At 41.7% G+C, this 256,892-nt stretch overlaps 9 protein-coding genes across 15 annotated transcripts in view; 7 read left to right on the top strand and 2 right to left on the bottom strand.

The window, feature by feature from the left end:
• The first annotated feature begins 13,978 nt into the window (after positions 1 to 13,978).
• On the top strand, positions 13,979 to 33,797 carry ivns1abpa (influenza virus NS1A binding protein a). The gene is made up of 15 exons (XM_030049376.1): positions 13,979 to 14,171; positions 23,025 to 23,322; positions 23,545 to 23,679; positions 24,312 to 24,481; positions 24,781 to 24,856; positions 25,076 to 25,249; positions 26,376 to 26,501; positions 28,091 to 28,201; positions 28,801 to 28,942; positions 29,429 to 29,653; positions 30,021 to 30,142; positions 30,391 to 30,517; positions 31,599 to 31,730; positions 32,118 to 32,291; positions 32,518 to 33,797. The coding sequence occupies exons 3-15, from the start codon at positions 23,569 to 23,571 to the stop codon at positions 32,778 to 32,780; spliced, it is 1,953 nt and encodes a 650-aa protein (XP_029905236.1). The 5' UTR covers positions 13,979 to 14,171; positions 23,025 to 23,322; positions 23,545 to 23,568; the 3' UTR covers positions 32,781 to 33,797.
• A 2,022-nt stretch (positions 33,798 to 35,819) lies between these two features.
• Positions 35,820 to 68,017, bottom strand: swt1 (SWT1 RNA endoribonuclease homolog). Of its 2 annotated transcripts, XM_030049420.1 has the most exons (18): positions 67,912 to 67,931; positions 67,020 to 67,140; positions 66,397 to 66,466; positions 66,152 to 66,225; positions 64,937 to 66,023; positions 64,150 to 64,279; positions 63,756 to 63,857; positions 62,645 to 62,836; positions 61,357 to 61,450; positions 60,600 to 60,844; positions 59,348 to 59,499; positions 58,797 to 58,935; positions 55,060 to 55,199; positions 54,558 to 54,685; positions 54,171 to 54,317; positions 49,677 to 49,740; positions 47,890 to 47,951; positions 35,820 to 37,214 (listed from the first exon to the last, which is right to left on the bottom strand). In XM_030049420.1, exons 3-18 carry the CDS (start codon positions 66,460 to 66,462, stop codon positions 37,115 to 37,117), a joined length of 2,922 nt encoding a protein of 973 aa, XP_029905280.1. In that variant the 5' UTR covers positions 66,463 to 66,466; positions 67,020 to 67,140; positions 67,912 to 67,931; the 3' UTR covers positions 35,820 to 37,114. The 2 variants fall into 2 exon arrangements, with proteins under 2 accessions (XP_029905280.1, XP_029905279.1); XM_030049419.1 differs by lacking the exon at positions 67,020 to 67,140 and having other exon boundaries at positions 67,912 to 68,017.
• A 393-nt stretch (positions 68,018 to 68,410) lies between these two features.
• Positions 68,411 to 76,757, top strand: trmt1l (tRNA methyltransferase 1-like). The gene is made up of 16 exons (XM_030049421.1): positions 68,411 to 68,556; positions 69,173 to 69,280; positions 69,547 to 69,609; positions 69,734 to 69,847; positions 70,544 to 70,608; positions 70,959 to 71,115; positions 71,423 to 71,543; positions 71,698 to 71,777; positions 71,981 to 72,233; positions 72,548 to 72,760; positions 72,911 to 73,101; positions 74,704 to 74,782; positions 74,967 to 75,130; positions 75,265 to 75,330; positions 75,552 to 75,678; positions 76,015 to 76,757. The coding sequence occupies exons 1-16, from the start codon at positions 68,496 to 68,498 to the stop codon at positions 76,193 to 76,195; spliced, it is 2,043 nt and encodes a 680-aa protein (XP_029905281.1). The 5' UTR covers positions 68,411 to 68,495; the 3' UTR covers positions 76,196 to 76,757.
• A 6,278-nt stretch (positions 76,758 to 83,035) lies between these two features.
• On the top strand, positions 83,036 to 116,160 carry niban1a (niban apoptosis regulator 1a). The gene is made up of 14 exons (XM_030049423.1): positions 83,036 to 83,198; positions 96,166 to 96,296; positions 96,636 to 96,764; positions 97,377 to 97,494; positions 103,556 to 103,720; positions 104,833 to 104,948; positions 106,124 to 106,228; positions 107,189 to 107,351; positions 110,540 to 110,727; positions 110,848 to 110,994; positions 111,423 to 111,533; positions 111,962 to 112,069; positions 112,228 to 112,339; positions 112,883 to 116,160. Exons 1-14 carry the CDS (start codon positions 83,144 to 83,146, stop codon positions 114,304 to 114,306), a joined length of 3,072 nt encoding a protein of 1,023 aa, XP_029905283.1. The 5' UTR covers positions 83,036 to 83,143; the 3' UTR covers positions 114,307 to 116,160.
• A 247-nt stretch (positions 116,161 to 116,407) lies between these two features.
• On the bottom strand, positions 116,408 to 145,198 carry kifap3a (kinesin-associated protein 3a). Its single transcript, XM_030049424.1, has 20 exons — positions 145,015 to 145,198; positions 144,585 to 144,716; positions 143,491 to 143,636; positions 143,263 to 143,321; positions 142,939 to 143,080; positions 141,161 to 141,260; positions 140,025 to 140,149; positions 139,428 to 139,526; positions 138,842 to 139,020; positions 136,466 to 136,628; positions 133,629 to 133,729; positions 130,320 to 130,428; positions 129,967 to 130,079; positions 129,324 to 129,489; positions 126,964 to 127,089; positions 126,173 to 126,271; positions 125,371 to 125,456; positions 122,802 to 122,991; positions 122,045 to 122,135; positions 116,408 to 117,561 (listed from the first exon to the last, which is right to left on the bottom strand). Exons 1-20 carry the CDS (start codon positions 145,053 to 145,055, stop codon positions 117,444 to 117,446), a joined length of 2,385 nt encoding a protein of 794 aa, XP_029905284.1. The 5' UTR covers positions 145,056 to 145,198; the 3' UTR covers positions 116,408 to 117,443.
• Positions 145,199 to 148,175: 2,977 nt separating this feature from the next.
• Positions 148,176 to 155,469, top strand: ntmt2 (N-terminal Xaa-Pro-Lys N-methyltransferase). The gene is made up of 4 exons (XM_030050140.1): positions 148,176 to 148,374; positions 151,287 to 151,459; positions 153,968 to 154,220; positions 155,213 to 155,469. The coding sequence occupies exons 1-4, from the start codon at positions 148,176 to 148,178 to the stop codon at positions 155,467 to 155,469; spliced, it is 882 nt and encodes a 293-aa protein (XP_029906000.1).
• A 20,387-nt stretch (positions 155,470 to 175,856) lies between these two features.
• Positions 175,857 to 180,693, top strand: gorab (golgin, rab6-interacting). Its single transcript, XM_030050382.1, has 5 exons — positions 175,857 to 176,080; positions 176,217 to 176,529; positions 177,510 to 177,611; positions 177,703 to 177,843; positions 179,199 to 180,693. The coding sequence occupies exons 1-5, from the start codon at positions 176,026 to 176,028 to the stop codon at positions 179,665 to 179,667; spliced, it is 1,080 nt and encodes a 359-aa protein (XP_029906242.1). The 5' UTR covers positions 175,857 to 176,025; the 3' UTR covers positions 179,668 to 180,693.
• Positions 180,694 to 186,884: 6,191 nt separating this feature from the next.
• Positions 186,885 to 196,493, top strand: prrx1b (paired related homeobox 1b). Of its 3 annotated transcripts, none has more exons than XM_030049897.1 (5): positions 186,885 to 187,435; positions 191,908 to 192,083; positions 194,492 to 194,673; positions 195,998 to 196,063; positions 196,307 to 196,493. In XM_030049897.1, the coding sequence occupies exons 1-5, from the start codon at positions 187,189 to 187,191 to the stop codon at positions 196,437 to 196,439; spliced, it is 804 nt and encodes a 267-aa protein (XP_029905757.1). In that variant the 5' UTR covers positions 186,885 to 187,188; the 3' UTR covers positions 196,440 to 196,493. The 3 variants fall into 3 exon arrangements, with proteins under 3 accessions (XP_029905757.1, XP_029905759.1, XP_029905758.1); XM_030049899.1 differs by having other exon boundaries at positions 195,998 to 196,057; positions 196,305 to 196,362; XM_030049898.1 differs by lacking the exon at positions 195,998 to 196,063.
• A 10,288-nt stretch (positions 196,494 to 206,781) lies between these two features.
• pde4dip (phosphodiesterase 4D interacting protein) overlaps positions 206,782 to 256,892 on the top strand; it is an 83,723-nt gene continuing 33,612 nt past the window's right edge. For 2 of the 4 annotated variants that reach the window (XM_030048897.1, XM_030048896.1), the window contains exons 1-2: positions 253,203 to 255,503; positions 256,861 to 256,892. The exon at positions 256,861 to 256,892 is cut by the window's right edge and continues 106 nt beyond it. In XM_030048897.1, coding sequence (XP_029904757.1) covers positions 254,196 to 255,503; positions 256,861 to 256,892 — 1,340 coding nt within the window. In that variant the 5' untranslated portion in view covers positions 253,203 to 254,195. Of the gene's footprint in view, positions 206,941 to 213,371; positions 213,967 to 215,962; positions 216,016 to 218,388; positions 218,457 to 241,266; positions 241,378 to 244,414; positions 244,492 to 248,375; positions 248,500 to 248,678; positions 248,840 to 249,596; positions 249,712 to 250,644; positions 250,699 to 253,202; positions 255,504 to 256,860 lie in introns of those variants that run through there. The other 2 variants (XM_030048898.1, XM_030048899.1) reach the window with 2 other exon arrangements.

Here is a 256,892-nt window from a genome sequence, read left to right as displayed (position 1 = left end):
GATGTCTCGGTGCAAATGTGTCTGTGTTTGAATAATAGAAAGCTACACCTCTCAGCACTCTGGCTGACATGCCGCAACTCATGAAGACACAACAACACCAAATCAATAATCATAAAAACATACAGCATAAAATTAGTATTAAAATAAGGTAAAAAAAAAAAAAAAAAAAAAAAAAAACCTCACAAAATAATTCCAACTCGGGTGCATCTTTAGTCTTACACAGTTATTATTTATTTCAGACTCCAGAATGTAAACAGGAGTACTATTAAGTATTTTATGGCTTGATAGGGGCGGTAACAGAACAAAAAGTATTTGAGTCTGTTTGATCTGCACTGAATATCACAATAATTCAAATCTTCCGCCTGATAACAGGCTATGTGAGTAAGGTTTATCTTGGATCATAGCTGGACAGAAATATTACCAGTCCAGGCAGTAAAGCTATGTGACTGGAATGCTCTATCTGATGATATTCTCTAGGACAGCATGGTATAATATACTGTAATCATAAACCACTACTTAATCTTATAAATGTCACCTTGTCTGCAAACATACAGAGCATGTCATGGCCTCTCCCTTCACACTGGTGCTTAGATAGCCTAATGATTTATCATCAGCTGCCCGGTCAGTCCTCATCCCCTTTTTACCATCACAAAGATGAACATGGAGCAAGCATAAAAATGTACAAAAACTATGCAAATTCAAAGTTCTGAATTTCTTGCCAGGCATAAAACATTATCCTATACCCAGTTTAACAAGCCATAATACAGCCTGCAGTGTAGGTCACACAGTGCTGTTGCATGACCGCGTAGACACACTTCACAGATTAATATACACTTAATTCCCTTGTTCCATTACAACATCCATAACCTCATCTAAACCTACAGCCTAAGCTCAACTTGTACAGTGCCATCGTGTAGGAACCAGGTCAGCTGGCAAAGAGAGGGGGTTAATGCAAACGTGCAGACCTACATGCGCACTCTTAGTCTGTCACTCAGTTCTGTAGCAGTCTGTAAACAGCACTCGCCTCATTATAGATAACAATGCAACACCTACCATCCAATCATTTCTCATCCATAAAATACTAATCAGTAGCAGAGCCTAAAATGTACCGGCTTTACTGTGACGCCCTGAATGCAATCAACGTTCCCCACTGATAATAACATCAAAGTCTTCCTTGACCCAGAGAGCTGAGCTGATAACGTTGATTTTCAAGTACAACTTGGATATCAAAGCACAGTCCACAGCACTTACATACATAAATGTCAATAGTAGTTGGATTAAACTGTAAGAATTATGCAAGTTGGGATGCACATGACCAATGTGCAGGGAGCTGGCTATAACTCCGGCCAGAGCTGGGCAACAGTGACTGGGGTCAACGTGATGTAAGGCTTCCTCTCTGAAGGTACACTAGTTAAACATTAAACCACTAATGGAGAATGTCACTGATAGCCATCAGCGACTGTGTGTGTGTGTGTGTGTGTGTGTGTGTGTGTGTGTGTGTGTGTGTGCATGTATTTCCAAAAAAATCTTCCATTTCACCCTGCAAATGTTATATTAGCTCATGAGTGATGAGGGTCATGTAACACTCAATGACAAGCATCCACTCCTCACCGTAGTGACATGTAACTCACACACTCTCCCTTAAACGTCTTCAAGACCATGGTTGAGTATGTGAAACAACAACCTGTGAAATTAAATATTATTCAGTTCTGGGGCCATATGCAATACCTAAAAGTAAACAGCTCGGAAAATGCTAGATGTAAATTTCTCCTGAGAGATTTACATTGTTTATACTGAGGAAGTGAGAGACTCACCTTGATGTAGGAAAGTATGTAAGGGTTAGGAGGTATTTAAGACTTTTATGAACACACTCCAGTGCTATTTCTGTGTGGAACATACCAGAAAAAGAAGTGTGTGTGTGTGTGTGTGTGTGTGTGTGTGTGTGTGTGTGTGTGCGTGCGTGTGTGTGTGTGGGTGGGTGGGTGGGTAGGTGGCAAGGTTATTATTGTCCACTTAAACTAAACTAAACTAGACTAAAATAAACTAAACTGAATTAAAAGCAAAAATTAAAACAAAAGCTAATGGAAAAATACAAAATTATAATAATTCTGGTGGGTGGGGGAGTGTGTGTTCATGTTTTGTGTGTATGTATAGTGTGTAAATCTATTCACTTTCCAGGAACTAAACTACTACTGTGCACGGGGGGGTGTGTGATGGTATGCGTCCTGTCATTTGGGGATTTATGTGTTAAAGTGGCCTTTGACCTTTGATGAGGTCCGGGTCACGTTTCAAATCCGCCTGTCTGGTATAGCCCCTCCCTGGAGGTCGAACACTGAGAAATCCTGTTGCAACCTCAGCGGCTCTGGTATAAGCTCCAGTTGTTTGCTCTGGGGAAAATGTTCACTTCAAAGAGTGGAAAATTCCTTTTACAGGAGACTGAGCGTGGGCAGAATAATGATGAATGATTATCGAACGGCAGTTCATCTACTTCTCTCAGTGGATGTTTAAGCTATCATCATGAAAATATGAACATATGAATCAAATCAATGTTATTCCAGCAAGGGCAGTGGCTATATCTGAGTCTTATGAATTCTGGACATACAAATCCATTTTTTTGACCAACCTGATGTATACTGATACATGATGAACAACAGCAGGTTACAACCCCATAATAACAGCCTGAGTTTGGCTTGATGGTGACTCCAGAGTAAAAGTCATTGGGTCACCAATAGGGATCTTCCCCTAGGGGTCATAAATGTGTGCTGTAAAACTGAAAAGATTCAAATAAAAACTATTGGAGTTATGATGCTGACAGATTGAAAGTTTGGACTGATTGCAGCACTATGATGCGCATCAAAATCAATATAAATCTCGCTCCAGGGGCCATGAGTGAAAAGATTAGAATGAACAATATTTGTGTATCTCATTCACCGCCAGGATCCTGTGGCCGTGTAACAGAGCAGCGGTCAGGGCAAATCTATAACATCCAGGCCACTGTTTATTTTGGGGGATATAATTATGATCAGAAGTGTTGAGGATTGGTGAAAGAAGCAAAATCAGTGATACAGAATGATGAATAAGCTGACTAATGTTATCAGAAACGCCTGTGTAGATGGCCTAAAAAACAGGTGTCTGTCTATTATTGTCTTCCCAGACATTGCACAACACAAATGTGTGTCATGGCACTATTTCTCTATAGGGATGTGGCGTTAACTAGTTCATTGTGGAAAGTACAGTGTGATCAGCTGGCCGGTGGTACACATAATTAAGTCTTGCTTACAGCTCTTCTCAGCATCTACGGTCTCTGTGGACCAAGTGTGCCTGGATATGCAAAGAGGGGGGCTCTGAGATAATAAAAAGCTCATTAAGTGAAAAACAGAGTGGAATTAATAAAAGGCACAGTTCAGTGTTTGACTATACATGACACATTGAGGATTACTTTAATAGAAAGCCACCACATAAAGTGCCAAAAAACACAATATGTGGTTCACTGAGTGTGGATAGTAGAAGATAAGAGTAGATTAGGTAAATCATTACAAAGAGGAAAATCAAATAGTGATACAGTATATTCAGTACAGTTTATCATTTACACTGCAGGTTAAAGGAATATTCCAACATTCTGGTTTACCCTTTTTCTGATTGACCCAGACTGAGACAAGACATTCAACACCATTTTCACATCTGTACGTCCAGTGGTTCGGTTCCTATGAGCATCATTTTGTGTTAGCTTAGCATAAAGACTTTAAGTCTGTGGGAGTCATTAGCCTAACTCAAAGTGAAAAACAAACCTTACAGCAACTCTGAAGCTGTCTTATTTACACAGTGCATCCTGTGTATTTGAAATACACATCTTGGGATTTTTTTTAATGAGTTCATTTTAAGGTTCTTATGAGGTTTATTTCCAAACCACTGCATGTACAGAGGTGAAGATGGTATCAAACATCTTGTCTCAGTGTGGGTGAACCAGAAAAAGGGTATTTTGCCCAAAATGTTGGAGTACACCTTTAAGCAACTCCAAGGAGAAGCACAGAGCTTTGACAAAGACAGAGAAAGAGAGAAAGAGAGCCTACAAGTTGAATTTACATTGGTTTCCCTTTATATACAGTAGGGGCTGTCCTCATATTCCGTGTATCTCTATTGTGTTTTTTTTTTTTAGAGTTATCACAAATCCCACGGGGACTGTGTTGCACATGTGCAGCCACAGAGGATTGCTTGCACTCCTGTGATCTGGATTTGCCTATAAATAATTTAAATCCACAGATTAATTTCTTGCCCTAAACATGTGTTTTTGCCTGTGATGTGGTGCGTTTGCTCCTCCTCTGTTTAAGCCTCAGGCCTCAGTGTGATGCCAGGGATACTCAGTGTTGATCAATTAAAATCTAATGCATTTCTTGTTAAGATGACCTGGATCAGAGCGACACTTGCTCTCAGCACTGAATAATACGTAAGAGGTTTTATGAGTTCATCTGTGATAATCCTGTCTTAATATTGATAGTAAGAGAGAGGAGAGCTCAGCAGGAAAGAGCACCAAACTGCAACACAAGCCGGTAACAGAGATAGAAAGACAGCGGGAAATATATTTTTTCAACAAGGACTCATGCTATTCATCTTTTCTAACAGAAACTGAAATCAGGCTGTGCTGACTCTCTTTTAATACATGAGGCATCTGTGTTATTTACATATATTCATGTAATTCCTAGTGGTGGTGTTGAAAGAAATGAACAAAAAACAAACAAGGACAAAGATACACACACACACACACACACACACACACACACACACACACTGCAGGATCACCGACAGTTTACCACAGGAAGAAAATGGATGATGCCATGGAACAGGCACAGAGAGGACGAGGGCGTGAAGCGGGAAGTGCCAGAGACAAAGATGAGTCAGACGGATAGAAGAAGAAGTGATAGGAGCAGCCAGTGATTGGACTATCTGAGACCAAACAGCCTGTCATGTGTTTTCACAGATTAATGCATTGAAAAACTGATGACACCCCCAGAGCCAGGAAGGTCAGGGATTTTTTTGTCTTTAACAATCAATTGGTCAGATGATGATGCAGCATTTATCAAAATTGACTGACTGCTTTGAGTTGATCAGATTGATCAGTTCTGATCACTTTGTTGAATGTGACTGAGGAAGAGATTTTCTTTTGCTCATTGGAAATTAAACAAAATCCTGAAACTCTTCTTTAGCATCAAAGACGAAGGTGAGACAAACCCTTAATCTGGACCATCTGGACTATTGAATGTGCTTGTGTGTGTGTGTGTGTGTGTGTGTGTGTTTGCCTGTCCTATCCCTTACAGGATTATTCAAACACATTTTAAATGAGATGACTACTACCACATTAACACTCTAAATATGAAAAAAGACAAAGATACAAATAATAAAGTTTTGGAAGTAAGAAGTAAGATAACAAATAATCACAACATAATAGAGAAAAGGAAGAAAGGAGGATGGGGAAGTCAGAGAAAGAGCATTTATTTTCGTTTTGGGTTCTGGTGAAATAAATACGTTGTGTGAGCTCCATCCTGACATTCCAGTTCATTGTTATACATAAGTTATTTGTTTCTTTTGGCTCCAGGCCTTGTGAATATGGTTGGATATAGCAAATGTATGGTGATCAAACGGCCATTTAATTAAGTGACCATCTCAGGCCTCATGGGATGTACAGACCTTGTGAAAAAGATTTTTTTGTAAATGGTCGTAAAATGGGCCATGCAGAGGGAGCTGGATTTCACTCTCCACTTCTCTGAGCTCACAATAGCGGCGGAATCTCTGGTCTTCCCCAAAGCCAGTGTACTGACCTGCTTTGGTGCATGTGTGTGTGGGTGTCGGTGTGTGTGTGTGTGTGTGTGTGTGTGTTTATGGCAAGTAGAGGTGTCATTCATTGCACCAATGTTGCGAACTTTTAAACTCTGCTGCTTCATATGCATTGCTCTGCCAAAAGAAATGAATAACATTGAATTGAAATACTTTGGTTTTGTTTACACATCTAGCTGTTTACACATTTTCTGATCCCAGTTATACTTCTAGAGCAGGCTGCAGTATTACTAACAGCTCTAATTTGGCGACTATATAAAGGTAAAAGCTCTAATTTTCCACACTGAGTCAATGTTCTGTGGGGTAATGCAGCTATCAGTCACAAGTGCTTTTGTGTCATTTCATGTTTACTCAAGCAAGTGTAGGAATGCACCTACTGCAGTTGCCTTGCAACAGTAATTGAATATAGAGAAGATGCACTTCACAACCTGTGGAGACAAGACCTGATCGGGGTGCAAGGAGCATGACCTCTGAACTTCTCAGTGTTACACAAGACAAACACAGCCCAGTCAGGTGTAAGTGCCTGAAGGGTTTCCTCAAGAGTGTCTTGCACAACAATCTGTTACACGTTGAAGGCCTCTGCACATGTACAGGACATGGAAACTGTAAAAACAGAGACTCAGTTCAAATGAACACATTTAGGATTTAGGATTCCACACACTAAAACCTATCATAACTAATACTAAAATATCAGCACACTGAAAAATACATTATACCTGTACTTGAGCATTGTATTGAAATGGAAGGAGGACATATTTCTATAGTGATTAGGTAAAGCAGAGAGTGATGGTGAGCAGACAGAGATAATTTTATTGAGATGTCTGCGCTTTCTAGCTGGAGAGAGAAACAAAGAGAGTGAGAGAGAGAGGATAATGTTTAATTATCACACACAGACTGTAGTTTCAGTGTTAATGAGAGCACCTACATCTAAGCGAGGTGTATGAAAGCACTATGGCTTCCAAGAAGATTAATGCAGCACAAGGCCAAGACAGCAGCTCAGCAAGTCATTAATCAAGTCTCATTCACAACCATTTTATTCCGAAACGAAATCTAGTTAATGCGTGTGTGTGTGTGTGTGTGTGTGTGTGTGTGTGTGTGTGTGCATGTGTGTGTGTGTGTACGTGCTGTCTCCAGACTGACCCACTTGCCTTGTGAGAGACAGACTACATGCGGCAGGGTGGAGAGTTTGGAAACAGGAGAGGCCCTAGTGGGACACCAGACAGTGAGAGGACTTTTGTGTACTTCCACAGAACAGAAAGCTGGACCCTTGTGACTTGGCCTGGCCTGTGGGCACGTGAGGACAGCCTGGCACACTTCGATGGGAAACACAATGTAGGGTGTACCCGCAGAACTTGACTGAAGTAGAGTGTCCTTTCTTATTCAAAACAACATACCAGGATGGTTGGAGCCGTGGCCGTTTTTATGTGTACTGTTGCCATGGCATGTTTGCCATTTAAAGTTAACAACACATTTTTTTCTCCATTAAACTCGTATTTATGTGATATTATTACATAAAAGGTCTGTTTGATGATGCTGACCAGCTAGTTTTTCTTGTTTGCAGATGTTGACTGGAGGAGCTAATAGGATAAGTGCAATCTTTGATAAAGTTATACTAACCTTGTGTGAAACAGCTTCAAATGTTCCTTATTCTTTCAGAATTTTTGCTTTGAGGCTGTAAATTTAGCTACAGCACAACGCATCTGCACAGTTCTTAAGTAAATGTGACATACTGTTACTGTCAGTGGGTCTGTGTGGGCCAGCATAGTCACAATTATCACTCAGCAGTAGGAGTCAGTTGTTATTCACATCTGCTCTAAATGATAGCTTGCATTGTCCTATTTTTATATAGACAGCTTTTCATGACTCTTCAAGAAAAGCCAAAACATAAGCATTTTAAATGAGAGACTAATATTTCATACAGATTTACAGTGTATAATATAGAAGATATAGAAGATGGAAGGATACGAAAGAAGAAGAAGACAGTGTATAAAGACAGACACATATTTTCATTTTCTTTGTTCCTAGGAAGTTAGCTGATTGGATATATGAGTTGAGGAGATTGGAGCTGTTCAAGGGAACAGATATCATGGACCCCAGTGCATATTATTTTCATTTTGAGGAACAAATGTTGCTTGGTCATGTTTTGTTATTACATCCAAGCAAGTTCTGCAAATCCCTGAATATTAGTGATGTTTGTGCACCTCTACATGAGGGATCAAGATACAGTAGGTATAATGAAGAAAAAGAGACAGCGAAAGAAAGAGAACATTAGAGGGAGTGTGTGTGTGTGTGTGTGTGTGTGTGTGTGTGTGTGTGTGAACATGAGTGCAGAAATGTGTGTTCCCAGCATTTCTGATCCCAGGTGGTCAGAGAGGTTCATTGGTGTGATATCATATCTGAGTCAGATTGGCTAAAGCAGGGGGTTTCCATCTACGTTATCTCTGCATTCACACGCAGCCAAACTCTCCTGTTTCAAACTGCATCTATTTCACTCTACTCCTCTTGGGAACGCAAGTCTCCTACACTCCAACCAAAGCCTTGCACTGCTACATCTGTTCTGAGACACCTACATGCCTTTGCATTTCAACACTACGAATATGGTAAGTTCATTCATGTTTTTTCAACACAGTAATTAAGTGTCTTAGGAATAAATGATGGTTGGCTTGGGAAAGTGAGTTAAGGCAATAATAATCATGCCAGTAACACATAAAAGAGTTGGGCGGAAATGTACACGTTTGTTTGAGTGAATAGTTGGCACAGAAAGCAGCCAGAAGCACAGCCGAAAGCATAATGAAAAGCTTTCTTGCAGTAAATATTCTTAGATAAATCCGTCCTCTTAGTTTCAAAGATGAGATTCAGTGAGTTCAGTTGCCATGCAAATTATTCCACATAAACACGCTCACATACAGTATAGCACATAGTATAACCAATACAGTCTAATGGCTTTTTTAAAATTAGAATCAGACCGTTCAAAATATGAACCAGCTACGCCAAATCAAATCAACTAATGGACTTGGTTTGTATGATTGCAACACAGTTAATCATCAAGTTTTTTTTTTTTTTTTTATTTCATGATAAATTTACATGCACATTCCACTGGTGTTATTTCATTGCAGCACAGGAAATGAATCATGCCTCATGAATGAGAGCTTACTGGTAGTAAATGCTTCATCGGCGAGTTGGTGCTGTAACACAAGTCTTGCTCAGTTGATACTGTTTTCAGTTGGGAGTTGTTATTAACGTTATTTGTCCCACTGACCACATGCTACATAAACCGATCTTGCTTTCTCCACCTCCGTCTATCTTTTAAAGGCAGAGTAAGTGGGATTTTCCTTAAAAACAATGTATGGACTCATACAAAAACAATCCTTCTCAATTATCACTTATGAGCCACTAGAAGTGTGTGCTGGTGTGTGGATCTGCAGAGACCCTGCCCTCTACCTAGATTTTCGTGTTTTGCTGAAAACAGGACTCTACTGGGAGTCAGTGTTTGGGCAGTGGGTGTGTAGCTCACAGCCAATCATGGTGTGTAGTGCCATGATAGCATGTGATAGCATGTGTGTGTTGACATCCAATAGGAAGCTCCAAAAATCATGGATGCAGACCATGGGAAAAAAGTAAATCTAGCAAGGCGAAACGCTTAGCGGACAAAGCTCGATCTACATCGAGAGTGAATCTGAGGTTGGCTTTTTTTTTTTTTTTTTTTTTTTTTTTTCTGGCAAGCACTGAGGGAGAGAAGGAGGATGAAGAGAGACGTGGTGCTGGCCTGTTTTTGTGTTGGACAGGAAGCTGCTGGAGGGCCAATTTGTATGTTGCAATGTTATGTTTGCAAACCGCAACCAACAAATCCTACTCATTCTGCCTTTAAGATCCACATGCTAAACTTTGGCCTTTCAAACATGCAACTTTTTTTTTTCTTTTTTCTTTTCTTTTCTTTTTCTTTTCTTTTTTTTTTTTTTTACCAGCATTGTAGTTTTGAGGAAATTGGACATGGTACCATGTATTACAGCTGGAGGCACACAAATAAAATTAGGTTCAGATTTTGACTCAGAAAGGCCATCACTCACACAATAGGGGTTGAAAGTCCAACATGATTCAAGCTTGTCCTAAAGCAAAGATTCTAAATTATCTCAAGAAACCCTATGTGCATAAAAAAACCCTTAATGAATAACCTGAATTCTGTGCAGTACGTAACCTAAATTCTCTGAGGTCTGGTGCTTCTAACTAGCACATAGGCAGTGCTATCTCTCTGACCTAACGCACCATAAAGCATAAAACACTTCTGTTGTTGCTGATGCAGCAGAAGCATGTCATTCTTTGCAATCTTGAATTGGGCCCCTTTAATGACATACTATTTACCCCACTGCCTCTGTTTCATCAAGGTCATGGGTCTGTCATGAGATGACTAATGCAGTTTTGCAGTTTATCAGTTTATCAGACCCTTCTCAGAGGGCTATGTGACTCCACACTCACGCGGCACCTATTCTCATCTTACAGTAGCCATGGGGTGAGGAGTGCGAAAGAAGTGAGGCCAACAAAATTCTTGTTTGTCGAGCCAAACAGCTCTGAGAATGCAAATTCTGTTTTGTCACATATTCAAAACTAGCTATAGCCCACTCCAACAGAATGAGAAACAAAGCTGTGAATGGATCTGAGAAGACTTCAATAATTTATCTCAATATACAACAAAATTATGCCATTTTCAGTGAAGTAATATATTCCATAAACATGCAGCAAAAGAAATTTACATTGATTTCATTGTGTGCACGTTATTCATCCTTCCTTTAATTATAATACAAATGACAATAAATGACATCATGGCTAGCGCAGAGAAGGTGTGGCCAACATCAGCGTCAGAATATTTTCTCTAAAAATAAAGTGGCATGTGCTCATCCACTTCTGGAGAACACATTTTAAACACTGCAGAGTCCCTCTAAAATCTTGATAAAGCTCTATCCCCCTCCAGCCCAGTCCCACCCTCCTAAAGCATCACCACACCCACACAGCAGCACAGGCCATGTGCCAGTGCTGGACCCACATGCCTAAAATATTCATAGTGTCCTTGTCAGAACGCATCTGTGCAGCGTCACTGAACATAACTCTGTAGAGTGAAAGAATGGAGAGGCTCAAAACCTGAAGATGACTCAGCAAGATGAAAGATGTGTGTTGAAACAGGTCCTTTGTCTCTGAAGTAGACATGTGCAACACACACACACAGACACACACACACACAGACACACACACACACACACACACTGCCATGCCATTTACGCTCCAAAAGCTGAATTCTAGAAAAGATCCCAACATTTTCAATTGCTTATCTCCTATCAGTGTAATTAACAACTTACTAACTCCTTGAATGTCACATATGTTTGGCAAAATGGTGCCTAGAGGCTATAGTGGGTCTATAAAAAGTCATGCTGGCCATTGGATATGGTAGTCACGTGCTGTTGCACAAGAGAAGTTGGAAATGACATGGAAACCAGGGAATGGACCTATGTAAAAGCTGTTTCACACATTTTTTTTTTACTCCCAGGACACTGCTGGAACAGCATGTTGTAGTGCTATTTTGACAACTGATAAGTGAATGTATTCAGAACACATACTCCACACTTATGGTTCTATAATGGAAACTAGGACAATACACACCCATAAACTATACCTTAACAACAGGCAGAAATATATTTCTATACCTGCATGTTATCTCAGTTATGCCCCAGTTACATGTGTGCTGTTTGCTTGTGCTTAAGACTGTGGCAGAGCTTGTAGCTTTGGCAACACAACCAATGCAGTAGCTGTATTTTTTCTGTCTGTTTTTTAAATTACAGATTTTGAATTTTATCTCACTAAGGTAAGACTTTAAAATAAATACTGAAAATGTGAATCAAATCAATGTTGGAAGTGATTACCTCCTTACTAGTGTACTACTTATGGTTGATAAGTGACTTCATGGTGTGATTTACACCAGTGATTTTCAAATGTTTCCACTGTGAGCCTACATCTTCAAAGGGATCTGTCCCAGCTTTTTTGGGATTCTGCAAGCAAATCTACAACACAATGTGCTAACACTATTCAGCCTGCTGTAGGGATAAAGGGGTTGTGGCAGCATTATGGTGGATCAATCTGTCATTTTGGTCAGCTGTCATTTCCTTGCGACCCTACTTTGGTTCCCAGGCCAGTGCCTAAAAAGCACTTCTTTAAGCAATGGATGAGTCAGGCTGGGCTGGCTGGCTATGCTCCATCAGCTGCGATCAGCATGTCTCTGTCTGAGGCTCCCGACACTGTGCTGAGGAGATGGACTGAGTGCTGGCCAAGGAATCTTCATTTACCTCAATGACAAGTGTCCTCTGCTGCTGCTGCTGCAGAAACCACCATTCTTCTCTGCAGACAATCAGAGGAATGTCAAAGAGAAAGAGGCCCAACAAAACAGAATACAAAGTAGTTAAAGAAGCCTTGAGATTAGGTAAACTAGGCTTATATTTGGTGCGTTCTGTATTTTATGAATTCAGTCACTGCTGTGGGTATTTGCATATAAATTTTAATTGGATTTTAATTGGTGCAGAAATGTGTTTCTGCACTAAAATAGAAAATATATTTACCAGGATCATGCATCCATGGTGGTGGTGAATGTCATTTTCAGACTGTTTTGTTTCAAACATTTTTGGTGATATGTCCTTAAGGCTGGCCAGTTTCCAAGCAGATCTCCATGAGGGAGAGACATTTCATCTACAATACAGGTGCACGTGCATACACACACACACACACACACACACACACACACACACACACACACACACACACACACACACACAAACACACACATACACGTACGTGCACAAACGAGTAGCACTTGAAATATGATGCAAGTGTCCATTGTTGTTATCCAACCAGTCATTCTCATGACCATGAACCAGTGTTTAATATTTTGACCTTGTCAGGAATGTCACCCCCCAGTGGGAGAATGACAACATGTTCTGATGATAGTACCAGCACTAGAGATGTTAGGAAGAGATTACTTTGTCTTGATAAATCTAATCTGTGTGTTGACTGCCCCTTGGCTTTGGTTGCTACTGCTATAGTTCTTAACACAATGGGCAGTGTGCTTTTGTGGCTTTGGCTAAATGCTATTGCGTTGTTGTCACAGAATTACATTGGGGGGCAGGCCTTCACAAACACACACACACACACACACACACATACACAGGAAAATGCACACACATAGACATGCATGTTCAAAATTCAACATTTGGAGAGGCACTATGCAGTAACAGCCATAGAGGCTGGCTGACACACTGGTCAGGTATTGCAGTGACTTATCCATTAATCTAATTACTGACGTATTGAGGTAGTAGTAAGCTCTAATCAGCCAAGGGAGGTGAATGGGTCCTTCTCCCTCTGTGGTGACGTCTGTCGAGTGGAGAAGAAAGGCTGAGCCTGGATGTTCCCTCTTTAATGGACACCAAAGGACTTAGGCTCCAGGGCTCTTCCTGACATGCTCTTGTGCCTCACATGTGGAGGTGAGAATTACACTCAGGCACATGCCAAATGCAAATTACCTTAACACCATTTGTAAACTTAAACTGTTGAGATTTATGTATTGGCGCAACAAGCAAAAGGCAGAGAAGCAGAATAAACCCAGACTGTAAGTAGGTGGCCACTTCCATTCAAATGCTCACGGCTGATGGAGAGCAAGCAAAGGATTATTTCCTTATACCAGGATCACTGTATGACATCCAGTGTTAAAGCGGTAAATAAAAAAGTGGGCAAATCGTCATTAATCATCAGACTGTGACCATAATAAACAAAAATCAGTTATACTTCTATGGAAGAATTCAGTTGTTTTTCCTTTAAAACCCTATAGTTTAAAACGGTTTCATACCACTCAACATAATACATACTATGCATAGGCATCCTACAGATTTATGTCAGCCATAGGAGGAGGACAAATCTATTCCCTAAATAAACAGGTCGTTAAACTGAATTTTGATTGATTTTCCATCCCTCTTACACTCGTGATCGCATCACATTGCCACAGCCCCGGTCCTATTTTTCTAGCTCGAGTGGAAACGGCCAGAACCGCCCCCCCTCCGGTGACGTCGGCGGCGGCGTGGCAGTCGCACCGCTTTTGTCGGGAGCGCGCTTCCCTGTCCAGCTGGCTGGTCGGTCAGAGCTAGTCGAGACTAGACGGAGAGTAGACGTGCATCTCCATTAGAGAGGAACGGCAACCTGCTAGCCCAACACACCGTGCCAACAGTCGCGTTGCATCTCTGCTGTAACCCGAACCAACCAACTCTGAATTCGCTCTAAATATGTCTAATATCGTCTGCTGTCAAACGCCTCAGGTAAGAATTATTTTTTTTCTTGAGAAATTGTTACAAGGAGTTACAAGGAAATGATGCTGCCGCTGCCTTCTTTGTTAACCCGTGAAGTAACCAGTAATATAATCTGACGCGGCTTCCAGTTGTTGTCAATGTGAACATTATTTTTTTTTTTTAGTACACAATTGATTTCTGATGAATGAAATGGCGATGATGTGGTTGTTTTGTGAGGACTCAGAGGCTGTTGGAAATAATGTTAACGTTACGCTGATAGTGGGGGCGCGGGCAATGTCACCGAGAAAAACGCGGCTTGTCGCATATGCTCATGGTTTTAACAAGGACGTCATAGGTAACGGTATAGTAAACCTTTAGGCATTGATAACGTGGTAGTTTGAAAGAGGACAAGCGAAAATGGCCAGATATGTCCGCTGTCGCCCGGTTAAATTTAACGGTCGTGGAATGAGATAGTGTCGCGTGGATGCCCGTTTTAGCTAGCCGGCTGTCACGCTAGCAGGCTAAAACGCGCTAGCCTCCATGCTTTGCTAAAGCGCACCATCTTTCACTTCTGGGTTCCGGCCAGAATGCCCGCTTGACTTGTTAGCTGTCTTCCGGCTGTTTGTTTTTTTCTGATTCAACATAACCCCCATGAAAGACGTGTTCATCAGATTTTGGGCAGACTCCAGTTGCTGACCTTTTTTTGTGGCGGGACAGTCACAGCGTGTTCAGCTCATATAAACCTGCTGGCACGGTTCCATACATCGTGGCATTGGTATTTCACACGAATGTTAGCAGAGGAGGGGAGGAGATGACAGACCAGGCGTTCCAGCGAATAGACGCGCCATCTGATGCTGGGTGGCCAATCATTAGACTTTGCCGCTGATATGGTTGAAATCTTGGCATGGGTACAGGCTGTCCTACCTCCGCCACGCACTTAATGGTAAATTTCATTGTAAGAGATAATACAGGACGCCAGCACACACCTGGTGTTAAAATGTTATGACTTGAGGCATCAGATACCGACGTCTTACTGTCGCTGCCAGTGTCTGGGATTATCGATTGTATTATATTGATGATATAGTTGGAGGAAATGCTTTAGTCGATGCTTACGATTGGGTCCTCGTTAGTATATATTTTTACCCGGCTGCAGGTTGTCTTCCCTAGTCTCGTGGCTCAGCAGCAACACTTGACCTACTATGCTTCAAACGTGGAAATCCGCTTCTTAGTCTGTCAACCACATGTGCCATTCTCTAATACTCTGGCTACCTAATTTTATAAAAAACAAGCAAAAAAAAAAAAAAAACAACATCTGTACTGTTACCGAGTGATTATAAGCTTGCTCTTAGTTTAATCTGAATTTGATCAAATTATTTTAGATTCTGTAATGTGTTTGCCAACATATTTGCAACATTCCACTCCCTTCTTCCTCCAGTGGTCCTTTAATCTTAGATATGATCTCTGTGATACAGTGCTTTGTATTTATTTCTAATGTTAATGTCAGTACACTGGCTCATCTGAGGCAGTCCCAATGCTGTTACTGCTTTAATCAGGGTTATGAAAATCTGCTGTTGTTTTTTTTTTTTTTGTTTGTTTGTTTTGTTTTTTAGACAACTGGCAAGGCAATATTACTTCCTGTCATCTGCTTTTTCATTATACCCAGTTATAGCTCTGCTCAAGATAGTCATAAAATTTTCACTCATTGAAACTGGGTGAAATATAGGCTCTAAGGCTTGACTTTGCAATCCCTCTCTTCACCACTGGGTGTCCAACCAGCGTTGATTGTTCAGTCTCAGGCCTGCACCTTTGTGCTTGACTAACCAAATGGAAACATGGAGAGAAAAAGTACATTCAGAACTACCTCCTGTGACAAAGTCGTGAACACTCTCGCTGTTTCTCTTTTATCCCTTTCTCCATTCTCCTTTGTCCCTTTTGTCTGGTGTATGCATGCATATCCACATTCACAGATCACCCAGTCTGCCTTGCTTTGTGCCTCTATCTCAAAATACTGTCTATGTATTGTGTCACAAACCCAATCTGGCCCCTCGTCCTTCCTCATTTTCTCTCTAGTTTCCGTTCACCTGTGAACACATGTAATTAAAAGTGCTGTGCAAGCACTTTTAGCCTTAGTAACATGTTGAACTTCAACACTTGATATTACAGATGCTTAACATAGCAGTTTTTTTGCAAGAGTCCATTCTTCTGCTACAAATAGATGTCCGCTTCTAGGCTGTTGAACTTAATTTCTCGTTTTGCTTCTCTGTAGAGCAGAGCTGCACAGACACACGTTCTGCAGTTTTCTTTTACAGCTGCAGTCTTCTGAATTGTACTGGACTTTTCATGTAGCCTAACTTCATTTTTGTACTGTCCTGTGCCAGTTTCTGCAGAACACTGATTATGTGTTCAGATTGCCTTATCAGTTTACAAAGCATTATTGTTTAATTTGAGCTGGTGAGTAAAGCAGCGACTTGATAGTGCAAAAGAACGATCTAGAAGATGGGGTGGGGAGGTGGCTTGGCTGACAAAGCAGTGAGTTGAGGGTTGGATGGAGAAAAGGCGCAAGAACAAGGGATAGGCTGGAGTGAAGGACTTGGTGTTGAGGAGGAGTTTAGAGTTGGAACACTCAAGAAGCCTCCTGCCAGAAATTGCATAACAGTGCAGAAGTGGGTCACTTTTCCTTACATTCTCATACATGGTGGGCTACAGCTTTCCACACCAGGCCTTCCTGTAATTGCTATACTGTGTGATACAGTGCCTGCTCTCCAGCATGTGCCAGCAGCATGCCTATACACTAACCCATAACATTTTTTTGGAACACTTACTACACACATTCACATGTGCGCACACTTATACTCGGGCACAGCTACTGTCTGTGTGGTTGGAGGACGCACACAGCTTTGAAACAACACTGAACTAACTGTGACTGCTAGTCATGTGGTGCACTGTTCTCTTCCATGGCAAAGCAATGAATTTTTCATAGTTCCTCTTATTCGTCCTCCTTCAGACTGATGTATCCACGACCCTTTCCCTGTACATGTTGTGCTCTGCTCTTTAACCCTCCCATTGTTGTGTGTTTTCTGTGTAAATAATGGTAAAGAAAAAGCCAGGCATGCAGTCCAATTAATTCTGAGGCAGAGGAATCTAATCTCAACATTTTTCCTTTTGCCTCTTTATCTGTAATGTTCCATGACCTATGATTAGGCTATCTAAATCACTCCTTACACTGACTGGGTTCCAAGACATAGAGCAGGCTATGACTCCTTGTGAATTTTTTTTTTTTTTCCTGCCATATTTTTGCATATACTGGCAGAAATACTGAGTGCATGCGTTGAAGTGATTTTTGCAGGTCATTTTATGGTGCGCAAAACAGTAGGTTTACACCACTGGCATGCAGTTACCACCTTGCATAAATCTAAATGGAAAAAGGATAATCGGTGAGATTTGCTCTTTGTACTTAACTGGCTCTGTGGCTGACCAGTTAAACCAGTTGGCTGTACGGATGCTCCAGTTTATTAGTGAAATATCGGTACTGGCAGATATTGGCCTTGTTGACTACCACTAACGTCGGACTATTGCTTTATATAGAACTATCGATTGAACTTCGCAAAATGTGAATGAGATCCAACTGTGATTATATTTGAATTGAAAATTGATATTAACTAATTAATGTTCAGGCATCTGCTTGTGCTGCACGTCTTTATATCTGTTCTCTCTGCTGTGCTGCTTGACTGAGTGCTGAGCACTCAGACTGCGTACTACGAGTCATCCAAACTAATCAAATTATATGGGCATAAAACAAGCTACAGGAGCTGTATCCACCATTTTGAATAAAAAGGAGATCTGTAATCTTCTCAGTTGTGACTTTCTTTTGCCAGAAATGAGCGTGTTCCATAGATTGAAAAATAAGCGTTCATAATTGTTCTTTTTTTTCTGTCTTGATATGTGCTGTCCAGAGACAATATTCAGTTACAGCTATCCAAACCAATGACAATAATTCCGTTGGGAGGGCTTGTGAATATGAAAAGCCAGGCGTGGCTATAATAGAGGATTCTGATAACATAAAAGTTTGAATTAGTTCAAATGAATGCTCTTTTACTTTCTAACTTGATTCTTTGAAAAAGACACAGTCCCAGATGGCGATGGCCAATACTTCTCTGTCCATCTTGGTCAAGGGCTCGAGACTAATGTTGTCCCATTGACACACAAACCGACTGCCAACACTAAAGAATTACATCTTCATATTCGAGTTGGCCCACAAGTCAGGACTGGACAGGGATGAGGATCAATATCCAAGTTGGAACAGGACCATAGTTTCTGAAAACCTGGGTCTCACAAGCTGTACAGCTGTCCTGACTCCTGACCAAACAATCATGCTACCAAAACATGTGAGAAGTGGCGTGTGGAAGTATTTGGGGTTCTGCATTGTAGATACAGAACCCCAAGATAAAGCTGTTTGTCGACTCTGTACAAAGCAGTTGTCTTGCAGATCTGCGTAGTCACCTGCTAGCTTGCCAATCAAGTAACGTAGCTGAGGCAACAGAGATGAGCAGAGTAATGTTTAGCGTACAGCCTCATCTGACTGCCTGATTGCTTCATCGACACATTCAGCAGGCCTCTTGCTAGAAGCTCATAAAAATGCCATCATCAATAAGAAAGCTATATATATATATATATATGCCAGGATATGTGGCACATTGATATTGTTTGGGAGAAGGATTTGGGGATCTCATGGAACTGGAGCCATGTTATAAAATTTCATGTCGCCCCTCAATCTCAACACACATAGTACAACTGTGACATAATACAGGAAAACATAAAGACTATACTAAAGGATAAGACACTTACCACAGATGGATGGGCATCGCTGGCCAGCATGTGATGGTCACAGCTCACTGTATTTCAGACTCATGGGAACTTAACAATTATGTGTGTACAAAGGAGCTGGAAGGAAACTACACAGCTGTTCTTATTGCACAAAACATCGGCAGCACGCCGGATGAATTTCTCCCTGGCTGCCGTGGCACCCATCATTGGCTGAACTGGCATGGCCTGTGTAACAAATGTGAATGTCTCTGACTGACTGAGTTGTCAAAGATACACACTTGGTTGGCTTACCAAAGACGTCACTGTGACTGGAGGTGGCCAGGCAGTGATGGCGGGAGCTACCATTGGTCTGCAGTGTGTTGGACTTTGGCCATTGGCCATTCCTCATGTTGGGGTTTTCCCATTGGCCGTTGCTCTTTCAAAATGAACCCGCGCACTGCAGCTCATTCCACATTTATTGCACAGACATGCAGCACACAGGCAGAAAGAAAGAGAGAGGATTTGTGTGTAGCCGGCACTGAGAAACATGTTTCTGTGTGAGCAGCCAAGATCTTACACATGCGTAAATTTGCGCTTCCTGGTGTGTCCGGTCTGACCGGACTGACTTGCGTATGTGAAGAGCTGTTGGTTTACCTACCCAAGTTAGATAAGATCCTGTGATGTTTGACTTGTTCATTGTTAAAGATTTAGAGCCAAATTTAGCAAAAATAGTAAGGTGTGTGTGTGGCTATTTCTGTGTGTAAGAGAACTTGTCAATATGGAGTAATGAGTGCGTGGCTGTGTGTATGTGTGCGCTGGCCAGACAATCATGTGTATGTATGTCTGAAAGATACAGGCTGTATGTATGTATATATATATATATATATATATATATATATATATATATATATATATATATATATATATATATATATATATATATATATATATATATATATATCTTTTTTTAATATATGTCTAGTAAGTTTGTATTGAACAGTTAAAGTGATATGTGTGCAGAAAAACTAATATAGATATAGGTCATATGTAGCTATATAGGTAGGTAGGTAGGTAGGTTAGGGCAGGTAGGTGGGTAGTAGGTTATATAGCGGGCTAAAAAGGTCCGTGAAACAGTTAATCTTTGACATGTGAAAGGTTATATTGAAGATTGATAAATTTGTATAATTGAAGTTGTGCCCATTCAAAGATAGTATAATGAAGGCCTAAAAGACTTTAAAACTGTTCAGTTAAAAAAAAATCTTTATTGCCCCAATTGTTTCTTTGATCTAGAGTGAGTGCATAAATGCACATGTGCCCAAACACCCTAAAGCTCTTAGTATTTTCAGCTGAAGACAAGATGTCCCAGAAAGAGAAATACAGCACAAAAGTGTCTTTCACACATGGGATTGGTTTTGCAAGAATGTATTTGTGTCCTTCCTGTGAACTGTCTGACTGTGCAAAAGACGTTGGTCATTATTTCCAGCAAAATACAAAGGACATACTGTTTGCTCCTGTGTCAGTCTGGCTGTCCTTTACACTGCCCGTATGGCAGCGGGAGCTAGCAGAAAGTTGTCTGGTCTGCACGCTGCCCATGGCGTGTGCATGCTACAGTTGTAACTGAAACAGCCTCAGATGAAGCAGTCACATATCTTCCTTACATGAAGCCGCTGTGCCAGGAATGGTACCTTCCCACTTAGCTGTAGGCCATGTTTTTTTTAAGCCTGTCAAAAGCAGCTTTGTGGCAGCATCTCTAACAGTAGTGCGATCCTCCCACCAGTCAGCCCGCTTCAGTAAATCTCTGGTACTTGTATTTAGCTGTGGGGAGCAGTTGGCTGACCGCAGTAAGCAAGACAAGACCATAGACTGCATAATGTAGCATAGGCTAAGGCAAGGGGTTTTCAAACTTTTTCATCTTATGGACCCCCCCCACGTTGACTTTCATTAAGCCATGGAGCCCACTTTGCATGGTTTTAGCCCTAGGAATCACGAAATGAGTAGATGACCAAACATGCTCACTTAAATCAACCCTTGGCAATTTGAATTCTGACAAATAGATACAAAATTGCTAGAACTATAAAATCCACCAATAAACATTTTTGGACTGTAACTAATTTTTGGATTGTAATTAATTAGCTTAAAGTAAAATTAAGATATCCCCGATTTTGCTGAGGACCCCTTGGAAGCCCCTTAAGGACCCCTGGAGGTCCCTAGTGCCCACTTTGAAGACAACTGATCTAGAGGGCATGTAGTGCTCTGACTGGCCACATGCAGTAGAGTACAATTTCTTAAACTGTAGGTAGAAAACCCCAAAATGATCTACATCAGGGTTAGTCTCTCACTTCCTCAGTATAAACAATCTAAGTCTTGAGCAGAAATTTACAATCTAGAATTTTTTTTGTCATTTACTTTTCCATATTGCGTATCAGCCTAGAACTGAATAATAATCTTAATGCCGCAGGTCGCTGTTTCACATTCTCAGCTGTGCTGTTCAGGGCGTTGAAGAGGGGTTGTGTGGAATCACCTGAGTTAACATGTCACTATGGTGAAGAGTATGTGTTACATGACCCTCATTACTAATGATTTCTGGTCTAATAACTTTTGCAGGATGAAATAGAAGATTTGTTTGGAAATACACATGCACATACACTGTTATCAGCAGTGTGCCAGTTGCAGCAGCTGGCATGGAAAGTATATTACATGTATGCCATTTCAACAAATTGTAGGCCTCTACCATTGAATTAGGTTCTCATAAGAGTTGTGCCAGTGCACATACAAACACACAAACCCAAACCTAAGATTCCCTGGAAGTCCTTCCCTCTCCCACACGGTGTGTAGATGCAATTTCAGACTATTGGGCAGCTGCTGTGGTCAGTCTGGCCCTCCGCCCCACATGGGAGTGTGCTCTAACATAAAACTGTTGGAATTTTTTTTAGCCAAACCCCAGACTGCAGATGGGCTGGTGGAGCGCTGATTTGGCATGACATTAGCTTCACTGTTTCTGTTACAAAGATTTCCATTTGTACAAGGGCAATCTGTGTGTCGCTGTTTGGCCCGAGGGGTTAAAAGCTCAGTTTGTGCTCTCCTGAGACTTACTGGCCAATTAGATCCAGACTCTTAAATATCACAACATGAAAAACTGTATTGAGATTGGAGGATATGGGATGGTCACCGCTTGATGTGACGTGCGAGGTGAGGTGCGGCTTGTGGGCCAGGGGTTGATGAAGTGCCAATTTCACCATGGCTGTCCAGAGTTCAGAGTGTGACCACATACAGTTTGTATGTAAATACAGACCCCTACTGCATCTCACCAGTTGTCTGGTTGTGGCAGTATTTACAATGTTATCCCCACCTGCATTTTCCTTATAGGGACATGCTTGAATGAAAGAGTTCCTATAGGGGTTGGGCCAGGCTGAGGGGTGTGTCATAAGATTGAGTCATAGGGGCTTTGCCTCAGAGAGCAGAGGAAGAGCTGGGAGCGTGAGACGGATTAGACAGTCTTGTCTTGGCCTGGTGGCACATGGCAGTAGGTGTGGAAACCTTGAAGGACTAAATTGAGGGCTGTGTGAGGGAGGGGTGTCAAAGGCACTTCGCTTGCTCTCAGCTATGCAGGTAGTGTCACTGTAGGCCTCCCGCTCTCTTTCACAGGAGTACTGAATTAATTTTATTTATTTATTTAGTAGTATAAATATATATATTTATTTAATTCACTCAATATTCCATGGTAAAATGAGCTAGCTAGTGATTCTAAATCAAATCTCCTTTCAAAAGTTTTATTCTTGTTGGTCATATGGATGAATTATCCTTATGACTAGCTTTTGTGTTGCAGTGCATGGTTAGGAAAATACAGATTAGAGGGATATTGAAAAAGTCAGTGAAAGAGGACGGGGGAGGACTGTGCTGAGCTGCCATGCCGTGTGCTAGGTTATTTTGATTTTAACACGTGGAACTGACTCATTCTGGTGCAGGAGGTGCCAAGAACATGCTGTATAGATTTCAAATGAGCATTTGCCCTGTCTCTTTACTTGACTGAAATAACAAAAATTAATATCCCCTTTTTTCCCTTTTCTTTTTTCCTTCTAGGTTATAATGTATGACCAACACAGAAAAAGTACAGCTCTATAGCCAACGGGTTCCCAAGGACTTGATTACAGTCGCTTCAAGCCTGATAGTTTGTCGGTGCGGCTGCCCCCCCTCCCCTCTGCTCACGCCCGTTTAGTCAACTGGCATTGCTTCTGACAACTTCCCCATCTCTTTTCCTTTGGTGAAGAAGATTTGGATTCCCTTGTGGTCTCAGTCTGATTCGCCTATTGCCTTCCTTGGCTCCTGTTCTCTTCTTTCAACACTAGCACTTCCCTGGATTTACGTCATTCTCTATTAGGTAAGGTCATAACTAATGCATTGGACAGATTATATGATCATGCACAATGCACTCTACATGCACTTAATCCTAATCCTTACTGTGGTCATGAATTAATAAAACCAGCTACTCTGCATAGTGCTGCACAGCTGAAAATATAGCCACCAGAGTGAGAAAACACAAGCATGCAGGGTAATGTTGGCTGCCATGGCATAAACTTTTTTTGTCACCTCTTCTCTTCAGGCTTTCTATCAAAATTCACCCAAGATGATTCCAAATGGTTATTTGATCTTTGAAGATGAAAGCTTCCTGGATTCCACGGTGGCCAAGATGAACGCTCTGAGAAAGAGTGGACAGTTCTGTGATGTAAGACTGCAGGTATGGCTCATTGCAATATTCACACACTCACATGTAGCCTCTTTCACCTCTCCTCTCAAATTCCAGTGGCCTCCTGTCATCTTCCACCTCCCACACCTCATGCTCTATCTTATAAGACATTTTAATGCCATTACACTCTCCAAGAAGCCATTGAGTCACTCTGTAATTGGAGTGGTTGAGAAATGGGAGCTGGAGGGGAAGTGAGGTACTGTAGGGGGAGAAGTGACAAAGATGATTGTCTTGGAGGCAAAAATAAATTCCAACATATTTAATGTCTCTTAACAACAGCACAACCTGAGTGGCTTGATATGTACCTGTTTTTGTAGGTTTAAAACACAGGTCACCAGGGATGAGTGACATCATGTTTTGCCCTAAACCAAATGAGTCATGCTAAACTTGGAAACTGGAAGAGGATTTGAAATATTTACTTTCCTGTTTCCTGTTATGTTTCATAGCTCTCATATCATGTTGAGCCTGTTCCCACTATTTCTGTCTATAAGAGTCTGGTTATGCAGCTCTCATATCTATGTTTCTCAATATGTTTCTCAACTCAATGCTCTGAGTTTCCTTTGAGCCTTGAGCACTTTCTAACATTGTATTTGTTGTTTAACTTTTCTAACCAATTTATCCAGGTGTGTGGCCATGAGCTGATGGCTCACCGTGCTGTGTTGGCCTGCTGCAGCCCCTACCTCTTTGAGATCTTTAATAGTGACATCGAGCCCCATGGAATCTCTCATGTCACCTTTGAGGATTTGGACCCAGAAGCTGTGGAGATCTTGCTCAACTATGCCTACACTGCCCAGTTAGTAGCATCATCTCCTTTTCTGATGTTTAACCTTTTGGCATTAGATCCTATGATCACTGCAAAAACATCACCTTTGGATAATGATTAGCAACATTTTTGAATTTCCTCCAGTCTAATTATTATATGTCCAATTCCTTTACCTCACTGAAGTAGTGTATGTTTTATTATGTGGCATTGAAAGTTTTAAAATAGCCATTATGTGTCGTGTACCCAGGGCATAGCTGCTTTGGTAACGTAAATCAGTCTGTCAGACCCATCTGTCCTCTGTAATGAGTATTTTCTACCCTGCAACCCAGGCTAAAGGCAGATAAGGAACTGGTTAAGGAGGTTTACTCGGCAGCCAAAAGGTTCAAGATGGAACGTGTCAAACAGGTATGTAATATGCCTATTGTCATTTTTAACCAGTCCTTATAATATTCCAAAACATTTTCCCAACATATTTTAAATCATTAACAGTGGAGTCTTAAATCTATCCACAAATATGTGTCAAACTAACCAAATAGTTGGCAACATATGATTTTTAGCAATGCCAGACAGAATGGGTTATCGTGTACTCCTAATTAACACTATCATCTCTCTCTCACCTCCCAGATTTGTGGGGACTACCTGCTGTCTAAGATGGATTCTCTGAACGCCATCTCCTTCCGTAACTTTGCCAGCTCTATGGGAGATAGCCGAGTTTTGGCCAAGGTGGATGCTTACATCCAGGATCATCTACTGGATGTGTCCGAGCAAGAGGACTTCCTAAAACTTCCCCGCCTCAAGGTGAGCTCTGACTGGCTCAGTGTGACCTGGGTAATGTTTTTATCCACAGTTCCTAGCCAGTATAGGTGGTACGGATGGGGATCAATATTAGGATCATTTTCTACCCGTGAAGCTACAAGAGAGGGCAGTCTTTGATTTGGAAAGGCATGGCAGAACGGGCCAATGAAATGCAGAAGTGGTAATAATGAATACTGACATCTGTTTCTAGCTGTAAAATGGCCATTGGAGTTCCCATATTTTGCTGCACCAAATTTAGCCAGCTTTTGAGGTCCTTAGTTGAGTAACATACTTGACTAAGCTTTTATTTTTAGCTTCATGACTTTGACCTTAGATTAGCAACACTTGTGTAAAGGCATGCCTCTTATAGATTCTGCTGCAGCATGTTGGAAATGCACTTAGGGCAGGGGTCTCTATCCATGTGCCATGGAGAGCAGAGAGTATGCAGGTGTTTGTCCTAACCAAACCCTACACCAGATGATTTCCCTGATTAGTACTTCCTCTCTGTTTGATGATGTGCTACTCAGTGAGGTTTCCTGGTGTAGTCTGGTTGGAATTAAAGCCTGCATACCATCGGCCCTCCATGGCACATAGATTTGTTGGGAGCTGTGTTGAAACTCCTAGCTACATTTTTTTTCCAACCCTGGTGTGGAAGTGTTCCCAGACATGTTAACTGATTACTGTATTGATCATTGTTGGAAAATATTGATTCCTGACAGCCATATGAGTCATTAACCTATTGCTGGCTTCCACCGTGTGTCAGTTAGAGCATGACAGGAAATTCAGTCTACTGCCTTTTAATAAATCTGAGAATTTATCAAAGAAATCAGAGCCAAACAATTGTGCACAATCTGTAACTTTTCATTTGTGATTCACAAATGACATGAATATGAGAATGTGGCAAATCCAGTCTGATGGCACAATCAGGCAATAATGCAGTAACACATCAAAAAACTTTGTGTACATTACATTTAAGTAATTGGTAATCAGCAAAAAAGTTTTCTAATGGTCCTTATTTAGTGGGCACGAAAGGCTGTGGCATTGATCTTATCGATGATACAGTCCTGTCATTTTATTCCTTTTTTTAGGCGAACCTAACTCCTGTTTCACTCCTTCCTTGTGTTAACAGTTAGAAGTAATGCTAGAAGACAACCTGACCCTGCCCAGCAATGGCAAGCTCTACTCCAAGGTGCTCAACTGGGTGCAGCGCAGCCTATGGGAAAATGGAGACCAACTGGAACGACTGATGGAGGAGGTCAGTACTCGAGTGTGAAATCCTGATTTTCAGGCCAACACACTTTTCTCCTACCCTGCCCCTTCCACTGTCTCCTGTTTTTGACATCAAGAAGTCATTAAGAGGGCTGAAAGTAGAAGTGGCATGCTGTTGCCATGCCACTATGTCAGGATTGTTCTTTTTTTCTCTGATTTGTTGAGGTTTTTGCAGTAAGACACACTGTATCCCTGAACCATACTGCTGATTAGAGGTGAGCAGAAAAAGAGCTTGCTACTGGCTCTTGTTTTTTTTTTTCCGTGTTCTCTTTTGGGTACGTGGTTGGTTCACACACAACCCCCACAGCGTTACAGGGCTCTTCTCTTCTGAAACTCACATGCAGGTTCTTAGAGGTCTGTTCCTTTACTCTATTGTTTCAATGCTACTTTGCTGTCTGAGCAGGTGTGTGTTTGTGTTTCACTCCAGCACTAACAGGCGCTCCTCCCCGTTGATTTATATCTCCTCTAGGTTTATTAGCAGCAGCAGGAGACCAGACTGAGGATCCAGGACTGAGCCACCAGGGTAATGAGTCAGAGAAAAGAGAGAGAGAGGGAGGAGAGAAGCACTACTGCCTCTCAGCAGCCTCTCTTTTTGCAGCCAAGCAACACTGTGCTCCCATCTGTCCATGCCACATACACAGATGCACACACATACAACAGGCTTCCCATTTCTACAATTGCGCAAGCACATTGCAACAACCATTTCAGAATAAATACATGTAATCTAATACCACCATGATTGCACATACCCATACATTGGCACATCAGAAAACTGCTTCACACATAGGCAAATTAACATGCACAGCACCGACCTTGTATTTCATTAGACTACACGTGAATACCTCTACAAGATTCCTAGCTCTCACTGGGAAATAATAATTTACAGCATCTCACGTTTTTCTTTATCCAATGGCTGTTTCTATTTTCGCATTGTGAAAATTGCCATTGTGATGGGCATTTCACCATATAATGTTTTACTGCTATTCTGGTCAGCCTTACAAATGTCAAAGTGATATTTATATTTCATTTATTAATTTATTTTTAACATTTTGAGATCTCCTTTTTTCTTTACTGGATACCAAAGCATTAGCTTGGTTGTCAGTTATCATCTGGAATTGACTGCTGATTATGACTGTCATCTCAATCATCAACTTCCTCAGCTAGAGGAATGGTTTCCAAGCAGCAGAGCTGAAATGAGGGCCGGGTGCTGCCCTTTCCTTCTTTTGCCTTCAGTCCTCATCCTGAAGATATTTTTTCAGATGCTGCTTCTTACTCTTCACCAGTTCCCAGTCTTTTTTAGACACAACTGGAGGACAGAGCCACAGTTAGAGACATGGCAGACAGTGTCTTGAATCTCAACACCTAACTCTCTCCGTGCAGCAGCGTGTGTGTATGTGTCTTTTTAAAAGAAGCTCTCCATCCAAGCGACTGAAGATCCAGGCCTTCTTCCCTTCCCCCCTCTTCCTCTCACATTGCCCCTCCTCCTCCTCCCCCCTCCCCCCTATATGCTGGAGGGGGTCTGTGTGTTGCCATGGAGACAGCCACATGGGTGTGTTGTTGCTGTGTGTCTTGCAGGTGCAAACGCTGTACTACTCAGCTGACCACAAGCTGGTGGATGGAGGGCTGGTGATTGAGGGGCACACTGAGGTGTTTGGTGGCGAGGAGGACCACTTACAGTTTGTGCAGGTACACAGCAGCTTGTGCCTGGCCTCAACATGATGTAGCTTCTACCAGTTTCTGCCAGGCAATGTGTAGCTTTAATTTACAGCTTGTGCCTGGCCATGCATAAAAATAGTACACAGCTTGAGCTTGGTTATAGCTAGATGTAGGTTGTTTATCGTTGCAATGTGGCCCCAATAGAAACACTAAATTTAGTGAATCTGCAAGGAGCAAGGAATAAAACTTGCTTAGGTTCCAATGCATTACCGTTCAGTGTAAGTGAAGCCATATTTTCACTTTAAAGTTTATAGACCAGTTTGACACTGGTCAGTCATGGCTGTCCTAGCTTTTGTTTTTAATCTGGTTCTGATTGAACTGTGTGCTTTCAGACTAGGCTGCAGACTGGTCTGACACCATGTTGTGTTGTGCTGTGTTGTTGGCTTCAGATGGCTTTGTCAGGGTTCAATACTTGGACTAGTTATAAGTAGGTTAATTCTTTGAGCCCACATAGACCAGTTGACAGGTTGGATTATGGGTATATGGGGGTATGTTGGGCTGGTGTTGGCCACTGCTGGGCCCTGTGGTGCTGCTGGCTTGGCTTCTGTAGCTGCACTGTGCTCTTGCAGAAGAAACCCCTGCGGGAGAGTGCCCAGAGACAGCTGAGCAACAGCTCCTCAGGAAGCCTGTCACCCTCCAACCAGGCAGCAAATGCTCCTAAACAGACCGCCAGGAGAGAGTGGAAGTACATTGCCTCTGAGAAGACCACCAGTAAGTGTGTGTGTGTGTGTGTGTGTGTGTGTGTGTGTGTGTGTGTGTAGATGAACTGCAAAAAAGTGATTAAACAATCATGAAGGCAAACTTCATATTTGTAAAATAAATCGCAATGCTGATGGATAGCTGTTTTCCCCCTTGTATTTCCTAAAGACATGTTTACTCATTTATTTATCCTGTTGAACTTCCTTTATATACTGCTGAAAATACCCATCTTGGCAAGTCATTTAGTCTAGTATCGAGTCCTAAAACCATTTTACCTGATCTAAGAAGTATCAAATCTTGATAGTAGTGGAGAGGTGCGTTTTAATTAGAAGATGTTGTCACCTGTTTTTAGAAACCTGAATAGGTGAAACTGCATTCCAAACAGGTGAAAAGATGTCACATACCAGTAGATTTTTGCCCCATTTGTTTTAAGGAAAACAGAAGTTTTAGGAAGTCCAACATTTTCATTCAACCCACTGACATCTCCCCCCTCTCCAGACAACACCTACCTGTGTCTTGCCGTGCTGGACAGTGTGCTGTGTGTGATCATCTTGCACGGTCGCAGCAGCCCCCAGACCTCTCCCTCTGCCACCCCCTGCCTGATGAAGAGCCTGAGTTTCGAGGCCCAGCCTGAGGAGCTGGAAGAGCAGCCGCTCTCACCCATGCATTATGCCCGCTCCGGCTTGGGCACCGCAGCCCTGAACGGAAGACTCATTGCTGCAGGTGGGCATTGAACAGGGTAGGGGGTACAATGTAATGTGATAGAGCTGGCTCGAGGCTAAAGTTTTTAGGGCATTATAAAAAAGTCAGTCATTGCAAGACTTTGGTAGATATGAGGAATATCCAGTTATAAGGTCCTGTGTTACTAGCGTAGCCACATGACATCCTGACCATTGGAGAATTCCAAAACTTAGTCTTTGCTGTCCTTGAAAGCTTTTTTAAGGAGGCAGTCAATGGGCACTTGGAGCCTGAGCATCTGCATGTCCTGAAAACCTTCTTGTTTTGGAAATTTGGTTTAGCCCCAGTAATAATTTTACCAGTCAAACCATTAAAAGCCAACTAATATGGATTCTTTACGATGTTCCTGCAGGAGGCTACAACAGAGAGGAATGTCTGAGGACTGTGGAGTGTTACGACCCCAAAGAGGACCGCTGGACGTTCATTGCTCCCATGCGGACTCCTAGGGCTCGCTTCCAGATGGCCGTGCTCATGGTACAGTTTGCCATCTTTTCTTTTCTCGGATTTATTGACGCTAGAACACACAATGACATCTTGAATGCTGGCCTGGTATCAGATCTGTCCATGTATTCAAGCAAGTTTCAACTGTCCTGCTAAAAATACTTACAAGAGGTGTCTAAAATTCAGTAATGAATAATGTCAATGGTACATCAAGCAATCAGAAATGTCCATGTGCCATAACTGGTAAACACCATCTGGTCTTCCACCCCCACCTTCAACAGGGTCAGCTGTATGTGATGGGTGGCTCGAACGGACACTCAGACGAGCTGAGCTGTGGGGAGACGTATGATCCGCACACTGATGAGTGGGCTCAAGTGCCAGAGCTCCGGACTAACCGCTGCAATGCAGGTCAGTCTTCAGTTTTGTGTCAATCAAATAATCTATCAGCGGTGGTCATTTCAGGCAAAATTGTTATTCGTCATTTTGTTATAAGGGCTGTTTGCTCTTCATGTCTAAAATCAAACTTACTTTGTCTGATGACAAAGCTACCCACTGAGTGGTGATTTGACGATGCGCCCCACCTTCATCTGGGTGTTATGCTCTCAAATGATCAAGCAACGTTGTTGGAGACTTGTGATATGCTGGCTTGACCCAGCAGATTTTACACTGCACCTCATTTTCCTTTATTTTTCAAAGGACTTCCACACAGAGCTTTTGAAGGTTGTTGTAGTCTGTCCATGCCTCCATGGGCCCTAACCCAGTCTCACACAAAGAATCACCAGTAAAGCCTAGAACATACTAGAAGACTGCAGACTAGAAGACTGACTAGAGCACTTCAGGCTAATTGTTTGCTGTCTGACTATTAAAAGAAGGCTGAGTCGCAGTCTCTGACCCAGTGGGAGCTATGGGGTGCGACACATGCGCAGTTATGACTAGAGCTGCATTGTTGGAAGGTTACCGTTGACCGCACTAGAAATAAAGGGGTTGTGTCTGATCAGGTACTCTTTTGTTGTGCTCCAAGGAGGGTAGCCTTTGTATTCTGCGATCGTGTAGTGCAGACCACATTTTACCAAGCAAGTGTTGTATCCCAATGGTATGATGCAATATGACCCTGTGTTCTCTCCTGCAGTTTACCTTGCCTATCTGGTCAGGAAGCCACAGAAACTACAGTTTATATTCACATTAAATACATACCTATACATACGCATACTTACGGTGACCATTCCAGGCTTGCTGCCATTTTACTCTATTTTATCAGATTTATTCCAGAAGATTAAATTATGGGATATAGTAATTTATCAAGAGTTGAGCAAGTAGAGATAGGAGTCTTGTTGATATAACCCTATATGAGTGAGTGGGTGTCGTTAAATGTAATTTTCTCTTAGCTTAATTTTCCTGTTTTTCATTGCCTGTTGTCCAACTGTATGGCCTCAGTGTTTGTGTAAATGGTTCTGTGAGCTCATCACTTCCATCTTTTGTCTATTTTAAGGTGTCTGCTCCTTTAACAACAAGCTTTATGTTGTGGGAGGGTCGGACCCCTGTGGGCAGAAGGGCCTGAAGAACTGTGATGCTTTTGACCCCGTGACGAAGAGCTGGTCCAACTGTGCCTCCCTCAACATCAGTATGTGCCCAGATCCACTGAGGATATTCCATTGAAACTGATTGATAATGAAACCATCAGATGCATCACCATATTACAAAAACCTAACCTTGAGTCCAAAACATAAATTCACTTTTATTATTTTATTTTTGTGGACTAATTAAAAATGTCCAAATCAATGTGTAAGAGAACAAAATATTTAGAAGAGATACAGTAGTGAAGACAATAAAAACCATTAAGTACAATATGTTACAGCTAAATGCATTGTACTAGTAAAAACTTTTAGGTTTTCAGTTGCACATGCAGAAGAACACACTCCATTAGAGAATGTCTAGTGGTCTGGTGATATTTGCAGCCACGATATAAGCTGTATTTAGTAACCGTGTTTGTTGTGTGTCATGTCATTAGGGAGGCACCAGGCAGCAGTGTGTGAACTGGATGGCTTCATGTATGTGATTGGAGGGGCAGAGTCATGGAACTGCCTGAACACCGTGGAACGCTACAACCCTGAGAACAACACCTGGACCCTGATAGCTCCCATGAATGTGGCCCGCAGAGGGGCTGGTGTGGCCGTCTTTGCAGGTAAGACCACCTTCTGGACTGGTGGAATGAGAGACATGGGGTAGCTTTGACACCAATAATAATTATCAGTTGCTGTTGAACTGCCAGTTACTTATAATTTTGTTTCTGCCATCACAGTATCATGTGGAAAACTAGTATACTCCACAAATTAGTGAGGCAAAACACTGGAATTTGGCAGCAGTGTCAAATGTCTTGCTGATGCCAACATGTTTCTCTCTTTCTCCAGGCAAGCTGTTTGTTGTTGGCGGTTTCGACGGCTCCCACGCGCTGCGCTGTGTGGAGATGTACGATCCTGCCCGCAATGAGTGGAAGATGCTGGGTAGCATGACGTCGGCGCGTAGCAACGCGGGTGTAGTGGTGCTCGGTGACGTCATCTGCGCTGTGGGCGGCTTCGACGGGAACGAATTTCTCAACACGATGGAAGTGTACAACCCCGAGATGGACGAGTGGAGTGACTGCACCGAGGCCCTGTCTTCCCTCTCTGCCTGAGGGGTGGGAGGACGGGGGAGGGGGTTGGGGAGTTTCACAGTGGTTCACCTTTTTCCAAACTAACAGGCTTAGTGACGTAATCGTGTTTTGTGATGTTCTGTGTGTATGAGCGGATTTGTGGGTGGGAACGGGGTGGGTCGGTGGGGATACGGGGGTTTTCAATAGTGAGGGATCTTCAGTGAAGAAAGGGTGGGTTGGTGGGGTGTGTTGCCAACAGCAACATGGCGCCTTTGCATATTGCATAAAATATTTTCCGTGCTGTATATATTTTGTTTTTCCTCATTTTTGTCGAATGCCTACATTTAATACACATTTAGTGCTTTTTTTTTTTTTTTTTTTTAGTTGAATGGTTGCAAATTGTTTTTCATTGAAGGTTTTCAGAGAAGCTAGCTACTGTTGTCACCAGGAGGATTGCTGAGTCTGGAGTGGTGACATACTGGGTAACCAGATGCATTGATTTTTGAAAGTTGACTCAATATTAATTTTTTCCAACTGTCATTTTGCTCACATATTTAAAAAAAAAACAAAAAACAAAAAAAACAATGGTTTGAAGCCTTACTCGAAGTATGAGTGGAGAAACACCTGTCATGGCTTTTTGTGTCATTTTAAGCTAAAGCTGGATTGCTTTGATTCTTAAATGATGGCCTTTTTTTATATTTTTATACACTGCTGATTTACCAATAGAGAAAGTAGTAGCAGACACACTTGACAGCTTAAGTCATTGAATCTAACCAGTGCCAGTTTTTAGTAATGTTTTTTTGTGCACACACCGCACATGCACAACCACCACGCTTCTGTGCTTCTGCTAACCAAATCTTTTGTTACTATAATTTAACTAATTCATGTATGTAGAGATGAAGTTTACTGAAAATCTTTTTTTTTTTTTTTTGTTTCCCTTGTGAGTGTTTTAAAGTGTCAGGCATTGGCATAGATTCTCTTGGAAGGAATGTTAGAATGAGAACATTGTATCACATTTGTAACGACTTATTTCTTAACTAATAAACCAGTTCAACTTGATTTTTGTCCTTTGACCATTTTGTTAGTGCATACGAATGAATGTGAATATAAAAGACTGATAAAGTGATGTACAGTCAAAGCTACTGCAGAATTTGGGTGTTAAAATGTAGTTTGTCATTTAGCTAATGTTCCTAGCTGGCTCTTGCTAGCTCTTTCAGCATGAGAAGGCTTGTATGGAAGAGAAGGGGCTGTGACGTGGGACACTGCAAACGTATGCATTTAATTTTTACGCCAAAATGTCCTAGCTGTGGGTTTTTTAGGCCTTTCTATTTGAAGACTTTAATCCAGACTTGTTAAACCATCTCCACTTGACCAAGATGGTGTAAGCCTGGGCTGAGTAGTGGCCTGCATAACCACTGATTCCACATTTAGCATTACTTTTCACCCTCATCTCTGCCTTTTGATGGCAGGTAATTACTCTCTGCCCTGGTTACTGCTTTCCAAGCTTCCGCCAAGGCTACCATTTTCCACAGGGACTACCACACTAAGCCATTTTTTCTGGTCCCCTTAGTGTCTAATTTGGGACAGATTACACTAAGCTGGCTAGCAGAGTCATCAGCAGGAGTGGAGGAGGACGATGACGGTCACTGTGGGCGGCAGGAGCCTTGAACCCGGGCCAACAGAGCCGGCTGCATCTGCATGACCTCACATCCACAGCTACTGTGTCAAAGCTTGCTAAACCCCACTCCTGCAGTATGCTGCATTCAGCCCATTCACAATTTAGTCTGCAGTAATCTCTGGAAACCGACCTGACAGTCGCAACATCCCGATGGTTTTGAAGTGGACAAATTTAATGATGGCAAGAAGTCCATCTCATGGACATAGTCCTTCCTGAAAATGAAAGGGGACGCTCACCCAAGTGTAGTAAGCATGTGTTTAGGCACTTGATGTCTTCCCTGGTCTCATTTTATAGTTTCCCTGCTTACAAATAATCACAGGATACCAAATTTAGACAGATAGGCATTAGAAGCAGGCATTAAGGCTGCGGTGGGAAAAGGAGGGAAGGTATACTGCTCAGGGGTTTATTAGTCCCTGGAAATTAAAGGGAAATTGTAATCAAATGAATAATCTAAAACTAGGATGAAAGCTGTTTTTTTTTTTTTATTATTATTATTCAAGCCCTTGATTATAGGAGGCTGCATAGATGGAAAAGGTTCCCATATGAAACCCTCTCTCTTCTTTAATCAGATATTTTGGTAATCCATTCAAGCTCTGAAATTTTATAATCTCTTTCAAAATCAATTGTATATGTGTATAAATGGTCACTTATCAGTGTATTTTTAAGATAGAAAAAAACACATGAATTAGGCAAGGCATTGTTTGTCTGAAATTAATTAAAAATTTCAACAGAGGGAGCGATGCTTCCCCCTGGCTTCCATCCACTGTGATCATCTAGATACATGGATATAGATGTAGATTAGATCTATATACATGCCTTTGTTTCACCCGGGAGCACCAACTGGGGGCAAGCTCTCTTTCACAGTGTTGCCCTGAATACGAGAAAAAAAATCCTAACGAGACAGGAAGTTCACTGAGTTCAGGCAGTCGATGCCCCCTCATCTGTCATTTTGACCTCGTCTCCTGCAGAAAGCCTCCCCCTCTTTCCTCCACCCACTGTGTGACGTCTCGTGCTCTAGCCTGCTGAGCATCACACAGCAGCAGCAAGTGTAATCTGAGCCAGCCTGCTGGCGTCACCTGGGCTGTAATCCCCTTAGTCACCACACACACCGGAAGCTATCAATTGGGAGCACAGCACAGCATATACTGAGGTGCTGAGGATTTCTTAAAGACTAATGGCAACACTTGACTTGCAGAATCTAGAAACCTCAATATGACAGCACAATACAAGACTTCCAAAGAACCAAGCTTAAAATACTAAATTTCCAAAGGACCAACTAAAAGTGATGAAATGGGGAATTTGAGCTGTATCTTGGTGGTGATGGTCAAACTGGAACTGCAAGTCCAAGGTCACTGTCAGCTGGAGAGGCAGATAAGAAACAGGCCTGCAACAACATTTGGCTGCAAAAAAGTTTAATGTTTCTCATACATTAAATAATATAGAACATTATTCATACATAAAAATAGATTTTGCTCTGAAAATATAGCATATTTCTACTTAAATACATAAAACAATCATCTTAAAAATTAAAAGAAACATTTGTTATAATAATTAGTGTACTGAAATAGTGTGTATTGAAATTAAACAATTCAGGACTGTCAGTCTGTAGAGCCTATGATATGGTGTCTCAGTAAGGGCTGCAATATAAGAGACCATCTAGGACTGTGCCAATAAAGGTATTACCTTCTTAATCCTCCTGTAGTGCTCAGTTGTACTGTTACCTCTGTTAGACTGGTGTATCACCCACTACCCCACTTTATGCAAACCACGCAGTCATTTTGAGATTTTTCCCAGGCTAAGATAAAGAACAGCCTTGAAGTTCTGCTAATGAAGTGCAAAATAATAGTAACAGTAAAAAATACTTCCAGCGTAGCGTTGTCAAGGCAGCCACAATGAATATTTATTTCAAATGTGTGTGTATTTCACATTATGCTTCGGCAAAGTCTCAATTTGGTCCCACATGGCCTTTCATATAGCACTGAGACTTACATGCAGCGAGAAAAAGGAGGGTGAGGTCATGCCAGTTTTCCCCACTAATTGTTAAAGCATAAGGGCAGAGAAGCTGGACTCGTTGGTTAGTGAGAGTAAACTTTATGCCAGATGCAGAACACAGGATAGAAGGTGGCAGTCTGGTCATATGATTTTCCTAAGTATGTCATCATCACCTGACAGCTTACTTATGTTGCTGGCATAAGATAGTATTCCCTGAACCTGGAAAAAGATTCAATTAGGTCAGTGGGCAACAATCAGGCCACAAAGCAATAAAACCTGCATTTCGCCACCCAACTTCATTTACTTGGCAGGAGATAGGAGGCTGAAAATTTCTAAGCCAGTGGAATCAATATGGAGGAGTACAGGAGGCAGTGTGCAGCGCTCTTCTTTCACAGTGCCTATGATTCAAAACCACAGGCCTGAACCCTACAGACTGAACAGGCCAAAACACAAAATAGAACAAAAACATGACTTTTCTGAATGATGGAGAACATCCATCACCATTAATACAGCACAGAACAGCATTGTGTCTCTAGGCAAACACAGTTTTATTTTTTTTTAAAAGTAGGTCTTGTCGCTGTCAGCATAGTAAAAATAAACAAGACTGTAACTTACAGTGTCTAACTTCAAGTAAAGGAGGTCAGTGTATTCAAGGTCTGCGGTCAGCTGATATGGTGAAAACTCCCTGACGCTGGTCCAGTCGGCGCTATGTGGCGTGGGTAACGTGTTGACCCACGGCCTCAACACAGTGCTCAAGGGCCACTTTGAGATGCATCAGCTGGGTCCCCCCGATGCTCAGCCTGTCCCTGGGAACATATCAGACAGATTGGGCTCAGACTTAACAGAAAAACAGCGATAGAAACACAGGCAAAGAGAGAAACAAGAATATACCAAGACAAAGAAATGGACAGAAGGAGAGAGAGAGAGAGAGAGAGAGAGAGAGAGAAAGTAATGGCATTTCCTGGAATGTGTCCTGAGAAATAAATGGCCCTCCAAAGTGCTTCTGCCCTGAGTTAATAGCCTCTGTCAGTACAGTGGTGGAGTTAGAGCCACAAACGGAAACTGTGCCCTCTTAAAGGCCTGAGATCACACTCAACCACACACACACACACACACATACACGGGTTTTACTATCTTTGTGGGGACACTGTATTGACTTACATTCAGCTCTACAGTCTTTCCCTAATCTTAGCCATCACCAACTCATGCCTAATGTTAATAAAATTCTGAGAAGACCTACTGCAAAAGGAGACAGACAACGCCCAGTTGAGCAGTGAATTCTTTTACTTGCAAGGAGTGAGTAGCTTACCACGTTGGGCAGCGACCTCTCACTGAGGAATGTGTTCACACATCAACAGTTATCTATTCTATTCCAACAGGAAATGAATCCTTATATGGTAATCATCAACAATTCAGCTACAACACAAGGATACAAGGAAGTTGTCAGATTACACTCTCACTTGAGTGAAGAGTGGAAAACTACTGTCTACACACTTTCATACAGTGTCATGGAAATAATGGTAATATCATAATGCAATTTCATAACATTTAAAATGCAATTTTTATAACACCTAACCCTAAGCTAAGCCAGTAAGCCAAAATTAGCCTCTTCCTCCTCCTTTGTGAGGACCACTCAAAAAATGTGCTCATAACCTGAACTGTCCTCACAGAACACTGGTTTTGCAAAAGTTGGTCCTCACTAGTATAGAAAAACATGGCCTCAACACACACACACACACACACACACACACACACACACAGCCAATCAAGAAAATTATTACATTACAAGCTTCACCAGTGGAATTATATGCTCTCATTCATTGCAACACTTCATGAAGATTTACAGAAAGCACAAAACTGCTTTCCAGCGAACCCAGCTTCAAAACTTTACATTTGAGTGGCTCTGATTGTGGGTTTTTTTAATCCACTGAAAATGAACAAATATTGTATGTACATATATTCACTCTTCTTGGATATGCTTCTCCCATCTCTCCGTGTAGATCCTCTCAATCTCAGTGAAGCCGGAAGGGAATCACTGGTGAAGCGTGATCTTCAGGTCTCTCAGCAGCTTTTCAGTGAGGGTTCATGTCTGGTCTTTGGCTGGCCACTCAAGGACATTCAGAGGCATGACCTGAAGCTCCTCCGGTGTTGTCTTGGCAGTCTGCTTTAGGGCGCCGTCGTGCTGAGAGGTGAATCCTTGCCCTTGTAGGACTGGAGCAGGATTTCTGCAAGAATTTGGCTCTTTCTGTTGCTCCCTCAATTCTGACCAGAATCCCGGGCAATATTGCTGACAAACATCCCAACAGTATGATGTTGCCACCACAATGCTACACTGTAGAGATGGTACAGGACTATTCAGGTGGTGAGTGGTATTTGGTTTTTGCCAGACATAGTCCCTAACATTCAGGCCACCAAGTTAAATTTTTGTTCTTTAAAATGTGACAGGTTGAGCAGCTACACGACCAAAGAGCAGTCCTCGCAGTACTAAATTGTAAGAATAATGGAGGAAGGATGCATCTAAGTGTCATACCAAGGGGTCTGCGTGTTTACATAAATTAGATATTTAAATTTTTAATTAAATAAATCTGAAAAAAAAAAAAAATTAAAAACATGTTCTCACTGTCAATATGATGTACATAGGTGGCAAAATAAAAAAAACTTTAAAATGTATGAATAGATCCATTAATCTATTACATTACACAAAGTGTGGAAACAGTGAAGCCACTATAAAAACAGAGATCACACGCACGCACGCACGCACACACACACACACACACACACACACACACACACACACACACACACACACACACACACACACACACACACACTATTAATATAATGCTAACATAATGTTATTAGATATCCAGTGTAGTTTGAGACCACTGGTGGTACTACAGTACTCAAACCAATGTCAACAATGCAAGTTTCAGTGTATTCCAATACTGCAAATGTCGCTTGAGGGAAACCATCAAACACAATACTGCCACGTATTTTCTAGCGTAGGTAGCCAGACAAAATTGTTTTACGATGACACTTTCTATCTGTTAAGGCTTTATACAAACGAACAGAGAAGGGAGGAGGAAGAGATGGGTTGATGACTGAATGTTCTATTCATGTTTGGTGCAGAACGTGCACATGAGACAAAAGAGCTTCTGTGTATAGCCTCCAGTAGAAGGCAAAGGTTTTGATGGAAGCTATTTATGGACACTCCAGTGGAAATGCATTTTCTTGATTACACACCATCACACACATGCATATATGCACTTACACATGCACAGACACACACCAGCAGTATTCAACATCAACAAAAACACATACACAACTGAGCCTCTATAGTCTTGGCAACGGCTGCTTGGCAGCAGAGACACTGAGGGCGCTTGTTGCTTGTTTGTTTCCTCCTCTGCTTTTGTCTCCATTGGAACATTACATAACCATGGGGAGGAGAAAAGAGGAGGACAGAGAGAGAGGGAATCTGTTGGCTGTTGACACCCCCTCTTTTCCCCCACATCTATCCATTCCCCTATCTGTTGTTCTCCAAGTGCGTATGTTGACGTAACCTGTGGAAATGGCAGGTTGCATTACGGACTGTTAGCTCTTGCAAGATTTAGGTTACTCCCACGATGTTTTGCCTTGTCACATCTGATCCAGGCTCATGCTCCAATGTGCTCCATGGAGAGACAGAGGAACAGTGTCAAAGGCATCCTGTCAATGTGTTTACACTGACAACCATGGACTCATCAGTGTGACAACACACTCTGATATGGGTTCAAATGCCATGAAAGCACATATCACATTAAGCCACTGACCCAGACAGACAATGTATACAAAGGGTGAGAGCTCTGCTCCTTCCTCGCATTACATAAAATAATGGACTATATGTGTCTGACTGGTGATCAACTCAATTGAACCAGGGAACAATAATGATTTTCAGTCAACTGAACATAAGGCCACATGATATGGTGAGATGACATAACTGACCATTGTTCCCCAACACCCAATCACAGCTGTTAAATACAACAGAAAGCATCCAATTTAATCCACTCTCCTACCCAACAAGGAACCTGCTGTTCAGACACAGTTCAGCTGCCATAGCAACCAACTCTTTGTCCTCTCAGTCTGCTGTTTGATATCAGTTTGAAGAGCAAAAACAAGTTGAATGGCAGGCACCAGGCAATAATTTACAGGGAGATTTTAACTATTTCCACATACTATCTTCTAGAAACTCAATTGAAACTCTGATATTTGTTGTACTTTTTAAAACTTATTTGACTGTTTTCTTTCACACAAATATGAAAGGTTAAATGTGCATGACATTATGAGTGAACTGTTGCATCATTGGCTGGGAATGTAACAGTTCACTCTAGCTGGACTTAAGAAATTCACCAAGGGGCTGTTCAGACAGAGACATGTTGCTTTGGATTAATGCTTTGAACTCCATGTATTTAATGGAATGATACAGCTCCAAGCACTGTTTTATGCAGGGGAACACTGAGACACAAATGCTGAAAAAAAGTTGAAAATAGTGCAACTTTTCAGAAGAAGCGGTGCAGAAAACCAATGGCCAGCCTCTCCTCTATCTGCTTGCAACACACCTTTGGCATGCCTTCGTTTTTCAGTGTGAATAACTCTTCCAACCTCCTTTCTCTCTCTTTAAAAGTCCTATTCTACCTCCTTCCAGTCCTCCTCTCACTAAACTTCCAACTACTTCAACAACTACTCCTTCAACTCACCCTGTCATCTTACTCCTACAACTACTCAACTTTAACTGCACCTAGCCCTCCTTCTGCTTCTAATGCTCTCCAAATAATCCTGTCTTCTTTCTACTCCTTCATCTACTCCTACCATACAGTGCCACCTAGTAGCAACCTAGCAAGTATTTAGTAACCAGATTTAGAAAATTCAAGAATTCAGTGCTGCACTTCAGTGGCAATATGGCTTTGTAGTTGAGTGGGTAAGGTCCATAAGGTGGTGAAACATCCTCCTTAGTTTCTCTGTTCCCTTGTGGCCTGATAATCCAGAATACTATTTTCATATGTCTCCATTCACTTCCACAGCATGGAAATACAGGTCCCAAAACAGCACATAATACATAAACGAAAAGATAAATAAACATAAATGAAAGTGAGCAAAGTGGATTACACTGATATAAAAAGCAACATGTACTGATTTAGTTTTTGTGGTGTGATTACAGTTGTTTCTTCCTGGTGCAAGGCAACTATGCAGGAATGATAACAGATTAAATATAACTGGCACACAGGAAGTGGTGAATTTTACATTTGTAGATGTAGCAACAGTGTTTTTTAGAATAATTAAAGCTGGATTGTTACCGTGAACTGTAATAGCTGCTATGGCTGAAGAAAAAAAAAAAAAAAGTAAATGCCAATACATACAAAAAGTTAAACTTAATCAACAAGAGAGGAGAAAGATAGGGTATAAAGTATATGTGTTAAAATGGAAAACAGGTTAGTCCTCAATCTCTCAAAATCGTCACATGGAGAAAGCTGTGAGAAAGCTTATGTTTAATGTCATGGTTTTATGATATAGTTTAGCTAGTGCAATAATTCACCAACGATAAACAAATTTAAAATTTAATGCACTGCAATAACATTACAAAAGAGGAATTAATTTGCTCGCCTGCTTCAGCTCACTGAGAGACGGTAGCATTGGGTGGGTTAAACTAAAGCAGGATGTTTACCATGACAGAGCGGGCAGCTGCATCAGGAGCACCGGGACAGGATGTGTGCTTAGCCCCGTGGGAGCTGCTACAGATGAATATGGCCCCTGTGCACCATCGGTACAGTATTATCTGACTCACTGCTGTTTGTGCCTTGATGTTGATGCTGTTTTCAAATTATAAACCTGAGCGCAGTTGGTGATTTAGATCAAACAGCTACCAAGCAGGGACAGTAAACTCCCATAAGAGGGAGAGAGGATTCGCAAACATGTATCACTGTGCAGTTCTGTGGTGTTGCCACAATAAATTCTACAATGCTAATCTAGCAGTGAGCCCATGGCCAAAATAAGATTTACTGTGTTTAAAATACACATTTAAACAACAGCAGAAGTCAGAGCTATCCTTATACACAACTGGCTAATTGAAAAAGTCTTCCTGAGTCAGAATATGATGTGGCAGAGGTGGCAGAGCACCTCTTGCCCTGGTGTTCCAAGTTTCTATACCACACAAACTAACCAGTCACAATCTTGAAAACATTTTTTTCCAACAGGACATTTTAATGAATAATGTATATGAAATAGATGAAGCACAGTAAAACAGAAATTGAATTGAACTGAATTTGACCTGGGAGGGCTAGAAGACTGACAGCTTATTGAGGATATAGCTTTATTTGTTTTGTTTTGGACTGCTTCACTGCTGTTTGTCAGCCATACTTACTGCAAAACTGAGCCGCAGCTTGTTATATCTACTGCTAAGCACTAATGTTGGTCTAGTGCTAATGCTGCTGTATGCACTTGCTGTCTTTTGTCATTATAATGAGAAACCTCCAAAGAACGTTGTCAAGTTTTTCTTGTTTTACCAGGGCCATTCTCTAGAGGTAACCAGATCCTCTTACAATCACACTGGATGTTGGAATCCTGCCCTTCAGCAACAGCAAGCTGTCATTAACGTCTGTCGGTGTAAGAGTTAGTGTAGACCTGTCATTGCATATCCTGACTATATGATTTATGTACTGTGTACTGTGAACCCTGCACAGGTAGGAAATGTCAGTGGATGGATGTCCACTGCACACTGGACATGGGAGTTTTGAAGCATCAACACAGTAGGACAAGCAGGGAGTTCAGATGGACACTCTGCAGTTTATGGATTTTGGAGGTCTGCTTCTTGCGCTGACACTTTGAAATTTAACGGTCTTCTGAGCCAAAGCTAAGTGGTGTGTCAAACCCCTTTGACACACCACCTAACTCCTTTTGTTTGCCTGCAACCATTCAGAATAATGGGTGCGTTTGTTGAAGCTAGTGTGTGACATTTTCTGTCTGTCCAGGGCATATGGGCTTCTGTGAACTCAAAGATATTTTTTTATTCCATTAGATTTTTTTTCTTCTCCAGTTTACCATAAAAAAATGACCTTTGCACTGTGACTCATACCAACTACAGTGGCTCATGCAGGAATGCCAGTTAATGATACTGAGTTGGTACTGGACTTGTCTGCATCATGTTCTAGGTACAAGGGCATTCTGAGTAACACTGTCCACTTGAATAATGTTGGATTTTATTACACTATATATAGCTTGATCAAGGCAAGGCTGCAATAATTAACAGGGAATAAGCTCTATTTCTCCTCCTCCTCCATGTTCCAAACACTGTAATCTGCAATTCAGATTTCAGCAATTTCAAAAAAAATTTAAAAAATTAAAAAATCATGTTTGTAATGACTGATCTAGTGAAGAGAGTATGGTCTTTAATATGCAAAACACTGCAGTTTATCTTTCCATACATGTTGAATTGAAAATGAATTTAATGCGAACCTAAGCCTTAATTCTATTTACCCATGTGCTTTGTCCAAACAGCTGGATTTTTGTGAATCAGCAGAAGGGAGATTCCCTGTGGTCTTTCTGTTTGACTAGTTTATTGATAACTATTGAATAAATATCATGATGTAACACACCGCTCACAGAAGGTGACCGATATGGGTAAAACACTGGTGGTTACGGTTGTACGTACGGGAAAATGAATTATGTAAGAGCGATAAGCAGGTTACACAGTGACGCACACAAATACACTCTTACACACAACCACAACCAGACACACACACATACACACACACACACGCACAAATATACTAAATGTAAGTGTAGTGAAAAAGGGGCAAAGACAGACGATATCTGTGCAGCACCGTCTGGACAACAGAGACATTTGGCGTCACCTATTACCTAGAAACAGCTGTGCTGCGTTAAAAGCAACCAGGCATCAACCCTGGGGCAGAGTGCCATATCCATGGGGCACAGAATAATACACAGAGCAAAAGCAGCAGAAGTCTGTTTTTACACACAGACACACAGACACACAGACACACAGACACACACACACACACACACACACACACACACACACACACATATTTCTGCTGACAAAAACAAGTACAGATGTTTCTATAAAACCAGGAAAATCACATGGACACTTGAAGCATACACGCACTCAGAACAACACAAACATTTAGAGAGCCACATACATAACACTGCATACAGCCAGCTAATATTTTCTTAGGCTGGATATGTGACAGCAGGAGGTGAAAGGGACTCATCCACCTGACATCAAGAAGATGGGAGCCAGGACATTTGCGCTCTGGTGTGGTAACAGATGTGTGCTAAATGAAAGTCTTACATGCACTCGGGAGTGGATATAATGACATAGTCTCCCTAACAATCCCTCGCTTTTATACAACTGCTGTATTGCTGCTGCACTACCACTCAACCTTCAAGGAAGAGTGGAAGGAATATCTTGCAGCACTAATGTACAATACCTGCAAGGTGAATGAATTCAACAAAACCTGGGACAATTAACTGCTGCATGAGTAATAAGTCAGCAGAATGCTGGGGGTCTATCAAGCCATACTCACTCTTCCTTTCTCTTAAAAAATTTAAAATACAGTTAGCATTCAGATACAGTGTGCTGAAACAACTGTTTGTGTACCAAGGACAAGATGTTTACAACAGCGTACCATCCACTGCATCTGTCCACTCAAACACAGAGTTCTCCTGTATTCATCAACCCTCCAACTACAACAGCAGGTCAACAGCTAAAAGCTGCTGGAGAGTCACATATAAATGATGGTCCAAAGGTTGCCAGCTAATTCTGTGCCAGTTCATTTTTAAAATGTTAAGCATTTCACCATAATGATGTTGTCATGGCCTCATTTTGATGGGAGTTCTTTGCCGTAGAGCATATAAACCAAAAAACAAACAAAACAAAAAACAAACAAACAAACAAACAAAAAAATGCTTTTTTGGTGCTATATTCCTTTCCTGATTCAACCTTTTTTTAAAATCTCACATTTTATTCTGGAAGGTACTTGCTGTTGACGCACACTGCTTCAGTGCTGATAGTAAGTCTTACTGCCTGTCTGACTGTCAATGAGTGACCATACAGGCCTCTGAACAGGCCTCCCTGAGGCCTTACATAACCCATGACATCATAGCACCGCACTGAGTACAAAAATCAAACATTCAACAGCGAAGATAATGCACTTGCTTACTAAAGGCTTGGATCACTTAACAACGAATGAAAAGAAAAAAAAAAAATCACATGCAGTCAGTTCAACTGGATCTTTCAGCTGTGAGCAACTGAAACAAAAGCATGAATAAAGTGCCTGATAAATGCCCGCAAAGCTATTCTGAGAAGGGAGGCAACAGATGTTAGCCTCTCTAATGCTGAATTAAAGCTTTGGTTTCATTATGGCCTCACATCATTATTCCAAGTAAGAAGTCTGTTCTACCACATGCAGGAATTAATAATTTAGTTGTATCTGTATTATCAAATGATAATAACATTCCAAACAAAAGTTGTGGCCTTTGTTAGCTGATAATGATAATAATAATAAAACCGTCAGTGACAACAACCACAACATCAACTTTTTATTATTTATTTTAAGGCATCTATACATGAATGATTGCCTAAATGAGCTATGAAATCACCACTCCCTCTCCACATTTGTTCTATTTGCAGTGAGTCAATCTGTTCTCATGAGGTTATGAAATCATTAGGAATAGCTTCCGACAGACAGTCCGGCAGGAGCATAAAAAAGGAGGCACATAATGGCCTAGAAATAAATAATCTGTCTAATACAGAGAACTCAGACTTGTTTCCATAGCAGCAGCTGTGGGTTCAATCCACGGTCATAAATACAGCATGCAATTTAGCTTCCGAACCCTATCATGATGGACCTGTAATGATGGTCTCTGAATGTGTGTGAGTGCACATGCCTGCATGCATGCATAAACTTTGCTTATTATGTCATTCTGCATCCACTAGGCCTTAACGTTAAGCATGTTGAACACATAAAGCCTGACTTAACTTGACAACGTGTGTGGTCAAGAAGTACATTTGCGATGTGCGTAGCCCAAGCAACCTGCTTGCATGCAGGCATGTCGGGACCACCGTGTATGGGCTAGTGTGGTGGTGGTTGCTACGTTACTTACAAGTTATAAAGCCAGTGCTGCTATGACATTCTAGTACAAAGATGCACGGAGCCTTTCTATGAGGATAACGTATGTGTTAATAATCAGCACCACAACTGTTTGGAATTGTTGGCATGGCCACCTGCACTGTGAGCGCTCCACTTTAGGTTCCACTGGGGAAGCGTAGGAGGAGGGCTGTTACAATGGAGCAGTTGGTCTAAGACCGGCCTGAAAAACAATACCCAGACCTGCCCAGGCATGCTGCTACAAAGAGCAGGACTCAGAACTTGAGAACTTTTGTCTGCGGTATCTGATCAGATTAAAGTCTTTGTTAAACGCATACATGTAATTCAGTATGCACCTGTAAAATTAAGGCAGGGGTGTCAAACTGGTGCCATGGAGGGCCGAGAGGCTGCAGGTTTTCATTCCAACCCAAAACTATACCAGGTGATTTCACTGATTAGTTCCTTCTCTCTGCTTGGAGGTGGAGTAATCAGTGAAATCACCTGGTGGAGTTTTCGGTTGGAATGAAAACCTGCAGCCTCTCGGCCCTCCATGGCACCAGTTTGACACCCCTGAATTAAGGCAATTTATTATTAAAGAGTAATTCAACCCCAAACTCAAATCTCTGTGAAGCCTCACCTCTAATGGTGAAAAGTAAGTTGCCTGGTCTTTGGTGGCAGGTGATGTCACCCATCAAGTGGAACAGGTGGTGACTTCACAGAGATTTGGGTTTGGGTCATTGTTTTTTTTTTTTAATTTGCAATTTTGTATGATGAACTGTTGTCCAAAAACACATGAGATGTTTAAGTGAAAGAAAACTGTGAGGAAATAATTTTGGCAATTTTTGATGCACCTATAATCTACTAAACTGTTTTAGAGACATTCATTCATTGTCACTGAGCTGCTGTACTGCTAGTATTGGTGGCACTACCCCCCTCACTGGCATTAACAATGGCTGCTATGCTGCAGGGCGGCTCAAACCTGGGCAGGCTGAGGCAGATTTAAGATTCTAAATGATTGGTTGATTTCTCATTTGGCCCAGTAGTAATAAAACAACTGCGGCCAGTTCTGGTTTGCTTGTTTTTCTGGTCACTTCACACAGAGAACATTGTTAAAGTGGCAAGGAGTACCACCACCGTTTTCTGTAATATCCAACCTTTAAATACTCTAAACACTTCTCATTTCTGCTCCCTGCAGAAAGTGACAAAGTTACTCCTCTATTTGTGTCCTGAAATAATGAAGTTTACCAAATTCTTGTCACACAGTTTTTACAGTCCTGCGATTCCATCCATAGCTGCTAGCTGTCAGTGGGACATATTGACTATGCACACATGTGTGTCTTACCGGTATTCTTGCTGTGAGAAACAGTCAAGTAGGTCTTTGGCTGTCAAGCTGGTAGTAGCAACCTGAAACACAATGGGCAAGTGTCAAATCAAACTCAGCTACACAATACACATTGACTATGTCAAGAGAAAAAGGTAAAATACCATTAAAAAGATCTGTTATGATCTCATCAGTGAATGATGACAATGGGACCCTTGGGAAAGGTAATGTGACTTACAATGACTATAACGTTGGTAATAAAATTAGCCAATAATATTAAGTATGCAGCTAGCATATCAGGCAGTTTGGCCTGATAAACGCTATGTTCAATTTAAGTTCTTTGGGTAGGCTAGTATGCTAAATAGATGGCAGCACACAGCTACCTAGGCCGGGTTCATCCTACCCAGTAAAAAATTCCATCACTGGTCTGTGGAGAGCGTCTCTAACATTGGTGCCAGTTGGTACTCTGAATAAGTGCTAAGAAAATTTTGTTCACCTTATTCACCTTGCTGCCATGTTTGGTAGATTAAGGTAGATTAAACATGGAAGTGCCATAGAATCTAATGTTAAATCTTGCTCTAAAAATACTTTTTCAAAAGTAGGATTAATCACAGCTGGAAATCATCGATCAGCGATCTCCCTCAGCACTTATATTTTTGATATCCTATGTTTTTTGTTTTTTAATGCAACACAAGAGATGGTAAAACATCAGGAAGTTTGTTGACACAGTAGATAATCTTCTTGTACTCGCACAAGGGCACCCTAAGTTAATGACAATAGGCCTTGCATGAGACTTCAGTCACTGAATCATCAAATTTACTTCAGTTTTTGTTTTTGTTTTTTTTTTAATAATTGCGCGAGGAAAATAACACAGGGTTGTTCCAGGCTGCATATGCCTGGACACTGACAGGCTGCCTACACATCGCTGATTTGGGGGTGTTATAAAATGACAGGGAATGTGCTTTTATTCTGTCCTGAGATGACTGTGACCGTCAGCACTATTTTCTTTTAAGTTTAATGAGCATCACACTTCAAATATGATGTGCTCTGCAGGTAATGGTACAAAGTAAAGGATCAAAGGATTCTGTTTTTTTCAGTAAGTAAATTTTTATAATATTTGAGCCTACAGTATGTATTCCACCTGCTGCCCTTTGGCTTTATTCTGTCTACACTGGCTCCAAAAAAAATCACAACATGACACTGACTACAAACTTAAGTCTCCTGAAAACCCATGGGCGATGTCACTCTGATTGTGTCTACAGTCTATGGTGTTTACTTTGTCTGTCATTAACGGATATCCACATAAAGTTCAAATGAGGTCAGCTGATAGAGTTGAAACCAGGTCAGCTGGACTTGTTTGTAGTTTCTTGAAGACGTTTCACCTCTCAGCCAAGAAGCTTCCAGGACGTTGGTTTGTTAGTGAGCCTGGATAACATCCCCACACAGATTAAATACCTGGGACCCAACACCAGTCTGCCAGAATTGAAGAAGCTTCTTGGATGAGAAGTGAAACATTTTTCAAGAATCTACAAACAAGTCCAGTTGACCTTGATTCAACTCTATGTGGATAACCAGCAGCTGGATGACTGGCAGCTTCCACAGAAATCATTCATGTAATACACATGAGGCATGATTAAAGCATTTACACAATTAGAAAGTAAAAAACAATGGGCAATAATTGAAGAAATAACCTTTGCAATGCTATGTTACTGTTTTTAATTTGATTGAACTGAATTCACTTCCCTTTTATGTATGTCAAGGGAAATCATTTACTTCTTTCATGCAAATAATTGAGAATTGGTACGAACCTCACTGGAGTGGATGAAGTTCAAAAGTGCCTGGGTTTCCTCTAAACTGACTGCGGACAGGATCCTTAGGAGGGGAAAAAAAAAAAAAACATGAAAATTTTAATTTAATTAATGGAAATATAATTAGTAATAATGAGATATTCTGAAGTTCCTTTTCTCCCGTTTTGTAAACAGTGCTAAATCTGTCATATACGTCATACGTCATATATGTCCATGAACAGTTACTTGAACTACTGGAATCTCTTTCTCTCTGAACTTTCTTCAGTTCAGCTAAATCCTTTTCAAATCAAATTCAAAAGCAATAACCACAGTGTTTGGTTTTAATTTTCTTTTAGGCTTTTCAATATTTGGACCCACTTTTCCCAAACAACTTTTATGTGTACACACCTAAAGCTGCAAGCAACAACTGAACACACATCCCTGAAATGTGCATCCATCTTCCCATCTACGAACACACACATGTATACGTAAACATACAGACAGACAGAAAGACAGATAGACACACATACACACACATACACACACCTTTCAATAAACACAGGGTTAGCCTCAGGGCCTTCGAGAGTAAAAGATAACAAAGGAGCAGAAAATGAGAAAGACGGGGATGAGGGTGAAAAGGAGTGAGAAATGAGGGATGGTGGAGGGTAATTTCAGCAGAGAAGTACTGAATTATCCATATCTACTGTCCACAGAGCGAGAGAGAAAGGGAGGGAGAGCTATATGGGCAGCAATGAGTCATAGCTCTGCTCCAAACACATGAAAATGAGTCTGGCTGTCTCCTAGGCAACCACACTTGAGCAGCCTGAGTGCCTACACGCACGTGCATAGATGGTATGTACACGCGCGTGCGCGCGCACACACACACACACACACACACACACACAAACAATTCACAAGCACACACAAATACTGAACCCAGAAGCCCGCAGATAAAGAAAGAAGAAAAAAAGTGGGTTGTGTGTTTTGTAACATTTACAGCAATGTAAATGCATGGCGGAAATTACTATCATTCTATCATTACCAAATTGCCTCAATTATAATTTTGTATGTGTACGCAGGTAGAATACAGAATAATTATATTTCAATTAAGTACAGTTACTCACCCAAAAATGGACTTGAGTATGAGTAAAGGTTACTCTGTCATGAAACTACTAAGAGTAAAAGAGTATTCTGTAAAAAAAAAAAAAATAACTAACTAACTAAATAAATAAATGAATAATAAAAACAAATACTTTGAGTAGTGAGTACGAGTTACATTTTAGGTTTGGCCTATTTTCACTCCATGTGATAAAATAATAAAACTGTAACTCAAAAAGATGATTTAAAACCATATTGCTTGGTGTACAGACTATTCATTGACTGTCAACTGTCAGATAAAAGTGTGGACAAGCACTGCTCTACTCTGATTTGGTGATTTGACCTGCCATAGCTGCAAGCCAGCTAACCAACTTGACATGAAGTTGAAAAGGTCCCTGACTGAAGCGTGGCCCTCTGCTTTAATCACTTGCTCTGTCGTGCTGACTGCACAACTGCAAGGAGATGGGGGTCTGTCACCTCACCCTATGAAAATCAGCAGCTTCCTCTTAAACCATAACGAAGGGAGAAACACTTGTAACGCAACCTATTTGGTTAAGTGTAACGAGGAAAAGACCAGATTACCTGTAAAAACAAATAAATAAACACTTGAGTAGACTAATTAATGCAGCACCAAAAAAACTGTTACTACCCACCACTGCAGGTGTGTGATTTAGCGTGCGTGTGTGTGAGCAGGTCCTGTGTGGTCTGGTTTTGAGGGAATGACTGTTATTTGTGTTACGAGGGCACTGGGGCAGCATAATATTTCTGAAAGTTTATTCCTCGGTAGCCAAGCACAATCCTGACACCCTATCACCTCGCCTTCGCTTTATACACATAAACACAAACGTGGGTGCACATGCACGCACACACACACATACACACACAAATTTTAATACACTCTCCCTGTCATGTCATGATCTTTTACACTACATTTTCCCTCGCCTACCACCTGTTTTTGACATACACAGTGAGACTTGGAAATGCTGTACATAACCTAGCCCGAGTAAAACTACTTTGTGTGCAGAGGCCAACACTGATGAAAATGTCCATGTATTTTTAGATACACGGTTTAACTGCAGCACACAGCTGAAGGCAGACGATAATAAAGATTTGACTGGTAATGAACTTACTCAAAATCACCGTACTTTGTGGGCACACAAGCAAGTGTATGTTTCCTTACATAAATAATACAACTTGAAATAAGATCATTTTCATTGTTATCAGTTCACATAACTGAAAGGTCATTTGCAATTGTAACGGCATGTCAAAATCACAGAAATAGCAAAAACAAACAAATAAACAAACAAAAACCTATCAAAAATATGTATGTAAAGGGTTTTTTTCAATTAGGAAAAGTCTCCAAAAGGTTTTGTGGGCCCAGAGAGTGGGAGTTCAGAGTGACATGTGGATGAAACACAGGAATATCAGCAGACACTTTGACCTTTAGCTGGAGGCTGTTTATATTTATGTGAGTTCAAACAGAGAAATGTCACCGTGAATCCCATTCAGGGAATAAATAATGCAACGTCTCTGCCCAGACTTGTAGTTTGTGTATTGGAGTGATGTTTGGCTTGTGTGTGTGTGTGTGTGAGACAGTGGAAAGACATGAGAAAGACAGAGATCCTTTAGAGGATGAGTCTACTATAGGAAATAACATTTAGGTATGCATTTCTTTCTGTTTGGCACTGAGTTTGGGCCTTACTTTCTACTTCTCTTCTTACTTTGTTTTTAAGAGGGTCTTTTGGCCGTTTTTGTAATTTCACTGTCAACAGTCGCAGTTTCAAGTTTAGTAATGTTCAATTACACCTAAAAACTGCATCAGATCAAATGAATAAGACCAATAGTCATGGAATTGTGTGTTATTTTGTGCTTCAGCGTCCGTAATAGGATACAACGTTGTTAAGTCAGATGAACTGGAGATATTAAATTGCCCCTCAGTGTGAATGTGTGTGTCTGCCCTGCAGTGGACTAGTGTCCTGTCCAGGGTGTTCCCTGCCTCCCACCCAATGAATGCTGGGATAGGCTCCAGCACCCCGCGACCATAATTAGGGTAAGCGGCTTGGAAAATGAATGAATGTTAATGAATCATTTCACTGACTAAACTATCTCAAACATGTCTGAACTAATAGGAAGTTTCCTTTATTTTCTCACGGTTCTGTTAGCTACCATGACAGCCAAGTGAGTCACCAAGTGAACAGGGGAAACACCAAATAAGGAAGATGCAGCAAACTGTTGTTGTCAGCTTGTGCATTTATGTTTGGTGCCATCATCACAGAACACAATCCATAAAAAGCTCTGCTAAGATGTCGTTGGTGCTTTCTAAAAGAATGCTTCATGACCCCTGCAATCAACAAAATTCCTCTCCATGGTAATTTCCACAAATAATTGTGCCATTTTACATACTGCATAAATCTCTACGGCAGCAATGTGTGAAATGCAGATGAATGCAAATAAATTCAGATGCCAGCACAGGCACAGGCACACAGACTGGCAGAGTGTATGGGAGGTGGAGCTGGAGATGTCAAAGGGTCAAAACAGCAAAAAGTAAATAGAGATAAAACAATTTGTTGCAGTGCAGAGCTGTTGCGTCACGGGGAAGGTGATAAGGCAAAGCTAGAAGGTCAAGCAGATTACAGTCTGACCAACAGATCAGGCCAAATAGGGCCTGAGGACCATGAGGACACCCGTGCATGCATGTATGTGCGTGGTGTGGCGCGGCACACGCACACATGCACGCGCGCGCGCACACACACACACACACACACACACACACACACACACACACACACACACACACACACACACACACACACACACACAGGAAGGAAGTGGTGGTTAAGGACAGGCCAAGGACAGTTTAAAGGGCCAACTTAGAGGGGCCAGTTGTACAGACAAGGTGACACAGAGAAAAAGAGACAGAGATAGATACAGAAGGTGGTAAAGGGACTCAGGACACAGAGAAAATTATTAAGGCGGCTTAATCATTCAGTTTCTAAACATTAACACCCATTCCAGACCAGACTTAAGCTTGCATCTGCATGTGTCTGTCACTTTAAAAAACAGGATTGCACCAACTGTAATCAGTTGGGATACCAACACTAACTATGAGCATGGCCTTATGTCCTTTTATTGCCCTGTGCTTTTCCACACACTGTTTCTATTTGTGATGTGCTGCAAGTTATTTATTATTATTAGTACTATCATTATTTTTTTATGAAAAGGGATATTTCACTAAAACTGCACCGCCGGTGTGTTCTGTCATCAATGTCCTCATCGTGTCTAGTACATATACAAACTTGTTGCTCCTGCACTCATTTGATGTAGACGTTTTCATGCCATGGGATTGGAAGGGGTGATTGGCAGTGAGGCAGAATATTTAAGGGACGGGTAGGCTTAGAGTAGTCACATAAGTTGTACCTGCTGAAAGCTTGGAGCAGCTGTGAGATCATGGAGGTCACTTTGTACAAACAGCACAAGGCGTCCTGTGGTGGTGGAGGACCTCCTGCTGGTTGAGCTCTCTGCATGGTTTGAGGGTCAAAGTGCAGAGCTTTGAACACAGTCAAGCTGAAAAATTACAGCCAAAAAGGACATCAGGGATCAATGGGACAGGGATAAGCAATGTCAAAGTAAGCAATGTTCTGTACTGTTTCAAATCTTGTTCTTTCCTCTAACTGCAATTTCTGAAAATGCAGCATTTTTGAGCAGATGTCAGAACGTCCTAATCTTACCATTACCACTGCAGTGTGTGTGCACTCACTGATGACATTTCAAGCTCTGCACTATCAAAACCAGTGTTCTACTCACCTTATCTCATATACATTTTTCCAGATGTTCTCAAACAGAGCCCAGACGTCTTGGTGTGAGACATGAGAGGATGTGGCCTGCTTCTCTTCATCATCAGACATAACAGCATCACTGACAGGAGTCTCCCCCTGCAGACAGACACTACTGTTATATACCATAAACAATATAACATAAATCCAAAACACGGAACAGAGATCAAGTAAAAGGCTATGTGTACATAGCAAGGACAAAAATGTAATAACAATACATCCTAATGCATATACATTCTAATATTTGGGTAACTGTTTGTCTGGCACTCATCAAGAACCTGTTCAAACCTGAAACGTAAACGTAAAGCCCCTAGCCCTGTCTGGTTATGGACACAATATACACAGGGTGAACAAATATTTGTACATTTCTGGATTTTTTTTTTTGTACAAATAAAAGTGGAATAAATTTCAGATTGGAGTTTATGAGATACACACAGGAGAATGCTGTAACCTCATATGTGGTCTTTGCTGACCTTAGTTAAGAGTCTATTGAATATGTTGTCCAGTAATGACAGGGCAGCAGGAACACGGCTTGACCTTTTCCCAAACACCGTCAGCAGGTCTTTAGCTTGGAGGAAAGCCTCTGAGGTGGTGTTATATTCCACTGTTTTATCTGAGGGGGGTCGGAGAAGAGAGATAAATACATAAGCAATGACATACAGAAGCTACTAAAATGATGACGGTGTGATTTTTGCTGGGGTTTGTACCAAACAAGCATATTTTCTTACATGAAAAATACAACTTATTGGACCAGTAATTCATTGTTCTGGGTAATTTTAAGAAGTCAATTTTCAAGTTCTCTGATTCTAGCTTTTCAAATGTTTTATTTATTTATTTATTTATTTTATTTCATTCATTAAAAAGCAAAACAAAAAAACAATACACTATAAACACAACATTCCCAAATCTTGAATGAAAGGGAGCAGAAATAATATTAATCTTATTTAATCTGCCCCTTTATCCCAAAAATCAATTTGCAAAGCACTTTGCAAACAACAGCAAAATAAACAAAATTAAAATAAAATAGCTGCCGGCCACAACACAGACAGTCACATTCTTTTTCCCGAGTTCCAACTCAATTTATACCATTCAAACGTTCAAACATCCAAACGTCAAACGTGAATATTGTCTAGTTTCTTTTGTCCTATATGGCAGTAAATTAAATAGAAATATACTATTGTAGACTGTTGGCTGGGACAAAACAAGATATTTAGGACGTTCCCTTAAGTTGTGGGAAATTGTGATCAAAATTTTTTTAGACGGACATTTTATGGATCAAAACAACCAATCGATGAATCAAGAAAATAACTGACAACTGACATATTAATCAATAATGAAATGACTTGTTAGTGGCAGCTCTTAATATTTTGCTTACAAGAATGTTGTGTGACACATTTAACCTTTATCAAAAAATTGCAGCTCCTGTGATTTGGGTACTGCAAATGGCCATACAGCGATTTCAGTAATATTTCAATTAACTGTTCAGCTATGCACCAGGCATAATTAAAGTGGGGCAAAGAAAGGAGGTGCTACTTGGATGCAGGGTATGTTTTGGCTTGTCTCTGTCTCTGCAGCGTTATGAAGAGAACTGTTATGGAGATAAAGTTGAAGGGCAAAACAGGCAGGCAGTGAGACACTTTCTAAAAACAAGCCAGCTCAGCTTGTGTGCATGTGTGTGTCTTGCTGGTTATGGCCCCTCAGTCTCTCTGTGTTTGAACACACAAGAAAACTGCATACTCACATATTACAGAAAAACATGCATATATGTTCCTCAACAATGTTTTTATGCATCTATGTGAACAGACACATACACACACACACACACACACACACACACACACACACAGCAAGAGAGAGAGAATGAGAGCAAGACAGAGATCGAGAGAGAGAGAGGAGAGAGAGAGAGAGAAAGTGAGGGAGAGTGAGAGTAAGAGAGAGAGAGAGGGAGAGCCAGAGAGAGAGAGAGAGAGAGAGAGAGAGAGAGAGAGAGAGTGAACACCCTGCACAGGGAAGACCAGAAGAGATGCAGTACTTTTCCACTCCTGGATCTGTTCTTAGCCTACACAGTTTATCCTTCTCTTCCTCCCTCCTCCTCCTCCTCTTCCTCCTCCTCACCCTACTCTCACAGTCCTGGCACAGAGCCAGAACGCGTGGGGGCAAAAAGTCCAGAATCATGCTATTGAGCCAAGGACGGACAGAATGAGGGCCCAGAAATCAATTGTTTTCAAGTATTAACAAAATTAAAATGATAAAAAAAAAACACTGCACTACTAGATAAAGCAACGGCACAGATGGACAAGGAGAAAGAAAGAGAGGGTGAGAGACGCACATTCAGACAGTGTAAGCATAATATAATGTGATGAGATCCAGAACAAGAAGTGCTGCAGTCGGCTACATTGCAGAAGCATCTCTCTGGCACACATCTGAGTGTCCCATTTTAGCTGGTGACCTTATTCTGTATATAGTTCTGTGGGCCATGAGCCGATGCAGGACAGACAGCATCCTGTCCCGGTGGAACAGGGGTATTTAGTCGGGGAATGACCAGATACTGCTGTCTGGTGAAAAACTTGTGACACAAATAATGAGGTTTCACTTCAAATTTACATGCTTCCCATTGCATGTTCGGTGTAGTCACCATGAAACCAAGCTACAGTATAATTTTTAGAAAATGTATGAGTGTCAATGGAAAGTCAATAAGTCTGTGTTTTCCAGTTTCAGAAAGGTCTTTTTGGATATATGAGGTTTTCACGTGACAGTGGCGATGAGCATGGTGGGTTTTTCATGGTATTTATTTGTTTTTGTCACTAAGCCAAAACAAGGAATTAACACTACCTTAAACTGCTAAAATGGGAGAAAAGAATATATTTACACTTTCATGCCTCAAGCTCAACTTGTCCTTCTACAGTGCTATGCTGTTTTTATGACCTGGTACACCCGGTTGATTAATGTTTTTCAGAATCTAGCGTTAGAAAGGAGGATTATGGGAAGATTAAAATGTTTTCTAAGAAACTCATATGTTATCAAGCATTTCCAAAATATAGTTAGATAAATAAAACAAAATATTAAGTTAGAGGGCTTTTATGTGACATACTACAGAGCAATAGAATTAGCTTTGGTGCTGCAAGGACTGTTAGTAGAACTAAAATCACTACACTTTTGACTTGGCTGTTTCAATAGCATTGAATAGACACAATTTCTGTGCTGTTTTCATTCATGTCATCATAGATTACTTATGCTCTGTCTCACAGAATATTTGTTGGCTGTGGAGCTAACATAGTGTTTGGTCATTTCAATGTCTTCTTAATGCACCTGATTTAATGAGCTAATGTTAAGTGACAAAACAGTAGCACAATGATGTTAACATCAGTTCATTTTCCCAGTTAGCCCACAGGATATTTAGCAAGCGAACATAGCCAAAGGTTAACTACTTTGACACTTTCTCAAGCTGCTGTACAACTTTGGGCGTTTTGATGGGGGAAGTACATTTTAAGACAATAGATTGTGTCACAGTAACTTCAATTTAAAAAGCAATCTACTTTACCAAACTATCCACTTTCAACATGTAACATTACATGACGGATTTACATTCAGAACCTGTATCTTTTTCAAATGCCTCTGTTCCTTAGACCTACAGTATGTTGGGCATTTCACTTTTATGTAACATGTTGAGTCCCACTGTAAGTTTACAGATTTTAAACGGGGAATCACAATGTTATATTTTGGTTAAAAAAATAAACAACAACAAAAAAAACCACTCTTGTTCATGATAAGATGTTACTACACTTTATCAACTGACTTTGTAACTACCAATTTTGTTGCAAGTGCATCACATAGTGCACTTTTATCTCAGCAAAAGCACACAGGCATGTACAGGGTAGCTACATTATGAACTTAGCTAAATTTGCCGGCAGCAATGGCTTCGCTTATTAAGGAAAGATGAGGAGTATTTGAAGCGTTGAAAGTTATTGTAGCTACATTAGAACCATGTAGTTCATCTGATTTTATTTATCACTATGCTGCTCCATAATTTTTTTTCTGGCTAGTGATATCAAATCAGTGCATACTGTTATATATCTTTCTTATTTTGGAAAATAATTCAGTAGTTTTTGAATTATACTTCCTATGTTTACACCAAGTTTGGATCATCAGCTGAAATACATAAAAGTTACTCCTCCACCACCACCTACACTGGTGTCTTATCAACACATACCTGAGGTGAAGAAGTTATTGAGATGTAAAACAGCTTGCAGCTTCTTTCGTGGGACAATATGTCCAAAGACAGCAATCCAGTGTTTTTTCATGCACTGCAGGATATCCAGAAGAGTCCAGGGTGGTTTGAGATAAACTATCTGTTTAAAGAAAAAAAATAACAATAAAAAACACAATACAATAAATAATGCCCTCACTGAACAATGAAGCTAAAACCGTTTTCTATGTATTTATGTATTTATTTACTGTTATTTATTATTATTTATTATTTATTTATGTATGTATTTATTGCTATGTATGAGATGACCCATTTGAGCCTAGTAACCTAGACCTCCCTTAAGGCAAACAATGAGGGATTTGATCGAGTATTTTTCTCCCAGAAGATACCCCTCTGACGACTGATGAGGTACTTTGAACTACCATATTCATGTACTGCCAAGTAAAACTGAGACCATATAACTACTGCTACTCACTTAGTGACCTGTAGTTAAAAAAAATGTTTGTAAAATTTGAACATACTTTGAATGATGCCCTAAAATGCTGGACACATACCTCTAGCCAGAGGTCCTGATAAATGGCCTTCATCTCCACCTCCAGCACCTCACACAGCACCTCCCTCAGGCAGTCCTCCATGTCTGAAACACATCTGCTGAGCTTCTTTCTTTTCTCTTCTTCGTTCTCTCCTTCATCTAGCTGCCCGTCATCTGGAATCATTTACATACAATTACAGTGTACATACGTGCATGCATGTGTCTGAAAATGTGCATTAACTGTATGCATGGGACTGAGTGAGATGAACAAGTGAACCAGTCAATGAGCAAGTCAGTGAACTGTTTACAATTACTTGTGTTTATCATACTCAAGAAAATAACCATCACAACCACATTATGACAACAGCCTGCTTTTTTCTCTTTCTGGGGCTGGTATTTCAATTCTGCAGGAAGTCTATGAGAGGGTAGATACATTTTTCAACATCTGATGTATAACTCTAACTTTAAATTTAATGTGTGAGTGTGGAGGATGAGCATTTGCATATTAAAACTACTTTTTTGAGGCAGATGCTGCTTTCACCTGAATTTCTACCTTATGGTCAGAGATGGGAAAACTGGAGAGATGGGAAAAAAGGGGGTGGAAATACCATTTGCATGTGTGTTATGTGCAATGCCTGGTACACACTACAGGATAATCGGGGTTTGTTTTGTCCCGATCTCCCCCTTCTGATCAAAGCCAGCAAAGGCCCAATTGTCTGATGTTTGCAAACGACATCGTGTCTGTTTTTCCTGTGGTGTGGGGTGTGTTAAGAGTGATTTTGTCCGGTCCGATCCACTCGGAAGGCCTCGGAAGGAGATCGTGAATAATGAACATGTTTAATATTTGCGACTAGAAATCCTGTAGTGTGTGGTGTGCTCCGAGAGGAGCTGAGCACGCACAGTGTGTAACGTCACGTGTACCGAACAAAAGACAATCAAGACGCGAGCTGAGTCGGCTGACTGATGGAAGAATTGCTTCTTCCTGTTCGTCCGCCATGTTTGTTTACACTGAAGTCACGTTTGACTACGCGAGATTTGGAATATTGAGCATGAAGAACCTGATACTCTGCCGAAGACTCGGTTAGTAGGTGGTGTGCTCCGTAGTGCACACACACTGTAAGATCAGAAGAGAGAGATCTTGTGCAATCTGTCTTTTGTTATCATCAAGTGTGTGGTCTCTAAATCTGAGGGTTTGAAGAATCCTGTAATGTGTGCCAGACTGCTGCACCATGGCAGATAATTTCTTGATGAAAACATCATCATGGATTGTTTACCTTCTTCCATCTCTGCTTGAGAAAGGTGACTCGGTGAATGTCTCTTCGGGGACTGTGCTGGTGTGCAGCTCTTGTTTAGCACTGGTGTTTGAAACTGGGAGACATTGAGAGGCCGTGTGGGTGTCGACAAGCACTGCAGGGCCTGATCGTCATGTCTGAGCCTCTCAACCTCCTTCACTAAGTCATCTTTACTGAAGGCCTTCACCCCACTCAAAATTGCCTTAGAGCACAGGTTCTTGTCATTACTAGAAAGAAGAAAGACAGAGCAAGACCTACCAATTATTCAGGTAAAAACACCGCTGAAAACAAAATCAAGACAACAAAAATAAGTTTGTTTTACAACAATCTGGATATTTGGTTACAGTGGAAAAAGTGGACAGCGTCCCTGTAGAGCACTAGTCCCATGCCTGCCCATCAGTTTTTGCTTTCTGAAAAACTGGAAGTAGCAAAAAATAAATAAATAAAATAAAAAAATAGGTCAAAAGGAATACAAAGTGAAATTGTATAAAAGCCACCATATGTGAGGGAAAAAAACAAAAACAAAACTCTTTCCTAAACTCAGCATGTTTTGCTCAGTGCATTTATTCTTCCCCTATATCCCTGTTTGGTGGTCTGTTCCAGCCCAACTGGAACTATCTACATAGACCCACACAGAGTCACATGCATGTGCAGTATCTGCAGAGAGCACACAGACACTCACACTGCGGTAGTGAGCAGCAGTATATTGTAGGTATGGCTTTGGGGAGGGGGAACTCACGTGCATAGGATGACAGGGCTCTCTGGGTATAGACTCTGGTACTGCAGGCAGCACTGCAGCACTCGGTCATCATTATTCTCAGCAATCAGACCATCTGGGGACAAAGAAGTAGAAAGAGAGAGAAAGAGGCCACGCCACATAGGGTCAAAGAGTCGTGTTTAACTCTCCACACTCCGCATGTGGTAAATACTTTCACCCACTGAACTACAAAGCACTCAGGGTATTCTCCTCTTTTACAGGCAGGGAGATACATGGAAAACAGAAAAAAAGCTTAAAAGAAAGACAGAGGAGCCATGTAAAGAGATACACTTTCACAAAATGTCTCTATGCTATTAAATGTTTAGAAATGATGAAGAGTATTATCTCTGTGGCATCTTCGCTATCTGATTTCTTGCTGCTTCAACTGTTGAGAAAGCTACCAGTGCTGAATCTCAAATGTTTTAAGCTGTTCCACTGTGATAAATGTAATACCTTATTCATGTGTGCTGACTTGCCCTTGAGATGCATATTTTTGTAATGCTGAATAGACAGGGCATCAGCATACTGCTAGTGCCATCTGATGGACATGAGGTGGAATAGCAAGCATTTACTAAATGCTGGCATGGGAGGCCCAAATGAGATTTTAAATAACCTTATCCGACTCCTAAGACATTTCAGTTTAAGTATAAAAAATGTTTTAGTGTTAGTAGATGTTCATGGCACACTTGGAGAGAAAAAAGGCATTCTACAAAATACACTATGTTTCATTTTTAAATTTTCAACCAAAGTTCTTGTTTTACGTTCTTGTTTTTAATTTTGTAATATGCAATAAGCAATGGTTGTTTAAATACTGGATATCAAGGAGCTTGTAAAAAATTGAAGCCATCTGGTCAGCTATCTCAGATAATACATGCATCTTGCAAACATTATAGGTTATAGAACTTGAGTGCAGATTAAAATAAAGAATTCTGTTAAGATGCTGTTAGCTGTAAATTAAAAGTAAAAATGCTATCGAGAAAATAAAAACAAATAGATATACGGCTGTTCTATCGGTGCACATGTCTGTGTTGTAAACGTGTACTGAACACTCGATATTATGACACCTGATCTCTTTGTCACTCCTAAAATATTTGTGTATTCTAATTTGTCACCATGGGTAAAATTTGTTTTCTAGTAGTACTCAGTCAGGACCAGCATAAAATTGTCCTCACTCCAGATCTGAATTCAATACACTCAACTGCACCCAACTGGCTGATAAAAAGCAACAACCTTTAGGTTAATGCTACTTTAAATTTATGTCTTGACTCACAGCTACTCTGCGCAGCCTGCTGCATCGACTGCCCCCAGAGGCCAGACTCCCGGCTCTTTATAGAGCTGTAAATGTACTTGATGGCAGGAGAGGCCTTGCGGTCCACAGAGCCTGACAGTCTGTTCCCCATCTTCAGAGAGTCAAGCTCCTGAAGCACCACCCAGGGGATCAGGATCACAGGGAAGCCCATGGCTAAGGGAAGATATAATAGAAAAATACATGAAATTATAAAGTTATTACTTTTAGCAAACATATAGTAAGAACTCTACATTCTGTAAATTCAGACGAACACAACTTGTCTTGGTTAGGAATATTCAAAAATATATGTCTGCATTTGGTTTCTTTAAGTAATAACGTTATATTGTGATACTCTTAATTTCATGATGCCATTCTTATATTGTTTGTCAACGCTCCTTTGGGAGGTCAGAGCACAGTGCAGCACCTGTGAAGCTATCAGGGATTTGGTGTTTTGCACAAGTAAGCTGAAGCTTGCCAATGTGACTCTTGCATCAGAGTCCTCAACTTTAAGAGAGGTCTCCATATTCACGAAACACCATGCTCCCCAAATGTACTACAATCTTTGCATCAGGATTTTATTGCACATCCTCTGCAGAATTAAATTTTATTTGCTCTTTCCATTCCACTATGAGTTCTACAGTATCAGTCAGGGAATCATAACCATAGCTAAACACAGTTTGCCTTAATTACAAAGCCAAGAGACACTGAAAGAAAAAAAAAAATCCCAAGCCAGTGAATTAGGAATTCTGTGGGAAAGACAGATAGGTTGATGATAAGAGGATGAAATTTGCGGAGAAAAAACAGGACGGTGGTGGTAATATGCCACAGGACACCAGAGGTGTCTTTAAGAGGGAGAATGAAGAGATGTAAGAAAACAGATGATCTAGAGAAGGGGAAAAGAAAGATGAAAGAACTGAGACAAAGGGGTCAAAGGGTTTTAATTAGGCAAACTGGTTAAGACTGAACACTTAAGGGAAGTGGGTAATTCGTCTCTGCTTTTCAATAACAAGAAGCTATACTTTATCAGATCTAAAGAGGCATTAATCATTCTACAGACCACTACTGATTATTATCTAAAAATGAATCCAAATACCTCCGAGGCCATGAGATCTGATCTTCTTTATGTAATCAAGGTGACTGAGGAGGATGTTGGTGTCCAGAATGAGGATGACATCTCGCTGATGGGTCTGTCTGCCTGCAAACAAACACAAATGTCATGCTTGTTGAACTTAAACAGTGCCAAAAACAAGGATTTAACAACGAATTAAAGCATATAACATATGTTAAATTTAAAATACATTAAATTATTACATACATTATTATTAAATTATTATTAATTATTATATGATGGGGAGGTCATATATTGCTAGCTTGCAGATTTCTGATCACCCTGTTTACTGAGGGCTGTTAAGCCTCTTGAGTTTTACTGATTGCTTAGGTGAATAAAATAATAATAATGATTTTAAAAAATGAAAAATCAAACTAACTTGATGAGTCTGCGTCTCCCTCTTCTGGTAGATCTATTTCCATACATGTGAGCTCTCCATAGCTCTTCAGTGGTTTCAACTCCGGTCTCTTCTCAGACTGGGCAGTGTGATGCTCTTCAACCACCTGCTTCTACAACACAGTTCATTAAAAAAAAAAAAAAAAAAAAAAGTTCAACCAACAGAACAGCTTTCATAACTTGTGCTTACCTAAACACTAGATCTAAATTAATTATTCTGAAATTATTCTGATTATTCTGTACTCAAGTCTGACAGTCAAGATGTTTATGGACAACAGCTTCAAATTGAGCTTGATTTGCTTAGCACCTTCCAACACAACAGTGCGGCTTAAACAAATAACACAAAGACGTTGCTTAAAGGTTCACTACAAGTATTCCAACAGTACCATCTGCCTCTCAGCACTTTAAAGAGTTATCAGTTTATTGGCATTAGGCCTACTTATTTAAATATTTGAAGACAGTAATTAATTGAATAAATAATGAATTTACCTTTGAAGATACTGATAAGTAAGCGGGCGATCAAAGTCAAAGACATCTGGTCATTCAATAAACACCCTATCAACACAAATCTTACACTAAATTGGAAAAATTTGGGAAGCTGACTCCAGCTGGTGACCAGCTGGAGTGTACCTCATTATTTTGCACCTACAAGCGTTATCTCCTCTTCATAATGCAAACACATTGTACAGAATGTGCAAAAAACAAATACTACAATAAATGAAAGTATGTGAAAAAGCAGAGCAATAATAATATTAATGTATATTAATTACCTGGTCACAGCACAGTGATGTGCCTGCATGGTTCAAGGTGGGTAACTGTTCAGATATCGCGCTCTGTTTTGACTTGTGCTGTTCTTCAAACGGAGCAGCAGGTGTCACAGCTGTAGGGCGGTCAACACTGGGGGCAGATCCTTGCCGTGTTTTGTTCGCCGGGGCCCCAGATACTGAAGGCTCAGATCCACTTGTATTACTTTTTCTACTTGCAGGAGTACCATCATTATTGCAAACTGTATCACCAGCTGGTGGAACTAAAGTCTTTTTTGGTATCTTATAATTACGAGGCAGAGTGGGTGTGTCGGGAAGTATCTCTTGCTTAGTGCATAGCGAATTAGCTGCCTTATGTGACTCGGGTGTGATGTTCTTTTTTGGGGGACTGGCACACTTGAGTACATTTGATGTACTATCTGAGGTAGTAGGTTTGGCTGAAGTGGAAGACTGATCTGTAGCAGCAGTGGAGGAGGATTTTCCTTCAGCACACAAATTCCCTTTGGCCTTTAAGTCCTCTCTGTGCTTTCTTCTGTGCATCTTTGTGCCCACCTTCCTCTTCCTCTCCCTGAACTCCTTGGAGAGAGAGGAGGTCTTGCTTGTTTTCCTGGTCTTAGGGGTCTTGCTGTGTGGTCCAGTTTTGGGTGGCTCCTCATGAATGCACTGCCTCTTTGCTAAAATGTGCTTCTGTTCCATTAATTCAGCTGAATCCAAAGTGTGACGCTTCAATTTCTTGGTGAATTTTGAGGGGCTCCTCTCGGAAGACTCATTATCTGATTTTCTTTGGGAGATCTTCTCTGTTTTTTGAGGAATCTTATCTGCACTGTGGGTCTTCCTGGATTTTGAGTGTCCGGTCTCTACAGCTTTGCCTGTAGTGACAGAATTATTAGCCTTCTCCTGTCTAGAGCAACTCCGTTCATGGTAAGACACAAGCACGACACTTTTTGTCGCACATTTCTCTTCCTTTTCACCAGGTCCTGGATCTGTTGCTGTTTTTTTAGCCAGTTTGTAGACAGCCTTTTTGATCTGACGGCCACTTTGGGAAACATCTTTGACGGTAAGAGAAGCACAATTTTTCTCTTTTTCTGTGCTTCTAAATGTAAAAGAGCAGAAAATACATCACAGTGAAAACCATTTATTGAACTGAATCTTATGTCCGGGTTCACTATGATTTAACCTTAATTTTTAGTCATTTGTTATTGAAGGGCAACAAGACATTACCTGTCAGGACTGCTGTCATGCTGCTTCTTCTTGGCACTTGTGCAAACTGTGGTGACAACTTGCTCTTCAGATGACTGAATATTGAAAATAAGCGTCAAAATACCTGTTAACAGTGTGTTGTGGAAAAAGCCTAAAAAAGGCTATGTTTAATGACCAAAAAACAAAACAAAACAAACAAACAAACAAAAAAAAAACCAAAACAAAACAATGGCAGATAGGTCAAATGTTAAATTCCTTCTCCTCACCGTTGCATCCTCTTCACTTGACCAAGAGATCTTAATCTTCTTCTTTCTGGACTGCTTTTTAGACATTGTCCTGTGAAGTCAATTTCGACAAGCATGCATGGTCTTCAGTGAAGATGCAAAAGACAGTTGTTTTGTCTTCTCTATTCATACAAAATAATCCAGTTTATGATACAACAACTACACTATAGCTTGATTTGTCTTGGAACCTGACAATCACTACAAACAGAATCAACACAGACAAGTACTTAAGTAGCAATGCGATATTCTGGCCCTTTATATAAATAGCCTATTTATGTTTTATGCACTACAATTTAATACACTGTGTTTAAGTTTGCTTTAGTTTGCTCCTTCTGTTTTAATAAATTAAGAGTGGGAATTTTGAATTAAATTGTGTTGAGTTGGTTTGATTTATCGGTATCACTTTACAATAACCATCACTAATAAATGTTAAATTGATAAGTAATTAAATTCTAGTTAATAGTTATTTTACTGTTATTAAAAAAATGAAATGATGAATAATAAGGTTTACTAATTAGGACACATTCACAGAATAACTAAGCAATGTTAAAGACAGATAGAGCCTTGACATTTGACTCTGCTCATACGCTCACACCATAACTCACACTGTCCTTCCGTCCAGTTTGGAGGTACGTGGCACTTGTCTTGATTATTTCAGTTTTGTGCCACTTTTCTTGCAGTACTTTTCAGAGTGAAATATTGCACTTTTTCCTGCACTACATGGATCTGATGATAAGACAAATGATAGCATTAATAATAATTACTAGACATTATTCATCATCATTCCATTATTTGCTAATCAGTTACTCAGTTAATCAGTCAGTAACTGTCAACTAACTATCAATTTACCACTTACTCATGATGGTTATCATGAAGTGTTACTGATTTCAGAATCAGAATCAGAAATACTTTATTTATCCTCAAAGGGATATTGGGTCAGTTGTACTTGAATTTGTGCTCAAATTCAAGAAGCATACTGATACCATATTATAATCATAAGAAGTGTGTATCATATGCATAAATTGTTGATTTATCACATATTTAACACATTTATCACATATGCTGTACATTTACACAGGTGTCATGCTACTGAATGTACATCCTACTGCATGTATTTAAAGCTCTATTTACACATTTTAAATCAGTTTTGTAGAGGCACTGTAATGTATCCTCGCCCATGTCTTAAACCACCCCCTCTTCATACAATTCTCTTTGGTCAAATACACCAACAGGGTGTAGCTAACAGGTTACACGACTGGCTGTCCCATCTTCACAGAGTCAAGATGTGAGCTAATCTAACAAGTCCAATAAGTTAGCATAACTCTGTTAGTAGCTAACCAGGCTAACACTCACAACTGACAGCAGCTCTCGACAAGTTTACTTAATTCTGGTGTCTGAACCGTTACGATACTAACGTAACAAACGTTAATGCATAGTCCATTAAATATTTATAAGGTTAGTGTGTAGTTTAGCTATGGACTGGGAAATTATACTAACCTGGGCATTTTCCACGGATGTTACTACTAGTAATCGTTTGACAACTGTTCAAAACATCCGGTTCTTTGTCCCTCTTCTTCTTCTTCTTGTTTTATTGGAGGTTGACGCCGTTCGTCGCGGCAGTCATCATGGGATATGTAGTTTCCAGTTTTAAAACCAACGTAAAAAAAAAAAATAGATGGTTTTATTTAACACCTAGAAATTTCTTTCCAAATGTAGCGGCGTCCTCCCCAGTATTTCACTGCCATTTTGTTACACTTCCCGGTATTAAAGAGGACATATAACCATGCCTTATTTAGCTTTTCTAACGATTTGGGCTAAATCTTGAAATACACCTTTCGTATTTTGACCCCATAGCTTTTCAGATATTTGGAGTTATTCACCAAAAGATGAAAATGGTCCTCCTCCGTCGTCACTCAGTTGTCTGTGATCGGCTTCATTTTGCAGGCTGTTTGTCGGTGTTGCTAAACTGCTGGATGCACCGAACGTCAATAAGAATCAATACAAATTTACGTTTAAAATCTGCGCATTTTACGTACGCTGGGAAAAAAGAAAAACGCCTGCGTATGTTTCTGTAGTTAGTAATGGCGGAGGTCGAGGAAGTAGACGCTGCTCAGCTACACCAGGAGGACGTCGATATTAAACGTAAGAAAGTCCACGAGTTTGTTATATCTATGCAAATTATGAGACAGATAACTCGAACATAATTTGTAGTTTATGCAGCCTTCACACCGTGTAATAATTTCGCCGGGAATTTGAGTTTCAAACTGCTGAAATAAATGTGGGCCTCACCACGGAGCTCCACCACAGGACCTAATAGTGAGAAATTAGTCTGACAACATGAAATAAATAATTTGGGAAACGCTGTATTGCCGAATACTTACAACGGTGTGTATATGCTATTAGTGGGTTGCTCTGAGTGTCAAATTCGCATTGTAATCGTTTATTTTTTGGGGTGACACGGTCTCATCACGGAGCTCCGCAAGAGGACCGCAGAGGCGCACAATTTGGACGGTAGCTTGCTTTATCTCGGTCATCGCACCGACCTTTTCGGCGATAAATTAGCTCCAACAGAAGCTAGACTTAAACTGCATGGATCTTCTTAAGGAAATTTTTCTGTCGTCATGTTGATATTCAGCGGACTTTTCTATGCCTTGTTACTGAGATGATTATGAACGTGTGTGTAATCAGTCGTCATAAAAACTGTAAACATGGCAATCAAACGAGCTCCTTGGTCTCTGTCCTCTGTGTTGTATACTAGGTGATGGTGATGGTGAGGGTGCCCATTCAACTGGTGACCATGATGCAGTGAAAGTGAAAAATGAAGCTGGTGGAGACAGTGATGCCAAACCATCCACTACAACTATTGGTAATTTAGTAAACGCCTCTTTTATGTTGATCAATTGAGATTGGGGACAGCTTATTATGTGTCCAAGGCTATTTGGCTGTCAGGTGTAATTTATGGAATGTGAGAATAATTTTGTACTAGCCTGACTGTAGAATGACTTCTCAGGATAGTGGGCTTATAGAGCTCACAGCATTGACACATATTTTCTTTTTTTCATAAAAAAAACAAAACAAAAACTTGTTTTTCTCATAAGTGGTAGCCTAACCTTTATACTTTGCTGCAAACAGAGAGACACATTTCAATTCAGAGCAAACTGGAGGGGCTTGAGATGCTGGTGGACCTCAATGGTGGTGAGTCGATGGGTCCAGAAAGACCTGCCGAAATTCAAGTGTACATTTTAGATGATAGATTGTTTTCTAAATTTTAAAAAACAAGCTTAAGTTGTCCCTGTGTGTTTTTGTGTCTGTGCACCAGCTGGGCGAAAGTCATGTCCCTTGTGTCCTGAGGAGAAGTTTAAAGCGTGCTACAGCCACAAGCTGCGACGGCACCTCCAGAACCTCCACTGGAAAGTCTATGTGGAGTTTGAGGGTACGACTGTGCAGCAGTGGATGATGATCCACGCAGGAAACAGCACCGATTGGATGTTATCAACACAAGAATAAAAAATGGGGAAAAGTCTGAGACATGATGATAATAATAATAGCCTGCTAATGACAGAAGCTGGCACGATAATATAACAGATTCTAAAATGTGGTTTAGTTTTCCGAGCAGGATGCCTGGGTCTCAGTGTGATCTACAGAGGTGCCTTATGTTTTCCATTAAAGAAAGGAGAGTCACTGCATACTGTATGCCAGTACAATTATCATCAATTATGTAACAGTCTTAAAGAGTCCGACCACTGACCACCCACGGTTTTCAAAAAATGTTAAAACAGTCTTCATGCTCCCAATTTATAAAGCTGTGCAAGTATTTCTCTCTTTAATGTAGTTTCTTTCCACTGTCAGGCATACCATTGGTAATTAGTGGCTTCACTTCCTGAATGTGGAACACAGTATGAGCATTGCAGAAATTCATGATTTGCTTTCAAAGCTGTAGATGAATAATAATACATAGAGAAAAAGCAGTTGAAATCATTTATATCAGCATAGCTAATTGCATAATGAAGTGGTATAACATTTGCCCTCCCAAACACATTTGATCTGACACACAAAATTAGAAATAATATTTGTGCAGGTGATTATATCAGATCTAAATTGATACAATTTTAATGTCTGCCTTTGACAGGTCAGAGGATGTGCATCTGCCACCTACCCTGCAGACACCTGAAGAACAGTCTCAGCGGAGATCAGGTAAGAAACTAAACACACACCTGTCTCCAGCTCAAGCTCCATTTACTGTGCAACAGTAGCATGGTTTCAACTGCAGGACAACCTGAGGCTTGCTAATTATTCATGTCACCTATTTTCTCAGGTGTGTGCTTTCTGTGAGATGTTGTACAAGATACCAAATAAGCATTTTTTTCGGTCTTGTGAGATGCACATTTTGAATTACATTTGCCAAGCCCTTGGTCGTGCAGTGCTAAAGCAGTTATGGTTTTCTTGTGTGTGTTTCTTTAATTGCTCTTGGACATCTAAATTCAGTTTTCTGCACCACTGTGTGTTGTTGTATATTTTTTTTCTTTTGCATCGATCCCCTCCAGGCATCAGGGAGACAGGTAGCGCACTATCACTGTGTAGTGTGTTCTGTTACCATCGCCCGCAAGACAGACATGATCAGCCACCTGAAACGCCACGTCAACAAAGGAGAGACAGAGGCCAGCTACTCAGGGAGCTCAGATGTGCCCTTTGAGGAGCCAGGTAAACACTGAAAAACACCATGCTTATATGTGGGAAAACTGTGTTCTGCGATTGGCTGCACTGTTATGCTTCTGCAACCCTCTCTGTGCACTGTCTGAAAAATACATAAAATATTGAGGGAATGCATACAGAGCAGCAGCTAATGTATAGTTTTGTAATGTTGGTAGAGTTGCCACTGTCGTTTGCGATAAGGTTTCTCACACTGTACTTTTCAAAGAAAACACAGAGTAACATCAAAATATAATTGGCAAATAGTAATGATGCAAATGCCTATCTGCGTCCCTTGATCTGCACTCTTTTTGACCAGCTCCTTCAGGCCAGGCTTATGAAATCATGAAAGAGCTCGGAACCAACGTCCAGCTCCTCCCCAACTACACCACCCCACAGAAGAGCGACACGTATTTCAACCGCAAGATGAAAACCAACAGGTCAGTGGTCAAATTTCTGTTGACCCAAGTTCGTTCAAAACATATTGCTAGTCAGATAGAAAGATTTTTGTTCCCGTCTTATTGGAAATGCATTGTAGTAATGCAGAGGAATTTCTGTTTTAGTCGACACATTGTGTGTGTGTGTATGTTTCAGGCAGCTGGTGTTCTGTTCATTGGCTGTTTTGGCAGAAGAGAGAAATCCCTTGGAGTGTCTTGATGCTTTTGGAGCCACCGGTGAGAAATTCACTGTTTACCGGTTGTTCTTTTCATGCAGCTTGTTGAGGTTCATAATGTATGGAAATATGATACAGCTGTTGTTTTCAAATGCATGGCAGAAAGCTTCATCAGCACGAACTAAGAGGTAGCTATCCTCTGGAAGTCATCCTAAGTTAACATTTTTCATTAACAAACTCAAACTTGTGTCTACCTTCCCACAGGGATCATGGGCCTCCAGTGGGCTAAGCACCTTCGTAATGCAGTCAAGGTGACCATAACAGACATCAACGAGACCTGCGTCAAAATGATAAAAGAGAACTGCCAACTCAACCACATCCGGGTGGACGGAGGCTCACGAAGTTCCCGGGGACCCGATGGCACGAGCAATGAAGCGGAGGGCGTGCCCATCGCTACAGTGGAGGTCGCCAAGATGGATGCCAACGTCATCATGCATCTGCGGAGCTTTGATTACATGTAATTACGAGTGCAGTGTCACAACACTAACACTGCTAATAAGTGGAAGTTGGTCCTGTGTTTTTTTAAATAATACTGTTGTTTTGACTTTAACAAACTTTTACAGTTTTGACTTTAACAAAAACTCTGTTTTTCTGCATGTGATGAATGCAAAAGAGAATTACAGCTATAATATTGCTCACCCCCCTCCTCAGCATCCTCAACAAGTCTGGTCCTTCTCAAAGAGCTTGATAAATTACACAACATAAAAGGAACATTTTCTAAATAGTTGAAATGATTAATTTAATTGATGGTTTATTTCTTGTTTTGTCCAGTCACCTTGACCCATACGGCACAGCGGTGAACTACCTGGATTCAGCTTTCCGTAATGTGCGGAACCTGGGAATCATCTCTGTGACATCCACAGACACTGGCTCACTGTACGCCAAGTCACCGAATGTCACCCTGCGTCACTACAGCTGTCACATCGTACGCACAGAGTACTACAAAGAGCTGGCCGCACGTATGGTAGTGGCCACTGTTGCCAGGTAGGTGTTCCATTGTTTTGTTTGTATACATATGCGTGTCTCTGGCTGTCCTAATGTGATACATAAAACCAGGTGGCTCAACAGATTGTCAGCATTTCATCTGCAGGGCAGGCCAGATTCTAACTCTGCGTATGTGACTGTACTTTCCAGAGCGGCGGCGCGCTGTAATAAAGGCATTGAAGTGCTGCTGGCAGTGGCTTTGGAACATTTTGTCCTGGTGGTGGTGAGAGTCCTTAGGGGGCCCACCCAGGCTGACGAGTCGGCCAAGAGGTTACGACAGCTCATCCACTGCCAGTGGTGTGAGGAGAGAGTCTTCCTCAAGCAAGGCAGCATGGTGGATGGTAAGTATGCCACAAGTATTGAAGCTTCACCTCCTTACATTTCCTGCTGTGGTTTCTGTCCAAATGGTTCCTCTTTTAGTCTGTAGCAACCATGCAAAAAAAGTGATGGCTGCATTTGTATGACCAAAAAATGTGTTTGTTTGTTTTGTTTTTTTTAGTTTTATTTTTTGCATAATTTCAAAACACACACATTTAATAAAATTAGAAAAGAATATACAGTGCAGGGAGAAGCAGTGCACTTATTTAAAGCCTCCATCTAACTAAAGTTAAAATTTTCACAGTATTGCACAGAACATAAAATTGGCATACAGTAATTAATATTACTATGTAAAGGTGATGACAAACTAAGAATAACAATAACAGTAAAGGCATTAGGACTAGGCATTATTTGGACCGCCCTTATGTTAGAGGCAGTCTGGGGTTGGGTATGTCTCAATGTGTAGGATGCCACCTTAGGGTCCCTCACAGACATTGGCTTTTTTGTTTGTTTCTGTTTACTAATATTATTAACTTTTGGTCTGATTATCTCCTGTTTGAGTTTTCCGTTCTTGTAAGACCCTTTCTTGTAGGCTGTGGGTGCTTGGATCTGCTGCAGAGGTCTCAGCTCTCACCACATCCCGATTCTTTCATTGTCTTAATTATTACATTGACCTTCATCATCTGCATCTGAATCTTTGAACGTACTAGTCCCTCCTCATAGCCTGGCATTCCAGTCCATGTCTGACATCAGAGTGCCTTCAACATTTCTGCAGATTTCTGCAAATCTGCTTGCCTCTACACACACAACCAAAAGCCAGTCCTGAGTTTTGCATCTCATTGCAGACGATTCAACTTGAGCTCTTGTGGTTTCCTTGACAGAGACTTCCTCTCTAATCGACACTCCTTTCAATAGCAGTCAGTCAGACAGTGTGGTTTCAGGTGTCTGTTCCGCAGTAGCAAAGCAATAGAGAAAATGAGCATTTCAATTTTCTAAAAGGTTCACAAAGTACTGACCTCAAGACTTACCAATGGGTCTTTCCTACCTCAGCACACCCTGTACTATAATCTCACACAATTGCACTTTCAGAAAATTTAAAGTTGTAAGGATCATTTTAACATAATATCATAATAATAAAATACGTGTAAAACGGCGCTATATGCACCCTTTCAACTGCACAAAAAGATCTATTTGCTATTTACAACTTTCCTTTCATAAAATTGCCACAGTTAATACAGCATCACTGTTCAGAGCTCTAGTAAGGCGTCACATGTGAATTCCAGGAGTCTGCACGCCTGCCAACAAGCACAATCAGATTATTACACCTTTGGAGTTGTGTGCATAGGTGTCCTGGCAATGTACAGCACATACATACACACTTGTGTATGCTCTTGAGGACAAATGAACAAACTAGAGTACTTACAAGGATACAAGGAAGTTTATTGGTAATTATACAACAGGTTGAATAATGAAATTACAAGTATTAATATAAATTGTTTTATATGTTCAGCTGATTTTAACACCTCTCATCTCCAAAAACCTGCATATAGCTAGCAGTAAAACATTGTGTGACTGATAAATAAATAGCTTTGTAATTTGTTGGCCATGTTTTCTCCTTTGTCCAGACAACTTGTATAACCAGTTGCCCTGTAATTGTCACGGGAGCATGCCTGGCAAGACAGCGGTGGAGCTGGGGCCGTTATGGTACAGTAACGTTCTCACTATCACTCCAAAACTTGTAATCAGTGTCATAATCAGTCACATTAGGCCACTACTCAACATTTTTGTCATTCTAAATACCCGTTACTCTATTATCATTGCATCTTGTACTTTTCTGGAATGGTTTGCATTTAAACCCGCTCACTCAGTATTGTGTGTGCTTCCCCAGGTCAGGACCGCTATTTAATACTGGTTTCCTGAGAGGGATGCTGTTTGCAGCAGTGCAGCACAGTATGGATGACATCCAGACACTGGTCAAAACTCTCATCTGTGAATCTGAATGTACCACGCTCAAATCTTTTGTTCACGGGCCCTCTGCTCTCACCAACCAAGGTAAAAACCTGTCCCCTCAGTGTGGCTTGTTAGTGTGACTCACATCTACGGGTACATGTGTTGACCTAAATAGTACTCAAAAAAAAAAACTTCATATCCGAATAAGCAGTGGATTTGATGTGTTTTCTTTGCAGTGGAATGTGGTGTGCTCATTAAGACTTTACAGAAGGGTGAGGAGTCGGGCACTGCTGATCAGTCTGGTGAGTTATTTGTGCAAGTATCTGTGTTAAGTATTTGTGCAACAGTTAGATCTATATTTGTCCTCTAGAGGGCAGAGTAGCCTCAGTCCTAACTTGTGTTCTCCTTAGTAGAAGTTTGATTGCTTTGTAACCAAATCTTGGATTTAAGTTTCATTATAAATAGTCATGACCTGACTTCAGTTAACCTGTCAGTCAAAAAAATGTTTTGGATTTTGCATCAGGAAAGAGAAAGACAGGAGAGGAGTCAGGAAACGTTGTGAAGAAACTGAAGTCTGATGCATCTCTTGAACACCCAGCCTTCTACTACAGCATCCACCGCCACAGCATCAGAGGCATGAACATGCCAAAGTGAGTGACCTGAAATGCTGGCTTTTGTCTTTTGGTTTTGTAATTAGGAGTGTAAGCTGTAATAATTCTGGGCTGGGACCCAAAATCTGTCCTGACCCACAGCTGGTAGGTCTGCAGATGTGTTTTAATGAGCCTGTCTCAAGATGACTCAGGAACCTTTGCAAGTTATTACTGAAATAATTCTGTCTAAAAATGGCCATAACCTCTGAGATTCTTTTTTGCAAACAAAATGGTTTGTAATTAGCTTCTGCATTTTCAAATCTATACCTTAAAGAGCACTCTCAGTCTTTGGATGTCATTTTTATGTGTTCTCAGTCGCCTCATTTATGCGTGCAGGTTGAACAAGTTCCTCCAGTACCTGACTGAGGCTGGGTTCAGAGTAAGTCGGACGCACTTTGACCCCACGGGAGTTCGAACCGATGCCACACTGGAGCAGTTTAAGTCTGTCCTCACCAAGTACAGTGTGCCCAATGCCACCACAAGTCAGACAAGCCTGAGCACTGAGAAAACTCTGTAAGAAACAAGACAGACGTGTTTTTAGAGTTGAAGTCAATTCACTCTTGTTTCAATTCAGAGATTCAATTCAATTACAAATTTGCCTCAAGGGGCTTTTCAGCAATACAACATCCTCTGTCTCCCTAAAAAAAAAAAAACAACCCTCCAACAGGGAGCCAGTTTGGAAACATAATCAACCCAGTATCTGTAAGCAGTAACATGTTTCATTTTCTGTTGTGAATTGACTCCAACCCTGCTGTTTCTTGAAGCCCAAATTAAGTTTTGACTGCACTGATATTTTCAATACTCGCCAGTTGTTTTTTATTTTGATGTGCTTTCACTAGAGTAAAGTAGAAAGTTCCTAATCAAAGGAAAACCAATGAGGATTTTTATTTATATGCAAACTGAACTGAATCTGCAGCACAGATGAGCCCACTTTATCTCACGGCGAGTGTATTTATTCTTTTTATTTGTTTCCTTTGGAGAATTTGCAGGCTATATGTTGGATTCTCTTTTATCTGCTTGATTGTTTGTTTTTTGTTATTTTTGGCAAACAAAATGACAATAAAGGTTTACTGCAGACACTGAATGTTACTGATTTCTCAAGAATGTGAGTCTTTTGTTTCTCATTAAGTCTCAGAATTCAGGTGTTTTTTCAGAGAGAATGTGTGGACTACCCAGAACAACTTTTTTTTTCTTTTTTTTTTTTTTTTTTTTTAAGATTTCTACAAGTTAGGGATTTTATTATCATGAAAACAGCATTAAATGTGGATAATTCAATTTCTGGAACAGAGAGGGCACTCCTGATTGGTTGGCTCCTGATTGGTCCCTCAAGGAAACTTGTTAGTCGTTTTTATGGTATCCTGGGCTCAGTTTCCAAAATAGACACAAAATAGATACAAAGCAAACATGGAAGAGGGATCTTAGCATATCTACTGATAGCTATTGATTCACATTGCCCCAAATGTCAGGCACAAAATAAAGCACAAAATCTCCCAATTCTGTCCTAATTGCAAAATCTTGATTGGGTACTACACACATTGTATCTCATCCTGCTCAAAACTAAAAATGAACCTCTATTTATACAGGTAGTCTGTTGAGACACAGGGTCTCAGTATTTGACCTGCATAATGAGCTGCACCACTGAAAAATCCCACAAAATTTAATCTCCATATCTTAAAATGTCATAATAAAAATGTCTCTCTGACCTGAAAAGTGCATTTTGTTTAAAAGAAAGTTGTTATATTTTTGTTATTATTTTTATGGATGAATATGCCATGTGTATGTAGTTCTGAGAATACCAATAACAGTTGTGTTTTCATCTTCTGTATGATTCTGTGGACAGGCTGCTGTTTGACCGAGCTTTGTGTTATTTGTTTGTTTGCTTGTCTTGATAAAAAAGTGTGAAACATTAATAAAGATAATAAAAAAGGGGAAATCTATGGCTGCATTATCTTGTTTTCTATAACATCAAAGTGGATTTATTTACCATTGCTAAAGACATGATCACTGTTAAAGTGAGCGAGCCAAAAGCCCAAAGAGGCTGCATTGTACCCATGCCCTGCTTCATGTAGAGCCTCCATCTCAAGGACCCCTCACCTCCTGTACATGATGTGCATGGGTGGGTAACATGACCGAGCCTCGCTGACCGAGGTGTGTGCCCAGTGTGCGTCAATACCTGCAAAAAATCTGGAAAGGCAGCTAAGAGCCAGTAGCCAGGACTCATGCCTTGTGGTATGAGCCATCAGCACTGAGCTGGCACAAGCTTATTGGACACGGTGGATGCTGAGGCCCAGACGTCCCTGTGCTGTTGGAGGGCTCTAAGATCAAGAGGAGGACGAGCTGAGGGTTGGCAATGCCCTCTGCCATGGTGAAGGACGACTCCGCCTGCCCAGCAGCAGACAAACAGGTAGGCTAAACCTTTACGAGTCTCTCACATCAGAACTGTTTGACAATCACCAATCAAGGTAAGTTTAATATCAGATTGCACAATCATTGTCTTTCCTTATCACATGCTTTCCACATGTCGTTATACACATGTATAGTGCAAATGAACACGACTGTGCAAACAACACATCAATTATGTAGCAGTTTCAAATGTTTTCAACCTGTTTTGCTTTCCATTAAAGAATGTGATTAGGCCATAAGATATTGAACTCGCTTTGAATGGTCATGCATTTGTTGTGAGGTACAAAATGGGTAAACCTTTCAGAGTTTAAAACAATGAAAAAACTGATAAGCCACACAAGAATGGACTTCACAGTTCAAGGTCAGCTATCCTGAAGATGATAAAAGAATAATTGATCCATCAATGAATATTAAATGAATTGTAAAAATGTCATACATAAAGATACATAAAGATTTCTTAAAGTCAATACATAAATAAATATGTAACAATTTCTGGTGAACAAAATGTTTTATCAAAACAAGATGTGGTTGGTGCAATTATCTTCCAACTTCACTCATTGAAGCCAGTGGGTGAGTTCTGACTGGTTCTGACTTTTGCACTGGTTTCCACAGTCCAAAGACATGCAGGTCAGGTGATTTAGAAACCAACCCAAAAGGTATGAATGTGTGTGACGCAGGATGGGATGTAGCTTATTTTATGATATGGTGTGTAAAGCGTTTCGAGACATGCTTGTGAAAATGGGTGATATAATTAAACTCACACTTGCTTCCAGGCTGTAATCAGCCCACTAGTTCCTCATCACTGATTAACTTTAGCAGAATGGACCAATCACTTTACCCAGTAGTCTTTGTGAGATTGTTCAGTGTGTTTCCTAGCTTTTCTTGCAGTCCACTTGTATTTGTACTCTACGTTGCCTGACATGATTATTGTACCATTTACTTTACCGTCAGTAAAGAGTCTTATGTCACATGTCTACCTCCGTGTGTCTGCACTTGAGTTCAAGTTACTCTACCAATCATACTCCTGCCAGCTATTGGGCACCAAAACTCTCTGTCAGTCTGCAGAGGAGGCAGCAACGATGATTAATCCAACATTCAGTCCAACATTGCCGAAGAGCTGCCATTCACAAAATGTAAGGGTCTGCTTTTGCTGCTAAAAAAAATCGACTGAATGTCAGCGAAACCCAAAGCAATGACACAATGTTGCTGTGCCAGTTTATTGCGGCTTTCTGTCACTCACTTTCTATTCCAGTTTGTACTCAAATCAGTAAGTTCAGCCCACTTGCTCATTGGAAAAATGGCATCAGCTTTCCTCAGTTACAGTAGACTGACTAAATTCATACTCACAGCCATGGCAATGTTCAGATTTAAAGAGAAATCTTTTTCAACCTCATTGAAAGTGTTGGAGCCATGCAATGAGGTCTGAGGACTGACATGTGCTCGAAGAAGTTACAAGAGCAAAGAGGGGAGAGGATGGGGCAAAACTCCCTGTTGACAAATATCAGGTAACTCAACCTCTTTCACGTTTCTTTTAATTGTATTTAAGACAAAATTAACTCATATCCATGTTATGCTTTAACCCCTTGAAACTGATTTTTACCTTAAGCACAGTAAACTGAATGCAGTTTTAGCCACTTTGTTAGGCTACTATGCGATGTATGTATGTATGTATGTGAGCTAAGCAGGTAAGTGATGCAGTGCATGGACAGTTTGTGCCCTCTAGTGGTGAAGAATAGAAAATAAAAGTTACTTTAAGGAAACGGCTCAACAAGGAGCCATAGTACTCTGAGTAACTGAGTATGTCCAGTTCTCTTAAGTGTTCTCCACCAAATTAAGACTTTGTGAAGGCCATAAAAGGTAAAATTATTTGTGTGGTCTGTAGAAGATGCTAGAGAGAGTGCTCATCATGGTTCTCTCTCTGCTGCGTGGAAAGCTCTGAATGGGATCACATCTGATGTCAGATGGGCCGCCATGTGTGGTAGCGGTTCACTCAGGGTCAGAGTGTCAGACGGCGCCACTAACAGAGCTGGCCTTTAGAGGAGCCTGGCCCTAAGGGTAGTGTCTTGTAAATAAGGAAGAAAGAGAAAGAATTTGGCCTAGTTTTGGAGGCAATGTGTCTGATTGCTTTACTGTTTTGCACTTCACATTCTCAGTCATTTGTTCTTCTTGTGCTGTTCTGAGATTTTTAAGAGTGGATAAAAGAAAAAGTGAAAATAGCAGTAAAGTACTTTGATGTTTCATTTGGAATATCTGTAAATCCAACTGGTGAAACAAAGTTAACTATAAATCTGTGTTTGCAGGTTTTGTTTCCAATCTGGCAATGACTACATCATTATTCTAAATGAACATTGACATTGTTGTCTCCACAAAATGGTGCAGGGAGAACCAAATGAAACTGGTTTCTGCAGAGTTTTCCTTGTCTGCTTGATGTATATCATTGTAAAGGAGAACACCAAAACATGGATCCAGGCCGTCACTGGCACCTAGTTGGCCCTCACTTGTTTTAATCAGCCGGTGTGTCCAGATGACAATTTTTCCATATAACTTTTGCTTTGCGTATAATTTGAACTGAAACTCATTCAAGCGAATAAGGCCGCGGCTTTCCAACCTCTTCTCTGTAACACAAATGATTTACTAAGGTTTGGCTGTTGTATGTTTGAATCTACACGTCTCTCAGTTGTTCTTACTCAATTAATCGATCAGTTGTATCAACATAAAATTAATTTAGTTGAATTTTGAGTAAAACTGGAGTAATCACTCAAGTCGTTTAGCAAGTAAATATCAAACATTTGGGTTCAAGCTTTACTGATGTGACAATTTGCTTGCTTTTCTCTGTTTCTTATTATAAAATGAAACTTTTTGGGGGTTTTGGCTGCTGGACTTAGTGAACAGTTTAAGAATTTGTGTGGATGCAGGTGATGTATGATAGGCATTTATCATGTTTGACATTTGATGGACAAAATGATTCCCAGTTGAAAAAAAAAAAAAAAAAAACTGAATGAAAGTAAAAATGGACAGATTAATGAACACTGCAGATAATCATCAAGCTCTGCAGCCGTGCTACTGACTGAGCACACACCAGTGGTTTTCTTTTTGGATGTGTCTTTCCAAGAATAAATATCAAGTCCTAAACAAATCAACACCAATGAGGATTTTTTTTTTTTTTTTTTAACCTAAACTGACCCTGCAGCAGAGATAAGCCCTTTTTTCAACTACACGCATACTTGTCATTTCTATTGTGGAATTTACTTAATTGAATTCTCTTTCCCCTGCTTGCATGTTTGTTGTTATTTAGTTATTATTTGTTTGTTCCATCTTGTCAAACAAAATAGTAGTAACCACATAATGTAAGTAAAAGTTTTACTGTATAGCATCTTTTGCTGCACATGCACAAATGAGTACAATGGCACAAGTGCAACATAAAATAAACAACAGGCAAGTGCAGATAAATACAGAGAAGATATGAATGCTGATTACCAACTAACTAAGCAGGGAAGGCAAGATGGCAGAGATGGGTGTAAGTAGATTTTTTTCGAAGCCATTTAAGGACTCAGCTAACAGTGGAAGGGGAGCTGCGGAAGGTTGCTCTCTTTGATTTCTGCATTCCTCGTGCAGCCACAGAATTCCAATGTTTTGTCGGGGGCAGAACGTGTATGGACGTGTTTTCAGGCCTCCGTGCCTCCAGCGGTCTGACTTCACAATTTCCAGGCATCCCTGACTTCTGTCTAAGGATAGCAGGTTACTGTTACTTGGAAAGCTGTAAGGTCAAAAACCGCCTAAGGCTCTGTAGCTCTCTGAAAGTTAGGTTGTGTATGCTGTGTGTGTGTGTATGTGTGTGTGTGTGTGTGTGTGTGTGGGTGGATGTGTGGGTGTCAACAGGTACTTTTAATGTCCATGTGATGCATTGGGATTGGTTTTGACTGAGGCTCCTCCAGGTTTGAGGCCTCAGAGAAGGAGACAGTAGAGCCAAAGTCATAAAACAGGCTGTCCTGGAGTGCATGTACACATGTAGCGTCACCCCTCAGGGGGACACAGGGCTGGACACAGAATGGGGAGAGACTTGGGGCTTATCTATCTATGACTTCATTATCTCTGTCATTATCTATGACTTAAACATGCAGTCCTCCCAAAAAAGGCACCACAAGGGCGCTGTAATTTATTGCTATGATGACTTGTAGTTTTTGCTGTTGTCTGTGGGTTTCCAGCTGTGTGAAATTATCAATTGGTTGGTTGGATGATGTTGTCTGTTTTTTTTTTTTTTTGTTTGTTTTTGTTTTTTTTGTTTTTGTTTGTTTGTTTTCTGACCTTGTCTAGTATGGCAAACCCTAATTACAATGTAGATATCTATCCAGCAGTGATGTAAAAGGATAAACCATGAGCTATTGATTATTATGTTAAGCCAAGCCACCATTCTAAGAAAAAAACATATATATATATTTCTAAGATAATCATTTATGTAATATAACTCACATCTTCAGGATGAATACTATACATTTATTAGATTAAATTTTAATTTAATCTATTAAGGACATAAAAGGCAGGAAAGCTATACCGAAAAGACAGAAAAACTGGATAAAATGACGTTCAGAAAAGCCTTTATTTAATTTGAGGCACATCGGTTATCAGTTCTCATCCCACAGGGCGCAATTGAAAGGCAAGTGGTCTGGCGTAAACATACAGCATAAAACATTCAGGTCAAAACACGCATAGGCTTTAACTTCAATCAGACCATTAAAAATGACGAGATCAGAGGAGCACGTCCAACTGGGAGAGACCAGATCACTGAGAGTGTACAGAGGAAGAATGAGCAATGAGTGAACAGGCGCTGTGGAAAAAAAGAAGTGGCGTGTCTTCTCTCCACGCCCGTCATTGAATGACAGTCTTAAACAGAGAGAGAGAGAGAGAGAGAGAGAGAGAGAGAGAGAGAGAGAGAGAGAGAGAGAGAGAGAGAGAGAGAGAGAGAGGGCGTCTCCTTCCCTCGCTGCTGCCGATCGATGCGCTAGTGTTTACCTGAGGAGCAAAGCCTACCTGTGGATCCTCTTCTCCCCAGCAGCCCGGCACCATGGGGATATCCGCGTCCAGCCTGCTGGATGAGACCAAATCCAACTACATCAAAGGTAAGGAGACGCGCATCGAGACGCGCATTTGGAGCGCAAATGAGGGCGCACTCACTGCCTTCATTTGGACACGGAGAAAGACAGAGAAACAGCGGTTCATGCTGTTGATCTACATAACAAAGTTCAAGCTCCGCGGGTTTATATTGTCGTGGAGCTAAATTAGACTGTCAGTGTAATGTAGAAAATCGGTGTGCCCGGTGCTCAGTGCTTCAAAGTCCGCCACATAGGTATACGAGATTCCCATGATTCATCGGTTTCCCATTTCCGAGGCTGTCTTGAGTCGACGTGACTCAAGGGATACGGGGGGAACGACGGATGTTTTACACATTAAAGTGTTAGATGCCCCTGGAGGGAGAGGCGAATTTCTCCAAAGAGCTGACCTCAGCCAGCCTGCTCTCAGAGATCGAAATCACACAGGCGGCACTGAACCTGTCAGGCTTGTTTCCTTGTTTTGTATCACAGCACACCCTGACCGAGAGAAACCCTGCCAACTACCAACACAGACAGACCCAACAAAGATGTTTTGAGACGCGTATTTATTCCTCTCAGGTTATTTACAGTCCTCTAGAGGGGCTGTCTGAACGCAAGCGGATAGGCGACGCTTAATGTTACATGTGCGACCTTGCTGTGTGTGTGTTTTAGTGGAGCAGATTGGATATCTTTTGAGTTTATCAGGTCACTCCAGCTATTCCAGCCTTGCAGGGGGAAAGTGAGAGGGACTCCCAAGTGCCAGAACCTGTTTTACCTTTGTCTCTCCCATTGTAGGCTAGTTGCGCCCATGGGTGGGTACTAACAGAGGAAAGAAGTGTGTGTGTGTGTGTGTGTGTGTGTGTGTGTGTGTGTGTGTGTGTGTGTGTGTGTGTGTGTGTGATGGTAATGTGCAGGTGTAAAGACAATGGACGTGGATGTTGGCCTTTGCCTACATCAGGACAGTTTGAGCTGATCTGCAATACAGGTGCACAGCACTGCCTCTACCTGTGCCCAAGGGGATATTATTTTAATTGGTGATAAACGGCACTAAGTAAGATTAATAAGCAGGGTGTTGAGTGACAAGCAAAGCATATTTACACAAATGAGCACTGTTGACTCAAAATATTGAAAAATTAAGTATTAAAACCTGTAAAGCTGACGTCATATGCTTTGTTAAAGGTATGATTATGACTTAATCTAATTTTCTCTGAATTGAATAACTGCCTGTTCACTTAAAAACAAAACAAAAAAAAAAAAAACAACAGTTCACCCAAAAAAAGATACACATATTTTCTTACTCACCTTTAGTGCAGTCTGGCCATTCAGATAGTTTGTGTGTGATTTGCCAAGGTTTCCAGTCTGCCACATTCTCCCCAGTCTCCTTGCACTGTAATACAACAGGTGTAGATGAGGATTCCGTTGTGAAGCTCAAATCATAAAAAATATAGGCTATATGTGGAAAACCTCAATAGCAACAGCTCTTTACAAAATCAATGGGGAAGGGAAAGGGAGGGGGTGTTTATTAGGGCCAGCTTCCCACTTCTAATTTGTACTTTTTTGTATTTTGGGTGAACTGTTCCTTTAAATGATGCCTAAGAGAGAACGCCTCAGCTGAAGGCATTCATACCTTTTTTTTTTCTTTTTATCCGCTGCACTAGAGCCATATGTGCACCATGGTTTTCTGTCATATTTTTGTCATAGTTTACAACAGAGTTCGCTACAGTAAACATGTATCACTGCCCTCGTGTGTCTGATGGCAGTTTTCTGGGAAGGCCTGTCATCATCGCATAAAGCGATGCACAAGCAACGCTGTGGGTCAGCGGTCAGCTACAACCGCCATTTTTAAAAACACAGCTGGCGTAAACAAATGCAATGAAAGTGGAAAGCCAAAGAAAGTTGAGAAAAGGACAAAACATAAACAAACAATGGCAAAACAATGAGAGGAATGGAAAAGAGGAGAAATGCCATCGCTGGTCACATTATGAGCCGATGAGAAGGTGAAGGAAAATCTAATTTAGTCCCCTCCAATTTGTTCCTCTTCTTAGGATACTTACATAAATTCGATTAGATTACAGGTTTTTTTAGTGTCCCCTTCAGTGGAATTTGTTCACATGGCTCGGTACACCGTCGACTTATGACATAAACGCCACGGTGGCATGAGACATGAAGACATCGGGACAGCAACAAATAGACGAAGATCACTTAAAGTTAACAGACAAGCATTTGTATGATCGACATGAGGGATGGGGGAAGGTAAAATGTTTGATAACTGTTGCTGCTGCAGCTTGTCTGCCTGGTGTCCTTTGATGTAATATTGTTTCAAAAGAAAGATATTATCCCAGGCAAAAAAAGAGACTCCAGTGGGTCTGCCATGTGTGTTATGGATGACCCTGGTTGCCATGGTTCTACAGTTGCTATAGTTACACACGTGCATTCAAGACACTCCCATATATCCAGATCTGGATTGGAAAACCAAAAAGATCTTGATCCTGTGCCATACTCCAGACCATAAACAGGCCCAACACAGGTGCAGCAGTGAAAAATCCATATAAATGTGTCTTTTTTTTTTTTTTTTTGGTACATGGTGTTTTGTACTCAGTGTCATCGGAAGCTGTAATCTATAGCAGGTCACATGACCCCGCCCTTCATCCTGCTGGGCTCCGTAAATAAGACTTTATATTCAAGGTTAGAGGAAACTGGCTTTGAAACTCTCGGTTCACTTTAATAGGGTCCTTTGGGTGCTTTTTATCTCCCAGTGTCCATACTCACTACTGTGAAAATAGCCCATGGCCTCATTCGGCAGGCTTTCGGAGAAGTTTGTCCTTTCATGTTTGTCTCTCTTTGCCTCGTCAGTTTTTCCTGGCTGCCATTTTTGTTGAGGCTAAATTGTGGGATACAGATTTTGGGGCCAAAGCAGTGACACTGCACAACCATTTCTCATCTTGAAAACATTCCTCTTTCAGTCTACAGCCATAAAAATATATTTGTGTGTGTGTGCGTGTGCATGTGTGTGTGTGTGTGTGTGTGTGTGTGTGTGTGTGTGTGTGTGGAGGGTGGAGTGTTTATGGGTGAGCATGAGGGATAAATTTTGGATAAGTAATACCATTATTTTGGGTTGGCCTGGTTGCGATTCATGGTTTTTTTTCTCTCAACAGACTGTCTGGATTATGTGAGGCTGTTATAGTACATATGCTATCAATTGAAAATTCAGTTTTGGTGTCCTGTAAAGCAGCACCACTCAAAGACTGGGTCAGGAACCAGCGTGGGCCATGGGAAAGTTAAAATTATAGGCTACTGGTAAAGTAAGTTTCCAAAGCTCTCCTAAGTCTTTACCATGTAAGGTAGACTGAACAGGCCTGGACAGCAAAGTGACAACACAAATGCAACACTTTAAATGACTTTTGAGACTGATCCCTTGCTATTTTAAATAATGGTGACATTTTTGTGACCAGTGTGTCTGAAACAGTTCAGCCTTTTTTTTGTAATTCTGTTAGTTGCATCACTGCTTTTAAAAACTCAAATGTAAAAGTGGTGATCAGATCTCTTAGTAGCTGACAGCCTGGAGTAGGTGGTGTCTAGCGGCATTCAAAATAATATGATTCACCTGTGCAGCTTCCTTTTTAATTATGAATGGATGATTTTTTTCTTTTTCTTTTTTCTTTTTTTTTTTTGCTGTTGTGTTCACCTCTGTAGGCCAGCAATCTACATGCAGGGAAATGAGATAATTGCTCAAAATGTGCTCCTTGTTATAATTGCAATCACCTAGAATAAAGGTTATTTATAATGCACAAAGTACACATATATTATTTAACACTTTTATCCAAATGGAGATTAAAGAGCACAACAGAGTGAACCACCTGGCCTCCTGTCTGTTCTATAGAGCTACCTTTATTACTAAAGAGCACATTGTTGTTGGTATCAGAAAAGTAACAGATAAGTAATTTACATTTTCTCATCACTCATTTCAGCATTCACTGTGAGCACTCAGTTACTCATATAAATGTCTTAATTAGCAGAAAGCTATAAAATTTGAGATGCTCAATTGGGTGTAGCTTCTGTTTTGCTGTCTTGTCCTGATGATTTGACTTTTGTTATGTGTCTGTGAGAAATGTCGAGTCAAATGATAACCAAATGTTAACACCACTAAGTTGACCTCTGCTTTGTGTGACGGAGCTTGGCACTCTTATAAAAGTGAAGTTTACAGGGCACGGTTTAGGAAGCCTGCAGGCATTCCCAGTTTTTGCATTTGGTTGTGTTCTGCCATTTTTTATTTATTTATTTATTTTACTTTTTTGTTCACGCTGTGCCACTCTTCTCCCAGCTGGCATTACATAATCCCTCAGATATTCCAGAGATCTGTACCTTCCACCAGTTCTTCACAAAGAAAGGAAACTGCTTCTCCAACTCTCTGCTTGAAGCCCACCTGTTGTTTACCCAGGCCAGTGTCCAGAGAACGGAGAACAAATGGAGCAAAATCTACTCCATTCAAGTTGCCATCTACCATACAACCAGCTTTGAATAGCGAGCATGAAAAACCAACCTCATGACTAAGAAAAAAGCTACACCACATTATATTATTATACTGTTATATTATATTATATTATATTATATTACATTATATTATATTATGATGTAGTTATGGTGGCAGAAGTGGGTAGTCAGCTAAGAGGGATATTTCAAGGTATCAGCTCTCTATTTATAACCTATTATTGTTGTTGTTGGCAAGTTTCTGGCTCAAGCCTCAGGGTTTTCCTCTCCATTAGCCTATTGTTAGTATTAGGTATAAGTTCATTATGCCCAAGGGTGGAGGCACGGTCATTAGGCTGGCATTCTACTTATTTGTTCCTGGTTGTACCCAGTGTGGTGTATTTGGTAGCAGATCCAGCAGACTTAATGGGATGTGCCGTTGACGGGGTGTGGTGAAGAATCCACTGTGACTGATGGAGCTGGAGCTCACAAGTGAGGGACAGGAAGAAGAATGGACTCTTGCTGAGATGACATCATGTTAGGAGTATTTTCTGCTGGCAACCTGCAGTTTTTTTGTTTTTTGTCTCTTTGCATGGTACATGTGTCACTGTATCCTGCTGCTGAAACATAAACCTCCTCATTACTCACTGTCAACTCTTTATGGCAGGATTGGCAGCATGACAGCCACCTACCAAAGACCAAGTTTGTATTAGTTTATGTGAGTGCTTTAGATTGTGTGCCTGTGTGTATGTGTTTGAAACGCCTTTTGCAAAGGAAACACGCACACACATACATACACACGCACATGCAAGTTTTCTCTGTCTCGCTCCCTACGTTCTTATGCTATGATGTCCTGGTATGATGGTATGCGAGTGCTAAACAGGCTCTGCAGGTCATAAAAGTTACTATCTGACAGTCAGGTGTGTTTATTATCCATTTAAAAGCTCATAGTATGAGTATGACACAAGTATGGCACCGACTTGAAGCACTTTTTGTATTAATTAGTGTGCATGTGCATGTGTGACAGAGAGCGAGAGAGAGAGAGCAAAGAGAGGTTTGCTGTTTTTAGTACTGCAAGTCTTTAGGATCTCATCAGCGAAAGAGGGGCAATTAAATGTGTCACATTTTTGAGAAATGATCATTGGGGTAACCTTTTCAAATACACCGCTCCATCGGGTTGCTGACAAATAGCCACCTCCTTCTGGTGATTTGTCACCCTGACCAAACGGTTCATTAGCCAGAAACACTGAATCACGTTTGGCAATTATGCACACTGTCATTACACACAATTGAGCTGATGCTCGTTTAAAGAAAGAATGCAAACCTCCCAGGCTCATAAAAACAGGAGTAGTTATTAATGTTATGTTTTGTTTTTGTTGCTGCTACTGGAACAAAAGCACAGTTTAAACTTTGCTGTTTCATCTCTGGCAATCACGCTCCATTAGCATCTGCTGACTTTAATACAAACACACACACTCATGTGTCTGTCACACCGGCAGAGCCCCCCCTCCTCCGCCCTCGCATTGTCTCTTTGTCCAGCACGCTACTGCCCTGTAGTGACTCGCACAATGTCTCGGGCATTTCCTGCTTTACAACACAAAGAAGCTGTATTTCACAGTTTGGAGGAATGCCTGTTCCACGGGGAAACTTTGTGAGTCACGGGCTCGGCTGACCATAAATGCTGATGTTAAAAAAAAAAAAAAAAAAAATCATGTGGATCTCCGCACTCAGCAGAGCATGATGGTATATGTAGACTCTAACAGGATGTTAAGTGCTTGTGCTGCGAGCTGATTTCAGATTCAGCGTTTATTGATGTATTAAAGTGTCTGCATTTGTTCCATTAGCACTGTGTGGGTGCGTGCATATTCGCTCTTGCTTGCCCCACATGTGTGTGTGTGTGTGTGTGTGTGTGTGTGTGTGTGAAAACACAACTGACAGGTGATGACATGTTGATTTCTCATTCAGCCACACACATACCCTTTGACTCACCTGAGCGAGCCCTGGCCACAACAACGAATTAGTGTAACTTGAAACCAAGGGAGTAGGAAGTGAGCATTTTGTTTGTGTTGCTGTGTTTATGTGTGTGTGTGTTTTTTTTAGCCAAGAAGGTCCCAATACATAAAAGCAACGCAAGGGAAATAGTAAAAGAAGGGAGGCATGCAGGCCCTCCCGGCGATATCCAAACACAGTCTACTGCAAGTTAAGGAAATTATGTAAAACAGCAACCCATTTATCATATATGTGTAAGAAGGGAGTACTTCTAAAGCGATGATGTGTTACACGCTCGTTCAATGCCCAAGGTGCATAAAAGCAGGTAGCAGTTTTACCAAGCCGTGAGTGCACCCTGAAGACATTTAAAAGAATCCACCAGTCTTTTAAATCCGGATCGTTCTGTGTCCATGACCTTTATGGGTGCAGTATCAATGCTGGGGCAACAAGCTGGAAGAGCAGGTCCCTCAGGAGAAGCAGGGCCTTGTAATCTAGCTGCTGCACCTCTCCACAAACACCGATACCAAATGCTCACATACCACAATACACAGTTTCAGTGCACAGAGAGCATTAAATCAGACATCTCACGTATGATCTGAATACGATCTGTATCGTCGGTTTATACTGTTTAGCTCATGCTGACCGAGCAAGGTAGATCGGTGCACCTACTCTGCAAATGCTTGAAGTTTATCTAATTACTGCTGTTCCATGGCAAACCATCCACAGAGCCCATTATCTCAGACTGAAGAGTGACAGGGAACATGAACAGAGTGAAACTATTAGAAAAAGGTCAGACTCTAAATATAAATGTCACATGAATAATTGTTTTACTCTCTTCTCACATGGGTTGAATACATTCTGTTTGTTAACCTCTTGTGGCTGCACCATCTGCCTGTGTCACCCCGGCAAGTTGACACTGTTAAGAGGGTGGTTTTCTAAACATCCGTTTTTTTTGTTTTTTTTGGTGCTATTTACAGAGCCCTAATTAAATTAATAGTGTTGCTGTGTAAACAGTGAATGATTTTCAACATGCAAAACTGGTCTTGCCGTGGCTCCTTTGCATAGGTGCGTGTTTGTGCGTGTCTCATTTGTCATGATGTGTCAGTTGCATGGGTTACTACTTAATATGTTCGACCGTTAATTGCTTCTGACCTTCCTTTGACCCTATTCTCTGGAGAACTTTTTGAATCAGGCTCCAGTCAAACAACATGCATCATTAAATTGACTTGCTTTTCCTTTAGAGATCCACTGCAGTGATTCTAAGTAAGTCAGGAAAAGGTTGATGTTTATTTTGAACACAAGAAGCACTTTTTCTTCAGTTTTTGATAGTTGCATGGTACAAAGCTGGTTGGAGTGAGAGCCTAACCTTCCCTGTGATTGTGCCATCCACTGCAGACCATATTATTTTAATCTTCAGGTAACAAATATTCAGCGCTGGGTGTTAGGCATCCAGCAACAATGGAGACAAGGGGATTTTCGCTTTGATTGGCTGAAAAGTTACAGGATGCCACATTAACTATGTATACTGTCAACCAGTCAGAGTATTCATTAATCCCTAATTTGTGGCTCTATTTACATCTGCAAGTAGATTGGAATTCTACATCTCTCTTATTCTGCTGACAAACAGGGAAAAGTGTTTCTCAAAGGACATTTACAAATTAGGGTTAGAGACAGGGTTACCCTCACATTATCAGGTCCTCTGTTGAAATTGCAAAATTAATTTCTTATTGCCATAGACCATTAACCCATCCTTCTTTGTTATGAACCTTGATCCATTCTTGAACCAAAAGCGACCTCACTACATGGCACTCTGTCATTAGTCATAGATGGACCGTCACATTTACCTCTACATCTGTCATCTGTCCTTGTCTCATGCCCACTATCATGTAAAGATAACAGGATCATCTCATTATTAATCACTACCTATTGTATCTCATTTTTTTTCCCTTAACAGTCGTCCTGTGCTTTGCTGCTGTCTTTCTGTCAGATGTTAATGCTGAGAAAAAGCCACCGGCAGTGTAATTTCTTGAACAAAATGGCTTCTCAAGTTGGGAAGACCGTTTTAAATGATGATGCTTATCTGGTACATAAAATCCTTCACGACCTTGCATCCCGTCCACATACTGTGGTGCTTTCATCACACAAAAAACAACACGTTCACATGTCCCATGGAGGAGAATCAGCCTTTTCAGTGAGAGCCTTTCAGACCTGGAACTCTCTGCTTACAGAACATCGCAGCAGAATGTACCTTTGATTTTTGCATAGATTCAAATTCCAGCTCAGAAACAGAAACGCTTCATGTCTGCCTGCTTGTAATGACTTATTTCATGCTGAATGTTTGCTTGCTAACTTTTACTTGCCTGCCTATGATTGTCTGCTTTAATATGCATGGCCAATGCAGTATGTAGGTCAACTAATCATGTTGTCTTAATTTTTTCATGTCAGTGTTTCTTAAATGTCAGGGTTTGCTTTATTGTGCATGGCTGCTATGTCATCTTCTCATGATAGTGGATGTGAGGTGATGCATGTTCGTTCTTCTCTATCTGCCATGGCTTATGTTGTTGACATGGTCCAATCTCACTGCTTTTTATTACACTATTTAGTGTCTCTGTGTGGTTTATATAATGCCTTCTCCATCTGTCTATGTTGCCTTGCATGATATTCCATTATGTTTGCTAATGCCTATTTGACATGCCTAGGGACAGCACCAACACTGGCACCTGGCACATATAAAGTAATGCTGATTGATGTTCATTGTTAAAAAAAAAAAAAAAAATCCTAAACTATCCATGTTTTTCTCCTCCTCTCTTGTATTGCTCCTCTTTCCCAAGATGCCTCATGTCCAACCAGTTCCAGGCCATCTGACAGTGTGGCTGAATATTTTAGTTTGTCTTCCAGACATCCCTGTTCCTGCCACCTTCCTGTCATACAGTGTTTGCATAACCATTTAATTTTGAAAGGGAAAATCATAAACAAACACTGGCTGGCAAGTGCTTTGCATAAAGAGCAGCCTAGAAATCAGGGATGGGTTTTCCAAAAACATCATGGCATTCAGGCCGTAGAGCACTGCGAACTGAGATGAACTCAGAGTGCTAATCAGTGTTTTAGATCCCCCCACCCAGCATCTTTTCTGCATTTGCCGCTGCAGCTTTTTTCTTAGATGCTGTGCAGCAGAAGAGAACGGGCAGATTGCAACACAAAGCTCAAGTCCCTCAAACAGCTGGCTGCCAGGCGCCGCTTCTGACAGCATCTAGCAGCTGACAAAAAAAATTATTTTCCATAGAGAATCGTCTTGGGGGGTGCAGCCACAGTACACAAGAAGATGAAAACTTGTAATGCCTTTGAGATTAACTCTGTGCAAAGGCTGTTTTTATGATCATCCAATTGCATGAGTGACTCAGAGCTTTCTTTATTAGAAAAAGGTTAACCTACACTCCGACTCTGAAAGCTGTTGTATAGAAGGAAGACAACATGAACAGGCTGCACAAGTGACATCATTCAGAATCTCATTCATATGCCGTTACGTAAGGAGAGTCTCAATGCCAGTTTCTCTAGAGGAATGGGTGTTGCCTTATTGCATAGGCTTTTGGGGATATGGAATGATTTCCAAAAAGATGAAGGAATCATTTTTCATCATTCTTTTTCTCTGTCAATGCATACTCTCATAGAAAGAGCAATAAAACAACAGAGAGGGGAAAAAGACATCTTGAAAGAAATGCACTCTATCTGGAGTCAGGAGATGGATATCGCCCACAACAGGCGGCAGGATATCCACTCTGTTTGTGACTCTGTGCGTGTGTGTGTGAGTGTGTGTGTGTGTGTGTGTGTGCGTGTGTATTTATGAGGTGCGTGCATGTGGTTTGCACACATGTATGTGTCAGCGTGGCTGTTGGGTGGAATGCATCTTCTGTGGCCTGTTTTGATTAGCTGATCAGCAGGGAAATGGCCTTGTTAGGGCCAACGGGGAGAGGAGACGGAACTACCCTTTAAACACCATATTGTTGAGCGGCCCAGGCCTGAGGAAAAAACAAGGAGATCCCCCGGGGAATGGCTTAGCTCGCCTCACACTGCAGCTGTTGATGAAGAAGCTCCCTCCCTTCTCCATCTCCCCTTCCAAAACCACTGACTCATAGATTTTTCTCCCTGTTTCTGTCCCCCTCTCCTCTTGCCTATTTTTCTCATACAAGTTTCTCTCTCCCTCTTTTCCAAACTGAGCCAAACCAAACTTTATTTTTACAGCATGTTTCATACAATCAAATGCAATGCATCAGGCTTGACAGTTAAACAAAACAGAACATTCAAGATAAGGAGTAAAGATGACATTAAAACACAACTACAAGCTCTATACTGGTGCATATGCCTAAACAAACTTTAATACAAAATGACCCTCTGTAGCTACATGGTTTCCTTGCACGACATGATAGAACAGTTGCCTGTACAGTTTTACATGTAGCACAGTACAGCATCAGTATTCTAAATGAATCACCAATCTGTCTTTACCGTCCTTGAATTGAATACGCCGAGGTAGGTGATAGGAGGAAACTGCTAAATAAATAAAGAAATAAACAGCAAAGAGTGATATGAGATGAGATAGAATCAAATAAGGAGAAAAATAAATGAAAGGGAAAAGGATCAGCTGAATTAAAAGAGAAAATGGCAATAATAAAATGAGAGAAATTAAATAATGAACTAAAAAGAAAAGGAATGAAAAAAGCTGAGCTCAACAGGCTTCACAGTTCAAGAAACTAGAGCAGACAGAGAGACCCAACAGCCTCTGCACCTATAAAACTGTTTCTCTCTGCTGGCTCTGTCTGGCTGGCTGTGTCTTTCACACTTCTTTAAGAGCAGATGAAACCCCATATAACTCCAGTCAAGGCAGCCGCACGTATAACAGCTTTAGTCGCACCACAGAGCTGAGAGACAAAAACCTATCCGTCTGTTTTCCTTTCTCGACTGTGTCTGTTTGAAAATAGTCCATGTTCAGCCCAGAACTCTGAAACTGTGTGATTCAGCGCTGCAGGTAGAGCGCAGCAAGGTTTTCGCCCGGCTCGTTTTGCAGTGTTTCCATAGTGATCTGGAATGGGTTGTATGGCCCCATGCCATCCCTGCTACAACACATACTGCTATTACCCACAGAGATAATAATAGAGCAATCACCCCCAGCAATAACACTCATTATATATAGGGGCGGGGTATGAATATCAAAAGCACGTTCAGGCGCGTTTACCTATTTAGCTGGGATCTGTCATTGAGAATTACCTCAAATGGGTTGTGGATATTGAGCATTTAAGTCTGGGTAAATACTCATTAAAAGGATTTTTTTCTTTCCTGTGACGGTGATGTGGTTTGAGTGCAGCCATGCAAAGAGAAAAGAGAAAATGTAGCTCCTCCACATGAGAATCCGGCGACTCTGACAGAACTTTGGTCTCTGCCTATGCGCTGCCCTCAGGACTACATTTTGCTTTGTTTTTCCTAAGAAACTGAATCCCAGGAGTGAGGAATCTGGCCTGGTTAAGAAGGAACCGAGTGAAACCGGAGACTGTTTTTCTCGGCACAATCATACCACGACACTGCCAGCAATCACAGGCTGACAGTCGACAGAGAGGCTGTAGCCGAGCGGAGAGAGGAGATCACAGTGCAAAGCAAAGCAGAGCAAAAGTGAAAGGGATCTCCTTGATGCTCTAACTAGCCAGTGGCCTTGGAGAGTTAATGCACGGAGAGACACACAGTCTGATGGGGCACTTGTGCACTGGCTAGCAATTACTCACGCAAAAACCAGAAAGAGGCTAATGAGCAGTAACAACTGCCTTATGTAGCCTCTGTGACCTGATTACAGTATTATGCTGCGATCACCTTGGGTACAGAGTGATATCATCTGGTGTTTGTTAGCCAGGTTGGAAGACAGGACTTTGGCATGTCACCGCTCAGCTCAGGGAAAGATAATATAATATGGGACTGAGAGGAGACGGAAAATAACTGCGAAGATGAGCTAAGGTTTTGTTTTTGGTGGGCTTTGTTGTTTCACTCAGAGAATGAGGAGGACGTGTGTGAGAGCTTTGGCACAAGCAGCAGTAAGTGGGCATCCCAAATTGTTGTGATAAAATACCTAATTCCTCACTGTTTTTTTTTTGTTTTTTTTCCGCGCAGCGAATCAATCAAGCATGTTTTCTTTCACACAAATGAATCTTGAAGTCTTACCATAATCGTCCAGATACCACGGCATGCACTCTGTTTGCAGGTCAAAAGGTTAATACAATTCCTTTTTCTTGGCTCCTTCTTCATCCTCCTTTTCAAACTCAAGCATTTTATGCTCCCTCATTGTGTATTCTGTTATTGTGTGTTATTGTGTGCGCCTGGAGGTCAGGAGGCGAATCAAAGAATTGATAGCGCCGATGAAATTGCATTTTCTACCAGAACAGTGCGTGCTTTTGTTAATTTTCTCTAATTCCGACATCTCAATTCCAATCAGTGATTCTAATCTTCCATCTCTCTCCCCCACTGTTTCTCTCTCTCTCTCTTTTTATGTGTGTGTCTCTTGCAGGCCAAGCTGAGGCTGAGCTCAAACAGTTTAGTCCCTACTACAGGAAGCAGTTCTCTGTGGCCCATTTCTCCCAGGTAGAGGATGATCTGGAGCAACAAAAGGAGAAGATCACACAGCTGCTCAAACAGAGGGTATGTGGGTGTATGTTTGGTGTGTGTGTGTGTGTGTGTGTGTGTGTGTGAAGCGTGAGGGGTTGCATTTGCATGACTCCTGTCTGTATTTGCGGATCACGTTCTTCCCTCAGTTCTTTTAGAAGGTGCTGGAATGTAGAAGAATCATTTTTGAATGGATGGATTTTTTCCCCCCACATGTAATTTATTTCACAAAATGAAAAGAATGAGCCCAAGGAGAGAATTCAATGCATGAGATCAAGGCCGTGTCACTATCTGAGTGTTTGTCTCATCATCACACTGACGCTCTCTTTTGACTGTCTGTGTCTGTGTGTGTGTGTGTGTGTGTGTGTGTGCCAGGAGGGTCCTGAGGAGGGGGAGGTGCTGTATGAGGATGCTGTGCTTTACTTTGACGACACCAGGAAGTGGAGAGAGAGGTACGTGGTGGTGAGAGCCAACTACTGCCTGGAGTGTCACGACAGCCTGGAGGTGAGCCTGACAATAATCCTGCTATGAACAAAACAAAACCATGAAAAATAACCATGACACACACACACACACACACACACACATTGCTCACATGCTAACCAGTAAAAAAAGTCATGTGATGACTCCTCTTTTTAGATGGAAAACATCTTAAACATGTGGGCTGTGTCAGTCTCTTAGTAACACATGAGCTCCCAAATGAAATGATGACTTCACCCTCTTCTTCTTCTTCTTCTTCTTCTTCTTCTTCTTCTTCTTCTTCTTCTTCTTCTTCTTCTTCTTCTTCTTCTTCAGGAACTTAGATCACAAAATTCTTTGCCTTCTTTTACATCATTTCCTAAGACCCACTTTTACTATATGGCTTTTTAAAAATTATTTTTAATTGTTTTCATTTGATACTTTTATCTGTTATATTATTTGTTCATTTATTTCTTACTCACTGACTTTTAGTTATTAGCTATTTAATTTACTTGTTGACTGACTGTGTTTGTGTGTTGGATTGCTTGTTTGTTTTTATTCTGTGAAGCGTTTTGTAACCACAGTTTTGGAAGGTGCTGCATAAATAAAGAACTTCTTCTTCCCCTTCTTTTTCTTCTTCTGCTCCTCTGTTTTCAGAGTTTTGTCAAAGGGGTTCCTCCACGACACAAGCTGCTGCCTACAGGGGGCACCGTCCTGACCACAGACGAGAAGTACATGGCCATGGTAGACAAGTGCTTCCCTGATGATACCAACAGTGAGTGTAAATCTATGGTCCCCACAGGCTTGGCACCACAGGGGTCACGTCAAGCTCTGGTGAAAGAACAGTTCATCCAATAACAACAATTGGAAAACAGAGCAAGTTAGCTGGCACATCTTAATTCCAGCCTTCTCCAAAACAACTGGACTGAATGGACACTGTTTCTTTTGAGCTCTAATCAGGGAAAAGTGACCATAAGGTTACCTCAAACAGCATTATCCAATTGTTCAATCCAAATGATTGCACTGTGCCTCCAATTTCCAATATTTACTTCATTATCTCGTGGATTACACCCACTCACAGAGCTGTTTGCTTCAGCAGCTGACCTCGCTGCCCTCCTGTGCTGCTCATCAGCAAATACTCTACTTCCAGGTTTTACAGTCGCAAATATGTATATATTCCCCACAGCACTGTCACAGAGTAGCTTGTCTGTGTAGTTCTACTTCTTTAAATTATTTTTCTCTCCGTAATTTTACTTTTTACTTAATCTCATCCATTAAAGAATTCAAATTATAGGCTCATAAGACAAAAAACTGCAAGTACAGTATAGTGATAAATTGTGCAGCCATTTGTAGTGGACAGTCAGTCAGAAAGCATGGAAAATAGTTTGGCTTTGGCTCTGTGTGTCATTTCCAATTATTCCAATTAAAATAATCTTATTTGAATTCTGTCCTCTCATCCTGTCAGCACGGCATGGGAAGGATCTCATCACAATGTTCCTTTTCTCTGAAAAGTAACTGAGCAACAGCACTGCGCACATTTTAACTTAGTATATTTTTGCTTAAGTTGATTTTTCCATCGGTATATTTAGTTCTGTTTAGGTAGATATGAGCAAAGTAATGGTACATCAAGTTGATTAGGACAAGTCAGCACTCTTTCCACCGCTGGAACTAACAAAATGGAGAAAAAAAAAAAAAAAAAAAACACAACAAAAGTCACCTTGTTGTTGGCTGCTTTAGAAACCAAATGGAACAGGACGGCTTTGTGCTGCAACAGCAAGACACTAATATTCGTTATGTAATTGATAGGCTATTTTAAAGTTTTAATGTATGGCACCAATTCAAGTTAAACAAAGAGTAAGAATGTCACATGTTGGCATCTTGGGTATTATGTGACCTTGTGACCTATTATGTGACTTATCAGCATTTTTACATTTGTATTTTCCACTTTACTGGAATATTCAACTGCTGTACCTTTAAATAGAATATTTCAAACAGCATTTGAAGGCAACGTGTGCTCGCTACTGTAGAGACAGTTTGTCTGTGCACAAAATTTACAACACAACTAGATAAATAATACACCAAATCCAACAGGTGCAATGGAACATTTGACTGATGGTATCTGAGCTGTTTGTAATTTTGTTTTATGTTCATTTTTTGCCCCTCTTTAGAACTCGTAATAAATGAATAAATAAATAAATAATTCCCTGCCACTTCAGTGTTTTTGAAGAAGGTTGAAATGAAGCTGCATCAGCCAAATCACAGTTTGTTAAACTGATATAACAGACATCAGTCCTGTTTCAAATGGCAGGAGGATGAGCAGATAGTAAAAAAAAAAGTGAACTACTCCTTTAATATTTTGCTGCCATCACAAATCTGTAAATGGGGAAAACTATGAGTCAGTGTTGTGTCATTAGATCCCACTGGGTTGGCTACAGATTTACAGTGATGGTGAGGCACCCACCCACACACAGACACAGACATAGACACACACACACACACACACACACACACACACACACACACACACACACATATAAACACAAACACACAAACACATGCACCCACAGGACTGAAGTAATTTTTGTCTTCCAAGTATTATATAGACTTAATTCTCTGATTTTACATTTTCTCCATGCTGACACACCTGTTACACAAATTTACTCTGAAAAAGAAGATACAGAGCTGTACATTTTATCTTTTACAGGGAATACACACACAGGCTCACACACACACACACACACACACAAACACATTTAAACACATGCTTCACAGACAGGTTGGTCTCAGGTTTACCACAGTTGGTCAAAAAATCACTTGATGCAAAAGCAATGCTGTCTTTTTATATGAAGCCATGCAGTGCACGTGCAAGTAGTCCCTTTGTAATGCCTAGGAAAACAGCTACATAATTGTCTGTACAATGTATGCTAGTAACTTCAGATGAGAAATTAAATTAATCCACTTGGAAATGCCTGGATAATATTGCGAAACATAATTATTTTGGCCTAGATAGTCGTGATTCGATAAATAACCAAAACCAGCCTGACATCTTGACTATAAAACATCAGTTTGCGTGTGAAATGCTGGTGTGTTTACACAGAAATCACATCTCAGAATGTGTTTATCGCCAGACCTGATTCAAATCAAGTCTTGTGTAATGCTGTATTGGCAAAATTATATCTTGTTGGCGAGAAGTGCCCAAAATAAGGCTGATGAGAATGTGCAAAGGGATTGCCTACATTCCTTGTCTAAGTAGGAAGTGTGAGCAACAATGAGCCACGTCTCACCATCCTGCTGTGTGTTTGATGAGCCTTGAAGCCACTCGTGTTGAAATCATAAAAACAAGGAATGTTTAGACTCAACTGACAAAAACGTGGCATGAGCATGTCATTTATTAGCAACTCTCACGGCTGTGTAGACCCAAACATTCAATTATGTACTCATTCCACGTGTTTGTCAACTGAGTGTAAACTGGGGTTGAAGAAGTATTTGAAATATTATCGAAATCACAATATGGCCAAGTGCGATATTCCAAAACACATTTTCCCTTTGATAAAGGGAAAATGTGTGAGAAAATAGGATTTTGAGTGAAGTATTGGGGTGCTACAGATGTCCTGGCTTACACACCATATCCTTCAGACATAAGAAAACACCATCAAAGATCAGAATCAGAATCAGAATCAGAATCAGAATACTTTATTGATCCCCAGGGGGAAATTACTTTTTGTTGCAATAACAACTCCCACACAAAGTGTAAAGTAAAAAGAGCAATTAGTCAAGAAAAATAAAGAAAGGAATATAAATATAAATATATATAGAATAAAAAGACAGAAAAAATATATGTACAAGTGCAAACATGGACAGAAGTTATTGCACTATAGGTTATTGCACCTAAATATGGTATTGAATATGGATTATTGCACAGGTTATTGCACATAAGTATGGTATTGAATATGGTATTGAATATGGTATTGTGGATCATCATCAATATTTATTTTTTTCAGTTAAAATGAAAATTATGGCGCAAAACTTAGCACTCCTACGAAAATAGTGAATCATATTATCACATTATCCTTCAAAATACATGCGATATGACTTTTTTCCACCATACTGTTAGCCCTACTGTAAATATGCCTCACTTAAAATGTGGATAGGCAATTATGATCATTGCAACTTTAAATCTCCATTATGTAAGTGTGTCAACACTGAGGCTGAAGAAACAAGTGTCCATGCAGCCGCCACAGGTTGTTTCTTATCTGCTTCCTACCATAGTTACTGTTGCTATGACCTTATAGCAGCAGTCCACCTCACAGTTGGTCACACACACAGCAAGAGGTTGTATGAACTCAAAAAAGTCCTGAACTTAACGTAACAATATTATCACTATTTGTTTTTATTCTTATTTTATATTCAAGCCACATCCTGCATTTTTGACATGAAATCAGTTGAGAGCATTGAGCCAGAAATATCATTTGCAGATTTCAGTACTTACTAATAAATATTGATTTTCCTTAAAGTGCCAGTGTCTATCAGCCAATGTGTAATAAGCTATGAGGGAGTAAAAGAAGTGGTGAGTTACTTTTAAGATTTTGTATCTGTTGTTAGATTAACTTTCTGGGGGCTGGTAAAAAAAAATTGTAGCACAACAAAGCCAGATGGGGCTTCTTATGCTGCTTGGCCAGATGGGACTTCAGCCTCCTCCTAGCTGAAGAAAAAGGCCCATCGGTCAGGTCGCGGTTAGTGAGCATGCGAGTGTGTGAAAAAAACAACATTCAGCCCTCACAACCAAGTAGGGTGCACTGCCCCCTTCTTACTTTCAGTGTACTCCCATGCACTGGCTAACCCAATCTCTTTCCCCGTCACACTCGGTTGCTTTTCCTGGGGAATCCCGCTGCAAATACCTTAGAAAAACAGTCTGGTCCAACACCTGCTCAAACCTGCCCACGGCTACAAAGCCAGGAGAAACCAGTTACAAAGCAGGAAAGATAATACATTGTCGGGCATTGTCAGTCCTACAATTTGTGTGAATGTGTGTGTGTGTGTGTGTGCAGGAGAGATAAGGAAGACTCTTTCATTCTACCATTGTGAACATGGCTCTCACCAAATTTCTCAAATCCTCCGTGCTCCCCAAACTCCCACCTAAGCTGCTTTTAGCTTTGTAGAGCACCCGTGAGTGGGAGTTTGGTGTTCGCATCCCCACGCTGAGAAAAACTCCAGCTCCCTCTCCTCTCAGATTAAGATATAAGGCTCAAACACACATGAAGGCTGTGTGTTGCAGCTCATCTGAAATCAAATCTGCAGAGCGATGAGGCTGAGCCCCAGCTTGAAATAGACCCGTTTTTTTTGTTGTTGGCTGCCCGGGGCAAACGCCTGCGGGTGTGTTCCTCCTCTGACTGCATGTGTCTTATGCAGTCTGTGTGCTATGTGTGCAATACTGTCTGTACACACAGGTTTGTGGAATAATCCACTGCAACAGAGTCACAGCGGTCGGTTTGCTGATTACTTATTAATTGGCATTTAAGTCAGCAAAAAAAAAAAAACAGAGCAATCCTCTTATAGTCATCTTTGAAAAAAAGTGATTCACTGTTTATGATGATGATTACAAAATACATATATGAAGGATAAGAGGCATTCAGATCATAAGGTATACAGTATGTATAATAATCTATTCTACATACAGTCAAATAAGTTTCTCAATGGTGATAATTAGGATGTTTAATTTAGAGTCTGCAAATTGGATTTGCGTATTTGTATGGAATAAATCCTCTTTTTCAACTGTAATTGCACATTTTTATTGACTTTTGAGGCAAAATGCTATAAAATGGATTGAAAGTAATCAGATTACAATATAGACCATGAAGGTTACAGTTTTAAGCAGTCAGTAGTTGTGCTCTTGTACACAGTAACCTACACAGTGTTAAGACAGTGTTCTGTGTGCTGTAATTAGACATAACAAAAGTTTTAGGTGTGTACGATTTGTAAGTGTGTGTCAACCATAGTCTGCTCCAGTTTTTTTTTTTTTTTTTTTTTTTTTTTTTTTTTACAAGATGTAGTCTCAGGAATCTCCATCTGATATGATTGAGTTATTCCATAACTGTGTCTATTAACAGTGAAGAATGTGAGACCTATGAACTGAACAGCCTTTCTTATACATTCTCTAATTGGGCCAACTTCAGGTCAGTGAAATAATAGTGAAATAAAAATATACCCCATTTTTCTGGGGACCCTTGTAATCCCCTCAAGGGCCCCTGGACCCCAGGTTGAGAACTGCTGGTCTAGTCAATGAAAAATACTGTTGCTGTAAGATGAAGACCTTGTATCCCCAGACTGTGTTTTCAGGAGCTAAGAAGAAGCATCCATGTGTTCAACCTATAGACTATATAAATAATATAATATGTATGAATAAATAATTTATACAGTCTGTGGTTTGGCCTGATGACAGTACATGTTTGATATAGTCCAGTGGGTTTTGAAAGGGCTTCATAAGCACTAAAGGTCAAATGTGCTGTAGCTGTGGTGCTTTAATTAAAGTGAATGCATGAAAAAAAAAAAAAAAAAACCAATAAGGAGGTGCACTGTGAAAATTTGCATTGAAGTGGGGACTGTTTTTTGAAGTGAAGATTTTGTGTAGTTCTGTTTTATTTCTGCCTGACAAAATATGATATTAATAAAATAATGTGAATGAAAAATAAAAATTCAGTATTGAGGTGTGCTGATAAAAGTACAAGTGATGTTAGGCTACAGGTGTTTCCTAGGGGCAAGGTGCCAGGTTGATGTGGGTTCAAACAGCTTGGAGACTTTGCCAGTCATATAACAGTGTTTTGTGTTTTGTGTTGCAGATGTGAAGGAGGAGTTTGCCCCCAGTCTGTCAGGTATGCCAGGACAGTTCCCGGTCTACCTGCGCCTGCCGTACCGCAGGGACTCCTACTTCTGCTTCCGCCAGGAGGCCAAGCAGGCCGCCTTCATGTCCATCCTGTCGGACTGCATACGACACCAGAACCAAGGTACAGCAACCTGATCCTTCTGAAACAAAAAAATACACCAATGAAATGCGAATAAATGAAAATGTTGCTTAGCCATCCTCTACAGCATCAGACACAACAGGAACCAGGGGATCTTACACTTCCTCTTCTTGGTCTTAGTCATCGGCTTCAAAACAAACTAATAAAAAAAACATTTGTCTGGTTGCTGCTGTGACAATCCTCAATTAGACTGAAATATTAGGCTCCATCTAACATTTTAGTCTTATGTGTCTCTATAAACAATGAGAAAAAGTACATTTCTAGCTTATTTTATGGAGGGCTTCAGTGTGTATGATCAGTGAAGAATTTTAATCACAAGCAGAATTTCAAGGTTTGTCATTTTATCCAGTGCACCGTTCACCAAGTGTGTCAAGGTATGCAAACCCCTGCTGTTCAAAATCATCAGCACAAAACCTGAGGCTCAAATTCAGCATACTTTTGATCTAAAATCTTTATGCTCGCTGTCCTGCTCCTGCGATGCACCGATCTATCGATTACAACAAACAGACTGATGCGCACAGGGTTTGTTTTAATAAAATTTAATGGGTTTGTTACATTTTTTCCAATTACACAGTTTGCTCTTCAAGAATCTATTACCCAACATGGATTCAAAAGTCAGGCTCACTAAAAGAAAAAAAAAGAAAAAAAAAAAAGGGGGGGGGCTTCAACCACCCACCATTGTTGCCATGGCAACAGACTCACCACACCACCTCCGAGGAATACAGATGGACCTTTAATCGTGTTGATATGCCGGGTTATTTGAGAGACTCCCTGCCACATCCATCCAAGCACACTGACAAAGCTTTGATATCAATTCTCCAGATAGACGCTTGCTGTCACGGCGCAAAAATCAAAGCGGAAGCAAGTGTGGAAAAGTGTGGGTACTCTGAGAAAGCCTGTTTCAGTATCTGAGCCCTGTTACATCCATTTAACTTTGATCCCTACTTGACCAGATTTTTTTTTGTCAAACCTCTGCTGTTATCGTTTGTTTCAATTTACCTTCTTCCATGTCTGTTTCTCTCTCATCTCGCATAGTTCCCTGACTCTACCTCCCTTCTTAAATCTCTTCTTTTTCCTTTCTTCCCTTCTGTTAGACTTCCTGAAGAAGAAGACATGTGAAGTGCAGGCTTTCCTCAAAGGCATCCAGCTCTACAGGCAAGATAAAGGCAAATACGAAGCCTGGGATATGCTGATAGGAAGTGATGTCAGGGTATGTCTCTATTTTCTCGCCATGTCTCCCTTTCCATTGAGTTTTTTTTTCTGCATTTGCCTGAGTTTTTATTTCTATCTCTGTGCCTGTGTCTTCAACACCCCCCTCCCACTGCTTTGCTCCCATTTTACTAGCTCATGTACCGTGTCTGTAAAATAGATAGAGCCTGATCCTGGAAACGTACAGAAATCAGAAAACAGATGTTTGAGCTGTCAGGCCAAAACATTTGTTATCCAATCGCAAAGTGGAGCCAAGTGGAGCTCGAGTCTGTTGAGTCAGTTCTGTCAAGGCGTGTGTGTGTGTGTGTGTGTGTTGAATTTGGTTGGTTGAGTGAAGGGAGTAAACACATCAAAGACGTGGCTCATTTGTTCCCTTTCACCTTGTACGTTACGTAATCTTTGCCAAAGCAGAGGTAGAAAAGATCTGTGTTGAGAATCCATGGAAAAAGAGACGAGTCTTGAGTGGCTGCTATTCTCACTCCCTGCCTGTTGACAAAAAGAGGGAGGCTCTTTTTCTCCCTATTGCCTTTAAAGGAGAATAGGAATCCTGCAACTTAATGACAGCATAAATGGTCTATTGTGTTTGTTGGTGTGATCACATCATGTTTGTTCTCAATGGCTAGGGGTGAAAGGAAGTTTAACTTGGCCACAGGAAGCCACCGCTGATTCTGACAGGGGGCTTTTCCATGTTTTTTTTGTTTTTTTTTGTCACTGGTCATTTACACACATCTTTACCCAAGCACACAAACATGACTGAAGTGGTTTTGTTTTTGCAGCAACACTCTCTGTCCTGCAGGGTCGTCTTACCTATAATCAGCCAGATAACGTGTTTCAAAGTTGACCCATTTCCTTCTATGCAACAATAAACCCTTTCACACACATGTAGTTTATGCAAGTACACGTGCTTACACACGCACACACACACACACACACACACACATGCACACACGTCATAGGTGAAAACTGAATGGAATGAATGTAATGTTGGTAATAGAAACAAAGGGGCAGGAGTTTCAGTGTGTTTTATAATCACAGTTGCAGGATCACATACCGATCAAAACCTAACCTCCTGCTTTAGTTCTTCAGGCTTTTCTGATATGAATCAAATAAAAATGTGTGTGTACATGCATTGGTGTGTTTGTGTGTGTGTGTGTGTGTGTGTGTGTGTGCATTTAGGTGATGGCCAATCTAGTGATGGAGCAGCTGTTGCCGTCCCTAGAGAAGGACTTGCTGCCTCGCCTCAAGGCCAAGAAGACAGAGAAGAAGCGAGTGTGGTTTGCTGTGAGTTACACTTTAGCTTTCCACAGCTGCAACTGCTGTCTGATACTTAGATTTCATGTTGGGGCTCACATCCAGAACACAACCGGCTCCACAACTGACCAGTGATGGTCAGCTGTAATGGACATGATGCATAGCTGTGGGTATTACCTCCTTGATGCGTGGAACAAAATCGGCTCAATTTTCAAATGAGTATACAGAGAGCATTTGGAAATGCATGTGCATCTGTGCTCCATGGTCAGTGTGGAATATTCAGTTTATGCCAGGATTCAGATTACTGCATTCTCTCAAACCTCCATTTCCGAAGGGTTTGGCCAACAGGGTGTGCAGAGTTTCATGGAGCCAACAGTAGAAAACCCAGTTCAATCTAAAATCCCACAACACGCAGTCACAATGTTTTCCCTGTATTTACATTATACTCTGTGACCGTAGAGCCTAACAAAGGTGAAGGCCCACAAGTATTTACTGTTTTTAGCTTCGTGCGGGGGTTTTCAAACTTTTTCATGTCACAGATCCCCAAGCTGACTTTCATTAGGCTGTGAACTCGCGTTTTAATTGATTTTCTCTATGGGGTCCCTGATATGAAAACATAATTTGGTTTGTGTTAAGTGTTCAATTGATTAGACGTCACACTTGAACACTGGCGAACGGAATCAAAATGGTAGAGGATAATGTTAAAGAAATTACTGTAGTGGTAAAATTAAATGCTGTCATTTTACTGAGGAATGCCTGAAGTCCCCAGACCTCATATTGAAAACCACTGGTTAGATTAACACTTGTAATATGGAGCTGAGTGAGCAATATTTTTCCCACTTTAAATATTTTTCTCATTCACAGAGTTGTCTTGATGTAAAATGAGATAACCTTAATCAGCTAATTTAGATTTGATTCAGTGGATTTTTATTATTATTGTTTAACTCTTAACCCCTTTCTCAACTGGTTCGATTCCATCAATTCAACCAGACGGTGGAGGCGGCGTACATTCTGGTCCAGGAGCATCTTTTGGAGGGGCTTTCAGCACTGAAGGAGGAATGCCGCACCTTAGCCCGCCAGCAGGAAGTGCTGATCCACTCTGACATGGACCAGATTTGCAGCGCGAGAGGCTCACTGGAGGACAAGCTCCGAGGTAACGGATCAATTTCTCAGCTCCCCAGCATTCAAATCCATTGTGGAAAGCCTCAAGTGTTGCCTGCACCGACATCCAGCTGGACTAAACACAAACAGCACGATGCATGAGCAATATTTGAGTCAGGGCTGGCTTTTTTTTTTGCCAAAGGTTATGGCAAAATATTTTTATTGTAGTGTGTCCACTGTTGTTCATGTCATCATGTTTAGGAGACAGCAGCCTCTCAGTGCTGTCAGACACAGGATGGTTGACATTCCCCTGTGACAAATGTGGATGAAACTGCCTTCAGGTTGCTGATGCAATACAGTAGCTCAGGGGCAGCAGAGCACTTTCAAATAGAAAGATTAAAATAGATATTTCACAGGCAATCCATCAGTTTACATTCACCAGAGAGTGTTAAAAGTCTCAAAGTGTGGGTGTGTGTGTGAATGTATGTAGCAGAACAAAGGAATTCCAAGACTTATTAGAAGACAGGGTGCAGATTTGTAGACATACCAAGGAACAAAAATAAGACCATATAGTATACTGGAAGTGTACCTAAAAAGAAAAACTCTGCATCATTTTCATATTAGACAATCAACACTTATTCTTGAACATGAGCATAGTCCTTTTAAAGGAACACTCCGGATAAAATTTTTTTGGGCGACATCTCCTTTTTCTGACTTACCCAGACTGAGACGAAATGTTCGATACCATTTTCACCTCTGTACATCCAGAGGTTCAGTCCCAGTGGGCAGCATTTTGTGTTAGCTTAGCACAAAGACTTGAATTCTATGGGAGTCAGTAGCCTTCCTACTGACTGGCTACTGAATAAACACGCAGGATACACTGTACAAATCAGACAGCATTGGAGTTGGTGAGAGGTTTATTTTTTAAATTTTGATGGAGCTAGGCTAATGACTCCCATAGACTTCAAGTCTTTATGCTAAGCTAAAACACAATGCTACCCATATGAACCAAATCAGTGGGCATACAGAGGTGAAAATGAAACTGAACATCTTGTCTCAGTCTGGGTAAGCCAGAAAAAAGGGTATTTTCTTTGCCCCAAATGTGGCAGTATTCCTTTAAATGTGAACACAGAGAACCATAACTAATAAGCAATTATGATAAAGTCACCAAGCATAAGCCTCTGCGACTGTTCGACATCGGTAATTTATGCAAGGCTGATGTTACACACTCTTTGGGGTTTTCACACCAAAACGAGTTTCATTTCGTTGCATGTCTGCCTCCTATTAATGGTCAACACAGCCGCTCCAGTAATTGGAGCCCTGTGAGCTGTTTCCACAGAACAGCAATGAACGGTCACAAAGAAAGAGGCATTTCAGCTTTTCCACAAAACAAGATGCATGCGTGCGTGCATGTATGTGTGTGTGCTATCGGTTGGGTGTGTACGTCTGTCAGAGATGCTTGGAGCCAATTCGGGGTGTGGTGGGCAGGGTGCACAGCATTGTACTGTGATTGACAGCTCCCTCAATTAGACTGTTTGTGGTATTCATAAGCGTTGACACTGATACCTGGCTTACAATGTCAAAGACCGTGTGAGGAGGATACTCCCAGCACTGTGCTGTGCATCACATCGATCCACATAAAGCCCGCCTAATGAGGCCACATGCCAAGCTGCTACACTAATGCAATCCAGCATTCGTTTTCCCATGACAAAATTAAAATCCAGGTTGGCTGTAATATTAAGAGGATAACAGTTGTGTACAGAAAGCTTTTTGTAGTGTGAGTGATGAAAAACATTTCAGCTGTATATCAAATACTTAACTGCCTTTAAAAACATTAGTTACACGTCTTCACTTATTATAATTTATAGTGTTTTCGTCCGTCTCTCCCATGATTTTACACATAATCAGCATGTTTCTGAATCAGGCTCTTTGAAGCTGTCTTCAGTGTAAGCAAACTGAGGGCTTTGCATCTTTTGAGAGCATTTCAATTGCTAACCCTGAATTTTTCTGACTTTATTGTTCACAGGCAGAATTTTACTCAGCCACTCATTATGTCCAGATGACTTGCTTTTTCTCACCAGCATCTTGCTTGAATAATACTTTCCCTTTGGTGACACAAACATCTCTGTCACAGATCTCTCCTTCATTATATAAACACGCAAAACTAGATTCACCCTGTTTATGCAACAGAATTCATCTCAGGGCTTTTTTCCCCTTCCCCCTTTAATTCCCTCCCTTTTTTTTTTTTTTTTTTTAATTCCCTTCCAACTTGACTCATACCCAGTGTGAACTGTGAGCTATAACTATCCATTTTCTGACAGTATTTTATAACCATATAAATCTTTCTCTTTGATAGCTAGTATGTCACAACAGCTTTGGCACCGCATTTACTATTGCATCTTATTATTCATGTCCAAATCTAGCATGATTGTAAGCACTGGAAAAATTTGAATTGTAAATGTCTCCAAATGCCTTTGTAGCTTATGTGACTGAGAGAGAAAAAAAGGTCATTTAATTAAAATCTCTGCTGATTACCTACTTGCATGTAAATTTAACCTAAATGCCTAATACATTCACAGTTTTGTCTCATTGTTGTCTTATAAATATATATGTATATATATATATTTTTTTTTAACTATGATTTGGGACCCTGAAATATATATTATAACTGTGAGCCTGCTTGTGTTGGGTCCTCAAATGGGCAGAGTAGCTATATTTTTTCATGGGTGTGGTTTGAGATTAAAAATTTTATTTGGGTTTTTAACTTTGAGGATATTGGATTTGATGGATTATGCCAGTCTATCAGCCCAAAAGTTCTGTAAGCCAAGTTGTTTATTAATAGAGAATGCGCTTTGTTGGCTGAGAGATTTGTAGGCAAAATGCGCAATGCACTGTGGGTAACACACAATGCATTGTGGAACAGCCTCCATTGACCGGAGGATAGCGTGCTTTGTTTCCATTGTGCATTGTGTGGATGCGTGACAGAACATGCACATACAGGTATTCTTACTGTGTCTACTTTCTTGACATACTTCCTTGTGCACCTGATACCCTGCAAAAGGCTTACAGAACACAGTTGGTGCACAGAAATCAGCTTCTTCCCTCTCTGGGGTGCAGAGGGGCGTAATGAGTGTCAAGAGTGGAGAGCAGAGGATCCTGGCAGTGTATCCAGCTACTCTGTATTGTGGTGAGTGCACACTGTCTTTATCTAAAAGAAAACTCTCCTGTCCCCTCGTGCAGCCGGTATATCAGGGCCAGCGGAGAAGCTGTGCTCCGACACTGTCCAGCCTTACCTCGCCTCTGTCCTGGAGGAACTGATGGAGCCAATCAGCTCGGGTTTCCAGGATGGACGACAGCTGAGCGACAGCATGATGGACCAGGTGTGTCAGGACTACCAGGGTGGTGGAGTTAACGAAGATCTGAAAAAGGTATGTTCATTTTCACCCCATTTTGGCTTTCCCAAAAATGATCAGAACCTGTTATTTCAAGATGTCTTTTTGTCCCCCGTCCTCAAGTCCTTCACTGTTTCTCTGTCTTTCTGTCTGCAGGCCCTGACTAACATGTCGAGGCCCAACCTGCTGAGCTGCTACCAGCAGATCGCTTCCCTGCAGGAGAAGCTGCATAACCTGCAAGAGAGATTTGGTTTCTCCAACATCACAAGTCTGATCCACAGCGCACAGATAGACCTACAGCAGGTAGATCCTCCCTCTCTCTCTCTCTCTCTCTCTCTCTCATTCACCCTCACAGGACTCAGGTCTAATTTATTCCATTCACTTCCTCTGTCAACCTTTGGCAGACAGCTGAGCCTTTGCGTCTCTGTTGATCAAAGCTACAGACTGTGTGGGCTGTGGAAGTGTCTGACTCAGTCATTTCATTAACCAGTATTCATTATACACTTGTGATTGTACTGTATGTTCCTTCATCATATTTTGTCCGCATTTTGGTGCTGCAACAATAAAGAACTCACAGATTAGTGCAGCGGTGTGAATACATGTTGAACCAGAGTTGGGCGGGTAATGATAGATAATGATGCATTCATCTCATTGATGGATTTTGTAGCTTTTTTCTGCTTTTATTCACATAAAACTGCTGTCTGATCTTATCCTGTATGTGCGTGGTTCAGCTGATGGAGAATGCGGGCTGTACGTTTGAGCAGCTCGTCTACACTGCCATCGAGAACAACCCAGACAACACAGCCTCTGCCATAGAGAAGGCCAAACACAGGGTGCTCAAGGTCAGATCATCATCAATAACAAAACAAGATATAACCTAAGATAAAAATGGTAAACTTGAATGAATTTGAAAACTGGCACAGAGAAGAGTGCCGAGTTTTAATGGCTTGAAAAGCATATTCAAAATCACAAAAACAAAATGGATGTTTGAAGTGTATGTTTTGGTTAAAAAAAAGGTCTAATTCTGGCATCCTGATACCTGATATTTATCTTAAATGTGTATTTTTATTTGTGTCTGTTCAGAAAGCAGGATCCAGACAAGATTTTGTGCATAAACTGCACAGTTAAAATACAGTAATCATAGAGCATAATGCTCTACAGATATTGTGGTATTGTAATACACTAAATATAAAGAAAGCAGTGCAACTGATGATAAACCCTCAGACATACAGTATAATGATGACTCCTCTATCATGTTGGTGTCTTACAGCAATACGATTATGACAGCAGCACAGTGAGGAAGAGGATCTTCCAGGAGGCTCTGGTGGCGATCACTCTGCCCCATATCAAGAAGAACCTGGCACAAGTCAGCAAAACTGTGAGTCATAAAACACACATATAGACGCTGCATACCAACACTGTATTCACACGCTTATGCACATGCATTTATGCAGCCACAGATGCTGTATACACATTCTCAAACCCCAACACCAACTCTTTTCTCTTTCAATGTTAAATTGTATGTCGCCTGAATAGGAGCTTCAGGGTCTTGATCAGGCCATCTATGCTGACCACGCCAACTTTATCCACGTGGAAAATGTTTATGAGGACATTCTCCTGCAGACTCTGGACAAGGAAGTAACTAAAGGTATAATGCTGCCACTAACAGAGACGTTTGAAGGGAAAGGGGGTCACCACATAACTTGAATGGAGTAGAACAGTCATTGAAGTGTTTGCCGTGGTGATTTAGTTGGTACAGAGTAAAGTGGTTGCGGTTAGTTGCTATGGCGACGACGCATATCAGTAGGGCTATAAAGGGTGTCGCACTAGCTTGAGAACTGATATGTTGTGCTGATACTGCTTGCTAAAAGCAGTCATTAACAATAATGCTTACCACCAATTGGTTCAAAATTCCTCAATCCCCCTCTAGTAGCAAGGCAACAGAGACAGCGCACAAGACGTGTCTCCATCCTCCACTGCTTGTTTGATTGATGCCGAAATTCGCTCACCTCAGCAGTCAGCAACTTGCCACAAGTTGGTTTATACAGAAATTAGCCCGGTACAACGCCACAGTGCCAAAAAAATGGGTTTTGCTCCGATTATCCTGATACGAGAAAGTCTGTTCTTCTCCATTCAATAGGGGTCACATAAACAACATACACCTAACTACTTCTCTTTGCTTGTCCTATAGTGGTTAAGGAGGCGGCAAGCCTGAAGAAGTACAACCTGTTCACTGACAGCAGAGACATCCTGAGCCAGTCCAGCCGCTCCAGCCTCTCCTCCCCCTCAGCGTCCACGCCAGGCAGCCCAGCCCGGGTGTTAGCATCCCCCATACTGTCCTCTCCTGAGCCCCAGCCCCCCTCTCCTCTCGTGGTAAATGGTCTGTCCCCAGCTGCACAGGAGACATCCAGCACCACAGTGGAGGAGCAGCAGGAGAAGGAGCAGGATGCACTGCCAGACAAAGCTGAAGCAGATGGGACAGCTGCCGCAACACCTGTGGAAACATCTGTGGAGACACCTTTAGTTAAAGAGACAGAGGCCACTCCGAGTGTCACTGTGACGCAGCAGGCAGAGGCTCCGGCACCTGCGGCAGATGACAGTGCCATCCAAACTGTAGTAGCTGGAGAAGACCCACTTGAGACAGTAGCTATGGAGGACGCGGCCACTCCAGCAGAGACAGACAAAGACGACTCAGCAGAGGCCCCAGAGACTGTAACTGAAGAGGAAGCGACTGAGACAGAGAAAGTTGAGACAGCTGCAGTGCCTGAAACGCAGAGCACCGATACCCCAAACAGTGTAGAAATAGCTTTGTCAGAAACTCCACTTGCTGTAGAAAGCATAGAGGTAAAGACAGAGGCACAGGAGCCAGTAGCACAAACTGAAGCCCCTGTTGAAAGCCCTGACGCTGCCCTACCTGCCGCTGAGCCTGCAAACACGCAAGCCCCAGTGGATACATTAGCCGAAGGCATTGCTTCTCTAACAGTTACCACCACTGAGGGAGATGCTGCGAGTGACACACAGGATGACAGCTCTAATATCAATTTAGAGGCCCCCTCTAGTGGTGAGGAACCTGTACTTGCACCAAGAGATGTAAGCCTTGTTGTAGATGCAGAGCAGGTTAACAAGTCAGGCCCCTCTTCTCTAAACGTGTCAGTTGGAAGTGAGTCGGTCCCCTCCGATGTGGAGTCCGTCGAGGAGGCCAAAGTGGCACAGAGCAGTGAAGATGAAGTCTCACCGACCTCTGACCTTGTGGAGGGGGAAGTTCATGCCAGTGAAACGCCCATGAGCTCGGATGTTCCCGCTGAGGAGACGCCAGAAACAAACACGGTAACCCCTAGTAACGACCCTGCTCTTGAAGCACAGACAGGCGTTGTTAGTAGTGATGTCAGCGTGAGTGGGGACGCTGAAGCAGGTGCTAGTGTGAATGAGCCCGCAGAGGAGGGGTCAGACACCACGACCTCAGCCTCTGCTGAACCTGCTGAAGAGGCTTCCCCCCCTACCCCTGAAGCCCGGGCCCCGGACTGCGTCAAGGAGATCCGCGACCTGGTGGTGGAAGTGATCGAGGTGGAGGAGCTGGTGCAGCGTTATCCCAGTGGAATTCCAAAGGATGACTGAAAAAAGTCACAGATATAAGAGCTTTTGACAGACAGCTCTAGCAGCTTTAGACAGTGACACATGGGTAACATTAAGAGGCAATGGAAATGAACAGCATCCCATTCAGCAGGGCTAGGGATTCCTAACAGGGACAAAATAATTACAGATCCAGTGTTTTGATTTTAATCTAATTTCCAATGTAAGTATAATCATTTTTTCAGTGTTTTATGATTAGGTTTTGCTGTAATTGTGCCATCACCTGCATACCAATACTTCTATTTGTGGAAAACATATGGAACAGATATAATGATGGAAATTCCACACTCAGCGACTCCTCAATAACTATGCATACAGTTGACCAGGCAGAGAATTCATTAAACCTTTGTTGGGGTGCAGCATGATGGTGCATTCGGGCAGTCTTTGTCAACTTAAGTTAGAAATTAAGTCACAAAGTTCCCGGTTTACCACTGGAAATTTCAATTCCAAGTCTGTTTGATTCTGTTGACAAGGGACCATTTTTTTTAAAGGGATTAGTAAAATTTCCACGGCGCTGACAATTACAACTGTTTGGGTAATTTGAAATAAACAGGTCCTCTGTGAAATGATACTGACAAATTGAGAAATGTGATTTTTATTGCACGGGACCTTTACGGGTGCTGTAGTGAGCTGTAATAGAATTATTAAGAAGAGAAAATAAACAAGACTAGTCTGCTCTTACTGCTGCTATTTCTATTGCCTCAAAATGTTGCTCTGATGTATCACAGCGAGAAGAGTTCAAACAGAAACCTACCAGGAAAGACAAGCTGGACGAAATTCTGGCTCCTGAGAAATACTGAACTGTTACAAAACTTCCATGAACTTAGACACATATAGTATGCATGCAATTAAGATAAATAATTTATATAAATGATTTATATTATCAATATATATAGAGAGAGTGTAACTTGGGTATAAAAAACCAACAGCTGGGTTTTCCAAAAGCATCTTCCAAAGGTATGATCATCTCACATGTGACATCTAACATCTGTTTAATTTGCCGACTTTCACGTGAATTGTCTTAACACTAAAATAACCTTGGCACCAAGACTGGAGCTGTGTGTTGCAATTTTATTCCACAATGTGATGACACTGCTGGGGCTGAAATTTGTCTTTATATTTTCTTTATAGTGCTCTGGGTATAGAATCAAGGACCAAGAATAATTGAGAAACATAATCATAATCATGATACTGTTTGAAACAGACTTGTGGGAACACAGTCTCACGTGTGTCACAGATTCTGTCATTTTTAATTCCTTTTGTAATCATATGCATTTTGATTTTTTTGTGAAGTCACTATACCAGATAGATTAATATATTTAACTATTTTAATTGTTGTACTGGATCAACACCACTGCCAAACACACAAAGATACTGTTGTTGTGGTTTTTTTCCTGTTTGATGTGTGATCTGGCTCACTGAATGATTGATATTTTTCTAAGGTCAAGCTCTCACAGGAAAACCCAACAAGTAGCACATCAAGTGCCTTTCCACTACCTTCAGCTACTCATGTTTCATGTTGCCTTCAAGTGCCTTAAATCTCAATCCCACTATGAAGGAAAGCAGCCTGTTTCATGTGAATGTGGTTGCCATAGAGACTGGTTGGTCTGTGAATACCTGTGCTGGAGCACCATCACCACCAAGTGCCTGTTGTCTGATTAGTGCATCTTGTACTGACATGGTTTGTAAGACAGCGATGCGAATGTGTGTGATGAACAGTACAGAGACTAAAAATTATTTCCAGGAGTTTTCCTCACTGACCAGAAGATGAATGTTTTTAGGTTTCATGGCGATGTTGTGAAAGTATGAATTAAATAGTGTATAAACAAACTAAACAAATGCCCTGAAAACTATTGCTGTACGTCTACAAGCCAGCCGTCCACTGGGTGTGTAAATGTTGAAAAAAACACAAATAATAAATGCTTTTATTTGACAATGAAATAAACACAGCATACTGCTTTGATTATTCGTTATTGGTCCAGAAAGCTTTGTTGTTGTTTTTACACATGAACAACACACTGTTGGTAAATCGGCTGTTGTGCAAAATCTAGGTTTAGAATAAGTATTGTATTCAGTTTGACACCAGTCCTGTTCCGACAATTTATTTCATATATTGCACCACAGAAAATGGTTACTTCATATTTCAGTAGGCCAGGAGCCCTTCAGGCACATGAAAGCCAATATAACAAGGAATACAAAACAACAAAGCAGAATCTCTCAACATTTTTTTCACATTTAAAAAGCATTTTCTCTTTACCATGTAGGCAGAGCATTAGAGGCTGTTCACATTTCCTTCCATATTACATTCAAAATAACAAGGACAGATGATGTTTAGCTCCAGTGCTTAGATTCCATACAGTACAAGTTATTCCAGTGTTACTGACTACAGTGCATGTAATATACAGAGAAAGAACGTGTGCAAATGCAAAACAGGAAAATAGTCTAATGTAATGATTTCACATGCAACTATAACTCTAATACTGAACAATTCCACCAGTTACCGCTTAACCACACAGAAGAGCAAATTCTATCTCTTCAAAACTTTGATTCTACAGGCAGCTTATTGCCCAGGAAGGCAATAATATACTCAATCTTGCTTATTTGCCATTCCACAATTCCATAGAAGACGATATTTTTTGTCTAAAAATGTGGGAATCATCCCCTTAAGAGACTCTGGTGGTGAGAAGAAAACATTCTGAAATGTCAAAAATGCAAGTAAAATATTAGACGGCATTAATTTCATTCTGGAGTCACTGGTCCCCTGGATTTCCATAAAACATATAAAATATACATGAAGTTCACGTAACATGGTATGTACTCTCACATTACAGAAGTCAAAGTCAACATTGAGATTTAATAACAGCTACAATGAAAGGTAAGACAGGCCTGACTATAGATTTTAAGTTTTTAAGTCTGTGCTCACACTTGATAAAACAACAAGCAGAGGTGAGTCCATACGGACAGTAGTGTTGACAAAATTCCTTCACGATATAGACGCAGGTTTTGCAGCACACAGTGGATACAAGGAATATGGCTGCAGTCTGAGCAGTGCGTATTATATGTGTATTTATATGTGTTTACATTAGTTTTTGAGTCTGCGTTTATGTGTGCAGCTCCAAATTTTACCGGGAGGCATTTGTGTGGTAGTTGTAGAAGAACTGCTCATCAGGTCGGAAGCCATAGGCGGTGACCGGCCGTCCTCCTGGGTTTGGAGCTGTTGGGACAAATTGCTCTGCCACACTGGCGGATAAAGAAATAAAAAGAGAGAAAAAAACAGATTTTTTTATAGTGAGATTTATTTCACCAGTGTTTGACCAGCAAAAAACAGTCCCATGGAGATTTAAAACCTCTTTCAAGGCTGACCTGACCAAGAAAGGCAGCGGCACAGATTAAAATACGTAGTTACAGACAGACAATAACACATTACTATGACAATCACAAGGCCTGCGCAATACGAAGAGAAGTTTCCAACCACACAGGAGCATAAAATGTCACCACAAGCGTCCACATCCTGATGAATCTGCCTCCAAGTCTTTCATTTTGCATGCAAAAGCATCAAAACAGAACTATTGGTCTATTAAATCTGAGTCACTCTGCAACCTATTTGAGTTAGAACATGCAGAATACACATAATACAAACTAACACTACAGTGCTGTCACACAGATGCACAATCACACCACTAGGTGGAGCTCTGACATTGTGCATCTCCCTAAAAAAAATCCTCCCCATCCCGCCCCCCCCACACCCAAAGCCTAATCACTCACCCACTCATAACACTAGACAAATGAAAGCTCATAAAATGTTAATGTAATATTCATCTGCTCTGATGCAGGCGTTTGACATGAACAATGAGTCTATGAATTACAGAGTGCTTATGGCTGGAGGGGTAAACAGCACAGCAGCCAAGCCATAAAAACCGGCAAGATGTCAAAACAGAACGACGTGACAGGGTGGGGGCTGACAGCCAAACTTGGAGAACCTGGTCGCCCTCCGCCCTGCAACAGGGGCCTGTTGAGGGGGATGATAAAGGGCCTGTATCTACACCGTATAAATCAGTAACTATGGGGATGTAGATACAGGGAAGAGTGGAAAAGGCTGGCCAATTTCATGCTCCATCTTCTGACCAGCTGGTGTGAGTGTTTGTCTGGTGGGGTCACTGTGACGGGCCCGGCTATCCTGTCAGACTGGAGCTAGTTTGCCGCGAGAGAGCAGGCGACCAGAGTGATGGATAAACTGGGCCTCACTGAACGACACCGCATCTCTCATGTTCTTTCTTTCGCCTCCACTCTTCATTATTCCCTCTTCTTTTCTCCGAGTCTGAGCTTTAGCTGCCCAGCCCGTCATCCTCTCCTAGCCTTCTAAAATACGAGCTGTTTGCTTTGCCCCTGCGAGCGCCTATAATGACGTGTTGTTTTTAGCCAAATCACTTCCAGCGATCAGTTACGCAGCTTGCAGCACCCCCCTCTCCCATCTCCTCCTCCCGGCTTTGCCTATGCCCCTTACCACCCCCACCGTCTCCTCTCCCCTCCTCCCCGGGCAGAAATATGTCTTTTTCCTCTCCGCACGCTACGGCTGTCAGGGGGGATTTGAGATCCAGGCTAAAGGAGGCTGGGAGGAACACTGGAGCTCTGAGTCACACCATCCGCCTGCCTGCCTGCCTGTCTGTTTCTGTGGCTGGCTGGCTGACCGACCGACTACACCCTGGGCTTGGTAGGAGGACACAGCTGGACCTCAGGCCTTTCATGATCTGCACAGGGCCTGTATGTACTCAACCGTTCAACCACAGTCCTGATATAGAGCTGTTTTTACAAGTTCAGGACAGAGCAACTTGATGGTGATGGAGACCACAAAATTCTGAGTGTAAGACACAAGGTTATTGTGCAGTGCACGCTGTATATTGGACACTTATCAGGGGCACTTGGTCAGTGGTCCTTAATGAGCGCTTCAATCCTGACATGTGACACATCCTGCTCTGAAAAAGACTTCGATTCTCCATCTACTGGAGTAACAAAAGCGATGTTAAGTAACACTGTGGATGAATAGGTTTAATTTATCTTGAATGTTAAGTCATCTGTGAGCATTCCATGTAGGTGGGTGCAGGTGTCATGGCAAAAATATTATCATGATTTGATCACCAAAATTGATCATATCAGTCAATAACAATAATTATCTTGACATATACAGTATGTCATATTTAAAGGCTACATTTTGCCGAGTGATATCTGAAGATACCACAAGGATTATGCCCATCTGCTTTAGCCTAGAAAAACAATACAGAGTGCAGTTTCCTGAGTATTGTGTCTCTTAACTGCGCGTCAAACTGGACCTTTCTCTATTGCTGCTACATGATTGACTATTTGTGCATCAGTCATGAATTATATTTATGTAGAATTTTATTGACATTTTATTGAACATTTTTTATATTAATACTGGAGAAAAAATATGGCGTGATACCTGTTTTACTACCCAGCCCTGAGTTGTAAATATTTTAACACTGTTTGGGATATATTTGTGCCCAGGTCTGGATACCAGAAGTGAAGGGTTCCATGGCTGTTGTCAGCTGTGATATTTCTTATTATGAAACATGCAAATCAACCTGTCTGCCACCTTATTCAAAGTTATGTGTGTTCATGTGTGTTGTGACTCGCTGACAGGACGAGGAGGGGGTGGGGGTCGTTAAGACAAAGGGCCCCAGTGTTCCCACAAATGCCAGTTTGGCCCCAGAGGCCCGCCAGCAGTAGGTGGTGGGGTGAGGTGTGGGGACACGTCCCGTTCCACTGAGAGCATTCCTTGCTATAGTGAACAGGAAAGGGAATCAGGCCTTTTTCCTCCTTCGGCGTGACCCTTCAGCCCCTTGTGTCTGTCTCTTCCAGAGCCTGGGCCTGGCTTTGCTTTGATCTCTCGCTGCTGTCACTGCTCAGGTTACAGCTAACCAACACACCAGTGCCGGTAAAGAACCAGGTCTCACCCCGCTGCCCCTCCCTCGCTCCCTGTCTCTATCTCCACGAATCACCTGATTGCCACAACATTATTGCTTTTCCTTCTTTCCTTTATTTTTTCCCTGCCTCACTCCCCCTCGCCAAGTCACATCCTGACAGCCTCTCAAAGCGCTCATTGATTCGCCTGTTTGCGTGTTAGCGTTTAGACTCGTCCAATCACGGCCTTTCTCTCAGTCGGGTGTCTTTCTGTTGGAACCTGGACACTTCTCTTTCCATTCAGACTGGTGTATCAAACCTGACCCAAGCACTCTAATACTTTTTTGAAATTAGTCTCAGTGTCTTTAAGTTCATGTGATCTTTCTGATACCCAAAACGCAACACGTTTTACATAGTTGGCATAAAATAGCTCATTATGATAGTCACACAAACACCCGTGATGGTATTAAGTCCATTTTAAAAGGTCCCATTCACACCATGTTTCACACATAGTTTAAAATAAGCGGCGGAGCTGGCTTTGATTATTGTGTTAACCTGGATCACTCAAGAGTACACTGGCCAAATTAAAACAGTCTCACAGACGCCAATTCCCCCGGCTCTCTCAGTATATTTAAAAGGTATCAGTTACAAAGCTGGGGAGAGAGAGAGAGAGAGAGAGAGAGAGAGAGAGAGAGAGAGAGAGAGAGAGAGAGACAGAGAAAGAGAGACAGAGAAAGAGAGACAGAGAAACAGAGCAGAAGAGAGAGAGAGAGAGAGAGAAATGGACAGTGAAGGGAACACATTGAAATTTCTCTCTCTCTCTCTCTCACTCTCTCCCTCTCTTTGCTCTGAAAGCTGAAATAACTGTGGCATGGATTCAGCTCATAGTCCATAGTCCCGCTATCTACACAGTCAGCCTCACAACAGCAGCCAAGCCAAACATTCCTGCCGGAGGAGGAAAAAACCACACCGACACGAGCTTTATCGCACGCAAGGAGATGTTTGATAATAAATAAGACAAATTACTCACAATAAACTCTCCATTTCCCCAACTATTCATCATTTTAACAGCATATCAAATTAAATGCCGGTAGATATTTAAGCCTAAAACGGATACGGAAGAAACTCAAAAGGCTTATATTCTCTTTTAATGATAAGACTATTGATTCTTAATTCCCTGTGTTCAGGCTGTTTCGTGTTTCACAGTGGAAAGTCTTGAGTGTTGTATTGAGACCATAGCAGGTGATGTATTGGAGCCATGCTGGAATGGAAGAGGGAGAAAATGAAAAGAACAAAGAGAGAAAGAGAGAAACGGGGAGACTGACAGACAGGAAGATAGAGGAACAGGAACAGGGAGACGGAGAGGCAGCAAGCGTGTTTGTTCTCAAAGTTGGACTATTGCTGTTGAGGGTGGAGCGATGCCTTCTGGGAGAGGGGAGGGTTGTTGACTCAGGCCTGGCCTGGTTCAATAACATAGATCAGCGAATAGCGATTCAGAATAACAACATACAAGGGTAGCACTGCTGCCACAGGGTTGTGGCTGATTAGCTGACCAGCTGACTGACTGTCTGGCTGCCCTGCTTCCTCGAGACGCTGAGAGCAGGAAGGTTAACACTCACAGTTTTGTGTTTCCTCACTGACAGAGTGGGTATTTCTGGACAAAGACAACCTGCGTGGCTGACAGCCTCAATCCAGCATTGCAAACTCTGATGCAGAAACACATGTATTTTGTAACAGTGTGCGTGTCTCTGTGTGCACATCTGCATGCGTGGCACATGCAGGGGTAGGCGCACAGACAGCTCATTACCTGCCAATGTAGCCAGGGGTCTGTCCCATGTCCCCGTTTTGAAAGTCGACATAGAACTCAGGACTGATGGCACCATCTGGAATGATCCCATCTGGACACAACACAAACACATCTGGAGTGAAATAATGCAGGTTGCAAAGTGACCGCTGTAAAACAGCAGCAAAGGGATGTTCTCACTTCAAGCAAAAGCAAAGGATTAACAGCAATAGATGTGGAAAAATGATAAAATTCAGAATATAAGAAAAAAATCAGCAAGGACTGCTCATTCGCTATGTTTCAGTATTCACCTTTTTTACCCCCAAATTCAGAACTGCAACAATAGTGTCATGAGAAACTTTGGGGTCCACTACCTTTTATCATCTTCTTTCCTAAATCGTTCCACTTTCCATCACATTTCAGGCTTAAATGAGGAATTTCCTCCCTGCTGTTTCCGCTCACCCCATCCATATGTTCTCCGCTCTTTACATTCTTCTCATGCCTTTTCCCATCTCCCTCTATACCTGCACACCCTACAAACACTAACCCCCATAGTCTACTCAGACATGTCTACACTTTCTCATTCTTTTACACTCTGTTCTGTCCATACTTCCAATTCACCATCTAATTTTCAAAAAATTCTTTCAGATTCTGATCCAAATCTACCAATCTAAATCTTCCATTTTTTGTCTGTTGACCCCCCTCTCTTTCCATCCCATTCCATTCTTTTTTCACACATCTAGACTGTACCTCTTTCTCTGTTGTTTAAACCCTCAAGTACCTGCGCTATAAAAGAGGTCACGTCTGTCCAGGATATCTCCACCACCAACAAAGGACTCCCCATCCTCCCCATACAAGAAGGGCTCTCCTGCTTCATCCATCTGGCGATTCTCCACCATTTCCAGCCACTGGGCATTGTGAAATCTGAACTTCTCACTCTGTATCTTCTTGCCCCACTCCTCATCATACTCCTAGGGAAGGATGTTGGAGAGAGAATGGTGGATGAATAGAGAGGCAGGGAAATTACTGCAAAAATCCTGTGCAGTGGCCAAATGTACAGACTCTTGACCAATTTATACAGCTGTAGATTCATATACATTTTGGCTTTTCTTACAGTATCTTGACCAAATGAATGAGTTAAGTTGATAAAGGTTCACTGGCACAATTAAATAAATCAATTTTTAAAAGTGACTGTTGATGATCACATCATGCGGCAGTTATTATTGGTGTCATTAATCACTAGGCCAACCTCCTGGACACACCCACACACACTCACACCCACACGCACATGCACACACCCACACACACACCCACACACACACACACACACACACACACACACACACACACACACACACACACACACACACACACACACACACCCACACCCACACCCACACCCACACCCACACACAGAACTTGGCTGAATCCCAACCACCTAGATATTTCTTATAATCACTTCTATATTCAACTTGCCAATTCGGGAAAGCAAAACTCAGACACCATCAGCCACTCTGTGGCTGGAGGAGAGAGCCAGGGAGGGATCAAACTGAGAGGGCCTTATCCCTCTCTGCTGACTGACCACCATATTAATCCATCTCAGCAGGGAAGGAGAGAGCCTCCACAGAGTTTGTGTACTTGTGAGGGTGTTCACGAAAAAGATAGGATAAGAGAAACACAGAATGTATATGCAAGTGTGCACGTGCCTATGTGTCTGACAGAGAAAAATGGTGCGAGAAATTATGCAACCAAGTGTGCATACATATAGTGTATGTTGTCTCCGTCTTCTTCACTTTGGCGTGCTGTAGCTAATAAAAACTTTGGCCAGGCGAGTTAAAATGCTTGCGTGTGTAGTTTGGCGGAGGACAACCACAGAGCTCTGTTTTCCTTTTTCTGCAGGGGTGGAATGGGGGAGAGATAAAGACGGCCTTTGAGGCCGCTTTGGTCAACGACGACCTGGCCCAGCAGATTAATCATTCAGATGCAAAGCAGAGCCCCCTGGGCACTAACAGCGACCTGAGGCCCAGGCCTAAAACAGGCCTACTGATTGTCAAACGGAGGCCCCTGCCCTCCTATGCATCCACCCCTAGAGTGGCAGTGACACTTGTTGTCACTGGACTTATTTATCATACATTAAAATTGATTAATGACTTAGTTTTGGACTGAGCGATTACTTTCTCGACATTACTTTTATTTTAGGACTTTTCAGTCATTAATAGAGGAGCTTGTGATAATGCAGGAGAAAGGATGAAGTGCTTGTGTAACAATGTTAGGAGAACTTCCAAAACATTCTTCTGGAAACTTGGTCAAATTAAAATAACCACATGAATTAGCCCTCTGTCCCACTTGCAGCCATCTATAATGTTTCTTTCTGAGCCACGTGTGTGTTTTTGTGTATTTATTCTTGTGGACGGACATACTGATCAAAGGGCAAAATTTCAAGAGTGCAGTTATGGCGTGTGCTGCAGGGGTAATGATTGCATGTGTGTATGAGACGTTGAGTCTGTGAGTGTGTGTGTGTGTGTGTGTGTGTGTACTTGTCCAAAGCTCTGCTTTCTCTCTCACCTTTGCCGTCCAGCCGCTGACACACACCAGAGCCCAGTGGCTGCTTTCATGTGGTTCATGGCTTAATAGGTCTCACTGATAATTTCAATGAAACACTTCCTCTGCCCCACTACGCAGTCTGGCTATAATCTACAGCTAATTGCACTGATCTAAGGTCTGGCACGGATCACACACTGACTTGGAGCTGACCACACTTGTCAGTCACAAAGTGATTCAGGAATTCGGTTAGTTAATCGCTAATGCGAAACTTGACAAGGGTACACCAGGAGTGGAGGGGTGTTGATTGTAAAGGGGGATTATATTGGAACTGAAAGAAAATCTTGTGTGGCAAAGGCTGAAGTGATTCATGGTTGCATTCAAATGGTAAAGATTACTTATGTAAGAACATCAGAAGGATTACTTACTATTGGGGATCTGTTGTATAAATCTCAATCTGTATATGCTATTGAATTGAGCATACAGTACATTTTTTATGTAAATATTGCAAATTACAAAAAAATCACTGGATGAAAACATCATGTCTCAGAAAATTGAACTTTTCAGGAAGTGAGCAAGAAGGGGTGATTTTCCAGGTGGGATATTTTTTTAACTTATATGTATTATTGAATGAATTAGATTTTCACATGTGCGACAGCCACAAGACCTATTCAATTAGAATCAACCGATTTTCATTTCAGGTAAAAGGACAAAAGAAAAAACAAACAAACAAAAAAATCCACCAGCTGGACTAGTGAGGTTTTCATGCCACAGCAAAGAAATATTTCACCAGGAACCTGGATACTTACAGCAATGATGTCAAGAGTGTTGTCGCAGACTTTGCGGATCTCAGCATTGTTATCATGCATCAGGTCAATGAGGTAAGCAGGGGCCTCTGTACTTGGGACTCAAGGAAAGAGAACATTTCATCATCTTTACTGGACATTTCAATGCTGCTCTCAAGCCCATCAGTCATCAGTCTACCTTTAATCAATGTAGGGGAGTCAGGTGGGGATGTGGTAGAAATGTGGGTAGGAAAGCCTCTGCTCCAGCTCTTTGAGGAAAGGAGACACAAGACAGGTGCCCTGTGGCCACAGGATCAACATTTCCTGTGATGAGAGAACACTCTCCGAGGCTGAAGCCTTTCCCTCGGCACAGAGGCACTTGAATCACAAATTCCTGTTTTATTCTCCAGGCAGCAAGAAAAACATCAATCAAAACATGCTGACAGAGAGCCTATTTGTAATCTGATACAGGCTGCCATGACCGCAACTGTACAGGATTACAGACAGCTTGGAATAGCCAGAGGTATAAATAAGGCATAAATCGAGGGGGTTCCAGAGGTTGCTATGGAGATATAGGGTGGTACTGTGGGTTACTATAGAAACACTAACCAATGAATATGGAACAATTTTGGAACGCTACAGAGAAAATCTTTTCAAAAAGATACAACTGGAGGTATCACGGTGATTAATTCTACAGTGCAAACTACACACTGGGAACATTCTGAAATACATCCTCGGTCCTGTGTTTCCTGCCTCTCACGCTGCATCTCATCTCATGGTTTCATGAAATACCTTGAAATATTTTTAAAAACGGACAAAAGGATACGTGTGTCTTTGATGATGACATCCCTAGTAGCCTGGTGGAAGACCATCTGGTAGAAGACATAGACAATCTGGCACACAAACTCATCATCCTCCTGTTGAGCTGCGACAGGAAATATGGTATTTACAAACTGACAAGAACAGGATATAAAAGATATATTTTTATATATTGACTGGCTTGCGGTTAATGTGTTTAGAACTATTTCATTTATAACTATTAATTTAGGATATGTTCACATAAAGCATTTTTTCTTAACTACTGCCAATTTTTATCATCATCTTTATCATTTTTATATGTATTATTCTAGGTTTTTATATGTATGTTTTATGTACTATTATTTTTTGTTAACATGGGCTCCTATGGAAATGGCCATTCAAAATTCAGAAAGTGGCCAATCCTAAAAAGACGTGGATGTTTTTTTTTTTTTTTATTAAAATACATTCAACTTTTTGAAAAAACAGTCTGCGACATTAATGCTTTGTTATCTGCTAACCAATAATGATGAGAGGAAAAGGATGCCACATGTGTCAACAATGTCATTTGCCATTTTAATATCATCCCCAAAGGTGCTCTTGGCAGTGTGCGAACATAGCCTGGGTCTTACAATACACAGTCCAGTATTGCATAGACCAGGAACTGTTAGTCAATCAACCTGGGACACAGGTTGATTGACAGGTTGAGTGTACAAATTTAGTCTTCATTTTAGATCTCTGAGGAAAATGGACTATGACCCAATTTTCCAATTTGTCTGCCTATCCAAATGCTTGGGTATGGAGTCAAGATTTGGGCCTTGCCATTTAGCAGCTCAATGAGGGCAGGGATAATGCCAGACTTCGCCAGCAGGGCAGCACAGGAGTCATCCATGGACACGGTGCCGATCATGATCACCACCTCCAGAATGAGATCATCCTCAGCGGAACCTGACATAGGGGAAAAACATGAAGGATGCACCAGATGTTTAATGGATCGTTGCACTGGCTCAAGCCCTCATTAAACCCTCTAACATTTGGCCTTTGGTGGTGCCCGTGTGTATGAGCAGATCATAGTGTTCGGCCAGGGAAAACATCCTTGCTCTGTGACTATATGGGCTAAAATCTCTCTGCTCCTACTAAAGCACGAGAGGGTTTTGCTGTGTCTTTAAATGAACAGTTCTCTCAAGAGCCCTTTTTATTTGAGGAACTACGAGGGAATAGACAGCAATCGTTTGCTGACCTTGTTTTCAAAGACTATCGAGTTTTTCTGTAATCTTGGAAAAGTGATTACTCAGCACATACTTTTCATGAATGCCAATCATTTCATACAGAATAATATAAAGTGCTGTAAAACAAAGCAGCATAACTAATCTTGGGGATTTAATTCATGGACTCCAAGAATATATTGAATTCTGAACTTTCGTGGCATTAAAGTGGCTGAGCCAGTAAAAAGGAGTTGCAAGATGAAAAGAATATGAGATATAGATATGACCCTACAAAAAGTTTCAAAGAGACACCTGGGTAAAAATTAAAAGGATATGGTTAGAATAACTGGAAGCAAGTCCAACCCAGAGACTATAAAAGAGATCTTGGTGGGACATTTTTGAAAGGTGGTATCCTGTACAGTTACTGTGTAGAACCTGCATCTAAACGTTGAGAACATGTGAGGGATCACTATCTGTAAGGCAAACGTTGGATGGTTCATTTTCTGTTATTTTGATGTAATTTCAAAAGTCTTGCAAAAATAAAACACTTATTGTGCAGCTCCTGAAAACTGAAGCAACGCAGACGCATGCAAGGAACTGTTACGCAGCATTGATGGGTGCACAGTGTTCTATGTTTCCATAGAGAAGCAAACTAATCATTGATCCCTCTGTGATTTTGGATAAGCTTTTTGAAAATGGTTCTGAGGAGATGCTGGCGGAGAAAGTTTAGAATTATCCCCAACTGCATGATTCAAGTAGAGCAGATTGAAAAGACCTTCAGAAATATCTTAAAGCTCCAACTTGCAATATTTACGACACAATATGTTGCACATATTGTCACGCATTCCATATGCTCAATGTAGTTGCACTGATACAGTCCACATGTGCAAACGCAACTCTCTATGGACTCAACTACACTGAGTCCATGGGGAATGTGTCACAAATTGTGGAATAAGGCTTTAACTTTTGGGCAGAGATGAATCAAACTGTGACCATAGATTTGGCACTGGACAAATCCAACATTAGACATTGCACACTTCCATGTTGCTATAGACACAGGACACTCACAAACACTCTGGTGTATAGAACATGACTGCCACGGCCTATCAGTAGCACAACACTGAACCACAGCATGTTCTCATATGGGGACAAATCAAAAGAATCAGAGGACAAATCATGTTACTGTTGCTGTGGTTATACCTTTGGTTCTGGCTGGAAATTTCATTTCTATGAGTGTAACATATTAAAAGACTGTGCCCTGGTGACTCAACAGACTAAGACCAATCACAAATACTGTACTATATATGTGATGCTATAGATTTGTGTCACTTTTTTCTCGTGCAATTTCTCTGTAAATCCCTACTGATCACCATGAAGCTGAAATGTCATTTAACCTAATAATACTAAAGTGGGCTTCCAACTCTCCTTTGATAAAAACCAAAAAGGAAGACCCAGGGCTAGGAGGTCAGAAAATACAGGAGGTCATGAAAGGTGAAGATAAAGCCCAGATCCTAATGAGTGCTCTTGGTCCTCACATCATCTAGGTCCTGTGACACTTCCCTGATAATATGATTTAGGGATAGTAGTTAGAGGTTAAGGAAGGGCATGGGAGAGAACTGGCTTTTAGGTTCAAAGAGAGGTAGATGAGGGAAATGTTGGAAGGTTATGAGGGTGTGTGTGTGAGTGTGTGTGTCAAAACTTGTGGATGCAAGAGGGTGTGTTTACTTTAATAACAATATCTGCTTGGTTTTGTGAGTTAAAGTGGACATAATTCTTTTATTCAAACATATGTGTCCATGCCAGATTTCCAGCTATTTTTTTTTGTCTTCATAAGGCAGAAAGGACACTGAAATGAAACTGCATTTCTACCATGTGATCAAAACTCTTGGCTGAAACCAACTGTATGATTCATAGACAAGAATGTTCCAAATAAACAATTCAGTGGTGTCACAAATCACTGCCTCACGCATAGCAAACCTGGTTTGAGTCGATCCTTAAGATAGGGCACCAGGTTGTATTCCTTGAGCACCAGCTCCCAGTCCAGGTCGGGGATGGTGAGATTTGCCAGCGTGCCCAAACACTCAATCACAAACTCCTCAGTCTCCTCGTTATTGATCTGGGCTGCCAGGTCACCCACATAGTCCTGGTGGAAAGCAACTCAATGTGAGGGGATCACATAAATGACATGTTGCTCTTTTTCATGCCTTTTTTAAACATGGGAGTCTATTAACAACTTTAGTTACATGCCAACAATATTTACAAGATGAGATATGATAAGATAAAATTTCATTAATCCTGATGGAAATTCTTGACATTGCTCAATAATACAGTAAAATAATAATATAATAAACCAGATAAAAATAAAAAATAAGATAAATTAAAGTATAATAAATAAAATAGAAATAAAATAAAAGGCAAAATCTCACAAAATCTTCCTATCTTCATGATAAACAGCATGGTGAGCATATAGGCTATAGTCTGAAGAGCTTGATAACTCAAGCCCAATATCAGATTTTGATTTAATACAGATCTTATGCCTTAGAGCATAGGAGGCACTAACGTTTGATTTCACGTGATGCCAGATGCACTTGTGTTTGAATACAAAAGGCTGATTACTCACTATGAACAGGTTCTTGGTGTGTCCGTCGTGTTGAGACAAGTTCCTAATCATCTTCATCATCAGAACGTCCTTCAGGTGAAGTGCTCTCTTCATCAGCATCTTTAGACCATTACCTATAGGAGCAGGCGGAAGGTAAGCAAAGACAGTGGGTAAGGACAAAATGAAGAGAAGAATTAATGGTGTTTGTGCATAAGAAAGACAGAGAGAAATGTGTACTGTTACGGATGCAGTTCAGGTCAATTTAGCAAACAAAGGGTGAAAATCTAGGCTAAATTTAAGTGCACTGGATTTCCATTAATTTATAGCAATAGCAATATGTGTCCATATGTGTGGTCTGTGTGTGTCTGTCATACCTTCACAGATGACTTGGGCATTCCTTTTGTTAGCAGCGAGGTTGATGCAGAAGGAGATGAGCTCAGCATCCATCTTGTCCTCCCCACAATCAAACACCATCTTCATCAACTGTCAACCAAATGTTCATATGTTTATGAGTGTTAAGCAATTCATTCAGCACCATGTTTGAATCATAATTAATCCCAGAGACACAGGTAGTTAGACTTTCCAGTTTAATTAGGCTTACACAGGTACAGCGTCAGAATAGCTGAATCAGTCTTAATCATAGCTTGTGTAATCAATTTCAGGGAAAATGATACATCTGTTTGCCCTTCTTTCCACAGCTGTGAATATTTCCTTGATGAACTCAACAAAACTCTGTGAAAAAAAGTGAATCATGTGCGTCTGATGACATTTGTCTGCACAGCTTGGAAAGAACAATGCGTACAGTGCGTTATTTTGGTGAATTTTCAGGTAACCACAACTGTTCTTCCCTCATGTGTGCAAAAAGGTAGCACAAGGTAATAATCAAATCAAATCAAACCAAATCATTTTCTTTTCATTGTCTTGAGGTTAAAAAGTGAGAAAGATAAATGAGAGATGAAGAGAGGGCATTTAAGAAAGGGTGAGCGAGGAGAAATGAGAAAAAGACAAAGAAAAAGAAAGAGGGAGGCGAGCAGGGAGTCAGTGGAGGAGGATGGGAGAAAGCAAGTTACTAAAGGGCGACGTTTCTCCTTATGTATGTGTGCCTGCTCGCAATTTGTCAGTTAGAAAAACCTCTGATTTATAAAGAGCATCCCTGCAGTCTCCTCCAATCATGTCAAGGCCAGTCACTTGGGGGTTGAGCTCTGGAGAATGAGGAAAGCTGAGGAGGGGGCAAAAGTGACTGCAATTGAAGAAAATGTAAAATGTAGGTGTGTATGTTTGTGAAAAACATTGAGAGCGAGGGAGAGAAGGGGACCACGGACGTGGGCCCAAAATGAATCGCCCATCACTCCCTAACCTCCTAAACACCCACCACCTCCTTGTTCCCAACCTCCCTCCCTCCCATATGTCTGTCCGTCTCTCCTGCGCTGATTTAACATTAAACAGGAAAGGCTTTGAGCTGGGGGGGGGTGGGGGCAGAGGGGCACTACTTCCCTGTGAGGAGTCAGCAATGTGCAATCAGAAAGAGAGAGGGAGAGAGAGAGAGAGGCTGGGCCGGGCCTGAGTTGGGTATCATATACCAGGGGCCCCGGACCCCAAATCAGCCCCGTCTAGACTCTCTGGCACCTGCCTCTGCTTATTTACCACAGACGGCCACTGGAGGCCCAGTCGGGGCCACAGCACCACGCTGCAGACCAACCAACACAACCAGACCCACAGCCTCCTCCTCCTCCTCCTCCACCTCCACCTCCACCTACGCTATACCCCACTTCATCTCACCTCTGTAACCCTTCCTTTCCTCCCCTCACCTCTCATATCCTTCTTCTGGCAACCCCACGTCCAGCATTTCCCTCCCTACTAATGGGGTGACCCCATTAAAAGCTGGAAAAGGGTAAAGAGGTAGGTCAGTCACTACCCTGGGAAAGTGATAAAAAAAGATAGAAAAGTTTGTTTGATTATTGATGGGACCGAGAGGTTTGAATTTTGCTATTGAGATGAAATGAGAAGAGAGCACAGAGAAACAAAACAAGATGAAAAACTAAATATACTGGTGTGATACAAGCCATACTACAAAATGGAAAGATATTAAACTAAGTACAGAGGGATGCCATGTCCAAAGTATGACTGCAAATAGGGATATGTTTAAGGAAAATCAGAAAATGCTTGACCCAATCACTAAATTCGCTATGGAAATCTGGGTTTACAGTGGTCAGGAAACACAATCTAGAGAGGGTGGTTAATGTACTGCGCTGGATGGCTTACAACTCCAAATTTAAGATAGGGACCCTTGATAACAGGTTTGCACAATGGGCAAAAAAGGGGATTACAGCAATAAGCACAATGCTTGACAAGGGCAAAATTAAATGCTTTCAAAACTTAAAGGAAGAATTTGACTTGGAGAAGCAAGATTTGCTTGGGTATCTGCAAGTCAGACATTTGTTCAAGAAAGACACAAAAACAGATTTCCCTCACAAACCAAAAAGAGTCACTGCACTGATGGTTACTGAGCAGTTGGTTTGGGGTCAAGTGCCTGGCTCAAGGGCACATCAGCACTGAGAACCAAGAGAGGGAAGAGCGTTGTTGATTCACTCCTACTCCTACTCTGAGATACAGGCTGGACAAAGTTAAGGAGACAGATACGGAAAGACTCACACATGTACTGAGAATTCAAATTAATCAGAATTTATTGAGAAATGGGACAAATGAAGTGCTTGTACGACCCATCACAGAGACACCACTTGAACCTCTGAATGAAGACAGACACATCTTAAGTTTTATCATTATATTATGCATCTCACTGAACAACTTTTGTTTGCTCTGTGGTTACTCAATGAGAAATAATAAGTTAAATTAAGTTTAAAAAAAAAAAGAAATGAAAACTAAAGAGAGAGAACATGAGTAAAATGAAGAAGAAAACAGTGAGAGGTGAGTAAGGAGGCCTCAGGGTGAGGTCAGAGGTCACATCCTGGTCATGCTGCTACCCAGAATCCTCTCTGCCACGGGAGACCTAGGGGCCAGGAGAACAAACACCCAACTCTCCCAGCCACATCTGGCCAACATTTACACCTAATCTCAACAAACAAACACAACACACATTTAGCTAATAGCCAGTGATGAGACGAGTGACTGATCCTGGTCAACTCAATCAGTAGTAGGCATAGCTCAAAAAGAAAGTTGTGATTAAAACTTGAAAGAATCACCCCGAGGGGGTTTTAGCATGTGTGGCGAATGGAATTTTCATGCGCATAACTCAATTTCATTTTGGCCAAACAATTCTGCTTCTCTGCTGATGTTTTCTCATTTAAAGCAATTCCCAGTTCAATATTGCAATTAGGTGCACTTAGTCCCTACCCTGTGGAGAAGACACAGAGAGGGGGTCTCTGTTTTCTAAAGGGGCTCGTTAGGTGAAATGACGCAAGACTTTTTTCAGAGCTCCAACCGGTGGAAAGAGAGGGAGAGGAGAGAAAACAGAGTTGTCATCACATTGAGAGAGAAGACTGAGCAGCCGTCCTCTGGTGGTTTGAGCCCAGATGTGGTGTGTCCCTCCCTCTTGTGCGCTCTCTCTCTCTCTCTTCATCCTTCTCTCCCTCCCTCTCTCATGCATTAATTCCCAGATGCCCGTTAGTTGCCGATGCTAATGTGTCTGTCTGTGGCTGGAGGCAGTGTACATTAGCCAGTCTTACCTGTGGTATGCAGTCTGTGTAGGCAAACATGGACTTGAATGCGTCGTCCATGCTGATGTGGTACAGAATGCACATGCTCAGCTGTCTCTGGCCCTCGTCAGCTGCAACATAAACACAGGAGGAGGAAAGTCAATGGATGAATGACTGGTTGTGCTTTAACGCTCCATGGGATGCCAATGACCACATCTAGGAAAGCTGTGAGGTATTTTTTGCAAATATTAATGGTTTGAATAGCCTTTTCAATAGCAACTCCTGCAGAGGGTAATTAGTGATGAGTACAAAATTAGCACCAGCCATAAACTGGAAAATCTGAACCGTAACTTGCCAATTTATATATTTTTTCATAGAATTTAGCAGATTAAAAAAAACAAACAATATTTAAGGGTTACTTTTTTAGTCCACCAAGCCGGTGTCTGAAAAGGCTATGCTGGTAAAACGTCTTCAATAAAATGAACAAATTTTCTTTCCTATCATCACAGTGCTGTGAGCTTCTCATGAGACAGCCTCAGGAGCAGCATGAGAGAGATAAAGACAAAATGGATTGAGTGTTAGACTGTTAGCTAGCCCAGCACCTTTATGAGTTTGACCCTTGACCTAAGCTGGGGGACTGGAGGCCTTGAGGAGGAGTCAGCCAGAATATATTAATAGAGTTCAGACCAGAGTTTGACCCGGGGACTTTTCATTAAGAGAAGTGTTAAGAGAGAGGGTCTTCACTGGACCAGAACCACTGACAGACCTCCTGTAACGCTCACCACCCTACTAGCCCCAACCGAGTCCAGTTCAAACTGGTCCCAGACGTGTTCGGTCAGTGGCCGTACAAGGAGCCTTATCACTGCCTATTGGATCCAGATGTTCTCAGTGAACCCCTGGAAACACGAGGGGGAGAGAGGGCTGAAAAGAGACGGCTTCTAGCTTTAATTGGGAAAACAGGAGGAAGCATCAATTTTACTGCCTTTAATAAGTTAAAGCTACACTGCATGCAGCTCTGGCCCTTCCAGCACAGGCACCGATTGGCCGGAACATGTGCTTCTCATTAGCAATCCTTTGCCTCAACCAATACCTTGAAATGCACATGAAAACACCCAAGCGCATACACATGCACACGCATGCAAGCACACACACACACACACAATCGCCCGCACAAGTCCCTCCTGACCTGGCGAACTCCCTCACTTTGCTGGTAGGAACAAGGAGGATCCTTTATGGGCGAAGAGAGAGATCCCATTAAATGTTCAAAACACTACTAGGGTTGGGGCAAGAAGAAAAAAAAAAAAGGTGCGGGGAGCTGTTAAGAATTAACTAGACTGTTCAGGGACAGTTAGTGGGAGAGCTAAACTCCAATTACACCCCAGCCTGATTTAAAACTGCCTAACCTTCATAAAATTATACCCGCACGCATTAAGAGGCGTCTGGGCTAGGTTTGCGGACAGTGCCACTCTGTTGTTATTGCACTTTCTGGGTAAATAAGAAAACTCGTTTGGTCTTCAAAGAGAGACGTCATATACCACAAAATGGGGTAAAATGCTCTTAAAGAGATGCCCTCTCCCACTCAAGTCTCTTCCTGTGATTTTGCAGTGTGATGATAGTAAACATGCTGAATCATAGTATGTGAACTGGGGTGAGCCGCAGTGCTGTAAAACAAAAAGGGAGAGGCGGGCGTCTGGGTGAAAAGTTGACATAAAGGAATCTCCTATTTGCTTTTGAATCCAAGTTGAGGTGGCGGGATCATGAGGGAGGCGATGATGACAAGTGGTGGCTTCTTCTCCCCTTTCATCTTATCAGTAGGGGTCATGACCTCTATTGGGGTCTGGATGTGAGAATGGCAGCCCATCTCCTCACACCAGCTGATCAGCAACCCCTGCCCCCACACCTCCTCGCTCTCTTCTTCTCTCTGGAGATAAGAGAAGAATCCATGGGCAGAGCGTCTCGGTTGAAAGGATAGTCCACAGCGAAAGGGGATGATTAATGGCACATCTGCTCACATACAGAGCTTTAAACATGTGCATACACACGTGCACACACACACCCGTACGGGCAACCTCAGAAACGTCAGAACCATGAGGGGGCGTGATATTTCAGTGTTAAGTTATATTATGTGAGTGCCTCACTTCCTGAGAGTACAACCCCCAACTGCCCTCCCCAAAACAGCCCTCCCTAAATCTCCCAAGACCTCTCCACCTCTTTGGCCTGCTCCTACAAAAACAACATTTGTGCAGAGGCTCTGGCATGTTATTCTAACAAATATATTATATTAATTATGCACCGTTACCCGAGCCTCCCCCTGAGAGGCTTCAAAAGGCCCATCAGAGATGCTTCTGACCATGCCACATGACCCCCTGGATGAGCTGACGCACCAATCACACTTTCTGGAACTCCTTTCAGGAAGTCATTTCTCTAATGGTCACCAGAGTCAGCTTGTGGTCCATGCGCTTTGTAAAAGCCCTGCACCTGCACACACACACACACACGCCTCAATAATAGCAGATTGCATCTGTTGGCAGTGAAATAGAGACTTCACTGCTGGCCGGGGATAGGAGAGTATTTCTCATGTCATGTGTCTGTTTCTCAGAGAAAACCTGGAACGCAGACTGAAATAGTGGTCGCCTTGATACAAAGCCAAATACATCCCTGTCATAAACACATGGAGACACAGAAACACAGACATACAAAAGCTTGCGTGCACCCAAAAACGCTGAAACACTGTGCTCCCAAGAACACGTATGGAGACAGACACACACACACACACATACACACACACACACACACACAGAAACACAAACAACTGAGCACACCAAAATGTCAATACACAAATGTTCATACATGCTCAGATTTATTACCTAGCAGAGAGGAGAGTTTGGGAATGAGTCCTGCCTGGACCATTTGGCTGCGCAGGCCCGTGTCGAAGGAGAGGTTGAGGAGGAGACGTAAAGTGGTGCTCTGGAGTTCCTCGTTGTTACAGCAAACCAGCCTGGCCAGCTTCTCCACCGCAAAGGTTTCAGCCTGAAGACAAAAAAATTAGACTTAATTAGACATTGCTTTGAATTTTAACCGCATCCTGCTTTACCAACCAACATTGATTGCTAAAAATAGCAGAGAAGACTACAGGCAATAAAGAAGACTAATATATTTTTTTTTTTTTCAAAGCGCATGTGCCTCACAATTAATGTTTTTTTGTTGGCCTTTTAATGTAAGTCATAGTGACAGATCATTAATTTACTTTATGTACACAAAGTGAGGAGAAGAGTAACAAAGTCAGGGTGAAAAAAGCAAAATTCCTTCCTCTTGCACTCATTACTTTTCTGTTGCCAGTGCAACACTAATGAAGAGACAGTCATTGATTTGTCATCACATAGGTGTGGCAATTTAAGTCACACTTTTCCAGTGGATAGTCAGGATGGTCAGTTAATATACTAAGGTAAGAACCACATTCTGACATGCTGTCCACCATCGCAAAAACATGAATATGCAAAAAAAAGTTTAAAATTCCTGTTACTAAAGCACATAACTGAAGTTACATAAAAAGATCTCCATAACTTACTACAAATGTTATATTCATCTTTATCTTGCTAGAGCACTGTGGCCAGCTTGGAGTAGATACACACTGCTTACAGGCAGGTGGAGGTGTTGAGCTGATGACACCAAAGACAGTTCAAGCACAACCACATGACTGCCAAACTCTCTCTCTGGGGACTCCATGTCATTAGTGCGTGAAACTGTAAGTGGCTTGGAAGTGTTTAGACTACATCCACATGCTGTCATTGGGTCCATGTGCTTGTGACTGTCTGTCTTGTGAGTGTGTGACAGGCAGTGCCAGTCTAGTATTGCTTGTTAACATGTCTGTTTCCCTCTCCTGTGGTCTCCCCACAGCCACAACGAGACATAATGGGGACGCAACCTGCTCCCAGTTAAAAAGTACTAACTGCTACTGTGTGCAAAACCAGCTCCAGTCACACCATCACAAACCCAGGCCTCGTGCAGTATAATCAACTACAGCCTGTGTCAATTACCATTGACATTCCCATTCCATTAGTGACAGGGGTAGAAAAAAGCTCTTATCAGAGTATGTTAGAGCCTTATCTGATTAAGAGATAGTCACAACATGTTTGCTGTGTAAATAAAAGCTGATGACATATCACTATGTGATAAGCCTTTTTATCAATTAAACCTTTAGGTCCTTAGTGTAAATGGACACTCTTTTCTCTGATGTAAACTGATATACTCGACTGAGTAAAAGTGTTGAAACCACTATTTTCCTGCTGGACACATGCTTGAGTGGGTCTAAACCCCTGAAGTGTTTTTTAATCTGACTCAAAGATACACTAAAAAAGGAAACAAGGAGATAAAACCAGTTCCTAACTGGGTCTGGCTTTGATAAAGCCCCACAAACTGTTTGAGATTGGAACCAGGTGGGACTGGATTAGGGAAAGTTTGAGTGGTGAGGTTCCTGTAAAAGCACGGTGGGACATGGAGCTAAAAGTGAACGCTCTAAGCATTTCTTTTAAATTGAAATTTGATAAGCGTGGTTCCAACTGGCATTCTACAGGGTAAGAGCCATTTATAAAAATGGCCAGGGAGCATTTTACAGAACAAATATAAAACACTGGTTGTTTCCTTTAAATTTGACTAATTAAGATGACATGTCACAAAACAACAATTTTAGATGTCCATAAATTAAAGCTGTAAAGAAGGCCTAATTAGATCTTCTGCTGGAAATGTTCTCTAAGCTAACAATGCTGACAACCAGCACACACAGCTTTTATAAATACCTCATCCATGTCACCTTTTCTCTCTCACCAGTGTTTCTCTCTGGTCACTCCTCACTTAAAACCCATTCTTGTTCCACAGCAATAAAAAATTTAAAAACTACTGTGTGGTGAAAAAAATCCCCAGCATTTTTTTTTTTTTTTATGATGATGTGACAAAAACTAGACACTATCCGTTTCAAACAATGGCTGATTTATTCCTTCAAGTGAAGAAATGAAAATTTAGACCTCTATCTTCCTCCTTTCCTCCTTGTATCCATATATCTCAAACAATTCTTACTGAGATGCAGAGTCTCTGGTGGAAGAAAACAGACTGGTAATACTCAGTGTTTTCTTATTCTCTCCTGTTTTGCTCCTCAGTTCATCACCCGCATGTACTGTATATCCGTAACTCCCTGACTCCCCTTTGTCCCCTGTCCTTTCACTCCACTCAATCCATCCTTTTCTCACCATGTCATTTTTGTTCTCCAGGTAGATGGAGAGCTTCTTGAGGAAGGAGACCACCAGCAAGAGCAGTTCCTCGTCATCACGGTCCAATATCTTCACCAGCAAGTGGACAATGTTTTTGTTCCTCATCTTGAGCTCTGTGCGGGTGTCCTCAGCCAGGTTCAACAGCAGGAACAGAGCAACTACAGGGTCAAATACAGCGGACACAATAGAATTGGTCTATGTGTTAGTTCACAGTTTTTTCTTTACATTCATTTAGATATTGTCCCTCCGCCCCCTCCCCTATGCAAAGAACGGGTCTCAGTAACAAATTACCCAGATCCCCAAAGCTAGAAAACGTGGACTGTAAGCATTGTACTATCAACAGTAAACATTTTTTGCATTGCTAAGGGCCAGGAAAATAGAGCACATGTTGTATTAAAAGGATACAGAATGTATATATCCATCAAGTTGCATTTCACTACAGAAACAGTAAATGGGCTCCTGTACTGAGGAACATTCTAGTTTTAAACTTTAAGGCTTTTGCAGCATGGTTGGTTCACAAGTGTAAAATTAAATCTATATCCTAGTAAAGTGAGTCCTGCAGTACCTCTGAGAAGCTGCTCCTGCTTGATCAGGAGGCTCTGGTATTTTTTGAAAGCTTTCTCATGTTCTTTCTTCAGGGTTTGGTTCTCAGAGTCTTCTTCACGTGAAATCAGTTAAGGAACTCAACTTTTTCCAGGCTCTGTCCTCCAATGCCATGACGGCAAGTAGGAGTGGCAGACAAATTATTCAGCATTGTTCAGAAAGAAGTCATAGAGATTGCCACATACACAGTTTTAGACCAACAATTCTCCACCGACCACAGTTTTAGACCAGTGTTTTTGGACTAACACTTATAAACTGGATGGTTAAGTTTAGGCATGGTGTGGAGAGAGAGCTAATTGTAAATGATTTGTCTGATTCAGGGCTATTCTAAGTTGTGTCTAAAATTGATGGTATAAAAATTGTGGTGCTTCTCTGTGCCAACTCAATGTAGCTAGTTCAAATGATCAACAAGCTCAGTTATTAGTTACACTCCCTTTCTGAATTCCTTGTCAGACACGCAGATAAAACACCTTGTGTACCAGCATGATCTATTTTCAGTGGCCAAAAGTAGCCATAAGTGCAAAGGTTCTTCAGTGGGATGACCCTTAGAAAAGGATATAGGCCTTCTTCTTCTTCTGCAGCTCTTCTTGCCAGAGGTCATACCTCTTCAGCTCATGTTCTATGATGTTCATGCACAGAGCCCCAATCTTATAGTGTGTGACCAGGCCGTGGAACTGCGAGAAACTGGAGGAGAAAATAAGAGGGGAGAAAGAAAAAGGCCTCCATTTATCCAAAAGTGGATTTTCAAAGCTCAAATCAAATTTGGGATTCCAGCTGGGAGCTGTCGCCAAAATGACCCAATCCGTCACCCCAGAAGTGGTTTACAAAGTAAACTGTCAAAGTCAAAACACATTCAGTCAAACAGTATGTCCTGGTCCGACTTATAATCAGTCCAACTTGAATCATTTCACAATCCAAACAGCATAACACGGAGATGGAGAAGAGCCAAGAATGACGATCAGTTTTCAAACCTACACACGTCCCCCTGCAACCTAAATCAGTCCTGACAGACGTTTATGTATTATTCTAGCGAGGGCTAATTTTAGTGTTTCCGAAGCCCCAATTGGAGAGTGAAATCTCAATACTAGGTGTATTGTCAAAGTTATATGACTACTGTAAGAAAGAGAGAGGAGCACACAGAGAAGTGAGGGTCTGTTTTGTTAAAATGCGGAAATACTGCAAACACAGAAAAAATAATGGGGCTATCCAAATGTTTTGAGAGCTCTAACTTGGAAAACTGGACATGTGCTTGAATTCATGGGAATACATATTACTAATGCCATGTGGTGAATCTCTTTCTCCTCTTCTGCTTATCTGTGTTGTTTATATAAAACTATATATCAGAATTTTTCCTTAGCCTTGATATGTGGTATGTGTGGTATGTATGTCTACCAGGGCACCCCAGTCATTGTCTTGTGTTAGAAAAATTATTTTCTTTTTAAAAAGCCGTCAGGGGTCCCTTAAAAATTTCTGAGGAAAACAGTCACTAAGGACTTTTTAACAACACTGCATAACGGAACTTAAGGGAATACTTGGGCAGCCAAGAAGAAAGAGAAATCAAAGGGCTTTCCTGTACAACATCCCACGGAACCCTTTATGGTGATTTTATGAAACTCACTTTTTTCCTGAGACATCCTTAGATGAATTTTAATGGCAGCCTTAGTCTAAGTGGGTTAATGGAAGCTGGTTGTCTACCTGGAGAAGCAGAAGAAGATGTAGATGATGGTGGTTGCAAGGTCAACGCTCTGCTTCCAGTCCTCCCTCAGGACTCTGGCTAGGGCTCCCAGGGCTGTCTCTGACCAGACACACACACACACACACACACACACACACACACACAGAGATAGACATATAAAAGGGGTCAGAAAAAGAAGGAGGCAATGCGGCAGTGGAGGGATATAATAAATGAAGGGGGAGGGGAGGAAGGAGTATGGAAAGGAAGTTGAAGAAGGCTGTTAGTGGAAGTCAATCAGAGACAGACTAAGGGGAGAGTAGTGCGCTGGAGGCTAATTTAAAGGAGCGTGGGGGAATGCAATGAGATCGGAGGCTCCTGGGGCTTTGAGCCATGGATGATTCTCAATGTAAAGATGTGCGTCCCAGGGTTCCTCTCCTCTTTCCACGCTGACCCCGGGCCTCCTGGTTCACATGAACACTCGGCTCTTATCAACACATGACCACTTGATGTGGTGCGACAGACAAAGTGAACTGACGATGCATTATGACAGTTACAAATGAAGCTGTGCCATCTCACGACGGCTGCGATGGATGACGGCTCCTTGCTGTTGTGAAAGAAACAGGCCGGTTGTCACGGAAGGGAATAAGACTTGGGCCGAGCTGTGTTTTCTTTCAAATGAGATGGGGAGCACAGTGTAAGAGTTGATAAAGTCAACTGCTACTATACTCAGGCAGAGAGAAGATAATAGTGCACACATCCAAAAGATTTAGGCTGAGAGCTATGTAGGAAAACAGCCTTGGAAAAATGATACCTGCACACTATATGGACTTTATGGACTTGTAATATCCATTCAGTCAGTGTTACAGTTGCAACCCCATATACAATTAATCTCTGATACCATTAATATAAACAGGAACCAATGCCTAGATTCAAATCTTAGCCATGTTTAGTCTGTATTCACTGTACTCTCTGAAAAACGGGTTATGCTACATAAAGATGGATTGTAGACTGTGGACTCCAGGATGTGATCTCAACAGCAGACAACAACAAGCGTGAATTTGCAACAGCTGAGACAAGGTGCGCACATGCTTCCACGCATGCATGCATTCACACACACAAATCTCACACACACTTGACCTCCATGACAATTTTTCTCTCTCTCCCACAAGAGTCTATGACAAAAGGTTCATAAGTTATGAGAGCAGGCAGGGCCAAAGTACAGGGGACGGGGCTAATTGTCACCAATGAAACATTAACTCTGATTAGTCTAGTGATGACTCCCACAAGAGTTTATGAAAAACAGTTCATAATTTGTGAAAGGGGGTGTGGTTAAAGTATAGGGGATAGGGCAAACTGTCACCAATGAAAGTATCTGTGTGTTTATGTGGATGTCTGACTATCTGTGCATGTCTGTGTGTGTCTTTGTCTTTGTACAAAGTCTGTCCATATTACATGAGTCCATTTAGAAATTATATGTCTTTTTGTTATAGGTCACCACCACTGCAACACTCTTTTTGCTAGCTGGCATGCACAGTTAATCAGCTATCCTTTGGCTCATGATCAACCTTTGCACAAAATCTTGTGCAAATCTTTGAATCCATTTGGAAGTTATGCCCCATTCTGAAATAGGCCACTTTGATTGCTACCCCCTGCTTTGAGCCAACTGGGATGAACACAAACACACACCCTCAGACAGACACACTTGTATTGTATTAGGTAGGTGTACATACATAATATAAAAAAATCTATATATTTGGCTGAGGAAAATTATATAAATGACTGAAATAAAGAGAGGTACCATTCTGCATGAGCTCCTCCAGGTTGTCAGAGTTGCGAGCCAAATGCAAGATGAGGGTGGCTCCTCTAATCTTCTCTTGGATGTCCTCATAAAGCAGCTCCACATACTCATCAATGTTGTTGATGTTGGCCTCTTCATCCAGCTAGAGGGGATAGTGACAACAGACTTGGCAGCTTAGCACATCATCAGGCTATATGTACACAATAAACATATGATATACAATAGTTTTGCAAGTAAATACAAATATTCACGTGCAGGTGCAAGTATATAGACACATGTATGCATGCAAACATACACAGTTAATTGATTTTCTTTTACTCCTACCTCCACTCCTGCATAAGGTGTGAGGTCTCTAGGTGAGATCTTTTGCTTCTCTTGCTTGTCTGTAAAAAAAAAAAAAAGAAAGCACAAGCAGCAGACAACATTAAAAAGATGTCTCTCTTGATGAACTGTTTACACTACTGTAGGTCCACAATAATTACATTCTTATTATGAATGTATCAAAAATATGTCAAACTGAGTTAATGCACTTGTGGCATACTTATCATTTACCATTTGTCTTTTTGCGGTTTTGCAGGTAGAAGAGCAGCTGCTCGACCTCAGGAAGTTTGGATGGGTGAATGAGCCGGCATTCCTCTACAACCTTGCGAGCTAAGGAGGAGATGTCTGTGTTGGCATTCAAGCTTTTCAGGCGAATGCTGAAAAATATACAAACATATGAATTTTCAGAATTACAGCTTTTGAGAGAAAAATCACGCACTAGGCCAAACCAGAGTTGGACAACATGGACAAAATCAAATATCCCACTATCTTTGACAAAATATCTGGATATTGATATTGTGACAATAATGTTGGGGTGACTACTGATGCTTTCATAAGATATTTATACACAAGAGATTTTTTGTAAACAATCATTAGTAATGTGGATGTTGAGGACCAAGCAGGTAAAGGCCAATAAAACAACAGCTAGAACAGTCTAATAAGTTCAGACAATTGCATCTCTTTAATGAAATGCAGCTTTTAAAAGCAGGAAAAGACAACACTTACATCACATCACAATATTATGATATCCGAAACCCCAGATGATATCTAGTCTCATTGATACTGACATATTGATATATCAGTCAGCCCAAAACCCTACCCAGCAATATGCTCACAGAATTTGAATTGCCAGAACTTCATTTGGCTGGTACTCTTACAACGGCAGCTGTAGAATATTTGATTAACGTTGTCATGGAAATTCATGTTGATCTGAGGCATGAGACTGAGAGAAATTAGGTGTTACCATGGCAACTCCATCATTTAGATGAACAGGAACGGCAGTTGTGATGTGTACTCTAATTTTCTCTAAGTCTCATGTGCTGCATACAGTTTTCTGTTTTTAGTTTACATTTTTTTATTTCCATTATAGATCGATGAAATGTTGAGCATTCATTTACACATAACATGATTAATATTTTGTGGAGGGAATGTCAAACAGTGCACCGAAAATAATTTGGCTACTACGCTGATGCACTAATAGGTGTCTTATCTATCTCTTCAAGATCATGCCTGACAAGAGAGCAAAGCCAACACCCATCCTTGTGAAAAAAAAAAAAAAGTGACAATAAAAGCTGAACCTTTAGTCGGCCGGTAACGATACTCACATTTTGTGACACTCCTTGCGTTCACCGACCATGGTGCCTCCTAACTCCCCCAGGATAGTTGCCTCCACCTCATATTGCACGACGAGGGCTTTCTCGGTCGGGTGGACATCCAAACTACCCCCCTTCACTTTCCTGTGGGTCATTTTTGTGATTTGACAAGCATAAAAGCAGATAGCGTTAGCGTTAAATACGAGACAATAGACGGTGTGACGTTAAAAGAAGACCCCAATATTAGCTGTCTGTACCTATCTGACGAAATACAGAGTTCAGGTGGCATTATTAGGAATATTATCGACTAATAGAAATGGCTCACTGGCCTGGTTAGACATTACTCAGTCATTCATTCACACCGAGATGCCGCATCCTGAGGCAGCAGCATCTCTGGATGCTAGCGCTGGCTGATAACAGATTTCAAACGAGCCGTGTTTACCGTTTTAGATACCGTGCATCCTCTGCCTGCAGTTTTTCCATATTAGATGTGGATGAAAACCCTCATTGGATTTTCCTCCTCCCACCAAAAAATATTTAAAAAGCCGACAGGACCGATACAGGTAGCTAACGGATTGTTTTTATTTCGGTTGTTTGTTGCCAGGGCGGCGACAGTCTTCCCAGCATGCAACATCAGCAGATGAAACGACAGAAAATGGGGCGCAGCCGTCCAGAGGCAGACTGTCGCCATCTGTGGTCGCGGAGGCCAAATTAACATATGATTGGAAAAATACTAAATAAAAAAATAATAATACATTTAATTCGGTTTCCTAATTGTTGCTGCATCTTTCCGAGATATGCGCTTGACTGTCAAAAGCGATGAATGATTTTAATTTCGTGTCAGCTTTTACCTGCGTTTAGTCTCAGAAGGAGTTTGAGTTGATGCAAACTGTGAAATGTTTATTCATGTCATGCTCTACACTGCAGTTGCAAATAAAAATTTTAAAAATACACCAAAATGAGAGGTAGCCATACCCTATATGCACACTGTAAAATAAAGCATGTTTTTTTAATGTGAGAAGAAAATAGCTTTCAGAAAGTATAACCAGAAAAGTATTAGGGGATGTGTGAGCAAACATAGAATATTTTCAGGTGAATTAACCTGACATAATTTATATAATTTATCATCATTATCATTATGCTATCCAGGGAGTTTCTGAATGGCATATTTGGACATTTGGATAGTTAAGGTTTGCCTGACTGCCTGTGCCTCTTCAAATATTAAGCAAACATGCACTTATTCTTAGTCTCTGTAGTCTATTGTAAAAGTAATTTTTTGCCAAAAAAAAAAAAAAAAAAAAAAAAAAAATGTCTCAGTAAACCTTTAAAATATTGATATAACTAGTACAAAGAATAAAATAGTTTGGTTAAAACTGTTCCAGTACTGGTTGTGCTGCTTTTAGAGTGGACTGGTGTCACAGACATGATGGATGCCCCGGCTGCAGGGTTAAGTCACAGAGGGCACATGTTGAATCAGCATTAGGTAACACTGAACATGAACTTAAGCCATGGAAAAATATGTGAAGTTGGGATATGATTTCACATATTAGTGCATGTTATGCAACCTGGTGTTAGGTTAAATTCTCCTTGACTGTTTCTGCTTTAATCAAAGCAGCTCAGCAAGTGGGTTTTCTTCAAATTTCAAATGAATTCAAAGTCTCATTAAGTGGCTATATTAGTGCTTTTGTGACTTATGGATTAACTGAGAACATAAATTAAAGTCAAACCTTGTTGGACTGAAGGGACTGAATGTTCTTCAGGCCTGACTGGAATAGTTGATAGCCATTTTATTTATGGTTACCATTATCCTGACAAAACTGTGTATAAGTTCAGAGTGTGTCTGTCACATGCATCAGCTTTTGCAAAGTATTGCAAATGAGTTTGCAATGGCAATGAGAGCTGTAGCAATTTGAGTTTTTCCTAGCCTCTGCTGGCAGCACATTTTTTCTCTCCTTTTTAACTCTTTCATACTAATCAGTTGTATTGCCTCAAGAAGCCTTTCCATCTTGATTGCAGCTAGAATAATCATAAGCTCAACTTCCAATTTTTGTAAACATCTACTAAAACTAGTACTTCAATCTGCCACAAAAGAAAAAAAAAACTTTTATTGCTGCTTGTCAATAATTTTTTTTTTTTTTAATGTAATGTTATTTTGCACTCAAGGCAGTTTTGATATACGAAGAATGATGACTGATGTTACCTTTAAGCATCATAATATTGTAAGCTCAAAGTGCACTTAGTGAACTTTATCACTTCAGCATTCATGTACCAACATTTGAGGCTCCATGGAGGCAAAAAAATATTAAAAGTTATTCAAAGTACAAAATGTATGACTTAACAAGCCTTAACAATGGCCACTTGAAACATTTTCTAACAGACTGTTGCAAAATTATTTGTTTATGTCCGTTTCTGGTTTTGCTTGTTGATAGTCTCAGCAGCGGTATGTATGAGCTCACTCATGGCTTAAGAACTGTCAGCGTGAACTCTGAGTAAAAAATGGTCTGAAAGAGAGAAACAAATGATCCATTTGACATATTCGCTCTGAACGGCAGGAAGTATTTGCTCGTCTCAGCACCATTTGGGCCGCCTAAGTGACAGCTGATGTCACCGCTCTAAATTTAGTCTCTGTCCTGTGACGGATACATCAGAATATTATTTGTGCTGGGGTTCAAAAATATTCCGCATTGCAAATGACTTCATGAAAATCGGTTTTATAAGAGCAAGTGGAGATAGTCTGGGTCTATGTCAGAGGTTTGTGCCATGTTCTACATCAGAAAAGCTGTTTTAATTGAACTGCAAACCAACTCAGTGATCACAGTGGCTATCCATAAGACAGTGGGGGCAAAGGTTGAGCCTGCATTAACACTTGGAAAAGTACTTATATGTATAACCATGATCCCAATCAGCAAAGTGTTTACTTGTCCTCCTTGAGTATTTCTATACAGACCAGTTAAACCCAGATTCCTTCATTCTGTACTGTAGATATAGAGGGAAAAACTCACATATTCATTTTGGGCATGTATACGCAGCAATAAAGATTACTTGGAGTCTAGTCTGTCACTTAGCTCCCATTGTTCAAGTGCATGAAGAACACCGTGCCTACATGAAATGAACACCATGTATACAAACAGGAGAAGACGTTGCTAATTTTAGGGGCCACATTATATGGTGGTAAGGACTTGAGGTCGGACTTGCAGGCTGTCTTATGTGCTGCTGGTATTTGTGGCCTGAAATCTCAGTTGCCTCCCTGCATGCTTGTTAACTCCTGAGGGAGAAGGCTTCTTCTAAAAGAGACACTCCTTCCCTTTTTCTCCCTCCCTCCATACCCCGGCCCCCTCCTTCATCCCTCCAAATCCGGTGTCTCTAGCAGGTGATCTGTAAATCTGGTGGGACTTTTCTGAGCACCGCCCCGTGAAAAGGATCTCTGCTGATCACTTTCGGCAAACCTGGCAGAGACTTCTACTCAGCTGGACAGATATAGCAGCAGCCAGAGCAACACAGACACTGTGACACGTTGTGTTACACTCTTGTCCCATCGCTCAGTCAAACACTTTATGGATAACAGCACTGCTCGCTGAAGTTAAAAGACCACATACAGTAAATATGGATATTTCAATTACAGATGACAGTTGTAGTTCATCGCTCAACGTCCAGTACAAGGCTGCTCACCAAGCGTTCAGGGATCGCTGGAAGGAGACAGATGACACCATGTGTCGCCACAGTATGTCCTTCCATCTGCACCATACGTTGAGGAATGAGTTCTTTGCCAGCTACCTCTATCTGTTGGAGCAGATACCCCTGGGTAAGGAGAAGGGCCAGTCAGAGCTCCAGCTTCACATCAATTTCAATGAAAAAAATCAAGATTACCAGCACCTTACTATGTACCCTTAACCCAAGAAAGGACTGACCAAAGTTACGGGAACACTGACTGAGCATTAAAGCAACACACACTCACTGTAAGGGCAAGTCTTATGTGCTGCCCTTTGGTTTTACCAACTACAAATCAAAAGCCCTTTTGGCATTATGATGTAAAAATGTAAAGTCTTTCAAAATACCATTTACTCATGTTGCAGAGACACCCACAACAAAATCTGTATAGAAACAAATATCTGAATTTTCTGTCTCTGTTACAGAATTATAATTATGACACAATGGACTGTCCATGCATAAATATCTTCAAAAGGGAATTTTGTAACCATTGTGGGTTAGTAGGCTTCTTTGTGGTGTTACTGTATTAAATGGCAGATGCAGCCCCATGAGCATCCTGTATGCACTGTTGTTGGCACAAAGTGTACATGATGCTCTTGGGCTGCTTGATCTATGGAAGCGCTACTGAGGAAGGGCACTGAGCATCCATACCTTGAGCAAATGACAACAGGCTCTGTGCACTTGTTATCATTAGATAAAATATGTTTTGACAAAAATAAGTTTTTGCACTGATATGGGTGCCTTATGCCAAGATGTCCAAGGATTTGCCTGATTTGCCATTGTTTTGGGCTTAAGTGACAGTCATAAGTTCATATATTGCACTGCATGTAAGAATGTGGTGTTGGGTTGAATTTTGTTCTTTACTACACGATTTTATACTTTTGCACTTGCTGTTCCTTTTGATGTCACTGTCACATATGCAATATATTGAAAGCACAGGGACAAAATGTTTTGTTATGACAGTAATTAATGAATTCTGATCATAAAATTTCCTTAATCATGACAGTGTACTACCTTGTTGGAGGTGTGAACATTGAGTTAAGCTCACATCCTGTCCAGGGGGTGAACTTGCCCGTCAAGAAACACCAAACTACAGAAAGAAGAGATCCCTGACCTATTGGTCACTTTGGCTCAACGAAGGCTGACTTTCTTACCACTAACCTGATACAAGGCCCATTAATGGCCTGGCATGTCAAGCATGAAAACACTAACTCATGTCAGTCAGTGCTATTCATGACAGTCAGAGCTTTGTGGTTAGATTATTTACGAACAGCAGTGACAGATTTTAAATATCCTTTATATGTCTTAATAAATATTAACGAGTCCGTGATAAAGCCCAAGTGATAAGCCCATGTCAATGACAAATATGGAAACACTCAAAGGAAATGAATATACCTAAAATAAATTTAATTTGTTGGAGGGATGCCAACAGATGAAAGCTTAGGCACAAACACTGAAACACCAATCTTTAGACCCCCATACCAGCTCACATTATACTCATATTGTAGATATGTATCACAACTGGTACACATTGTACCAATTTTATTCGAGCAAATGGGTCACATGCCAGAGTCATCGTGCAGCTTCTAGTGAAATAGCCTAATTAAAGGTGAGAGATAGAGGGACACGGTGGCTCCAGATTGGCACGTCTTTGGCAGAGAAGGATCTGACGGCTCACGGCTCACATCTCACAGCTCACGCTTTCTTCCCTCCTTCTTGGTCTTGCTTGGTGTTTCTAAACTTACCCTCCCTCTGAGACCTTGCTATGAGGTCACATGACTGTACATGCCTGTTCTGAGTTCCTATCTCCTATCAGAATCCAGTGTCTGTGCCAAACCTGATGCCTTGATATTCTCAAACATTTCTTAGCCGTGTGGGCGCTTGAGCGGAAAGTTCTTGAAATGTACGGTCAGATGTTCCGTCTTGGTTTTAGCGCAATTCTCGGGAGCTGAGTGTTTAAATCTTCCTCCTGGATATCTGCCTGGTCTTGATCTTCCTAGCACGAACAAAATCGCTCTGCTGGGAATGAATCCCCTCTTAATGTTCCATAATGGTGTCATGAAATCTGCCACTGGACATCCTTGACAAGCAAACAGACATTCCCTCTTGACCCCCCTCACACAGCAGGAACGTGTCATCTAAGCCTTATGAAATGTGTGTTGATTCTGCAGGATTTATTTCAGCTTAAAGGCACAGAGGCAGTGAAAGTTCTAGACGCTTAAAAAGCCATTTAAGTTTCTAACGTCCCAGAGTACATCAGTATATTAATTGACATGAGTGAATGAAATGAGTGCAACCCAGTTCACCTACAATGCAGTTCAGTCAAAAGCATAGACCACGATCCAAATTGTTATGGATTCAGCTGTGTGTGAATATAAATCCTTTGTGTTTTCCAGCTTCCCCGTCATATTAATCTTCTGCTAATCAGTCACCCAGAGACAGTTGTGAAGGCACAATGCTATCCCATCTTTATAACAGCTGAACATAGGGTTAGAATAGCACCCCCCTCCCTTATTTATAGTCTTGTAGTAATCCAATTATCATTCTACATTTCCTATGAGGTTGTCAACACTGATGCTTGCCATTGATAGCCGTCCAATGTCATGCTGTACATTTTGTTCAGCCAGGGATGGAAAATTTGCTTTCTATATGGGTATAATCTCTTGCATATTACTGATTACCTGCTGAAAACTGTGATTGCTGATAAGATTTCTGATTATTTCAACTTCTGGTAATGAAATCTGTCTGCTTTGGGTGACTTTTGAACTTCGGCTGTAATCTTCCATTTGTCGACTAACTGCATAATGATTTTATCTTAGCAATCCAATTTAATGACGAGTGATGACCCATATTCAGAAAATGAACAGATTGCAATTCTTTTTTTTTTTCGAAATCAGATTACTATCATACTTTTAAATATAATGTGTCACCATCATACACAGTCTTCAGCGCCATCTGTTCCCTCTGTGTTCTGTTACGTATGTGTCCCTCCCTGTGTCCTGACAGTTAAGCTTTTTCCTGTCACCTGTGAGTACATCAAAGGCGAGAAACAGTTCTACTACCGGGCTCAACAGTTCTACGAGGACGTCCCAGCGTCAGAGGAGGGCATGATGGGAGATTATGTGGAAATCTCCAACATTGATCTAGAAGGCTCCAGACAGTTTCTGAAGAGGTTTGTGGTGAGTCTATCTGAGATACTAATTCAGGGACGAGAGTGCAATGGATTAAAAGTTATCTATTGTATAACAACATCTATTGTAGCACAAACAGATTTGAATCACACTTGCTGTTACATTTGGGAACCTCCGCCTTGTCATAAATGCATTTTGATGCGTCTGCAGACTACTGTACATCTGTACAGTAGAAGATGTAACGATGTCAGAGTCTATTTTGGACCGCAATTTCATCACCCAAATAGTATTAAAAGTCTTCCATCTTCTCTCATGTGTTAGGAGGGGCCCAGTGCAGCATCTAATAGTGGCAGAGACACAGTGCCAGCCCTATAAACACACCCATACATAGCAAGTGGAGCCAACAGCTGTTAATCACTTTGTACTACGGTGCTTTTTTTGTTGTTGTTGTTGTAGTGATTTGCTCAGATTGAACAAGGGGGTTGTTGGGCAAGAAGTCACTATTTCCTGTTATCAAAAATTTCATGAAGTTTGATGAATTATAATGAACTGTATAATTGAGCCTATTACATGTGATTGTGTGTAACAATTTTTGGAGTGTTTGGAGGGGGTAGTCCGAGTGCTAATTTAGGGGAATGCATTTGGCCTAGAGACAATGTTATTTATAGGGTCATTTCTGCAGGAGCTCTAATTATAAGCTGCAAGGATTTGGATACTTTGAGAAAGGGAATACAGAAGCAAATGGGCTAACAGCTAGCATTGCCTCTGCTGCAAATGTAAACACAACCCATCAAATTTAATACAGAGCCTATGACTTTAAACTGTGATATCATGTTCACTGCTTCTACCCGTACTACACTATCCTGAGCACATACTGTTAGTAAGTACTGATCGGCACCTCAGTATTATTTATACTTACGTGCTACTGATTATGTCCATCATGGAAGACTTGACAAGTCAAAGAAACTTATTATCACACACATTATTTGCATCCATGGATATAGTGGTATCGCACAGGTTGCAACACATATACAGTCCAAGGGTTTTCCATAATTACACTCCAACCAGTGAAGTGCCACATGATTTCTAGCTTGTGTATGTTTCTTGCCATTATTAATAAATTCCCGCTGCCGTGTCATGGAGTTTAACAGCACAATCTTGATGAATTGACCCTTTGAAATGTAATACCGTATTACCTAATCCAAGGTTCAGGACGCCATTCCAGGAACAGTTTCATCTAGTTCCTGTGTACATGTCCCTGTTGAGTTTGGAGCAGAACGTGCACTGGGAAAGACTAGAAGAATTGTGTTTGGTTCAAACAGGGCTGCTTTCCTGGCTTAAGCCACTGAGGGGTGTTTTGGTTTTGAGCATTGGTGTTTATTTGTGCGGCTGTGGTTGTGTGGTATTTCACTTTCAACTCCTTACTTGAAAGCGAGGTGCCATGGTGATATACCAAAAGATATCCAAGGACTTGATTTCACAAATTTTTGTGCAAATGTGCACTGAGCTATACAAAATCCTCTTCTAAACACTCTTCCTTGGCTGTGAACAGCTCCTGTTTTAACATGACATCTCCATTAAAAATAAGTGTAGCAGGGAGATTTAAAGTACATCCAGGTTAAACTGAAGTACATACGCACAGAGCAATATGGCAGTAATTCACCAAAACCAGGAAGCCTCCTCTAACAAGCCCAGAGCTCCTCAGGGCCCCATCTTTCATACAATCACACACTGGGGCCCTGACTTCCCCCTGATCCAGAGGGGTTGGAGTGAGGTCAGAATACCAAATGAAAAGGAAGAAAAGCCAGCATGATTCAAGCTAGGCACCTTTTTGTTCCTCCATGTTAAAGTTCACAGTTTCTTTGCCCTGAGGTACTGTAGCTCTGCTGGTTTGGGCTCATGGTGCTTCTGAGGTACAGAGACCAGACATCTGGTAACATAGAAAATAAATACACCCCTTCTATGACTTACAGATATGGTAACAATAAGTAGCACTGAATGACACTGAAATCTACATTTTATGTGCATGCCATAAACATTTAAATATATTCATGGCAGCATACGATATGTTACAAAAATGTTCCCCAAATGTTCAAAGTTTAATTAACTTTATCAAATGATAGCTTCCATTTATTCATTCATTCATTTTCCAAAGTACTTATCCTAGTAAGGGTTGCGGGGGGTGCTGGAGCCTATCCCAGTGCTCATTGGGTGGAAGGCAGGGAAACAAACAAACAGACAAACAAGCACATTCACATTCACACCAAGGGGAAATTAAGAATCTCCAATTCACCTTACTGATAATTTCCATATACACAAAAATATGATATTTATTGTTGCATGTATTTAATTACAAACATTTACCCACACTTTAAACATTTAACAAACTTTATCATGCCTTGGCAAATTGTAATTGACACACACATTTAAATATGATGTTCATGGCTACACACATTATAAGAACAAATATTTACCCTCGTTTATCATACTTCATCATTGTGTAACTGTGGTTGAATTCGGGTTGACCTGTGTTTGCCCACATCTTTTGCACCTCAGGGTCCTGGTAAGGCTGGTACGAATTGTGCGCTGGACTGTGGTTGTGGGATCGGCCGTGTGACAAAAGGTGTCCTTCTGCCCATGTTTGAGAAAATGGAGATGGCAGACATGATGGAGCACTTTCTGCTCCATGCGCACGAGGAGTACTTGGGTGAAGACGCTGACCGCATAGAGACGTACTACTGCTACAACCTGCAAGAATTCACACCTCCAGCCAAGAAGTACGACGTCATCTGGATGCAGTGGGTTGCATGTAAGTGCAACAGACATCGCAGTCGACCACGTTTGTGTGCATATATTTGTCTGCGTGTGTGTGTTTGTATGTACTCTTTATAGACATATATCTTGTTCCTGTGTATATTTCATTTGCAAGTGCCTACAGAAGGCCACATGCATACAAAGAAATTCAGCAGTGAGTTCCTTATTTAATAAAACATATATATTTCTAATTTAATTTATATATTTATAATTTAACATATCTCCATAAAAGCTGCTGCCAGTAGTGGACACAGCAATTCCAGGCTGTTGAAGACAGAGTCTTTGCCCAGCTCAAGTATTAGGAAAGGCGAGTATTGATGTCTCATGTTGTGAAAGGAGTGGCTTCTCAGTGGCAGGATATTTCAGGTAGTGCCTTTATTATTGCCTTGTTTGGCTTCATCCTCCTTGTCCTCCAAGTCTTCCCCCCTCCTCTCACCTCATTTCCTCCTGGTTGTCCTCCTTGCTGAGAGATACTCACACCCATCATCCACTGGGTGGACCCTCTCTGACTTGTAAACAACATACTTTATTTCAGAACGTAGTGATTTACTTAGTTTCCATGATTACTGCCTGTGAAAATTCCATTTTTTTCTTTAATCCAACTTGACCAAAGACCCAAACCGGACAAGGACATCCCAATACAGGATAAATCCTAAAGAGTGTGTCACAAACTATGCTTCACACTAACTCATGTGCTCTTGGGGCAGACATGGAAAGTAGGTAAACAACCCTCCAGTCGGAGGTAACAGGATTCACGCCTCCATGTTGGCAAGCATCCACCCACTTAGCACAACCCTGAATCCCTACCATCTCCATGAGTGCTGTTCTGTGACAAACCCTGACTTTTTACTTCTATGTTTAAAGGGGCAAGAAAAAGAGTTTGCCTACAGGGGTAAAGAAAGTATTACATCTCATTATCTCACTTCTGATTGCTTGATTTGTTGTTGTTGTTTTTCCTCAAAGTTTCTCTCCCATCTCCCCACACAGGCCACCTAACAGACAAGGACCTCCTGAACTTCCTGATGCGCTGTAAGAAGAGCCTCCGCCCAAATGGAGTAATCATCATCAAGGACAATATGGCGCGGCAGGGCTGCAAACTGGACCCCATTGACAGCAGCATCATCCGCCACCTGGACATCATGCGGAGCATCATCTCCAAGGCCGGCTTGGAAGTCCTGGCTGTTGAGAAGCAGGATGGATTCCCTGACGCCATTGTCCCCGTTTGGATGATTGCTATGAAATAGTAGCAGTGGGTGTCATCACAGGATACCACACTGTAGAAAGTAGGCTACCGCTTGCTCCATACGAAGAATATTAAAAGGAAAATCTACCCTCAGGCTGAATTCACATATGTTATCCCCATGTTGCTGGTCAGTTAAGTCTTGATTTGTGAACGAGTCCCCCTGAAAGCTGGACACAACCGAGCCAAAAGTCATGAAAAAATGTCATCAAGAAGTAAATCCTGGAGCTGCTTGACAGTGAATAGAAAACCGGCTTAGTGGCTGGTGCCCAGGGTGTTTTTTATGCTGATAGGAGCACGTTTTCTGGTTAGCACTAAAATGAAATAAAGCTCACTTGGATGTAAGAGATCACACAAACACTCCATGCGTCCACAAAGTCAGCCTGTAATTTGTTGTCAGTGGACGACCTCCAGGTTTTGTATCTTGATGACATCAAAGATTAGAGCCTTTGCTTCTCTGGTTTCTCCTTGTGGGAGATGCTCGCTCACGCCTGAACTGCCTGGATCATGGAAACAACATATGGAGATTCGGTCTCAAGTTGGATTTCTCTTTTGAGTGACTGATTTGTTCTATTAGGACTGCAGCATGTAATTTGTTGTAAATAGTGTACACACTAGTTTTGTTATTTTATGTGTGTGTTTGTAAAATACCATTTTGCATACACATAAGAATCACAATCTATATCAGATTTTTTTTTTTTTTTTTTGAAGAGAAGTTAGAATTTTTCCTCACTTCACTCAAATATAGGACATAATTACTTAGTTGTATCACAGCAACAACTGCATTAAGTCTGTGCCTTAAAAATTCAAACCACTCTGCTTCAGCTGCTCAGGTGTACATATTAATTTTATTTTTATGTAAGTATGTGTTTTATACCTTTGCCTGTAATAATGTCAATTCATAGATACATGTTTTTTTTCTTTTCTTTTTTTTTCTTTTTTTTTTTTTTTTTAATATTGATTGTTTTTCCTGTGCAGTCCTTTTCAGCTCAGTTTTAAACCGGGTATATGCATCTGTAACTTGTCTCACTGGCTGGCTGTGAAATTCTTCAAGCAATATTTGGAGCAATGACAATACAATTTGGTGCACCATATATTTGTTTTCTTTAAATTCAAGTAAAGTGGTTAACTAACTTGGGGCTTTGTTTTTCTACTGTATGGCCCAGCTCTCAAAAAGAAAAATGCCTTGGCATAATTGCAAACTCAGTAAGCATATGGATGTAGTTTTATGAATTTTGAAATGTTCTTTCATAGATAATGTTTTTCATCCTGTGTTCCAAACAAAGGCTAATAGGATTAGAGATGGGTAATCACTGTTAGCTATTATAATCAAGCCTGGGACATAACTGCTGACCAATTTTACCTAAATATTCCTACAGTGCAGGGTATCCACACCCCCAACAATGACCAAGCTGCAATCCTCCACAGAGAGGTCTCAAAAACATGAGATAATTGAGATCCTCTCAAATGGTTATGGTAATACTCCTAAGTATTATTATCTTTTTTTTTTTTTTTTTTTTTTCAAACTAACAGTAGAAGCAGCACATTGTTTAGGCTAATGACTTTCAGCTGGGCCCCTGAGGTGGATGGGGGGTGATTATTTCCTGGTTTTGACAGACAGTGCCTGCTTTCATATCTGCCTTGGCTTCATTTCAGGCCTGTCAGATGTTGTCTGCATAAAACACGTCCAGGAGTCGCCTCAAATATTCAACATTTGCGTGCGTAAGCGCTCGACGGGAGTGGTGTGCCCGGCCTTACAAGAGCGCAGAGTAGTTGTTTCTCCCTGAGCTTTTATGAAAGGATAGTTTGTCAATGAGTAGCCTGGCCCTGAAAAAGTACAAAATCATCAAAGTGCTGAAGGCACGATGGCGTGAGATGATCTCCATGGCATGTTTCTCTCGTCAGAATGAATCTTTTGAGATGTGAATAGACCATACACATTTTCCACATCCCGTATGAATTAAAGATCAAAATGCCCCAAAGTTAAACTTGTAGGTATTTTTTTCTCCCCCGGCAAATAGCAGCCAAATGTGCTGTCACCTTTTCAGGAGTGGTTAGCGTCGCTGACAGTCAAAGCTATCGTTTCTAATACTTCTCAATGTCCTCTGCAGCCGCCCGGCAGCAGTTTGAATATATTAGCTGCAGTAACACTAATTTGTCCAGTCACGTTAGCAGAGCAGAGCTTTGGGCCTGGGTCCAGACTGAGTATATCTCACACAGCTAACACAGACAGGGGGAAGACAGCAAACATCGGGGGACACAGTGACCAACACCATGTTCAGGGCAAGCATGATTGCCTAAACATACAAAACACTGCTGGGAACAATTGCACTCAAAGCCAAAGCACTAACTGTAGATGGAATCTATCAAAATATGGGAAATGACAACATGAAGACTGTCTTTTCTTTTTTGACAAAATATTGTGCTCATTGTAGTGATGCAGCACACAGTGTGGTGGCAAACCTATGGCTTCCATCTCCATGTGAAGATGGTAACCCCTCCCAGGAAGCAACAGGAGGGTCATTTTCCAGACCAGGGCCCTTACGCTCAGACAGCCTGGGCTTTCATCATGAATAGACTAGGCCTTTGTGGGATCTATAGTTGAGAGAAACCTCAGTCAGTCCCTGGAGCCAGGATGGTTTCAACGAGTGAGAGAGAGAGCAAGAGGGAGAGGAGTTCGCCTGCCGTCCTATCCCTGGGAGAATTCAGACCAGAGGAATGTGCTCTCTATTCATCCCTAGTTCTCATAGTAAATCATATGACTGAAAAAAACCTGGACCTGATGATTTTTGGGCTGCTGGCTCTTAGCTGCGTTGAGAGAGCACCCCTTTCGGGTTATTAACGCTCCCAGCATGCTGTCTTGGTTCTGAGGGTGGTTTTGCCCCACTCAGCTCTCCTCAGCCCAAAGGGCAGGGTTTGGTTACACAAACTTTTTATAGGCCCCTTACATATGTAATATTTCATCCAGCGATGTGGGTTTGGAGGCTGTATCAGGTGCTGCTGACGTAGAGTGTTTAATCTCTGAGTGAAACAAATAATGACAAATGACTGCATCCAGTCTGGTTTAAAGTACACAGGTCCTAATTTCAGACTATATGCCCTGAATTTACTTCAGTTCTTCTCATTGAAAAACAAACTGTGCAATATAAAAGGAGGGAATTGTTTCTTTTCCCAAAATTACCTTCCTGCTGAGCGCATTGATGGAAAGCATTGCTCACAACAAAACAAGGGAATTTCTTCGCATCTGGATCTGGCGTGAATGGCGTGGAATGAGGGTGTGTGTGTGTGTGTGTTTGTGTTTGTGTGTGTATGTGTGTGTGTGTGTGTGTGATTCACCATGACTATGGTGGAGTCATGCAGGGCCAGTGTGTGTTCCTGGTTGTATGTGCAGAGCCAGGCCCTGAGGCCCTGAGGCCTACACTCTGTTAAAAACTGGCGCAACATTCCTCCAGTGTGTGTGTGTGGGCGCGTGTGTGTGGGTGTGATTTTGTGTACAGCACCAATTCTGCTCTTGTTGAGATTCAGCATCTTTGTAATCTATTTGGCACATATGTGACTGGCTGTTCACATCCTTTATGCGTGCCTGTGAACAAATGCGTCTTGCCCCCAACAATAAACAACATGCAGATTGTGATCCCACACAGTGTATCACAGCTGGAAGCAAACACCGCAGGCAATAACGTGCATGTGTGTATACAAATGTGTGGGGTGGCACTGGAGGTAAATTACATGTGCAAATGCATACATTAGTTCACTCTAATTTGGTATAACAAACACCTCATTTCATTACACTGAGTGAGGTTTGAGAGCCGAGCCACCCAATTAGATTGCCAGTATGAGTGCTGTTGCCCCCCTCGGTGTTATTCTGGTAGCACGTTGCTCGAGAACATGTGGAGCCCGCTTCTAGGGCCCTTATTGTGCTCTCGTTGCCCTTGGAAGCACCATCCCTCATGCTGGTTTCAATTCCATAACCTTTCAGATCACGGCATAATGAGTCAAAATGGCTCGCACATGCACATTATGCCCCGACGAATCATTTTTCCACCAAGCCAATTTACTCCCATGATTAAATCTTTTTTTCCTACGTGAGTCAGAGAAGAGAGCCAGGCAAGGCAATGTTTTGGAGAGCGGGTGTGTGGAGAGCGTGTGTATGTGTGAGTGTGTGTGTGTGTGTGTCTTGGAATCAAGCATGTGTGTCTTTGTGTGTGTATGAATGTGCAGCCAGGTGAGCTTGGAGAGTGCATGTGCGCAGAATGACTGAGCGTGTATCTTTTATGGCGTAAGTGCATGTATATGTGTATGATTGTGCACATGTACATCTGCCTGTGTGGGTTTGTATTCGTGCGTGCATGTGTGCAGTTGTGTGCGTGTTTTTGTGTTTGGCCTGGTTCGGAGCGGCTTTTCGGGAGTGTGTTCTGATGTATTCATGAGAGGGAGGGCAGAGAAACAGGCCCCGCTGCTGGAGCCATTAGCTGCTCTAGTAAATCTCCTGGGACCTGAGAAAGACGGGGCTTCAGCGGCAGGTATTTCCTGTCTCTTGATCTTGGGAGGCAGAGCTCATTTCTGCCAGTGGGGGTTCTGCCTTCATAATAAGTTGTGGTTTGATGCCAACAGTTTATTATTCAATTTTATTTTGGGGAGGCTGTGTGTGTATGTCTGCGTCTTTGTGCACGAGTGTGAGTGAGCGCTTCTAACGAAAAAAACACAAATGCCTCCCCGGCACCAATTGTGTGAGGTGAGCGACAGTCTCCGCAGAAACTGACTATCTCCTCCACACTGGCCATCCCTCAACTCCCACACAGGACAAAGGAGAAAGTGTCTTTCAGCATCTTGTGTTCTGTTTTTTCCCCACTCTCTCCTGTTTTTAAGCCACTCACAGTGCCTTAAGCCCAACCAGGGAGTTTGCATTTTGAGGAAAACAGGATGTGAGCTTTTAAGACCACACTAAAGGAGTTTATGATGGAGGGGGACATTGTTCAGACATGTTCCTAGTCTTGTATACAAGGGGAACATTGAAACACCCCAGCGGTTAAGATGTGAGGGGGAAAATTTATTGGACTCACATGGGCGACATTTTTTAGTCAAACCTAATAGCAATTTGCCCCTCATTTGAGCTGGCTGTGTTAAGGAAGGAGGATAGTTACGGGTAATTTGAATGCGAGATGGTAGGCAGCATGTAGCATTTTCAAGGTTGTTATTTCCATGTATACTTGGCAGGAATGGCTGTATGGCGTAGCATAGAATAGAATAGAATGGAATAGAATAGAATAGAATAGAATAGAATAGAATAGAATAGAATAGAATAGAACGATTAAGGCGTAGTAAAAACATGCAAGGAAAATCCACAAAGAGGTGGCCCTCCATCGAAAAAGAGTGGCCATCCCTGAGGTGAAGAACCTCCTGACATGCAGCGGAGGGAGGTTCCTCCACCAAGGTCATTATTTTTCAAAAGAGGACCACCTTGGAGTGGATTTTCCAGCTTATTACACGGCTTTACCTTACGAAAGAAAGTAATGACAGAAAATAATAATTTATCATGCACAGTTGTTTTAGCGGCCTACAAGCTTTTTGCACTACAAAAATAACTCATTGCATTAGTTTGAAGAGACGTTTCCATCCAAACGTCAAAAAAAAAAAAAAAAAAAAAGACTATAGGGGTTGCCGTCATGTTTACTTTTCAAGGTTGCCAAGTAGCGAAGACGGTATTTTAGTTAGCAGACTTTAGCGGTGTGAACGTTTGTACTTAACTATGGCTATAATGAAACTGAGCTCTTTCTGTAGCTAGCTTGGTAGCCACAGGAGACAAGAAACACAGCAGCAAGTCTTCACAAAGTGCATTCATTTGGACGGGACAGGTACACTGATGCTCTTCTGTTCAGAAATAGTCGATCGCAGAATACCTTAACCAGTATTCAGCATAGCCATCGCCGTAGCTCCAGAGTATTCAGCACAGTCGTAATGAAAGTACTGAAGAGTCCAATGCACTCAAAAACTCAATTTAGTAAAGTCACTGAATTCTCTGACCAAGATCATGTGTTTAGATTACCGTGGACAAGAACCACTGTTCCTTTGCTTTGCCACTATTTCTGTTTTCTGTTACTTCTTATAGTTATGGAACGTCATCCACAGGAAAATCCAGGCCCCTCGTCAACCTTTTATTTGAGACCGATCTTAAAATACTGACTGAAAACCACGCAGAACAAAAGAGATGTTCCAGTGAGAAAATCCTTCAACGTAAAAGCATATAGTTAAGCCTACACAGTTGGACCAGCGTGATCCACAGTGGGCCTATATCTGTACACGCAAAGTCAACTCTGTCACACTTACAGTCTCAATCATCGTAGTATTTATGGTGTGAGGAAATTCCCTGCCACAGAAGCCAAGTCGAAAACTTGAACCCGATGTAAGCCATATTGCAAGTAATCCTGACCTGGGATGGCAGCGCACAGCCCAGTGGTGTAAACTGTGTGAAATCTACCACTAACCCATCATTCTCTCTGATGCTTTGCAAGGGGAGCCAAAAAGAATGGAGGGGGGAAACAGCAATCCTACTAATTTGAAGCAAGTTGAGCAATTTTATGAACTAAGCTGTGAAATATGACTTTAATAATGGTTGCAAATGGCAGAGCGGGCGTCTGGAAGCATGGGAGGGAAAGGAATATGGCGGGAATACAGCGTGGAAAATGAAGTCAAATTCCAGTGCCGGGCCCAGCACCAGCACACCACCACCACCCCTACTGCCTCCGCCGCTGCCCTGGCAAACCCTGTTAATGAAATGTGAAAATAGTTGTGGGTGCGGCGACTATGGGCACAGCGAAATCCAGCTCCATAAACTGATGATTAAATCTATGTCCCTGCGGTGGGGGCTTAATTCCACATAGACGCTCCACTTTGCTTTGGTGGCTGCAGGGCGAAGCATCAGCTCCGTCAGAGAGGGGCAGACGGAGACAACCGCGTCTGACGAGAGATTTAACGGGTGCCATGGTGCAGTTTAATGGGGCACCGCTGTACCATGGCAGGGCCCACCCTTGCTTCACCCCTCTAATGCCCCAGCCCTGTGGTTGGATTTTTAAGGGCTGAATCTTAAAAATGAGACCATGATGTTTATGTTTGGATTTTGTTTTTATGGCTTTTTGGCTTATATTTAGAAAGTGTGAAACAGAGTGAAATTATGGGTAATAATATTGCGAAGTTGTACTAACAAGCATTTAATCAAGCCGTTTTTTTTTTTTTTTTTTTGATGGCTGGTGTAATGCAAAAGATTTATCAAAGTCATACTGAGGAGATGCCTCCCCTGACAACATAAAAATCACATGTTGGGAAAGTCCCTCTCCCAGTGTAGCCCTCTAATCCTCCTCTTCCTCGTCTGTAGACAGGATTGCTGTCTGTATGTACACAAACACACAGTGCCGACCTTATTTGGTTCTAGATTGAAAACATGCACACTGCACACGTTTCCCTATATGAGAGACGAGAAATTAATGGCCACACCACCACTGGCTGCTCCAGTCGACCGACTGATCCTGGGAAAGAGTTAAGGGATGTTGTTCATTGTCACATGACATTAAGAGTACCGACACAGAAACTCTCTTCCCTCCTCCTCTCTATTCCTCTAAACCACCTCCTCCCTCCATCCCTCCTTAGCCCCCAAACCCCTGGCCCTATACGCACATCTTGCCTGCAGATGTGGCGAAACCGCAAACACTTCAAAGTGCCTCCCCTCAGACCAGCAGCGTACCCTGACGCCAACTGTAAATGTCCTGGACACAGTGCACGGAAAATATTAAACCCCTCACTCACAATGAACGGCCGGGCTAAACTGGGCAGGCAGGCGGGCGGGGAGAAAAGCAGACATCTAAAAGACCTCCTAAAACACTTAATGACTCATCATTCTGCTGTGCAACAACAGGGGAGACTCATCTCTGCTGTCTGTCTGTCTGCCTGCCAGAAAGGGAGGAAGGCTGTGGCTTCTGCTGCTGTTGTTGCTGATGGATGCATCTGCGGTCCACTCATCACTGTGTCAGATGCATACCTGGCCGAAGAGGCGTCACATGACGATGTGTCATCGCAAAAGTCTTGAGTCACATTCAAGTGCAGAGAGTGCGGGAAATGATAGACCAGCGCAACAAAGAGGTGGAAGAAGGAAGAAAAGGCCGCTGAGTTGTGATGAATGCAGTTCTGATTGTGTTTGAAGAGGCCTGTCCTCCTCCTCCTTCCTGTAGTGAACTTGTTTCAGATAATTGTATAATTGCCCTGAGGCCCCTAAAAAGCTCCATCACACAGAGTGACTAAGGTAGTGAATATTATGTGGGTGTGTGAAGTCGTTTAGAGGGGCATGTATATTTGCACATGCTTGTAAACAGTTTGCATTATATGTGTTTTCTTATGTGTGTGCATGCCTACACAGGCTGCAGTTTCTGTGTGATTTCACAGCTCCATGCGGGCCCTAACTGTGCAGCTCATTGCTGTTTCTCATGGAAGATGAAATGCAGTGCTTACTATCCCACAGGGGCTGCTGGGAAGCGTTGAAAAACAAGCGAGGGAAACATGGCAACGTCTCCTCTGATTCCACATCCCAGGGAACTTTGACCTCCAGCAGAGAAACCAAAATAAAAATCCCCTTCTTGCCGCCAAGCCAGCACAACAGGAAGATGGGGTCGGGGAGGAGAGATGGAGGGAGAACAATGAGGCTCTCTCTTTTTCTCCAGATGGGTGCTTTTTGACAGCTCAAAGCTTTTGTTCTGTGAAAATAAGGGGGCATTGCTGTGCTTTACAAGGTTGCCAGACATTGTGGAGGGAGTTTTCTCATGGATGATCCACTGTATTGGGCTTAATATCACAGTGTGTATGCTCCTCCACCACTGTGGAGATGTGGTGAGGGGAAAAAAACTCCCCACAATGTGATGTATTACCACTTTGGTGTGTTCTTATTCCCTTTAACTCAAAGAACATGCAAAGAATACTCACACACACACATACACACACACATACACCTACACAAACAGACTCATAACGCGCACACACACACACACACACACACACACACACACACAGTGATTCATTCGCTTCAGGTGAGCTGCATGCAAAAGGGATGGCGGTGTGTGCAAGTGTGTAAAGATATGCATGTGCTTTTATGTGTGTGCATGCACTTATGTATGGCCGTCTGTAAGTGTGTATATGATGTGTGTGTGTGTGTGTGGCAGTTTTCCAGGAATTGGATGGATGAGGTGTGATGCTGGCTTTATTCTCCCATGACAGAGGAGCAGCCAAAGGCGCAGGGCAGGGACTCGCATGTCTCCGTCTCACATTATTCCTCATGCTGACTGACTGAGTGGAGGAGGCAAATAGTGACTTAACCCCATTATAGCTCACAAAACCACTATGTGGATTTGTTTTCAATTACAGTCTAATTTGCCCCCTCAATGCACACACACCAATCTACACTTCTCTCATATTGGATAAGAAATGTCTGTGTGTGCAATCATAAATATTTTATGGCACAAATGGGATTCAGATCTGATTATGGGATTTAGTGTGTGTGAGAGTGTGCGCATGAAATTTGTGCATGTGCGTGCATGTGCATGTCATGACCTTGGTCACTGTTAAGCCAACAGATCCTCAATTTACAAATCAAAATGGATCCATGTGTTTTTGTTTTCCTCGTCCTCATAAAGCATATCACACATTTGACTCACGGACGATGCTGTAATCTCCGTGCTAGTCATTCTTCCTGTGACGGCTTAATGTTTGTATGTCTGTTTTCACTAAGCTAAATGCTTGTAATAATCTGCCTTCTGCAGGCCAGAGGTTAGCGAAGTTGTTGTTGTATGAAGCGTGGTGGTGGTGGGAAATCATTTCTTTTCAGCATAATTCAGGCCATGCGCTCTCACAGTAACAGATGTGAATGTTAACAGGTGTCGTAGTTAGGGCTAATCATCATTTCAATCACAGGGTACCTTGTGTGTGCCTACTGTGTTAGCATGTGTGTTAAACTGTGTGCTGTGTTTGTGTATGTGTGTGGGTGTGTGTGTACGGGAGCAGTAATTAGAGCTCAGGTTGTGTTCCTTGACAGAAAACAAACTTACACATATTCCCTCTCTGTCACACACACACATATGCACACACAGTGATTGTCAGCCATATCTATTACCAATACTATGAGCATGGATTTGATTTTGAGCAATACGACAGTATATGTAATGACAGCATTAAGGCTTGTTCTGCATATATAGAGTTTCAAGGAAAATGAAGACAGATGCGTTTCCCTCACTGCCCTTACACGTCAACAGAAATAAGGCAAAAACACATTCCTGGTGGCTACGCTGGCTGTGCTGGCTGTGTCTGTGTGTGTTCTGCCCCAGCACTTGAAGGGCCCAAATAACAGGCGATGGTGGATGTCTGACTCTGAGCTGAGGCTCCTTGCCATCGTCAGCCGGTAACGTGAGTAATGAATTCTGTCAGACGCTGGCGGCTGACTGATGTTTTCCACCGCAGACGAACCTCCGTAAGAGCTGATGGCCACATGCTAACGACAGCTCCATGCAAATGATGGCCTATCTCACACAGCCCCTAAAGAGGAAGGTGATGAGATGTTTGGCGTGATAGTACACCCACTGCGTTCTCAGATCGAGGTCAGAACGGAACCTGGTGGAACATCAGTTTGGGTCACTGTGTGTTGTTTTGTTGAGATTATGACTTTAAGGGAGCAGAGGAGGCTTAAGCATGAACTGTGAACATGGCCAGTTCAGAATTAAAACTCACCTCATCCATAGGATTTTTGTGCCTTAACCTCTTCAGCACTTACGACTGTCAAAGTCTGTGGTCATTTCAGAATAGTTTACTGGGTGTTGATTGATTTGGATTTCTAACTTTGGGAAACAACAAGTAAGCTGCAAGCCGCACGGCTGCACTCTGGGATTCATAACATTCATCAGCCAAGAAAACTGGGCTGTTTCTTGAATGCACTCTTGACCAGAGGATTTTTAATTTGCATCTGTCTGTGGAGCATCAAGCCTGAAAAAGTCAACCACTTGTATACTCAATATATTTTTCAATGTATCTTTCAAAATCACATTGAAACATTTCTTTTGAGAGCTGTGGGTAATTATTCAAATATGTAATGTTTTTATTGCTTTAAAGGGACAGACAGACAGACACACACACACACACACACACACACATTTTTTTAAAATCAGAATTTACTACATTATTTCAAATTTATTGTTAAAAAGATGAATAATTCTGGCATGGAAAATCAGTTTTTTTTATTTTTAATTTTACTGTGACTTTGAGATTTTCCTGTTGCACGCAATAAGCATTTTTATATTCCTAGCTCTACACTAGAGCCTGTTGAAATGTTTATGTGGGTAACTGTGGTGGACTGGTTCAGATTATAGCATCTGCCCGGGGCTTACCTTGAAAAAAACCTATCAGTTCCTGTTGGAGAAAATTAGATAGCGATTTAATCGTCTGCGGGCCCAGTGGTGGCCATATTGGTCAACTGTTCTCCAAAAATAGCTCAATAATTTCATTGTTTGTCAGTTCACATTGATTCATGCCCCCTGAGGGTTGCAACAGACGCTCTGTTTTGTCCCCCATGGGATGTATCTCTCAATCTGTTGTGACTCAAACAAATGACAACACATTTTATTCTTGTTATGTGGGAAGTCATTAGACATAGACCCATGGGCCTGTGGCCTTTGGGGTCTTTTTTCCACAGTTTATGAAACACTGACACAGTGGACCACAAGCAAATCCTAAACTAGTTCAGTATGATGGTCCGATATTCTCCCCTGCCCTATTGTTGTCTGTTAAACTAATAGCTGCTGCTGACATTTGAGGGTGACTGACAACCTGGGTGTTTGAATTCAGAAAAAGAAATAGAATAAATGCTTCCCTATTTGTTTTACGGTGAGTGATTGTTTCCCTCGTCAGGTTCATTGTGTGGAAATATAAAAAGAAGAAACCAAACAAACAAAAAGTGCATTAAAGACCTCAGCTTTACGGGACACACCCTTTGTGTTTCTAACACATTAAGGAAACCTTGAGGCTACTCATAAAATAAAACAAGATCTTTCTCTCTCGGCCATAAAATAAAACATTGGCCGCCTACGCAAAAAACACACAAGCAGCACTTTTCTCCTTGTTTTTCTCAGAGAAGAATGACTGTAAATGTGTAATTAAATTAATAAAATAGTCCAGGGTTGTAAATCACTGCCCCTGTGGATGCCTGATTGCACAATTGTGTGCGAGGGCGTGTGTATGTGCGTGGATTGGTTTGAATGTACAGATGAATGCATAAGTGTATGCGCATGAGTGTGTGGTTAAGGATCGCATATTAAAACAAAATGGTAACAAAGGCTTTAAATTTCCCCCAGTCCTCGGGGCAAGTCTCTCACACAGTATTACCTCTAGCGGTTACTTAGCTAGCAGAGGTGGGGCGGTGTGGCAGTAGGGTATGGCGCGTTGTGCCAGTTTCTACCATAATAAAGGCATTAAAACGGTCCTCATTAAACTATTTTGGGCACAGGGGTTGGCGTGGTGGGGTGCTGAGGGTTGGGAGGGGGCATAAACATTAAGGCCTAGGCACTAGCTGCCAGTGGTTCTGTGCCAGGGCACCTCTATGTCACTGGTGGTTACAGGGAAGTAATTACAAACACATGCTTATTAATGGGGCTTCAGGGGACCTGTGTGATGAATGGACAAGAGAGAGCAAAAGAGGGAAAGAGAGAGAAACAGAGAGAGAGAGAGAGAATACTCTTCAAGGGTGTGGAAGAGGAAAAGGTAAGCAAAAGTGGAACAGCAAGGGTTGAGGCCAGTTGAAGTATCCTCCTTCCAGTTTGGCGTTCACCCAGAGCTTTTTAACACCATCTGAATATGAACAATGGCTACTCTTCCACGGTAGCGCTGGATGGGACTTGCCAAGGCCCAGAACCAGCTCCACATTTTCATAATGTTGAAAAAAAAAAAAAAAAATCAGAAGCACTCCCCTTCTATTTGAATTTCTGAGTCCGTCGTATTTAAGAAGTGTTGTATCAGGAGTATTTGATTGATGGGAATAATGAATTAGGCTCGGGTAGCTCTGGCAGGCCCTGCAGTGGAAACCGGGATATTGTGTAACATCTGAGGTGCCTGATAATGATGATGATAGGAAAGAAAGTGGGCATGGACGGGCTTTGCCTTCGCCAGCCTCCCCATGGCAACCCCTGGTGTTTACGTTAAATGTGGGACATACAACAGCGCCAGAGCTCTGATGTGGTGCGATGGTAATCATGTCACAGAGAGAGAAAGGGAGAGACGGCGAGGCAGAGTGAGGCTTTTTGAGACATGATCAACACCAACAAACTCACTGATGAAAGAGCTTGGCCGCAGATTCAGACGCCTCATTTCATGAATAAATTTAGACGGGCGTTAAGAAAAACTGCTGTGGTGGCGACAGCAGATACATTTATGAGGTTGTAACTCAAATTAGATAAACAAATGGCAGAAATCAAATTACTCGGCTGTCTCTTGTGTTCGACTGCTGTTCTCTGAGAAGATGGCCAGGGATCGTTCGACTAAGGCTGTTCACACTGAGGGAATTCGCAACGTTTAACCCCGTACGGTAGTGTCCAACTTAAAAGTCATCCATCAAATATTTAATATTTACCCTGCATCATGTGGTATTTCAGCATCAGAGGCAACTTTATTGTTTCTCAAATTAGATCTGGACAGGGGTCATGTTACACAACATTTGTAGGTCTTGAGCAAATGACTGCCACACCATTTGTGCTTTCTGACTGCTAAAAAAAAAAAAAAAAAGACAAATATTACTTTCAACTTTCCAAACAATTCCTATTTCTGGATGAGGCAGCCATGAAGAAATGAAGTCCAGTATTTATGTCAGTTTGAACTGATACTCTTATTTCTGTTTTGTCTTCACTATCACCTCTTGTGAATACAAACAACAGACAATGTTGATAAAGTGATTTAATATGATTTATACAATGAGAACACGCAGTCTCTGTGCCATAAATCAAACCAATTATCATCACGCACTGGCTCTAATTAATAGCTTGTGATGTTCCCTAATAATGTGACATTTACAATAACGTCCATGTGTAGGTTCTCCCGAAAGAGCTGTCTGTGTTTGTGTGTGTGCATGTGCACAAGTGTGTTTGCATGAATGTACATGCCTGCCTGTACGTTTACACCTTAAAGCATGCTCGTGGGAGACGTGTGTGTGTCCGCATGTATTTGTGCATGTGTGGAGTGTACTTGTGCCTGTGTGTTAGCGTGCATTTGTGTGTGTGTGTGTGTGTGTGTGTGTGTGTGTGTGTGTTTCTGATTTTTGTAACTGGTTCCCATAATATCAGACCACCATGTTCCCAGTCCCCCACTATCAGCTGGCCTGTTGTGGGTTGATGAGCGAGCTCAGGAATCTGTCACCCAGAGCAAAATGCATCATGATGTTTAGAATCAGCCCCACAAAATATGGAGGCGGTTTTTGAGGGCAATAGCTCGGCGACTTGGTCCCTGGATCTAATTAACCGTGTATTTGTGGGAGGATATCTTGATCAGAATGTCTGTGTTTGTGTGTGTATGTGTGTGTGTGTGTGTGTGTGCTGGGCTTAGTTCTACTGTGGGACATGAGCTTTTTTATATTGAGCCATATTGAGTCAGTTTGCCTTCTATTCAATACATTCCACTTCCATGGTAATGACATTTCAGATACGCTCTTGCAATTTTATTCAGCAACTGGTGTTTGGGTGTGTGTGTGTGTGTGTGTGTGTGTGTGTGTGTGTGTGCATGTGTGTGTGTGTGGTGGTTTTGATGGCGTTGGTGGGGTGTTAGGGTTCATCACAATCAAAGCATTCGCTATCTGGAATCAGATCGAGATGTGTCCTAATTGTTCATTCAAATTATTCCACCCTACTGATTCTCTGAAGAAGAAAGCAAAGCAAGATGAATTCCATTTCAAATCACAACAGATGTTCGAAAGACAAAACAGCATCAGATGTCTTTTAAAACACTGATTGCTACTTTTTTATGCAAGAACTGTTTACAGCAATACTTTCTATAAATTTTTTCAAGTCTCCCTAAAGTGCATGACCTTTGGTTTCAAACCGCATTCGCACTGTTGTATATCCACAATCCATCATTCCCAATAACATTTCTTTAAGAAATAATCTAATCAATTTTATGTAATTGTTTATGAAGAACATAAAATAGGCCTAACAGGGGAAGATCGTAAATTAGTGTGATTATCACTGCCTTTTTATTTAGAACAATGAGTCATTTTGCTTTGCATATCCTCAAACACGAGGCATACTTCATATTTAATTCAATTATCTGACTACAGTGTGGTTTCAGCTGACGTTAGGCATTTTGGTATCATAAATCTTGATTTTCTCTCAGCAGGAGCTCCTTACCTCCGGTGCTGCCAACAGCCCAAATTCATGACTCCTGTTCGTTTTGTTCCCCTTGTTTAGAGTCTAATGAAATCAGGTACTAAGGGTGTGGCGAATGGGCTAGGAGAGAGAGCTTATGTATTAGACTACCAGAAACTCCAGGGGAGATGGTGCACCGCTGTTCATGGTGTACCTATGCCAAAACCAGAGTCTGCTAATAGGCATTCTCTCTCTCTCTCTCTCTCATACTCCCTCTCCCCTTCCTTAGCTCTTGATTGGGAGCAGATGTGTGTGTGTTACACTCTGGGAAATGGCTGAGATGAGAGACAGCAAGGCCGCCAGAGCCGCAATAAATTCATGGAATGGCTAATGAATAAAACAACAGCAGATTAAATGTGCCATAGCTAAAAATAATTTGATTAAGAATCTGATTCAGAGGCCAAATTTTTAGGGGCCATGCTGCAGACAGCTGTATCTTTATTTGAGCTCTGTTGTGTGAGACCTTATTTTTCTTCTTAATGAGCTTCTAGGAGACTTCAATCTAGGTCTTTTTATAGGGATTTCTGGGCAAACCTTGTGGCCTATTGAATCAGTTGTCATCACATGTGATTGCCTGTGCACAAGTCCCAAGCTCTCTGACTCTCTCCAGTCTGCAATCAAGTTCACTCTGGGTCGATCCAAAGTCATAACACTCCCCCTGTTCAGCCAGTAACCTCCCTATATCAACAAGTGTCTCCCCAGCTCCCTGACATTTTCACCAGTCAAGTATCTATGCATCCTTACCTCCAGTTCTAGCAGAATTGTTTCACTTGCAGCCTTTTGTTCTGGGCCTCCCCTCCTCTGTTTTTCTGTCTGAGTATCTGTCCAGTCAAACTATCTGCCATTTTAATCTCTACACAGTCTGACAGCTTGACTCGTCCTCTGGTTTTCACCCATCCATCCTCTCTCTCTCTCTCGTCTGAGGCTGCGGCGGCTGGGGCTTGGCTCCCAGGACGCACCTCGGGGCTGCGGACGACAGGATGTCAGAGTCTGAGGGCGGCTGGGACTGCTGAGGGCCTGTTGAAATGCGCTGAAAGCCTGGGTACCTTCCAAGGAGCTCACTAGCGCAGTACAAAAGGGCCGCACATGGCGCACACTGCCAGGGGAAATAGAGCTGGGAGGCAGGTGAGACAGGGAACCATTGTTTCGCCATGTTTCTCCGCCATACAGGTGGGACTCCTCAGAGTGTGGAGCACAGACCTCTGTTCAGATGGATGAGGGACACTCTCCAAGAACATTAAGAGGGCTTGGCATGAGGTTGGCATGGCATGAACTGAGAGCCAAGTCTAGAGGAAATGGGAATGATGGCAAAGCAACTCGGGTGCAGCAGTTATTCTCCGGTTTGATAGCCTTGTGCTCAGGTTTCAACAACACCATCTCGTGACACTGATTTAAATCCACCGGCCAGTTATTTTCCTCCTCTGGCAAAAGAATACAAGGAAAGAGAGAAAAATGCTGGGGGAGGAGAAGATAAAATTGTTGACAGAATCAAAATAGCATCTTCCTCACAAGACAAGATAGGGAGGGTGGAGAAACACACAGAAAAAGTGGGAGAAGACGCCGAGCGAATGAGAGAAAGAGTGAATGAGAGATAAAGAGAAACAGCGTGCGTGATGTCAAGCCGCTGTTTAGCGCCGCAAACTGACTGCAGATGGTGGGACGAGAGGTCAGGGATGGAAATTAAAGAACAAATTCAGAACAGCAGCGGGGAGAGGCGGCTCTGGCCAAGACAGGGAAGAAGGCCATGGGGTCAACGCAGATCCAGCATATGGGTTTTTTAAACAGCAATTAGATGTTCCCCCAGCTTCCAGCTCGGAGCCACGGCGACAGGTTGACCCCTAATCATCCTCAATTTCATCAGGCTCCGACTCTCTGATACGCGTCTCCTCAGATTGGCTGTTTATTTTTCACAGCACTTCCTGTTTGATTGAGCATGAGCAGTGTGTCTTTATGGATCGCAGGGAGGGCAAAGGTGACGCGCTCACTCGCTACATGCATTAAATGATCCAGACCGGCTATTAGTCAAAGTCCTACTCAAAACAAATGTATCTTTAAACTTCCATTTTTTATATATTTAACCAGACATAGCAGTGATATTGTTTTAAGACTTATTGCCATTATAATTCTAATTATGAATATTATATATGCAAAACATGTGGTATAAGAGATGTTCAAATTAATGTCTAAAACATCATTTTCACACAATTACTTGTTTCAGTTGTCCCATATATACCATATGATAGTGCCACCATAAATTTTTTTTTAAATTGGACATACACACACACACACACACACACACACACTGATTTTAGATTCAGTTCAGTTTAACTTTATTATCATCCAAATAGAAGAGAGAAAAAAAAACATTCAACACAAATAAGATACAATACATACAAAAAATAAAAAACTTTTCCACCTTCATAAAGGGCAGTTATATTAATATTTCCACAGTGGTGAGTGGTATCACACACGCCTGGTGTCCACTTGCTGTGTGTGAGACTTTGTCACTTAAAGAGCAGGAGAACTTTCTCCGGGGTGTGTAAGACACGTCCCCACACACACGTGGGGGACAGAAGTGACATGTTGAACTTCTGAACTGAGTCATCATCAAAAACCTTCCCAACCATATCAACAGCACCCCTTCCTAGAGGGGGATTACACTTCCCCCACCTCTAACCCTGGTGTGCCTCTGAAGGTCACCCCAGTAATGAGGCATTTGGTCTGCCCCCCCCCCCCCTCCGGCCCCCGCTAATCAGGGACCCAAGGCCGTCCCATCCTCGCCTGCCCTGGCCTGACACAGCAGCAGCAGACACACACACTCGAAATGGCCGGCCAGCCCGCCGTCCTTCCTCTGCCATCTGGCCTCCATGCCTGGCCCTGTCTCCACTCTGCCCCGGATTTATGCCCTCCTGAGGTGTTTCGCCTTTTAACTCACATATAATTGGCCCCCAGATGTGAAAAAGATGTGGAGGCCAGTTTTTATTAGTTGCCAAGCAGAGGTCATTGTTTTTGTATTGCTCTGAGTCCTCAGCTTTGCCAAGGTTAAAAAGACACACTTTATGTCTGTGCCTTGACCAGTTGCTGGGAGCCAATTTATAAAAATGAGGAGCCCGCACCTAGATGCAGGTGATTATGGACGGGAGAAAACTGAAGCACAATGAAAACTATATTTGTAGAATAAAAACGGTTGAATAAATCAGTGTGTGCTAAATGACAGTGGTTAAGAGAAACCTTTAAGGAGATCATTTGGATTCAACTCTTTCCTGCAAAATCTTGAAACACCTTCTATCCCGTTCCACCACCATGACTGACTCACCGGACCTTATATATACGCCTGCTGTCAATTAGTATGAGTTAATGGGCGACACAAGACATAACACAGCATAAACTATTTTTTTTAAAATTGAAGAATACAGAGCAGAATAGCATCCTGGATTGCGGAATAGAAGTTCTGACTTCATTTCAGAATTAAAGCCTTACAAGTCCTAAATATTGCAACCTGTTTTTAAATAAGTGTACAATAGCTGTCCTTAAAATAAACTCCTGTGCAAAACTTATACTGAAGCTATATTTTGCTGAAAGTCGCAGAAATAAAATGACAAAAAACTGCCTGTATAGCTCACAAAAATGTATTCCAAACAATACAGAATAATAAAAGAAAAGCTTAATCTCTAAATTTAAATTTCCAGGAGCCTTTTTTGTCTCTCTTCGTCTTTCCTCAGAGCGTCCTACTTCATAGCAGATCTTAATGGAAAAAAATCTTTTGCCTCAGTATTAAACTACTAGTAAACTACTTCTCACTGGTTTATTCTTCGTCCTGGTAGTCTCATATGACAATTATCTTTCTCCCTGAGGAGGACAACAATGGAGAATGGTTTGTTATAGTCGATCCCCACCTCTGAAGATCAATCATTGTGTTTGTGTTTAAGGGGAAAGAAAAAAAAAAAAAACTGCACAGCTGTAGATGGGGAAATCACAAAAGAGAGTGACGGCTACAATCAAAATAGCTGTGTTGCCATTTGTTTTTCATTTTAAGCAACATAAATAATGTTGAAATGAATCATCAATCTCTGTTTTGCTGTGTGCCCCACTGGGAAATGACCAGTGAATCATCCTTGGGTGTTACTGACGATGTTTTTCACCTGCTACATAACTTTTCTAGATAATTTCAAATAATTTAAACAGATATTGAAAGCAAGGACAGCCTTTGTACGTGATAAAGCAGGCATATCAACAGGTTTAAGTGAGTGATGAAGTGAGCCACGGTCTCTGACGGTCATGTCTGCTTGTCCCTCTGCTTTGCAGTGAAGACACTTAAATTTCATGCTGCTTTAACTCAAAGCAGCTCTTTCATTAACCCCTGACCCCTCTGACCCACAGCCAATCTCTCTCAGGATGAAATTTATGGATAAAGCATGGGATAAAAATGAGTAGAAACGGGAATTAGCAAACAGTACTTTAAAGTCTACATATTTCCCACAGCAATTCATCTTTTATCTAGTTATTTGAGTCATAGCAGCCACATGGGAATAACCCAGGGAGCTTCGACAGCAAACTAATTTAATCTATTCATATTCAAGACTAACGTGCATTTTATTATTATTTTTATTGGTAGTAGTAGTATTAAAGTATGTGATAAAAACAGTCCTCAAACAGCGTCATAAAAATACTGCAATATAAGATAACCACTGAATTTTCAAACAGATTTACGGATTTACTCTAAGAAACATCAGCTGACAAATACGTATAGCTCATGACAGAAATGCCTAGTGTAGAATAACATTGATACTCGTATTGCTGTAGGAAAATCATCGCTAAATAAGTTTACAATACAACCTTTTTCTATCGTGAATAAATATTTGGACCTACGGTGGGAAATTAATGAGGTATTTTTTCAGGTTTCACACATTTTTGTTCAGGCGCTATCTACAGCTTCACTTCGTCGGTCTTTCTGGGGGTCCTTGACGTGGCAATCATAAACAAAGATGGCGTTCTTTTCCGGTGTTTTAGTCGGACTTGTTGGAGTATTTGCAGCTTCACAATGATTATTACCCGAGTTTATCATTCGTAGTTCGTCTCACATCAATATTTCTTCTGTGTTGATAGTGCCATTTAAAGATTGCGGCCGTGAAATGGCGGGATGGGCGGGTTTTTCTGACGAGGAGCTGCGAAAGTTGCAGCAGACAGGTAGGAGATGTTAGCTGCCTGCTGCCTGGCTCGTTGTGGCTTGGCGCTTTCTCGATGGTTTGTGAACAGATTTAATCTGAATTTGCCTCTTTGATAGTGTGAGTTAAACAGTAATGGTGTGCCCATGTGTTTGTAGGGGACCAGGCGGTGCCGGTGGCCGCGGGTCGTGGTCGGAAAGCAGCGCCAGGCAGCCGGAGCCGGCAGCAGCTGCAGCGGGACAGAGCCCTGCAGAGGGCCGGGATCGCTGCGCCCACACTCCCGCCGGAGCAGCAGCTCAGCAGGCCGCCGCCGAAGGATGACCCCCCGCCCGCAGCGCCGGCAGGAGCTCCCGCTGCCCAACCACAGGAGGTTAAGGCCAAGGAGGGGAGCCCGGCTGCAAACCCTGAACCAGACATCGTGGAGGGCCTGCCGCCCGCCGTGAAAGAGCTGGACAAACAAGAGGTGGAACTGTTAGTAAGTTTTTTCTATTTTACACACACACACACACACACACACACACACACACACACACACTACATTCCTCTTCATCAGTGTGATATTTCAAGTGACTAGTTTGTGGTGTTTTAGGGCAGAGTGTACACTTTGAAATGGGAGGTCAGACCACTTTGTTTACTCATGTTAAGAATAAGAAAAGACAAAACGCCTCGGGATCATGCCGAGAGAGTAATGACCCACAGAATTAACAGAACACTTTTAAATACTGTGTTCCATCTGATGTTACGATGTCAAATATACCCACCAAAACATAAACAGTGGAGCAAAATGTTCGTATTCTTTGGGGTAGGATGGGGTAAAAGAGTTTTTCCTGAACTCCTGGGGCATTTCTAAGTTTTATTCTTTTGAGTATCATGAGTGTCATCCATCATTCTTCACCACATCATAACAAGGTGGATGACCTCCCCTTAGAAACTGCAGAGTCTGTCTTTAACCATTTACCTATATGGCTGGACAGCCCATGATTCATGGTACCCTGTGTTTTTATGAAAGACAGATGTTGTAGTGTGCCACTGACTGCTGGACACTTCAGCTATTTGGGGATCTGCATTCAAATAATCAGATTAACTAAACTAAGTTACTGCATAAATGGTAATAACTAAAACATTGGTGCAGGTAGTGATTTTAATTCCTCTGCATTTATGAAGTTGGTTAAAGGTCAGTAGGGCGTACTGTAACAATAAGCTCACATTTTAACATAATTAGGCATAATTGAGTGCTGTATTGCATCCTTACATTAGATGAATACTCTCTTGTGCTCACTAGTGCTCAACAAGAAAGGAAGAATGTATGGAATGCATACAATGAGAAACTTAACACCACGCCCAAAGTGTTACTGCTGACATCAGAGCACAAGTTTAGTGCTCCTCACTTGTTGTATTGTCTCAATTACATTGTGTGTATGTGTGTGTGTGTGTGATTTTATTCATTGTAGACGGGAAAAGACGCGCCTGGAACTGCTCCAACAAGAGCAAAAAGTGATCGAAGAGAGGAATAAGCGCAAAAAAGCTCTTCTCACAAAAACTATTGCTGAAAAGTAAGTACAGGTTTTGTGCTAAATGGTCGGTGATGGTAATATAAGGAAATAATTGGCACATTCATAATTTCTTATGTCTTGTTGTCCGCAGGTCCAGACAGACTCAGGCAGAGGCAGTGAAGCTAAAGAGAATCCAAAAGGAGCTCCAAGCGCTTGACGACATGGTGTCCAATGACATTGGCATCCTGAGAGGCAGGATAGAGCAAGCCAGCTGGGACTACTCTGCTGCCAGGTACACAGAACATGAAAAAATAAACAAACCCCCAAAAGGCATTTGAATAATTAATCATTTTATGTAGTTATTTATCTTTGCTTGTCTGAGTGGAAACCCTGACTGACGGTCACAGTCTTACAGTAACCTGCTTATCCATTAAGAAAAATGTTCCTCATGGAAAAGGCATCAACTGCAAATCCTCTCCCTTCAAACTCTGGAAACACTGCCCCCTGCAGTATGTTTTGAGTATTCATGCAACACCTTCTTTTTTTTCCTCTCACCGGCACTCTTGTAATGCACATGTGTTTTCAAATGCTTTGAACCACTTTCATCAGACACACTCCCTCGCAGATATTCTGGGAAGTCTTTTACTTTGACTCAGCTTTCAGGGATTAGGGATGCATCATAACTACGATAACAATGCTGAATAGTTTTGTATACGATGTGATTACAGTTATTAGTCGCACATTAGTAATTTCTGACACAGTTAAAAAAAAAAAAAATATTGAGAATGTATCTTAAATCAAGCTGTAGCCTTGTTTTTTTTTTTTTTCCCTTTTTCAAATTTCTTTAATAGCAGCAGCAGAGGTCAGAAACTCGAGATATGTATGAACATTTAGATATGAAGTTTATTGTGGCCCTTCATCACAGGAATATAATGAACCTGTAGGTGAGCTTGTGGGTGTTGTGACAGATGTTTTACATAACAGGGAAAGGACCGCGTGCTACCGCAGCCTTGGCCTTCATGCTCTCATTCCATGATGATTCAATCAATTGGTTATTCACTGAGGTGTAATAAAAAAAATAAGGCAAAGTTTGTGAAATTTTGTACTTGCTGTGATTTGTTAACAAAAATATTTCCAAATGGCAAAAATGGTGATCTGTTTTATGGGTCTGTCCATTCTTGCGCCAAGACTTGGACTCTGTACCAGCTGGTTATTTAGTCTAATTTGAGCAAAATTTTAAATAAAATCACTGCACTACTTCTCTTTCATGTTAGCAGACTTCTCACTTCAGTTTTGTCTCATTTTTGTCTCTGCACGGTTAAGTTATTACAGGAAGCAGGTGTGAATAGACAAGTAAACTGTATAATGTCCACTCAGCGTAATTGGTCATAGTACTTACTGTGAACAAGCCACGAATGCAAAAGGGAATACCTGGATTTGATACAGCGACCAATGTAAATGATTATAAAACATAATATCACAGAGATAAAGTTCTTAATCAAATAGGTTAAAGTTGATAGATTTAATAAGATGTGCAGCACTGCCTACATTTTGTTTTAACGCTGTTAATTTTCACTCTTTGTCTCCCCTGCTTTTCCCCCTTTATTTTCTCACAATTTGTGGTGTCTTGATCACATCCCTGCACAGGAAGCGCTATGAGAAGGCGGAGGCTGAGTACGTGACAGCCAAGCTGGACCTTCACAGGAAGACAGAGGTGAAGGAGCAGCTGACAGAGCACCTCTGTGCCATCATCCAGCAGAATGAGCTGCGCAAGGCCCAAAAGCTGGAAGAACTGATGCAGCAACTGCAACTGCAGGCCTCCGAGGAGGAGCTGGAGAAGGAGCGGCGGAAAGAAGAAGAGGAGGAGGAACAAAGGAGGAGCTGTGCTGAGAACCCTGGAGTTGGCAAAGAGGGAAACAAGGCGCAGGAGAATCAGGAGGGAGCAGTGCAATCTACACTAGAGCAAGGGTCCACCGAGGAAGAGACTGTGAAGCAGGGGCCAGGTGGCACCGTCCGCCAAGGCTGCCCCCCGGTCACTGAACCAACAAAGACTGACCAAGACTGTAAAATACATGAAAACGGTCTACCAAGTGCAGCTCTGGCGTCTGCCTCTTGATGCTGGGGGAGGAAGAGTAGTGAGATAGAGATGTCTAGCATATCTTACCTGTTGGAGAAGTTCTGTGGCAAGAGGCACCTTGACACTATCATTTATTCTCAACTAGGGGATTCTTACAATACACTAAATTTCCACTAATGGTACTGGACGGGTTACATGTGTTTGTTCTGCTGTGGGCCTGTGTACCGTATGCCTCTACCTGGAGGACGGGAGTATCACATTCAGCCCTACATGGTTCTGCGCTGCCCATTGCAGAGCAAATGAAAATTGCATTTTGTTACCATTTGCCCTGGTTGTTTGCTCTTCATGTGGGCGCTGCTAAAAAATGTTCTCCTCTGAGCTCTTCTTCAAAACATGTGGTTTTACATCATATGTGAATTATCTCTTCCCAAGCAAAGGTTGAATTCAAAAGCTGACTGTTTTTGATTGCTGTGTCCCTGTGGCAGGAATGAAAGATGGTTAGTGTTTACTCCCTGGAAAATCTCTGGTGTTGAGCAGATGGAGGGAAGGATTAATCCATTTATGTTATGAACATAAACCCATGTATTATATGTTGTAGATCAACATATTAGCTTGCAGCGGGGGTAGTATTTCACAAAGCTAATTTTCCTCTGTCAGTGCCGTTGAAGAGCAGCATGTGCAGTGGGCCTCCTAAATGGTAAGGTGATATCGCTTAATGTATGTATGAATGCATGTAGGCCCTCAGTTGAGAAAATTCCACTGCATGTATTTCTGCACCGTTACAGCCTTTGAGGAGTTTATTTTCTCTTGCTGCACATTGAACAATGTGTCTAAAATAATATATGACATTAATCTAGTGTGAATGGTGAGCTTTATATTGTATGTGGAGTGACCTGTTAAGTCTGGTTTGTTAACCTCTCTTAACTGTATAACGGTGAATGATTTTGAAACAAATGTTGGAAGTGGGTTTATTTAAAGGGGTAAACATTTACAAAGTTTATTTTATACTGTACTGTCTAATAGCATTTTACAAAAGTAAAATTAAACAAGAGCATGTTGTATTTTTTAGTGGTTTGGTCTGTTTATTTTCCACACTGCCTCTCTGGATACTGACATATATGCACCGTCATTTTAGCAACATGAAATGAGACCTTAAATAACGTCAAGGTCTCTCTTGTAAGGCTTTGATGCAGGCAGGTTATCTACATGGGTGAAACAGATTCCCATAAGCTTTTGGGCCGGGGGGGAATTTACGGAGAACACTTTCGGACTCCCATCGCTTTTTCAAGTCGTTTTAAAGTGCAGTTAGTGTTTCTGTAAACCGCTTTGAGATTTTACAGCTCCTTGGTCACATCTGGCCGTCTGAACGAGAGCCCATAAAAGCAGCTCTTTTAATTAGTTGGAGGTAGTAGTGAGTGACCACCGCATGTCCCCAGCACCTCCAAGGTCAAGAAGTAAGGGTGTTTGATATCCTGTGAACCGATGGGGAGATCTAAATTGTACGGTCTATATTGTAGTAGATAACCTAAATTTAAAAAAAAAAAAATTAAAGGTGCGTATCCTGTAGACCAATATAGAATAACCAGTTGGTAACCAAGATCACAATATTAGAAGTTAGTCACTTTTGCAGAAATGTAGCATTTTAATCTTTCTTAAATTCATAAACGACGCTATAAATAAAACTTAATTTGATGCCACTTATGAATTTATCTCATGAAGATTTAGACTACAGTCCTATATCACCTTAAAAAATACTGCTAAATTTAGTTATTATTATTATTAAATTTAATTAAAAGCTGTAAAGTGGTTTTAGGTGGGGATAGCCTATCTTCCACTATATCTAAGTAAGACCTCTTCCCGTCAGTCAGCGCAGTACTTCTGTTTTAGTTGGGAATAATAATTGTCACGGGCCCTTGAGATAATTCAGTTATCCTCAGGGGGGCTCCTAGTGAAAAGAAATATGCTCTTGATTATCTCTAAAAGAAAAAGTTAGGCTACAGGCTGTGGAGATTATGGCATCCACGGGGCTTAAAAAAAGCATGGATTGGTTATACATTGGAAATACATTTCCATTTTTGTTTTGTGAGGCGCTGGGCCCAACTTCAGAGAGCGGTGGATTTTTAAAGCAATGTGTGATTTATGTGGCGCTGGCGTCCCTCGACAGGTCGAGAAAGGCCCTGTAACCCGAGAGCCCGAGCGAAAAAAAGAGACTAAAATCAACTTTTACTGAAAATCTTCGCCATCTGGCCAGTGCTATACGTCGACATTATTGAATTTTGACCTTGTCGCTATACCTGTGAACGACACGGAGGCAACTTAAATGGATTTAAATGGATCAGAGTCACGAGGTCAATTCGATCCAATTTTAATCTTGTTGTCATCTGAAAGATTACCCAGTAATTAGTGTGAGGTATCAGACCTACAGGGGCTTTAAAGCTCTACCTCCTCTTGTGCATTTAGAGATTTGTTTCAGCACCTGAAATTTGTTGTTCACATTAAATTAGTTTTGGAGCAAAAAACCCTCTCAGCTTTCCATCTTTTGACTTTGCAGGACAAAGATAAATTTCACCACTTCATAAATTCCTTCTGTTTTCCTCACAAAGGTAGGACCAAGCAAGAGACAGACTTAATTTCTTAAAGGACAATAAAGAGAAAATTACAATTCATCAACAAAACGATAAAATTGTGATTTGTCAGGTGATTAAGATGCTGAATCTCATGTCGATCAGCCTCAAATTAAGATAGGTAAATCAGCCTTATAATACAGCCTTATAATACGTAATACAGCCTTCTTCTTGAATCAGTAAGATGCGTCTTTTGTGTCGTTATAGAAAATAAAATTAACAATTTCATATATATGAAAATGCTTAATTTTTCTTTTCAAACTCCATTATAACAAGCGCTGTAGCTCATGTGTTCTCATGAGTACCAAATTAAGGGCCCATGTGCCATTCAGCCGACATGTCCAAATGGGCGTATTTAATGAAAATTTCCACTTGATCCTAATGTGTTTTCTTTTGTTGTTGATTCAGTTTGAATTGGCCCCGGGCGTGATCAGTGGCCTCCGAGCCGCTGTGTGTCCGGGCTGGCCGGCTGCGGGCCGCTGTCCAGTGACCCTTGGTGCTGATTGGGGTAGCGCATTGGCCCCTGTCCTGTTTTATTTCCCTAATTGGGAGTAAATGGCCTCCTTGTTGACTCTTTACATCCTGTGCGGGAAACCATATGTTGCCGACACACTCCCCTACTCCTCCTGATTGCAGCGGCTGGGGAATTCTCATCGTTCGACTGCTGAGCTGCAAATCTTTCGCACGGACTGAGAGCTGATTACAACTTTCAATGGGGTCTGTCAAAGGCTGAACACACGATCGTGGACTCACTCACGAAACAACAACGGCCTCATAATCTCCTCTGTAGAAACACAGTTTATAGATATTTGGCCTGTTAAGCAATAAGGTTGTTGTAGCAAACGTGCAAAATGTTTCCACTTAGTAGCCATGGTTTGATGGCCTAACATTGTCGATGCTTTATGAGTGCCACTCCGTCCCTTCTTCAATATGCTTTATGATTTATTTTCTGATATTATGTCTGGGGCTATTGTTCCAGTGCTCAGCACGTCGTGCAGCGTTATAATTGTAAACGGGCTGTGGAGTTCCGACATAAAAAGCAATGTGCTCCTGATTAAACAACAAGGAGAGTTTACAAAGCGGTGCCCGTGTGAAATTAATTCACCCGCACTGATTCTCATTAGAAACCTAACCGCTGGTTATGCGCTTGTGGGGGCGGACGGGGACGGGTGTAACCCTGTAATACCCGCACTGATGCAGTGATAAAAAGGTGGGTAAGCCATGTGACCCCCAGTCGGCGATAATCAGAAGATAAACAGCCACTTATGTAAACAAAATCAGTTAGAATGAGAAAAAACTAAATGACTAAAATAAAACCCAAACATGGCTGATTTATTTTCCCCCCAAAAAATACACCAGGTTGACACCACTTAATGAATTCTGTCATCCTAAAAAGGTGGGTAAGCTTGAGTTTCTGTGGGTTTACCCTCCGCTGCATCGCTCAACATCATCCAGAGTCTCGCCAACTTTGAGCAGACTGACCCATCAAACAATTTCTGCAGCCCAAATGCGTCTGTTCCCGAGTCAAAGTGCGGATCATGATTCCGTGAGCAAGTGTCTTTTTTTTTTTTTTTTTTTCTGCACACACACTTTTGAAACAAACCAGTAATTTATGACAAGCTCTGTTTTTGGCTTGTGAAGCCTGTGTTTCAGTTAGGCCCATTAAATATGCTGAGCTAAAGATCAGTCTGTCAAGATTTATGTGATGCACTTTATCAAAGCTAATTTTGAGCCCGGAGTCTCCACGGCTGCCAGTGTCACAGACAGTTGCAGCATTCCTCAAGCCTGTGTGTCATAACTTGCACCCATCAATCCACTGCTCATTTAGTTTTGGACACGATAAACAGTAAAATACAATGTGTTACGTTGTTCAAAAATATTTTTCACACTATTTAAAAATATTGTTGGCATACTGCATGCTTGTGGATATAACACACACACACACACACACACACACACACACACACACACACACACACACTCAAGAATGCATGCTTATTGGGTAGGACTGATCCCTTCAGCCTTTTTTCCTTGTGACATAGAAACATTAATTGGTGTGTCGACTGAGATGAGAAAAGCACCCATATCAGTATAGCCCATAATTTATTTCATGTACCTGTTATTATTAACATACAGCCTTGTATCCACTTTTTATTGGGTATCACATATAATTTCAATGTAGCTGACACTGTGGATTTCAGTAGACTCTGTCTGTGTCTTTCAAACATGTGTCGCCAGCTCGTTTTCAGCTGAAATGATGCGGTTTTGAAACAAACAGGTGTAAACAATATAAAGCGGTCTGGATCGAAATTACCAGATTACTGGGAATTAACCAAAACGAATTACTGTCCCAATATCTATTCGCGTCACTTATTGTTAAAAAAACAACAAAAAAAAAAAACAACAAAAAAAAAACAACAAACAAACAAACAAAAAAAAAACACAATCTTCACAGATAGCTCCATTTCGGTATATAGCCCATTATAAATGTTGAATGGTATTTTGGTATTTTTTTAATGACTGATCAGAGGGTAGTCTACTCCTTAAAATCTCGTTGCATAATTTTGTGGGCATAAATTTAGACAAATAAATAAAGTGAATTTGTTCCAATATGATTTTAATATTAAGTTTATCTGTGTGACACCTGTGATTGTGCTATAATTTCTCCAGTGGTGTTAACAGTAGGCTACAGTTTCGCATCTCAAGCGTTGATAAGACACATGTCTTGCTTTATGTTTGCCTTAAACTGTGAACTTAACATCTGAAGAATAATTTAATGTGTGCGCTGCGTTTCATAATGTCAAGGCAAAACACATCTGCGTGTTGTCATGGATCTGTATAAATAAATATAAATAGTCCCATATTTTTCTGATAATATTTAATTCACTGAATTGAAAGTGAATGGTTTCGTGTATATAACACCAAGCGTTACCAATGCCCCCCCCCCCCCCCCCCCCCCCCCCCCAAATCATAACCCTTTCATGAGGATTGCAAATGTGCAAATGAGTAAGTACCCAGTAATAGGCTAGATAAAATGACAGAAAGATTTTCTTATAAATATAAATACATTTTTATAGTTTGTAATCAATGGATACATTTCTAAATTAAAACAGAAGTGAGAATGACAATAAAAGGTAAGTCAAAGCTTCTCTCACACACTCTGATACGGATTATTTGATCCCATCATATTTCTAGCTCCCTGCTAAATATGGTGGCTCTGCAGAGATACCGGCTTTCTGCTAAAGGTCGGGTCACCTGCAGGATGGCACTTTCCATGTGGAGATGTTTTGACATTTCCATTCGCCAGGGACAAAATATAGCAGCCGGAGCAAATAGCCCACTTTAGCACCGATGTCTGCACAAAGAATAGGGGGGCCTGGAGAAGACTTTGAGGCTGAGACTTGGGGAGGCTTTTTTGCCCTGGCACCGGAATGGACTTGTAGGCAGGAAAAGAGAATCTGGGGGGAAAACTAATGATGAAAAAGTCTACTCTATCCCTGCGCCTTCATTAAATACATGGAAAGAACGAGAGAGGCACATCTGGATTCAATCCGCGTCCCTTTGATGGCATCAAGTGTTCTTTTCCCAGATCAGGGGGCTGGAAGCTACGGGATGTCTATGGCAGCTTGGAGCCGAGAGTCTACTCTTGCCATCTGAACACATAGACACCCCTGCACCACCCCCACCGCCCCCATCTCGCAACCTCCATTCCTTCATTCCTTCACCCCCACCCCCCGTCAAATCTCACCATGCTCGTGCACAAGAAGTGGGATTATCGACCTACCCCTACTTGACTCTTGTTTGAGACAGGGATGGATGGTCCCGTTCGAGGCCGTTGTAATCCAGACCGGTATACCAACAGATTTTCAACATTCAAAGTTAGGCTAGGGAGGTGTCTGCAGCCATGATGACTATAGCCTATAGGCCTATCTGTAAAGAATTGTGATCTTTGGGACAGACTACATTTGATTTAATTGGTGGCAGACCACAGCACAGTCAGAATGGCCTTAATGGGTTTATCAGCACACAAGAGGTAACACCTCCCCACTCCCGAGAGCTTGCGGGTCCCCTCTGGCCGGCTGCTGGCTCCTTTAGATTCATTAGCTTATTCGGTTTGCCAGTGGATGAAAAAACACCTCTAACCAGGGTGTTGATGGTGCTGATGGTGATGTTTCTGCTAAGGGGGAGGAGGCGGGGGGACAACCACTGGGGGCCTGTGAAACGTCAGACACAGCATAAAGGCATTGCCACGTAATTACGGAGCTCCTATTAGAGTGTGTCCGCCCTCCCAGGGCCGCAAAGTTTCATTTACTTAATCCGCAGCCTGCCAACGTGCGCCAGAGAGAGAGAGAGAGAGAGAGAGAGAGAGAGAGAGAGAGAGAGAGAGAGAGAGAGAGAGAGAGAGAGAGAGAGAGAGAGAGTTGAACCAACAAAAGGCGCTATAGCCTGGAGGTGCGGTGGTAACGTCCTGCCTCCCCGCGCCTAGCTGAGCAAGCTTTACGCACACACCGAGCTGTGCGCATCTGGTCGGCATCAGCAACAGCAGCTCTTCCTGCTAAGTCAGATGCGAGCGTGACTCAACCAGAGTGGGAAGAAGTTGGAGAGAACGAGCTCTTCTCAGAGAGGACTTCCTTGAAAACAGGCAGAGTACAGGACGAGGGTGTTTATGATGATCTATCTAATGTTGACGCGCACCGCTGGATGGATTGGCTAGGTTTTTGATCGGGGAAAGCAGACGAGGAGAAAACTTTACTGAAGTTTGTTTATATCCGCCACGGCAGATCTGGATGTGAACAGACCCATTTTTGCTTGGTAGAACCGAGGTTTTGTACGGCTGGTTTTGGAGGCGCTGTTCGTGCGTTCTGCATGCAAGGATCTATTTGGCTCGCTTATTATTATTACTGCTCCTTTTTCCCCACTGTTTCCTATTTGCGTCATGACTTCTAGCTATGCACATGTAATGGACAGGCAAGCATCGATATCAAACCGCCTGGAGAGTCCGATTACATCTAACCTGGAAAACCTGCAAGCCAAAAAGAACTTCTCGGTCAGCCACCTGTTGGATCTTGAAGAGGCCGGGGAAATGGTCGGGACCCAGGCGGACGAGAGCGTCGGAGAGGCGGGGAGGAATATGCTGGAGTCCCCGGGGCTGACCAGCGGGAGCGACACAACTCAGCAGGAGAGTAAGTGAAAAACAGATCGACCAGAGCCATGCCCTGTGGCTGGGCCGAAAGATGTCAACAATTTTACTTGCAGGAAAGTGATCAAAAACTGGGTTTAATCCTTGATCTAACACTTCTAATTCATCAGTGTAGGCTGATCTGTTTTAGGGGTGTGTGCCTGGCCCTCTGTGGAAAACCACATATGGTTATCAGGGAAAATAGGCCTGGACCCTGAAAATACTGCACATTTCACACAAATGTAGTTATAATGACGGGGTGAAAGCTGAACTCATTTGTTTTCATTATGTTTCTGGCGTGTCTCCGTCTGCAGAGTGCAGCTCAGTTGAAACTAGCGCGCATGGAAGGAATCCTCAGTGAGTTTGGCAATGCATCATTCCTGACGGCCTCCCCTAAAAATGACCATTAATTTACCATTAACACTTTGATGTCAGTGAGGTATGGCGATGTTGGTGGATATGGTCAGTGAAGTAACCTTACAAGTCAAACTCTGTAGCAATAAATCACAGCCATGGAAGTCAATTGGGTATGGCAAACTATGTGGCACTTGCCTTTCCCTCCCACATTTGATCCTGTAGTTTTGATCATTTTATTGTAGGGCAAAAGATCAAGTCAGAATTGGCAGAAACCTATCTGAAATCCATACACAGTATAAAACAGAAATCAGGTCAATATTTCCCCTATGCGTGTGCAAAATCGTTCAATAACACATAACTAAGAAGTTAGTAGTTGAACAAATTCATAAGATCTTTGTCAGTCAACAGGCTTTGCATTCATGTCTTGACTGCAGGAATTAAGTCGATGCAAGCGGGTTTTGGTTGCATCTGATATGAGATGCTAGGACTGCCAAACCTTGAGGATTTAAATGATCTCACACTGCCGAGTGAGATGTCCACAGATAGGATAATCCTGCGATTTGCGTTACTTTTTGAACTTTTCTTTTCAATAAGCGCGATAGTGTGGATGGAAGTCAACCTTGGAAACACACCAGTAAAAGCAGAAAAACACTGCTTGACCACTCAGGCACACCGTCGAGAGAGTAAATAAACCCGTCAGCTCCTCCTCTTTATTCAAAGAGCCATTTGGAGAGGTTGACAGAAACGTTATAGGCTTTAATGAGTGTTATTGTTATTTTTACGGGTAAAAATCGGACCGGGGTGAGAAATATGCAGGAGGAAGTGGCCAGGTCACGTCGTTAATTCACGGTTATTTTCGCTTGTCAAACAGTTTCAGAATATTCAAGCATAATCATTTGTCATAATTATCCGTGTCTCCTCGGCCCAACAATTAAGGAATCAAATAACAACACCTCATTACACCTCTTTGTCAAGAGAGGACTTAAACACTAAAGGCCATTAATCATTCTGTTATGTTGGGCTTTGAAAACACTTAAACAAACAAATAAATTGAGGCAGATAGGTTAGATGAATTGACACATTTGTATTATTATTCAAATCTGATGGCATAATTTGGCGGAAAGCCTCCAGCATAGGCTTATTACTTGATTTTTTGGAAGATTTAGGTATAAAGAATGCCAAGTGTTGGCCTTTACTCATGCAAACATTTTTCATTTCTCACTTTACTGACAGGAAAGTGAAGGCAGTTTGTGCAGGATAGTTTTTAACCTTGGGCATATTTTTTATGAATTGTCTTAAATTATCCAGGATAGTTGTAATGTATTTGCAAAATAAATAAAACAATAAATGATCAAATTGAATATAATTCCGAGGCAAACCTCAGTCAGCTTTCACATTATTTTATTTCTTTAATTTTTTTTTTCAGGAAAAAATAACAAATCAATTACATCTGAATTAATTACACTCAGTGCCACTTGTTGACGTTTAGGGCTCATCTTAAACTTTCGATGATGGATGGTAATGAGGTAAACCTAATTACACGTGTTGGCAACACTTGAAGTTGCAGGAATTGGGAAGTTGGGAATGCCTTTGATTTGCAGTTTTATATCTCACTCCAGGCCTAATTAAAAGGTTTCCATGGCTAAACCGCTGCACAGTCACTGCAATACTATTAAAAGAAACGTTTACATGAATCCGACATTTTTTTTTACTTCTTTGGTGCAGACATTTTGATTTCATTTATGTCTTTTTTTTTTTTTTTTTTTTACCTCGGGAAAAATGCAGAAAAAGCATTAAAAATAAAAACACAAAAAGGTGGCAACTGGAATTACCCTCCAGACATGATTGAAGAGCTATAACACCGTAGATTCTTCTCATATTATCCAATATTTCCAAATACATGATACATATTTTATATTTAGTCAAACTTTAATTGCCGTTTTAAAAAATCTAATCTAAAAGTGGCTCCTTTGTAAAGCAGCCATTAGCCCACTGAGGCCCAAAAGCTGCCCCTAAAATATCTTGCTGAAACTTTCCATAAAATATAAAGTCTTACTGTGAGCAAATTCAACATTTTCAAATAGTAGGTTGTACATTGTGCGCTGAATTTGTAAGTGACGCTTCACAATTTAAGCTTTCCATAAAGACAACAGTGAGCCCGATTAAAACGCAGATTAAAAAGCCACAGCCCCGCGAGGCTCTGCCATCCAAACCCCTAAATGTCCCAAGACTTATTCTAGTCATGTTTTAAATAACCAGACTCCACGTAGCCTGACCTTATGCAACGTATACAGTAAGCCCGTGTCATAAGAGCCCACAGTCATTTTTTGTCATTGACAGCAGGGACGACACGACCCTCATGTCCAAGCAAACCTGCAACTTCAAGGAAGTGACGTCCTCCAGGCCATTAATTGCTTCATTTGAATATAACTTTATCAAAGACGGCATGACTCACCCAATGCAAGACGATTTTCATTTTATATTGAAATGTGTTTTGTGGGAAACTGTGTGTGGTCACTGGTTAGCCATGTACTGTTGGCATATGCATTTACAGCCACAGTTTACTGCGGAGGCACAACGTATTTTTTTTTTTTTTTTTTTTTTTTCAAGAAAAACACATAGCCTACATTTCATCCTTTCAAATCCACCCAAGTGGCTTTATACTTCTCCGCACTGAAGGGCCCGGCGCGCCTCGAGGCTGCTTGCATGCAGTGATTTTAAGTTTCACAGAACAAAATGGAGAACAAGTAGATTAACAGGGAAAGGTTGTTCTTTATAAGACAAACATCCGCCAATAAAGCCAAAAATTAATTATAGCCTACATGGATTCCCGCTTTAAAACACCACACATGTCAGTTTGTCTCTTTTTTAAATAGGATATATGCAATAAATTTGAATAATTAGGATTAATGTCAGCTGTAAAAGCCTGATATACTCTTTTCCACAATTTAAAAAAAAAGTAAAGATGAAAAAAAGTAAAATGTAAAATGTGTTTTTGGTGGGTTACTGGGTTTACCCCTCACTGCATTCCTAGTTGGGACAGGAGGGAGGGTAACCCTCTCATTAAGCAACATGGTGACACTAAACACGCCCCATGCTGACACATGGCAGGACAGCACAGTGCACAGTGTTCACACTCGATGACAGTGGAGGCACGAGCGAGACACTGAGGAGCAGGAGTGAGGTGTGTGTCTGCATCTGTGTGTGCTTCATATGGATCCATAGGGGAGTGTTTTTAATGTGTGTGTGTATGTGTGCATATGTAAACTTGTGGACACATGGTAGCCTATTGTGTATATGTGTCTGTGTGTAATTACTGCATACAGTCAGGCACATGCATGAGCACAGTCTTTATTGCCAATAGAAAATATTGTTTGTGAGCCGCTGGGCACCTACAACCAGGATTAGAGGCCTGATTCCCTCAGTGGCCATTCCTACTAAAATACATTTGGCACACTCATGATGCTGTAAGGTGCTGTGGATTAAAGCCTCCTCCAGTATGGCAGCAGATTATTGTACTGTAAAATGATCCAATCTGTAAATATTTAGGTGGTGTTGCTAAAACTTTTTTTGGTGATGAAACTGTGACTACTAGGTGAATATGTTTTATTTATTTTAATTTATCTTATTTTATTTTTATTTTTTGTTCCAGCTCACGGGTTAATGTCTGACATCTCTTGTTTTTGCCATTGCAACAGTCGGTTCAACATAATTCCTGTTAAAAAAAAAATTCTAGCAATATGTCATCTATAAATAGCCTATGTCGGATAAGACATCAATTCCAGAGATTAGTCTGCATCAGTGTTCACATGAAAGCACGGAGCTCTATATTTAAAATTAAAATTTGATGTGTTTTGACATGGTGCCTTTGTGAAAGCGCTTGAAAAATTGCAGATGTACATAAAATCTCCCCTTTGCTTTTGTCCGCCTCCCTGTGAAGGAAATGGATGCATGTTTGTGCCTGAGAGGCCATGGCTGTAACCTTTTAAGCAAAAGCATTGCCCATGGCAGGGAGATATTAAATATGTGCGGTTTCACATGTGGAAGACCCGGGTTCCAGTCCAGTCTTATGTTTCACATAAAACTTATGTTACGCCTTCTTACTTCTTTCACCTGTAGATGAACAGATGAACACGGAGGAGAAGAAGAAGAGGAAGCAGCGCAGGAACAGGACCACCTTCAACAGTAGCCAGCTACAGGCTCTGGAGAGGGTTTTTGAGCGAACACACTACCCCGATGCCTTCGTCAGAGAGGACCTGGCCCGCAGAGTCAACCTCACTGAGGCCAGAGTGCAGGTATGCACAGACCCATCACCAGCATATCACCATGTGAAGACATTATTCATCCAATTTGTTCCCCCAGTTTGATGTTTTATTTTATATTTCATCTGAATTAAAGACTGATGTAGCTGTTATGATATTATAAATCAAAAAATCTGCTTCAAACAGATTTTATATTGTAAAAAATGCTTTGCTGTCATGTTGAAAATGCTCTTTTTATTAAAGTTTTTAGCAATTCAGCAGGCAATACCTTTTTATCAGAAGGTGACAAAACCTTTTATCTAAGAGTGAACCATTAAACTCATTGAAGCCACAACGGAAAGTATGCAAAATGCTAAGGGGGAAACCTATGGGCACTACATTATGAAACTGTGACTTTAAACGGCTCCATTTCAGGGACCTAAAAATGGATGCGCTCATTGCTGATGACACCCGTATTGATCGGCATATAACCATGTAGTAATGGCTGCTAAATCAAATAATAAAATTCAAATTATTTTAATTTTTCTGGGAACCTTAAGGAGCACTCTGGAGCGGTCCTTGGAGTCCTCTGAACTTTTCTTTGAAAATATCTGTTATAAAACATTCATGAACCGTTTATTAGCACCATCAATGGAGAGCACCGGAGACAGGCTATTACTGAGCATTTAGTTCAAGTTTTATATTACTGCTCCTCTTTACAGCATGAGACTAATTGGAGTGCATTTAGTCTCACAACATGCATTTTCCATGCAAACTCAGGCTAACAGTTTAATCACAGTTAATGAGTGGCTAATAGTTATGAGGGGCTATTAGTCTGTTTACAGTTCATATTATATAATATGCAATCTCAGAAGGGATTCAGGAGGATAACATCACAAAAAGGCCATGGAGTACGAATAGATCTGTAGTTAGTATATTGTATGTGTGCAAACAGTGTTTCACTTGTTTTCCGCCGCAAAACCTCTCAAGCAGTTGAGATTACATTCATCAACATTATGCTATCCTTTAATGATTTCTGATAGGCCAATAATTTAAAGCACCGATCAAGGGGATGGATTTGATCAGAAAGTTGATGTAATTATGTGTAATTTCCTTAGTGGTTTCAGACGGATGATAAAATGCAAGTGTGCAGCACATGAGGATTAAATTCAAGTGAAACAGTAGCATGATATAATTCTTTAAGTGGCCAAAAGAATGGGCGTTGATACCCAAAAGTATTAAGATAAATGGCTAAGGGTTTTATAGTTTGATTTAATCGATATTTTCATTTGTCTTTGTGAAAACTGACTGTTGCACAAGCTTTAACAACAATGGTGATATTTCTTGTTTTCTTCAGTGCTGTGTTTATTTTCAGTGCTGTATTTATGAACGACGGACCAATAGTCACCTCACGCATATTTTTTAAAAACACATATACCTTTGCATTATTGTTGCATTTATTTAGTAATCATAAGAGTGACCTATGTGTGACATACATATAAAAATGAGTTTGTCTAACATTTCACAAACCTTTTACAATTGAGTACAATGAGAACACTGTAGGGAGAATGAGAGGGAAAGAGGAAATAGTGATGGGGAGAGAGAAAGAGAGAGGGAGAGAGAGAGAAGGGGAGCACATCTGTGATTAATGTGTACCAGAGAGCGATGCAGAAATCCTTTGATAAAAGAGACTTTAGGCTCATTCCTGAGGCTGTGCGTAACCGACACTGTGCCTCCCTGAGCCCCTGTGCGCCCAGAGCATTTAATAATGGATTTGATTTCACAGCAAGGAACAACATTAGCACCCCCAGTCATCTCATCATCTATTTAGCAAGAGGAGAGAGACTGAGCATGTTTGTGTGTATGTGTGCGTACTCGGGGAGAAAAGTTTGCTCTGATGTGTTGTCAATGGCGGAGCGTTACATATGCATGACTGTGTGTGCGTGCACATGTACGCATGTATTTAAAGCCACTGGATGGTAGTTTTCTACAGGGACAGGAGATATCGTGCAGAGAATCGCTCAAATAAAGACTCAGCCGCAATGGGAATGTACCGGGAGTGTAACTTAAAATCCAAACACAGTGGCAAATGAATTTCAAACAAAAAGAGAAAGAAAATTCACCTCCACTCCTTGCGCAAAATAGTTTCTATAGAAGATACACTGCACAAATCAACAATTGAAATTGAAAAAAAAGAAACTGAACTTGTAAAAGGATTTGATGACCAAAAAAACTGCAATTGCATTTACAGTAATTACAGTTATTTTTTATGTGACAATATTCATCCATCCATCAATCCAATTTCTATACATGCCTATCCTAATCAAGGTCACAAAGGAGCTGGGCCCTGGATGCTCTGGGGTAAAAGCAAGAAAACACCCTGGACTGGTTGCCAGTCCGTTACAGGTGACAATATTCATGCTCTGATTTACTGTTATATGTTTTTTTTTTTAATCCTCCAGGTTTGGTTTCAGAACAGGAGAGCTAAGTTCCGCCGGAACGAGCGTGCCATGCTGGCCAGCAAAAATGCCTCGCTCCTCAAATCCTACTCAGGGGATGTGACAGCGGTGGAGCAGCCCATCGTACCGCGTCCTGCACCCCGCCCAAATGACTACCTATCTTGGGGCAGTGCTGCTCCATACAGGTACAGTTCCCTCTCAGCACACCTATCCTCCTGCCTCTCATCCAACCTGTCATTTTTAATAAGATCTCCTCTCCTTTTTCCATACTTGCTGCACCGCCTCCTCATCACCAAGTGGCATTCCTCCAGTATTAATACTGGCACTCCTGTAGTGTTAATTCAGGGTACATTCAGCAGGAAGCGACCTCTACAATGGCCTCCGTTGTATCGATGTACCTCTTGTTTATCTGCCCATTTCCTTGCTTTCTGCTGCAAAATATCAAATCCCATAACTGTCTCCACCTGACAAAAGACCAGTGGTTTCGTGCACATGCTGACACCACAATAACCACACTTTCACCCCTCCGTAACATCAGCCATCACCCCCTTACCTGAACCACCGACACACACACACACACACACACACACACACACACAAGCAGACACACTCACACCCCACCTTTACCCAGTGCTGACCCTGGCAGCGCTCACTGTTATTGTTTCATTTCCTCTCCACACATCTGTCCACCTCCTCTCTTACCTGTGCATACTCTTCATATTTACTCTAACCCGTCTTTATCTCCCTCTGATCCACCTGGATTCAATGAAACTGTCACTGCATCTGACCTTGGTTTTGATAAGCTGCAGTCCAGTCGGTTTAGGGTCTGGATGCATGTATATTTGAAGTATACGCTCAGAAAGCATGGCTGTGTTTGTCAGGATTGCAGTGGATACTTTCTTAGAGGTTGACCTTCCTTTCCAGTCTCTACAGCTAATATCCTACTTTGATGTCAGCCTCTTGGCACACTCCCCCTTTGAGACAGATCAATTTTTCTCTATCCATATTGCTCAAATGATGGACATGGCTTGTGAAGGACTTTGCATATCTAACCCCAAACCAACTGGATTTTATCAAAACAACCCATTTCTTGCCTTTCCCCCTTTGCTTCTTTCTGTCAGCATGAGAGGGGTGGGGCAGGATCCCATGACCCTCCTGACGAGGTGATAATGTGAAAACAAACCGTATTAAATCCACTGTTGACCCCTGTGACCCTCTCTGCTATACTACACCAGATAATGAACACTAGAGAGATGCAGGCTCTACTGGGCAACATTTTTTTGTGACTCTGGTTACATTGGTCATGATTTACAGTAATCCTCCCTTATGAAACTCAGTATAAAATGTCGGACCCTGCGGCCGCGGTCAAAAGCTCCCAGTTGAACCTCAGTGAGTGCTTTGGCTGGGTGCTATGCAGTGGGAAATATCTTAACCAGAAATAATGGTATTTGGAAGACACTAATGTGGTGCTAACATTTACATTGCTATTCACTGTATATTATTCTTAAGCTGGTATCCAATGCCGGAGGGAGGGCCAATGCGAGTGCCACAGAAAATGCTGCCCTCAGAAAACAAGTACGCTTTCACTTTACTACATATAGTTCTTTTTTGTAACTTTAAGAGTTTTTGGGTTATGTGTGCCTTAAAGTCAGTTAAACCCATCTTTTCACATTGATGAATGAATGAATGCCTGCTTTCTCATGCATTACGCCTTGTGATATTTCCACAGCTGCGGCTCATGTCGCGCTTTAGCTTGGTGACAGTTACAGGTGATCTAACCTTTTTTTCCCCCCTCTTCACCAATCTCTTGTCTCTCAGCGCCATGGCCACTTACCCACCTACCTGCTCCAACACCAATACATCCCAGGGAATGAACATGGCCAACAGCATCGCCAACCTGCGGCTCAAAGCCAAGGAGTACAGCTTGAACCAGGTGCCCACGGTCAACTGAGGGGGCTCTGAGTGGAGGTTCTGGAGCTTGTGCAGGAGGCGAGGGGACCCTCTCCACTGCGGGACCCCCACAGACAGACACTGTTTTTGGGATGACTGTCATCTCACACACCCCTACCATGGAATCTGATTGTGAAATGTCTCCTCACTTTTCCGGAGCAGCCTCACTTGCAATGGCATACCTTCCTTATATGCAAAGTGCCCCTTTAACGTTTAATATTGGACATCAAGTGATGGAAGGCTTTTTCTAAGCCATCTTTTTTTTTTTTTTTTTTTTTTTTTTGCTCCTGAGCATCGCTGAACTCTTGTTTGTACAAAAAGACATCTAGATTGGATGCTGTAGCCGAATAGCTGAGTAGTTTTACATTTTGATTCTGATACGAACTGAAAGGAGGGCGAATTTTCTGAAAGCCCGGAGAGCTTTGTTCTCATACCCTTGACTCAGTCAGTGCCCTATCAAGAGCTTACGTTAAAGACCGCCTTGCCCTGTTTGAGAGAAGGACACTCATGTATGGACTACTTGGAATTCCCTTTCTCCCATTGGCTGCGGTGCTGGATAGAATTAGAACACCACAACCGGGATCAACAGCCCTTTTTGATCAATAACAAAACAACAACAAAAACAAGGACTTCCTTACCTATGTAAAGTGGGGAGGGTTTGAATAACATTTAAGCATTTTCTAATCTTTTGTTTTTCACATTTCTTTCCATTTTATACCACTGACAAGCAAAACTTTTCAACGCATTGTGATTCATGTAATAGTCCAGTATACAGGAAAGGCTAATGTACTTCTGAATCCAAACCAGTAGATTCTCTTAATTTCCTATGATATCCTTTATTTGTAACAGAAAAAAACTTGTATATTAATAAAATGCATTTCAAGCAATGTGATGCCACAGTGTTCCATTCACAAAGTTGGTAAGATCAGTAAAGTATAAGGCGGCAGATGGCATCTACAAATGAGAGCAAATCGAGCTATTTTCACCATTTTGGAATATTTCCCCATTTTTAGAAAGATCAAATAAATTAATAAAATATGTAATCTTTTTACAGAACAATGGGAGGGTTTATAGGTATGATTGTGTCCTCATACAAACAGAGTGAATCTTTATTATTGGAAGATTTGTAAATCAACAACAGAAAAATATGCAGTCGCTGCAATGCAGTCCATCTTGACATTAAACTCTATTTCAAAAACTATATAAAAAAGTAAGTTTATAGTTGAGAGCATTTGGAAACCAAAATGATCTTGGAACTGGTGCAAGCACCATAAAAGGGAGATTTACAACTCGAGGACAGATTCTCCTTCAGAGAAAGCAACTCTGGAAACCTCAAGCTGTTCCCGCGCAGCGTTTTTCTCCTGATTACCACAACCTGAAATTTCCATCTTAAAAACAGGATATTTATGAGTAGGGAAATCCTCTCCTTAATATGGTGGGCCCCTGGGCCTCGTTTAACTCTGCGGCTGTCATACAAGGTGTTTCTTCTCCGTGGCCCCTCATAACCTGCCGTCAACAAACATATGTTGACACAGTCCTCGCACAGCACACCCTGCCGTAAAAGTACACTTATTTGAAAATGCAGTCGCATTGTCTAGTGTTGTTTCTTTTATTTTCTGTGAGACTTTGAAGGCGAAGGTGCTCGAGGGGTGTTGACATTTGAACGCATTATTCTGTGCTATTATAATTTGTCTAAGTTCTCCAGTAGTGTACCCATGGGTAAGGTTCGCTTCGCTTTTAAGCAACTGTTAGTGGTCAATATTGGATTTAGGCCTATACATGGGGTGAGCGCTGTAGTAGCAGGACATTATGCAGGGATGTGACTTTTCAGGTTTTTCCGACTTCTATGCCACATTTAAAAAAAAAAAAAAAAAAAAAAGGAGATTCCTGTTTCCTCACGCTTCACCCATTTTATTTTCTGCTGTTGGTTGTTTTCCTGATCACTGATCCCTAACTGTGGTATGTCCAGTGTCAGACCCCTGTCCCTCTCTCCCCTGCCAGGCGCCCGGTCTCACCTTTCACGGCCAGGGCCTGGGCTGACCTGAAGTGATTCCAGATGTGGAGATCTCTTTGACCCCCGCCCTCCACCCCCTCACCTCCCACCTCCCTCCTCCACCCATCCTCCACCCCTTCGCCTCAGGCCCCGGCCACTCCATCAGGGCTGACAGCGTCCCCTCGGACAGCGTCTCTCCCCGCCTGAGCACATGACATACAAGGCAGCTCCCCCCCTCAGCAGCACATCTGGAGCTCATTACAGAGGAGACAGTAAGAGCGAGGGAGGGGTGGGGAGTCTGCGTGCAGTGTGTGTATGTGTAAGAGAGCGGGAAAGAGAGCATTTCTTAACCCTTCTCCTAAAACATCCACCTTTTTTCTGCCTTTTATCCATTTTGTCTTTGTTTTCTTTTACTCTTTTTTCTCCCCTCCAACTTTTGCTTTTCACCCTGCTCCTTCGGTTTCTGCCCCTCCCTCTCGCCTGTTCCTTCCCGCGGCAATATTCTTTGTCCCGCTGTCAGTGCCACATGATCACAAATACTTTATTAATGAGTGGTTTTGGAAAGAACTTAGCGCAAAAAATCTCTGAGCAGAACAGTCTGAGTGAAATACTGCACAGCTGTTAACAGTGTGTGGTTTGGGTGAACAACCAAAAGAATGTCCCGAGATGTGGAGTTTCCACGCAAAGTCAAGTTGACTGAGAGGTTGCACTGTTTGTGTGATTAAGTCACTATTATTACACACTTTCATAAACACAGATGCAGCCTAGAATACACCCTCTGTTGGACTGTAAAGGAAACATAATTAACTTCAAACTGCCATCTCAAGGTTAACATTGATGACCATATGTACTGTATTTGTGTTGCCAAAGAGTCAGATTTTCAGGAATTGAGTAAAACTGCTTCCCAACACCCCCCACCAAAAAAAGCTGATGCATTCCTCTTGTTAACGTGCATTTTGAATATTGTACACTGGTTTACAAATAGGTTTAACAGGCCCTAACGTCACCAAACTTTCTTCGAACCAAGCCTTACAGATTGAGTAGGAAAAAAAAATGGAATGTAAAAAACGCCAAAACTGGAGCGCAACTGTTTGCATGTGCCAGAAGCAGCAGGCTGATTGGTAGTTTGACATTTTTGATGAAAGTTGGCCATTCCTGCTCAATCACGTAAGCTCTGTTTCCCTGCTTTGATTCCACTGTAGGACATTTCACTCAAAATGACAGAGGCTTTGCAGAGACGCGAAAGGACAGGAAGTTGGTGCGAGCCTAAATATCACATAACTTTCCGTGTTGCATGTAACATAGTAACACAAGGATCGTTTTTGTCTCGTCTTGAAGGAAGTTAATTATGGTGTGATAAACATTTGGGCTTGGCTAAATGACTGTTGTGGCTGTGCTGGTGCTGGATGAATTAGCATTTTAATTTTCCCTGGCTCTGGTTAGGTCCACCAGGGCAACAACCAAAATAACAATTATGGTAACTGACATAATGTGTGTTCCAAGACATCATCACCATATAATCATCGTCAGATTTCCCCACGCTCGCAATGCATATTCCCCTATGGCTCATGAACTATTTTAAGAATTTGCTTTTGGAGGAGTTTTTACAAGAAGAGATCTCATACAAGACGTTGGCCTTTTGCAGTGGAACACATGTGTATGACCTGGGAAATATGCGAAAGGTCTCAAGAGGAGCTCAAGAGGACAGAGCAAGTAGCTGTAATAAGCAGTGCTTTGAACATTTACTGACCACAGGGTATGTTACAAGTTTATTCCTCCAATTTAGTGGCACGCATAATGATCCCCTGCATCAGTAATGATTTCTTTGGGTTTCGGACTCACTGGCAGTGTTTACTTTGCTGATCAGTCAAGCAACATTTAAAGTGTTTTCTGTTGTGAACAGCACAGAATAGTAAAATGCTTTAAAATGCTGCATTATCAGATTGCTGTATTACAAGGAATGCTTTCTGAGTTACGACTGCCTTGATCACAGCTCTTGCTTAGCCCGTAAAATGTGTTGGACACACTTGTCAGCTGGTGGTGCGTAGTGGTGAGGCTTGCTCAGCTCATTTTGAAACTATGAAATGAGAGATAGAGTTGCAGTCGAATAGCTGAAAACCCAGTAAACTCCACCTCAAGTAATAAACCGGCGACTCATGTCTTCCATGGTTTGATGTGCAAAGCTTGAATAGGAGACATTTTGCTAATAAATACTATAAAATGACATATAACAAGATTTTTGCTCCTCAATGATCACAACAATGTTGTTCCATTCATCAAGTCCTTTACTGTTGTGGGCAAGGCTGCCCATCCCTTATCAGCCTGGCTATTTCAGGTGCCCTTCCTCAGATTATCAACTGTCTTACTCCCCCTGCTGGGCACTGGGTGCCCTCACAGCCCAGCTGTGGCAGGTCAGGAGAGGCAATTGACCAGCAAGGGGGAATTGCTTAAAAAAAAAAAACTGCTAGGAGGGAGTTGCATTTGACTTGGAGAGAAATGGTTTGGCAGATTCACTCAGGAGGTTACTCAAGGATTTCCTCAGCTAATTAATCCCCATGTGACTGTGCCAGTGATTTCTTTTTCAGGTGCTGTAAGAAACCCACTAAGAAAAACAATAATTGTGATTATGACGTCCTACCATAAATTTTTGTGGGATAAAATCTTGTGGTGGGTGTCCACTTCTAGGGAAATATTGCAAAACCTGCATTTGATTTTCATAGAAATGGTTTGACTCCCACTGTTGACCTTTGACGGAGGTTTTGCAAGCTACTAAAAACCTGGCTTGAAAACCGTTTGAAGAGAGAGTGCTAAATGCAGTCTGACTTAATGATTATTGAGGCTCCTAAGGTTATTAGTATGTCAGTAATTCAAAAAAGATTTAACTTTGTCTCACTGAAATCAGAAATGGCTCTGTCAAGGATGACTTGGCCAAAAAAAAAAAAAAAAAAAAAAAAAAATTCTGACATCTTTCAAAGCCCAGTGTGAAGGATTATAATGCAAATCACAGACACCAAATAAGTGTTTCCAGTTTCCCAGATAGTGTGCTCCAGTAGGAAAGGGAGTTCTGTAATGTGCATTGCTGTTATTAAATTGATGCTGCTTTCAAACTCTGTTAGTGTGTCCCTATCTCAGATGGCTTTCACATCACACACCCCATGTTTCAGTGCGCTGTTAACTCAGGCCAGAGGAGGAAACCCGGTCAGTCATCTGTAATGGAGTATCTCTAATCGGCTCCATACCGTCCAGTTGGAGATAATTATTTGGGGAAACTTGACACTAAGGTTGGATCAAATCGACTGTATGTAGGCACATAGTACAGCTCTGGGCATGCATGTGTATGTCCTAACATGTGTGTGTGTGTGTGTGTGTGTGTGTGTGAGGCAGGAGATGAAGTGTGTTTCAAAGTGTGTGTGTGTGTATGTGCGTGCATGTGTAAGACAGAGTTAGGGAGTGAGAGGGATATAGTCTATGCGTGTGCCTTTTGATCAGCGCCTAAACTTGAGGCTATGGGGAATGTTTCTTTTTCTCCTTTGAAGGCAGTTTGAGTTTTCTGTAATAGTTTTGGTTCAGCTGGGGTTTGTGTGTGCGCTCGGTATAAATGGGGGCAAGCTCTGAAATGAATATCATTGTCACATCTCGTGCCAGAGCAAATTCCCCGTCCAAAACGAGCAATTTGGAGCCGACGCCTGCCGTGGAAAATCTGCCTTCAATTTTCCCCCACTGGTGGCTGTGCGTGTGCTCTCTCTCCAACTCCCTCTCTCTTTCTCTCTCATTCACACACACGCTCAGAGCACACAGAGAGGCAAACTCTCACTCACACACACTAACTTCTAGATCTAGTTGGCCTACAGCAAGTGGACCCCACAGTTTATTTTTTTCTCAATTATCCATTTAGTATAAGTGGCAGGTGCCTGATGGGATACACGCCGACAGGAAATGTTTGTATTGTCTTTATTTAAAGACGGCTTTTAAACTAATACCTGATTAGCGTGAGTGAGTCACCAGTGAAATATATTTTTAAGATAGCCAACTCTGACACTGCTCCATTTCTTTGTTATTCAAGTTCCAGTAATCGCCTCTTGCCATTAGTATTACTACTACTACTACCACTACACACCCGCACACACAGTTTTGGCTTTAATTAGTACTTGAAGTACTTTTCCAGAGAGGGAATTGCTGTATCTGTAATTCTGAGCAATGAGTCTTGGCACTATTTATGTATAAAAGAGCCAGGTTTGAATAAATTTGGCATTATACTGTGCACATATTTGAATGTGCTCACTGTTAGATTATCAGGACACATGTCGTAGAATTAATGATCTTTGATTAACATACACAGAAAAATGCCTTTTTATCATACTTTTTTTTTTTTTTTTTTTTTTTTAAATCAATATAAACCATCGTATTTGCACTTTTTTGATAATTGTGGTCTTCTGAGTTGACAACACAACTTTTCTAAAAAGTCTTGTCTTGTCATTGTATCCAGGCTCTGTTCTTGCTCAGCTGCATATGCATGGGAAAATGGACAATGTACAGGCGCAACACTCTGTGTGCGTACATATAAGATGATAACTAAACCAAGCTTTAAGTTCAGCCAGCAAGCAGTTATGAAAAGCACTGACTAAGCAGTTTCCAAACTTCGTCTGTTCTGATCTGCCATAATTACGAGTCTGTGTTTCCATGGCAGAGACCAACTTGGCAGAGCAAAAACATCGAGTTGAATCTGTATCAGTGATGAAACAATGCCATGATAATACATTATTACCAGCTACTTCCCATTAAAGACCATCCAAGTCCTTAACTTGCATAATCCATTCCTCGGTGCTGCAGCTTTCTATCTCTGGGACTTTGTTTTCCTTTGCCCTTTACTCATCAGTCTGAATGGGCCTCATGAAATCTTGCTGACGCCTCACTTCCCCTGAGGAAGGGCTCTTCTTCATCTTTATTTTTCCCTATCTGCTCATTATACGTGTTGTTGGAGTATTGTGCTATGGAGGATCTTTTTCTTTTAAGGAAGGCAGGCAGCTTGCCCTGCTTAGATATTAAATCTATGGAGACAGCAGGAATGATGAGAGTGGGAGAAAATGAGGAGGGGGAGGTTGAAAGAGAGAAAGAAAATGCAAGAAAAAGAGAAAGAGAGAGAGAGCAAGAGAAGTACAAAGGTTTTAGAAAAAGGAGTCTTATCCATTGTCTCAGGTTTATTTTAGAAATTGGTCTCAGACTCAAAATTAAAAAAATAAAAAACAAAAATGTGTACAAGGCAATACATTATCTAACAATGCATGTGCAAAGATTGAAACATTGCTGCAAAGCATTATTGTATGTTGTGTGCGTGTGTGTGTGTGTGTGTGTGTGTGTGTGTGTGTGTGTGTGTGTGTGTGTGTGTGTGTGTGCATGCATGTTTATGTGAGCATATGGGTGTGTGCATTCACATACATGGAAATGAATCCATCACATCCAAGCATGTGTATGTATTATATGTATGTTCCATAAAAATGTGTGTGTAATGTTGTATGCACATAATAATTACACACAGAATAGGTTTTTACCATGTCCCATGTTGGGTGCGGTGCATGCTGTAGATGTGTGACAGTGTGTGATTCCACATTCACTGGGTGGGGATGTGATGTGATGTAGTTTCTGTTTGGTGCCATTTCACTGCCAGACTACTCAGTTCAGGAATGCTGCATTTTCCACTGAAACAAAATGAGCCATGAACTGAAGTTACCAAAACAACAGCTATTGTTTAGGTCAAAGGGGAGAGCGTGGCACTGAGACTGCCCATGCAAATGTACACACTCATGGTATTGTAAGGTGTTGCTGGTGGTTCAGTGAGGCTTGAGAGGGAGACAGGGGCTCTGGGGGAATCAGTGCCGAGTCGGGATAAGCAGTGTGTTTCCAGAAGTGGAGATCTCCATCACTACATCACCTCTGGGTGCAGGAATGAGGTAATATTAACAGTCAGCTGAAATGGCCCGCCTCAGGCCAGCATGTCACACACGATTATGACAGCTTCAAACAAACAGCGCGGTAAACTGAGAAGATGGCTGATTATTTTCCAGGAAAGTGTAAGATGTGCGAATGTTCATAAAAGAGTAATCTCACTCATCAGAAAAGTGCATATACACACACAGAGAACACATCATCGTATGCAGGCGAGGACACAAAAATTTATATGTGAATGCAACCCCCCTTCCCCACAACCACATGTTCATTTCTTGCTGTAGAACCAGCGACTGACCTATATAATGGGAGATTGGAGTGCATTGTGAATACCTTAAGTACTCCCCCCCCACACACATACACACACAAACACACACACACTTGTTTTCACTGTCTCTTTATGTTAGCTTCTCCCTCTGCTTTATTGTTCTCTCTCTGTCTCTCTCTGTCTTCGCGTCGCTCTTTCTCTGCCTCTCTCTCGATCTCTTGACAGTGTTTACACGCACAAAGGTTCAAAAGCCAGGAGGGCAGTGTGCCAGTGTGACTAGGCCTTGGGAAGGAAGCGCATGTGTGTGCGTTTATGTCTGCGTACGTGTGTGTGTGTGTGTGTGTGTGTGTGTGTATGTGTCCATGCATATGCGTGTATGTATGTAGACAGCAGCTGGGTCCATCATGAGCTCTGCCTTGTATAATGAGGAGCCTGACTCCATCGCTCATACGCCGGAAAACACATTGGGTCCATATGTATCCAGACAACACATCACTGTTTCAGTAAATAAAATGTGTTCATGCATACATGTTAATGCCTGCCCATGTTTGTGTGTCTAGTCTTCAAAAGGCACACTTTTTTACGAGGAAAATCATGATGGAGAATTTAAAATAATCAAGTGGTGTAGTTCAGGATTTGGCCACCAGGTGACATGAAAGCAATAGCTGGCACGACATCTGGAATGAGACTGTGAATCCTGAAGAGTGGAAGAAGGTGGACAAAGATTTCAGATTAACATGTGCGGTTTTGCTATGTCAGTTCTTATTCCACAGCCATTGTCTATGTCATAACTTGTATGTTTGGAGCTTTCTCTTGGCAGCACCCGGTGAACAGCAACCAGAAATATGTTTACTGTTAATTATAGAGAGAAAAATCAGTCAACACCTCATTGAGGGGGAGGACATGCTTTGACTTGGCTTGCTGTGGCTCTGCACCCCCTGAAGCTGTCACTTATTTATGAACAAAAATGGAGAAATTAATGTCATACTTGTGTGAAATACAGTCTTACAACTATATTCTTGGTAGTGGTATTACTTTATGACATATTACTTTCAGGTGTTGTCATTATTTTTGATTTTTGTGAAATTTTCTTTTTTTTTTATTATGATTTCAATACTTCATTGTCATCAGGGGCTTACCGCTGAATTCTCAGCTTGAAGCTCCAACAATTTGGTTTGTCTTATTAAATATTTCTCACCTTCCTCCTGCAAAAAGGCAAAAGAACAAAGTTTCTACCATTTCAAACTTTGTGAAGTCATGTTGATGTCTGTAGATTGAATATTAAAAGAAGAGGCTCATCTGGATGTAAAAGTTCAGTGAACATTTTTCTTACTGTAAAACCTGTATGATTGTGAAATCATCTCACTGTGTGACACCAATATCAACAACATGTTTACCATTCACACACTTCACCATTCACGGAATCCAAATGGCATTTGCAGCTCCACGCACACCCCGTCGTTAAATGTTTTGCCTAAAAACGAAACCTTTCATTATTAGGCATAGAGAAATAGGCGCTGTAAAGAAAGTGAAATGTTCACCTGCCTCTGGGACTATTTGGCCTTCAGCTTATAACAGGTTCACTTTGGGGATTTTATTTTTGGGGGCAAAGGAGAGATAAGACAGTCAAACAAAGGTAATGCAAAGATCATCTCTGACATAACACAAGTCCCATAGCACTTTTCCGAGCCAGCCACTCTCGGATTTATAGTCCATAGAGACACCATTAGACAGACTTTAAACGCTTTCTTACTAGGTTTTAAGTGCTCTCTCCTCTGACCTTCCTGCGTCAGTGTGTGGCGAGGGGAGAGTTCCCTACAGACAACAAGAAGGTACATCTTTTCTTTAGAATAAAAAATAAAAAACTGTGCACGACTGAGCGTTTTACTCAATTGCTTGCTGGTACGCTGACCCGGTTGTGCGCCACGACGCGTAACGACGCACAGCACACGGGCCTGCGCGTCAGGAGGCTTTTCCTTTGATCTTTTGGGCGCATGGCACCGCAGGGAGGGAGCGCATCTGACGCGTGAAAAGTCAGTCTGCCGCTTATTGGATCGCGTGTGGGGGTTTCTGTCAGCTGCCGACCAATGAACAGGAACAAGAGCATCGGTGGTGTTTGAGAAGCATTTCGCGGATTGCAAAAGGTAATCCGGGATGTTGGCGGATGGATCCGGACTAACGGGTTGACGGATGGGCTCCGGTAAAGGATCCCGGTGATGTGCGAGGATCTTGTCGACGTGAATGAAAGATGGAGTGGGGACTGTCATCGCAACACCAGTCTGGAAGAGGAACTGAGAGGTAACGGCATCACCATCGGCTTTACTGCAATATGGAGGCATTTGATATAATTACATCAAAATATCATCATACTATGTAATGTATGGTTTTTAAAGTTGAATATTATCTGTTGACAGTTGCTTTGTTTATTAACAATGTGCAGTCCATATGTCTGTCATTTGTTGCTTTCATAGCCAGAGACACAATACATTGACACAATGCTTTAAATGTTCTGGCATTTACTCGCGCTGTCACCGGACTATTGTCACAAAATTGTAAGCCCGAATGCCAACTGTTCATTTTGTATGGTGAGGCTACCAGAATGACAGCTGTCTGATGCGTCTGGCGTGGGGGTGAGTTTCCAGTTCAGCATTGATTTATTGACTGGATGTGAGCCATGACATCCTGTATAGGCCTATAGAGAAGAGCAGCCTACTTCTGTTCGCACGTTTCCATTCCAACTGCACTGCACTCTGTCGCATTTGTTTAGATATTCAAAAATTAAATTTGGCAACCTTGAGGTTATGTAATAAATCCATGACATTACCCACATCCATTGGGATTTTAGCAGGGTATAAGCTCTGGATTACACCAACAACACATGTACCCAGCAAACAAACTATTGACAGCTCATACATGATGGAGCAAGTCGGATACAAGATGTGTGTTTTCTTACAAGAAGATGTGGTACCCATCCCGGCTCTCAGCATCAGCTGTGTGTGTGGAGGGAAAGCAGCAGGGGCCACAGATGAGGTGGGACCTCAACACAGAGGTTAGCACAGGGAAACGTTCACACACAAGGGATTTATACATGGATGTTGGAGGAAACTGAAATATGCTCTATAACACCAGGCAATCTTTGGTCCTTTTTAAGAATTCAAACAAACCCTGAACGTTTGATTAACAGTGTTTCCCTTTTTATGGTGCTCACTTATTTTTTTTTTTAAGTTTAAACAACAAGAAGATGTGCAGGTAAGGTGGACTGTGAATTCACTCTATCGACCATAATGCCTCACCTTTAGCCCTGTCAAAAAAAAAAAAAAAAAAATGCTTTCCTGGAAAGTGTGGTCTGACATATGGACTGCATGTCAGACAACCTCAAAGTCTTCACATTTTGAGAATGGGCATGGTAAATTTCTGCACATCCTCAAATATATTTAAGGATGTACTGATATCAATACTAGTATTGGAATCAGTGCTGATACTGGACTAAAACGCCACCTTTATTGGAGATTCTACCCAAATCTAATATCTGATACCAAAAACCCAGAGTTACATGTCCAAAATAAAAGCATCTGCATTTTCTTGGCATTCAGAGGCCCGTATTTCTCAGTGGTGGGAAAAGGGAGGATTTCATATATATTATTTTGTACTGTGACCCTAAACAAACAGCCCAAGTCTTCACTGTCCAGCAAAAGTAATGGATTAGACTGATGATCAGTATCAGTTAATATCTGAAGTTTCATACTCAGTATCAGCAGTTGCATTGAGAAAGTGCTATCAGTACATTCCATCCATTTCGTGTACTTGCTTATCCTAATCGGGTCCCGAGGCGGATGGAGTGTATCCCAGCATGCATAGGGCGGAAGGCAAAGTAAACACCCCGGACAGGTCGACAGTCCATCACAGGGCTGTTATCGGTGCATTCCTGCATGTATTTATAGTTTTCTCATAATTTCTTGCTATGAGAGGAATGCCACTGAAGCAAATCATCTCAGTCTGAATGCCAGAGGTAGTTCTGCACAAGGAGTTGTTTTAGCAGAGGTTCAGTACTGTTTGTCTAATTCAGAGCCCAGCTGTTCCTGTCCTATACTTTGACCTGGTCTGCCCTCATATTGCAGCGCTCTTATCCAGCTGCCCCATTCGTCTTATCAGTGTCATCACATCACGGCACCCATTAGTGTCGCAAAATTTCACGGGAATTCATACTGGTATAGGCCTGTTTCTATCATATGTATTACATAACTTAGACATTTCCTAGACAATTCTGATCACAGAAACTGTTTGATGCTGCCAAAGATGAAATACCTTTGTTGACATTATTGGTTGCGGTGCAGCCAGAAGGAACATAGCTTAAAGTTTTGCTTCAGAGAGAGCAATAAAATAACAGTTTTCTGAATCTAAGAGTAGATGCAGCAGTTGATTTGAAAAAATGTTGAAATTAAGTAAATTTTTCATGCTAGTGACTATACAGACGTCATAAAGCTGCATGTTGACAGCTTAAAAATACAATTTTTGTGGTTATTTGCTGTTTAAGGAGCAGTTATCATTGGATTATTAGAGGGTCGATTTTTGTTATTTGAGGTAAAAAGTCATACTGAGTTATTGATTATTCATAAAAGCAATGCATTATGAAAGCCTATGATGCAAACCATTAAATGCATTTCACTTATTGACTTGTAGTGAGATTTTAGTGAAAAGGTGCAGGAACATATTGATGCACACATGCTCGCCATCCCCTGTGTAAAAACTGAACAAATTGATCATTGATTGAATGGAAAGGATGAAAACAGCAGTAGAATACAATGATCCAAGCAAACCACTCTCTATAATCACATTATACAGTTTTATTTGTATTTCAGTTTAGTTTACATATACAATTCTACAGTCACTTAAAGATATAATTATATTTGCATTAGTATTACATGAGTATTCTGCAGTCTGTTTTTTTGCCACATTTTTTTCTACCATTGCAGAAACTCCACTGTCGTTGCAACTGTCTGACAGGCTCGCAGCTCTGTAAACACACTGTACGTGCTGAAAGACACTCATTAACAGCTTGTATGGACATGACAGAGTTAATTAGATAGTTACATCGCTCTCAACAGGGGGAAGGTATACAAGCCCTGGTTCTAATCAGAGAGAACGAGTGAGAGAGGCAGAGTGAGAAGGAGAAGAGAGAGGGAGAGACAGAGAGACAAAGAGAGAGCAAGACGGTCTGTGGTTCATTCACTTACAGATGGCCACACTACACAGCTGAGAAAGACTACCAGTTACCAGTAAAGCTCATCTGTTGGATATTGAGAGGTTGAACATAAAGCTGCTCTGTGCAAGACTGTCATATAAAACTATAACAATTAAAAAAAACAACAACAAAAAAAAAAAAACATAGCTGCAACACATAAGTGCTTCCCATCTCCACAATTTCAGATGGTGTGCATTTGCTTAGACTGCCCAAATAATCTTATGATATCGAATGGTCACTGTTGGGATTTCCTTTCCATGTGCAGAAGGTGTCAAACAGAAACTTGTGAGTAAAATATAAAACTGTCCAAACAGACTTAACCCTAAAGCAAGGTGGGGTGTAGGGACCCCTAGAGGGCCTTGAAGTGCTTCTATTTTTTTTTTTTAAACTATGATAAATAATTAAATGATCCTATAAAACACTACAAAAAATGCATGAGTGATTAATTTAACATGGATGGCAACTAAACAATTTAATAAGTAACACAAACAAAAATAGCTTTCCATGTCAGGGTCCTAAGTTAAAATCGCTTCCAATAGGGGTATGCAGCTTAGTGAAAACCTGGGGGTTCAAAGCATATTTTGAGTGTCGGTGATCCAAACAGAAGTTACGAAGCACTCTGTCCAAAGAAAGCTGAACTCACCATCTGTAAAACTTCAGGTTTTCTCATCCCGTTGGTATGCTTTAGTATAAAACACTCCTAGATCAGCTTGGTGGGTGTGCTGTGTGCAGATTTAGTGATGACACATTTCATGATTTCTGGGTTTTGAAGTCTGCAAAATTCAAACAGTTACGTGCCGCTTTAAAGGGAGTACGCCGCCAAGTTTCGATTTTATCTTGTGGTGACATGGTGCTCTGTGTCTGTCATGCCACTGTCACAGCAGCTGGCCGCAGACAGCTGTATAAACAGAGGAGGAGAAGGAGGAACAAGGGAGCGAGCGAAGGAGGAAAGGATGGAAGGTGAGATGTAAGAGGGAGGGGAGGAAAGGATAGGTAGGGGAGCGTTGTGAGAAAAGTGGCCAGGGTAATTAGAGGGTGCTGTGTACTGTCAGCAAACACCTCACCACCCCCTCCTCCCTCGCTGTCTGAGCCTCCCCTCTGTTTGTCTCTTACTGTAAGTCACTCCCTCACTCCCTCCCTCCTTCACTCATTCACTCACGTAGGAAGGTTGATAGAATTGCTTTTCACCACCTCTCACTGAAATAACATTGTCTTTCCTGAGTTTTCCAACATCACTCATCTTATTTAACTTGGTGATGAACAGGAGTGCTGGATGTCTATGAAAATTGACAGGACGCCCAGAGTTGTTGTCACATCTTAGCCTGAACAAACCCTCATCTGGTTTGCAATGCTGGTGTCTTGAGATCACATAGTTTCTCTAAGTAGTATAAAGAAGTTCATCCCAAAATACAAAAACAGGCATTTTCCCCATTTACCTACCCTGCATAGACAGTGTATTTATTTGACAAGGTTTCCAGTGTGCTGTGATCTACCCTGTCTCTCGCAATCTAATACAATGGGATGGGATGGGCACCGGTTTGTGAAGCTCAAATTGTCAAAAATGCACTTGCCAAAATTTGATATCAACAGCTTTTTTCCCCCCCTAAGAAACAGTGACACAGATACCCAGCACAATCCACAGCCCTGCAGGTTGGGAACTATTTCCTGCCAAAGAACACTAGAAAAATGTATATTTTCCCACTTACCCATCCCGCCTACCTTTTTTGTATTTTTGGTCAATTGTTCCTTTAAGGTGAAACCCCCATAGGGCTAGATACACAACAGTATCTTATGTTCTCTGTAGCCTAATAAGTTATTCACATAAATTTGTTTACCCAGCATTGCTTAGATATATGCTTTGACATTTTCGGTTGTACTTCACTGCTTTTTGTTGCCAGGCAGGTTTTAATTTTGTCCTCCAGCGGCCATTAAAATGGCTTATTAGCATTCCTCATCAAAATCAATTGGTACAACCAGCTGCAAGCTATCTTATTCACTTAAAGTTGACAGAAATATAACAAATGTTAACAAGCAGTAAAAGTAAACTGGAAATAAGCGGACTTTCTTCCCTCTGTCACAACTTTGTGTACCTTTTCAGCCCAGTTTCCACTGCCTCCAGAGTGGCCCTTGTGTGTAGCAACTTTTAGGCTTCACAATAACCCTGCATACAAAAAGATAACATAATGATATAGTCAGCTATGTATGACCCAAAATCAGCTGAACTGTAAATCACACAGAGTGAAGGGTTGTTATTTTTGACGATTGCATAACGTGCCTGGCTCGGCCCAGCACAGCCTCTAATGTTCTTTCTCCTCCCCAGTGCAGCCCATGGTGCAGACCTGTAGCGCTGCAGGGCAGGACAGGCTGAGTGCGCAGAGTCCCAGGCAGCTCTGCTCTCCACGCTTAAGTAAACTAACTGGCTGGAGGTGAGGAATGTTAGGCAGGTATGTGAGCTAGCCGCCACACATGCCTCCATACCAGATGAGAGAGAGAGCAAGAGAGGGTGAGGAGAGGCAGAAAGAGAGAGAAGTCTTGAATTTCCACCAGTATTATCTCATTTTAAGACAAGAAACCAGCACTCTTATTTGCATACACAAAGTGTTGAGTAACACTTTACTCCAAGAAAAATGTCCTCAACTTTTATCAGTGTTTTCAGCCCTTGTTCATACACTTTCCCACAGTGCACTCTCATTTTTTGAGCCATTCTCTTGTAAATTGATTTCAAAATTATAACTGCAGCTCTGTAAAACTCTAAGAATATACACACATACACACACACTTGACTAAACCACACCCTCATGTTTTGAGAAGCAGTGAGGAGGAATTTCCACTGGATTGGTGTTCAGACCTCCACCGCTGACTCCAGGCTCAGTGCTGTCTCTCTGTGTCTCTTTGATCCCGAGTTTCTTCCACCAGCTTGTTCACTGGACTGAATGTGTTGCTTGTCTGTATGAATCCAGTCAAGACAGCAGGTCTGTGTGCCTTTTCAACTGAATGTCCAAGAGAGTGATAAAAGACATTTGTAATGGGCTTAATTAATGTGGTTTTATAGCAAAAGACCCCTATATGTGCTACCTGTGTGTCTGTGGAAAGGGAGATGTTAAGCGTTGTGTGTTTTTGTGTTGGATAGTGGAGATTAGCCTCTGGCTTGATACCCTGTTTTGCCTGCTGTGAACCTGTTTCAACATGTTGGAGCAACCCGCGCCTCCAGGGGTGTGCACAAACACACACACACACACACACACACACACACACACACTCACATACAGGTGTCCTCCTTCTGCTCCACCCTGCTCTCCAAAAAATGCCAGAGGCAAATAGCTGATTGACAGTTAAGTGACTGTTTCACAAGTAATGGCAGGAAGATGTTGTTGTGGTACACATGCTGAATCACACACATACACACACACAGACACAGACACACACACAGACACTGAAACGTCTGTTTTGGAGCATGCTGGAACAGATCACTCTTTCATGCTGAAGCAGACTGCCTCTCTCTCTCTCTCTCTCACACACACACACACACTTTCTGTATGTACCTTTACTCTCCAGTGGTGTTTACCTCCTATTCAGTGGAGTGTGCTGCTGCCTGTGTCTCTCTCTGGCCTTGCCACGTCAAATGACTGCCTGGGTGCTTGGCTCAGTCCTCCGGGAGCCTCGTGGCTAAACAGCCTGACTGTGGTCACCCCGCTCTGGGTGTGAGGAGCTGGAGGAGACTGGCTCACTCTGGACTAAGAATTCCCACCGTTAGCTGCAGCTCACAATTGGCTTTTTGACTGGTATTTTGTCCAGGTCTGACTGGTTATTGGAAAGAAGCCTGCAGCTCAACTGGCAACTGAGGAGATAGCACTTTGTCTGCGCTGGTATGGTGTTTAGACGAATGTGTTCAGGTCTGTGGAACTAGTCAGACCGAGCGTCTCGACTCCTGCACACCTGACGGCTAAGGAGATACTGGTGGAAGAAGAGGGAGCAACTGGAATTTCAAGCTTGTTTGTTTGTGGGGTTTTTTTTGCATACCTGCCTGCCAAATAGGCTTATTGATGCAGCTAAAAGATGAGTGGATATCTCTATAGAGGAAGGTAAGATGCTTTGTATGAGGAAATATTGGCATTCATAAGTAACAGAGGTTGATTTTGTGATTGTGCTTGGTTTGTGAATTGCAGTTGGCACCATATCAGGTGTGTGTGTGCTTGTATTTGAGTGAGTGGGCATGTTTGAATATGTGTGTGTGTGTGTGTGTGTGTGTGTGTGTGTGTGTTGCAAAATTAAACACCTTTATGCAAATGTCTCTTGTGCAGAAGCAACTGAAAAATGGAGACAGACCAAACACTTAAGCCCTGGTCTATATGAAAACTTTATCTTGTACTCTTGTTTCTCTTGTGGATAAAACTGTTTCTACTAGAATACAAATTTAAGGGGAAAAAAACATAGCTTTGCAAGTGCATTTTACTAAAATTATCTTCCTCCAGTAGCTTGCTATGAAAAAAGATCTTTGTGTTAATTTTATATACTGTAGGTTCCCCATGAGGTTGAGCACTACAAGCCCTGTTGCTGAGTGATAGGCAGCCATGCTATTAGCCGAGCTAATTTTAATAATTTCAAAGCATACTGCTGAATTAGCTGTGGGAGAACACTGTCTAGTTTTCTTTGCTCTTTCTGCTAGAGCAGAGAGTTTCACAAGACTATGTAAACTCTGTTACACATTACATTAAGTAGCCCATGCTTTTTGGAAAACCATGCAGGCTTGGATTATGAGCTTGTTTTACACATTAGTTGCATCAGTGCATGGAACATTAGTTACTAGGGAGTTGACCCTGTGCAGGCAGGGAGAGGTTTGATGACGAGTACCAGCAAATGAGGCCACAAATGGTGTTCGCACGCAATTGTTGAGTTTGCTGATCAGCTCTCTGGTGGTCTGCTACACACACAGCTGCTAAAAGGCTGTTAAGTGTTGTCTAGTCAGCTCCTATTGTCTGAGAGCACATGTATACTCAGACCTATGCACCCTGATTGTCATTCTAACACTAACACACACACACAGACACAGACACACTCACACCTAGATTGCTTGGTGCTATAAAACAAGTCAATACACTCATTGAACGGAAAGCCTTTGATTCCTGCGTTGTTCAAAGAGAATGAAGAGGGGCTCATTATATTCTTCCACTGATATGAGCCCTGTGTGCCCGCCTGTTCTTCACTTAGTCAAATTAAGCCTTTACAACCCGGTGTGATCAGCTTTGAGTTAATCTCTCTCATTGATTATTCATGAAAGGCTCAGAGGAAGTGCTAATGGGGAAGAAATCCAACACACACACACATACAAACACACACGCCTAATCTTTTTTTTTTTTTTTTTAAGTCTGAGCTCCTTTGGTCTGACTCTCATTGACCAACTTTAAGTTGTGTTTAGATAAGCTGAGGGGCATTTTTTGCACTTGGATGTGAGATTGTGTGACAGGAAAATACAGTGGTCATTCCCCACTCACAGCCTTTACATTAACACATGTAAACAATCAATGAAGTCTCTTTGTTAGACAACATATTAAAAAAAGATTAAAGTGTTTTATAAGTAGTAAGATAAACACACTGAGAGAGATCTTGTGTGTTTTGTTTGTAAGGGAAATCTGGAGCAGTTGTTTGGAGGATATTGTGGACTGTTCCCTTATCCAGCTTTGTTTACTGTTTCTGACATGGTGACTTATTGCTGTGTGACTTCAGCATACGCTGACTCAGTTTCCACCACCAGTGTGTGAGTGTGCCTGGTGATCCTGACATGTCAGTGGGAAGCTCTTTCCAGCTCTGCTCACTGGTGGACTATTTCTGACGCTGCTTGAGAATTACCTCAGTGTTGTCATATTCAGAAGCACGTGAAGCAGGACACCAGAACATACACAGGTAGAGAAAATGCTAGTTACCCGAAGCCTTTTTGTGTGGATTCGGGGTAAAAGCAGGTTGAAAAGTATGACGAGTCAGGAATAAGAGCCGGTGTGTCGTAGTAAGGACAACCTGTAGGGGAATGTTGAGTCAGAGTTGATGTGAATGACTTAGGCTGACAACTGTCTCTTGTCTCAGGCACTGTGGTGGAGATAAACGAGCCAGGCCCAGGAGTATTGGACCTATGATGGGTAAGTGGGCCTTCAAATGTAACATCCATGTGTGACATTCTGTTTAGATGCTTCACTGCTCTTTTTAGGTTTCATCAACACAGCAGATTCAACTAAAAGCTTTAACGGTTCACCTTTTCACATTTCAGTTTTTACCTCAATTTTAGGTCACGCTGCAGATTTACAAATAAATGAACTGACTGGGGATTCAACAATTCAACAGAAAAAGTTGAATCGGACTTTTGCTAATGTTCTGTAAAGGTTGTGCAGCATTATGCCTAAAAGACAGTTATCAGGCCTCATGTTATTATTATTGTTACTAGTCAAAAGAACTGTTGAATGTTGCACATTATGAATGTATTCGCAATACTTTTGCATCATGCTAAAAAAAAAATAATGATGTGCAATATGAGAAAATTGTCATGAGAAAAAAAAATCAGTGCTTTACTGCACACTCACACAAGAACTGCAGAATTACAGATTTCAGGTTACAAAATATATTTTTTTTATCATTCTCTTTTACTTTCTCTGATTCTTTGACTCGTAGTCTCTTTCTGTGAGTTCAGTGTAATTTGTTCTGCTTGTTGTTTGTCATTTTGGTTCCATTAAATGGACTTTACTAATTTGTTTACTCTGTTGCCCTTTTGTGGAATAGCCGTTTCACGACGTTTTTATTGCCCTCGGCCCAACCAAAGGCCAAATGTTAACAAATTAGCTATTTGTGGTAGCGACAGTTTATTGCATCAGTGCCTCTATGAATAACTCTGTGTTGGAAATGGCTGTCACCCCTCCTCTGTATGTTTGTGAGTGTGTTTGTGAGTGTGTGTGTGTGTGTGTGTGTGTGTGTGTGTTTACTTACTTCTGCCAATGTGTCCTGCATATCAGGGTTGTGTAAGGGTTTTGTACCCTGGCCTGCACCACACTACAGCAGTTAAAATCCCAGGCCCCAGTCCAGAATATCTTTCACCTATATGTTACAAAGCAGCTTTTTAATAATCTTTAATGACACTGCGCCTCAATTTTAAAGAACTGTCAGAAATTTGCGCTCTGCCAGTGGTTCCTTGATTACTCCCCTCGGGATCTGCCCCTGCAAACCCTGTCCACCGCCTCCACCCCACCTGCAGCCTCCCTACCATGAACCAATTGGCCCTGCTTTTAAAGGAGTAAAACACACATTATTTTACAAATCCCTCCTGTGTGGAATTTTTCTGGGAATGCTCCCGGCCTTTTACTGAGGATAAGTTTGGCTTCGAAACGTCTCACGGCCCCTGGAAGCATTTCAGCTGGACTGGAATATACCATGTCAGTTCTGCGGGGGGATATAGCCCATATATCCAGGTTTAATAGGGTTATAATGAGGCTACGTTTGATCAGGACGTCCTTGTTATGAAGTCTGAGAGATGCTGCACAGACTGAGGCCCCGAGCCCCAAGGTGTTCAGGTTTCAGCCTGGTGAGGGTAGCCTGATGGGTCTCAGCATACAGTGGAACATTACTAATGGAGGAGGTAGGGATTTGTGAGAATTTTCAACCGGTTTGCATTTTAAAAGGTACTGTACAGTCTGGTTTAAACATGAAATGCACTTAATTGCTTTTAGCACAGCTCACTGTACAAATCCCTCCTGTGTGTAGTTTTCTGGTAAAGCTCCTGGTCTTTTAGCAAGAATAAGTTTGGCTTTGAAACGTCTGGATCTTTTCACTTGGGCCGGAGCATGCCGTGCTGGTATTAACAATATAACTTAAATAGTTGTCAATAGAGTGATTATTATTTGTATGTTGTTACTGAAACCACTCAAACATGGGACAAGGATGCAAATTCCACCCAGAAAGGATCAGGGCCAAGGTTTAGACCCAGGACCTTTTTGGTTTTAGGCGACAGTGCTATCTTCTGTGTGGTATCATTCTCTATTTTTCTCTATTTCTCTATTTTTGTTTTGGTGCTGGACACTGGATTTTTGAAGTTTGTTGTTTGACTAGAAGTTGTTAAAATGTAGCCCTGCTGCTCCAGGATTGTTCTGCTGCCTCCTCTTCTCCTATGTCTCCCCTTTTTCTGTCTCTTTCTTTGCTATCCTACTGTTTCAGTCAAGAAAAGACATACTAAGGAGACGGATCCTTTACTGATCCCTGGAATGAAATTTTCATTTCTCCTGTGTGCTTCCTCAGGGAGGTTAGGGAAACCCACAAAGCAGCATCTCTGAAGCCGGTAGGGACTCAGCATCTTGCTCAAAAACAGTTCAGCAGGGCAGATGTTTGTCGATATGGAGCTTTTACCTGCTTACTCAAGTTGAAGAACAGTCTTGCTTACCAACAGGTCACCTAAATGCCCCAAGAGGACTGCTCACTTTCTTTTTAATAATGTTGTATTTATTTATGTCTTTCATTTTCCGTTTGTCTAGATTTCTCTTGTGATGAGACGGACAAAGGCCCACCTGTACAGATGCACAGCCTCAGAGAGTTTGAACAGGTAAGAACGCGTCTTTTCTGTCATGCTCCGGTACCGGCTGTGTTTTCACCATGTCGCCCCGGCTGGGTTCACATGACACACACAGTGAAGTTACATGAAAAAAAGATGAGTCCTGTACTTCAAATGAAAAACGGTTACGCAAATGACTTAGCAGTTCAAATCGATCTGAACTGTGGATGAAAAGTTTTTAAAGCCCTAGGGTAAACGAGGCTCCAGTAATGTCAGTTTAGCACGCAGCTTCAGTGGAAAAGAGGTGTCCGGGCTTGTCTCCGTGCCCTGGTAATGACTGTGTAGGTGTGTTTGGGAAGATGATGTGGCAACTGAAACGCCTAACTGTATGAGTCAAAGACGTTCCCCATCTCCTGTTGAACTTACCCACTCCCTGTCATTTCCCTTTCATCATACTTTCTTCCCTCTCCAACATCTCCGGCTGTGGCAAAAACCTCACACAGTGCATGGATCACACATATGGAGAGAAAGACGGATAGATATGAAAGGGAATGCCCACATGGTACTCGCATACCCATACATCTTTGAAAATTGAAATCAAGCATTTTTTTTTTTTTTATGTAAAGCTGTGCAGCTGTATACACTGTGTCTGGTATAAGTTTGGAATTGGGTGGTGGGGCGGACACCCCCCTCCCCAACCCGTCCTGCATGTTCTTTGCCAGAGTAATGGATTCTGGGAGCTCTGCCAGGTGCATTATGGGTCTGATATAACTCTGGAGGTGCTTGCTGCAATTACTCTGCCCCCTTGGTGAAGCACGGGGCTGTAGAAGAGGGATGTAGCTTTGTAATTCAGTTGGGGATTTAAAGGGGGAAAGTGGGAGCTGGGTGAAATAATGTTCCCTCGACGTTAAGAGTTTGGGGTTCACTGGAGGAAAAAAAAAAGGTGGCATAAACAACTCAGGGTCAAATGGGACTCAACTCAGTATATCAAACACTAGCAATGGAAAATGCAATAGCACGGGCTACAATGCAGTTTTACCATAGTCGGCATTGTATCATTTGTGGTACATACACAACAGAGAACAAGAACGCACCATTTTTTTTCACTTAGATGCTGCCATTTTTGACTGCTGGAAGAACATCTGAGAGGCTTTGCACCTCACGTCTCTTTGTGTCATTTGACTTCTGTCTTTTTTCTACAATGGCCTGGACTATATATGTGTTTCAGTATCTAGATAAAGTGTAGAGCAGGTCACGGCTTCTCTCAGGAAATTGATACGGCAGACGTTGCTTGATTTGCAGACATTTGGCATGTGTCCTTCTGGCACGTTGGTTAAAAATATATCTACATACAGTAAGGTAGCATGTGCATGAAAAGAAGGGTCAGATTTATTTAAATTTGAGCGGATAAAAAATATGCCTCAAACCGATCATTATAGCTCTGTTCTCAGCCTACGTGAAAATTTGAAAACTGCTCTGGGCGCAGAGGAAACCATCTAAATATAGCTTATGATGTGCATCCTTAGGTGAGTTTATTTGGAGTTTAGCTCAGTTATGTCGCACAGTGAAAAAGCTGCACTGAAATGAAGTGAATGAAACACGATACAAAACAGAACTGAGAAAATGATAAAATGACAAATTTGTGCAGGAGATTGAGATGAAAATGAGATGCAAATAAAAAGCAAATTCCTACATTAAAAACATAAAATCTAAGTGACATCAAATTCTAATGGTGGGAAATGAGAGAAAAAGATGCGTAAAACCTTAAAGGGACATAATAATCATTTAAAAAAGGCCTGGTAAATAAAATAAGGTCATTGGAGGAGAGACAGAAATTTTGTGCCGTGTGTATGAACATGTTGGAGAATTTCATCTGACATGAAACACGTTTGGGAATAAAAAAGAAACTGGGGCATGAGGGAGAGATTGAAACATATTCAGGGTGAAGAGTTATTGCTTTTTAAGCGAAGGCCAGCGGCGACAGGCTGGACCTCAGGCTGGTAGCTCAGAAGCTACGTTACATCGCAGAGCGCTGGCAGCTCCTTTGAAGTCGGCCTGTGACGAGCACACTGGGGGATGAAGGGATGAGTCATGCTATATGCAGATATATACAGACCCCCATCCAGACTGGTAGGCAACATGAAGTCTAGCTTGCACAGAGGGTGAGGAAAAATAAGCCGAGGAGGCCAATGATGTGTGTTAGAATTACAGAATTTGTGAATCAGCTTGCTAAAAATTGTTATCTGCAATATGTCAGTGTGGAAAAAATGGCCACGAACACAATTTGGTGTACAGTTTGACGATTTTAAGATGATTTTTCATGATGTCGGTGTCATATTTCCATCGCATGTGCTCAGAACCGCCAGGCCGGAGTATTTACATACTCTGAAACTATAGCAAACGGAAACAACTGATTTTCAAAATATACCAGAGACATAACAGCCTGACTCTTGTCTGAGAAATTTCCTCATTCTGACTGAGCAGATTAAAGTGTGTTGACCTTTCTGTGGCATTGCAGTTTTACATTAAGTTTTTCTGACAGTGGTAGTGCATGGTGTTTTCAGACGGGTCCTCTCATCTTAATAGAGCAGTCTGGATTATTGAATCCAGGTTACGGTGTGTGTGAGCATGTGTGCAAGTCTCAGAGCGTGTGTGCCTGCCCTTTTCATGTCTGTGTGTGTCTGTCCAAATCTGTGTGTATGTGTGCGTGCATGTGCGTGTATGTGCGTACATACACTTTGTCCTCCCTCCACATTTGTGTCAGTTTAAAGAATCAATCTTTTCCCCGGCTCGCTGGAAGAAACATGAACCTGCCAGAGCAGCGTTTGTAACTGTCAAACATCCCTACTCTGCAATCCTGAGGTTTAAAAAAAAAAATCACCAAATCAAAATACCCCTTTCTCGAATAGCCTTTATTAGTCCATTGGAGAAATTGAAAGCACATGGCTGCCTATAAATGTGAATTCAAACCGACCACAGAGACACTTAGATTGATAGAAGAAGGGGGAGGATTGCATATAATTTTGGCCATTAAAACCTCAGGACAAATTAGGGTTGTTAATCTGTTATTTTGCCCTCGGTCTCAATGTTCACTTCTAAAAAGCCACATACACTATGAAAGGTCTGTCAGAGTTGGATTACCGCGACCAGAGTGGCAGTAATGGACCATACTCCATATTGCACAGACACCAAAACGCAAAAGGAAGAGCCAATCCCATTGCTAATAGTGTTGAAATGAACCTGATCACAATAGCATGTTTTTTCCCCTAACCCTATCTCTGGAGTCTTTTATATCTGTTTAGCTCTTCCTCTCTCCTAGTTTTTGTCATGGCATTTGAAAGCAGGTCAGAGTTGTGTGTGTGTGCGTGTGTGTGTGTGTGTGTGTGTGTGTGTGTGTGTGTGTGTGCGTATGGGTCTCTTGTGCACAACCCTCAAGCTGTTGGCTCTGATTCACCGCTTTATGGAGCGGGTATCTTCAACTCTGCATGGTAATGCTTTAGACACAGCAAGAGCGACGTTGAGTAAGAGCAAACAAATGGCTGCATTCACTGCCTGTCCACCTACCTCCCAGATGATGGATAATATGAACTACAGTAATCCTCTTGCGTACAATTCAAATTTGAAATGTGATAATCAGTTGGTGATTTGTCCTGATTTAGCAACCAGATGAAAAAAGCCCTGGTGTAAGAGGTTACATTCTGCCATATTAAGATGCATTATACAATAATTTATGCTATATCTAGAAGCTATCCCTCGGCGGACTCACCCTGAATGTTTTAGGGTGTGCCAGTTAATTAAAATGAATTTTGGTTGGGCTAAAATATGCCACTTTAGTGAAGCACAGTGTGTAATTCATGGAGGGATTAGAGGGCATTCAGTTTTGTTAGCACAAAAAAAGATTAGAAAACTTTATCCCTGTGCTCTGGGAAAAAGACCATCAATAACCACAAAGTATTCTGTTTCAATGACATCTTTTCCTTGTTTTTTTTTTTTTTTCAAGCCACACTATTTCCTCCTCTCGGGTTTTCTCAGATTACCCACCAGGAATAGATATTGATGCCAAATCTCTGTCTGTGCCCTCATTGACCTACACTGCAAAAAAATGCACATCTTAATTAGCTATGAGGTCTTTTTTCCCACAAATCTTATTTTTAAGATTAATTTTTTTTTTTAATTGAGAAAAAAAACAGCCAATAGAATGTGATCATTTAATTTGCCTCCAATGCAGTTTTCACATGTCACTTAATTGATTTTTGAATATTTGTCCTTGATAATCCTTGAAAAAAGTCGTTCACCCGACTTCAGTCGTTTAAACAAGTGAAATTTGGAAGCACTCACTAGAGCTCGTACCTGTGCCAAAACTATACGCATCTGTCAAGATAAGCCAGTCCCACATGTTGGATATTCACCAAGAGATAATCATGCCAACGACCACACCCCCCTTTGCCCAATCAGTGTGAAAAGTGAGTGATTTCTTCCTTGACCCATAACCGGTCTTTTCACAAAGTGTGATAGTCTGCTCATAACTTTTGGAGATATGCTGCTAACAAACAAACAAACAAACAAAAAGACATGATCCCTGTGCAGCTCTGTTGGCAGAGGTAATCATCACACTTCAGACTTTTTAACTTGTAAAAAACAAACAAACAAACAAACAAAAAAATCAAACTCAATTAAGTTCTAAATAGGGTATGTATTTTTTGCAGTGCATCCAGTGCTGATGAGCCCTAATAGCTGTGCTGACAGCGGAGGTGTCCGCTTTCACTGCAGCAGCACTCAGACGGCCCGCCGATCAATACACAGCAGCTCACCTTTCAGCTCATCCACATCTGCTGGAAGTAGAATTAACTGTCCCAGACTGATGCACGCACACACACACACACACACACACACACGCACACACAGTGATGTCTCCATCACTTCAGAGGACATTACTTTGACATCCATTCATTTCTGGGAGACTTATCCTAACCCTAACCACTACTTGTCTAACCTTAACCCTAACCTTCACCCTAACCCAACCCTAACCCTAATGTAACCCTAACCCTAACTTTCACCTAACCCTAACCCTAACCTAACCTTCACCCTAACCTAACCCTAATCCTAACCTTCACCTAACGTTAAAACCTTTTAAATCAAATCTTCACCCTAAAATTAATGATTTTTGCTCAGGGGACTTGTTTTTTGTCCCCATAAGGAAGGTGACAACACAACATGACAACATGACTGTATAAACAGATTTATGTCCCCACAACATTAGTAATACCTTGCGCACACACACACACACACACACAAACACACACACACACACACACACACACACGCACGCACACACACACATGCACACAAATGTTTTTTATGTTTTCACATGGAAGTGGAATGGCATGTAAATAGATGTTTTCTTATCACATTTTCACTACAATCTGTGGTATGTGCCTGAGCTGACACACACACACACACACACACACACACACACTGGCACACACACATATGCACTAGATGCCCTTTTGTCCTACATCACATGACAAATCTCTCTCTCTCGCTCTGTGTCTGTCTGTTACTCAAAACGCTCAACCAAAAATATAATTAAAACTCAGACTAATGAGCACCTAAAGCTTTTATACCACCTCGTTTTTCAAACCCGGGCTGCACAGAGGAATTTCGGGTGAATAATGAAAGATGTTGGATTCATGCAAAAAAGACAAATAAGACACAAATCTCAGCCACATCTTGTAGCGTCTGTCTAGCCCGAGCGGATCTGAGGCTGGTGGAGAGTGCGGAACGAGGTTCTCAAACTGCACTAGCGCCACCATCTGGAGAGAAACAGAGAGAAAGGGAGAAAGACAGAGAGACAGAGAGAAAGAGACAGAGAGGCAGAGTGAGTGGAAGAGGCAGGGAGGGAGAATGAGTAAGTGAGAGGTACATAGTAGTCCTAGCTAGACGTTGCTAATTGATCCCAGGCATGAGCAATAAATTTGTGCTCCTCTCCAGCGGGTCAGAGAAGACATATTGACTTGATCATGGCGTCGGTCATGGATGATAATTGTTCAGTTAATGTGTACAGTAATCTGCTTCCACCACATTCCCAGTGGTAATGCAGCCATTATAGCTATTACGTCCACTGAAAAATGGCTCTGCCTGGAAATAGCCTGACACATAGCTGTGTTTAATTTTCGACAAGATAAGCACAAATTTTATTTTGGTCTTCGGTATTCAGGATGTTGGTGTGTTTGAGTGTGTGTGTGTGCGTGTGCAAGTTTTGACACGGCAGCATGAAATCATCTTTAGCACTGCTACCTTGTAGTCATTTTGTATCACTGGGTAATTGGGTGCATGATGTGCGTCTGTCTGCCTGTATGTGCATTGTATGTTTTTTTTTTTTGTTATTCTGAAGCCATTTATACATTTTATTTCAACATTTCCCCTCCTGAGGCCACAGATCATATGGAAACAGTTACAAACAAAGAGGCAGAAGAACAAGAGGGAGAAAAAAATGTATTTTTATGAATCGGTCGTGTACTTAGTGGCGGGCTGGATCCTGCAATTACCCCGACAATAAAGCCACCCTGCCTCGCTAGGGTCAGAGAGCCAGAAAACCCACAGCCCAGTGCGCTCCGTAAATCTGACCAATCACCTCCCGTGGTTGTGCAGGCACATGGACGGAGAGGGAGACAGTAAACATTGCAGTGAGATTCGCTAACATTACAGCACTTGAGCTATCGTTTGACCACTTGGCTTGACTGACAGAAAATACCATAAAAAATGTCCATCGTTTGAAAAAGAAAAAAAAAAAAATCTTAATGATCAAATACATCCTGTTTCTGTGGACTCAACTGTAATAACTCAGTGTCATGAGCGATGTCATAAATTTAGCTCAGAACTAGAGGGAGGCTTCAGTCAGTGGAGCGAGTGACTTAGCCGGTGGGTGATTGGTTTAAATTCAGTGTGGGTGATGGTGGGAAGGCAAATCCTCATTTCCCCTCACACTTTGCCTTCAGTTTAAGTTTAACAAAGCAGAGCCTATGGCTAATTTGTGCTAATACAGGGGATTCCACCCGTGTTTACCCCCTTCATGTTGCCACTTGCCTGTTATTTCCCTGACATACAAGAAAAATTCTCCGGAGCAGAGCCCAGAGCTGTGAGCACAGTCCAGGAGCGGTGGTGTCCCTTGCTCATTAAAAAGTGAAAATGACCGACAGGATCACTGAAAATGTATTGAAGCCATAATTTTGGCTGTGAAAAACGGTGTCCTGTCCTTGTTTCTCCCAGATAAATCTCTCCTATGGCCAGCCGTCTAATCAAACTCAAATATGTAGACGTACTTGTTGCACAAATCAGGGAATGCTTTTGATTGGGCATGTTTCAGAAAGCTTTGGACGAACACGCAGTACAAAAAGCTGCAAAGGCCAAAACACACACACAGGATATGAAAATGTGATGCACTACTTCTGTCACAAATCCAGAGAAAGCCTGTTGGTTGGACCGACTTCGGGAAGCTTTGGATCTCCGTCTGCCTGAATGCCGAAAGAGCTGGCAGTGCAGTGTTTTTCTATCAAAAACACCTATTCATTAGGAAAGGAAATTGAATGTAGATTTTTACAAGGTTTCTTTTGTATCTTTTCAGTCTTGCTCCTCCGACCGTCAGTAGGTGTGTTTCCCATCATCCCGCTGGTTGTTGTAACCTATTACTGATGGTCTGACTGATGGACTCCATTTGTTATTGTTTTATAGAGTCTCTCTCTGGGCGGGTAATGGCCAGATCTGTGTGTAATCAAAGCCATCTCGCTCTTTATCTCTCCTTCTTTTTGCTTTTGAGACTCTATTTACTCCTCCATTTTTTCTCTCTCTCTCTCTCACGGAGACTCTCTTTTTCTCTCACCCTTTTTCTGTCTCTCTCTTTCTACCTCTCTCACTCTCTCTCTCGCTGCAGAGATATGTTTTAAAGGGTTGTGAAAGCGGGACATGTGCAAAGCAGGCCTCAGAACAGACGGATGCAACCCCTCTTTTTCTTCCCTCCCCTCCCTCACATACCAGAGAAAACTCACCCACTTGCCAGAGAAACAGGAGAGAAAGGGGGAAAAAAAGAAAAAAAAAATGAATAAGTTTGAAAAAATCCTAACTTGGAACTGGTATATATGCGCCCATATGTCATCATTTATTTCCAATGCGGGGTTCCTGGAAGCAGCGCATTAGAATGGGGTGTTGAAATCGAGAGTTTTGCTGTGGTGCTTTGGGGACAGGTGCTTTTTGGTAAGCCTGTATGACTTATCTGTGATTGAGCGAGCCTTTAAATGGAATAATTGCAAGCAGAGGGGAAAAAGGAAGACCAGGAGCACTGAGAAAAACTTCTGATTTTCATCAACCACTCTCTCACTCCTCTCCTCTGTTTTTTTTTTTTTTTTCCGAGATCCTCCTTGTTGTCTTGTTCAAACTCGATCTCCTGTCTCTCTGTTTTAATCGCTTTCTCTGTCTTTCATTTCTGCTACTGCCATTTTCATTCGGATATTGTCATTTCTTATTTTAATTGTCGATTTTGTTGGGTCCCTCAACATGTTTGATGCCAGAAATACACACATACCCAGACATTCCTCACTAACAAATGTCATTACATTTTGAACAACCCATTGTGTGTCTCCTTTGTCTGATTCCATCCATCGTGACTCAAGCCCATCTGAGGTCATGATAGATAACTGGTTGGACTCCTAACTCACATTGCCGCCTCTTGGGAGACTTGAGTAGCATGAGATCATGTTTTTTCTCATATTCTTCTCAGGATGGACAGCGTATCCTGTGAGCAAACTCTCCTGTGAGTCTGGGAAATGGCAGTAATCCTCATTTAAAAACCTTTTGAGAGTTGTTCTCTTTCTTTTTAACAGCTCTGGCCCAAGTACCCTCTCCACCCCTGTGAAAATATTTTCTCTGCCAGTGAAACATTAGAATTGAACCATCAAACTCTGTGTTAAGATCTGCTCCTGTAGACCCTGCCGGGGGGAGGGCGAGCCACGGCTGGAGGGTAGCTGTGGGTGCTCATGGCAGCATTGCTTCATTGTCCCACAAAAAATAACATAAACAAATTAAAAACATGTATCTTCAATTTTGCCCTGCTTTTGTACTACGTAAAAAGTGTAAAAAGAGTTTCGTGAAATGTCACAGAGGCATGCATGTCAGTGAGGAAAATTAGCCAGTGCTCCTCAAGAACTGAAAATTTGACATTTTGGAGATACAAGGTTTCTCTGGGGCACTGACGATTGGCAGATACCTAACAAACCCAGCGCCTTGACTATAGCCTGGCTCGGATCAGACTGGTTCAGCCCGCGCCAGCTAGTGTTGAGTAATGCTGTTAGTAAATACCAGGCCAATTATTGCTAACGAGGGCCTAATTGGAACCAGATGAACATTTATTGAATTTGTCAGAGAAAGGTAGAGTGGAGATATCTAATGAAGTACAGCCGCAACTCTGAGCCAGGCCCTGAATGAATGTATAATTCGCCTGGCATTGCCACTATGTTTTGCTATGTTTGTGGTTTTATAGTTACTTAATTACTACATTTTATATTAAAAAAAAAAAGTGAAGTTCCTAAGCCAACGGAAGAAAAACTCAGTTTTCTTTTCAGAGAAAGCCAATCGATACAAAGTATAATGTTTAAACGTGTAAGCTTGACTCCTCAATTGTTGGAAAAAAAAAAAAAAAAGACGAATCTTGGAGACACGCTGCAACAGGAGGTGGTGGTGTGCCTTGATGCGAGTGGAGCATTTTGTCCAAATACTTTCTAAACCCTGAAATCTGAAACATTCAAAGTCTCCACATGATTCAAAGCCACCAAGTGTTGAGCTGAGGTCCCGAGGTCCCCTCTGTCCTCAGCTTAATTATACGTTAGCTTGCTTCACACTGACTGGTGCTTTGGCAGTTTGTCAGTGGTCTATCAGGGCCTATACAAACGCACAGCATCCATGTGGGTCACGTGCATGCAGACACACACACACACACACACATATAGATACATTCAGTCCTGTTCAGCCATAATTGGTTATGTAACGGGGAGAGAAAAGCAGTGACACTACAACAAAAAGATGAGATAACAGTTTATTATTCAGTAGGTGAGAAATTTGCAATTCTTCTATCTTCAGGTGGTTTCCATTCTGTGTTAATGCTTGACAGTCACCTACCTGGTCTTTAGCATGCAGCGTCATTATTGGGTGAGACTGTGTGTAGGAAGAGGAGGTCTTCAATCTGCAACCTCTGTGATCCTGTGACAGCAAACTGTGTTTGTGTTGTGTGGACAACAAAAGGCGCAGAGAGCAGTTATCCCCCATCTTGCCCCCTCCATCACATCATCCATCCCTCCTTTACCCCTTAGCCCTTTCGCCCCCACCCCGTCACCCCTTACTTCTCATTATACAGTTGCTTCTCATCCTGCCAACTGATGGTTCAGTGCAGCGAGGCCCTCGGGCTCCACTCCCTGTCCCTTTGATTTCCATCCATACACAACAAAGAAGGGCACGGATCCAGTGTATACACGCAGACATACACACAGACATACACACGAAGGCATCGATGTGCACATATATACACATGCACACATGGTTTGTACCGTGCGTGTGTCCATCCATGCATGCATCCACTCGTACATAAATATATCTGTGGATGCTCAGCCATCTGGACATTCATTGGTCGTATTGCCATTCCTTTTACAAACATCTTGTTCTGTATAAAGCGGTATGCATAGAGCTCTTGTTGGATGAAAGCCTTACGTCTCATAAAGCAAAATGATTCAGGTACAAAGTAAAACAATATAGCAACTAATTGCCAGCCATGTGTTTTTGAAATCGTAGGCCTACAATGAATAGGGTTTTCATGAAGTGCACCCAGCGCACAAGGCAACGTGCACACACTTGGATTCTACCTGAGGCAGCGTTGGGCTGCTCTCATGGCCCTCATTAGTTTACATGCGTCATTGTTTCCAGAGTGCCACCAACTTAAACTGTTGCACTACTGAACCTACAAGTGCACATGCGCTCGGAGTTACACTTCAACCATCGCAAGGCGGCCTTACAGTTCCTCAATGAATTTCCTTACTGTTAATATTTCTCATTGCTTTGTTGCTCAGCTTGAACGGAGGCGGAGAAAATCACAGATCTAGAAAGAAGACAAGTTTTGCAATTAAAGCCAGCATTATTGAGGGGTTAATTGGCTCATACACTCAAAATAGCAGACTGGGAATTTTCATTGTTTTGTCATGCAAAGCTCATTGGCAAAATGCACGAGATGTTGCAAGGTGAGGGTAACACAGCAGAGTTCTTGTTGCCTGAGGAAGAGTGCCGAGCTTGAAACCTTTTGCAACTTAGTAACTGCCTTACCAAGCCTAATTTGTCCATTTCATGTTTCCCTGCTTGTAACCTATAGAACTAGTGATAGCAAATACATTTCTGCAATATTTCCTGCTCTATTTCATGCATTCAAATCCATCTGGAACCTTTTTTTTTTTTCACCATCTTTTCATGAGGATACCACAGCAGAGTCATCACTTTGCCGAAACTTCCAGCTTTCTGAAATATATTTTGCACCCTAAAACAGGCAGAATCCACTATGTCGTATCCTATGTTTTATTCAGCCTACCTGACGTGACCGTGACTTAAAAAGGTTTCGGCAGCATTACAGCCAGCAGCAAAGCATAACAATTTCCTCTGAATAATTTGCGGATCCGTTTTAATTTTGCTGCGAACATCATTGTGTTGTGACCCACATGTTGAGAACAGTGCCTCAGACGGCTTTGATTTGCAGGGGGACAAATCACACTCTGCTCTGTAACATCGCCATCTCTTGGATCCACTGTGTACTGCATTTTCAAAAGCCTCTTACTGTATAGGGGCATCCATTATAGTTTACGGTAATAGGGAGATATATATGTCATCCATCTCCCTGTCATTACTGTGGCGACAGTGTTGTGTATGTGCATGTGTGTGTGTGTGTGTGTGTGTGTGTGCATGTGTTCATGTATGGGTGTGTGTTTTTTGCTTTCATATAAGCAGAGCACATAGGCTTTGTAAGTACAGGCACTCTGTCTGTTACACACGCACACACACCTACACACACACACACACATCTTGAGGTCTTTGCAGTCCAAATCCTTCTCTGTTTGTCAGCTGGGCTTCATTCACAAAACGTGGCTCTGCCGGCAGCGTTTCCTCTGCTTTCTATTTGGGGAAAAATATAGAAAAAAAATACCCAGTAACTTTGTTCTGAAGGTCTGTGTTTGTTTTTTCAGAACTGTCTGCTCTCTTTCTCCCTGTTCGGCAAAAATGAATCCAAGCGGAGAGGCAGAAATTCGGAGATAGATTGGGTTACACTACTTCCCAGAGACAAAAGTGGCCTATAAGGGAGGGTCGGCCATGACAGTTGGCAGTTGGTTCGGGCTCGGGCAAACCTGATACCATAATTTAGATCCGCTATAAACACAACGAAATGAGAGACAGACTCGCTCTCTCTCTTTCTCTCTCTGTGAAATACAACCATGGGAAAAAATGGGCATCGGCCACAAAAGCGCTGCCCCCACCATAACATGAAATGCATGCTTTTATGATTAGACGTAACATGTTTATCATTGCTTACACAAACTGGTGGAAAGTATTCGGCTGGCCTTCCCCGCGCTGCCTGCATGTGTACAGAGAGGTTTGGGAACAGTCATCAGGGCAGGTATTAGTTTCTGCTCGGGAGATGGTTTGGTAATGACACGCAGTTTAGACGTGTAGATTACACTGTTTCTGGTTTCACTGTTGTCTCTAAGGTCTGCGTGTGCACGTTGATTCGAAGGGGAATGAGTTGCCATAATCATTGTTTTCAACTGGGTATATGCGCCTGAGGATGTGTGTGTTTATGCGCGTGTGCGTGCTCGTGAGTGTATTCATTATTGTGTGTGTGTGTGTGTGTGTGTGTTGACCTCTGCTGATTAGCTCTGGCGGTGCTGAGTGAGAGAAGCTTGTGGAAGATTAGCTTAGCAGGATGGTTTCCTGTCAGTCCAGCAGAAATCAAGTCTTTTCCAGTCAGAGGGCCAACAGGCAGCAAACGCATCCAGAGCCATGCACTGAAAGGACTCTCTGTAACTTTCTTTAACAGAGTTCAAGTTTTAAGAGAATACATAACCCGAATACTTTATAGACTACATGTATCATTTGCTCAAACAGACTTAAACAAATAACCGCAAAAAGGATCCACTTCAATTTTTTAAACTCTTTGCGCAGCGTATTCAAAGTCTTCACTCCATTTGCACGTTCACAACATCTTAAACCACAAAACTCATTTTGCTAAAACATTGCAAAATAAATAATTTCTGCAAAATGCTCTCATGCGCGATCACCTGTGCATGACTGGTCTGCATGTTCACCAAATTGAAGACCCACCTGCTGCTTGCTCATTGGCCAGGAGTGCCGCTCACTCACTGGCTAGACTGAAGCTTCCTGTTAACAATGAGTGAGTGGGACTCTCCGCCAGGCGTGTGCTCAAGTCCCTTTCCTGTCAGACATTAGTTTTTGGATGAAGTGTTCCTTTTAAGTGCGGCTCAAGGATTACATGCTCCTCCGAGAGTTGAGAAGATTCTACAACTCTTGGGTTTGTGAAACCCTTTAAAAATAAATTACATAAAAATATGTGACGGACAAACCGTTTTCCTTAGTTCCTGAAGAGCTGACGTTTTGGAAATGTGAGGCTTTCACCTAACAACGGCAAGTTGTTTACACCGGAGACATAATTTTATTTAAGTGTTGAAAATATGTGCTGAAAGTGCTGAAAATATGTGACGTAAAATCAGTTATATTGCAGCTGTGAGTTGTTAGATGTTCCAGCGATCATCTGGCCACCGAGCTGAAATTCAGTGAGAATTTCTGAGGAACTTCGAGGGAACTGAGGGATTGCATTTGCTGTGTGCACTGAGACGACAATAGGAAGCTGGTGGTTGGCCAAAAAAGGGAAGAGAAGAAGAGACTAAGAGGATATCATGGTGTTCGATAGATTTATCCCTCTATGGATAATAGATGAGAGAGGTGTGTGTGGGCAGTGTATGTTTGTGTTATAGCGTCTGGCTTATAGCAAAGTATGTGTGTGTGAGTGAGTCAGACAAATGTAGGGAGAGATGTCCAACACAACTAATAGTACCGTTTGTGTGTCTGCAGAATAGACAGACACACGGCCTATGCAGTGAATTACAGTATCTCGGTGTGTATGATTTGCTGTCATCTTAGGTCAAAGATGAAAATGAGGCTACTCGTTATGAGTTAAACAATACCTGTCACTTTTTATTTCGCCAAATGTTGAACAAATGTTCAATAAAGGGCTAGCTGTGGTGTCGGCCAAGGACTCTAAACTATAAACCAAATGTCCTTGTTTGGCATCTCTCCACTGGCAGCACGGGAGGCCTCTGCCTGGTCCCTGTTCTCTCCTCCTCTTACTGATAGAGATGTACCTATTTTTTTCCTTTTCTTTTCTCATTCTCTCTCTCTCTCTCTCTCTCTCCTTAAACCTCGTACTGAATCCCCTGGCTCCCCACCCCTCCTGACAGATGACCGTAAATGAATCATAGAGTGGAGGGAGAGATGGAGAGATAATGAGAGAAAGAGAAGGAGAGAGGACACGAGAGCTCAATCAGACGTCTTTATGATTGAAGATGTGGTCGTCAGCTCTCCTCCAAAAACCGCATGATGTCACCCACTTTGTTCTACAGGGAAAATAAATGGGCATTTGTATAGGTGGAGACCCCAGTCCCTTCATACAGATGAAATGTGAGCACACACACTCTGTCTTGCTCTCTCTCTCTCACACACACACACACACACACACACACAAACACATACAGACACGTGAGATTGATGGAGTATACACACCATACATAGATGCATAAGCGACTGACTTCTTTCCATATGCATTTGTTTGCTGCATGTGCACACACATATGGATATATACATGGAGTTCACACACATACCATTCATTCCCTCTCCCTCACTCTCTCTTTCTCACACACACATGAACACACTCATTATCCCTCCATGCTCCTCTGCATTTGGCTCCTAGGCCCCCAGCTAGAAAGTACTTCTCGCTCCCCCTCTCTCCTCTTGGCTCCCCTCCCTGATCCCAGCTCTAGCTTCACCCTCTATCCCCCCTTCTCCAGTATACTTTGCTTTTATCTTTGTGTCACTGCAGAGTAGTATCCACCCCCACCCCTCATTCCCTCAGCCCCTGGATGAGGTAATTTCCTGTCTGGCTGACTCACAGCGCTCACACCTCTGAATGGAGTGATCGAGGGATGGAGGGATGGAGGCCGTGCTGTTAGACAGTGTTGAATGTCAGATCTGCATCCAGACAAAGCTGTTGCTGGCCCAAATTTGGGATTTTCTGTTTTTGCCTTAAACCCACTGTGCTGGCAAAACACACCGCGCGATCCATACACAGATGTAAAAAATATGCAAAGGTGACTACCGAGTGTATCTGAGTGTATTCACACAAGCACGCACACTACATTTGCAACCAAATAGCCTAGCAAGAATACAGGAATGCCAGCAAATCCCTTCACACTATAAAAGTCGACATTTACACACAGGTTCCATTCACCTCTTGGTGTTGACTTGACAAGATTTCCTCTTTGGCAGCTCGGCCGTAGCCATCAGCAGCAGCAGTGGTGCTGTTAGCCCCAGGAGCTGCCCGAGTCAGGGCCTGACTCCACTCTCACTTCCCTCTCTGGGAGTATCGTCCCACAACATCAACCGATGCTCCGGGCCAAGGGCCATCCGTCACAGCCTGCCCAGGGAAAAGCTCACTTCCGGGGGTCAGGTATCTCAGGCAGCCTTGGTCAGGGGAAGGTTGTGCTGGAACATCTGATCCTGATCCAAACAGCGCTCCCACAGTCCTGGATCTAATTCCAGCCTTTTAAAGTCACCCGTCCAGTAAAATTGTACGGTTGGGGACAGCTTGGGTTCCACCTGGCAGAGAGCGTCCTGTGTGTATCTAGTGAGGATGTGGTGTGTGACATAAAATGTGGGTTTGTTGTGGCGTGGGCAGGAAGGTGGACGGGTCCACTCGCTGATTAGCCCCAGCAGGCCCTTTCAGTCAGGCAGCAGGTTCTGAGAGACATCGCCTGCCCTGCATTAGATACAGTATTTATGACTCCCTGCTCCCTACAAAATACATGACATCACTTGTGGTTTAAACTCATATAGACTAAGTATTAACTGCACAAAAACCGTAATACCATACAGTCTGTTTTAGCCTCTGACTATGCAAGGATATAATACAATGGTTTCCTTAAAACTGCAAAAAAAAAAAAATCACTATCTTAACCCACATGTTGTCATGTCGTTCACTCTCATATTTAATCTTAAAATGTTTTCTTAAAACAAGGAAAAAAAATCTGCTTGTGGGATGAGATAATCCCTCTCATTGCCAGTGCAATTCATTTTTTCTGGGAACAAGGCAGAATAAGGCAGATCAGCCCACTAGTATCATGAAATTGATCAGCAGTAGAAACCAGCGGTATTATCTCATCGTACTGGCAGATTTTTCATTTATGTTTAAAAAAAAAAAACACATTATAACACTGAATATGAGACTAAATGACCACCTAAGATGGAGATTTTTTGCAGTGCACATGGCAAAATCGGCTAGCTATGGCTTCATTATTCTTTATTGCTTAGTTTGCTTTAAAATGTACCCAGCGTCATTCTCTTTTCTTAATCTCAGCACACACTTGAGGATCGTATCAATCCCTCCATAGCTGAATTAACTCCGAGCATTGCAGAGGAGAAATTCTTTGGCTAATCATGAAAACAGAACTTCATGGAAACAGCAAACACAGGTAAACAGAAAAGACACTAGCCTGATCTCTACCACAGGACCGTGCAGACCCTAACAGGGTTTCCTTGTTATTTATGTCAGCACATTTCTGCCGAACAGCCATTAACATGCTTCCATATAGAACTTTATGTCAGATGAGGTGATTTGCCGGCAGGATTTGGTTTCAAATAAATGAGCGGTACTTTTGATCGCGTGTTCTCAGTATTGTTGGCTCGGGCCCTGGCCAGCCCTCACTTGTCCCCGCTGTGGAGAGGAGGGAAATAATCCACTTTCAGAGCAGGGCCCACTCCTCAGCCACATGTCTGAGTGTCTGGAGTCAGTGTGTGTGCTGTTTGAGGAGATTCAGATCCTGTTTTGTTTCATGCCTCTTGCTCTCTTGGCATCATTAAAGCAAAACAATGGCGCACAGACAGTAAATAGCCATGGAAACGCAGAGATGCCTGCAACTAAACACCAGAGGCCAGCCAACTCTTCACTAAAGCCAGCCGTGTGACCTGCTCTTTCCCACCAAAACCGCCACCACCGGCTGCCTGAAACACACTCTCCTTGACCTCCACATACATCCACAGAAAAAAAACATCCACACACATACAAACACACATACAGACAAACAACTACATACACATACAACACCTCGTTTAGTCCTCGCCATGCACGTTAAAGGGTGTGGGCACACGGACAACACTAAAGCCTGTTAAGGAATGTTGGAAAATAAAAGTTGGTATGTGTGAGCATGTGTATCTGTTTGTGCATGTGTGTGTGAGTGTGTTATGTCCACTATAGATGTGTGTATGAGTTTATTATGTCTGTGTTTATTGTTTCTGGTTTGAATGTTGCATATTTGTGGCAAGCCAGAGATGTGACAGGGATTTTTTTTGGATGATGTTTATGTGTGTGTGTGTGTGTGTGTGTGTGTGTGTGTGTACATTTATGTGGAATTAATGTGTCTGCATGTTTGATTTAGGCTGTTTTTAAGGTGGCTTGGAGTCTCAAAGCCAATGTGTCATACAGTCAGTTGTTTTTTTGTTTATTTTTATTTTGTGTGTGTGTGTGTGTGTGACCGCATTGAAGTTGGCAGACAGGCTGGAAAAGCGTCCTGCGCACTGAAGCCCTCCATCGGTACCGTTCCATCCCAAACCCTGATGGGAGGCTGGCACCGGGGCAAAGAGAGGCCCCCTACCAGCCTGCCCTCCATTTCCACCACCATCACACCACGCCATCCTTCACTCACATGCCGTTACCACCACATCTGGGAATGATTTGAGCAAAAGGAGAGAAAGAGTGAGGGGGAAAGCAGAGGCAGAGGAGGGAGATCAGGAGATGAAGCATACATTCAGATATTCCCCACCCTCTTTTATGTCTTTTGTCAATAAAAAAAAAAATGACACTGAGCGAACTGTAATTGTCTTAAAGTCTCCAGAGATAGTTTCTTTTACTTCCCAGAGATTAATGTTGTTGCTGTCAGACTTGTTTATTAGTCAAAACTGTTCTTATGGGCTCGAGCTGTATTGCCTGGCAATATAAACTTATTGAGCCAATGGGAACTATAGGGGCCTTGTTGATTTCACAGTAATAACTCCTTCTAGATTGATAGCTCTATTAGCCGCAGCAATAGTGTTTGGGTCATTAGATTAATAGATGATTTATGTTAATTTGAGGCAGCCACCCCTGATCTGGAATTTTTCTTACATCATCGTGAAATCATTCGCTGCAGCACATTTGCTGGCCAAGTATGACTGGCGATACTTTGTTGTAAAAACATAATGGAATAATTTGTATATTTAATATAGAGCTAAACTTTTGTTATATTCTACAATTTGCAAAGCAGTTTCTACTCCCTGCTGTAACTAGCAGTAAGGTTTATTTTACACTCCTCTCCAGGCAACGCTTTTGCAGACAGTCTAGACCGATAGACCTACGTTGCATTACATCACATTGCATTTCGGTTCAGTCTATTAACATAATTCCCAGTGAGGTCCTGTTGCCCTGGAGTTGGCTTTGCTTTGGAAATGACAGCAGATCTGTAAATTTTCTGCTTGATTTATTTTCCTTTTAAATAAATCTCAAACATGCAGCTGTACTGTCTCTGAATGCCGGCTCAAATGTTTTGTACATCATTATAGGCCTTGCGGTGTGAGAAGCAATGATGTTCACTGGAAAAATGGAAATAAATGTTGTGCCATTTCAGAAAAATAAATTGGATTATTTTACATGCTTGTTAGAAGTTACTTGATGTGTTCTGCTTGTATTTTCGTTAACAGTGTGAGAACAGCAGCACGTGACCTTCTTTTCCCGTGTTAATCTATTTTTAGTGTGAAATGTAAAAATATAGAGCGGCGTCTCTTGGAGACAATTTGGCGCTCAGTGCTTATTTTATTATATTTATCTTATCACCCCCTCTTATTCACAGCCCTACCGTCTTATTCCCTGCTTTACTTAACAGAAGTCTCCTGAGCCTAGTGTAAAGAATTATTCAGTGCATCTAAAAAGCATCACACCACATCCTCTTCTACTCGCTTAAAAATACATGCATGCTGTGCAACAAAAAGAAAAAATCAATACATGTTTATCACAGTACTACTTATTGCAATATTGTATCAACTCTCTTGCCTCTTGTATTGATAAGTGTTGTTTGTGCTGTCAAGTAAATCCATTGTAAAAACGTGCAATTCCATTTTATTATATCGCAGTAGGAATTTTAAATGTAACTGTTTTGTGTCAGGTTTTCAGCCTGATTTGTTGTATATTGTATTATATGTATATTTTATCAATCTACCCAGGTGTTACACAGCTTATGGTGTTTTGTGTCATACATCTTCAGTCAGTTCTGTAGAGCAGTGGTTTGATACAAATCATTATCCTGACTCTTTTTATCATGAACGTTTTGTGTTGAGTTCCTCTGTTAATTTTAATAAAGGGAGGAATTTCATAAAAATTATTAACACACAATAAAAATAAGCCCTATGTTGCCATTCTCACTTGTTTTATAGTATTTTTTATAATATATTTGTTTCTTCTATACCTCACATAGTGGCATACACTTCAGTACATTCTAAAGCACTAAGTTATGATTCATCCTATTTTTTGTCTATGATTTCTAAGTAGTTCCCGGGGATATTTTTAGTGTGTCTCCTGATGATTTAATTAGGTTTACAAATTATAATTAAACCACTCTGCCTACCGTGTGCCATAGCAGTACAATAAACACAATCAGTCCCTCCCCTGTAGAATTGTATTATGGCTTGGCGCTGCAAGACAGCAAGACTGGAAAATCTCTAGCTAACTGGCATCAAGTAGCTCCTATTACTGGCAGTGGGAAAACTCCCGCCATTCTGCCAACCCCAGTGCGCGCGCGCTCACACACACACACACACACACACACACACGCACACACACACACACACGCACACACACACACACAGCATAGACAGATACACACATGCAAGCTCCCAATTACATTCTAATTCCTCTTCCAAACATAATATAAAGCTGTTCTTTAGATCTTTGCTGACACGTGGATGAGACAGTAGGTGGGGCTTAATAAACTGTTGTGACCGCCCTCCGCCTGTGCTGCCATGGCAACATAACAGCAGTCAATGGTGCATGCAAATGAAGGGGATAGGCGCAGTGTTGGTTTGCGACAGCGCCGCTGGAAAATGTCTGTGAGATGTGGCTGTTGTGACGTGGATACTCGCTGGTGCGCCGATATTTAGCCGTGTGGGTCTTAATCCCTTCTGATTCTAATAACGGGGGTCCAAGTATATTCCCAAATAATAAGAAGCAGTGGGGTACAATTTAGAAGAGCAAGAGACTGGAAAAATGTTCTAATGCTCTTTTTCTCCTCCCCCCTCAGTATTGGATTATGCTCTGACGCTGGAAAAGTCCTGGAGAATTAGGATGATTTCATTTCATGGGCACGTTGTGTTGTAATAAATTCAGTCATCTTTCTCTGCATGACCTCTGGATGGGCTGCTGTGGTCGTTGTGTTTTCTCCAACTCTGTCGACTGAGATTGGTTTTCAGTATTGTTACAGATGATACACTTGTGATTAACCCCCCCTATTTACGGTGGCCAAAAAACGATCACTGTGTGCGCATAATATGTGTGTGTTAGCGTGTGCCGTGCGTGTTTGTCCACTTCAATCATGAGTCAAGTGTCCCCCAAAAGCATACGACAAACCACTGATCTGTTTTGGTTGATTGTTGGACGGACAATTGTGGTTGGTTTGTTTTCCAGCCCTGTCAGAATGAGACTGTTACACTGTGTTGTCACAGGCAATATACATTTAGTTCAGTCTCCGCTCTCAGTCTTTGGCTATTGACAAAAAGTTTTGGATACATTATTCACTCTTTTACCGATATTCCTCCTGCATGAGCTATCTGTAGAGACTCTGTGTATGTTGAAGGGTTGGGAGTGGTTTTATGCAAGCATTGTTATTTAGTTTGTCACAATATTGATTTTTTTTTGTTGTTGTTGGTGGTGAAATTCATATACACAGCTGAGTAGATGAGGTAGCTAGGCTTATTGTTGAGAGGATGTGTGGGTGCGCAAGTGTGCCTGAGTCATCTGGATTGCTTTACATAGCAGTTTGTGTATGTTTGTGTTCACATGCATATATGTGTTTATGTCTGTGTGTGTGTGTGTGTGTATGTGTGTGTGTACAGGTTAACACCGCAGATGTTAATATATGCTGTTTGGTGGATGTTAGTTTGTCTATGTGTGTCTATCTGTTTTTCTTGCATGTATGCAAAATGCAAAAAACTAAATCGTGCCTGCACAGTAAGCGTGCCTCTGGACATGCGTTAAATGTGTGTTGGTGTTTTGTTTGTAGCATAATCATGTGTCAGTCTCTCCCACTCTGTGTGCCAATACACGGGACGGCCCGGCTCGTGTGATCGCCGTCTCTCAGTTCAGCATTCCTCAGTGACAGCCGGAGGGTGACAGCTGCTATAAATAGCTGTGGATCACTGCAGCTCTCTGAGATGTGGAGAGTTAGGTTTCAGTGAGCTCAGGTGAACAGCAGCGGAGAGTAGAGCTTTAGCGCCACCCCATGGTCAGACACCGCCACGTCTCATCGTGGATTTGAGATGTTTACAAACAAAGATCACATTAAGGAGTTTGAAGTGGTCAATTTGCATGGGGTCTGCTTTTTCAGATGTGCAAATTAGCCTGATTTTTGATGTGACATATTAATAAACTAGTATTGTTAACATGCCCTTTGACCCCTGTGGTTCAGTAATCAGCTCTGCAGTATAGGAGTTCTCCCTTATTCATGTCTGCTTACACTTAATGATGATTTGTGTTGCTTGCAGCAGCTGTCATTCCCAGCCCAGTGAAGACCCCCTTCAGGCTGTAAGAGGAAACTGCTCAACAGTTGTTCCCCTAGGTCCTGACCACGTTTGACTTTTTTCTGCATCTCTAAATATTATCCTCCAGACAAGGATCATATACTTGATTATATGCATTTAGCACTAAAAGCCTCTTACCTTCTATTTTGACATGCTGATCATGTATCCCCCCCTACACATTCATTAGTTTGAGTGTGAAGAGGCATCTACAGTAGCCCAGTTCTTGTGTGTCTCTGTCTCCTGTCTCAGATTCTTGGCATGACATCCTAGTGGTAAAAAAGGAAACATCACCTCGCCCCCTTCCTAAAGCCCATAATCCCCTGCTACCCCTGTGCCTTCCCTGACCCTCCACCCCTTCACAACATATCTGAACTGAGGGGAGCTGATGTCCTCTTTATGTTTTGACTGTCACTCCGCTCTCATCTACTGATGTTGTCGTATGACAGAACAGGAGAGAGCGGGAACTCTATTCTCTAGATTAGTGATCATTTTGCATTTTGTTTTATCAGAATAGTATAGAATAGGTTTAGCTTCTTGACCGCGGTAGCTTTTCTTCTCTTCAGTCCTGTTTCATTTACTATGCGGTGCTAAATGGGGGGCCGTGATGCCCCCTACAAAATACCCACCTGTCATTATGTCTAACTGTGGTTTCCGTGGTTACCGCACTATCTCGCAGCACCTGAATGACCTGAAGAAGGAAAACTTCAGCCTGAAGCTCAGAATCTACTTCCTGGAGGAGAAGATCCAGCAGAAGTTTGAGGAGAGCAGCGATGATGTGCACAAGAGGGTGAGTAAAAAAAAACAACAACAAAGAAAACACTCATAAGAAATAATTGTGGGAAAGAGTTATTGAAAAATGCTTCATCAACTGCCGTACCCTTAACATAATTTATGTGAAAATATGTGGCTGTTTATCTTGTGCTGTGCCGTGCAGTGTTCCTTGTTTTCCAGTGAGTTTGTGTTTGAAGGTAACTAGTACTGACAGCAGGTCTCAGGCCAGTCTCTGAGAGTTCACTCAAACTGTCAGTCATAAATTTCTGCCTGTGAGGGCTGAAAGAGCCTGTGTACTGCAGTATGTGCTGCAGCTGCTGATATTGATAATATAAACACATGAATATCCTCAATGTGCGGCGCAGACGAACGTGGCATGGATATAATGTGTCTTGTGCATAAAATAGATCCAATATGTATTTATAAATGTACAATTAGGTGTAATTCGGCTTCTGTATAGCTTCTGTAATATCAGTAGATACCGTCAGGATATGCTTTGTAGCTGTTGGAGGGTTGAGGTGCAAATATGTGGCGGGACAGGTAGAGGAAACATAACTGAGACTGGTTCAGGCTGGTTGACAAGGCAAAGCTGACACCGTAACAGCTGTTGTCTGCTATGGGTAATGCAGCCAATTGGATCCCAGTAAATCTCACCAGATACCACCAAACAAGGTATGTCGAATGAAGCCCCTTAATGTCAGAGGCAGATCATTTCGTTTCATCTCTCTGACTTGAATGCACACTCGTTCAAAGGCAAATGATGTGCTTTGTGCGTCATGTTGGCGCTACTCCAGCAAAGCCATCCATAATAGTGCTGTCACCGAGGACAATTTTCTTATATTCTTATATTCACCCTTGATAGCACGTATTACTCTAATCAGCATGATTTAGAGTGTGAGAATATTAGCCCTAAGTACAGACATATCAGTTTGACATCCTCTACCTTTCTCACCTTATTTATATTGAGATTATCAGACAGTGAAGGAGGCAGGATTTGCAGTACGTGAGCAGTGAGTCTATATCAGTTTAACAGCTGATCTTACCTTCTGCCTCATAAAAATGGCACAACATCTCGCTGTTAATGCTTTTGCCCTTTTCCGGGACCAGTACTCAGTACATACTATATCTAAAGGTTGAATTCAATGGCTTAATCACTGTGACAGGGAAATGTAAGCAGAATATAAAGCTCTCATGATAACAGTTACATGCTGTTGTCATGAGAGCTTTATCATTTTACTATGTTCACTTAGATTGTGATATTAAGAGATTCTGCAGTTAAAGCAATGGTCATGAAATTTGAGTGGTTGCGTTACTTAAGACAGCATTTCAGTAGTCTGCTGTTGTGATGGGATGATGCACATATCTCACTATATGATTTGATCCTTGAGAAAGGGTTCACATTTCAATACAACCACTAGAAGTATGTTTAGTTCGGAGCCTAAAATCTCTTGTTTAGTTAGGGATAAACAAATTTCAAACCACAGCCAAGAGCTAGAATGTAAACAGTTTAAAGATGTTATGATAACAAAGTGAAAATTATGTCATTTTTATGGACGAGCTTACGAAACTGTTCTGGGAAAATCATCTGATATATTATTAGTGCAGCAGAATGAAATATAGCTAATATCACAATCCATGTTTGTGCCCCATGATATGTATTGTTGCATGTGCATCACAGTACACTTGACTGTCACATCACCTACTGTGGCTTTCCCAGATGCTATGCCTGTATCAGTATCAAAACAGATGTCAAATCAAGTCACTTTTATTTATATAGTACATTTAAAAACAATAGGAGTTGGCCTAAAGTGCTTTACAATCATGACAGAAGGATTAACCATGCAAATGTACATGGATAAATAAACAATACAAATGCCGACATTTAGGTATTATAAAAGTAGTTGAATATTCAGATTGCTGTGCCTTTATTTTGGAGCGCTGGGTCATTTTTTGTGTGGGGTTGTGTTTTGGAAGAAGACATTGTCTGTAACGTTTGCTTTTAATGGATAATGGAAATACAACTGTAATGTCCATTCAGCTCCAGTGTGAAGCTCATCCTCAATGGGCATGTCGATTGCTCAGAAGCTTAGAAAAGTGTGTATGACTGTGAAGGAACTGATGTAGGCTGGATCCAAGCTAAATATTCCACTGTGCTTTCTGCCAGGAAAGTGCAGAATAGACAGTGCAGAGTATCTAAAAACACCCACATGCCTGCCAAGACATGATAGCCCTGCTTGCTCTTATCTGACTGACCTCTTTTCCATCAGCCATTATAGACCCAATGACCCACATTATGCTAGCCAGAGACCCCCAGGCCTGGAATTATGTTTTTTTTTTTTGCACGCATGGGTACATGCATGTGGGTGACCTTGCACACACAGCATAAACTCAAACATTTGAGTGCACCTGGATCTGTGTGTGTCAGTATGTCAGTAATTGGACCTGCTACACATGGACATGCACCCATCCAGTTCACCACAGGAGCACAGAGCAGTAATTCCATAACCATGCAGTGCCACAAATCACCCCCACAGTCAAACACCCACACGTGAGCGGTCCCGCTTGTTGCTGCCTCACTCAAGAGCCAAAAGTTAAAAGTGGCGCTGTGTGCAAAGGGGACGGAGTGGGGGTGGACGGTGGTTGCACTGGGGAGGCTGAGGAGCAGACAGATCCAGCAGGTGCTCATATCCCCCTCCACTATTTATAGTCCTACTGTGCACACAGAGATATGGGTCGGCACGTGAGATTTTGGAAGCACTCATTGTGTGTTGAGAGTGTGGCTGAGCAGTAACACACTTACAAGGATATAGGTTAATTGTTTTCAATGTGCAGGATGACCTAGAAGCACTGTATTACTGCATACAAAGCAAATACTATAGCATTTATGTCCTTTTGACTTAATACCTCACACTTGTTGCTGCCTTGCCTTTTTTTTCTTTTTCAGAGCTGATGCATAAATATATGCACACACATATTACAATGTAAAATGCTCTACTCCCTATCTGCTGTTTATTATTGCACTGTTTGATGAATTTTTAAAAAATTGTTTCTAGAACATCGAGTTGAAGGTTGAAGTGGAGAGTCTGAAGAAGGAGCTCCAAGAGAAACAGCAGCTTTTGGAGAAAGCACTGTGAGTATTTTATTTCTTACTGTCACTGCGTAGATAACCTCCGTGCTTCACATTGCTTCACATTCTCAGAAACCCAAACTTATGACAGTCAGAGAATCCGCAGGCCTTGACTTATTGTTTGTATGCATGCTTGCATTCCCAAATGTCTCAAACAAATCACTCATATGCAATTTATTACCATACTAACCTCCAGACCTTTGTGAAAATATACTGTAAAGTGGTTCTAAATATTAAACTACTTGAGTTTCACAGATGTGTTGAGATGTCTTTTGGGAAACCCAACCGAGAACTGCAAAAACACTCTTGTCTTTTCGCCACAAGCTTGATTACTGCTCTTGAGTCTTCAGCTGCCCTTCGGGTGTGCAGCCTCTCATCACACGCTAGTCCACCAGCCTGTAGTCTCACCAAGCTATCACAACACAGCTGAGGCTTTGTGGAATGGCATGCATAGACTTAATATTTCAATGCTTTTGAGAAGGATCAAGTGGCTCCGTGGTTTGGGACAGAGAATGAACAAGGCATAAGGGTGAGGAGGTGAAGAGAGAGAGTGGGGGAAGGTGACAGGAGCTAGAAAGGGGGCGGGAACCTCGCTGTGGGTTTATTCTGCAGAGTATTAGTATTAATAAGAGGGATTACACATTTTAGTGGCCTGCGAATTTCATGCTAAGTAGGTGATAAGTAGCCAGTAACATATTAAAAAAAATTACTCACAAATTAGATCAACATTTACCTCAAAATCCATTGAAAAACATGTCACCAAACTCATTCTAGATTAATTTTTCAAATGATCCACACAAAAACCATCCAAATGAAATCATAGATTTGGTTTGAATGTTCAGAATGAATCAGGTGACACAGAGAAAGTAAAACTTTTGCTTGTCAATAAATTTTGATGTAAAATGTTGATGTAATTTAGGCGTAACTTCAAAGAAGATTTGAATACATTACCTGCTAATTATCACATACTTAACATGAGATTCACAGCCCACTAAAATGAAGTGTTTACATAAAAGGCAGAGAGAGAGAGGGAGAGCAAAGGGTAAAGGCTACCTTGTGGTTTGTTGTTCTGCTGAGTCGGAAACTATTTAAGCTCCAGCACCTGTCAAGTATGAGGCAGCTGTCTCTCTGCGAGTGTGTGGCTCTCCTCAGCCGCACAACTCCACCATGCAAATGCCAGACATAGTCATCTTTTCACCAACACGCTGCTAAACATGGAATTTATTAAAATTTATAAAGATAATAATTCTGATTCTGTTCCTGCTGCCACCACAATAAATCCCACCCATCACCAAAAGTGACCACTATGGAATTAAGTCCTCATATATATCTTTTGAGGTGGTTATATTAGACAAAATAAGCAAGATATTTACATATCTTAAACTTGTCTGCCAAGTACAACATGATAAAGTCCCAGACTTGTTTCCACTGTTGTCCTTGATAGAGGAGCCAGCAAGGAAAGCACATTAGGCAGCAGCCAGTCTAAAATGTAGTTAAAAAGGAAAGAAAATCAAAGATAACAATATTCCAAATACATAAAATCACAAAAACTTACTGTATACACACAACAATAAAATACTGCAGCAATCTACAAAACTAAAAATCGTCGACTATATTATTATCCCATCACCCAGAAAATTTTATCCAGTGGAACATAACCATTCACTGTCTGCTTTAAAGTGATGTGTCAAATAACTAAACTAAATTAAATGAAAATGAGTGAATGTGGTCAACTCAATCAATCTTTCACATCCCTTCATTTCACCCTCATGCAAAGACCCAAGATTGTATGGACACTATACAAAAAATGAACACATGTAACAATCCTATCCATTAGCATTATGTGATTGATGATTATCCTAATAGATAAAATTAGGAGCAAACCATTACCTCAGCTAGACAGCGCTGTGTTGCAGCATAGGCAATAATTAGCTCAATTAATCAATTCACCACTTTGTCAAAATAATGAAAAGGGGCAAACATTCCAGGAGAGTGAGTGCATATATGTTAGTCTGTGGTTGGGAACAAGTCAGGGCACAGAGAGAGAGAGAGAAAGAGAGAGAGAGTTACCTCTCTCTTGCTCCGTTTCACCATTTCATAAATAAACTCTCAGGCCGCTGTTTATCATTAGAGCTTTTAACAGAGCCTGACTGATAGATGTGAGCAGGAAAAGCTGAGTGCGACTCTCTTGCGTGGCTGTTTAGGCTGGCTGTTAAGGTGCTGAGTGTCGAGCAGTGACAGAGAGGCTTTACCATAATAACCTTTACCTCAAGAGCCAGAGCACGAGGGTCAAGAGCAATTTCCTCCCTGAATCCCTTTATTTTCTGGACAGAGCGTTCATCCAAAGTCTATCTCCGGTTCACCCCATTTAGAGGTTTTCATTTTTGACAAGTGGTGGAAAGAGTGCTAAAAATTGCTACTCAAGTGAAGGTACTGTAACTGCAATGATATTTTACTTAAGCAGAAGTAAAAGTACCATTGTAACAATCTACCCACATAAAAGTAAATAGTAAATCATTTGAAATGTACTTAGAGTTACTTTTTAGAAACAACTACTTTGATGCGATCTTTACCAGTGAAAGTCTAAAAATATGAGAGCACAAAGTTCAAATTAGATTCTTTAACTGGAAATCTGGAAATTTAAAAAAAAGTGCAACAGAAAAGTTACAACTTATTAGTCTACTAATCTTTGCTAATTGCGAATTTACCGCAAAAGATCCCACAGACTGTCAATTTAAGAATCCATGAATTTTTGATCCTTACAGAGAGCATATAGAATTTGTGCTCTGCGGTGGATGTGATTTAAAATGCAGTTAAGTACAATACCTAAGCGAAAATTTACTTTAAGTAAAAGTAAAACAAATAGCTACTTTATTACAGGAATACAAGTAAAGGTAATTAGTTACTTTCACCCCTGGTCAAGACACACAGGTCTTTTTTTTTTTTCAGAGCATTTGAAGACAAGATTCAAACCACAGCCAGCTTTCAAATTGGTGCTATTGCTACCCTGAGCCTCAACAATTCAAATAAAATATGTAAAAAAGAAACAACTTGTGTACTTGTAGATTTATGGTATCTCCAGCATGCTACTTCATTACTATGACAAGTTCTGTTACCAGAACGAAAATGAAATCGTTAATGAAACCAAGATCCTTCAAGAGTAGCCCCCTATCAAATTCATACTGCTTCTGCCTTGCACTGAAAAAAAAAAAAAAACCTAGAAAATAAGTAACAGATTATTTGAATTATATGCCAAAATGTTGTATATCACGTCCTTCTCTGACATGCCTCTTGCTACCAGATAGATAAAACCTCAGTTAATGACACCCTGTCCCAGGACGTCCAAGGCGGTCTGTCTAAGTGAACAGACATGAATAAATTATGTGTGTGAATAGAGCCAATAAAATAAAACCATCTGCCTCTGAAGCCAGCTTTTTATTGCTTACATGTATTATTCAGTGACCAGAGGGACTTCATGACATTCATACAGGAACACTTTGAGTTGATTCTGGATTAACAATTGGGAGCTCAGTAGCTCTAATTATGTACATTAATTCTCTTTGGTTTTTCATATTTTCGCATTCACAAATATGGGTGAATGTAAATTTTGGGGGATTTTGTGATAGCCTCGAGGTTTGATATGTAGGCCAGAATAGTGTAATTTTATATCCCCAAATGACTTGGGGAAATCTGGGTGGAGGAAGGGAAGGATTTTGCTCTCCCATTATTCTACAAGTACAACTGCCAGCGCCACTGCTTTGAATAACAATTTTTTTCTTAGTCAGTCTGCTTTTCAAGGATTTGATATCTCATGCCCATGATATGTGCTCAAATCAAGTATTTTTCCAGCATAAAATCATTTTCATCTCAATCTTGCACTCCTATAGGCTGACGGCGGAGAGCCTGTCCAATCAGAATGAAGCAGAGCTGCAGCGCCGCTTGTCAGAGCGGCAGGAGGAGATCAGCCACATGCAAGAAATCTTGGAGACCAAAGTTCAGCTGCTACAGGAGGTACACACATACACAGAAATAAATTCACTGATATGCCTCACATTGGCAATCCACTTCTACAAGTATTTAAAGGGAATAAACAATACAGACATGACATGACTATATGTACCCAACTCTCACGTTGGTCTGGTGTTGAACATGCAGTCACCAGCTTGTCTCCCCATCCATTTTGTCTACAGGAGGCCCAGCTGGCACGAGGCGAGGCTGAAAAGATGGCCTCTCTGGCGGATTCAGAGTCCCAGCGCTGCCTGGCCCTGGAGAGAGAGATGATGGTGAGAATGGAGGAGTGTGGAGGCGGTGTGGGACGGTTCAACCAGGAAACTCTGGCTGAGAAGGACAGGTATGTGGCTCAGTAACAATTGGGTTTGTTTGACCTGAGGAAAGCAGTCGTTTTGCATAAAAATGTATCTGCATTTTATTTGACCAGCATCCCTCTATTTTCAACACACTGCAAATAAATTTAATGAGATATTTTATGTGTGCACCAGATTTTAGTATTGCACACAAAGGTGTGTGAATGCCTGTGCACAGCTGTGTGTAACAGTCATTATGCTTGAAAAACGGGAAAAGAAATACATTCGAAAAACAGGGTGGTTTTGCCATATACTTATATGATTGTCATTTCAGAATAAGATTGTCATCTTCATTTTTCAAGCACAGTAGAGCAATGTCGCTTTGCAGCAGTATTTCGCATGTCGCTTTCTCACTCATCAGCATGGGAAAATGTGTGTCAAAATATGAAAATATGTTGCAGACATTTACATTGTAGCATAAAATGCACTACAGTTTGTTTCAACAGATATTGTGTCTGGCATCAGTAGAAGGCTTTACAGTTGTCTTGGTGGTACCAAGAAGCAGCAGTAGCGGCAGGGGGATTGGCTCTGGCATTGAAACGGAAACTGGCAGCCACTTTACTGACCTTGTCAATGACTTTCTCATGCCTGGTACAAAGGGCCAGAGCTATGCCCTACATATCTGTCCCCTGCAGTGGATAGGTGTGAGATACCACTTCCACTTTAGGTGATTACATGATTGCAGGAGCTTCACTGCAACTTTAACCATCTCTGTCTGTACCTTTCTCTCTCTGTCTCTCTCAGGGTGATCAAGGAGTTGACCAAGGAGAATGATTCACTTGGCCATCAGGTTGAGGAGCTTGAGGATAAAGTTCATGACCTTTCCTCCTCACTCCAGAAGACAGAAAGAGAGGCTGAGGTATTTTTTTTTTTTTTTTTTTTTTTTTTTACCAAATCCAAACCTCTTATTTATAAATCTCTCTTGTATAAATAATTTCTCTTGGCATCTCCAGTTAGTTTGAGCACTGATTATGTCTTTTACAATTCTTTACATGCTGACTAAACTAAACTAAACTAAGAGCCAGCCACTGACCATCAGGCAAAACACTTCACCGGTTGTCCACATCTCACCTCTTCCCTTCTCGCTATTCTGAGTGCACTGGTGCTCACCCTGCACTGGCCAATTGGTTTAGATATCAGACTGTTTTTATATACACATGTGGGTCAGTGGAGCTTTGGCACAGGCCGCAGGGCAGCACACCTCCATGAAGATGAAAACACGTGCGTGTTAAAGCCTGGAGAGTGTCTGTACGGTTATTTTTGAACCTGCATTTGCTTTATTCAGCAGGATGTGCCTTACTGTACTGTCATGATATGATTTAATATCAGAGCTTGACTTAAGATGTTAGCTTAGAACAGCAATTGATATTTCTGGTGTCCAGACACACAGAACATACTGTAACACACCATTTACTGACCATTGGCCAGGAATTTGTGAGGTCAGGGAGTGAAAACTCCTTCTCCACACAAAATATTAAATGCATCTTACATGTTAATGTTAGATTTGTGGGACAATACTGGGGAAAGCAGCAATGTACCTACTAACCATTGTAGAATTAAAAAAAAAAAATGTACATCAGGAAATGTGCAAATAAAAGTAGATTGGTGTTTTGTTTAATTATATTGCTGACTATTGCTGCAAACTAATAACATTTTTATTTTTTTTTTTAAATTTTAAGAATAAAAGGACACATAAAATAAAATGGAATTACAATAACACATAGCACAGAATGTAGACAAGGCAGGGGCAGAATGGGAAAAAAAATCACTAATGCCACTTCTCTCTCCACAGTTGCTGCACAGGAACAGGGATCAGGACCAACACCTTATCCAGGCAGAGATGCAGGTATGAAAAGCTCTGGTCATGTCTTTCACCCAGCGCTCCTCATGAGCAGGAACAGTGTTCTTTACGATGTGATTTTGAATGTTATTTTGTAAATCACAAACACCGTGGGAACAGCTGTTTTAGTGGCTGAATCTCCTGTTGTATTGCTGCTGGTTAGGAGTTGAATCATAGTATCTGAAGCCATGTTTACAATCAAGACTACATGCACCTTATGACCCTGTACCTCCCTGTTTATTCCTCTCCACAGTCCCTAGATAGGTAGCTCCACCTAGTGGCTCCTAGTGCACACTGCAGATACATGCATGCAAACACACACAACATGCGCATTTTCTCTCTTCTTTTCTAACCATCTCTGTTTAAATGTTTAGAATTCAGCCACAGACATGTTGCTGGGAATTTGATGCCAACACTGCTGTTTTTTGGATCACTGAATATATTCCATGGAATAGCTGAAAAAATCCTTCAACGGGACTGATTGTAAAAGTTAAAATTCTTCCACTCAAAGCATGGAGGATGGGAAGGATTAAAGGAGGATGTTTACATATATATTAAAAAAAAAAAAAAAAAAAAAAAAAAAAAAAAAGGTACGGAGGTGTTAAAAACAGACATATTTATTGAGGAGAGCAATCACGGTGCCACCTGCACCCAACCAGCAACACACAGAATTGATGTCACTGAAATATACATAAATGATCTAGAATGGTGTAAACTGCAGGAAGTCAAACCATGACAAAGGGGGTCTGACTGTCATTGTGACAAGGATGTAATATCAGGAGATGTGGCATGCCCTCATATCACCTCTGCTCATGTTACACGTTCTAATATTATGACTCACTGACTTTTCCTGGTAGCCAGCATCATGTTCAGCTGCAGCGATCAAAGAATCAGGGCCAGCGGAGTGTGGGCTCACACGTACAGTACTGCTAGTTTAGCCCTGGTCTCCGCACTGACGCCAGCTATAATTATAATCACATCACTGTCTGGCTGTTAAACATAGAGACTCATTTCATGGGAAGGCCGCAGTGTGTTAGCACTGAAGGAATTAGTTGTTTACTTGGTGCACCAACAAGTGAGGCATTTTAGGGAAGAAAATTAATTGAGACACTCTTCCCTCTACCTCTTTAATTCTCTCTTGTCACGTCTTTGCTATTTCTGCCACTTCTTGGAAAATAAACCCAACAGAGGTAGCAATGTGTCAGTAGTGTTTGGTACTTCTCTCTGATTAGGATTAATTGATATTTGATTGCATGCCTCATTTGAGCCGATGGCTGTTATGGTGGTGTGTCTCCCGAGGCCTGCTCTGACAGCTTCTTGGGTGACAAATGCACACGTGGGATAAAGAAAGCGAGTTAGTCCTGAAGGCGTCTATGCACACAGCCGGCAGAAAACAAATCACATTTCAAAACAGTTGAATCAACGGCACATTCGGCACGCTGCAGTAAATGAAAGACATATGAAGATTCATGTACCGAGTCCATGGGAAAACCTTGGCTTTTAAAGTATCTGTTGAAAATGACATAATCTTTTTAAGAGCATGGTAATGCTGCTGGCATGCAGGCCCATGTGATTCACTGATTCCTGTTAAATAAGTAGCCCCCCCCCCTTCTTTTCCCTCCTTTCACTTTGTGTGACATGCATGTGAAGGCCAGATTTGAACCGGGTGCCCCTGGGAAATTCCTGCCCCAGGAACTCATGAACTTCATTGCATACAGACAGTGTAGACAGAATTTAATCAACTGAATGGAAAACACATAGGCCTACTTCATTTCACACCTGACATACCATATTTACATGTAGTGACATGAATAGGGGCCTGAGTCTGTATGAGATTTTGGAAATTTCAATGTAATACTTTGAATTACATGCACTTTCCACACACACCAAATACCATGAAGGGGGATAGAAATGATTAGACACATGGCTCGCTGAAGTTCATGCATGTCTTTGCACTGACCCAGGGCTAGACTTTGTTTTTTCATCTTTGAGTACTTTGAATTAATTAGCATGTAAATCATTTGATCAGAGAATTAATTCTACACCTTTTACATCCAGACAGCTGAGCAGCCACGTTAAATAGCGCGGTGCGTGTCATCAAAAATCAGAAACGTTTATTTGAATAAGAAAGTCTCAGTGCAGCAAGGGCAGGGCTCAGCATACCCCCGTTTCCAGAGAAATGGTACAATCCAAAGAGAGGAGAAAAAAGAAGAGCGTTCACTCGGCCACTATTTTCGGAAACGCAAACAGAAACAAACCCCACACACATTACTCTTCTCTTAATATATTAGATAACACTATTAGGAAAAATAGTGAGTCATATCAAACTGCTGTAGTCTTTGTCATGCAAAACTGCCTTGCTCGCGTTTCAAGAGGCGACCCAGTTTTTGTAGCCACCGAGTTATTCATCTTCACTAACATAGACGATCTCCGGCTCGTGTCAACGTTGCCATCTCGTTCACGTTATTAATGCCTGATGTGTTAAAGCGCTTGGACATCTGACAGCCTCTCCCATCCTCATCCTCATCTGACGAGCCGCTGAGGGAATAGCGGAATCCGATGAACACTTTTGAAAACGCCGACAGTAGACGTTTTTTTTTTTTTTTATATTTTTCTTGAATAATATGCGAATTCCGTGTTCGTGTCGGATTGTTAAGGGAGGTTTGCGGCAGCAGGGAGATGCTGTCATCTGAACAGACTTGGGTGATCTAAGACAGAAAAAACGACGGTGACATCAACGGCGGATCGTTGTTTTTATTTTCTTTTTCAGAGGAATTACTGAATATTTCCGTGAAATCGACAGATCGACTGTCTGTAAACAATCATGTGCCGGCATAAGCTACTGCCACCGAGGAAGTGAAAATGTAACCCCATGACACCGAGGTTCATTCATATCCGTTCTGGGTGGACATCATGCGCTTCTTCCTTGTATTCACATTGAACACGTTGTTTTTTGTGATCTGACATGATTTGCCTTTTTATTTGGAAGAAGAGTTGAACGGGTGCTGATGCTGATGCTCTAATCTGCATTAACCATCTCCATCATATAGTCACCTGCTTGTTTTTAACAAGCGCAAACGACAAATGGGTTAACCATATGGTTCGTTTTTTTAAAGCTTATGTGCCATTTACTTGAATACTTTTAGTTTTCTGATATCGTTGTGATTGGCAGCATAGTCTCCTTGATTGTTTGGATGCGTGAGACCATTCAGCTTGTCGCACCTGCCAAGGCTGCTGGACCATGCAAGCTCCAAGACAAGAGGACAAGGCTACATGAGCCTGTTATATTTCAGATTAGAAGAACTCTTATTTCATCTCACCTGCCAAAGCTACTCACACCTCATGAATGCAAGAATAGAAATGGGCATTTTGTTGTTGTATCCTAGTTAATTGCATTAGCACTTGCTGATGCTTCCCTGATAGTTCTATGTATCTTTAAAGATTATCAAATAAATTTGGTCAGTCGATCTGAGAAACCATACCTGCCCGAGTTTTCCCCTGTGATGCTGGACGTAGTGAAGATGAAGGAGGTGTGCAGGATTTGTGCCCGTGAGCTCTGCGGCAACCAGAGGCGATGGATATTCCATCCGGCCTCCAAACTCAATCTGCAGGTTCTGCTGTCTCATGCCCTGGGCCGTGAGCTGACCCGGGATGGCCGCGGTGAGTTTGCTTGCTCCAAGTGTGCCTTCATGCTGGACCGCATGTACCGCTTTGACACGGTGATCGCCCGCGTGGAGGCCTTGTCTCTGGAACGCCTCCATAAGTTGCTCTTGGAGAAAGACAGGCTGAGGCAGTGTATCGGCGGTCTGTACCGCAAGAACAACACAGAGGACAGTAATGTTACCCTCTCTGGGTCCAGTGTGGGAGCCGGGACTGAGGGGGCATCTGAAGACTCTCCTGTTTTGGATCTCTCGGCCTTGCAGGATGTGAGATATTCTGAGATGATCCAGGATGATCTAGCTTACTCTGTGTATGAATCATGGGCTGATAAGGAGGATCCAGCCCTGGAACCTCAACCCCATCACCACCACCATCACCACCACCATTGCCCAGGAATGGACTCTTTACCTGGCCAGAAACCGAGACGCTGCCGAGGCTGTGCGGCGCTCCGTGTGGCTGATTCAGACTATGAGGCGGTGTGTAAGGTGCCTCGCAGGGTCAGCCGGAGGAGCACCTCCTGTGGACCGTCCACACGCTATTCAGCTAGTGCCACAGGGGTGGATGACCCTTCCACAGGTTCCTCAGGTTCTGATGCCACACCTGTCGTTTCTGAGTCCCCTTCGACCGGGCCAGACAGTGACAGGACCTTATGTGAGAGGATAAGCACAAGCCCTGCATCGTCTGTAGAATCACTGGACACTGCCATAGATGTGGCTTGTCCTGCTATCACCCCGAAAGAGAGGGAGGACGTTGAACAAGACAGAGAGGCTACAGGAGAAAAATATCCAACAGAGGCTCCTGTGGGTCGGGACACTCCATGGGACAAGCCCCCAAATGAAAGCTCTATCTCTTGGCTTGAGCTGGTACTGAGCCTGATGAGAGGCTGGGACTACAAGCCAGTTAAAACCCAACAAGGCAGTAAGCTCCCAGTTCTGGTCAAAACCAAATTAGACCAAGGCCTCTCTCTGCCCCTACCCATCCCACTGAGGGCCCACTATGGAGGGGCAGTAGACTGTGAGTTGTACCCCCATCAGCCTGTGCCAGAAGTCGTGACTCCATCCAATCAGCAGGAGCTGCAAACAGAGCTGGCAGAGATGGAGGAGCAGTGGCTGGATGACTATGTCCAATGCGGCCCGTTCCGCTTCCAGCAGGTAGCATGCAAGCTCTTGTAGCTGGACATCCTGTGACCTTAGACCCTGATCTGCTATGCATTGCTGCATAGTTTTAACATTTATCCTGGCAGTACAGTTTAAAAGATATTCCCCAATGATTCGCCTTGATAGGGCAAACAAATGTCACATTCACAGTACAGTGTAATTGGATGTAGACATCAGGCATCTGATTCTCCATGTGCGTGTCTAGCATTCAGCGGGACTGAACGAGGTCAAGTCTTGTTTGATTGGCTGCCTTAATCCTCTGCTTCACCTCTCACAAAGCAGAACACAGTCGGCTCCTTGATTGCCCTCTCGGGAAACATAACTATCCCTCCTCATCATTATCATAGCAGTACTTCTGTTGCCATGGGAACTGTTTCCAAGGGGCTGCAGCAGTGCCTCTGTGTGAAGGCTCTGCTCAGTGTGATGCAGCTTCATAACCTCTATTGTCATGTTAATGATTAGTCTGAATCGAGCTTTGCATGCCAGGCTTATAGCAAACACACACAAGGCTGTGAACAGAAACAAGACTAGTCTATAATAAGCTTGCGTGTTGGATCCGTTATGTGGCGTTAGACTACACTGAAGAATGGCCCTGTCATACATGAATGAATGAGGATATTTTTATCTGAGCCATTCATAAACGAATGAATGCTTGACTACAACAGGTTAAGTAAAGGGTCTTAAACTAGAGCACCCTCCCGTGAAAGTAATTACTATACTCTGTGATTGGCTTGTTCAAAATGCAAGCATTGCAATCAGATGTTTATTGTTTCAACCAGATATTTATTTCTCTGATTGAGAACAGCAGGTAGTCATTAGTGCTCAGCGTATCTGTGTCCTCTCTTTTCTTTCTTTTCTTCTTTCACAATATTTCCCTACTCATCTCGTAAAGTTTGCCATATAGTTCAGACACTCAACTCAATGATAACTGTAGAACATGGGTCACATGCGCTTTCAGCAGAGCCCCAAAGGGTTTAATGGCAGAATGTCATCACTGAGATCTATAAAAACAAAAACAAGGAAGTCAACAACATGCTGCTGTGGTAACAGGCGCTTCCCCAGGAAGTCATCAGGCAGTGGGCTGACATCACTTTCCACTCTCACTTTACATTCTCACAGGGACAGTTATTTGTCTGACTAATACTGCCCACACGTAACACAGTCTAAATTTGTGCGTGAATGCGCTTCATGTTTAAATAAAATATTCATTATACCCATATTGTACCTTCAATTAGTCGAATCCTGCAGACAAATAACATTGCTGGTGGATTCAAAGGAAATGTTTTAATTGTCATTGAACTTATGTGACATGATTTTTCCATGTGTGTGTATGTGTGTGTTTGTGTTGTAGAAGCTCATTGATGAGCAGCAGGGCCAGCTGAG

This window comes from Myripristis murdjan, chromosome 4, assembly GCF_902150065.1.
Source record: "Myripristis murdjan chromosome 4, fMyrMur1.1, whole genome shotgun sequence".
NCBI lineage: Eukaryota > Metazoa > Chordata > Actinopteri > Holocentriformes > Holocentridae > Myripristis > Myripristis murdjan.
The sequence above is the reverse complement of the archived record's forward strand: the minus strand, read 5'-3'. Positions and strand labels throughout refer to the sequence as shown.

What these genes read in the sequence shown, in the direction of transcription:
- ivns1abpa (XM_030049376.1), top strand. Translation starts at nt 23,569, where the DNA reads ATGATTCCAAATGGTTATTTGATCTTTGAAGATGAAAGCTTCCTGGAT. An exon ending in TCCAGATGGCCGTGCTCATG is followed by an intron (nt 30,143 to 30,390) that starts GTACAGTTTGCC and finishes CACCTTCAACAG; the next exon opens with GGTCAGCTGTATGTGATGGG. An exon ending in TGGTGTGGCCGTCTTTGCAG is followed by an intron (nt 32,292 to 32,517) that starts GTAAGACCACCT and finishes CTCTTTCTCCAG; the next exon opens with GCAAGCTGTTTGTTGTTGGC.
- swt1 (XM_030049419.1), bottom strand. An exon ending in ATCAGGACCTCTGGCTAGAG is followed by an intron (nt 58,936 to 59,347) that starts GTATGTGTCCAG and finishes TTCTTTAAACAG; the next exon opens with ATAGTTTATCTCAAACCACC. An exon ending in ACTTCATCCACTCCAGTGAG is followed by an intron (nt 47,952 to 49,676) that starts GTTCGTACCAAT and finishes ATTGTGTTTCAG; the next exon opens with GTTGCTACTACCAGCTTGAC.
- trmt1l (XM_030049421.1), top strand. Translation starts at nt 68,496, where the DNA reads ATGGCGGAGGTCGAGGAAGTAGACGCTGCTCAGCTACACCAGGAGGAC. An exon ending in CTGCGGAGCTTTGATTACAT is followed by an intron (nt 72,234 to 72,547) that starts GTAATTACGAGT and finishes TGTTTTGTCCAG; the next exon opens with TCACCTTGACCCATACGGCA. An exon ending in GTAGTGGCCACTGTTGCCAG is followed by an intron (nt 72,761 to 72,910) that starts GTAGGTGTTCCA and finishes TGTACTTTCCAG; the next exon opens with AGCGGCGGCGCGCTGTAATA.
- niban1a (XM_030049423.1), top strand. Translation starts at nt 83,144, where the DNA reads ATGGGGATATCCGCGTCCAGCCTGCTGGATGAGACCAAATCCAACTAC. An exon ending in CACAGCTGCTCAAACAGAGG is followed by an intron (nt 96,297 to 96,635) that starts GTATGTGGGTGT and finishes TGTGTGTGCCAG; the next exon opens with GAGGGTCCTGAGGAGGGGGA. An exon ending in CATACGACACCAGAACCAAG is followed by an intron (nt 103,721 to 104,832) that starts GTACAGCAACCT and finishes CCCTTCTGTTAG; the next exon opens with ACTTCCTGAAGAAGAAGACA.
- kifap3a (XM_030049424.1), bottom strand. Translation starts at nt 145,055, where the DNA reads ATGGAAAAACTGCAGGCAGAGGATGCACGGTATCTAAAACG. An exon ending in GCAGGAGCAGCTTCTCAGAG is followed by an intron (nt 139,021 to 139,427) that starts GTACTGCAGGAC and finishes TTGACCCTGTAG; the next exon opens with TTGCTCTGTTCCTGCTGTTG. An exon ending in TGGAGAACAAAAATGACATG is followed by an intron (nt 136,629 to 138,841) that starts GTGAGAAAAGGA and finishes TTTTGTCTTCAG; the next exon opens with GCTGAAACCTTTGCGGTGGA.
- ntmt2 (XM_030050140.1), top strand. Translation starts at nt 148,176, where the DNA reads ATGGATATTTCAATTACAGATGACAGTTGTAGTTCATCGCTCAACGTC. An exon ending in GTTGGAGCAGATACCCCTGG is followed by an intron (nt 148,375 to 151,286) that starts GTAAGGAGAAGG and finishes GTGTCCTGACAG; the next exon opens with TTAAGCTTTTTCCTGTCACC. An exon ending in CTGGATGCAGTGGGTTGCAT is followed by an intron (nt 154,221 to 155,212) that starts GTAAGTGCAACA and finishes CTCCCCACACAG; the next exon opens with GCCACCTAACAGACAAGGAC.
- gorab (XM_030050382.1), top strand. Translation starts at nt 176,026, where the DNA reads ATGGCGGGATGGGCGGGTTTTTCTGACGAGGAGCTGCGAAAGTTGCAG. An exon ending in GCGAAAGTTGCAGCAGACAG is followed by an intron (nt 176,081 to 176,216) that starts GTAGGAGATGTT and finishes ATGTGTTTGTAG; the next exon opens with GGGACCAGGCGGTGCCGGTG. An exon ending in GACAAACAAGAGGTGGAACT is followed by an intron (nt 176,530 to 177,509) that starts GTTAGTAAGTTT and finishes TATTCATTGTAG; the next exon opens with ACGGGAAAAGACGCGCCTGG.
- prrx1b (XM_030049897.1), top strand. Translation starts at nt 187,189, where the DNA reads ATGACTTCTAGCTATGCACATGTAATGGACAGGCAAGCATCGATATCA. An exon ending in TCACTGAGGCCAGAGTGCAG is followed by an intron (nt 192,084 to 194,491) that starts GTATGCACAGAC and finishes TTAATCCTCCAG; the next exon opens with GTTTGGTTTCAGAACAGGAG. An exon ending in GGCAGTGCTGCTCCATACAG is followed by an intron (nt 194,674 to 195,997) that starts GTACAGTTCCCT and finishes ATTATTCTTAAG; the next exon opens with CTGGTATCCAATGCCGGAGG.